Source organism: Bos grunniens, chromosome 7, assembly GCF_055505025.1.
Source record: "Bos grunniens cultivar Pamir isolate PY7600 chromosome 7, Bosgru_T2T1.0, whole genome shotgun sequence".
NCBI lineage: Eukaryota > Metazoa > Chordata > Mammalia > Artiodactyla > Bovidae > Bos > Bos grunniens.
This window is the reverse complement of record NC_141171.1, coordinates 19,708,739-19,983,419: the sequence shown is the minus strand read 5'-3', so window position 1 is coordinate 19,983,419 and position 274,681 is coordinate 19,708,739. Positions and strand designations below refer to the sequence as shown.

The 274,681-nt window shown below is 51.8% G+C and overlaps 13 protein-coding genes, 3 long non-coding RNA genes and 1 other non-coding gene across 68 annotated transcripts; 11 read left to right on the top strand and 6 right to left on the bottom strand.

The window, feature by feature from the left end:
- Positions 1–13,300: 13,300 nt before the first annotated feature.
- On the bottom strand, positions 13,301–17,083 carry LOC147368809 (uncharacterized). The gene is made up of 3 exons (XR_015166843.1): positions 16,956–17,083; positions 15,599–15,693; positions 13,301–13,752 (listed from the first exon to the last, which is right to left on the bottom strand). It is a non-coding gene; the product is annotated as an uncharacterized LOC147368809 (long non-coding RNA).
- A 4,516-nt stretch (positions 17,084–21,599) lies between these two features.
- Positions 21,600–42,891, bottom strand: MAP2K2 (mitogen-activated protein kinase kinase 2). 3 transcript variants are annotated; one of them, XM_086410128.1, is made up of 11 exons: positions 42,537–42,891; positions 38,681–38,891; positions 34,248–34,394; positions 29,258–29,335; positions 28,553–28,604; positions 28,358–28,482; positions 27,577–27,790; positions 25,694–25,758; positions 24,487–24,548; positions 23,561–23,606; positions 21,600–21,892 (listed from the first exon to the last, which is right to left on the bottom strand). In XM_086410128.1, exons 1-11 carry the CDS (start codon positions 42,626–42,628, stop codon positions 21,782–21,784), a joined length of 1,203 nt encoding a protein of 400 aa, XP_086266254.1. In that variant the 5' UTR covers positions 42,629–42,891; the 3' UTR covers positions 21,600–21,781. The 3 variants fall into 3 exon arrangements, 2 of the variants coding, with proteins under 2 accessions (XP_086266254.1, XP_086266253.1); XM_086410127.1 differs by having other exon boundaries at positions 21,860–22,278; XR_015166842.1 differs by lacking the exon at positions 27,577–27,790.
- Positions 42,892–73,286: 30,395 nt separating this feature from the next.
- CREB3L3 (cAMP responsive element binding protein 3 like 3) lies at positions 73,287–84,501 on the top strand. Of its 5 annotated transcripts, none has more exons than XM_086410120.1 (10): positions 73,287–73,428; positions 73,937–74,065; positions 74,517–74,808; positions 75,654–75,766; positions 77,248–77,382; positions 78,434–78,540; positions 81,870–81,938; positions 83,112–83,196; positions 83,396–83,492; positions 83,678–84,501. In XM_086410120.1, exons 1-10 carry the CDS (start codon positions 73,402–73,404, stop codon positions 83,989–83,991), a joined length of 1,368 nt encoding a protein of 455 aa, XP_086266246.1. In that variant the 5' UTR covers positions 73,287–73,401; the 3' UTR covers positions 83,992–84,501. The 5 variants fall into 5 exon arrangements, with proteins under 5 accessions (XP_086266246.1, XP_086266247.1, XP_086266245.1 ...); XM_086410121.1 differs by having other exon boundaries at positions 77,245–77,382; positions 83,440–83,492; XM_086410119.1 differs by having other exon boundaries at positions 77,245–77,382.
- A 749-nt stretch (positions 84,502–85,250) lies between these two features.
- Positions 85,251–93,464, bottom strand: SIRT6 (sirtuin 6). Of its 4 annotated transcripts, none has more exons than XR_015166840.1 (8): positions 93,390–93,464; positions 89,590–89,717; positions 88,126–88,308; positions 87,756–87,815; positions 87,126–87,221; positions 86,968–87,048; positions 86,239–86,496; positions 85,251–86,152 (listed from the first exon to the last, which is right to left on the bottom strand). XR_015166840.1 is itself a non-coding variant. In XM_086410125.1 (8 exons), exons 1-8 carry the CDS (start codon positions 93,453–93,455, stop codon positions 85,811–85,813), a joined length of 1,080 nt encoding a protein of 359 aa, XP_086266251.1. In that variant the 5' UTR covers positions 93,456–93,464; the 3' UTR covers positions 85,251–85,810. The 4 variants fall into 4 exon arrangements, 2 of the variants coding, with proteins under 2 accessions (XP_086266251.1, XP_086266252.1); XM_086410125.1 differs by having other exon boundaries at positions 86,239–86,362; XR_015166841.1 differs by lacking the exon at positions 89,590–89,717.
- A 2,788-nt stretch (positions 93,465–96,252) lies between these two features.
- ANKRD24 (ankyrin repeat domain 24) lies at positions 96,253–129,596 on the top strand. Of its 20 annotated transcripts, none has more exons than XM_086410087.1 (22): positions 96,253–96,455; positions 96,910–96,981; positions 109,146–109,235; positions 109,337–109,467; positions 109,545–109,633; positions 110,837–110,901; positions 111,436–111,493; positions 117,309–117,379; positions 117,802–117,908; positions 118,086–118,273; positions 118,759–118,787; positions 119,653–119,733; positions 119,867–119,974; positions 120,764–120,808; positions 120,897–120,995; positions 121,821–121,893; positions 122,141–122,259; positions 122,459–123,982; positions 126,408–126,575; positions 128,656–128,781; positions 128,994–129,059; positions 129,246–129,596. In XM_086410087.1, the coding sequence occupies exons 2-22, from the start codon at positions 96,946–96,948 to the stop codon at positions 129,321–129,323; spliced, it is 3,351 nt and encodes a 1,116-aa protein (XP_086266213.1). In that variant the 5' UTR covers positions 96,253–96,455; positions 96,910–96,945; the 3' UTR covers positions 129,324–129,596. The 20 variants fall into 20 exon arrangements, with proteins under 20 accessions (XP_086266213.1, XP_086266214.1, XP_086266212.1 ...); XM_086410088.1 differs by lacking the exon at positions 96,253–96,455 and adding an exon at positions 96,649–96,785; XM_086410081.1 differs by lacking the exons at positions 96,253–96,455; positions 96,910–96,981 and adding an exon at positions 107,662–108,144.
- Positions 129,597–130,369: 773 nt separating this feature from the next.
- EBI3 (Epstein-Barr virus induced 3) lies at positions 130,370–136,047 on the top strand. The gene is made up of 5 exons (XM_086410118.1): positions 130,370–130,719; positions 131,336–131,471; positions 132,927–133,105; positions 134,600–134,757; positions 135,521–136,047. Exons 1-5 carry the CDS (start codon positions 130,647–130,649, stop codon positions 135,671–135,673), a joined length of 699 nt encoding a protein of 232 aa, XP_086266244.1. The 5' UTR covers positions 130,370–130,646; the 3' UTR covers positions 135,674–136,047.
- Positions 136,048–138,241: 2,194 nt separating this feature from the next.
- YJU2 (YJU2 splicing factor homolog) lies at positions 138,242–152,217 on the top strand. The gene is made up of 8 exons (XM_086410117.1): positions 138,242–138,340; positions 140,520–140,620; positions 142,003–142,147; positions 144,270–144,404; positions 145,050–145,231; positions 146,377–146,497; positions 150,281–150,422; positions 151,632–152,217. Exons 1-8 carry the CDS (start codon positions 138,317–138,319, stop codon positions 151,742–151,744), a joined length of 963 nt encoding a protein of 320 aa, XP_086266243.1. The 5' UTR covers positions 138,242–138,316; the 3' UTR covers positions 151,745–152,217.
- Positions 152,218–158,363: 6,146 nt separating this feature from the next.
- On the top strand, positions 158,364–167,916 carry SHD (Src homology 2 domain containing transforming protein D). Of its 3 annotated transcripts, XM_086410114.1 has the most exons (6): positions 158,364–159,585; positions 160,821–160,926; positions 161,006–161,194; positions 163,037–163,160; positions 164,616–164,735; positions 166,006–166,395. In XM_086410114.1, the coding sequence occupies exons 1-6, from the start codon at positions 159,286–159,288 to the stop codon at positions 166,190–166,192; spliced, it is 1,026 nt and encodes a 341-aa protein (XP_086266240.1). In that variant the 5' UTR covers positions 158,364–159,285; the 3' UTR covers positions 166,193–166,395. The 3 variants fall into 3 exon arrangements, with proteins under 3 accessions (XP_086266240.1, XP_086266242.1, XP_086266241.1); XM_086410116.1 differs by lacking the exons at positions 164,616–164,735; positions 166,006–166,395 and adding an exon at positions 167,767–167,916 and having other exon boundaries at positions 158,894–159,585; XM_086410115.1 differs by lacking the exon at positions 164,616–164,735 and having other exon boundaries at positions 158,894–159,585.
- Positions 167,121–176,250, bottom strand: TMIGD2 (transmembrane and immunoglobulin domain containing 2). The gene is made up of 6 exons (XM_086410106.1): positions 175,793–176,250; positions 174,403–175,199; positions 171,633–171,992; positions 168,112–168,141; positions 167,917–168,018; positions 167,121–167,569 (listed from the first exon to the last, which is right to left on the bottom strand). Exons 2-6 carry the CDS (start codon positions 174,881–174,883, stop codon positions 167,229–167,231), a joined length of 1,314 nt encoding a protein of 437 aa, XP_086266232.1. The 5' UTR covers positions 174,884–175,199; positions 175,793–176,250; the 3' UTR covers positions 167,121–167,228.
- TRNAR-CCG (transfer RNA arginine (anticodon CCG)) lies at positions 168,416–168,488 on the top strand. Its single transcript has one exon. It is a non-coding gene; the product is annotated as a tRNA-Arg (tRNA).
- A 16-nt stretch (positions 176,251–176,266) lies between the features above and the next one.
- Positions 176,267–188,262, top strand: FSD1 (fibronectin type III and SPRY domain containing 1). 5 transcript variants are annotated; one of them, XR_015166833.1, is made up of 13 exons: positions 176,267–176,461; positions 177,412–177,507; positions 177,651–177,782; positions 178,723–178,824; positions 179,671–179,693; positions 179,896–180,017; positions 180,563–180,772; positions 184,742–184,840; positions 185,514–185,804; positions 186,157–186,236; positions 187,410–187,661; positions 187,770–187,858; positions 187,965–188,262. XR_015166833.1 is itself a non-coding variant. In XM_086410103.1 (13 exons), the coding sequence occupies exons 1-13, from the start codon at positions 176,447–176,449 to the stop codon at positions 188,073–188,075; spliced, it is 1,491 nt and encodes a 496-aa protein (XP_086266229.1). In that variant the 5' UTR covers positions 176,267–176,446; the 3' UTR covers positions 188,076–188,262. The 5 variants fall into 5 exon arrangements, 2 of the variants coding, with proteins under 2 accessions (XP_086266229.1, XP_086266231.1); XR_015166835.1 differs by having other exon boundaries at positions 185,047–185,804; XM_086410103.1 differs by having other exon boundaries at positions 185,645–185,804.
- Positions 188,263–188,816: 554 nt separating this feature from the next.
- STAP2 (signal transducing adaptor family member 2) lies at positions 188,817–200,254 on the bottom strand. Of its 6 annotated transcripts, XM_086410107.1 has the most exons (13): positions 200,077–200,254; positions 197,267–197,338; positions 197,019–197,141; positions 192,893–192,949; positions 192,301–192,401; positions 191,718–191,852; positions 191,330–191,399; positions 191,137–191,239; positions 190,929–191,003; positions 189,543–189,698; positions 189,364–189,456; positions 189,208–189,282; positions 188,817–188,975 (listed from the first exon to the last, which is right to left on the bottom strand). In XM_086410107.1, the coding sequence occupies exons 1-13, from the start codon at positions 200,176–200,178 to the stop codon at positions 188,914–188,916; spliced, it is 1,224 nt and encodes a 407-aa protein (XP_086266233.1). In that variant the 5' UTR covers positions 200,179–200,254; the 3' UTR covers positions 188,817–188,913. The 6 variants fall into 6 exon arrangements, with proteins under 6 accessions (XP_086266233.1, XP_086266235.1, XP_086266234.1 ...); XM_086410109.1 differs by lacking the exon at positions 189,364–189,456; XM_086410108.1 differs by lacking the exon at positions 190,929–191,003.
- LOC147368798 (uncharacterized) lies at positions 191,739–198,596 on the top strand. Of its 3 annotated transcripts, none has more exons than XR_015166838.1 (3): positions 191,739–191,877; positions 192,267–192,383; positions 198,419–198,596. It is a non-coding gene; the product is annotated as an uncharacterized LOC147368798 (long non-coding RNA). The 3 variants fall into 3 exon arrangements; XR_015166836.1 differs by having other exon boundaries at positions 192,267–192,472; XR_015166837.1 differs by having other exon boundaries at positions 191,743–191,877; positions 192,012–192,383.
- Positions 200,255–205,664: 5,410 nt separating the features above from the next.
- MPND (MPN domain containing) lies at positions 205,665–215,490 on the top strand. 7 transcript variants are annotated; one of them, XR_015166830.1, is made up of 14 exons: positions 205,669–205,887; positions 205,968–206,241; positions 206,969–207,205; positions 209,907–210,039; positions 210,663–210,747; positions 210,965–211,061; positions 211,299–211,371; positions 211,452–211,528; positions 212,447–212,545; positions 212,718–212,886; positions 212,972–213,042; positions 213,593–213,682; positions 214,339–214,431; positions 215,250–215,490. XR_015166830.1 is itself a non-coding variant. In XM_086410074.1 (13 exons), the coding sequence occupies exons 1-13, from the start codon at positions 205,784–205,786 to the stop codon at positions 215,334–215,336; spliced, it is 1,590 nt and encodes a 529-aa protein (XP_086266200.1). In that variant the 5' UTR covers positions 205,681–205,783; the 3' UTR covers positions 215,337–215,490. The 7 variants fall into 7 exon arrangements, 4 of the variants coding, with proteins under 4 accessions (XP_086266204.1, XP_086266203.1, XP_086266200.1 ...); XR_015166831.1 differs by lacking the exon at positions 211,299–211,371 and having other exon boundaries at positions 205,667–205,887; XM_086410074.1 differs by lacking the exon at positions 212,447–212,545 and having other exon boundaries at positions 205,681–205,887.
- A 166-nt stretch (positions 215,491–215,656) lies between these two features.
- On the bottom strand, positions 215,657–242,972 carry SH3GL1 (SH3 domain containing GRB2 like 1, endophilin A2). Of its 2 annotated transcripts, none has more exons than XM_086410079.1 (10): positions 242,709–242,972; positions 220,947–221,015; positions 220,583–220,655; positions 219,637–219,780; positions 219,097–219,230; positions 218,829–218,987; positions 218,392–218,495; positions 217,635–217,759; positions 217,419–217,478; positions 215,657–217,088 (listed from the first exon to the last, which is right to left on the bottom strand). In XM_086410079.1, exons 1-10 carry the CDS (start codon positions 242,751–242,753, stop codon positions 216,892–216,894), a joined length of 1,110 nt encoding a protein of 369 aa, XP_086266205.1. In that variant the 5' UTR covers positions 242,754–242,972; the 3' UTR covers positions 215,657–216,891. The 2 variants fall into 2 exon arrangements, with proteins under 2 accessions (XP_086266205.1, XP_086266206.1); XM_086410080.1 differs by having other exon boundaries at positions 217,419–217,475.
- Positions 229,139–230,597, top strand: LOC147368795 (uncharacterized). The gene is made up of 2 exons (XR_015166832.1): positions 229,139–229,497; positions 229,599–230,597. It is a non-coding gene; the product is annotated as an uncharacterized LOC147368795 (long non-coding RNA).
- A 5,166-nt stretch (positions 242,973–248,138) lies between the features above and the next one.
- Positions 248,139–273,179, top strand: CHAF1A (chromatin assembly factor 1 subunit A). 4 transcript variants are annotated; one of them, XM_086410070.1, is made up of 15 exons: positions 248,139–248,299; positions 250,867–250,917; positions 252,812–253,674; positions 259,689–259,745; positions 262,324–262,544; positions 262,677–262,737; positions 263,109–263,177; positions 264,205–264,431; positions 264,968–265,136; positions 265,289–265,369; positions 265,757–265,849; positions 266,545–266,797; positions 267,338–267,608; positions 272,098–272,194; positions 272,701–273,179. In XM_086410070.1, exons 1-14 carry the CDS (start codon positions 248,248–248,250, stop codon positions 272,168–272,170), a joined length of 2,541 nt encoding a protein of 846 aa, XP_086266196.1. In that variant the 5' UTR covers positions 248,139–248,247; the 3' UTR covers positions 272,171–272,194; positions 272,701–273,179. The 4 variants fall into 4 exon arrangements, with proteins under 4 accessions (XP_086266196.1, XP_086266194.1, XP_086266195.1 ...); XM_086410068.1 differs by having other exon boundaries at positions 267,338–267,828; XM_086410069.1 differs by lacking the exon at positions 250,867–250,917 and having other exon boundaries at positions 267,338–267,828.
- Positions 273,180–274,681: the final 1,502 nt, after the last annotated feature.

Genomic DNA, 274,681 nt, shown 5'->3' with positions numbered 1-274,681 from the left:
ACTGGAACCCTCATTTGTAGCTGGTGGGGACGTAAAATATTACAGCTGCTGTGGAAAAGAGTTTGGCAGTTTCTCAAGTGGTGAAAGAGACAGCCACCATACCATTCAACAATTCCACTCCTAGGTGTCTCTACCCAAGAAAAATGAGAATATCTATAACAGCATTATTCCCAATAGCCAAAGGTAGAAACAGTCCAGATGTCCATCAACTGATGAATGGATAAATCAAATGTGGTCCATCCATACAATAGAATATTATTCAGCCTTAAAAAGGAGTGAAGCACTGACATAGGCTACAGTGTGAATGAACCTTGAAAATAGAATGCTCAGTGAAACAAACCAGACACAAAAGGCCACACAGTGTATAATTCCATTTATACAAAATGTCCAGAACAGGCAAATACAGAGACAGAATATGGGTTAGTGGATGCCTGGAGCTGGGAGGTGTTGGGGAGAATTGGGTGGGGAACGAATACCAATAGAAATGAAGTTTCTTTTGGGGGTGATGAAAATGTTCTGGAAGTAGAGTGGCCATGATTTTACAACTCTGTGACTATGCTGGAAACCACTGAATTATGTACTTTAAAAGGGTGAATTGTTTAGCATGTGAATTATATCTCAGTAAATATTATATATATATGTATATATATAATTACTTTTTTATGGAAGTAGAGTTGGTTTACAATGGCTTTATTTTTTGATAGAGGAGTATTTTGAAGCTGACAGAATTCTTTTAAAAAAAGATTTATTTATTTATAATTCTTATCTGGGGGGAGGGCATGGTGGGTTTGCACTGCTGCACCTGGGCTTCCTCTAGTTGTGGCAAGCAGGGGCTACTCTTTGTTGCAGTGTGTGGGCTTCTCATTGTAGTGGCTCCACTTGTTGGGACACATAGGTTCTAGGTGCTCAGGCTTCAGTAGTTGCAGCACATGGGCTCAGTAGTTGCAGTTCATGGGCTCTAGAGAGCTGGCTCAGTAGCTGTGGTGCATGGGTTTCGTGACCCTGAGGCATATGGGATCTTCCCAGACCAAGGATCATACCAGTGTCCTCTGCATTACAAGGCAGATTCTTAACCACTGGACCACCAGGGAAGTCCCAAAGCTGGCATTTCTTAAGACCAATCCTCTTGTTCTGATTCTGCAGCCCAGGTTGAACCCTCCCACTCTGGGGTTCAGTTTAGTAACATATTGTTAATTTCCACATGTTTGTGTTTTTTTGATATTTTTTTTCCTTGTAACTTATTTCTAATTTCATAGTGTTGTGATCAGAAAAGATGCTTGATATATCAATTTTCTTAAATTTACCAAGGCTTGCTTTGTGACCCAGCATGTGGTCAATCCTGGAGAATGTTCCATGTGCACTTGAGAAGAATGTGTTTTCTGCTACTTTTGGATGGAACACTCTATTAATATTAATTAAGTCCACCTGGTCTAGTGTGTTGTTTAAGGCCTGTGTTTCCGTATTAATTTTCTGTCTGGATGACCTGTCCATTGATGAAAGTGGGATGTTAAAGTCCCCCACTACTAACTACTATTATGTTACTGTCATTTCTCCCTTTATGGTTGTTGATATTTGCCATATATATGGCAAATATATACTGAAGCGCTCCTATGTTGAATGCATATATATTTACAATTGTTATATTTTCTTCTTGATTGATTCCTTGATCACTATATACTGTCCTTCTTTGTCTTTTACAACGGCCCTTATTTTAAAGTCTATTTTTGTCTGATATGAGTATTGCTGCTCTAGCTTTCTTTTAATTTCCATTTACATGAATATCTGCTTCCATCCCCTGGGCCTCAATACACCAATGGTGGCAAGCACCATATCTCTTTCACAGGCTTACAAAGCAGCCAGCAAACAAGGAAGGCACTTGGCAACTTGGATCAAATGTCTTTAGTTGTTTTTGTTTGTTTGTTTGTTTTTTAATGTTGGAGCACAGTTGCTTAACAATATTGTGTTAGTTTCAAGTGTACAATAAAGTAACTCAGTTACACACATGTATGCATGCTCAGTTGCTTCAGTTGTGTCCAATTCTTTGTGACCCTGTGGACTTGGTCCACTAGGCTCCCCTGTCTATGGGATTCTCCAGGCAAGAATATTGGAGTGGGTTGTTATGCCCTCCTCCAGGGGATCTTCCTGACCCAGTGATCAAACTTACGTCTCCTGTGTCTCCTTCATTGCAGGTGGATTCTTTACCACTGAGCCACCGGGGAAGCCCATACATATACATGTATATATTCTTTGTCAAATTCTTTTCCGAGTTAGATTATGTTTTTAGGCATTGACTATTCTCTCAACCAAGATCCAAGAGGGAGTGGATGAGGGGCATTCCCTGGCTGTTGGGGATGTCACTGGGGTCTGTCACTGGGCCCAGGAAGCTCACAGATTGAGGTGTTGAAGAAGTTTGCACACAAGCCTTGGGAATCCTAGCTGATATTTCTAGAAGAAGTTCTGGGAAAGAAAGCTAGGGTAAGCATTTCTCTTTTGAAAATGGCGGGGTTGTAGGCAGGTCCTAAAACCCAGGGGTGTCACTGAGCCTAATGTGGACACCCTGACAATTCTAGAATGTTCTGCTCAGTGGTTGGTCTGCCTGGAAACCCACTTAGCTAGCCCTTGGCGCTTCCCATGGGCCAAGTTCCCAATTTCCAGCTCACATTCAAGTGGAGAATACTGATAATAAGCAAATAGACACATACATAAAGAATTTCAGAAAATTATCAGTGATTCACTGAAGATAGTTACCAGAGAAACTGAATAGACAGTGATGGGGGCCTGGGGCCCTTTTTTTTTTTTTTTTTAAATGAACACAGGTCAAAAGATTTTATTTCATTCATTCATTAATGAGGGAACCAGCAAGGTGTTACAATGGGTTCAAAGGAAAATCCAAAGAACGCTCACATAGAGACAGGTGAGCAACGCTTGGATGAATTACAGACAGAGGCAAGACATGATTGAGCACAATTAATTTGTATCTCTCTTGACAAGAATCATTCCCAGGGACTTTCCTGGCAGTGCAGTGATTAAGACTCTGTGCTTCCACTGTAAGGGGTACGGGTTTGATCCCTGGTCTGGGAACTAAGATTCCACATGCTGTGTGGCCAAAGAGTAAATTAATAAAAATAAGAAAATAAATGAATTGGGGAAGAAAAATTTAAAAATATGCCGACAAAGGTCCATATAGTCAAATTATGATTTTTCTAATAGTCATGTATAGATGTGAAAGTTGGACCTTAAAGAAGGCTGAGAACCAAAGAATTTATACTTTCGAACTGTGGTGCTGGAGAAGACTATTGAGAGTCCCCTGGACAGCAAGGAGATCAAACCAGTCAATCCTAAAGGAAATCAACCCTGAATATTCATTGGAAGGACTGATGTTGAAGCTAAAGTTCCAATACTTTGGCCACGTGATACTAAGAGCCAACTCATTGGAAAAGACCCTGATTCTGGGAAACGTTGAGGACAGGACAAGTGGGCAGCAGAGGATGAGATGATTGGATAGCATCACTGGCTCAATGAACATGAGTTTGAGCAAACTCCAGGAGATGGTGAAGGACAGGGAAGCCTGGTGTGCTGTAGTCTATGTGGTTGCAAAGAGTCGGACATGACTTAGTGACTGAATAACAACAAATTTTTTTTTTAATGAATGATTGCCAAGGAATTTCCTGGTAGTGTAGTGGTTAGGACTCTGCACGTTCACTGCCATGGTCCCGGGTTCAATCCCTGGTCAGGGAACTGAGATCCCAAAAGCCGTGTAATGTGACCAAAAATATTAATAAATAAATAACAGAAACAAAAAGAATCATTGCCATAAGCATCCATTTTCTACAACATGCTGCTGCTGCTGCTAAGTCGCTTCAGTCGTGTCTGACTCTGTGCAACCCCATAGACAGCAGCCCGCCAGGCTCTGCCATCCCTGGGATTCTCCAGGCAAGAACACCAGAGTGGGTTGCCATTTCCTTCTCCAATGCATGAAAGTGAAATGCGAAAGTGAAGTCGTTCAGTCATGTCTGACTTTTAGCGACCCCATGGACTGCAGCCTACCAGGCTCCTCCGTACATGGGGTTTTCCAAGCAAGAGTACTGGAGTGGGGTGCCATTGCCTTCTCCATAGTTGTAAAATAGCCCCCAAATGGCAAAAGGCATGAAACCCCAAGAAACCCCATAGAATCAGACCAAGACTAGGTTTGTCTAAGGGGTCAGTTCTTTTATTGAAATGATCATCAGGGAGAATTATTCCAAGGAGGTGGTAGAGAACCGAGATCTGAATAAGGATGGGCAGGTTCCCAGGTGTGAGGGTAAAGGGTAAAGTGTGGGGCTTGGATTCATGATGGAGGATCAGGCAGGAAACCAGTGAGGCTGGAGCAATAGATTCTAGGGCAGTGACCCGGGCACCTGCAGGTCATGGATTCAGGCATAAGAAGGAGTGAAGCCCTGACACTGACTACTACATGGATGGACTCTGGGGACACGATGCTCAGTGAGAGGAGTAGACACAGAAGGAGGACACAGTTGTGATTCCACTGATGGGAAACGTCCAGAACAGGCAGATTTACAGACACAGGGCGTGGATTTGTGGGTGCCAGGACCTGTTGGGGGGGAGTGACTGCTAAGGGGGATGAGGTTGTTCTTTGGGGTGATGGAAGTGTTTGAAAATTATATAGTAGTGATGATTTCATGATTCTGTGAAAACCACTGAATTGTACATATTAAAGAGTGAATATTCTGGTATGTGAATGACATCAGTTTTAAAAAGCAAAGCAACATGCATGTTTAACAACAGCTGTATCCACAATAGCTAAAATGTGGCAACAACCCAAATGTCTATTGATGGATGAATGAATAAGCAAAATGTGGTCCGTCCACGCAGTGGAATATTACTCAGCCTTCAAAAGGAAGGAGATTCTGACACCTGCTACAACCTGGATGGACTTTGAGGACCTGATGCTCAGTGAAATAAACCAGAAGGACACACACTGTCTGATTCCACTCACTGGAGGTCCCTAGAGAAGTCAGATCCACAGAGACAGGAAGGAGATGGTGGGGCCAGGGGCTGGGGGAGGGGATAGGGAGTCAGTGTTTCACTGGGACAGAGTTTCAGTTTGAGAAGATGAGAAAGTTCTGCAGATGATGGTGGGGCTGGTTGCACAACAGTGTGAATATACTTAAGTGTCACTAAATAAACACTTAAAAATGGTTAAATTGGTAAAATTTATGTCTCATGTATGTTGCCCCAAGTTTTTTTCTTTAGGTTGTAAAGAAAAGTAGGCCTGGAACAAGAGATGGGAGTGGCTGGGCTCAATCTCATTCCGAAGTCTGGATACTCCTGTGGTCCCTAGTGATTTCTCACATCCCATTTTTATGAACTGTGGTCATTTATGAGTAAAACTAAATGTTTTTCCTTTCTTTCTCTTTGTTTTAGCCATGACACATGGCTTGTGGGATCTTAGTTCCCCAATCAGGGATTGAACCCAGGCCCTCAGCAGTGACAATGAAGAGTCCTAACCACTGGACACTAGGGAATTCCCAAATGTTTTTCTTTTCAAAAAATTAAAATTAAAAAAGTCGAGGGACTTCCCTTCCCAATGCAGGGAGCACGGTTTTGATCCCAGGTCAGTGAACTAAGATCCCACATTCCTCATGGCACAGCAAAAAAAAAAAAAAAATTAAAATGTTCCTCCTACCCCAAAAATATTGATGGAAAGACATCAGCTTGGGTTTGAGCAGACCTGTGCCCTGCTTTATGTTTTGTTAATCACACTGATGACTGTGTAAGAGCCCTGGGCAGGGCTAGGCCAGTTGGGATGCTGGTATGGGCATCCCGGCCTATACAGATGGAGACCACAGTAGGGGAAGGTAGACAAGGTCTTTTTTTTTTTTTTTTTTCTCAACTATGTGATGAGGTATGTGGGGTCTTAGTTTCCCAACTAGGGATGGAACTCGTGCCCCCTGCAGTGGAAGCTTGGAGTCCTAACCACTGGACCACCAGGGAAGTCCCCACACTTATGTTTTACAACATTTATTTATTTACTCATTTGGCTGCGCCAGATCTTAGTTGCAGCATGAGAGACCTAGTTCCCTGACCAGGGACTGAACTCAGGCCCCCTGCATTGGGAGCTTGGAGTCTTAGCCACTGGACCACCAGGCAAGTCCCCCTATGTTTATTTTTTAAAGGCTCATGATCTCTTTTTTCATCTTCAAAACCAGCAGCTTGACATCCTCTCATTTCTCTCTGACCGACCTTTGTAACTCCCTCTTATAAGGACCCTATGAAATATGTACATAAATTCGTTTTCTACAGCTTCTGTGTTACATCTTTTTGCTGATCAATCCAATCAATCCTAAAGGAAATCAACCCTGAATATTCACCGGAAGGACTGATGCTGAAGCTGAAGCTCCAATACTTTCGCCACCTGATGCGAACAATCAACTCATTGGAAAAGACCCTGATGCTGGGAAAGATTGAAGGCAGGAGGAGAACAGGATGACAGAGGATGAGATGGTTGGATGGCATCATTGACTCAATGGACATGAGTTTTAGCAAACTCTGGGAGATAGTGAAGGACCGGGAAGCCTGGTGTGCTGCAGTCCATGGGGTCTCAGAGAGTCGGACATGACTGGGCAACTGAACAACAACAGACCTTCTGTAACAAAGGACTACAAACTGGGTGGCTGGGAACAGCAGAAATATATTCCCTTTCTGTCCTGGAGGCCAGGAGCCCAGAGGTGAGTTGTGGGCAGGGCCATTCTCCCTCTGAAGGCTCTGCGGGAAGGATCAGTTGCAGACCTTTCTCCTGGTTTCCTTCCAGTAGCCTCAGGCTTCCCCTGGCTTGCAAGTTGCTGGCTTCCCCCAGGTCCCTTAAGGTCATCTCCCCTCTGTGGTCATCTGTATCTGTCCAAATGTCCCCTTCTTGTAAGGTCAGTGGTCACATTGGATTAGGGGTCCACTCTGCTCCAGCATGATCTTGTGTTAACTAATTACATCTTCAACTACTTTATCTGCAAATAAACTCTCCCTCTAAGGTACTGGAAGTTAGGACTTCAACATGTCATATATATGTGTGTGTGTCTATGTTTTTACACTTATCTAAGCAGTATCTATCTAATTTTTAAAGATTTTTTTTTTGATGTGGGCCATTTAGAAAGTCTTTATTGAATTTGTTACAATATTGCCTCTGTTCCATGTTTTGGTCCCCTGGCAAGGAAGCATGTGAGATCCTAGCAGTCAGAGATTGAATCCACATCCCCTGCACTGGAAGGGGAAATCCCAACCATTGGACCATCAGGGAAGTCCTTATCAATCTAATCTTTTTCACCAGTGACTCTGAATAAAGATGCCAAGATGCTGAAGGCTAACTTATCAGTTCTGAGAGAATGGAGATAAATTTGGATTCATAGTGTATCATAACAAACACACAAATACACACTTGCCTTCCTGGGAGGGCTGTAAAGTTCTGTACGCTCTCTCAAAAGCCAACGGAATGAACGCAGACAGAGTTGCAGTTGGGGAAGATGAGAAAGACCTGGAGATGGATGGTGGGTATGGTTGCACGACAATGTGAATGTACTTAGTGCCACTGAACTGCACACTTAGAAAGGGTTAAAGTGGTAAATGTTATGGTACGTATGAAAGTGAAAGTGTTAGTCATTCAGTTGTGTCCAATTCTTTGTGAACCCGTGGACTGTAGCTGCCCAGGTTCCTCTGTCCATGGGATTCTCCAGGGAAGAATACTAGAGTGGGTAGCCATTCCCTTCTGCAGGGGCTTTTTCGACCCAGGATTGAACCTGGATCTTCTGCATTGCAGGCAGATTCTTTACTGTCTTAGCCACCAGGGAAGCCCTGGTATGTATATTTTATTATAATTATTTATCTTTATTTATTTATTTATTTGGCCATAGCATGGGGCTTAGTTCCCCACAGGAACTTAGTTCCCTGACCAAGGTTCGAACCCAGGCACCCTGCATCAGAAGCTCAGAGTCTTAACCAACCACTGGACTGCCAGGAAAGTCCCTACAATTTTTTTTCAGGGGGGAAAGTCAGTTGATTCACTGCAGGATGTGGTCTTGGATGGAAAAAGGGCATTTGTGGAAAAAACTGGAGAAATGTGAAGACAGTTTAGGGTTTACAGGTGTTGGTTCCTTGTGACAGATACACCATGGTGATGTATGATAGCATTAGGGAAAGCTGGGTTAAGGGTAGATAGGAAGTCTTTCTAATTTTGGAATCTTTTTAGTTTTTCTGTAAATCTAAACTATATCCAAAATAAAACATTTATTTAACCACAAAAAAAAGCAAAAATTGAGTTTGCATGGGTGTGTACATTTGTGAAATTCATCCAACTCTATACATAATATCTGTACGGTTTATTGTCTATAGCCTATATATTAATTTTAGAAAAACACACAGAAATGAAAACACCTGAAAAAAAAGTTGCTTGACCAAAAGTGCCTAAAAATATGCATACCCTTTGGCCCAGAGGTTCCATATCTGGAAATTTATCCAAAGAAAATATTTTGAAATGGTCAAGGTATAGTAACTAGAAAAATGGGTTACAAACCAGTACATTTAAAAGGTCCTAGGACTTCTCTGGTGGTCCAGGGGTTGAGACTGTGCTTCCAAGGCAGGGATGCAAGCGGCCCGGGTTCACGTGCTGCATGGTGCGGCAAAAAAACAAAAAAACCCCAAAACTTAAGGTCCCATTATTCTTAAATATATATACATGTATAATCTTTGTATACACACTGAGGTATCAACAGTGCTTATCTCTACATGGTGGGATAAGGGTGATTTCTTTTTTTCTTGCTTCTCTGATTATTTGACTTTTTTTCAATTAGTATATATTTCTTTTCTTTAAAAAAAAAGGGGGGGGGGTAATTGCACCAGACAGAATATCCTATGAGGGTTTTGTATGGGTTTCCCAGGGTGACTATAGCAAAAATTACCATAAATGTAGTGACTGAAAAGAATGCAAATTAATCTTCCATTTCCAGAGGTCAGAAGTCCAAAATGGGTGTCTTAGGCTGGTCCCTCCAGAGGCTCCAGGGGAGCACTGGCTCCTGCCTTTTCCAGCTTCTAGAGGTGCCGCATCCCTGGCTCACAGCCCCTCCCTCCCTTCTCACAGCCAGCAGAGCAGTATCTCCCATGTCTCTGCCTCTGACCCTCCCCCTCCCTCTTACAAGGACCCTGTGATGACACTGGGCCCCCGAGGAATCCAGGATCATCTCTCTTGTTAGAAGCTTTAACTTAATACCACCTGCGGATTTCCTTTACCATGTATGTAAGGGAGCATCTTCATAAGTTCCAGGCGTTAGGATTCAGACGTTCCTGGGAGACCATTATCTTGCCCTCCACAGCTTGTAGGGACAAACCAGGCAATAAACAGTGCAGCTAGGGAGACTTTCCTGGTGGTCCAGGAGTTAAAACGCCAAGCTTCCAATGCAAGGGTCACAGGTTCGATCCCTGGTCAGGGAACTAAAATCCCACATGTTGTATGGCATGGGGTAAAAAAAAAAAAAAAATGCAGCTGAGATTCTGAAAAAGCTGATGTGATTTCAGGCCACATTAATAGAGGTCTAGCATTCAGTTCAAGGGAGATGATGGGTCTTACCAAAACATTCCAGGGATGAGACCAGGATGCTGAAAAAAGATAGAGAGTCATGTCCCACAAGGAAAAGGCAGATAGACGACAACCAGGTCTGGTTCACAGAAGTCCTCTGTATGGCTTATGGGTGGAAGGTGAAGTTGATTCTGGGGTCTTCCCAAGGGAGGGATGGAAGGATGAATGTCAGACATGGTCCCAGTCCTATCTGAGTTCCTCTCACTGCCTGGCATACAGCACTGGACTCAGGCAATGGGTGGCTCACTTTACTCCTGGGGGCTGGATCAGCACAATATCAAGAGAATCTTCTGGGAGCCTTGTGGGGGTCTTTCCACCAGACTCATTGGGTCAAAGTGCTGACAGAGCTGCTGAGGCCTAAATCAGAGAATCCAGAGCAAAGTTCAATTTCTGAAACTGTGCAGGTGTTTGCACCCCTATGTTTATCACAGCAGTCCAGAGCAGTCAAGTAGACATATGATGAATAAACAAATTGTGGTACATCCATGCAGTGGATTATTACTCAGCCATAAAAAGGAAGGAGGTTCTGATACCTGTTGCCATGTGGAAGGACCCCCAAGGTCATGATGCTCAGTGAGAGAAGCCAGACACAGAAGGGTAAATAGTATCTGATTCCACTCACAGAAGGTCCCTAGAGAAATCAAATCCCTAGAGACAGAAGGTAAGATGGGGAGGAGACAGGGTCTGGGGGAGGGGGATGGAGAGTCAGTGTTTAATCGGGACTGAGATTCAGTTTGGGAAGATGAGAAAATTCTGGAGATATTTGCCCAACAATGTGAACGTACTGAATGCCACTGAGTTGTGCACTTAAAAGTGGTTAAGATAGTAACTTTTGTGTATAATTTAATACAGTGAAAAAATCCAGGTCTGTTTAAAAAAAAAAAAAGGACTAAAAAAATAAAACCAAAAGAAACTATTTTGGGGCCCAACTAAAGAGAGTCCAGCCGTTTTATTTTGGCAAGTGATGACTTTGGAAAGAAAAGAACCCGGGAGCCACCAGCCGCAAGTGCAGAGACAAATGGCTCCCAGCTCGGCTTCTGGAGACTTCCAGCCCTGCCAGGACCACTCACAGGCACATCGATGGGTTTGTGCAGGGACTTTGCCTGTCCCCGGTGCCCCATAGACCCGGAACTGGTACCCCAGTTGCAGGGCAGGCCAGGTGAGCAGCCGGAAGCCCCTGGTTCCCTGGTGGGTGGATGGTTGTCTCCTCCCACCCAGGCTCCTCCCAGGTCCCCAGGGCCCCTCCCAGATGAGCTAACATTTAACCAGCACACCCTGGGGTTGTCAAACCAGGTGTGCAAGTATCAAAATGCTTCAGCAGCTGCATGCATGGCCCCCAGCATCACTGAGAAATGTTTCTAAGAAGCAGAGGGTGGGGTGATGGTGGTCCATGCTTTCCTGGGGGGCTAGGGAGCCTCACTTAAGAGATGGAAGTGGTGGTCTGATCTAGCACTGCTGTCCCTCCATCCCTCCCTCCATCCACTCACCCCTCAGGATTCCCGTCTGTGCAGTGGGTCCTTCCAGCCCGAAGCTCCCAGTCTCCACCCAGCATAATAGTGCTGGTCTCCCAGATGCCCCCTCACTCCAGGCTGGGTGACAGCTCCCCGGGGCCTCTCAGGACCTCGAAGGAGTGCTCCAAAGCTGGGGGCCAACCTGCCTGGCTGCCTCTGGGGTCCACCCCAGAGCCCTGTCTCTTTCCCTCTTTCTGTAGCAGGGTCCCACGAGGGTGTTTGCTTAGGGCAAAAGGGTCACATTGGTGGGGGACAGGGTGTGTGTGATTTCCCCCACCCCTTGGGGACAACTGTGCTTGTCATATTAGGGGAGCTTCTGGCATGGAGCTGGTGGAGGCCAGGGGTGCCACTCAGCAGCCCCCCAGTGGCCAGGACAGCCCCAACCCAGAAAACAATTGGTCCCAAGTGCCCACAGTGACCAGGGGGCAGAAACACCAGCCTGGATCTAACATGCCAGCTTACTTCCTATGCTCTGCAGAGAAGGAAAACCACTGCATTGTGGCCTCAGCTTGACCAGTGGCCCGGTCCCAGCACTGGAGCCGTCCCTCTACCCTCCCCCTCCTCCACCCCTACTCCTCCAGCAAAGCCTCTTCCCCACCCCCACACTGTCTCAGGCCGCCTGTCTCCATGCCTGTTTCCAGGCTTGGCTTTTTATCTGTGCAAGGGGCCCGAGACTGGATATTCAGTGGAGATGGTCTCCATGGGTCCGCTTCACCCGAGGGACCCCTAGTGAACCAGGCCAGTCCTGTCTCCCGCCTCGCCCGCCTCCCCAGGACCTTCTACAAGATGGCAACCCCCCTCCCCAGGGGAGCCTGCAGAGCAGCAGGGGACCACAGCCAGGAAAGGCAGCAGGGGAGCCGAAGAGGAGAACGTGGCAGCCTTGCCGGTCGGCCAGACCTCCGCCTCGGATTTTTCTTTTTTTAAAATCACCGCAATTTAAGGAGCGGCTCCTCCCTCCATCCCGCGGCCCGCCACGTGGGCTGGCCGGAGGAGTCGCCCACTGGCCCGCCTGTCTGCTCTCTCCCTCCGCCAGCTTGGCGGCCAGGCAGTAGCTTCAGTTTCAGTTTGGTGTCACTGGTTTCACTTTCGGGGAGAGAAAGAAGAGAGACAGAGACAGAGAGGAGAAGAGGGAGACAGAGAGAGAAGGAGGGCAGCCGTATCAGGTGCGGGGGGCGGGGGGGGGCGCGGCGGGGGTCAGCCTCTGCCCTGTCCTGTCCGGCGGGGCCACCGCCTGCCTTGCAGCTCCCTCCCTGACCTTCCTCTGAAGGGTAGATTCTGAGAGTAAAGGTCAAGGGGTCAAGGGCAAGTTCCCACTGCGACCTTGGGTTTCACAAGCCACCCTCTTATCCTGGACTCCTTCCCCGCACCATCCCACCCTCAGCCTCCTGTCAAAGTGGGGCTGGGGATCATGTCGGCCCCCATGGGGTGCTGGGAAGATCAAAGCCCTGCTGACTGCTGACCCAGGACAGTCTCACAACATCCCCTTAGGGAGAGGGCGGAGCATGGTCCCAGGCAGAACAGGATGTCTGCTGTCTTCACCCAGCAGGGACCCTTGGCCCAGAAAGCACCAGGAAGGAGGCTCCCTCCTTGTGGCCAGAGTCCGGGATGGGCGGGAGTCCCCTGGACTCACCTGCTGTGGCTTGGGGCTCCTGTTCTGGCAGAAGCCTCTGGAGGCCCAGTTGCTCCAGTGGCTTTCCAGTAGGCCTGCCTGTCTCTGGACAATGGTGTGCCCTTGTTCCCCTCACTACTGCTCTTCTTCCTGCAGGGTAGGGGGTCCACAGCTGACCTCTGGGCCACATATCCACTGTCTTCTGGGCTGGGCTGAGTGCCCTGGATGCCAGGACCTGGGCCCAGTTTTCTCTCCCCAGAACCCTGTTCAGGGCCTAAAAAGGACTCCCCAGACTGGGCGAGAAGATGCCAGGGAGAGTCACCTTGGGGATGTCAAGAACACAGCTCAGGGATTTTCCTGGTGATTTGGTGGCTTGAGACTCCACATTCCGAATGCAGGGGGCCTGGGTTCAGATCCCTGATCAGGAAACTAGATCCCATGGGCCGCAACCAAGACCCAATGCAGTCAAATGAATAAATCAAAATAAATATTAAAAAAAAAAAAAGCAAACAAACAACTCAGCAAGATAGAATGTGGGCGGGAGCCAATGAGAGACGGTGGTTCGTTTTTAGTATAGCAGCTTTACTGAGATATAATTCACCTACCATACAGTTTACCCACTTAAAGTGTGCAATTCACTGGTTTTGAGGACATTCACTGTGTTGTGCAACAGTTCTATCTAATCTTAGAACACTCTCATCACCCCAGAAGGAAACCCCATCCTCATTAGCATCAACCCCATCCCCTCCCCCAGCCCCTGACAACCAGGAACCCACTCTCTGTGTCTGTGGACCTGCCTGTTCTGGACGTTTCCCATCAGTGGAGTCACACCCTGTGTGTTCTGTGTCTGCCTCTCTCATTGAGCATCGTGTTCTCAGGATCGGTCCACGTGGTGGCAAGTGTCAGGGCTTCTCTCCTTTTCATGGTTGAGTGATGCTCCCAGCTGTGGAGGGAGCACTTTTCGTGTATCCACTATGCACTGATGAATATTGGATGGTCTGCACTTTGGGCTACTGTGAATGAAGGCAGGTGTTAACCCAAGTAGGTGTTGACTGGTGCATGTCAACCCACCATAACTGATGTCTGGGGACCCCGAGTTTTCTGGGCGATTAGGGTGAGTACACTAAAAGACACAGAAACAAGGAGCACCCCCCAGGGGCAAGCCTGGCGCCCAGACTCCCTGGGTCTGTGCTGGATGCTGGGGAAACCTCTTCCCTACCCATAACCTGGCTGGTTCCACTGGGAAGCCAGAACTTCAAAAGGGAGTGTTTGAGAACCTCCCAGAACCTCAGGGGCCGACCCGGAGCAGCAGCAGGGCCGGCAGTCTGGAACACCGGCCGGAAAGCGGCCACTCCCTTTTAATGAGGAGAAGAGCTGGGCTGGGGGTGGGCAGGACGCGGCCGGGGAGGAGAGGGGCGGGGAGAGGAGAGGAGCGGCAGGAGGAGGGGAGGGAGGGGGAGCGAGGAGGAGCGCGGGGGCGGGGGCGGGGCTTCCTCTAAGGGCAGGTAGGCAGGCGGCTTCCTCGCACCTGTGCCTGGCTTCCCGCCTCTCTTTTGGAGGGTAGCCCCTAGCGCAGGGGAGGAGGAGGAGTGAGGGGAGTCACACAGGACCCCGTTCCTGTCACTCCGGAGCCACTTCCTGCTCTTTAATGTGGGGGTAAAGAGGAGACAGCGCACCTCCGGGTTCACACATCACAGGGAGACCCCAGCCCTGTGTGTGGAGGCGGATCCTCCTCGCCCTGCCCTCTCCTCCAGCCCAACTCCAAGTGTGGGGAGACCCCCCCCCGCCCCCGCAGCTCTTCACGTGCTCACTGGGCACCTGTACATCTTTGGGGAGATAACCGCCTTTTTTAAAAAATGTAAATATTATTTTAGATGTAATCCCATAGAATGACCTGTCGGTATGAATCAGGATTTTTTTTTTTTTTGGCCGCTCCAGCAGCTTCCCCGATGGCTCAGCGGTAAAAGAATTCGCCTGCAATGCAGACGACGGGTTTGATCCCTGGGTGGGGAAGATCCCCTGGAGAAGGAAATGGCAACCCACTCTAGGTTTCTTGCCTGGAAAATTCCATGGACAGAGGAGCTTGGCGGACTACAGTCCACCGGGCCGCAAAGAATCAGACACGACTTAGTGACTGAGCACACACCCACGCACTTGGGAACCCTAGTCCCCTGCACTGGAAGTGCCCAGTCTTAACCACTGGACTTCCAGGGAAGACCAGATACCGGCCTTTTTAATTGTGATTCTTTTGGTTGCTAAGGTATAAGGATTATTTTTTCTTTCTTTTGTTTTGTTAGTTAAGGATTCTTTATCTCTTTTGGCATAGACCCGTCTCCCCTACAGGATTTACAAACACTTTCTCCCACTCCGTGGGCTTTCTCTTCACTCTCCCCATGGTGTTCTTTTTGGTGCACCCAAGTTTTAAATTTTGATTAAGTCCAAGTTCATTTATGTTTTCTTTTGCTGCTTGTGCACTATGTGTCTTGGTGAAGAATCTATTGTCAAGTTCAAGGCCATGAAGATGGGGGATGGGAAGGTCAAAGGGCAGTTTTGCTGAGGGTTTTATGTGACTCAGGGGTCTGTCGGTCCTTGGCAGCAGGGTGCTTGAAGCTTAAGCAGGAGTTGGGAGTGGGGAGAGGGAATGGGAGAGGAACTCCAGAACAGGGAACAGCAGGTGCAAAGACAGGGAGCCAAGAGTGAGTGAAAGACTTGCACTGCCTCTTCCCTTCCCTCCCACCTCCCTCTCCTTCCTCCCCCCCCATCTCTCCCCTCCCCCTCCCTCCCCATCCCCTTTCCTTCTCTCCTCCCTCTTTCCCTCCCTCCCCTCCTCCCTGACTCTGACCCCTGGGCAGCCCTTACCCCTGTACACTGGTCCCCTCACAGGCATCAGGGTGGGGGTGGGGCTGATGTGGCTGCCCTTGAAATCTCATTGGTCCCCACTGCAAAATCCAACGCTGTTAAGGAAGAAAGGAGATGGGTGTCCCGGCAGGGGAGAGGGCAGTGGGCTGACCCTGTGCATGAACTTGTAGATGAGTGTGGTGGTGGGGAGCACCCCAGCCACAGGGGAGGGTTGTGGGGGCTCCGAGAAGGCAGAGAGGCCTCCTCAGGAGACACCCACAGGGACTTCCCTAGTGGTCCAGTGGCTAAGACTCTGAGCTCCCAATGCAGGCCAGCCAGGTTCGATCCCTGGTCAGGGAACTAGACCCCACATGCCCCAGCTAAGACCCAACACAGCCAAATAAATAAAAATAAATATTAAAAAAAAAAAAGGACGTCAGTGCAATGCTGGTGCCTCGAGGTGGGTGTGGTCTTCTGGGAGGAAGAGGGGACAGGGGGACAGGACGTAAGGGGCCTCCACCTGAGGCAGGCTACCAGGAAGGTTTTGGCAGGATGGTCTCTGGTCCAAGGCGTTGCCCCCAACTCTGTGACTTTTTCTTTTAATATTTATTTTTTAAAATTTATTTGGCTGCACAGAGTGTTAGTGGTGGCACTCAGGATTTTTAGTTGTGATATGTGGGATCTAGTTCCCTGACCATGGATGGAACCCAATACCCCTGCACTGGGAGCGTGCAGTCTTAGCACCTGGACCACCAGGGAAGCTCCAGAGTTCCAGTTTCTTAGCCAGATATCCTAGTGATCTGGCTCCCTACTTGGCCACCACCTGGTCCCACACCCAAGGCCAGTGGAGTTTGAAACGAAGACAGGCTTCTGTTCGCCTGGTAGGCAGCCAACATCCCAGTCTCTGTGACCTCCGCCACCCTACCTGCCACTTCAGAGTTAAACAGTCCATAGGAGGCACTGTGGAGGCAGATCTGACCCTCTTTTGAGCTGAGGCCCCCTTCTGGGCCCATTAGGAGTGGTCATTGCTGGAGCTGGTGAAAGATTTTTCACCCTATCCCACGGACAGAGGAGCCGGATGTGCTATGGTTCATAGGGTCACAAAGAGTCGAACATGACTGAAGCGACTTAGCACCCATCACCATGCTCTTGCTCACATTGGTTCTCCTGTGAGGCGTTCCCCGCTCTATGCCCCCCAAGGACTCTCAACATCAACACCCAGTCCATAGCCTTCTGCCTAGCGCTGCCCTAATGCTGTGAGCTCATTCCAGCATGCAGGGCGTGGAGGTGTGGGGAGGGTCAACATCTGTCTGGGAAAGTCGGAGCCTCTGGACAGGTTCCAGGTCACCAGGGCTCAGGGAGGGAAGCCGGGGGTTACCTGTTCTGAGAAACTCATGGAGTGTGGCCAGGGTGAAGGTGAAGGGGATTCGGGATGTTCAAGAGAGGGTCTGCTTCCTTCTTGGGGCGGGAGTCAGCAGTAGCCATCTCATTTAGTCCGCGGTGATGACCCCCCCTTTCAGGGGGCGTGTCCTCCCCAGGGGTGGGTTCAGGGGAGGGATGGGGGCAGGGAGGAGACGCAGCTGCGGTCTCGGTCCCTCCCTCACCTGGGGCCTCGCTCTGATTCTCCAGGTGCTTCTCCACCAGCCTCTCTGAGTCCCCAGGGAAGACTGGGCAGAAACCTGAGCCTCGGTTCAGGCTGCCATGGGGCCTGGCCTCTCCCTCCGCCCTCCTTCCTCCTCCAGAGCCACCTTGCCTTTACCACGGGGACTGCAAACCGGTCCTCCATCCACCTGGCCTGTGGTTCTGAGGTGTGGCCTCCAGCCCCGGGGAGGCCCCAGGGCCTGCACACCTGGTCAGCTGAGAGCTGCAGCCCCAGGGGAGGCGGGGCGAGGCCCACAGGGCCCCTGCTGGTTTCGTTTTGAGGCGGTCCCTTCCCCTTCCTCACTCCCACTCCGCCCACCCAAACACCCGCCTCCCCCCACTTTCTGGGAAACCCAGTGGCAGCTTCTTCTGAACTGAACTCTGTTAACCCGGACTCCACGAAGTTCCGCCTCCTGGGACCAGAGGCTTCCTGCTTGCACAGACCTCTAAGCCCCAGGCCAGCTTAAAGGAGCGCCCTGCTCCTGACTGTCCACCTTCCAGAAGGTTCTGGAACCTTCCTGCCACAGAGTGTCCCCAGCTCTGGACACAGGACACCTGGTAGCTTCAGGCAGGGCTGCCCCGGACATAGAAGAACCAGAGTCTGACCTCCACTGCTACGGGACTGTGCCCTCCTACACCACCGGATTCCGGGAGGGGCGTGGGCCTAAACCAGCTTCCTCCCTCCTCTGCGGATCCCAGGCCGGGTTACTCTGCAAGGCCCCTCGTGGGCACAGTGGGGGTGAAAGAGCATCCCTGGCCCCACCCACTGGATGCCAGGAGCTCCCCACCCCGGTCGTGATGTTCACAGGTGTCCCCAGACACCAGTGTCCTCTGGATTAAGGAGGCAAGACTGTCCCCACTGAGACCCAGCTGGGAGACGATGGAACTGTCTCTGGCCACGTGTGGCTTTAAGAGCTGGAGATACAGGACATCTGAATTCAGATGCATCATAAGGGCAAAACATACAGCACTGCACTCTGTACCTTCTTCCCCCCACAAAAAAAGCAATAGACCAGACTAATATTTCATGTTGATTGTGAAGTGCAATCCTAATATTTGGCTATAATGGGTTAAATAAAACACACCATCAAATTACCTTCACCTGTTTCTTTTTCTCATTTTAAACGTGATCTGAGGAAATTTAGGTTTTGCTTGCAGCTGAATGACACATATGTGTCCTGGTAATACTGGCAGGCACACGGGGCACAGAGCCACCGGGAATCTGCCTGCTGGTTCTGTGCACCTCTTTTCCTTCCATTTTCCCCCTGCCCCACCCCTAGGCTTCCCTGGTGGCTCAGGTGGTAAAAATCCACTTGCAATGGGGGAGACCTGGGTTTGATGCCTGGGTTGGGAAGATTCCCCTGGAGAAGGGAATGGCTACCCACTCCAGTATTCTGGCCTGGAGAATTCCATGGACAGAGAAGCCTGGCAGTCCATGGGGTCGAAGAGTCAGACACGACTGAGCGACTTTCACACCACCTCTGGAATGCCTTTAACACTCAGAGAAGGGAGTGTGCCATCCCCAGGGAAAGGGCCAGTCCCACCTGAGAACCCCACTGGTGGAAGCCAACAGGCATTCAGCCGTGACCCTAAGCTTTTTAGACGGCTCCTGCCCCATGGCTGGGTTGATGGGAGAAGCCTGAACTGAGCCACCTTTTCTGGCTTCTTACTTATTCCAAGGTCATCTGTGAGCTGCTCAGGGCTCAGAACCATGCGGGGACAGAGCCTGCTCTCTCTGGGGACACAGGGGACAGCACACGTGGTCTTGCAGCGCTGTTGTTTTTCAGTTCCTCAGTCATGTCCAACTCTGCGATCCCACTGACTGCAGCATGCCAGGCTTCCTTGTCCTTCACTATCTCCCAGAGTTTGCTTAAACTCATGTTCACTGAGTCGCTGATGCCATCCAACTATCTCATCCTCTGTCACCCCCTTCTCCACTTGCCCTCAATCCTTCCCAGCCTCAACGTCTTTTCCAATGAGTTGGCTCTTTGTATCAGGTGGCCAAAGTATTGGAGCTTCAGCATCAGTCCTTCTCAGTGCTGTTTAATATGAGAACTTCAACCTGAAGAGAAACTTGTATCAACAAGATGTTGGGTATCTTCTTCCAAACGAAGTACACACACATACACACACAAAAAAACAAAAGAGGCCCCCAAACTCCCAAAAGTGAAGAAAACTCAAAACCCAAGTGAGAAAACACCCAACAGGTGAGATTCTGAAGCTCTTGGATTCGTTTCCTGATTGACATGTGGTCAGACAGAGGGGCGCTGGGGTCCCTGGGGCCCTGGACATGGCAGTTGTGTCATCTCACACCCTTGGCCGTCTCAGGGTTTAAGGAACAGCCACAAGGAACCTTGCACAGAACGCAGTCTTTCACAAGAAGCTGGGGATGGGCCTGGGAGTACCCAGCAGACTGACTCTGCCTTCTGCCTGGACCCCCACATGTCAGGAAACAAAGCTACAGAAGTTGCACATTTCAGGAATTAAGAGCCTGCCCCCTCGCAGGAGAGGGCTTCGGCAGGACAGGGAACAGAATCCCTAGGCCTGTCTGTGGCCACCAGGTTGTGGGGAGCAGCTAGGGTTGGACCCCCACAAACTCGGAAGAGATGAGGTGTCAGAGCAGAGGGTGCCAGTCTAGGGACATTTGCAGGAGGCGGGATAGAGAGGAGACCTCGGGCTGTCGAAAGTCACTTTTATTGTGGTCTCCAGGGCTCCAGTATGTTCCTGGATGAGCCTTGGAATGGGAAAAGGGAGAAGCCACATGTTGCCGGTCCTTTCCCTAGGGCCCCTGGGGTCCTGGCAAAGTGACACAGCAGGCAGCGGCTGTGGGGAGCCGATGGGCTGGGAGAGGCGCCTGCTTTCGAATCCTCCTCTCTGGGCTCCCTCACCAACCCTGGAGGCCTCACCCCACCTACCCCAAATTCTCCGGCACCCCTAGGACCCCTATTGACGTGGTCTCTTCCTCCTTCCAAGTGGCTGTCGGCTCTGTTAACAGAAAGCGGTCAGGCCCGAAGCCTGACTGTGTACAGGACTGGCCTGACGATGGGCCTGTCTGTGACTGCCAGTGCTGGGCGCCCACGGGCCAAGATGCTGAGTCACAGTTCACCCGTTAGGTCCCCTTCCCCCTCTGAGGCTCTGGAGGGAGCCAGGGTGCCCACAGAGCCACACCTCTGCTACTTTTAGTTATCTTTTTTATTCTTTTCTAAATTAGGTGAGATTTCAGGGGCAACGATGAAGTGGCAGAAACCTGGTTGGAAGAGCTACCAACTCGTCTTCTCTTTGGTGACCACAGAGGGGGGGAAAAAAACACACGAGACTAGAAGGGTCTCCCAGAGAAGAAAAGAATCCAGCAGCTCCCACAGGGCCACACGCCCCCATCTTCTGCAGCCCCCCTCTCCAGAAACGAAGGGCTGGCTCACCCCAGGCCCACTGCCCTCGGAGAACCTTCCTCTGAAACTTATCACAGATAAATATCAACTTGTTTCAAGCCTTCAGGAAGTATTGGGGTTGGGGGGAGGCTCAGAGCTTCATCTTCGGAGAGCCTGGAGGAGGGGAAGCCTTAGAAGAGGCCCTGCCCTCCACCACTTCCTACTGCCTGACGGCTCAGAGGCGGCCTCCACCATCGGAGGCGGGACAGCCCTGAAGGTGGAAAGGCTGGGTCTCAGCTTCGAGCCTCACACAGACCACGGCAGGGGGCCTGGCTGGGCACCCCAATGGACACTGGGAGCCGGGACAACCTCACAGCCACCGACTCATTTCTCATCAGTTGCGGCTGGAGAGTTCAAGGCCCCAAGAGAGTGACGTGCCCCAGGTGGTCACTTCTGATTTGCTGGGCGAGTGGAGGTGACACAGAGCCACCCGCCCACATCTGTCGGGTGGCAAGCGTGGGGGGAGAGGCCTTATCTGCACGATCTGCTGGGGTTTCAACCACACGACAGCTTGGAAACCCAAGGCTTCCTTTCTGCCGAGCGAGTGTCAGCTCAGGCTGCTGTCAGAAGAGTCTGCTCCCCGAAGCACAGGAGGGGACAGGAGGGTACCTCCTGGGGGGCAGGTCACGTTCTGCCAAGGACAGGCTGTGCAGCCAGAGGCAGGAGCAGCTTGGGGAGGGGACCCCACGACAGCCATCAGGGACCCGACTGTTCCTCTGGGCTGGGGGGACCACCTCCAAGGGGCAGACGCTAGGCGAGGGGCACATATCCACCCCAAGATGGCACCCCCTCTCTCTGGGGGCCGTTCCAAGGCTTCACAGCTTGGAAAGGAGCAAAGTCAGTGCCCAAGGTCACCGTCTCCTGGGGGTTGGGCTGCCCTGGTGGAGGCGTCCACCCCGGCTGGACAGGGACCGAGACCCCAAGGATAAGGAACAAGAAGCACGACTGGCACATTTGCTTTTTCTTTCCCTGTTTTTTTTTCTTTTTTCTTTAAACCTAAGGAAGCAGGATCTGAGAAGACAGCACAGCGGTATCGGCCTCCCCGGGCCTGAGGGCCACGTGTGCGTCCCCTCGGAGGGCATGGCAGGAGGGATGGGGCAGGGGGGAAGGCCTGGTGGCGGCAGCAGGACCACCGTCACACGGCGGTGCGTGTGGGTGTGCTGGGCTGGTTTAGCCGCAGTGTTTTACACAACCAGCCAGCAAAATCCACTTCTTCCACCTCGGACCGCTTGATGAAGGTGTGGTTCTGAAAGGGAAGGAGTGGCCTGAGCAGTCTGGCTCTGGACAGATGGCTGGACCCCCACCCCAGGGCCAGCGACGTGGGACAGGGTCTCAGGCAAGGGGCAGGCCGCTCCGTGCCCCTTGGAGCCCAGGGTGACCCTCTGTGGGGCTCTCTGGGTGCTGCGATGGGTTGTGGAGCAGCCTCCCTGGCCCCCCCTCACCTGATGCTAGAAGCCCCCCAGTGCGACAAACACAGATGTCCTCAGGTGTGGCCCCGTGTCGCAGGGGGCAGGGCTGCCTGCGTGAGGACATCTGATCTGAACCACAGGTCTCTGTGAGGACAGCAAGTTCCCCGAGCGTCCTGTCCAGGTGGCAACCACCAGCTGAGGCTCCTGAGCCTGGAAACAGGGCCTGTGTGGCCGGGGAGCAGGATCGCACCTCCTCCATCAGTTTAAGTGACCCTCACAGTCACACTTCCCATTTGGACTCGCCAGAGGTCCCTGGTTCAGAAGGGTGGGGGTCTACGCCCCCAAGCGACATCTGTCTCTTTCACCAGCTGGGGAGGCAAGAATACTCCCACCTTCCTAAAGGGGGCTCAGGCTTGGGTGAAAAAAACCAAATTAAGGGACCAGGGTCCCTGTGGTCAAGACAGCAGTCAGCCCCACCCAGCGCGTGGTGTCGCCCAGGCAGAGACCTGGATGTGGGCCTGAACTGTGTGAACTGCACAGAGCTGGGTTGGGGGGAGACCGTGGGGGTTTCAAAGTTTGTGCTGCTGTCCCCTTGGTCTGTAATGTCCACCATGAACATGGGCTTCTTTTGTCATGCACACCTGAAGCACACGTCACTGGACTTAATAAGAAACTTCTAGAAAGAAGCAGGTTGATGCTGACCCTACCCTACAAGGTGTGCCAGGCCAGGCTCACAGCAGACTAACTACAGCCGGGACCCACAGCTAACAGGGGTGGGCTCAGACAAGGTACCTTTCTGGGGAAGGTGCTGGAGCAGGGGCCACAGCTGGGGAGAGAGCAACAGGACACAGCCCCAGAGGATCAGGACCATCCTGTGCAAAGGTCCCGAGGTGCAGAGCTGGAGGAAGGCTGGGCGGGGGGCCTTTGCAGGTGTGGGCAGGGCACAGAAGCCCACCAGGGGGCATGGCTAGGTTATTCACACTTCCACATCGCAGCCACCCCAAGAGGCTGCTTCTCTCCCCTGTGGACACCAAGAGTGGCTGGAAGTATTTTCTCTCTGAGACTCAGATAGTCAGACTGGGCAGTGGAGGAAGGCCTAATGTCCTCAGCAGACGTGGGTGGAAGGTGCTGTGATGGCCACCTAAGGCTGGCAGGCAGCTCTGCTGGTAGAAGGTCAGTTCTGGTGACCACCTTGGTTTTCAAGGACATCGAGCAGTGTGGTTTAGAGGAAGGCAGATAACCCCGCGGTGCCCCCAATGCCTCAGAGGCCAGTCATTCTGAGCCCTAGCCCTGGGCATGCAGGCCCTTCTGTCCCTGGGGAGCTGGGAGGAACTCAGCTGGTCTGCGTGGAACCCTCCAGTGAGCCAGGGAGACCCACATGGGTTCTGCAGCTCGCCCGGCCTCCACATGCCAGCCCACATCATCAGAGCCCACTCAGGTGTTCACTTGGGGCACGGAGGGCCTGCTAGGGACCCCTGAATCTTCAAAATCTGGGTGTCACTCACCATGAGCATCTTCAGGTCTGCTCGCTCAGCTGGGTTCTTAATTAGGCTGCGGGTCCCAGGAGGTGGGAGAGAGGAGAAGTGGGCTGTCAGTGCCAAGGGGAGGAGCCTGCGTCCTTCTGCCCTTGGCCGCCTGGACCGTGGGGGCGAGGGGCCCCACCGCACCCTTTGGTGTGAGAGCAGGACGCCTGGCCCAGAAGGGAAGGGCAAGGGCCTGGGGCCAGGACAAGAGGGAAAGGGACAGAGGGTGGGAAAGCCCCAGGCTGCTGCTAGCTTAGAGGCCTAGTAGCAACCGCAGCTAAACGTCTAATAAAAAACCCCGAGCTCAGGAGTCCAAGTGTCAAAATGGATATTTTTCCTTCAGAAAAGCAGAACTATGTAAAGGCAGTTGTTCATGGCAGCTCAGGGCTGAGTGGCAGTTCTTTAAACTGACAGCCTCCCGGGGCACAGAGAGGTTCACAGGGTGGTGGGGGATGGCAGCACCCACAGCTGCAGATCAGCTGTGGGACGTGCAAGCCCGGGCTGCCATGTGTGCGTCTAAACACGCAGGGCGCCTGGCAGACCGGCCCTCCAGGTCCACGGTCCGCTGGCTTGAGGCTGCATCACCCACAGAGGGCGAAGAGGGCTGCCTCCTTGAAACAGGCTTGGAAGGTTGACCTGGGAGCTGGGAGGTGACGGGCTTGAAGGGCCAGCAATCTGGGGTGCCTGCTGGCAGAAGGCAGGGTGGAAATTGTGTGATTTCCAAAGAGCCTGGTTTCACTCGGGGTGGTGGGGATGAGCTGGGGATGAGACTCAGCAGCTTTGGGAGGGGGACCGATTCTCAGGTGAGCTCTGGTCCCACCAGATGCTGCCATTGTTTAGCATCCCTGAGGCCCTGGCAGTCACCCCAGGAAGCAGGCAGCCTGCTCCCCCCACCCGCTCCATCTTACCATTTATTTACAAACTCCTGGAAGTCCTGGGTGAACACGCCGTTGGGCAGCTTGGGAGGAGGCTGAAGGACAGACCAGATGGGTGGGAGTCAGAGGTCAAGGATGGTTTGGGAATCAGGGGGAAAGATGCCTCCTAGCCGTGCGGCCGTGGGGACCCTCAGGACACCTCTCATGGAGGCAGAGGGCACCATCCCACTCCCTCCAGCAGCTTCCCTGGGAGCCCTGCCGCCTGCCCTGCCACCTGGGTCAGGCTCTTCCCAGGTTTTCTTTCAAGAGCTCCCATGTTGGGATCACAACTGGTTCTGGAGAGAAGGAGAGGGCCATCCTGTCCGCCCCCTCTGGAAGTGCCTGGAGTGAGCTGAGGGTCTGGATCTCAGGGAGGCAGCAGCTGCTGGGGTTTGGGCCTGAAAACTGGAGAAGCCCACTCCTCCACCTCCAGGGGAGGACGTGCTAGCCAGGCCCGGGCAGCGCTGCTGGGTGCAGGAAGTGCTGTCACCAGAGCCACCCACCCTGCTCTGTCATCACTGACCCTGCTCTGAGCTGCTCACCTTGAGAGCCAAGCCTGGCCCAAGCCCAGCCGCCCCAATGCCCCGGGGCTACCGGAAACCATGTCTGTCCCAGAGGGCCCAGGACAGCGATGCGGCCATACTGAGAGGGCTGGCTCTGGGGTCAGTTCCTGCTGGGCCCTGTGCCATTCCCCTCCTCAGGCCCTGATGTACCCATCTGTACAGTGGGCATCCACACTGCCCTCTCATGGGCTGGGGGCTCCCTGAGGCTGGGGTGGGGTGGGGTGGGGGGTGGCGGGGAATGCCTGAACCTTCTCTGAGGAAGTGGGAGGACTCATGAGTTCACACAGACACCAAGATGCTCAGAAAAGGAGGTGCGGGTGTCAGGGCACCTGGGCCCCAGCACTTAGCCCCTGGGCTCAGAGTAACAATTCTGGGTTCATCTCTATAAAGATAAGAAAACAGCCCCTTGGGGAGAGTAGGTCTATGTATCACAGGTAGAAGTGAGGCCACATGTCTTCACACCTCGTAACATAACAACATCCTATTGAAGACTAGGGTCTCCATCTCTCCCTGCGGCCCCTCCCCCGCACACCCCACGGTCTACGTGTCCAGTTCTCTTCTTGGGGGGATGCCTTCCAACAGGAATAGCTTACTCCCGTTGGTGTGGAGAACCTGCCAGCGGGGCTCTGGGCACGCACCTCGTTCACAATGTAGTCCAGCAGCTCAAAGATCGCCATGGCAGGCCGGCTGTCCATCCCGTGACCTGCCCGGGGCAGAAATGAATTCGGGTGAGATGGGCAGGTGGCCACTGTGCTTCTGTCTGGCATCAAGGCCTGAGTGTGTGGAACGTGAGGCCGATCACCCTCCTCCCACCTGGCCCGAACCACAGGGCAGGCTCCCTGGCCTGACTGCCCTCCTGGGAAAGGAACTTCTCTCCTGACCCTCCAGTGAATGAGAAAAAGGAAACAAACCCCAAACATGGAAACAAATAGGAACGTTGGTTGACAAGGCATACATCTGGCATGGGGCTGCGTCTGGGCTGTCCCAAATCCAAACCCCTGCTCCCTGTGCAGGCAGGGCATTTGGCGGGGGGTGGGGGTGGGGGTGGGGCTGGCAGTGGGCGGGCAGCTGTGTGTATGACCTTGCCCAGACCTGTGGGCTCACGGTGGTGGCCGGCTGAGGTGGCTGACCCCTGTCTTAGACCCAGCTGGCCAGGCCTGCATTTGGCAGCTGGACTTTTGCCTTCTGTCCCCTGGCCTGAAATGGGCACTCGGGCTGGGGCCGGGCTGGGGGAGGTGCTGGCAGGCGAATGGCCTGGCATAGCCCACTGCTCCTCCCTGCCTGGAAGGTCGGGGCGCCATCTGGGAGTCAGGCAGGGAAAGGAGGGGCCAGGGTCTGAGGACACAGATTTGGGTGGGGGAGGTTCTCCCCTCGGAGGAAGTTACAATAGCCCAGTAGTCTGGGCATGGCAGCAGGGAAGCAACGGTCTGGGCTTGAAAATACTGTGAAAACCAACTAATGATGCAAGTAGTGGAATATTATGTGACCATAAAAAAGGAGCTAGGCACCAACACTTGTGACGTAGACAGACCCCAAGCAGACACAGAAGGACACACAGGGTGTGATTCCACTAATGGGAAATGTCCAGAACATGCCAATCCACAGAGACAGAAAGTGGGTTCCTGGTTGTCAGCGGAGGGGAGAGGGACAGGGGTTCCTTCTGAGGTGACGAGGATGTTTTGGACTCACATAAGGTGATGGTCGGACATCCTTGTGAAGGTACAGAAATCCAGTGTTGTTAACATGAATTGAGTGGATCCTTTGCTATGTGAATTCTATCTCAAAAAAGCTATTAGGAACCAGCCAGCCAACCAACTGCAGTCCACTGCATGGTCCTTTGGTCTCAAACTTAATTCAACTCTCTTCTGGTCACTTGACTTAAGAAAAATAAAGTCACAGATCCCTAAGTGCCATTGCCTAATTATACCATTTGAGCTGGGACCTTGATCCTGACCCTGAGCCAGCCCTCAATATGGTGCAAGCATCAGCCTGAATCTCACAGGTGGCTGGTCCAGGTACCACGAGACCTCTGCAGGACACCCCTCTTCCCGCCCACACTGGGCTGTGCAACAGAGCTGAAGCCAAGCAGCCACTGGAGGAGACCCTGAGTTGAATTCCTTTCAATTTGCACTCCCCAAAAGGCTGGGCCTGACACAGGAGAACAGCCATGGCAGGTGGTGGGTGCGAGCCTGCTGGGCAACCCTTTGGCTTTTCTGTATGCTTGAACGTTCTCGTGATAAAATGTGGGAGAAACCACCCCTCTACCCCACCCCTGCCTTGGCTGAGGACTGAGCCTCTCGACGCAGCCAGCTGGTAGCAACAGGTGCAGCAGCCCCAGACGGGAGGCTCTGGGGCACTTGCAGTGCTGTCCCCAGAAGCCACAGGACTATCTGAGGACTACTGACCTCAGGGAGCATGGCCCAGGGGGACAGTTGGTGCTGAGAGGGGCCCGTGGGGAGGCAGCTGCCATCCCCAGGCTCTGGGGCCCATCCAAGCCGGAAGCCCTGGCCTGGAGCCCTACCGCTGATGGGGCGTCCGGGGGGCCTCGGCCGTGGAGAGATGCTAGGAGGTTCTCCTTCTGCGCCATCAACCATGGGCCGGCCGAATATGGCCTCCAGCTCCTTGGCGTCCGGCGGGGGGATGGGGTACCTGCCGATGGACAGTTCCACCAGGGACAGGCCCATGCTCCAGATGTCTGACTGCACCGAGTAGTGTGTGCCTTGTAGCCGCTCCGGCTGCAGGGAGACAGGGAGACACCCCGAGGGTGATGAGGAGGGACCGGCACCCTGGGGTTCCCCTGCACCCTTGTCCCACTCTGGGATCCCTCCAGAGACCCAGCGACAGAAAGCAGGCCGTTCTGTCTCTTCTTTCCACTCCATCCATCTGAGCTGACGGCAGCCCCCCACAAACCCACAACCCACAGCTGGACAGTGCCCTGCCCAGGGACGTCTTGCTCTTAGGACAATCCCAAGACTGACTTCTAGTAATTTGCTCTAAAAATCGCCTGGATGGCTACTAAAATAATGCAGGGCCAGTTGCCTGGCTCAGAAATTGACTGACGATTCTCCCCGACTGGACTTTTACCAGCAGTGGAGAGAAGCTGGGCAGAGAAACAAAAACCTAAGTGAGAAGATGAAGGAGACTGGAAATTCAAAGGAGAGGAGAAACCCAGCAAAGACAGAAATGGCACAACAGGGAAGAGCAGGCTTCTGGAAAACCTGGAAATCGGGGAAAAACTGATGGGGTTGGTGGCAGGGAGGACCGCAGAAGAACCCGGGGGCACAGCGGATCGAGGGACTCACAGACATGTAGGACCGCGTCCCCACGAAGGAGTTGGCCATGGAGTCGATGAGCTGGCCGCTCACCCCGAAGTCACACAGCTTGATCTCCCCCCGGGAGTTGACCAGGATGTTGGACGGCTTCACGTCTGGGGACAGAGCCGGAAGTGAGGACACCGCCGCCCCGCACGCCCCAAGGCCGGGGTGCCCTCCCCTTACCTCGGTGCATGATCTGGTGTTTCTCCCGGAGGTATGCCAGGCCCCGCAGAACCTGCAGGGGAGCCGCAGGGCACCGTCAGGGGGACTGTCCCCAGGGCCAGGCCACAGTGGCCACAAGACAGTCACCACATCCTTGGGGTGGGAACAGTCACCCACCTCATCGACTCTCACAAAGCCCCCTGCCTGTGACGTGGGCAATGCTGTCTCCTCATCTGAGGAGGGCCTGGGATCCCTGGGAGCTGAGACAAGGCCCGAGGTTATAACTGTCCAGCCAGCCTCCTGCCCTGGAGGTCACCCCAGCCCCAGGGGCATCCTCTGTTAAGCCCTTCGCTGTTGGGACTGTGCTCAGGCTTCCCAGGCTGATAGGGTGAAGGATGGAGAGGCTGTTTCACCGAGTCAGCGAGGCCACAGTCAACGATGACAGCACCGTGGGACACCACGTGTCTGGGGTCACAGCGTCTCCGTCCCCTGCCCAAGGCCTGCATGGGTTGGGGAGCATTACCCCACTTCATGGGCAAAGGACTTGGCCCACTCAGGCACACAGCTGGTGGAGGCTGGCAATGGCACCTCTGCCTCTTTGAAGGGGACCATGCTGACACCCACCACTGGCTTCCAGGGGCTCCTTGAAGCCTGGTCACCTGGAAGCGGGGAGAAGCAGTAATGAACCCCGAGAGTGCAGGGCCAGGAGTGTGCCTACACACTTACCGCAATGCTGACCTTGCCCAGGATCTCTTCAGGGATTCTCTTGGCTTCTTTCAACACCTGGTCCAGGGAGCCGCCATCCTGGGGACAGCACAGGGGAGAGGCAAGCTGCTCTGAGCCATTGCCAGGCCAGGGCCTCGGGACACCAGAGCAGCAGGCTGGAAAACAAACCACTTCCCAGGCTCCTGGCGAGTGGGTGCTCACTCACGTCTGCAGGAAAGAGGCCAGACCACAGCCAGAGGCGACCCACGGGCCCAAGGCAGGGACTCCCACTGCTTCAAGGGCTCAAGAACCAGAAAGGCTGCCACCGTGCTCCCAGGCGGCTGAGCTTCCTGGAACCAAGGCCCTGGCTGGACAACAGGATTCAACCTTCTCGAGGCTGCCAGTTAGCAGCAGGCAGAGCAGAGCCACAGAGGCCAGTGCTCCACGGGGTAGAGGTTGAGCTCACAGCCGGAGCACCAGAGAGTGTACCTGAGTGGACTCGCAGCTCTGGGGCCTGGGTCCCCTTCTAGCCAGCCGGCCAGGCCGCGGAAAGGGGAGCGAGACCACAGGGGTGCCAGCGGCAAGGGTCCAGCGCAGAAGGGAGGCCAAGCCCATGGGTTCCCTCACTGCTCCCTGGCCGAAGCCTCCCTGGCTCCACCAGGAAGGCCTGATGGCTGAGGGGCACAGGGAAGGGGAGCAAGCGACAGCCACTGCTCACTGTCCTGCTCCTGGGATGTCCAGCAAAGGACCTGACACAGGTCACCCTAGTCGGTTCCCCGACCCGGGCGGGGACCCAAATCCACACGCTAATGAGGAAACGACAGAAACCCAGTGTCTTGTGCAAGGTCTTGTGCAAACGTGGAGACCACAAGCCCAGGGGTCGCCGACCGGCCCACAGCACCTTTTGGCCAGGCGGAAACGCCCCCAGGATGTTTAACAGCCAGAGCTGGACCTGGGGGATGCTGGGAGAGGTGGTCGAAATGTGAACTCGAGGCAGGGAGGACAGCCTGTTTTCTCTCTCCCCTGCTCCAGGGCCCCTGTGGCCACCTGCTGCCCCAGGAGGCCTCTCACTTCGCTGGGCAGTGGGGAAGAAGCCTGCAGCCTCGGGGATGTCTAGTCCCCCTTCCCAGGCCTCTGTCCCCACTGTGTCTGGTGAGAAGGGCTGTGCTGAGAGTTCTGGAAAACCCCAGCCCTCTGACACTTTGGGAATCCATGTAGGCTCTATGGACTTGCCCCAGAGGGGGCGAGTGGCCGTGCACGCGCCCATGGTGGGTGGCTGGAGAGGAACCCACGGGACCAGGCGGCCTGGTGCACCCAGCAGACAGGCTGCCGGCCCAGCTCCATTCTACATGCTTGGTGAGATGGGAATTCCTTTTCTTCTCATTAAAAAAAAAAAAAACAAACTATTTCTTTTTGCCTGTGCTGGGTCTTCACTGCTACACTTGGGCTTTCTTCAGTTGCAGCAAGCAGGGGGTTTTTTCCGTTGCAGTGTGCAGGGCTTCTCATTGCGGTGGCTTCTCTTGCGGAGCACGGGCTCTGGAGCACAGCCTCAGGAGTTGTTGGGTAGGGGCGCAGTTGCTCCATGGCATGTGGGATCTTCCTGGACTAGGGATGGAACCCGTGTCCCCCCATACTCTCAGGCAGACTCTTAACCATTGGACTGCCAGGGAAGCCCTTCTCATTTTCTCAACCTTAAAGGAATGTTTAAAAAGGATCGTGGTTTCTGCTCTCCGACTTGGCTCCTCACACTCCTAATTTTCTGAAGGGCTGTGATACGCCTGTAGGTTGGTGTTTAGGGAGAACATTCATGTGGAGATGGGGGCAGGAGAGGCCCCAGGCTGGGGTCTAGATGTGGCTCAGAACACAGTGAGGTTCTTCTTTACCTCGCCCCCAACATCAGAACGGACCTTTCTCTATGAGGGACCATCCTGGGCACCATGGGTAGCGTCCCTGCCCCCCAGAAGCATCTCCCTGGCTGTGACAACCGTGAAGGGCCCCCACGTTGCCCAGTGGAGAGCCCCTGGTCCACAGCTGAGGAGACATGGGACAGGATGTGGCGTGACAGGCCCACGGCAAGGTCCCTCTGAGCCCGGGTCTTACTCCTTAAGCGTGACTGTGAGCTTTCAGTTTGCCTGCGTCCTCTGAGCATCCCAAAGCCCTCCACTCATTGAGAACGGAGCACACGAATACATCTTTCTTTTAGTACCATTTTTTTTTAAGATTTTTAAAAATTTGTTTTTGGCTGCCCTGGGTCTTTGTTGCCACGTGAGAGCTTCTCACTGCGGCGGCCTCTCCTGGGGTGGAGCACAGGCTCAGTAGTTGTCGTGCACAGGCTTAGCTGCTCCAGGGCGTGTGGACTCTTTCTGGACCAGGGATAGAACCCGTGTCCCCTGCACTGGCAGGCGGATTCTTAACCACTGGACCTCCAAAGAAACCTGATACATTCCTCTTCAAAATTCAAACGCAGATGAACTGTACCCTGATCTCCCAGAAATTCCACCAGCCTTCCTGAAGTGTGTTATTTTCTTCCAGATTCTTCCATGCTCCTGTATACACATCCATGTGCACAGAGGAAGACCACGTTTTCAGCCTGTCTGTCTGTCCATTCATCCGTGGGTTCGTACGATGCACTCTTTTCTCCTGGAGGACTGCTCCTCTGGAGCGTAACTGTGGGTTTCGTTTCTCCCCTGGGAAGCTGCCTGCTGTCATTCTTTACCTCCCCTTTGCTGAAGGACGCATCTGATTTTTCATTATTGTAGAAAAGGGACTGCATTCTTTGGTAGATTTGACTGCAGGCCAAGAAATACCAAGAGGTGCCTCTGAGCGGTCTGTCGGCTGCTCCCTGGCCGCTGCAGCCCCGAGACACCACTGTCCACTGGTCTGGGCCCCTTGTTTTCCCCAGGAACAGGTCTGGGTGCCGGGGCAGCTGCCAATTCTGCTGTTTTCCACACTGGCAGGTGAGTTTCTCCTGGGCTGAACTGAGGCTGCTCATCACAGCCGGGGGGCTTTTCCCACAAGCTAGAGCTGGAAGCTCTCTGGTGGGAGAGGAGAACCAAAGAGCAGGACCCTGCGTGCAGGTGAAACCTTGCCCCATCCTCACCCTCTCGGACAGACCCAGTGTGACATTTTTCCAGAGTCCCGCAAAAGGAGGTGGGGGGGCTGCGAGTGCCCCCTCACCACTAAGTGCGGGATCCCAAGGGCATGACTGGTTCGGGCTCTCTCGCCGCTTCCTGTTGTCTTGTCCCTCCTCACACCCTCCCCGTCCAGGGCGCCCCCTCCCTAAGGCACAGCTCTGTGGGCCCTCACCTGTTAGCAGAAAGCAGGGTGCGTGGGCCACACTGGGGCCCGTGTCTTGGAGTCTGCGTGTGATCTACGTGTCCACCGTCCTCTTATGCTCGCTATGAAAGTGAACCAGAAGAGCCCAACCAGGAGCTTAAAGCACGAGCCCAGCAAGCAAAGAGAATCCAGCCTCTCCCCAGCATCATGCGTGCTCCCGGAAGGAGCCTCACAGGAGCCGATGCTTCACACCCACTGAGTGGAGGGGGAAGAGGAGGGGCGGGGCTGGGACGCTGCCTCTCCTCTGCCAGGAAAGAAGAGCCTCCTGACTCAGGATATGCAGGGAGCAGGGGTGGGGGTGGCTGAAGAGGAGATGGGGAGACGTCCCTGGGTTTCACGGGGTCTTAATGACCCCGTGCTTCCAAAGCGGGGAGTGCGGGTTTGATCCCTGGTCGGGGAACTAAGATTGCACGTGCCACACCTGTGTACTGTGGCCAAAAACACACAGAGGAGGTGACGGGGGGGAGGGAAGAAGGAGAGGTCGGGGTGGGAGTGGGGGGTTCATTACAATACAGCAGAGGCCCCCTCAGACCAGAGTGACTTCCCATCCATTTCTCGCCCTGACTCTGCCTGACTCTCATCTGCAAGGAGGTGGCCAGGTGGGCGGGCAGATACGACTGGCTTCTCCCCAGTGAGGAAAGGGCACCCGTTGGGCACTGCCAGGTGGGGGCAAAGCAGCTGGGGGGGAACCCTCCCTGTGGCTCACAAGCATTCCTGGTGGGCTCTTGCTCAAATTCGTTTCCTGTCTTCATTACAAAACCATCAGAGAGGACAGTGGGCTGGAGGCTGGGCGTAACGGAAGCTGCCTGCTGAAAGCCACACTGCATCCTGGTTTTGCAAGGGCCCCCGAGGGCCGGGGCCTGGACGGCTGGGCTCAGGCAGGGCTCTACCTGCCGAGGGCGGGTGGCAGAGGGCCGGCAGTGTTTCCTCCAGGGGCCTTCAGCTCTGACCACTTCTGCTTTCATGACATTCAATCCCACCCATTTCTGAGCCTTGAGACCAGAGTTCCTTAATGACGGGGCGCATAGGAATCAGCCGTGGTTTAAAGGAGATGGGCGCCCACCCTCCACTGCAGAGACCTGGTCCCCACAGGCCTGTGCTGGGGGTCCAGAGCTGTGTCCCAGACCATGCACTCTGGCTAGAGGGCATGTGGGAAGGAGCAGTCAAGCATTTCTTCAAGCAGCCCTCCCCAGGTGGGCCTGCTTAGGTTCACAGACTTTCCTGTTTTTTTTTTTGGCCGCACCACACAGCATGTAGGATCTTAGTGCCCTGGCCGGGGATTGAACTTGCATCCCCTGCAGTGGATGCAGAGTCTTCACCATTGGACCACCAGGGAAGTCCCAGGTGCAAGGACTTTCAACGTAGCATTATTCATAACGCGGCAGGGACTGGGAACAACCTCAGTGTCTGTCAACAGTGCTTCGTAAATTACCCAATGGGTGCACATGGACGCCGGGATGACCAACGGAGGGAACAAGATGGGGCCAGCTCAGCCCACAGAGAGCAGTGTCTCCCGTGGATCCAGGGAGAAAGCAAAATTGAGAGGAGGCTCTGTGGTGCTTAAGAAACAAAGGAAGCTATGTGCAGTGTGTACACAGCTGCACCGCCTCCCCACCTGCGCTAGGCCCCCGGAACAGGCCAGGGCTCTAGGGGGTGGGGGAACGGGTGGGCTCACCATGTGCTCCATGCAGATGCTGATCTCGCCGTCGCTGTAGAAGGCCCCGTAGAAGCCCACAATGTACGGGGAGTTGCACTCATGCAGCACCTGTAGCTCTCGGATGATCTGGTTCCGGATGGCCGGCTTGATCTCCAGGTGGATCAGCTGTGGGGAAGAGGGGGTGGGGTCAGGGCCGCACGGCTGAGGGGGCGGGAAAGGAGGGGTCATCCACCTACCTGGGCGCGAGGACGCACACCCAAGTGCAGACTTGAACAGGAATGTTCACAGAATCTGGAAGATGGGAGCAACCCGTACGCCCTGAATCAACTGAAGGAGGGACAGGCCAAGGATGCTGTCCCTCCATGCATGCGAGCACCACTCAGCCATGATGAGGAGAGAAGCCCCAACAGGCTACCACATGGATGCAGCCTGAGAACATAACGCTAAGTGAGAGGAGCAGACACAGAAGGACACACAGGGTGTGATTCCATTAATGGGAAACGTCCAGAACAGGAAACGTCCAGAACAGGCTGACCCTCAGTCACAGAGAGCGGGTCTCTGGTTGCCAGGGCCTAAGGGTGGGCGGGGGAGTGACTGTTCATGGGGATGGAATGCATCTTGGGGTGATGAAAATGTTCTCAAATTGATGATGGTGATGGATGCACAGCTCCACGAATATACTAAAAATCACTGAGTTAAATACTCTAAAAGGCTCAATTGTATGGTAGGTGAATTACACCTCATTAAAGCTGTTTAAAAAAAGTATCATCAGAGGCAACACTGTCCACTTGGTTACAGGGGGAGCTCTGTGAATCAAATTGTACAGTGTCAGCCCTTCCAGGAGCAGACCCAGCAGTACCCTGTTCAACAGGGCAATTGCTTCACCGCTGCCCCTCATGGGGTGGGTTCCCCTTCCCCTGCCAGCCGAGAGACCACAGTGAGCCTTCTGCTGCCCCGCTGGGAGCGTGGCTCCCCTTCCCCTTGAGTCCAAGTCGACAGAAAGGATTGTCACCAAATTCATCACGATACCTGGAAAGACGAGGAAGGACCGCCTAGAGAGACGCAGAAGACAGCTGACAAAGGGCCCAGAGTAATGCCCAGCTACAAACCCCAGGGAAGCCAAGATTCCCCGCATGGTGGGAGAGAGCCAGGCTGTGGATCCTTGACCTGGCTGCTCAGAGTCCCAGGTGCCCAAGCCATCGCGATACCACAAGGAAAGGGTATAATTCCCACCCACCCCTGTCAGAGAGGCAGAGCCAGAGCCCAGGTATCTGAAAGTGACCAATTCAACAGACATTTCTGTGGAGTTGATTACACGCAGGGCCACTGATGAGCAGACAGCAGAGAAGGTCCTGCTTGGAGGGGACATGCCACCGGGAATGGGTGAGACACAGGAAGAGCAACCCCAGGTGGTAGAGGTGCCGATGGAGGAATCAGACAGGTGCCCCAGGATTCCGGTGACACTGAAGCCAGGCCTCAAAGGATGGGTGGGATTCAGCCAGATGGACAAGGGAAGGTGGGGGTGCCAGGTAGAAGGACAGAGAGCTGCCTGTTAGAGGGGTGTGGGCCGAGTTCAGGGGGCACAGTGTATGTGTGGGACCCACACGAATGCCCCTCAAAACCTGGAGAACTGTGGAAGACTCTGGCAACACGATGCCTGGTACCCATGAGGCCCCCAGGCAAAACCTCCCACCCCTACTTGAAGGTTGCCTGCAGAGCCGAGCTCTGGTCACAGGCCCTCGGACAGCGTGCCTTCCCACAGCCACCTCCAGTAGGATGGCTCTCTCTTGTGAGAGGACACCCAGCACGTGCCCACAGACTAGGTCAACTGCAAAGAACAGATCCAAGAGGATTCAAGCCCAAGCCAGACACCAACCAGCTCAGCCTCAGGTTCTCAGTAGAACAGAGCTGCTGGTCTACAGGCACAGGAGTGCACATTTTGTGCCAGCTTTGACTCAGGGACATCACTCCAAAGAAGGGGGCCAGTGTTGGGACGTGGCCTTTGGTAGGCCTGTAACCTCCGTTCTTAAAGCCAGAGGGGCTGAGGGGAGGAACACACACAGAGGCTGAACACACATTCCTTTGCTGGGAGCACAGGAAGTCAGGAGACCCATGTGGGCGCAACACACTCCTGGGACTCGAGCCTGGGGCTCTCACAAGGACGCAGGAGGAGTAGGGATGCCACGCTGGAGTCCAGAGAACATTTGGAGACGAGCTCCCTTGGGTCCTGTGGGACTGGCCTCACTGCTCGTGTGGGACTGGTCAGGATACTGCCCTGCCCATCAGAGGGCCAGGAGGGACCGCAGCCCACAGCAGGATCCCTGCTGATCCTGCCGGCCAGCCCCACCTTCACCCTTACACCTGGGCCATCTGATAAGCTCACACCCTTGGAATGCATGGAATTCAGACTCAGCTTCCTGGGAGCTCAGAATTCCACCAAGGGTAGGGGAGGAAGGTCACTGAGCCTCAATTTCCCCACCTGTGTCCCTGGCTGGATACTGGCAAACAGGCCTTTGGGGTGAACTGGCCCTCCAGGAGCTCTGGACCCCCACAGACCGGTTGAGGGCTCCAGGGCCACTGGGGAAGGTCTCCCTGAACTGTGTGACCCTGGGTGCATGGCTGCACAGGCCACAGGCAACCAGAGGAGATCACGCCTGATGCGGAACAAAATCTGAGACCCATTCCCCCCAGTTTTTGGACCCTTCTTTTTTTTTCTTTTTTTGGACTCAGTTTCCCAACGAGGGATCAAACCCTGGCCCTGGCAGTGAAAGTGCCAAGTCCTAACCACTGGACTGCTAAGGGGAGTCCCTTCCCCTCCCTCCCCTTCCAAAGATTTTATTTTTAAAGGATTATAGAAGCTCTGGAAAGTTGCAAAAACAGCAAAGAGAGTCTGTGACTGAGGCAGGGGTCAAAGCTGGGCACAGGCATACATGGGGCAGGGCTCCTAGCTAGACTACACCTGCCCAACTCTCCAACTTTAAACTCTGAAGCCCCACTTCACAGGCTTTAAGGAAGCTGTAGACAAACTTTCAGAGATCCATGGTTACATAAGTCAGGTTATCTACCACCCGGAAGAGTCCTGGCCAGCCTGAAGACCCTTCTGACCCTGAGAAGCACTCTGAGTCCAAGTCCCTCCCACCCCCCACTGTTGTCTGAATTTCATGGCTGCCCTTCTGCTCCCTGGAGTTGGGGGTGCTTCAGGCAGAGCAGGGATTTCTGGGGCTGCTCTGGTTTGGAAAAGAAGGCCTGCGGAAAGCACTCAGAAATAGAAAACGAGGGGCTGTACGTTTCAGGAGGGAGGAGCTCGGCAGGCAGAGGGACAGCCAAGTGACAGACCCCAGCGGAAGCCCTAAGTACAGGTCTCCCAGGAAAAGCGGGCCCTGTGCAGATCCCGTCACCAGGGTACGGGGTGGTCAAGTGTCCAAGAATGCGATTCTGAAACCATGGGGTCCAGATGATGGGATCCAAAGAGGGAGCTTTCTACGTCTGAAGGAAGATGACTGTATGAACTGAGTCACACGTCAACACGACGGCCCTGGGGACGTGTGCAGGAGCCACTGTCCCCCGGTGGGGACCTCCTTCTGTTCCCCACCCCCAGTGTCTCTCAGGGACCCTCCCCCTCAGACCAGCAGGGCAGCTGCACAGCAGCCCCAATGAGGGACGTCTCAGCATCGGGGTCTGCACTGAACAGGGAGGTCATGGTCACTTCACATGACCCCTTGGTAAGGCCACGGCACCCAGTTGTTGGGTCAGGTACCCATCTAGACATCACTGTGGAGGTATTTTTAGATGTGATTTAACACAGGAATCATCAGATTCTCAAGGAAGCAGATGACTCTCTAAGTGGTGGGCCTTATCCAATCAGGTGAAGGCCTTCCTAGAAGGGATGGGGATTCACCCCCAGATTCAACTCTTCCCTGGATCTGCAGCCCACAGGCCTGCCCCACGGACTTCAGACCTGCCAGCCGCTATGACTGCCTGAGCCAGTGTCTACTCTTCCCCCCTACACCCCCAGTGGTTCCCTCTCTCTGGAGAATACTGGCTAACACGTGTCATTTGGACCCCATCCCCCAAAGGTGACTGTCGCTCCTAGCAGCTGGTCTTGGTGGGCAGGGTTTTCTTCTGGCTCTGATGTCAGGGGGCAGCTGGCTCTAAGGGAACCTGACTCTCCTCTCTTCCATCTGCTCCTTTCTCAAGCCAGTCCATTCCTGCGAATCTGAACTGCAGCCACAGCTGGGAAGGCACAGGGCAGTTTTAGAGGAGGAGCTGCCTGAGGCAAGCCTGCATTGCCACAATCTAAGTAGAACCCAAGCTGGGGGGTGGGGCCTCTGAGCCCAGGAGCCAATCAGAAAGCAGATGCCTGCACCCTTTAACCTTCCCTTCCATCTCCAGGGAACCTGCCCACAGAGCATAGGGACAGAACAGTCACCCTACTGCCAGCTGCAGCTCACCTTTCTGGCCATGATGAGGCCCGAAGGTCTGTGCTGGACCTTGGTGACCACTCCGCCATTGCCGGCTCCCAGCTCGGAGATCCGTTCAAAGTCATCGTCCTTGAGCTCACCAACCTTGGCCTTCTGGGTAAGGAAGGCTTCCAGCCGCTTCTTCTGCTGCTCGTCGAGCTCTAGCTCCTCTAGCTTCTTCTGGAGGTCCACCAGATGTGCTCTGCAGAGACCCCAAGGGCAAGGGTGAGCGAGAGTGTGGGAGCCACCAGGAGATGACTCAGTCTGAGCCAGGGTCACCGAGCCACCACTGCATCCTGGGCCCTGGGGTTTGGGGCCGGCAGGTGAATCAGACTTGACTCTTGTGCTTCAAGAGCCTACCATCTGGTAGGAAAGACAGACAATCCACAGACACACAGCCGGCCTCCCCGAGAACCAGCCACCCCTCACCACATCATAAAGGTTAGATCTCGGTGATGAGCTGTAGGTTGATGGCTCTGATATCAGATCCAGGAGGCCTCTTTCCTGACACAAAGGCTCAGACCACAAGGGAAGGAGATGAAGGAACCATGGGGAGAAGCCCAGGTGTCAGGGAGTGGAGGTCCCCAGGATTTTTCACGAGGATGGAGGAGCAAATTGAGAGTCAGAGTGGCCTCAGAGCAAGGAACCAGAACCTAGAGGAGGACGACAAGAAGCTGCTACACCTGTGCCTCTAATTTAAATGGATTACACACAGCCACTGGATGGGGAAAGACAGGGGCATAATTTATAAATGGTGCGGACAAATGCAGGGCATTCCGTTCCACCAGCACGCGCTTATTATATCCCAAGCATTACTGTAAACACCAAGCATTTATACGCACACACATTCCTAGACCCGGTGATTAAAAACCAACCACATATATGGCACTTTATTGGGTGATTCAGGGAACTTTCAAAGGAAATGTTGACAGTATGCTATTTTCCCTGGTGACTTGACTTTGAATCAAATCCTGAAGTTGAAGGCAGCTCCCTGTAACAGGCAGGTGGACGCCAGCTCAATGCTCAGTGCCCAGGAGGACTAACTCAGGGCTGCCCGAAAGAGAACAGGGACTTCCCTGGTTGTCCAGAGCTTAAGAATCCGCCTTGCAATGCAGAGGAGGTGGGTCAGTCTCTGGTTGGGGAACTAAGACCCCACATGCCGTGGAGCAACTAAGCCTGCAGGCCACAACTAAAGATCCCACGTGCCACAACTAAGACCGGATGCAACCAAATATTTTTTTTTTTTTTAAAAGAAAAAGAACATAAGCTATGTGTGCAATTAAAAATTTTCTAGCCACATTTGAAAAAAAAAAAAAACAGGTGAAATGAACTAATCTGGAAAGCATATTATGCTTACAGCTCCCCTGAATTTGGACACGCCATGTGTCAAGGGCTGGCATGGCCTGGAGCTCTAGCCAAACCGTGAGTGCAGCTCTAGAGAAGAAGAGGTCCCCCCAGCCACCACTCCCCAGGGCATTTATACAATTTATTAATTTATTTAGCGGCCGCACTGTGCAGCACATGGGATCTTAGTTCCCCAACCAAGGATCAAACCTGTGTCCCCTGCAGTGGAAGCTCAGAGCCCTAACCACTGGGCATCCAGGGAAGTCTGTCTCCAGGGCATTTAGGCCAAAGCTGACTGCCCAGCTCGGGGAGATCTTGTAGGGGGGATTCAAGCAGGAGATAAAGGGGTAGACTGGAGTTCTGGCAGGAACCTTCCAATCCCCAAGATCAATCATGACTTGCCTACAACTTAAAGAGATGTAAGCAAAAGGACACCCTGGAGCAAGATGACCTGCTGCTGGGTGATGTCAACCTGAGCTGGTAGCAAGAAGAGGTCGCTGGGAGGTAGGTGCCACATCGCGAGCAGGTACCAGAGCTTTAACCAGTTTGCTGAGTTCTCATGATCCTCCTGGGAGGCGAGTCTCTTGCAGACCCCAGCCCACAAGGGAGGGAGAAGGCTCAGAGGGTCAGTAACCTGCCTGAGGATCACAGGCAAGGAAGTGGCACAGGCTGGAGTGAATGACACCTGTGTCCAGTCTGCCTGCAAAGCCTGGGCTCATGGGAGCGGCCGCCTGAGCCGGGACCTGGATAAAGGGGGAAGAAGGATGCGATGGACAGAGGAGGGGAGGCAAAGGAGTAAATGTATGTGCCACAACTCCTCCACTGAAGGGCTGAAGAGGCAGCTTTTGTGGCTAGACCCTCAGACCCTGGAAAGTCTTCAGCCTGCCCAACAGACATCTAAAATGCATTCTGGAGTCAGCTGATTAATCCATCTTACATTTAATGGCAACTCCACTGTGGTTATTAAAAAACAAAACAACACTCTGGAATTCTAATGGCTGGCTTCTACTAGGGAAATTTTTGAAGGGATGGAAATCACAGATCACATTTTAAGAAAAAAAGAGAGAGAGAGCAACTATGATGAAGGAGCTCTCTTGTAAGAATAAGTGGATTTTTTTGGAGGGTGGAGGGTGCTGAGCCACGCTGCCTGTGGGATCTTAGTTCCCTGACCAAGGATCGAACCTGTGTCTCCTGCATTGGAAGCTCGGGATCTTAACCATTGGACTGCCAGAGAAGTCCCTAGAATAAGCGAATTTTTTGAGAATCAGGAACGCGTCCCCACATTGAGCTGCCCTCAGGGACAGAGAAAGATGTGAACTCACACTCATGTGCATCAAGGCGCTCCTCCTTCATTTGGTTACAGGGAGGCCAAGTCCCCTGAGAGGCACGAAACATGCCATTCGCCCATCATCTCTGGGTTCTCACAGATCACACCTGCACAAGGCACACGGACCCAGGCCAGGTGTTTCTAGGACCGTCCTGCTCCACTCCAGCATGGAGAATCGAAGTGGGGAGGTCAGGGATGTGCTCTGAAGACAAGTCTGCCATCGGGCAACCCCCAAAGGCCCAGGTTCTTTCTCTGTCCCGTTCTTTCCCCTCAAGTCCTCCCATCCCCCTCCATGGCCTCAAACCACCACCACCACTTCTCCAGCCCCTCAAGGATTTGTTAATTCATTCAATTCAGAATCTCTCTGTTCATTTGCTTTCAGGGGTCCCAGCAGATCCCCTGACTTCTTTCTTGCTCCGAGTTCTCCCCACCTCTGGCCCTCCAAATCCCCCTCACTCCCCACTTCTCCAGCCTCTCTGCCCCTGTCAGGATGCCTCACCATTCTCCCCAGGTTCAGCAGCTTCTCTCCCCACCAGCAAAATCTTCTCAGGCTCCCTTCCCCCCAAATTCCCTAAGACCCTCCCTCATCTCTCAGACACCCTCTTCCCCTTTTCTTGGACGCCCCTACCCCATGCTCACTCCCAGGGACCCTGCCAGCCCCATCCTCTCCTTTCAGGAACCCCGTGCGCCCTGTTCTTAGAATGCAAGGACCCCTTCCTTCCCTCTACATCACTACTCAGGGACTCCTCCCCCTTCCTCCGATTTCACCACTAGGGACCCCTGACCCATCCTCTCCCCTCAGGTGAGGATCACTACCATAGCTTCACTCTGTAGGGTCTCATATCCCCGTCTTATCCCCGCAGGGACCGATTCACTATCAGACCATCATCCCACAGCAAGAACCCTGCCAGAGCCCAATTTCACCATTCAGGGACCCCCCTCCCGCCAATATCATACTCAGAGTCCCTCATCCTCTCCTCTCCTCTTCAGGGATCCCTCCTCCGACCTTACCTGGGCCTTCTCTCCTCCTTTCGGGGACTCCCCCTTCCCAGATCTCGCTACTCGGGGCCTCTCCCCTCTTCTCTCCTCGACCCCGTCCCCAGACCTCGCGACTCTGGGACACCCCCCACACACACACATCCTGTCCTCTCCCCGGCCCCGGCCCGGCCCACTCACTCGGAGGCGCCCTCGCTGGTAGGGGACGGGCCCTCGGCGATGGCGGGGTTGATGGTGAGCGCCGGCAGCACCGGCTTCCTCCGGGCCAGCATCGGGGCTCCGCGGGCCGGCGGCGGCGGCGGCGGCGGCGCCTCTAGCCGGGGCCCATAGGGGGCGGGCCGGGAGCGGGCGGCACCGACGCGAGCCCGGGGCTGCGGCCGCGGCCTAGGCCGGCGCCGAGGCGACGAAGATGGGCGGTGCTGCGGATCTGGGCCGAGGGGCCCCAAAGGTCGCCGGGGCTGAAGCCACGGGATCGGGGCCGCCGCAGCCACCGAAGCCGGACAGGGGCTGACGCTGCAGCAGGAGCCCGGGAGGCGGAGGGAGGGGAGGGGGAGCTACAAGATCGCGGGCCGGCCTCTCGCGAGAGCCACCACCTAAGGGAGCCGTGCTGGTACCCGCCCCTCGCCCCGACGCGTGCGCACCAGCCTGAGGCTGCCTCCTAGAAGGGAAAAGGGGCGGAGATTGACGCGAGACTGTGCCCGGAGCGTGCGCATTCACTCACCTCCCACCGAACAAGTGCGCATGCGCCTGGGGCAGCAGGAACGGGCGCAGGGGGAGGCGGGGCGAGACGGAGAATGGGTAGGCAGGTGTGCGTGGGGGAGAGGTCAGCTCCTCAGAACCTTGTGGTTTCCATACTGGGACTGCGTGAGCCAGCAAAATCCTCAACAGTTGTGGGACACTTAAGTTGTCAGAGTCAACTGAAGACTTTTTGCCAATTATGAACATGTCCTGTAAACTCATAATGTCAATTACCATTCATTCCTTCATGAGAGAGACGTCATTTAAAAACTTTTGTTGTTGTGAGTATACCTAATATAAAACTTACCACTGGTAGATGCATGGCTCAGTGGCATTAAGTCCGTTCACATTGTTTTGCAACCATCCCCGCAAACATCTCCACAACTTTCTCAGTTTCCAAACTGAAACTTTGTCCCCATGAAACACTGACTTCCCCAGACCTCCACTCTATAGTAATTGTCCTTTGTGACTGGCTTATTTCACTCAGTGTAATATCCTCAAGGTCCATCTATATCCTCAAGGTCCAACTACGTGCTCGCGTCTGTCAGAATTTCTTTCCTTTTTAAGGCTGAATAGTGTTCCACTTTACTTTCACTTTTCACTTTCATGCATTGGAGAAGGAAATGGCAACCCACTCTAGTGTTCTTGCCTGGAGAATCCCTGGGATGGGGGAGCCTGGTGGGCTGCCGTCTATGGGGTTGCACAGAGTCGGACATGACTGAAGCGACTTAGCAGCAGCAGCAGCAGCAGCAGTGTTCCACTGCATGGTTGGACCACATTTTGTTTGTCGGTTTATCCACTGATGGACTTTTGGGTGTGTCTCCCTTTTGGCTGTTGTAAATAGGGCTGCTATGGACAAGGGTGTACCAATATCTGTTGAAATTCCTGTCTGCAATTATTTTGGATATCTACTTAGAAGTGGAATTGTTGGATCATGTAGCGTTTCTACGTTTTTATTTTTTAAAAATATTTGGCGGCACCAGGTCCATTGCAGCATGTGGGATCTTTAGCTGCATAATTAAATAAAATTTACATCATTATTATTATCTGTGCTGTTAGTTGCAGCATGTGGGATCTAGTTTCCTCACCAGGGATCAAACCCACGCCCCTTGCATTGGGGAGGGTGGAGTCGTAGCCACTGGGCCACCAGGGAAGTCCCTATGTTTAATTGTTTGAGGGATCATCGTACTGTTTTCCACAATGGCTAAACCATTTTACAAGAAAAGTGATTTTAACATCAGTTAAAAAAAAAAAAAAAAAAAGGCAGTACATAGGAGAGAATAAAGGACAGTCATTTAAATAGGAAAATGTTGACTTCCTGAAAAACTCACCACATTGTTTTGAGGCGGCTCACATTTCTGAGCACCTGTGCATGTTTCATGGTGGGGTGCATCTTCACGTGGGAAGAAATAGAGAGGGAGATTTGATCCACTTCTTCTGGGTCCAGCTCAGGTCCCCTGGTTCCCCTGGCTCAGTCTTGCCCACTTCCTGTCCGGCCACCCTGCAGTCTTTTTTTTTTTTTTTCATATTTATTTATTTGGCTGCACCAGGTCTTGGTTGTGACACTTGGGATCTTCGATCGTCATTGAAGAGGGATCTTTTTTTAAGCTGCATAAGATGTCTTACTCATAGCATGTGGAATCTCCTTCCCTGATCAGGAATCAAACCTGGGACCCCTAGGAGGAGTCTTAGCCACTAGACCACCAGGGAAGTTCCTGCAGTCATTCTTTTAACAGTTAATTTGCAAGCCTTTTAAGTATTAGACCCCATAGACACTGAGAGATACAATGTTTTTTAAAAATAGCTACATAATCTAAATAAACATAATTGCAAAATGTGGCAATGCTTTAAAAAGACAAAGATATAACCATCCCTCCCCTGATGAAAACTGCTACCAGACACACCTGCCCCTCCACTTCTCCAATCTGAGCCTTTTTCATTTTGCCTCTCACCATTCCCAGTCACTCACTCAAAATTCAGAATGCCCATCAAGCTTCAAAAAACACCATGACCTTTCCCAGATGTGGGCGTTTGCAGAGTCCTTCTGTTCTGCAAAGTGATTTCTCTACCATTTTATTTTAGGCTATATATAAAAGAAAGGCTATAGTCTTTCTTTTATTGAGCTGTAACTTACAGTTCTTGAATGTTCAATTCCTTAAGCTTTTACAATTATATATACCCGTGAAGCCATTCCCGGAAACAAGAAGCAGAACATTTCCATTAGTCCAGAAAGTTTTCTCAGTGTCCTGTTCAGTTAATCTCCCTTGCCCCGAGCAGCAGTAGTCTGCTGGTAAATGTTTAACAATGGGCTTGTGAAATAGGAGGGGGTGGGGGAACAGAGAGAGAGAGAGAAAGGCTGGTTTTTAATTTGCAGTATTTGTCATTTTCGGTGGTGTGTATATTCCCACCAAGACTAATTTCCAACTACCATGAAGTTGGAAAGGATGGTACCGGAAGGCACTTATGAGCCAGGACAAGCTGGCTGAAGCCCCCCCACTCCCCCACAGGCATCCTAGATTCTGATTTCTATCCCCAGAGATTAGTTTTGCCTGTTCTAAAGCTTTGTGAAAATGGAATTGTACAGTACATGCTCTTGTATCCAACTTCTTTTGCTCAGCAAAATATTTTTGTTATTCATCTATGTGATTGCATGTAACAGTAATTTGTTTGTTCCCTTGCTGTATGATACTCCATCATGTGTATTTTGGGGACTGCCCTTCAAGTAGAACAATAAATCAGTTCTTTTTTTTAAAAATTGAAGTATAGTTGATTTACAATGATTCAGGTGTACAGCAAAGTGATTTACAATATCTATATATATATGTATATGAATCTATTTTCCATTTCAGGTTATTATAAGATATTAAATATATTTCCCTGTGCTATACATCTTTGTTGCTTATTTTATGTATAGTGGTATATTTCTGTCAACCCCAAATTCCTAATTTATCTTCCCCCTTTTCCCTTTGGCAACCATAAGTTTATTTTCTACGTCTTTGTGTCTCTTTCTGTTTTGTAAAGTTTATTGTATCCTATTTTAGATTCTACAGATAAGTAATATCATATGATATTTGCCTGACTTCACTTAGTACGATCATCTCTAGGTCCATCCATGTGGCTCCAAATGGCATTATTTCATTCTTTTTTATGGCTGAGTTAAATTGTGGATCAAGGGATCCCCAATTTTGAGGAGGATCAAGAGATCAGACCTTTTGTAACGAGCAGAATTTTCTCCTCGATTCCTAGCTGGGGGCTCGGTGCAAAAAAATTTCAGTTCTCCCCATTTCTACCAGTTCCCTATTTCTTGGAATTCCCAATACACTTGCTTGTTTCTGGCATTTGGCTCTTGCTGTATTCTAATTCCCATCCCCTCTGTCTTGCTCTCCTTTCCCTTCTCATTATGAACATTTTGAAAGCAAGGAAGATGTTGCATTTGTCTCTCTCTCTCCCAGCCCAGCTCCTTGGACGGTGGAAGCTCAGAATATAGACTATCTGAATGAAAGAAATGGATGCTTCTGTCCTCAGCAGACACATTTCCTGCCAATCACCTGATGCTCAGCCCTTGTCAGGCAACACAAGCTTTTATTGTTGCGATTACAACAGACTGTCACCTCCACCCCCTTCTCTATCTTGACCTGCTGAGGACATTTTGTTCTGTAACCTCACCCTCTTACCTATCTCTTTACTTCAGTTCCAATCACATCTTTCGTAATACATCTGTTCCTTGGTCACAGAGACTTGGTCTCTGAAATCTCCCCTCCCCCATCCTGGAAATTAATTTCTAATAGCTTTGTTGATTCAATCCACAGTGACATTTATCTTGCTCAGGCACAGTTTAGTATTAATATCACATGGGTACACGCTGCCTATCTCAGAATGCACCCTGAACTTTATCTCTCTCACCTGGGCAAGGGATTAACTGAAGGAACGGCTGACTTGACCCTTTTGAATACTGCAGTTGAACTCCATCTAGATTACCTACAACCCAGCAATTCTACCTCTAGGCACAAGCCCTTGTGTAACCAGGGAACACATACACTAATGTCCTCCACTGAAGCTCCAGTGGCACAATCGGTTAGCGCACAGTTCTTACATGGCAGTGGGAGTGGAACTAATGTTCTCCATGGCAAAAATCTAGAAGCAACAGAAACAGCCACTGATGGAAAAACATGTTCCCGTATAGCCCCTAAAGAAATATTAGGCAATAGTAAATTCACCAATACTGGGCTTCTCCGGTGGCTCAGTGGTAAAGAATCTGCCTGCCAATGCAGGAAACCCGGGTTCCATCTCTGGGTCTATAAGTTCCCCTGGAGAAGGAAATGGCAACCTACTCCAGTATTCTTGCCTGGGAAGTCCCATGGACAGAGGAGCCTGGTGGACTACAGTCCATGGGGTCGCAAAAGAGTCGGGCACGACTTAGCGGCGAAACAACAAAACTCACAAATGACAACAACAATGTAAAAGTCTTGGAAACAGGAAGTTACAGAAGATATTTTATGACACTGCTTTTATAAAATGAAGATGGCTAGAAACCTATCACCACTGGGGAGACGCAAATTAAAAACCACAGTGAGATACTACCACATGCTTGTTGCTGTTCAGTTGTTCAGTCGTGTCCAACTCTTTATGACCCCATGGACTGCAGTGTGCCAGGCTCCCTTGTCCTTCACTGTCTCCTGGAGCTTGTGCTTGTTAGAATGGCTAAAATAAAAAAAGCTGACAATACCAACTTCTGGTGAAGCTGCAGTTCACCTGGGACCCTCCTGTGTTCCTGGTGGGAATACAAAAATAGTCCAACCCCTCTGGAAAATGACTTGGCAGTTTCTTAGAGAGTTAAACACACAAATGACCCAGCAATCCCACTTCTGGGTGTTTACTAGGAGAAAAGAATGCTCAGGTTCGCACAAAATCCTGAACATGAATATTCATAAAAACTGCCCAAAAGTCCTTCAATGGGTAAACCGAGCAAGCAAACTGTGAATAGAATGAATTAAGAAAATGTAGATTAGAACTTCCTTGGTAGTCCAGTGGTTAAGAATCTGCCTGACAATGCAGAGGACACGGGTTCGATTCTTGCTCTGGGAAGTTTCCCACTCCGAGGAGCAACTAAGCCTGTGTACCAAAACTACTGGAGCCCTCTCACCCCAGAGCCTGTGCTTCGCAGCAAGAGGGTAACCCCTGCTTGCCACACCTAGAGAAAGTCCTTGGGCAGCAGTGAAGACCCAGCACAACCAAAAAGAAGTAATAAATAAAGTTTAAAAAGAAAAAAGAAAATGAGGATTAATTCCACACAATGGAATGCTACTCAGTAACAAAAAGGAACACACTATAGGTACATGCATGAACTTGGGTGAGCATCACAGACATTACAGTCACCAAAAGAAGGCAGTCTCAAAAAGTAACATGGTGCACTGTTTCATTCATATGACATTCTTTTAAAACATTTCTTTTATTAAAAAAATTTTTTTAGCCATGCTGGGTCTTGGTTGCTTCTCTGACTTTTCTCTGGTTGTGGCAAGCGGGGACTACTCTCTAATTGTGATGCGCAGGCTTCTCATCGCGGTGACTTCTCTTGCAGAGCACAGGCTCCAAGGTACATGGCCTCAGTAGTTGTGGTACATGGGCGTAGTTGCTCTGTGACATGTGGGATCCTCCTGGACCAAGGATAGAACCCCCATCCCCTGCATTGGCAGGCAGATTCTTAACCACCAGGCCACCAGGAAAGTCCTGTGATTATTACTTGTAAATTGTATCCTATACCTCCTTTATTTTGAAAACATTTATAATAAAGTTGTATATTATATAATACATGTATATTATATACATGTAGTGTATGTTCAACATATAGAGAAACCCACAATGCATGTATGTTACACACATGTATGTGTATTCTACACATATAAATACCCACCATGCATGTATGTTATTATATGTGTAATATATTCGACATGTAGAGATGTCTATAATGCATGTATTTTATATGTGTATTAGATATATGCATGCTTAATCACTTCAGTCGTGTCCGACTCTTTGTGACTCCATGGACTGTAGCCCACCAGGCTTCTCTGTTCATGGGTTCTCCAGGCAAGAATACTGGAGGGAGTTGCCATGCGCTCCTCCGGGGGATCTTCCCGATACAGGGATCCAACCCATGACTCCTGCATCTCCTGCATCACAGATAGATTATTTACTGCTGAGCCACCAGAGAAGCCCCATATTGGATATATAGAGGTATCTAAATTCCCCTCCAAGAGAGCTGATTGTTAAACACTGACCAGCCTACCACTATTGTTACACTTTGGCAAGCTGAGATCTTCCCCCACCAGCGCTGTGTGCATTCATTCATCTAACATGTACTGAGTGTCCACTCCCTGCCAGAAGTAAAGACCTACCCCAGGGAATGTGGATATTCATGAGTTACTCCATTCAGTAGAAATGTTTGTAATCCTGCCCTGCATCAGCATCGCTCCAGATGCTTAACTACCCAGACAGAGGAAGGGGTGTGGGGTGGGGCAGGGACTCAGGAAGTAGCTAATATGTGTAGAAGCATGGAGGTTCATCTCTGACATGCCATCCCTAGAGTTTTCTTCCTTTTCTTTCCTTTCTTTCCCTCCCTCCCTTCCTCCTTCTTTCTTTCTTCTTCCTTTCCATTTTCCCTTTTTCTTTATTTTTACCTCATTTTATTTTTTTTTAAATTGATTTTTGGCTGTGCTGTGTCTTTGTTGCCACGCATGGGCTTTCTCTAGCTTCACCGGAGGACTTATTGCAGTGGCTTCTCTTGTTGCAGAGCACGGGCTCTAGGAACATGGGCTCACAGTTGTGGCTCATGGGCTTAATTGGCCCACAGCATGTGGGATCTTCCCCGGGCCTGGGATCGAAACCAGGTTCCCAGCAATGGCAGGATTCTTAACCACTGAACTACTGGGGAGTCCTTCTTTTATTATATTAGTATTTTTCTTGAGATATAATTGACATACAACATTATATTAGTTTCAGGTGTACAACATAATGATTTGGTTTATGTAAATATATATTGAGAAGCGATCATCGCAACAAGACTAGTTAACATCCATCACCATACACAGTTAACACACATGTTTTTCTTTTTCTTCTTGTGATGGAAACTTTTAAGATCTCCTCTCTTTGCATCCTTCAAATACACAGCACAGTGTTCTTACTTTCAGTCACCATCCTGTATGTGATGTCCTCAGGACTTATTTTATAACTACAAGTTTGTCCCTTTTTTTTTTTTTTGATAGTAAGTTTGTCCCTTTTGACCCGCTTCACCCCTTTCTCCCACCCTCTGCCCTGGAGTTGTTTTTCTTTTTTAATGATATTGTACCATGTTGTGACCAATGGATGGTCAACATGATATCTACTTTATAGCCGTGCAAAAAGAGTCCATGCAGATGGACAAGAATCAGGAGGGAACACAGAAAAGAAGTGTGATTTGGGGCAGGAGTTTTAATTTATTTACTTATTTACTATTATTTACTTATTTATTTATTTACTATTATTTACTTATTTCATAGCACTATTACTTAGTAAGAAAGAGATAGTATTGCCTTTTTAATTATTTTTAAAAGTTATTTTAAAATAACTTATTTTTATTAAGTCATCATAAATGCAATGTAAAATGCACTCTATTTTTTTCTTTCTTTTTTATTTTTTAAATTATGAAAGTTTGATAACACACTTACAGGAGACTTGAAGAATGCAGAACAAAGTTACATATGCCTGTGGGCTCAATTGCTTCAGTCATGTCCAGCTCTTTGTGACCCCATGGAGCATAGCCCACCAGGCTTCTCTGTCCATAGTATTTCCCAGGCATGAAAACTGGAGTAGGTTTCCATGCCCTTCTTCAGGGGATCTTCTCAACCCAGGGATCAAACCTGTGTCTCTCGGGTCTCCTGCATTGGCAAGTGGGTTCTTTACCCCTAGTGCCACCAAGGAAGCCATTTAAGTTATATAGTTTCACTTTATATTAAAATTATGTTTAAGTGGATAAATTAAGATCTTCAGTTGGAGTTTCAATATCAAACTCTCAAAAATTAGAATGAATATATAGAAAAGTAGAAGGATAGAGTAGACCTGAAAAGCACCATGAACCAATTCAACTTAATTACAATGTATACAATTTTCATACAACAGTAAAAATCCACTCTATTTTTTAAATGTGTGGGTCAGGGACTTCCCTGGTGGTACTGGGTTGGGAAGATTCCCCGGAGAGGGGAATGGCAACCAACTCCAGTATTCTTGCCTGGAGAATTCCATGGGGAGAGGAGCCTGGCAGGCTAGAGTCCATGGGGTCACAAAGAGTAGGACACAACTGAGAGAGACTAACATTACCTTACTTTACCAGTGGATAAGAGCTTCCACTGAAGGGGGTGCTGGTTCGAGCCTTGGTTGGGAGCTAAGATCCTGTGGTGCAGCCAAAATAAATAAATAAGATTAAAAATTAAGTATACAGATAAGTGATTTTCTAGCATATTTACGGTGTTGTGAAACCCTCACTGCTATGTTAACTATCTATCTCCAGAACATTCCATCACCCCAAAAGAAACTTTCCCTTCCCCATTAGCAGTCACTCCGCAGCCCCCAGAAACTAATTTTTCTGCCTCCGTGGGGCACGCTGCTTTCACCGCCAGCTTCTGACTGCCCATAAATGCCTGCAGAAGGAGTGAAGCAGAATAGAGTTCTGATCGGATGTTGTCATCACTGTGATCAAAGTCCCAAACTCAGAGTTTCTAGAAAGAGCGAGTACTTTTTTTTCTTCTCTTTTTACAGGGGCAATTAAAAATCTCTGGGGCTAGGCAAGATCAGATGGTTGGTTGCAGATTTGTCTCTCAAGGACAGTACCTCAGGTGACCTTCAGTTTCTGGAGGTATGGCTTCATCAGTCTGAGTTCTGTTTCCTATAAAGCATCAGAGACACAGTTCAGGTAATTCAGCAAATGCAGAGTCCCTCAGAAACGTGGGGCCCTGGGAAACTTTCCCGGTGGTCCAGTGGTTAAGAATCTACCTTGCTTTACGGTATAGCACAGAAAAGTATAGTCAATACCTTGTAATAACCTATAATGGAAAATAATTTGAAAAATAATATATGTGTATATGTATAACTGAATCACCTTGCTGCGTACCTGAAACATTGCAATAATATATATATATAAAAGAAAAAAAAAAGAATCCTCCTTGCAATGCAGGGTACATGGGTTCAATCCCTGGTCAGGTAATTAAGATTCTCAAATTCTGTGGAGCAACTAAGCCTGTGCACCGCAATGAAAGATACTGCATGACCCAAGTGCTGCAAGAAAGACCTGATGCAGCCAAACAAATGAATAAATAAGTATTTTTAAAAAGGAAACATGGGGACCTTTGAAAGCTCATTTCAACCCTGTAGGTCTCAGCATCCCCCTGGGCAACAGGATTTTCTCCTTTGACACATGAACAGGGCTCTGCAAACTTTTTCTGTAAAGGACCAGATAATAAGTATTTTCAGTTTTGAGGGCCAGTCTCTGTTGAAAAAATCTGTAGACAAATGGGTATGACCACGGGACACTGACATTTGCATTTTATATAATTTTCAGTATCAGAAAACATTCTTAAAATTTTTTCAAGCAGTTAAATAGTGTAAAATTCATAAATTTTTTATTTCTATAGTATTTCTTTGATTACAACTAGGTCAGTTCTCAACTCCCAAGTAGGAGAGAGATTTTTGCTATCAGTGTACTCCTGTAGCGTATTTTTTTAAAATACTATTTTTAAACATTTTATTTTATATTGGAGTATAGCCAACTAACAATGTTGTGATAGTTTCAGATGGACAGCAAAGGGACTCAGCCATACATAAACATGTGTCCATCCTCCCCTAAACTCCCCTCCCATCCGGGCTTCCGCATAACATCGAGCAGATTCCCTACGCTGTACAGTAGGCCCTTGTTGGTTATCCATCTTATGTTGTTGTTTAGTTGATAAGTCCGGCTGTTTGTGATCCCATGGACTGTAGCCCACCAGGCTCCTCTATCCATGGGGTTTCCCAGGCAAGATACTGAAGTGAGTGGCCATTTCCTTCTCCATTTTTTAAAATTTTTGATTGGAGGGTCATTTCTTCATGCTTCCCAGGTGGCGTTAGTGGTAAAGAACCTGCTTGCAATGCAGGAGATGCAGAGGATGCAGGTTTCCTCCCTGGGTGGGGAAGATCCCCTGGAGGAGGAGCCTGGTGGGCTACAGTCCATGGGGTCACAAGTCAGACATGAGCAACTGAGCATGCGTGAATGCACGAAGATAATTGCTTCACAGTGTTACGTGGGCTTCTGTGTGCAACAGCGCGAATCAGCAGTAAGTATACACATACCCATCTGCCTTGAGCCTCCCTCAGTAAAATTCATTCTTAACTTGAAGACAGTATGACAGCAGGTGGTGAGCTGGCTTTGGTCCTGGGCTGTGGTTTGCCAATCCCTGGTCTAGGGCATTGGAACATCTGTTCCACAAGGAGGCATTTGCAGCATAAACACGGCATGTTCCTCATGAAGTGAAGGCAAATAATCCACTCATTCAACAACTATACCATTCATTCACTCAAAAAATATTTTTAAAGACATTTTCCTGTTTTACATCTTACGATTAAATTTATAATTTGCAATTAGATTTCTAATTCATCAGTTTTGTATGTCATATGTGCTTTGAATCCAGATTCCTTTCCCCTATTGTAGTAGCTGAATGGTCCATCATTATTTATTTATCTTAACCTTTCTTTTTTAAAGATTTTTCATTTTATTTTATTTTCATTAATTTATTGGCTGCACTGGGTCTTTGTTGCTGTGTGCAGACTTTCTCAAATTGTGCAGTGGGAGCTATAGTCCATGGAGTCACAAAGGGTCCGATGTGACTTAGCATGCATGCACTCGAGCTCAGTAGTTGTGGCTCAAGGGCCCAGCCACCTGGCATCACATGGAATCCTCCCGGACCAGGGATTGAATCCACTGGCAGGCGGATTCCCAACCCCTGGACCACCAGGGAAGTCCCAACAAGTTTTTATTGAACCCCTACTCTGCACTAAGCTCTCACGGAGCTCACAGTCTGATGAGGGAAGAAATAGGCCACAAACAGGCAAAATAAAGACCATGTCCCACATTGGTTAAACGCCCTGGAAGAAAAGAGCAGAGGTAAGGAAGGATGATGCACAGAAGGTGGGAACAGGGCAAAGGTCACAGTTTCAAATAAGACAACAGGGAAGGTCTCATCAAGAAGGTGACATCTGGGCAAAAGCACAGAAAGTTGGGAGTGTGCCCCATTGAGATCTGGAAAAAGAGGGTTTTGGTTTTTTTTAATAAGACTTTCTTTATGTGGACATTTTTTAAAAGTCTTTATTGAATTTATTACAGTTTTGCTTCTGTTTTTTGTTTTTTTTTTGGCCCCAAGGAAATGTGGATCTTAGCTCCCTGACCAGGGAACAAACCCAAATCCCCTGGGTTGGAAGGGGGAGTCTTAACCACTGAAGCACCAGGGAGGTCCCTGCAGGAAGATTTTAGAGGTGGACAGAAAGATGCAAAGGCCCTGGGGCAGAACCAGGCCTGGAGTGTTGGAGGAACAGAAGGGAGGCCCTAGTGGCTGGAACAGAGTGAAGCAGAGTGGACAAGACTGCTGATGGATGGATGTCAGGGTGTCAGGGAAAGAGAAAACGCAAGGACAACCCCACATTTTGACCTGGAGCCCTGGGAGCCTGGAGCTTCCATTTAGGGAGACAGGAAGGGCAGAGAGAGGAGCAGGTTGGGAGGAAGGGAAGGTGATGTCAGCAAGGTTGGATTTTGGAGGCTTGTGAGATCCGCACTTGGAGATGTCAAAAGGCAATCAGATATACAAACCATTTTCCAACCCTCCGCAGCAGACCCCCAAAACAAGCTCAGACTTACTAGAAATGACAGGCATAGCAGAAACACTTGCTGCATTTGCGGTAGGGATTAAGCTAGTCTAATATCTCACATCTGATATCTTGGAAAGGTTAAGTACTGGACTTTATAAATAATCACTGCTTTTTTTTTTATTAGGAGAAATATCAAAGCATTATTTTAATATTTGAGAAGGAATGGGTAAAGTCTTATCACACTGAAAAAAGTGAAAGTGAGTGTTAGTCGCTCAGTTGTGTCTGACTCCTTTTGACCCCATGGACTGCAGCCCGCCAGGCTCCCCTGTCCATGGGATTTTCCAGGCAAGAATACTGGAGTGGTTTGCTATGCCCTCCTTCAGGAGATCTTCTTGGCCCAGGGATCAAACTTAGGTCTCCTGCATTGCAGGCAGATTCTTTACTATCTGAGCTACCAGGGAAGCCCTCTTGTTACTTTAGGTAATATTTGATAAATATTTGGGACTTCCCTGGTGGTTCAGCAACTGAATCCCCTGCTCCCAATGCAGGGGGCCTGGGTTCCATCCCTGGTCAAGGAACTAGATCCCACATGCTGCAGCTAAGACCTGGTGCAGCCAAATAAATAAACATATTAAATTTTTTTGATAAATATTTGATGAGTGAATTGAATGAATGAATGAGTGATGAAGAAAGGAAGGCTCTGAAGAAGAGTGATTTATCTTCCAAACAGTCCCTGGCACAACTGATATGGATACCCTCTCCCAGGAGGACCATCTTCCTACCTGGCTGCCATGCTGGTGATGCTTGGCTCACATCACAAAACGCAATGGCTAGCTCTTCCCTTACATGAAACACACAGAAAATCTGTAATTTGTAGCACCTGACAATTCCTGTGGTGTAAATACCCCAACCATGGCCAGTTTCAAGCTACCCTTGTGATGTCACTGAATCTCACCAGCCAGAGGAAGCCAGCTCCAGCTCACCACTGTACCTGGGTCTCTTCTCGCCTTGGTGCCAACATCCTCTGTCAGTCTGAGCATATATATCACCTCCTCCGACCTTCTATGTTTTCACAGTGAAACACCAGCCAGTCCCTGCAGATATTGGTTGAAATGATGCAGGTCAAAACACTTCCGGGGAGGGACTTCCCTGGTGGTCCAGTGGCTAAGACTCCAAGCTCTCAATGCAGGGGGCTCTGAGTTTGACCCCTGGTCAAAGAACTAGATCCCACATACTACAACTAAGACCCAGTGCAACCAAAAAATAAATAAATATTAAAACGAAAACAACAACAGAAGGAAAAACTGCCATTCTACACAGATGCAAGGCATACATACAGGTAAAAAGCACAAGTTAAGACATGGTGTGTTCATGCACCAGGAAGCTTTGGAAAGTAACAACACAATGCTATTCAAACTAGTCAACATCTCTGACACTGGCAGAGTGTCACAGAGTGGGATTTAATTCATTCAGAGTCCTTCTAGTGTGTAAAGCATGTGGGAGAGTGGAAGCATGGTTCCAGGAGGGGTAGCCCTGGAGACGTTGGCCCGGGACAGGGAGCTGAATCAGGGCCAGAAGGGCGCACAAAATAAACCTCCCACTTGCAGAGAGACCTGGCAGGCCGGCGGCGAGGTGTCGGCTGCCAGGGAGGGAGGTTGAAGAGGCAATTGCTCCTGGCGCCCACTAGAGGGCGCCAGGGATTGATATGCTGACCCATCTGCCCCATCCTCAGGCTTGGCCTGGGTAAGGCGAGGGGGTCCACTGGGGATCCAGAGGGCTGGAAGAAGAGGCGAGAGTCTAAGTCTTGGTACCTGGAGGGCTATTTCTGTGCCTTCAGAGCTGGAAGTTTGGAGGAAAGGAGTTGAAAAATTAGAGCAGGAGTCTGGCAACTTTTTCTTAGAGGGCCGTGCAGCAAATAGTTTAAACACAGTCTGTCACAGTTAGTCAACTCTGCCCTTTTAGCTTCCCAAACAGCCACAAGCCATACAGTCCACAAAAGGGCGTGGCTGTGCGCCAATGAAATGTTATTTTTGGAGGCTGAAATTTGAATTTTATTTTTGGAGGCCGAAAATTTTATTTCATGGTAGTTTTCTTGTGTTGTGAAATAATGTTTCTCCTAAATAATTACTCCATATTTTATTTAATTAATTTGATTGGATTGCTTTACTCTATATTTTAAAATTATTTAAAAATGTGAAAGCTGCTTTTTGCTCTCAGTCTTTTTAAAGACAGACAACGGAAGTATAGTTTGTCAGTAAAGTATGTGTGTGTATGTGTGTATGTGTGTGCACACACGCTCAGTTGCCCAGTCATATCTGCCTCTTTGCAAACCCATGGGCTCCTCTGTCCATGGGATTTTCCAGGCAAGAATTCTGGAGTGGGTTGCCATTTCCTTCTCCAGGGAATCTTCCCGACCAAGTGACCGAACCCAAGTCTCCTGTGTCTCCTGCTCTGCAGGCAGATTCCTTACCTCTGAGCCACTGGGGAAACCCTCAATGAAGTATGGATGTTAATAAATATTTGTCTGACACTGGGAACCACGTATTAAGTGCTTAAATGCTGAGGCTTACATAGCACATTTAAAAGCTGGGAAAAATCTTGTTTTATCATTTACTCCTCTTTAAGCCAAAAGGTTTATCAGTAAAAATTATGAAAAACAACCAATAATTGTAATAGCCAAGAAAGAAATATTGAGTGAATTTTTTTCTTTTATTGGACACCAGCTCTATATAATCACACCATTAATATACATAAAAAAATATCCAGTCCAGTAAAGGAAAAATGGTAATGAATGAATACCTTTTAATTTCATTAATGATTTTTTTTAAAGGAAAAACTTCTTTCTACATGTGTTCACATGATGTACATGTCTTTATCGGTCTATCACAACAATGAATAATAACATTAGAGTTGTGCTCAATCATGTCTGACTCTGTGACCCCATGGACTGTAGCCCACCAGACTCCTCTGTCCTTGGAATTTTCCAGGCAAGAATACTGGAGTGGGTTGCCAGTTCCGTCTCCAGGGGATCTTCCTGACCCAGTGATCGAACTCTCCTGCATTGGCCACCTGGGAAGTCCAACATTACAGTTTAGTAAGAAGTAAATCATTAAATAAGAATAATAATTTAAAGGAAGAAAATATTTCTATTTTAAAGATATGGCTCAAATCCAGTAAAAATGACCTGAGTTTGAATTAAAAATAGAGCTTACCAAACAAGAATATTATCTTTTCCAATTGGTGCACTGTCTATGCTTCCCTGGTGGCCCAGTGGTAAAGAATCCGCCTGCCAATGCAGGAGACTCAAGAGACACATGTTCAATCCCTGGGTCGAGAAGATCCCCTGGAGAGGGAAATGGCAACCCACTCCAGTATTCTTGCCTGAGAAATCCAATGGACAGATGAGCCTGGAGTGCTATACAGTCCATGGGGTCATAAGAGTCAGACACAACTTAGCAACTAAACATCAGCACACAACAACTAAACTTTTAAACAGAAATAGAAAGTCCAGGCTTCCCTAGTGGCTCAGAGGATAAAGAGTCTGCCTGCAACGCAGGAGACCCGGGTTCGATCCTTGGGTTGGGAAGATCCCCTGGAGAAGGAAATGGCAATCCACTCCAGTATTCTTGCCTGGAGAATCCCATGGACAGAGGAGCCTGGCGGGCTATAGTCCACAGGGTCGCAAAGACACAACTGAGCGACTTCACTCACTCACTCAGAAAGTCCAAGTGGACAGATTAAAAAAAAAAAGTGAAGCAGTTCAAACTCTTTTTCTTGGCATTAAAAATCACTGGTCCATCATTGTTTGTTTCAAATCTATTGTTTAAACACAAGCTCGTGTATCACCACAAGGGTTGGAAATATGAACTGTGTCCAAAGGGAATTCCAAAGAATTAGGATCAATAAGAACTAACTCTCCAAATGAATGTGTGTCACTGAGTCTGTGTGAGTCTGGGGCCAAATGCATTGCCTGAAATTCTCCCAGTTCACTTCCGTGTACAAGACAATGTTTATTAAAGGCTACATAATAAAATGTGATAATTCAAAACTTCCAGTGGCCAAACCACAGCAATTGTTCATACCAGGACTGGACAGACCACGACTTGCCAAATCCAGTCTATTTTTATAGGAGCTAAGGAGGTTTTTTTTTTTTTTAACTGCTTGGGAAAAGAATCAAAAGGAGATTGATATTTCACATGTGCAAAGTACAGAGGATTCAAATTTCAGCGCCCATAAAAAACCTTTTTGGCACTGGGCCATGTTCATTGACAGTTTTATCACTGGGATCACAAGCTGAGAAGCTGTCAACTTTGCAGACCCTCTTACTGGTTTAGATCAATAAGAGATGTCTTAAGGGAGGTTATTCTGACATTGCTCAGAATTGTCTATACATGGTAATATGAAAAAAGCAAATAATAAAATCAGGTTTATTATAATTTTTTGAATTCTCTACAATGCCCTCCTTTTTTTCCAGATTTTTTTAAAAATTGAAGGATAGTTGATTTAAGTGTTGTGCTAGTTTCTGGTATATGGCAGAGTGATTCAGGTATATATATATTTATTTTCTTTTTCAGATTCTTTCCCATTATGATTTAAGATATTGAATATAGTTCCCGGTGCTATGCAGTAGGACCTCTGTTTATTGTATATATAGTAGTGTGTATCTGTTAATCCCAGAATCCTAATTTATCCCTCCCACCCCCAATTTTCCCCTTTGGTAACCAAAAGTCTGTTCTCTGTCTGTGAGTCTGTTTCTGTTTTGTAAATAAGTTCATTTGTATCATATTATATTTTAGATGCCACATATGGTTGACATCATATGGCATTTTCCTCTCTGTCTGACTTCACTTATGTGATCATCTCTAGATCCATTCATGATGCTGCAAATGACACTATTTCATTCTTTTTTTATGGCTGAGTAGTATTCTATAGTGTATGTGTGGCACATCTCTTTTTTTTGTCCACAGAATGATCATGAATCCATTGAATGATCATGAATCGGCCTCTTTTTTGATAGCACCTGGGGTGACTGCAGCCATGAAATTAAAGACGCTTACTCTTTGGAAGGAAAGTGATGACCAACCTAGATAGCATATTCAAAAGCAGAGACATTACTTTGCCAACAAAGGTTCGTCTAGTTAAGGCTATGGTTTTTCCTGTGGTCATGTATGGATGTGAGAGTTGGACTGTGAAGAAGGCTGAGCGCTGAAGAATTGATGCTTTTGAACTGTGGTGTTGGAGAAGACTCTTGAGAGTCCCTTGGACTGCAAGGAGATCCAACCAGTCCATTCTGAAGGAGATCAGCCCTGGGATTTCTTTGGAAGGAATGATGCTGAAGCTGAAACTCCAGTACTTTGGCCACCTCATGAGAAGAGTTGACTCATTGGAAAAGACTCTGATGCTGGGAGGGATTGGGGGCAAGAGGAGAAGGGGACGACAGAGGATGAGATGGCTGGATGGCATCACTGACTCGATGGACGTGAGTCTGAGTGAACTCCGGGAGTTGGTGATGGACAGGGAGGCCTGGCGTGCTGTGATTCATGGGGTTGCAAAGAGTCGGACACGACTGAGCGACCGAACTGAACTGAACTGAACTGGGGTGGGCTCCTCCCCTGGCCCCAGCCATGGTATGCTACTGTTTACATATGAGAACTCACTAGATCTTTACTATTTAGAGAGGAGGAAGTAGTGGCACAGAGAAGCCAAGTGACTTGCCCAAGATCACACAGCTTGCAAGAGGAGGGGCTGGAATTGAATCCGGAGAGGGGTAACCTTGACATCCCCTCTGTGCAGAAAGACGACAAAGAAGCCAGCACCCTGCCTGATACTGCCCCAGGCATTGCCACCTGATGTCAGTCCTGGCTCCCCCTGGGGGCAGCTCCAACTTAGCATCACTGCCTGTGATTTCAGCATCCCTGCTTACAAGCTGCACAGCCTTGGGTGAGAACATCCTTCCTCAAGCCTCAGTTTATTCATCTGCAAAATGGATATAACAAAGTCCCTCGCTCATTTGGGGGTTTTGGAAGATCAAGTTTATTTGTGTACTTCATACAGTCTCTGGCAAGATGAGTAACCAATAAACTTTAGCTGTGGTTTTGATGAGACTGGGTGCTTATACCCAGGAGCTGGGTCTAGGAGGAATGGCACTGTTTTTCTTGGAGAAGGGAAGTCTGTGTGTGTTGGGGGCGGGAGCTGGCGGGGAATGGTTTGAGAGAATTCCATGCACAGAGTTCTCCACGCATGTTTGTTGTTTGTTTTAAAACCCCACTGGGGTTCTCCACGCATGTTTGGATGCAAACTGCATATGCGAAATAAACCTAATGAAAGGTAAGAAATGACTTCATTTTCAGTTCTCTGTTAAACGGATTCTACCAAGAAGCACTCAAGTTGGGTGCTGCTGAGTCGTGAACACGTATTTGCTGACTTCTTTAACAGTCACCTAATCCAGAACCTCCCACAGGCAAAAGCAGCTGCCCAGAATTTAATAATACTGTTTACTTTCCTTTTCATCTGTTGTAGGCACCTAATACTTACAAAAAAAATTATCCCAGTGTTATATTTCCTTTCAAGATATATTTGTTGAGACTTCCCTGATGATCCACTGGTTAAGATTTCAACTTTCAGTGCAGGGGGTTTGGGTTTGATCCCTCGTTGGGGAACTGAAAGATCCCACATGCCTAGAGGCCAAAAAATCAAAACATAAAACAGAAGCAATATTGTAACAAATGCAATAAAGACTTCAAAAATGCTTCACATAAAAAAAATTTAAAAATAAAGACTGACCTAAAAAAAAAAAAGGAAAGTTTAGTACAATCTTCAGCATTATTATGTACTTGGCTTTTTTTCTTCAATACTTCATTTTAGAAAGACACGTAGGTCTTCCCAGTGGTCTGGTGGTTAAGAATCCACCTGCTAATGCAAGGGACATGGGTTCAATCCCTGGTCCGGGAAGATTGCACACGCCGCAGGGTAACTAAGCCCTTGTGCCACAACTGCTGAGCCTGTGCTCTAAAGTGCGTGCCCTGGAACGAGAGGGACCACTGCAAGGAGAAGCCTGTGCTTCACAACTAGAGAAGGCCCACACGGAGCACCGAGGACCCAGGGCAGCCAAAAATAAATGATAAATAAATTTTAAAAAAATTTTGTAAAACTTAAAAAGAGAAAGATTCTTGGTAACATGATGGTAAATTAGACCAGTATCAGATGCCCCAAGTAGAAGGTAATTGTAAAAAAAAAAGTTAACAAAAATAAATGTTACTAAATTCTGCGGAGGGTTGTTGATGATCTATTTTTTTAATTTTTATGTATTTCACTTTGGCTGCCCTGGGTCTTCATTGCTGCACGTGGGCTTTCTCTAGTTGCAGGGAGTGGGGGCCACTCTCTAGTTGTGGGGCTTGGACTTCTCCTTGTGGTGGCTTCTCTTATTGAGGAGCACAGTCTCAGTAGTTGGTGGTTCTCGGACTTAGTTGCTCCGAGGCATGCAGAATCTTCCTGGATCAGGGATCAAACCCACGTCTCCTGCATTGGCAAGCAGATTCTTTACCACTGAGCCATGACGGAAGACCTGTCAATGATCTTTTAAGAGTATTTTAACCTGGAGTTGCTACTAGTGATCTGAGAGTTCTATGGTGTTCTGCCTGAGCAGGAAGGAAATTTGGGGGTCAACCACGCTCCCACTAAGAAGGATCAGGGTGCAGTGCTTTCTTCACCCTTCCTCAGCATGACCAACCTCACTCATGCATGGACGGATTGTCCCCTACCTGGTGGGCTTCTCCCATGAGTATGTACACAACGTGCATGGCCCATGACTTGTATTAAGCTTCACTCCCGGTCAGCTTTCCCCAGAGATTAAACATTAACCCCAGTGTTTAATCTGGCAGAGGCTTCATTTTATATAACCTTTAGATCAATCTTCACATTCTGCAGATGAAGAAGCAGAGTCCTGGAGGGGAGAAGTGACTTGAGATGTCACAGCCAAGTCGTTTGCTGAGCTGGGGACCAACTTCGAACTCTTGGTCCAGAAAGCCATTGTGCACAAAATGGGAAAGTTATGAATTGATCACAGATGAGGTGGACACCCCAACTTGGGCTCGAGTAGGTGTCTTTGTCCTGAGGTCCGTGGAGCACGCTGTCGTGGAGTTCAATCCACAGATGTGTTTGGAGCCACTTCAGTGGTGTGAGGGGGACTGTTTTGGAGGCTGGGGGTATATTGGTGGGGCTTCCCAGGTGACTTACTGGTAAAGAATCTGCCTGCAATGCAGGCGACACAGGAGTTACTGGTTCGATCCTTGGGTTGGGGAGATCCACTGGAGGAGAGCATGGCAACCCACTCCAATATTCTTGCCTGGAGAATCTCATGGACAGAGGAGCCTGGTGGGCTTTGGTCCATGGGGTCACAGAGATTCGGACACAATGGAAGTGACTGAGCGCACATGCTCAGTGATCAAAATACACAGGTCTTTGCTCCCTGGTGTAAACAGACAACCTAGATGGATAGAGAATTCTGTCCCATCGATGGTGTTATACTGGGTATGACTTGGGTGGAAGGTGGCTTTGGCAGGGTAATCAAGGCAGCTTCTTAGAGGAGGTGACCACCAGGCTTGGATTTCATCACAACTTGGAGGAGTGTTTTGGGGCTGAATTGTATCCCCAGCCCAAAATTCATATATTGGAGTCTTCACCCCCAGAACTTCAGAATGTGACTGTATTTGGAGATGGGGTGGGGTGGGGCTTCACAGAGGTGATCAAAGTAAAATGATGTCACTAGGGTGGGCTCTAATCCATAAGATTGGGGTCTTTGTAAATGGGGGACATGTGGACACAGAGACACAGGGAGAAGCCAGCATCTAAAAGGCAATGAGAGAAGCCTCAGAAGAAACCAGCCATCCAACATTCCTAGTGTCCCAGTGGTTAGGACTCCTTTCTTCCGCTGCAGGGGCATGGGTTCGATCCCTGGTTGGGGAACTAAGGGTCATGCCAGTTGGCATGACCAAAAGAATAAAAATAAAAATACATAAAATAAACCTTAAAAAAACTGGGGTGTTTGAGTGATGTCTGACTCTTTATGACCCCATGGACTGTAGCCTACCAGGCTCTTCTCTCCATGAGATTCTCCACATAAGAATACTGTAGTGGGTTGCCATTTCCTCCTCTAAGGGATCTTCCCAACTAGGGATCGAACTCAAGTCTCTTATGCGCCACCTCATGGAAGCCCATGAGGTGAGAAAAGTCAATTGAAAAAAAAAGGAACCAGCCTTGCAGACACCTTGGTCTTGGACTTCTGAGACTGGGAAGAAAAGATATTTCTGTTGCTCCAAGCCTCCCAGGTCTTGGGACTTTGTCTTGGCAGCCACAGCAAACAAATTCAGAAGGTGAGGGATGGAGGGCCTGGACCAATTCAGGATCTAGACGCCCCTACATGCCTCTTCCTCCCCCACTCTAAAGCACCATCCCAGAATCCCTCCGGGCTGAGCTGGAGGAGACTGACGCCTGGTCTCCTCCCCCACAAGGGGAAGGAAGCTGAGCTGACCACATCCGCAGCCAAGGGAGGCCTCCTTTTCCTGGTGAGAGGGTCAGCTGTGACCCTTGGACCCACCAGCCATAAAACAATCACGGAGATGGGATGAGATGGTGGTGAGACCTGGAGGGGGCGGGGTTGGGGACCGGCCCTAGGGGTGTGTATCTCGAGATGGGTGAAAGACTGATCCTGTTTGCTGATCCAGATTCAGGACCCTCACTCAGGGAACACTGCCCCAAAGACCACCTGGTCTTGGGAAGCTGGAAGACCCCCTTCCTATGATTGGCTAAGGCCTAAACCCAGGCACCAAGCTTGGAGAACAGGACCCCTGACCCAAGGGACCTCCCAGCCCTATCCACAAACACAGTCCACCCAGCCCCACACAGAAACTTGTAGAACCATCACAGGACAGATCACTGGACTTCTCACCCTGGAACAAAGCGCCACTCTTCCCTCAGGGTCTTCGTGGTGAGGCCCCCTCCCTGACCACCTAATATAAAATTACAAATCGCCTCCCCCTCCACATACTCACCATGTCTCTTTCTGGCTTTATTCCTCTGTATCTGGTCTCTTCAATTTGTTTATTTTTTAATTTTTAAATTCAAGTATAATTTCTTTACAATTTTGTGTTTCTCTTCAATGTATTTATTTACTTGCTTATCCACAACTGATTTTACTTAGTATTTGTCTCCCCCACCTAGGAACATCAGCTCCACGGGGGTGGGGCGTGGGCAATAACGGTTTATGTTCTCTGCTGGGTCCCCAAGGCCTGACACACAGCAGGCAGGCACTCAAGAAGTAGTGGTCTCAAGAATGAATGAATGAGGACTCCCCTGGTTGTCCAGTGGCTAAGACTCCATGCTCCCAGTGCAAGGGGCCCAGGTTCTATTCCTTGTCAGGGAACTAGATTCCATGGGCTACAACTAAAGATCCTGTGTGCCACAACTAAGACCTCAAACAGGACTTCCCTGATGGTCCTGTGGTTAAGAATCTGCCTTGCAATGCAGGAGTTACAGGTTCGATCCCTGATCCAGGAAGATCCTACATGCCGTGAAGCAACTAAACCTGTGAGCCACAACTACTGAGCCCGAGTACCTAGATCCCGTGCTCCACAACAAGAGAAGCCACGGCATTGAGTAGCCTGCTCAAAGCAGCAAAGAGTAAGCCCTCACTGCAATGAAGAGTAGCCTCTGGTGCAACTAGAGAAAGCCTGGGCGCAGCAATGAAGACTCAGTACAGCCAAAAATAAATAAATAAAAATTAAAAAAAAAAAACTCACATAGCCAAATAAATAAATAATAAAACATTTTTAAAAAATGAATGAATGAATGCCTGAAAGTAGGGAGCCTCACCCCCCACTCCCTGAAAAAGTCTCCTCCCTGGTGGCATTGGGAGGCCCTGGTTCAAACTTCCTGTCTTCACCCCTCCCCCTCCAGAGCTGGTAGCCCCCTGGACTAGGCAGCCCAGAGAATTAGGTGCTAATCAGTTGGCATTGCCCAAGAGGCCGATCAGAGTCCCCTGGTCCCCAGCCCCTGCCTGCCCCTGCCACACCCATGTCACAAGGGTTTTACTCACTGCCTGGCCTGGCTGTACCCCAAGGGAGGGTCCCAGCGAAGAAGGAGGAGAAAGAGGAAGGGGAGAGGCTGATGATCTTGGACCCCCTTACCTGTCCCCCCAAAACTGATCTAAAGGGAAGTGTAGAGAGGACTTTTTGGCAAACAGTCCAAGGAATGGGGAGGTGACATGGTGACAAGAAGCAAGTCCCCATATGCAGTGGGGGACCTGGGCGTTGTCTCAATGCCGGCTGACTCATGGAGTGGTCACAGTGAGTCATAACCCCTTATTAGCGCCTCTGTCCTGTGCAGAACGGGGACTGTCGTCACGACCAGACTTGTGAGGCCAAAGGGCTGAAGCAGTCGGAAAGTAACAGGCGGGTGTCTGCCTGAGGAGTGCCTTGGGACTGGAGCCTGGCATGTTTCTCACAGATGCATATAGCAGTAATAATAGCAACAACACTGAAAATGGGCAGAGTTGGAGATCTAACTGTGTGTGGGGGGTCTCTTCTGAGCACTCCATTTTTTTTTTTTTTTTTTAGGGTTTACCAGGTGGCTCAGCGGTAAAGAATCTGCCTGCCAATACAGGAGATGCAGGTTCAATTCCTGGGTCAGGAAGATCCCCTGAAGGAGGAAATGGCAACCCACTCCAGTATTCTTGCCTGGAGAATGTCACGGACAGAGGAGTCTGGTGGACTACACAGTCCGTGGGGTCACAGAGTCAGATACTATTGAGCACACAGCACAAACCCATGTTGCTTTTTAAAAATCTTTATGTATTCTTTCATTCACTTATTTGGCTGTGCCAGGTCTTAGTTAGCACGCAAACTCTCAGCTGTGGCATGTGGGATCTAGTTCCCTGATCAGAGATCGAACTCTCACCCTCTGCGTTGGAAGGTGAAGTCTTAGCCTCTGGACCACCCAGGGAAGTCTCTCCATATGTTTTAATGGATGGAACACCCAAGAATCTGTGTTTTATACATTAAAAAAAGTTTCTATATCTGTGTTTTATACATTAAAAGAGTAAGTTTTTTTTTTCACCCAGATAAACATATGGTACACAAGCGTATATATTGTATACTTGTGGATATACAATTTCATGGTGGAGCAGTTATGAAAACGTCTTCAAATGCTCCTTGTGAGGGGCCAGGATAAAAAAAAATATTGAGAAACATTGATTTCTCAAATATAAATAACCATATGTTTTCAATATTGTACCATACCAGCACATAAAGATAATCCTCATTCACTTTCACAGCTGTGTAATATTCCAGTTGTTAATGTATCAGACTTTACTAATCAATTACCTATGGGTGAATATTTTGGTTGTTTCTAATGTTTTACAAATGTGTAAATTTATGTATAAGTGCGTTATGTATCTGATTCTTCATTATACATTTAGTATGCTTTTTATTGAGGAAGAATTAATTTATAATAATGATGCATAGATCTTAGGTGTGTTCAATTTGATGAGTTCAGACAATTCTGGACAGTCAAGTAACCACAACTAAAAATAAGATATGGAATATCTGCTCCACCTTAGAAAGTTTCTTCATGCCTGTGTCCACTCAATTCCCCATTCTACTCCAGGTAACCACTTTCTTCAAGCTGGCTTTAGAAAAGGCAAAGGAACCAGAGATCAAATTGCCAACATCTGCTGGATCATCGAAAAAGCAAGAGAGTCCCAGAAAAACATCTATTTCTGCTTTATTGACTATGCCAAAGCCTTTGACTGTTTGGATCAGAATAAACTGTGGAAAATTCTCAAAGAGATGGAATACCAGACCACCTGACCTGCCTCTTGAGAAACCAGTATGCAAGTCAGGAAGCAACAGTTAGAACTGGACATGGAACAACAGACTGGTTCCAAATAGGAAAAGGAGTACGTCAAGGCTGTATATTATCACCTTGCTTATTTAGCTTATATGCAGAGTACATCATGAGAAACGCTGGGCTGGAAGAAGCACAAGCTGGAATCAAGATTGCCAGGAGAAATATCAATAACCTCAGATATGCAGACGACACCACCCTTATGGCAGAAAGTGAAGAAGAACTAAAAAGCCTCTTGATGAAAGTGAAAGAGGAGAGTGAAAAAGTTGGCTTAAAGCTCAACATTCAGAAAACTAAGATCATGGCATCCGGTCCCATCACTTCATGGCAAATAGATGGGGAAACAGTGGAAACAGTGGCGGACTTTATTTTGGGGGGCTCCAAAATCACTGCAGATGGTGATTGCAGCCATGAAGTTAAAAGACGCTTACTCCTTGGAAGGAAGGTTATGACCAACCTGGACAACATATTAAAAAGCAGAGACATTACTTTGTCAACAAAGATCCGCCTAGTCAAGACTATGATTTTCCCAGTTAGTCATGTATGGATGTGAGAGTTGGACTATAAAGAAAGCTGAGTGCCGAAGAATTGTTGCTTTTGAACTGTGGTGTTGGAGAAGACTCTTGAGAGTCCCTTGGACTGCCAGGAGATCCAACCAGTCCATCCTAAAGGAAATCAGTCCTGGGTGTTCATTGGAAGGACTGATGTTGAAGTTGAAACTCCAATACTTTGGCTACCTGATGCGAAGAACTGACTCATTTGAAAAGACCTTGATGCTGGGAAAGATTGAGGGCAGGAGGAGAAGGGGACAACAGAGGATGAGATGGCTGGATGGCATCACTGACTCAATGGATATGAGTCTGGGTAAACTCTGGGAGTTGGTGATGGACAGGGAGGCCTGGTGTGCTGCAGTTCATGGGGTTGCAGAGAGTCAGACATGACTGAGCAACTGAACTGAACTGAACTGAACCACTTTCTATCACCAAGAATTACTGTTTTTTTTTTTGTCAAGTCACAAGTCATGTGGGATCTTAGTTCCTTGACCAGGGATTGAACATGTGCCCCCTGCATTGGTAATGCAGCATCCAACTGCTGGACTGCCAGGGAATTCCCACCAAGAATTGCTTTTGCCTCTTCTCTGGGTTTCATTTAAGTGGAATCTTACAGTATATATGCTTTTGCATCTGGCTTCTTTTATCATTATGCATTTGAAATTCATATGTGTTGTTGAATGTATAATTAATAGTAATTTATTCCTTTTAATGACGAGTAGCATTGTGTTGTATGGATATACCAGTTTGTTTATCTACTCCCCTATTATTGGATATTTGAGTTGTTTACTGTTTGGGACAATTATGAATAAGATTGCTATGAACATTCATGTACAAGTCTTTCTGTGAACATATATTTACATTTCTCTTAGGTAGATACCCAGGAATACAATTGCTAAGTCATATGGTAAATGCATTTTTAACTGTAAGAGATTGCCCAGATTTCCAAAGTTTCCCCAAGAGGTTGGACCATTTTGATTCCCACCAACAGGTGAGAATTCTGGTTGCTCCATATTTTCCACCAACATCTGATGTTGTCTTTTTTTATTGTAGTCAGGCTAGTCTAGTGAAGTTGCTCAGTCGTGTCCAACTCATTGCAACCCCATGGACTGTAGCTTACCATCCTCATCCGTCCATGGGATTTTCCAGGCAAGAGTACTGGAGTGGATTGCCATTTCCTTCTCCAGGGGATCTTCCCAACCCAGGGATCAAACCCGAGTCTCCCGCATTGTGGGCAGACACTTTACCGTCGAACCACCAGGGAAGCCCCTAGTCAGGCTGCTGCTGCTGCTGCTAAGTCACTTCAGTCACGTCCAACTCTGTGCAACCCCATAGATGGCAGCCCACGAGGCTCCCCCGTCCCTGGGATTCTCCAGGCAAGAACACTGGAGTGGGTTGCCATTTCCTTCTCCAATGCATGAAAGTGAAAAGTGAAAGTGAAGTCGCTCAGTGGTGTCCGACTCTTCTCGACTCCATGGACTGCAGCCCACCAGGCTCCTCCATCCATGGGATTTTCCAGGCAAGAGTACTGGAGTGGGGTGCCATTGCCTTCTCTGAGTCAGGCTAGTGGTTATCTTTAAATGTTTTCGGGTGTTAGAAATGGTTCCGTATGAATGAAGTAACAATTGGAAGCAAAGCTCACACCTAACAATGTTTGAGAAATGCCACAAATTCATACCTTCTGAGAGTGTTACAGAGTATTGTAAAGGCTCTGACAAGTTCCATAAAGCTGTTTATTAACACAGTGTCCCTCAGTCTTGTTTGGCCACAGCATCCTCTTGTGTCTTGTGTTGTATTTTATACTTAAACTCATTGGTGGAATCTATCGTGGGAATTTTACTTTAGATTCCAACTTAGCATTGCTCTGAAGCATGTGTTTGTGTCTGGTAAATTAGATCATGATGTCAAGGGCATCAGAAAGTCCTCTTGTCCCTCAAGTGCTTATCCTCATCTTATCCTTTCAGGTATCTCTTCATCGTGCTCAGTCCTGTCTGAATCTCCGCGGTCCCAGGGACTCTAACCCTTCAGGTTTCTCTGTCCATGGAACTTTCCAGGCAAGAATACAGGAGCGCGCTGCCATTTCCTATTCCAGGGAATCTTCTGGACCTGGGGATCGAATGCATGTCTCTTGCACGTCCTGCATTGCAGGCGGATTCTTTATCAGTGTGCCACCTGGAAGCCCCATCTTTTCACTAGGGCATATGAAAGCCTTCTAAAGCCCATGACTATAAAATTATAAAAGGGGACATCCCTGGTGGTCTGGTGGTTAAAAAGACTCTGTGCTTCCAATGCAAGGGGCGTGAGTTCAATCCCTGGTTGGGGAACTAAGATCTCACATGCCATGTGGCATGGCCAAGAAAATATAAATGAATGAATGAATGAATTAAAATAAATTACAAAAAAGTAACAAATATCCTGCAGAGAAGACTATGGGGTCTAAACACCCATGTAGGTATTAAGTGAGTAATGCCAGATCATTTATTCAGGCAGATTTGGATAAGATGGGGACAAGTTCTATGTCAAGGGTACCGGGGCTCCTGAGAGCCATAAATGGGAGTGAGGGGGAGGCAGAGACAAGTCCAGAAGTCAACCTTCACCTATTTTCTACACCTGCCAAGACAGCCCTGGAAAGGTGCCTCCACAAGCCAAGGCTGAATAAATATTACGACTGAGAACACTAAGCCAAACCAAACCAAACAAACCCCTTAAAAATCCAACCCAGAGTAGTGAAAAAGGAAATGAAAGATGCAGAGGCCAAGAGTGAGCTAATGTTACCAGTATCCGGTGTGTGTGTGTGGGGGAGCAGTTACGGTAATGCAAGGGTCCTCCTGCCTGGCACTGCCCACATCAAGGTCAGGCATTCCCTGTGAGGGGCTGTCCTGGGCACTGTGAGGTATGGAGCAGTATCCCTAGCCCCCACTCACTCCAGGAACACCCCAGTTGTGACAACCACAGGTGTTATTGTGAGATAAGAGCAACACTCTGGCACAGCTCATAGTAGGTCTTAAATTTTTGTTGCCTGAATAAATAATGGCTGGCCCATGGAGAAACATACACCAAGATGTGTATTTCTTGAGAGCAAGCAGAGTGTTTGAGTTACCATGTAAACCTAGCACCTAGCATCTTGGCCAGCATACAGAAGGCTTGTCATCCATTCACTAAGCTCCCAAGAGCTTCCACTGTATTTAGTATAAACCAGTGGGTTTCCCTGGTGGCTCAGATGGTAAAGAGTCTGCCTGCAATGTGGGAGACTCAAGTTCAATCCCTGGGTTGGGAAGATCCCCTGGAGAAGGGAATGGCAACCCACTCCAGTATTCTTGCCTGGGAAATCCCATGGATAGAGAAGCCTGGTGGGCTAAAGTCCACAGGATCTCAAAAAGATGCGACTAACTTAAACTCCTTGCCACAGCCCACAAGACTCTGCATGACCTGCCCTGTTCCCTCTGTGTCCTCCTTTCCTTCCTCTCGCCCTTCACTCACTGTTCTCCAGACACACGGGCCTCCTTGCTGTTCCTCCCACACACCAGCTAGAGTCCTGCCCCAGGGCCTTTGCATGAGCTGTTCCTTGACCTGAAACAGCCTTTCACCAGATATTCCAGTGGCTGGGCTCTTGCTCATCATTTAGGAACATACTTAAATGTCACCTTCCGAAAGAATCCTGGAACTTTCCCGGTGGTCCAGTGGTTAAGATTCCTTCTTCCAATGCAGGGGATGCAGGTTCGATCCTGGGTCAGGGAACTAAGATCCCACATGAAATGCGGCCCAAAAAAAGAAAAAAAAAAATTCATGGCATGCAGTTCAAAGAAAGCACACTATTTTTTTTAAAGCATTAAAAAAATAAAAATAAAGTCTTTGCCCGTCCTGTGTTGCTCTGTACATGATTACATTCAGCTTCTTGGTAGCATTCACCCATTTGTCAGCTATTGGTGTGTTTATGCTTTTATGATCTAGCTTGTCCACTGCCCTAGGAGTTGCCAGATGAGTAAGAGTTGATGGAGTGCCTCCTGTGTGTGGGCATCTTTAAGACACTTGGGACCCTGCTGAGAGCAAAAGAGCCTCTATTGTCCCCCTGAAGGTGCTCACATGAAAGGGCAGAGGAACAATGAGAGAAGAATATAGGTAAGTAAACAAGAAAATTTCCAGTAGTGAGGTCCATGAAAACAGTGATGTGATCAAGCGGTAAGGGGTGGGGGGCTCCTCCCTGGTTGTGTGTGTTGGGGGTGGATGGAATCCCAGAGGGGCTTCTCAGTTGTCTGTGCTGGGTTCCACAAATAGCAAACATTCAGGAATGTGTGAACACAGTGAGAGAGTTGGGTTGAGCAGATATGCCTTCCAGGCAGAGGGAACAGCCAGTGCAAAGGCCCTGAGGCAGGAATCAGTTTGGCTTGCAATAAATATCTGTTGAGAATAAGTGAACGCTAGAAGGTTCTAGAAGGGATTGATTGCTCTGGTTTGGCCGGAGAGACCTTGCCTGGGGGAAGGGGGCTTTGAGGGCTGCCAGCTGTGATGAAGGAAGGGAACTCCTGGCTGAAGGAAGGGCTCCCCCAAAAGTCTGGGCTATTCTTTTGGGTTCTGTTTTGTTCTGGGAGTGGACGGGACCCGGCCAAGGGCCCTGGGCTCTCTTGGAGCTGACATCCGGGGACTATGGAAGACACAGTCCCCGAAAGTAGGGGAAAGGTCATGGAGCCGCGGAACCCCAGACTTTGGCCTTTGCCCACTGCGACTGGAAAAGCACAAAACATGCGAGATAACGGTCTTCCCGCCCCTCCCCCTAGTCTGCCCCGCTGTCATTGGCCCTTAACTCTGTCCGTCCTGCCTGTTGCCCAATCAGCACCTTGGGGTGGGCTGGGAGAGCCCCGGGACTATTTCAGCATCTTTTGGGGAGTGGTGACAACCACAGAGAAGACGCAGCTGAGCCCGGGAGACTTGATGGCAGACTGAGCCTTCAGCTCGAGGCAGACGCAGGAGGTCTGGAGAAGGAGCTAGAGGGACTCATGGATGGGGACTTAGCTATTGGAAAGGTGAGACCTGCACGGGTCCCCAGGGGAGGGACGATTTATGCCAGGAACTCTCCCCAAGCTCCCAGAATTGGCAGGCACCTCACACCCCCTTGTACAGATGGGAAGACTGAGACCCAGAGGGAGAATACAATGACTAAGATTGTGTCTCTATTCCGGGCCGCTGCTGGACTTTATTCTGGGCTTCCCTGCCTTCCAGAAAAGGGTGTGTGTGTTGGGGGGGGACTCTTACAGGATGGGAATGCAAGAGGGGGCTAGCTTCATCTGCTGTCCATCCCCACGGGGCAGCTGTCTAGTGCTTTTTAAAGAAATTGGCTCCTAGGCCCAGGAGCCTCTGGGTTGGCCCCATAACAGATTTGGAGATTGAGGCTCCGCAGGCAGGAGGGGCAGGCCGACCTGGGGGCTACAGCTGGGACTGAAGCAGAGGGGAAGGTACCTCAGGTGGTGGCAGATGGGCAGTGGGCAGGAGAGGGGCTGCATGACCCTCACAGGTGTCCCCTCCTCGCCCCAGATGGCTTCCTCCACCAGTCCCATGGGCCCTATCGACAGCCTGGAACTCCTGGATCTACTGTTTGACCGGCAGGATGGCGTCCTGAGACACGTAGAGCTGGGAGAGGACTGGGGTCATGGGGAGGACCAGGTGATAACCCAATGCGTCGTCCCCACCCCCAGGTCAGAGCCAGGACTCCGCTCAGCTTTGTGCCTTTACCACACACACATGTGATTTTAGCAAAGCACGTTGTATAAACCCTTTCAGCGACCCTAAGGGCCAGATGACATCGCCTTCTTCTTAAAGGGGTGGAAAGCAAGGCCCAGACAGGAGTGGTAACTTGTCCTGGGTCACACAGTAGTTTGAAGTTGGCTCCAGACTTAAACTTGGGGCTTGTTCCTCGCTCGACAAGGTTTGATGTTGTTCCCGAGCTACACGATTGGGTTCAGGCTCCAGCCATGCCAATGGGCAACAAACATTAGCTCTTTCCATATTACAGAAAGGACACGTGAGGCCCAAAGAGGGTCAGCAGCTTGCCCAGAGACACAGCATTGCAAAGCATAGACCTCCTAATTCCCACCGGTGCCCTCTGTCCCAACAGGTCCTGCCAGGTGCGGACTCTGATGACTTCCTCAACTCCATCCTGGGTTCTGGAGATTCAGATTCCCCAACCTGGTCCCCCGCGGCCAGTGACAGTGGCATCTCAGAAGATCTGCCCTCTGACACCCAGGACACGCCTCCACACGGTGGGGTGCCTGCCACCCCTGCCGGCTGCCATAGTGTGGAGTCTGGCAAGGGGCCCTGCCCCTCCTACCATCCTGGCCCCACCTGCCCTGCCAGGCACCTCGGGCCAGTGGCCCCAAGGCTTGAGACTTCTGTTGCCATAGACCTGGGTGAGTCCTGTGTCAGCTGACTATCCTTGCCTTGTCTCAGGCACTGAACGCACAAATCCACCCTTTGAGATGGGCACTGGTGTGCTGTCATGGACCCATTTTCCAGATGGTTAAGAGATGAGTCAGAGCCGCAGAGCTGGGATGCAGTCTGCCTCAAGCATTGTGCTGGCAACCTCATTTTTTATACCTTCCATGCCTGGTTCATAGGAGACTCAGTGAAAGTTCGTGAGATTGTGGGATCCCAGGCCTTGGGGTGCTCCTACAGACCTGGGGAAAGGCCTGATGCAGAAGACTCCACCAAGAGGGCATCCTTTGTCTTTTGAGCCCCTCAATGGCGTGGGAGTACTTATTAGTCCCATTGGAGACTTGACAAAACTGAGGCTCAGAGAGGTTTACTCCCTTACCCAAGGTCACACAACTCCACCCAGTTGGGATTAGAAGCAAGGGCCCTCTGACTCGGAAGACTGTGCTCTCCAGAGCAGCTCACCTATGGGGTGCCAGGTAGCTGGTGGGAGGGAACTGCGGGTGAATCAGAACTGGTCCCTGCCCCCAGGAGGAGATAAGGCCAGGCCAGCTGCAGATCCAGCCCCTAATCCTGAGTGATAACAGCCACTCCCTCTTGGGCTGGCCGTGGGTTCCTAACAACGTCCTGATGAACTGGGGTCCCCATCTTATGGCAGAGGGGAGACTGAGCCACCTGGTCTTGGAGTCCCAAGCCAGGCAACAAATGCCTAGCACATTAGGGTCGATGCTGTAGCTTTGCTGGAGGAGGCAGGTAGGACCTGGGAGCTCGAGGCCCCTTGCCTGACCCCCACCCCTGTCTCCATCCTCATGTGCCCTGTTAGAAATGTGGAGCCCAGGCGTCTATGCTGAGGAGCAGACCGACCTGGCTGACTCGCCCTCACGCTACAACCTCACAGTCAAGGACCTCCTCCTCTCCAGCAGCAGCGGGGACCTGGTGAGCAGCCCCCACCTGCCCCCTGGAGCATCAGAGCTGGGAGGGGCACTGGGCTCATGGGGCCCCAATACACCCATTTTGAAGACTGGAAGACAGTCACAGACAGGAATTGGTATTGGTCCCAGGTCTTTTAATTCAAAGCAACCGTGAAAATTGAGGCTATTATCTTAATTTCACATATGATTAAGTGGGCACAGAGAGGTTTAGTAATTTGCCTTAAATCACACAGCTGCTGCAGGCCCACTTCCTGAGCTGACCTATTGGGTCTATTGTGCCCTTTGTATGCTTACCTTGGGCTATCTTATCTTGCCCTGAGCTTCCGCTATGGGCAAACCAGGCCTGAGAACCCAGTTAGTACCCTGCTCCCTTTCACAGATGAGAAAACCAGTCCCCAGAGAGGTTAAGCCACAGACACAAAGTCACACAGCAAGCATGTGGCCAAGTCAGGATTTGATCTCCTGATGCCTAAAGTTGTCCTGACAACCTCTAAAAAAGACCAGAACATCCCTCTTGACTTGAGAGACCTGCAGTGAGCATCAGCTATGTGCTCAGTCTATGGGGACCTCATGGTCAAGAGGGGACAATGACTGCTTAGGGAGAGAGGCTAGAAGGGCATTGCAGGTCCAGGAAAGCTTCCTGGAGGAGATAGAACTTCAGCAGGTCTTGAAGGATAGGAAAGACAAATGACTACTTTGGAAATGCTAACTGGATTTTGTAAAAATATCAAGTTTAATATCATTGTTTTGTGGAAGTGGGAGGCAATAGGGGAAGAAGGCCTCCCACTTCCACAAAACAATGATATTAATCTTCCCATATTGCAGATGAACACACTGAGGCTTGAGCCCTGAAGAGAAAATGGTTGGACTGATCAATGGCCTGGAATTCCAGGAACTGGAATTTTATTCGATAGATAGCAGGCTGCCCCAATCTCTACCTTTATTCCTGAGTCATGGTGTGACATTCCTAGAACTTGGCTGTCTGATGACACGCTTCTTTCATTTTCAGTGTTTCTATTTCGTGATTTAAATTTAGTTTGAAAATTTTTTGAATAGTCAAATGCATGCACACAGTCCAAATTCCAAAGGTACAAACAGGTACACGGGGAGAACCACCTCTCACTCTCTTTTCCCAGAGGCTCACTTATCCTACACCCTGTTTGTTGGATTTTCCTTTTCCTGTTGCAGACAAGAGCTGCAAGGAATGCTCAGAGCGCGGAGCAGTGCGTAGCCTGTAGTAGATGCTAAACACATAACTGTCAAATGACTATTTGTGAAACAAACAAAAAACCACACTTGTATCTGTAAGATGAATTCCTGGAAACGGAATGGCTGGGTCAGAGGGCTGTGGGCTGGTTGTTTGGTGCCCTAGTGCCAGTGTGGACCCTACAGCGACTGGATCAATTGTTTCTCCATGCCTTTTATTTCTCAGAGGTAGTCACTGTCTCTGCCCCCAAAACAGTTCTCCTGGTTTCCCCACAGCAGCAACATCACCTGGCAGCCCCCCACCTGTTGCGACCTGGGACTGGGCACTGCCAGGAGCTGGTGCTGACGGAGGATGAGAAGAAGCTACTAGCCAAAGAAGGCATCACTCTGCCCACTCAGCTGCCCCTTACCAAGGTGAGTCCATGGGACCCCTGGCTCTGGGCCTCACCCCACTTCCTGCAGCAACATGCCCACGAGTCTCACCTTTGTGTGCATGTGTGTGTGTGTGTGTGTGTGTGTGCACACTCAGTCATGTCCAACTCTTTGCGACCCTATGGATGGTAGCTCACCAGTTTCCTTTGTCCATGGCGTTCTTCAGGCAAGAATATTGGAGTGGGTTGCCACTGCATACTCCAGGGGATCTTCCCGACCCAGGGGTCGAACTCATGTCTCTTGCATTTCCTGCATTGGCAGGTGGATTCTTTACTTCTGTACCACCTGGGAAGCCTGAATCTCACCTTTATGTCTCCCTAACTGGTGGCTCAGATGGTAAAGAATCCGCCTGCAATGCTGGAGACCTAGGTTCGATCCCTGTGTTGGGAAGATCCCCTGAAGGAAGGCATGGCCATCCACTCCAGTATTCTTGCCTGGAGAATTCCCATGGACAGAGGAATCTGGTGGGCTACAGTTGGTGGGGTCACAAAGAGTCGGACACGACTAGTGACTAAGCACAGCACATGTAACTAGAGTGTTAGGATGTGTCTGTCACCAGAACCAGAAAATTCATCATCAGAGCCAACACAGTGGGGGCTTTCTAGCTGGCCGGGGCCTCCACTCAGCCTGTTCACTCAGTATCAATACCTGAGTTTGCCTTTTCCAGTTGAAAGACTTCTCTTAGTGATAACTGGCCTGGGAAAAGGCGCCAATCCCACACATGGCCAGATGGTGGCGCGACTGCACCAGTGCACAAAATCTAGTTGTTAATCATGGAACTGGGACTGGGAGCAGAAAGACCGTCAGGAAACCAGGACCATTCCCATCCCCCCACCCCTCCCCACCCCCACAACCACTAGAGACTCTGAGGGAATTTGAGGACAGAAAATCTGGCCTTCAAGCCATGAAGGGTCTGCCCTCAAGTCCCTGAGTCTGGCTCCCTTGGGAGGATACTGGGGGTGAAACTGTGGGCTCTGGACAAGAGAGTGAACCCTTCAGACTAACTCAGTCTCCTCCCCATGTCACTCTGCAGTATGAGGAGCGAATGCTGAAAAAGATCCGCCGGAAAATCCGAAACAAACAGTCAGCTCAAGAAAGCCGGAAAAAGAAGAAGGAATACATTGATGGCCTGGAGACTCGGTAAGGCTGGGGACCCAGGACCCCACACTCGAGGTGAAGGGGGTGGGGACTGAGGCCTGAGAGAGGCATGCAGTGGAGCAAAGGTCACAATCTGTGCGCGTGCGCGCGTGTGTGTGTGTGTGTGTGTGTGTGTGTTCAGTTGCTCAGTGATGTTCGACTACATGGACTGCAACCTGCCAAGCTCCTCTGTCCATGGGATTCTCCAGGCAAGAATACTGGACTGGGTAGCCATTTCCTTCTCCAAGGGATCTTCCCAACCCAGGGATCAAGCCCACGTCTTCTGAGTCTCCTGCGTTGGCAAGTGGATTCTTTACCACTGTGCCACATGGGAGCGACTGTTTTGTCTGTGAATTACAAGGATGGAAAAATGCCTAGAGGTGGCACAGGGCTCAATTTTGAGGCCCCTAATCCCCTAGAACAGGGGTCCCCAATTCCTGGGCCATGGACTGGTACCAATCCATGGCCTGTCAGGAACCAGGCCGCACAGCAGGAGGTGAGCAGCAGGCAAGGGAGCAACAGTGTTTACAGCCGCTCCCCCCAACTCATATTACCGCCTTAGCCCCACCTCCTGTGAGATCAGCAGCAGCACTAGATTCTCCTGGAAGCACAGACCCTAACCCTAATTTCCAGAAAATAGAAATAAAGTGAAAATTAAATGTAATGTGCTTGAATCATCCTAAGACTATCCCCTCCACACCCCGGATTCATGGAAGAACTGTCTTCCTTGAAACCAGTCCCAGGTGCCAAAAAGGTTGGGGACCACTGCCCTAGATGATGCTATGCCAAGAAGGGAGGTTATGTCCTGGCTCTTTGCCTGTAGGTGGGACATTTACTTCCCTTGTCTGAGCCTCTCTGGTCCTCAGAGCTGTCATGGCTTCCTTCCAGGGAGTAGAAGGAAGGAGGAACTTCCTCAACTTAAGAACTGTGCACTCTCAGTTCAGTTCAGTCGCTCAGTCATGTCCGATTCTTTGTGACCCCACGGACTGCAGCACACCAGGCTTTCCTGTCCGTCACCAACTCCCGGAGCTTGCTCAAACTCATGTCCATTGAGTCGGTGATGCCATCCAACCATCTCATCCGTCATCCCCTTCTCCTCCTCCCGTCAATCTTTCCCAGCATCAGGGTCTTTTCCAATGAATCAGTTCTTCACATCAGGTGGCCAAAGTATTAGAATTTCAGCTTCAGGATCATTTTTCCAATGAATCTTCAGGACTGATTTCCTTTAGGATTGACTGGTTTGATCTCCTTGCAGTCCAGGGGATTCTCAAGAGTCTTCTCCAACACCACAGTTCAAAAGCATCGGTTCTTTGGCACTCAGCTTTCTTTATAGTTCAACTCTCACATCCATACATGACTACTGGAAAAACCATAGCTTTGACTAGATGGAGCCTTTGTTGGCAAAGTAATGTCTCTGATTTTTAATATGCTGTCTAGTTTGGTCATAGCTTTTCTTACAAGAAGCAAGCTTCTTTTAATTTCATGGCTGCAGTCACCATCTGTAGTGATTTTGGAGCCCCAGAAAATAAAGTCTGTCGCTGTCTCCATTTTTTCTAATCCCTGTGCACTCTAAGCCCATCCAATCACCTCTCTAAAGTCATACAGGATACTGAGAGGCAGGGTCCTCATTGTTCTTTAATGTGGTGGTGTTGTTCAGTCGCTCAGTCATGTCTGACTCTTTGTGACCCCATGGTCTGTAGCACGCCAGGTTTCCCTGCCCTTTGCCTTCTCCTGGAGCTTGCTCAAACTCATGTCCATTTAGTCAGTGATGCCATCCAACCATCTCATCCCCCGTCATCCGCTTCTCCTCCCACCCTCAATCTTTCCCAGCATCAGGGTAGGAAACATAAAAACTTAGTTCACTCACTTTTTAAACCAAAAGTGATTTTAGTAAATGTTACAGGTCTATCTGCGTTTTCTATTTCTTCCCTAGTCAATTTTGGGATGTGTTATTCTAAGACTCTGATGCTGGGAGGGATTGGGGGCAGGAGGAGAAGGGGACAACAGAGGATGAGATGGCTGGATGGCATCACTGACTCGATGGACGTGAGTCTGAGTGAACTCTGGGAGTTGGTGATGGACAGGGAGGCCTGGTGTGCTTCGATTCATGGGGACGCAAAGAGTTGGACACGACTGAGTGACTGAACTGAACTGATTCTTCTGGAAAGTTGTCCATTTCAAATTTATCGACATAAGATAGTTCATAGTTCTCTCCCATTATTTTTTTAAGCTTTGAATCATCTGTAGCTGGGACCTTAGTAATAACTCATGTTGTGTATTTGCACCTTCGCTTGTTTTTTATCTTGAGCAATCTTGCCAGAACTTTGTTTTACTTATTGTTTTCAAAGAATGAATTTCTGACTTTTCCTCCCACTCAATTGTGTTTCTGTGTACTAGTTCCTTTATTTCTACTCTTAGCTTTATTGTGTCTTTCATTTTTTTTTTTTAAGTGAGTTTATTCTGTTGTTCTTTTGCTGATTTTTAAATGTGTATGTTCAGCTGCAGGCTTCCCCGGTGGCTCAGACTGTAAAGAATCTGTCTGCAATGCAGGAGACCTGGGTTTGATCCCTGGGTGGGGAAGATCTCCTGGAGGAGGGCACGGCAACCCACTCCAGTATTCTTGCCTGGAGCACCCCCATGGACAGAGAAGCCTGGCGGGCTACAGTCCATGGGGTCACAAAGAGTTGGACACGATTGAGCGACTAGGCACTGCACATGTTCAGCTGCTTAAACTGTAATAAGGTTATGCGTTTTCTCCTCAGCACTTCTTTAGCTGCATCTCACACATCTTGATTTGGATGTTGTCGTTACCTGATTCCTAGGTCTTCCCTACTTTTCACTGTGGATTCTTCTTTATCCCATGAGTTATTTAGGAGGGCCTTTTAGTGGGGGAATTTATCCTCTTCCCTGGATACTAACATACCCTCATGCCATGATTTGAATGTTTTATTTTTTTATGTCGGCTGTGCGAGTCTTCATTGCTGTGCATGGTCTTTCTCTAGTTGCAGGAAGCGGGGGCTACTCTCTGGTTGTGATGTGCAGGCTTCTCATTGCGATGGCTTCTCTTTCTTCTTTTTTTAAAATGTTTATTTAGCTGTGTGAGTTCCTAGTTGTAGCCTGTGGGATCCAGTTCCTCGACCAGGGATCAAACTTGGGCCCCTTGCATTGGGAGCATGTGAAGTCCTAGCCACTGGACCACCAGGGAACTCCTGAGGTGGCTTCTCTTGTGGCAGAGCTTGGGCTCTAGGTTCTTGGGCTTCATCAGTTGCAGCTCATGGATCTGCAGGGGTGACAGGCATATTCTGAATGTCACTGTGATGTTGCATTTGCAGGATGTCAGCTTGTACCGCCCAGAATCAGGAACTTCAGAGGAAGGTCTTGCATCTCGAAAAGCAGAACCTGTGAGTCTTGGTGTGACTGGGACTGAGGACGGGGGGAAGCTGACCCTGGAGTCTCTTGCAGGAGAGGTGGACAAGGGGGGACAGGCTGTGTGATAGCAGGGCAGAGCAGAAGGTGAGGATTCCACCCAGAGAGGGGGCAGGCTGCATAGAAGAGGGGATTTAGACTTGGGCCCTTGAAGGATGTATAAGAGTTCCATAGAGGGAAGGAAGGAAATGGTATATGAATGGCCAAAGGCTAGGAGTATGGTGTGTTGGAGAACTGCAGGTGATTCCATCTATGGGGTACATGTACTAATTCAGTTTTTATTAGCATCTACTCAGTGCCAGGCATAGTTCTGGGTACAGATACCTCAATAGTGAGCAAAACAGATACAGTCCCTCCACTTAAAAGACTCATACTCTAGTGAGAAACATACTCAAGACAAACAAAACTGTGTAAAAGATCATTCAAACAGTGATAGCCACTTGGAAGAAAAATAAACTAGGGGGAAGGGGCTGGGGGGGGCGCTATTTTAGGCAGGGAAGTCAGATAAGCTGCCATTTGAGATGAGATCCAACAGATAAGAAAGAAGATAAGAAAGAAGATAAGAAAGATAAGAAAGAAGCAGCTACAAAAAGACCTGTGGGGGGGGGGGGGGAACAGTGTCCTTGGTACAGAGGGCACAGCCAATGCAAAGGTCCTAGGGCAGGAATACTTGTATGTAGGAGAAACAATAAGGGGACTGTGTGGCTGGAGCAGTGTGAGTGAGGGGCAGAGTCAGGGGAGAGGAGAGAGGGAGGCAGGTCATGCAGGGCCTTGTGGGCAACAATGAAGACTCAGGCTTTTACCCCAAGGGAGGTGGGAACCTGGAGGGCTGGGGGTTGAATCACATTTGAAAAGTATGGAGCGTGAACCCTAGAGGGGGCACAAGAGGCTTGAGGGGACCAGAGGTGGGGGCTGGTGTCCAGGTGAGTGATGATGGCAACCTGGATGGAGGAGGCTGGGTGTCAGAAAAGCGGGTGAGATGTTCAGTGGAGATTTATTGAGGGAGCTTCTGGGACTTTTAATTAGCAGTAGGGCCTTGAGGGGTGGATAGGATTCAGACCTCAGCCAGGCTGGGAGATAACAGAAATGGACAGGGAGCCAGGTGAAGGCCATACAGGGCTCAGCCAAGGCTTCCCATTTCCACTAAGGTCTCTCTTGGAACAGCTGAAGAAACTCCAGGCCATTGTGGTCCAGTCTACCAGCAAATCGGCACAGACGGGCACTTGCATAGCAGTGAGTCCTGATCCCCAGCTCTGAGTGGGAGGGTGTCCTCAACCTTGGCAGAGGGGCCTGTGGGGGAGGAGAGCATGAGTAGGAGCAGAGCCCTGAGCGCCGGGTCAGCACGATCTAGTCTTCTGGGCCTCTGTTTTCCTGCTTAAGCGTGCTCAGGGATTGTGGAGGGATGGGGTGACCCCGCCCACATCTCCACCAGGTCCTGCTCTTCTCCTTCGCCCTCATCGTCCTCCCCTCCATCAGCCCTTTCGCCTCCAACAGAGCCGAGAGCCCCGGAGACTTCGCACCTGTGCGAGGTAGGTGGACTCGGATTTGCTCTTCCTTCAAAACCCCTCTGGGGCACATTCTGCTTGGCTCCCCAGTCCCCACTGGGGGAGGGGAAGGTGCCCCTTTGCAAGTGCTCCCTGGGGCTGGGGGCTAAGGAAAGAAGGGAACCGGCCCTCAGGCCATCCCTCATGACCCTCCCCCACCCCTTGCTCAGTTTTCTCCAGAACTCTACACAACGACGCGGCATCCCGGGTGGCTCCCGACACTGCACCAGGCTCCGAGGCCCCCGGACCCGGGCCCAACACTGGTGCACTTCAGGAAAGGTCTCCAGGCAGCCCTCCGGGGGAATGGGAATCCCAGGACACACGTGCTCTGGACAACTCGACAGAGGATCTGGACAACTCAACTCTGGTCCAGGGCAACTCTGTGAAGGAACTGGATCGGGCCACCCTACTGGACTGTGCCCCACCTGAGCCAGCAGTCAGCCCGGGCCACGTGGGGCTGGAGGCAGCAGGGGGGGAGCTGTGAACACCATGGGTCCCTGCCCCCTTGTCCACCCTGGCCCCTCTGCTCAGGGGTGCTTCAATAGGTGCTGTAGTGGACAGGGACAGGCATGGGGATCCAAGGTGAGAGAGGGAACCTGGAGAAGGTATTAGGATGGAGATGCACAGATACACAGCTACAGACCCAGGGATCCAGGTACACACTGAAACTGATTCTCAGACACAGACCATAAGGCCACAAAGTCTGAGAAATCTACATGCAGACCCAGGTGCGGAAGGAAACAGGGACACACGCACAGACTGATCCCTGACCTGGACAGATCGATACACACCAGGCCTCAATAACTACCCCCGCCCGCCGACCCTGGGGACTCCTCCCTGCCCCCTCGCACACAAGGAGGAGAAAGCAGCCAAGTCTGCAGGGACCCCGGCCCCAGAGCACGGGGTGAGCCCTAAACTTCGGCGCTGCCATGACCCACAAACTTTTCCTTTTTTTAAACTGCCATGATCCTTAATAAAGTATCTTGGCAGAACACGGCTGGCGTGGAGGTGGAGTATGGTGCGGGCTAATTAGTCTGGGGCTCCCCAACCCACAGAAGGAAGGACTGGGCCAGCCGAAGATAGAGGAGTGACGTGGGGGAGTCCCTGGACCCCGAGGCTGGAGCGGGAACGAGAGGGGCGAGGGTTGTCTTCAGGACCTTGGAGAGCGGCGGCTGATGGAGGGCCGGGTGCGCCAGGAGCGCGAGGTTCTGACGGCTCTGGCCCCGCCCCGGCCCAGACCCTTCAAGGGAGTCCGCGGAAGGCCTGGGGCAGCTGCTTTCCTGGGGGACTAGGCTGCCCACCCGGCTTGTCTTATGGATGAGGAGACTGAACCGTCGGGAATGAAGGGACTAGCCCAAGGTCACAGCTGGGAGCATGGACCCCAGCTGCACCCACGCTCTTCCTTTAAAGAGTCACACCCGGATCCCTGCCGGCTTTGTGCAGGTGTGGGGATGTGGGGTCGGGTGGGGGAATTTGCAATCGCGATTAGAAGATGTGGCCTCTCTCCTGGAGGGGCTCAAAGCCTAGTAGCATAGGGCACGGATTAAAGAATCACAGAAATAATATTTACAAATGGAGGACTCAAGGAATGTCAACAGCTGGTAAGGCCTTCCTTTACCGCCAGAGCTGGACTGTATGAATGTCCCAGCACACACACACACCAGGAGCCGCAGGCACCACACAGTCCTACCCCCAGGGATTGGACCCTGGGCAAGGTTGTGGATGGTAAACACAGACTCAAGATGCAAGAAATTCTGCTTTTATTGCATTGAAGGCTTTTCTGGAAGCCTGGAGGAAGTCAGGTGGACCCACTTGTCTCCCTCCAGCCACAAAGGCAGTGTGAGCCTCTGTTGTCTGTCCTGCCATGAAGTTTGGCTCCTAAATGGTGGCTGTGTGTCCCCTCCCTCCTAGAGGGGCTGTGAAGGCTGTGTGGGGATAGGCAGGGGCTGGGGAGTGTGAGGGTCCAGGGGGCAGACAGGCTTGATTCCTGTTTAGGCTGGAAATCAGGGAGGGCCTGGTCACGCCTCCCAAGAACACCCTGAGTCAGGGGCTGCAGACTGGGGGTGGAGCAGGTGTGGGGTTGTCAGCTCCAAGTTCAGGATCCGGGGCAGGGATGCTCCTTGCCAAGTTAAAGGGAGGTCCAGTGGACGGCAAGTCTGCCCCCGGGCCTGGAGCCCAGCTCTCAACACCCTGAGGTCTCCCCCAAAGGACAGAAATGAGTAACAAAGTGAGACCGGTAAGAAAAAAGAAAAAGAACCCACGGTTTCTATTTTAAAAAACCCCGCCCTCCCTGGGGCCCCTGGTCAGCTAGGCACCACCTCAGTTTTCACTCTTTTGGGAGGCCTGTGAGGGGAAGGGCTGTCCGGCCGCTCCCTTTTGGGGCTGGTGGGTCCAGAACCATTGTGCTGGGCGCAGGGCTCAGCTGTGGGTTCCTGCTTGGGGTTGGCAGGCACTGGGCTGTTGAGCTGGGGGGAGGCCTCCTCCTTGGGCTCCAGCTTGGGGGCAGGTGGGCGTGGCAGGGGCGGCAGTGCCCTCTCCACCATGTGGGGGCCGTCCCAGGCCGGGATCTCCAGGCCCAGGTGTTTCATGAGCCGCGTCATGACCTCATCAACATAACCGTGGATTCGCAGGTCTGCGTGGCGGTCCTGTGGAGGCGGGGACCAGTCAGGTGGAGGGGGAAGGCTTGAGGTGGGGTCCAGGGGTGATATCAGGGGTAGGCTCCCACACGTACGTGCTTGGTGGGCTGAAGGTTGACGATGACCAGGCGACCTCCACGTCGCTTGGTGGCGAGGGGAAGGTTCCCGCTGGGCCGGATTTGCAGGGAGGTGCCCAGTGTGATGGACAGGTCTGCATTCCTGGGGCCAGGAGGCAGGATTAGTCTAAGCCCCTTGGCAAGGGTCTCTGCAGCGCTCTTCCTGCCCCATGAGGCAGGGGCGTGTGGTGGCCAGCACATATACTCCCTGACCCTTGCTCAAACACCATGGCTTCACTGCTCTGCCAACACAACGGGGCCAGTCCTGGGAGACCTGCTCACACAGCACCCACCTCTGCTGGGGGCCCAGCCATGGCCTGCCTCTGATGCTTCCCTTCTTCTGGGCCACCCCCTAACCCTGTCGGCAGAAGTGGAGCTGCTGGTGGGGAGCAGGCCATCTATACTTGGACTCCTGGGTTCTGATCCTGGCTCAGTCACTTCTGGGCTGGGCAGCCTGGATGGAGGAGTCCAGTTGCTCCAGCCTCAGTTTCCTCCTCTGTGAAATGGGCCTGAGCAGCACCCACCCTGGGGTGTGGTAAGGATGGTATGTGAGGGCTCAGTACAAGAGCTATTACGAGCAAAGTGAGGCCCAGACAGGGTGCTGATCACTCCTCTCTGGAATCCTTTCCTGAGGTCCCTCGGGGCTGGAGCTAGCTGTGTTTCTGCCCCTCCCCCACCCACCCCACCCAGGACCCACTGGGGTCAGACCTGCTGGCTTCGTCGGCCAAGGTGAGGTCCCGGTCAGGCAGGGAATCCTCCCAATCCAGGATGGTATCTCTCAGCTCCCCCCTGTAGCGAGAGCAGGGGAGTCAGCAGGAGACTGGCTGCCCTCCCTGGGGTCCAGGGCATGGGGAAGGGTCACTCACCTGCAGGCCCGCAGCCCCCTGGACTTGGCCACGGTGCAGAGCCGGCCCGTGGGTTTCAGGCCCATGCTGCCCACCACGGTGTCCCGGACATACTGCCTGTGCCAAGGAGGAAAGGGTCGGCTCACTGCTGGTTCCCAGGCAGCCACCCTGCAGCCTACCTGGGCAGCTCCTGCTTTTTACACAGAGCTGTTTTCCTAGGAAAGTGCGGGAGCATAAGACCAGAATCTAAACATGAGGTGACAGCTGGCAAACCCAGCAGGGGTTGGGGATGGGGAAGCAGAGGGGGCCTTCCATGAAAAAGCTGGCCTGGGGACTTCCCTGGTAGGTTAGTGTTTAAGACTCTGTGGAGGGAACACGGTTTTGCCAACACCTTGATGTTGGACTTGTAGCTTCCAGACCCATAAGATTATGAATTTCTGTTGTTTTTAAGTTACTCAGGTTTGTGGTTGTTTTGGCAGCTGCAGGAAATGAACACACCTCCCAGGAGGAAGATACACTCCCAGATCCCACCTTGGGAGGGTCACACCCTTGACTCTAGACGCAGCAGGCTTAGCTCACCAGGACCTTTTGGGGAGCCTGACCTGGGTCATCCATGCCTTGTGTCCCGCCCCCTCCCACAGTGGCACTCACATCTTACACTTGACACATTCTTCTATAAACATGTTTCCGTGGAGCTCTGCCAGCTTGTCTCTGTGGGAGGAGAAGGAAGAGGCTCAGTGGAGAAGCAGGATCCCCAGATCCCCAGCCAGCCAAGATCCAGAGGGCTCAGGGCTGGAATCCTCCCAGGACCAGGAAGAGGGGATCCCGCCCAGCTCTCCAGGTGCTACTGAGAGACCTGACAGCTGAGCGCCAACCCTCCCTGGCTGCCTCGCTGAACTGCCCCAGGGGCCTGGAGAGGGACGGGCTGCCATCAATGTCCATTTTCTAGATAAGGAAACTGAGGCTCAGGGAGAGGGGTGGCCTGCTCAAGGCAGGGCAGGGGGCTGGACACTGGGGGCACCTGGGGAAGCCGGAGCGCACGTGCAGTCCGTCCACATTCTGGCTGACCAGGAAGTGCAGGAGGCCCACACGCTCCAGCTGGACCAGCGCCATGTGGGTCTTTGTGGGCTGGGCGTTCTCGAAGGTGGTGTCGAACGTGGGGGCCAGGCCCTGCTCCTCCATCGTCCAGACGCCATGGGGGCCCCTGCGGCAGCAGGTGGAAGAGACAGAGAGAATTTAGAGACCAAGGAGAGAGAGAACAGAAAAAGAGAGAAACAGGCAGAGAAAAAGTCAGAGAGATTGATATAGACAAAGGAGGTGAGGTAGGAAACAGGGAGAACATGGTACATAACAGGAGATATTAATTATTCAACTCGCCCAGCACTTACTGCTGCTGCACTTGGCATGGCCCTGCACTGGGGGATGCTGGGGCCCTAGTGCACCCAGGCCCTGCCCTCAGAGAGTCCATGGCCCTGCACTGGGTGATGCCGGGGCCCTAGTGCACCCAGGCCCTGCCCTCAAGGAGGTCTCCATCTTGTGAGGGAGAGATACAGGTGGATACAGACCCTCTGGCCCTCTGGGGGCCAGGGCAGAGGGAGCAACCCAGGGCTGGGCTGGTCCAGTGGAAGTGGTGAGGGCTCTTTGTGGGACTCGGGGAAGGCTTCCTGGAGGAGGTGGAGCTGTCTCTGAACAGAGAGGAAAGGGCAGGGCTGTTTAGACAGTCTGGGGGCTGCAGGGGCTGAGGTTAGAGAGCTGAACCAAGGCTGGGTTGGGAAAGGCTTTGATTTCCAGCCTGAAGTGCTTGGAACTCTGAAGTGTGGCAATGGGGAGCGATGGCAGGTTATGGAAGGGGGATGAGATTCACACCTTAGAGTTCTAACACTCCTCCAGACGAGGAATCTGCTCTTCTGCTATGAGAGTCTATCCTGGGGGCCCGAGAAGCCTCGGAAAGGGAATACAAGTGCAACAGGCCTGCCCATCTGGGTGGGGTTGCAAACTTCACACCTACAGGGGCCACTTGGAGGCCACAATTTTGAGACCCCTGCTTTTCAGCAATGAGACCCTTGTCTAACACAGGCTGCCCAAAGTAGAGGGAAGTTAGACATTATCTGGTCTCATACCCTCACTTGCAGTTTAGGAAACAGGTTTGGATGGTTTCTATGGTAATAATAGAACCCAATATTTAGCCATGCACAGTGGGCCTAGACAAAAGACTTATGTTTCCCAGCACCACTTACAACTAGGTACAGTCACATGACCCAGTTCTCACCAATGAAAGGCAATGTTGGGTGTGATATAAAAGGACTTGCTTTGAAGGAAGGGTCTTACACATCCCCAACACCCTAGGGGACTGACGGGTCACCCTAGACTCAGTGGGAGGGAGGGCAGCAGGATGGGCTTTGATGCCTGTTCATCTGGCGAGCTCACAGGGAAGGCTGTGGCAGCCTGGCAGGCCCTGCCTCAACTTCCCACCCTGCCCACCGACCTGAAGTCGGGGATGCCTGAGGCAGTGCTGATGCCTGCGCCTGTGTGGAACACCACACTGGAGGACTGCCAGATGAGCTGTGCCAGCTCCCACACCTTCTGCTCCAACTCCTCGGGGGGGTCGAAGACCTGTTGGGTGAGGGAGAGCAGCAGGGAGTGAAACAGAAGGGAGTGGGGCAGGTGCTGCGTCTCTTTAGTCGTGTCCGACTCTGTGCGACCCCATGGACCGCAGCCTGCCAGGCTCCTCTGTTCATAAACTCTCCAGACAAGAACACTGGAGGGGGCTGCCATTTCCTACAAGGATGACAGAGCCACAGTGAGGCAGGAAGTACATGCCCACCCCCCCCACCCCCCTCCGCCGCCACCTTAACGATTAATCGATTGGAGACTCATTCCCAGTGCTCCAAAGAAACTCTGAGGTGAGAACAGCAAGACAATTAAGGTAGGACACTGGGCCCTGCCCAGATCACATATTTCTCATTCTCAAAGTCAAGAGACCTCGCTGATCACATGTGGGCAGAAAGGCTCCTTGGAAGTCAAAGATGAATGATGCCAAAGGATAATCGACCCATGGGCCTTCATAGTAGAATCCATCTTGGCTAAGAGATGCACGTGCACACATGGGAGGAGCCTGAGATATACCAAACATGGACTCTGAACCAGGCAAATCAAAATGACTGGCCAAAGGAAATCCAGAAGAAATGCCCCATAAAAGTGATTTAAACTGCCACAAGAGCACAACTCGGGGACTCTCCCTGAGTCTGCCTGTGTGTCTATCCTTAGGTATTGTACTCTTTTTCTTCCTAATAAATACTCTACTTGCTTCCTCACTACTTTCTGTCTTTGTGGAAACTCTTTTCTGCAAAGCTGAAGGGCCAGGACCCTTGTCACTGACCACTAGTCTAGTGGTTAGGATCCAGTATTTTCACCACCTTGGCCCAGGCTCAATTTCTGGCTGGGAACTCAAGCCTCGCTTCAGTTCCCAGTTTTAGGCCGGTTTTAGGCCCAGGCCACTTGAGATCAATAAAATGTGACAAAAACTGATTAGAAGCAACTAGGTCCAAGATGGCGGAAGACAAGCCTTCCAGTAGACCTTGAGCCTCATTACATGCTCATTGTAATACACCAGCATGATAAATGGCACGACAGTTCAGAAGGCGAAAACATGGGTGGTGGCCCAATTCCTGGAATTCCCCACCCCTTCCCTGAAATAATTGGAATAATCCTCCCACTCACTAGCCTATGAAATTATCCAGCCCCTAAAAACTAACCACACCATATTTTAGAACCTCTCACCTGCTGAGATGGCCCACACCCTGTGTGTGGAGTGTTTCTCCCAAGGCTGTTCTCACCTTTTGAGACAGACTGCATTCTGTCTGTGCAGAGTGTTTCTCTCTAAATAAATCCACTTCTTACCTATCACTTTGGGGCTTCCCAAGTGGCACTAGTGGTAAAGAACCCATCTGCCAATGCAGGAGACCTAAGAGACACGGGTTCAATCCCTGGGTTGGGAAGATCCCCTGAAGAAGAAAATGGCAGTCAACTCTAGTATTCTTGCCTGGAGAATCCCATGGACAGAGGAGCCTGGCAGGCTATGGCCCACAGGGTCACAAAGGGTCAGAAACAACTGAAGCGACTTAACATGCATGCATGCACATATCTCTGTCTCGCACTGAATTCTTTCTGCAGTGAGAAATAAAGAAACTGAGCTTCATTAAGTCCTAAGACAAGGGTGTGATCTCAACTGAACCATGGGTTCAAATCCCACTCCAAGTTCATGGTTTCAGGAGAAGTTACAACATGTCCCACAGTGGGCAAGCCCACAAGCCACAGACTGCCTTGCCCAGGAGGAGGGGAATGGGTGGGAAAAGGCAGCTTGTTATCACATCCTTTCTCTGCCCACAGCCCTCCAGGGCTCCCACCTCTCTCGATGGAAAAACCCAAGTCCCCACCAAGTCCCACAAGGCCCTGCAGTACCTGCCCCATTCCTGCTCTCCCCTCCTCCCTCTCTCCCCTTCATTCACTCCACACAGGCCTCCTTTATGTTCCTCCAACACACTAGGCACAGTTCAGCCTCAGGGCTTTGCAGAGGCAAAGCCCTCCACCTGGAATGTCCTTTGCCCAGACACCTACATGACTTCCCTTGCACTTCCTCTCCATCTTGGCTCAAAAGCTATCTCATTTGCACACTCATGTTCACAGTAGCATTATTCACAGGAGCTAAATATGGGAGCAACCCCAGTGTCAATTAACAGATGAATGGATACTAACAAATGTGGTCTACATGTACAATCAAACCAGTCAATCCTAAAGGAACTCAACCCTTAATATTCATTGGAAGGACTGATTCTGAAGCTGAAGCTCCAATACTTGGCCACCTGATGCGAAGAGCCAACTCATTAGAAAAGACCCTGATGCTGGGAAAGACTGAAGGCAGGAGGAGAAGGGGATGACAAAGGACGAGATGGTTGGATGGCATCACCAACTCAATGGCCATGAGTTTGAGCAAACTCCAAGAGATAGTGAAGGACAGGGAAGGCTGGCGTGCTGCAGTCCATGGGGTCCCAAAGAGTTGGACATGACTGAGTGACTGAAGAACAGCAACACATACAATGGAATATTATTCAGCCTTAAGAAGGAAGAAAATTTGGACACATTATTCAATACACATGAAACCTGAGGACATCACACGCTCAGAGAAATCAGACAGACACAAAAACACAAATACTGTGTGATTTCACTTATGTGAGGTCCCAAGAGGAGTCAGATACAAAGAGAAAGTAGATGGTGGGCCTGGGGCTGGGAGAGGAGATGGAGAGTCACTGTTTAATGGGGACAGAGTTTTAGTTCGGGAAGAGGAGAAAGTTCTGTAAATGGATGGTGATGACGGTTGCATAACATTAAATGTATTTCATACTGCTGAGTTATCTTAGTGGTGGCTATTACCAGCCACCTAGTTTGCAATGCAGCCCCCAGCTCTCATCATCCGCTTTACCTTTCTGCCTAGCGCTGACCACTATCTGACTGACTCCTTACATTTATTTGCTGCTCATCTGTCTCCCAGCTGGAACGAGGGGGCTTGGCCTGTCTGGTTCCCCATGTGGTCCCAGGGTGAACGTAGGTACTTAATAAATGTTTGTGGGATAAAGTGAAAAAACTGGCAAGAGAGAAGAGTGGGGCTTCACACCATCTGAGAGCTCGTGAATGACTGACTCAGAAGGAACGGACCAACCTTTGTGGGAGGGGGCAAGCTTCTCTCCAGTTTACAGGAGGGAAAGAGACCCAGAACGAAGGGATCCCGCCAAGGTCTCAGTGCATGGCGGGGACTTCTCTCAACGAGGTTGGAGGGCTCTGATTTCCATCCTCCAGGTTCCTCTTCAACTAAAAATCCTCACCAGCCTCAGAATAGTGTCAGGTCCTCAACTTGGCACGTGAGGCCCATCCTGCCCCAATTATGGAAACCTCTCTGCCCAAATCTGCCCTCCAAGTTTGTTTATTGCCACCTCCCGCCTTTGCCCCGGTGCCTTCCTCCTGGAACTACAAGCCTTGTTCCCCCATCAGAACTTCAGGACTTCTCGAAGTGGGTCCTATCCTCCGTCCCCTGCCGGACCGACCCGGAGCTGGGCGTGGTCGCATCCCCAGGCGCACTGGGTCGTCACTTCCCGCCCCCTCCTCACTGGGAAGTCCCTCCCATTGTCTAGCCTCAGTGTCTCCTGATATTCCCACAATGCTCCACTGCCAGCCGGTCCCGCCCAGCCCACGGCCTTGACGGCTGCCGTCGGGACCCCCAGCCGTGCTCACCTCGGGTAGACCGCACTTGCCCTTGTCCGCATACGGCGAAAGCCCCGCCGCGTAATTCACCGACATCCTCACTGCACCAACGGGAACAATAAAGTTTAACTTGTTGCGGCCGCTTCCGCCGGAAATAGGGTGGGACGAGGAAGAAGGAGGAGCCGTGTTCTCATATTTCGCACCCGGCCGCTCCTCGCAAGGCGCATGCGCCATGCACTGTCGCCGCAGTCGCCATATTAACTGCTGGCAATGGCCTGGCGGGTTCTTATACACTGGTCATATGGGGTGGGGGCCTGGGAAAGGGTTGTTCAATGACCCGGGCTGGATACTAGGGGACTGCCCACGTGAAAGTTCTCCAGTCACCTGTAAAATGAAGGGCGCAAGCGATCGGTTCCCTCTTTCCCCTTTTGAAAACGAGTAAACTGACGCCCACTTACCTCCCTGCGTCCCCCAATCCCAGGACAGAGCCTGAGAGAGGAAACCCAAACTCTTGCTTCCAATCCAAGGTTCTTCCCCCTGCATATTTCAGAAGTTTATAAATATACAAATTCAGGGTTGCTGTGCATGTGTGCTGGAGTCAGGAGGCAATTTGGACCCTCACTAGGGAGGCTAACGGATGCCGTTCTAAGTTACCTGAACGTTATCCATGTGTGTGATAATCACTCAGCAAGACAAGTCCTGACCGCACCTAGAGGCTGGAGAAACTGCTTATGTCCTTGTTATGGAGGCTTGAGGACTTATTCAGGAAATGTATTGAGCACCTACTGTGTGTTGGCGAGACACTGGAGACCACAGGCAGCCCCCTGTGATGGGGCAATGGTGACTTGGTGTGACTGGCTTGTAATGAGGGCCCTGGACAATGAAGGGGCTCAAAGGAGGCGCCTGACCCAGCCTGGGGGCAACCAGGAAGGCTTCCTGGAGAAGGGATGTTGCAGCAACTATCTGAACAGTGAGTACCAGTGAGAATCAGCCAGTTGGAGGTGACAGGAGGTACAGACAGAAGGCTCCTGGTAGAGGAACTGCAAGTACAAAGGCTGAGAGGAGAGAAAGAAGGTGGCTCATTCCAGAAACCGAAATAAGTGCAGCGATGTTAGGGAAGAACCTCCGTGTCTTCCCGCCAGAGCCCCTTGGCCAACAGACAGCCCGGCTGCCACCCTGTCTCCTCCCTCTGCTCATCCTCGGGCCCCCTGGGGCAGCTGCTTGCTCAGAGCTGATCAGGTGTCAGGGCTGAGTGCTGGGAGCTGGGGCTGCAAGCTGGTGGCCCGGCTGGGAGCAAGTAACCAGAGCCGGCAGTGGACACGGTGGCCTAGTGCTGGCGGCACTGGAACTGCAGGAGGTAGGAGGGAAGGAGGTGAGGGAGGCCCAGGATGGAGGCTCCCCTAAGGGCCTCAGGCTCCTTGCCCCCCAAGCCCTGCAGGTGGGAGAAAGGAAAGGCCAGTGTGTCCCAGCCATGCTAAGGCACCATCTCTTTCACACACACACACATGCGCGCGCGCTGGTTGATGCGTGCACCTCTTACTTCTTTGTCTAGGATTCGTACCCTCTCTTCCTGCTGCTGCAGCTCAGTGTCCTGCCCGGCCAGCAGGCCCTGTGGATATATCATCACCTCTTCCGGGAAGCAGCTCCCTAGATGAGGGTACTTTCCCCTCCCCAAAGCCGGCAGATTCCCTCCTGCTCGGACAACCTGTGGACTCCTCTCTTGGGTGTCAATTACACCCTGCTGTAGGTGTGATTGAGTCTGTTAGACAAGAGTAAAGAAAAATGGTGGTGGATGAATGTGTACATTGATGAATGGGGTAAATTGAAGGGGTGAATGAATGGATGGGAGGGTGGATGGATGGGTGGGTAGCTGGTAGGTGGGTGTTGGCTGGCTGGCTGGCTGGGTGGATAGTTGAGGTGGATAGATGGATAGATGAGTAGTTGGGTGGGTGGATAGGCAGCTGGATGGTGGGTGTGTGGTGGATGAAGCATGGTTGAAGGGTGCATGGAGAACCATAAAAAGATGAGTTTGGTGGATAGGTGGTGGCCAGTGGGTGGTTGGATGGATGAATGCATGGGTGACTGGATGGTGGGTGGATGGATCAATGGATGGTGGGTGGATGAACAAGTGGATGTGTGGATGTTGAATGGGTGGGTGTGTCAATGGTAGATGGATGGATGGATAGGTGAGTGAGTGAGTGGATAGGTAGGTGGGTGGATGGTGGATGGAACATGGTTGAAGGGTGCATGAAGAACCATGAAAAGATGAGTTGGATGGATGAGTGGATGGGTGGTGGCCAGTGAGTGGTTGCATAGATGAATGAATGAGTGAGTGGATGGTGGGTGGATGTTGGATGGATGGGTGGGTAGATGGTGGATGGATGGATGGAGGGATAGGTGAGTAGGTAGGTGGCTGGGTAGGCAGGTGGATGATGGGTGGGTGGTGGATAAAGCACGGTTGAAGGGTGCACAGAAAACCATGAGAATATGAGTTGGATGGGTGGTGGACAGTAGGTGGATGTAGAAATGCTTGGTGGAAGGATGGGTGCATAGGTGAGTGAATGGGTGGAAGGAAGTCTTGGAGAATTCATGGGCAGGAGGGCAGGTGAAAGGTGAGGGATACACCTTTACAGCAATCCCATTCTGACATAGGAAGGAATTCCCAGCCAGACATCCAGCAAAACACCCCCTTGAGATCACTGCCTGACCTCTGTACCTGCAGGTGCACAAAACACAGAACAGGCTAAGCTGGACAGACATGCGTGTACAGACATACCTTGTGTTGAGCTGTGCACACACATGCATGGAGCCATCAATCACTCTAGACCTCCGCCCACCTCGGGCGACTCGCCTCTGTGCTCTTATTCACGCAGGAACCAGGCTGGTGTAAAGGGTTTAGTCTCAAGGATGTTCTCTCTGACTTCCCAAAGAATGTGCTCTGTACTAAGAGGCGTCAACTCTGTGCCTGGCCCCTGAGGACCCACTAAGTATTCAGGAAAACAGAACCAGTCCAGACACTTCTAGCCTCTGGAGCCAAGGATGGAGCAGAAGAAGAGCTGAGGGGACCCAATTTGGGAGTTAGAGTTCTGCCCATTTGTAAGAGGCAAAGCTGATCAGAACACCACAGGGTTTTGGAACTAGGCTGGGAAAGATGAAATTGAGTTCACCAGAGGAGGGGTGGGGACAAGGCAGACATAACTGCACAGATAAAAGCTTGAAGACCAGAAAAAGCTTGTACCTACTTGGGCAACAGGGAAAACTGGTGGGATGAATTTACTGAGCACCTACTGTTTGCCAGGCTGTATGTTAGAGACCTCATGGGAAAGCAGAGGAAATTATCTCCTGCATTTTAAGGAAGAGGGATGTGAAACTCGGAGAGGGGAAGTGACCTGATGAAGGACACAGAGCAGTTAGAAGATGAAATAGGTCTGTGACCTGCTCTAAGGGCTGGGATGGCCTGGGGAGGAGGAAGTGGTACTTTTGAGGAGTGAGAAGCAGATGACCCACCTGCCCCTAGAACTGACGTCCCTCACCTCCTGGCTTTTCTCAGGAGGTCTGGGGAGAGGAGAAACACCAGACGCTAGCTATGAAGACCCTCCGGGCACGATTTAAGAAGACAGAGGTGAGTCTGAGGCCACTGAGATGCCCGCTATCTCTGAACTTCAGACTCCTGTCTCCCAGGACCGGGCTGAAGGTCTACTGGGCCTTTGCACCATTGTCCTGTGTCGCTCGTCACATTCTTTTGGCAACTTCCTTATGACCAAGCCCCTCCCTGGTTCCCTACCAGCCACAGGTTCAAGTTTACCGTTTTATCCTCTGGCCACCTCTCCCGTTTCTCTCTACTGCCCTCTGCTGCCCTCATCTCCACACTGCCTCCTGCTCAAGCTTTCCAGCCTCCATGCTTTTGCCCCGGCTGTTCCCTCCATCTGGCCTTTCCCTGTACTGCTCCCCATCAAATCCTCCCCACTCTTCACAATTTGGCTCCAAGAACATTTCTTCTGGAAGATCTCTACTCCCAGATACAGTGACCATTGGCTCTTCTGGGGTCTCACTTTCGCAGGGATCCAGATATCTTGCTGTTAAATACTTGTATCCAGTGCTGTTCTGGACACAAAGGTGACAGCAATAAACAGGGCAAACAGAAACCCCTGCCCTCGTGGAGCTGACAGCCGCGTGTGGGTGATGGATGCTGTTAATAAACAAGATAAATAAGTGAAAAGGCATGCTTTGTACCAGGCAGATAAAGAAAGTAAAGAAAGGGAATTAGAAGCATTCAGGAGAGTGGAGATGGTCAGTTTTAAAGCAGATTGTCAGGGAACTTCCCTGGTGGTCGAGCGGCTAAGACTCCATGCTCCCAGTGCAGGGGGCCTGGGTTTGAATCCTGGTCAGGAAACTAGATCCCGCATGCTGCAGCTAAGAGTTTGCATGCCACAATGAAAATTGAGGATCCTGAGTCCCACAGCTAAGACCCGGCACAGCCAAAGAAAAAAAATAATAATAATTAATAAATTGCCGAAATAAATAAATAATAAAATAATAATAAATAAATATTTAGAAAATGAAGCAGGTTGTCAGGAAAGGCCCCACCAAGAAGCTAATACAAGAGCAAAGATTAGAGGGGAAAGGAGGAGGAAACTGTGTGTATATTTGAAGGACAAGCATTGCAGGCAGAGGGAACAGCCAGTGCAAAGGCCCTGAGGCAGGATCCAGTTGGCATCCCTTGCAGCTCTATCATGGGCTATGAACTTCCTCAGTCATCCTTACTCCCTCCTAACTCTCCTATCCCTAGTCCCTGCCAGGGTGGAGGGCAGTCCAGGGCAGAGTGACAGAAGCTGAGTGCGAATTCACACAGTCAGACAGCCAGCCTTCCTGATCACTGGTCTTTGTGGCTGCCCTCTGTCAGGCTAAACTCCGCAATTACAGCACAAAGAAACTGAGTTCCAGAGAGGTTAACTTGGCTTTCTTGTCACAGAGCAAAGCAGCAACAGGGAGATTCAAGCCCGCACGTGTCTGACTTCAGAGCCCTTAGTCTTTCTATCATGATGGGGCCTCCCCATCAGCCAGGTGTGGCCCCAGGCAATCTGGGAGGCTACCTGGAGGAGGTGGTGCTGGAGCAGAGCTTCGAAAGACCGGGAAGATTCAGACAAGTGAAGACCCATGGCGGGCGAGGGGGAGGGGAGGTATATGGATATGTATGGATATGGATATGGATATGAGGATATGGACCAGTATGGGCAAAGGTTTGGAGGCTGGGCTGAGCCTCTTTGATACAGAGGCATTATGGGATGATGAAGAAGTTCTTTTGGCTGGAGCAGAGAATGTCGAAAACCAGGCAGAGGAACATGCCGGTTGTTGTTCAGTCGCTCAGTTGTGTCCGACTCTTCGCAACCCCATGGACTGCAGCATGCCAGGCCTCCCTACCCTTCACTTCCTCCCAGAGTTGGCTCAAACTCTTGTCCATTGAGTCGATGATGTCATCCAACCATCTCCTCCTCTGTCGTCCCCTTCTCCTCCTGCCCTCAGCCTTTCCCAGCATCAGGGTCTTTTCCAGTGAGTCAGCTCTTCACATCAGGTACCCAAAGTATTGGAGCTTCAGCTTCAGCATCTGTCCTTTCAGTGAATATTTAGAGTTGATTTCCTTTAGGATTGGCTGGTTCAATCTTGCTGCCCAGGGGACTCTCAAGAGTCTTCTCCAGCACCCCATTTCAAAACCATCAATTCTTCAGTGCACAGTCTCCTTTATGGTCCAACACTCACATCTGTACATGACTACTGGAAAAACCAGAGCTTTGACTATATGGACCTTTGTCAACAAAGCGACATAAAAAATGGGGCAGAGGAAAAAGCCTGGTTTTATTCATTCATTCATTCATTCATTTACTTGGGCCGTGCTTCGAAACTTGCAGGATCTCAGTTCCCTGGCCAGGGACTGAACCTGTACCCCCTGTAGAGGAAACTCAGAGCAGGGAATTCTGCCCTCCCAACCAATTCTTAAATGTATTTTTATTATTTATCAATTTTAACATTCCTTCATTTTATTTATTTAAAATTTAAATTTCATGTTGTTGAATTTATTTTTATTTATTTCATCCTATTTTTGTTTTTATTTTCAAACACTCTAAGGAACTTTCCAGGTGCTTGGCAGACGTCAGTCTATTTAATCCTCCTAACAATCACGTGGGATGAGAGCTTTTATTATCTCCACTATTTAAATGAGTAAAGGATGCTCAGAGAGGTTAAGGAACTTGCCCAAGGTCACACAGCTAGCAAATGAGAGGCCCGCCTTCTCCCTGGACTGTTACTAGGAGCAGGATAGGGTCTTGACTGTGAGAAAAGTGCACTGATTAAGAGAGAGAGGGACTGGGGTGGGAGAAAGTGAGAGAGAAAGAGAACGAGGAATAAATGGCTTGTTAATCCCTACAAAATCTGGCATGGGGTCAGCTTCATTTGGGGCTTCCCTGGTAGCTCAGATGTTAAATAATCTGCCTGCAATGGGGGAGACGCAGGTTCAATTCCTGGGTTGTGAAGATCCCCTGGAGAAGGAAATGGCAACCCACTCCAGTATTCTTACCTGGCAGAACTCCATGGACAGAGGAGCCTGGCAGGCTACAATCCATGGGGCCACAGAGTTGGAAACGACTGAGTGACTAACACTTTCACTTTCTTTTCAGCTTCATTTATTGCAGACTGATCCTACAATTTTCATCCCGTTTGGAATCAATTCCTAGTTAGTGTTCACATTTACCCCTAAGAATTCCTGAGAACTTGAAGTCAGTGTTAGACCAAACCATATCATTGGTTTTTAATTTTGTTGTAAATTGAGAGAATGCTTTTAATCAGGAAGAGCATCTCATATTTTTTAATCTACAATTTCTATTCAGAGAAACCAGGAATCCAGGTATCAATCACATGAGTCTCCTCAACCATAACAGAGATAATACCAGAGGGCCTGTAGCCATCAGTTCAGTTCAGTTGCTCAGTCGTGTCCGACTCTTTGCGACCTCATGAATCGCAGCACGCCAGGCCTCCCTGTCCATCACCAACTCCCAGAGTTCACTCAGACTCTCGTCCATCCAGTCAGTGATGCCATCCAGCCATCTCATCCTCTGCCGTCCGCTTCTCCTCCTGCCCCCAATCCCTCCCAGCATCAGAGTCTTTTCCAATGAGTCAACTCTTTGCATGAGGTGGCCAAAGTACTGGAGTTTCAGCTTTAGCATCATTCCTTCCAAAGAAATCCCAGGGCTGATCTCCTTCAGAATGGACTGGTTGGATCTCCTTGCAGTCCAAGGGACTCTCAAGAGTCTTCTCCAACACCACAGTTCAAAAGCATCAATTCTTCAGCGCTCAGCCTTCTTCACAGTCCAACTCTCACATCCACACATGACCACTGGAAAAACCATAGCCTTGACTAGACGGACCTTTGTTGGCAAAGTAATGTCTCTGCTTTTGAATATGCTATCTAGGTTGGTCATCACTTTCCTTCCAAAGAGTAAGCGTCTTTTAATTTCATGGCTGCAGTTACCATCTGTAGTGATTTTGGAGCCCCCCAAAATAAAGTCTGACACTGTTTCCAATGTTTCCCCATCTATTTCCCATGAAGTGATGGGACTGGAAGCCATGATCTTCGTTTTCTGAATGCTGAGCTTTAAGCCAACTTTTTCACTCTCCTCTTTCACTTTCTTCAAGAGACTTTTTAGTTCGTCTTCACTTTCTGCCACAAGGGTGGTGTCATCTGCATATCTGAGGTTATTGATATTTCTCCCAGCAATCTTGATTCCAGCTTGTGTTTCTTCCAGTCCAGCATTTCTCATGATGTACTCTGCATAGAAGTTAAATAAGCAGGGTGACAATATACAGCCTTGACGTACTCCTTTTCCTATTTGGAACCAGTCTGTTGTTCCATGTCCAGCTCTAACTGTTGCTTCCTGACCTGCATATAGGTTTCTCAAGAGGCGGGTCAGGTGGTCTGGTATTCCCATCTCTTTCAGAATTTTCCACAGTTGATTGTGATCCACACAGTCAAAGGCTTTGGCATAGTCAATAAAGCAGAAGTAGATGTTTTTCTGAAACTCTTGCTTTTTCCATGATCCAGCGGATGTTCTCAATTTGATCTCTGGTTCCTCTGCCTTTTCTAAAACCAGCTTGAACATCAGGAAGTTCACGGTTCATGTATTGCTGAAGCCTGGCTTGGAGAATTTTGAGCATTACTTTACCAGCGTGTGAGATGAGTGCAATTGTGCGGTAAAGTTTGAGCATTCTTTGACATTGCCTTTCTTTGGGATTGGAATGAAAACTGACCTTTTCCAGTCCTGTGGCCACTGCTGAGTTTTCCAAATTTGCTGGCATATTGAGTGCAGCACTTTCACAGCATCATCTTTCAGGATTTGAAATAGCTCAACTGGAATTCCATCACCTCCACTAGCTTTGTTCGTAGTGATGCTTTCTAAGGCCCACTTGACTTCACATTCCAGGATGTTTGGTTCTAGATGAGTGATCATACCATTGTGATTATCTGGGTCGTGAAGATCTTTTTGGTACAGTTCTTCTGTATATTCTTGCCACCTCTTCTTAATATCTTCTGCTTCTGTTAGGTCCATACCATTTCTGTCGTTTATCGAGCCCATCTTTGCATGAAGTGTTCCCTTGGTATCTCTAATTTTCTTGAAGAGATCTCTAGTCTTTCCCATTCTGTTGTTTTCCTCTATTTCTTTGCATTGATCGCTGAAGAAGGCTTTCTTATCTCTTCTTGCTATTCTTTGGAACTCTGCATTCAGATGCTTATAGCATTGTTAATTTCAGAAGCAGAGTTCTGTTGAAATAAAATTCTTCAAAAAGTTTGGGCCCCCCCAAAAAAAAATTTACCTAATTTGGGACATGACTGTGTTTTGATAGGTGCCTAGCACAGAGTCAGAAGGCAGGGGCGGAGGCAGAGGGGTGTTAAAAACCCCATCTGGGTGTGAGAGTCTCTGGGGTTGGGTGTGGGGGTGTGCAGCGAGCAGAGACACCAAAGGCTGGGGCGGGAGCGGCTGATGCTAGGCCTGGAGCAGGAAGCAGAGGAGAAGCTGCGCTCCATCCTCCCATTCCCCCCGCAGCACACCCCCACCCCCACAGCCCCGCCCCGCCCGCCCCAGGGCTCCAGTTTCTCTGCCGGCAGCAGGAGTCAGGTTCAGCTTTTGTTCGGCTGCCCCTAGGGAAGAAAGCAAACACCCCTGACGGCAGTGGTCCTCCTCCGCCTTCCTCCGCCTCCGCCTCCCCGGACAGTCTGTTTCCCTTTCTCAGCACACAGCCCAGCCACCACACCTGGGCTCCAGACCTTCCCTGCTTCCACTGCTCTCAGGATCCAGCCTGCTCTGCCAGGTTTGCTCTGAGTCCTCTCCAGGCCTCAGTATTTCCATCCGTAAGATGGGAGTTAGGCAATGGCAACCCACTCCAGTACTCTTGCCTGGAAAATCCCATGGACGGAGGGGCCTGGTGGGCTGCAGTCCATGGGGTCGCTAGGAGTCGGACACAACTGAGCGACTTCACTTTTCACTTTCCTGCATTGGAGAAGGCAGTGGCAACCCACTCCGGTGTTCTTGCCTGGAGAATCCCATGGACGGGGGAGCCTGGTGGACTGCGGTCTATGGGGTCACAGAGTCGAACACGACTGAAGTGACTTAGCAGCAGGAGCCTCGATTTTTTGGATTCCCATGATCTCTTGCCCTTATTTCAGGTTTTAGAAAAATCCCACAAGAAAGAAGCTTGTGGATCTGTAAAAAAAACTTTTTAGAACATTCATAGACTCCCGGTGCCTCAATGCTTTTTGGAAAGTCTGTCTGTCCCTGTCCCTCACTTTTACTCCCAGAGTCTCTATTTCTTTTTTTTTTTTTTTCAACGTGAACAAACTAGTCTTTTGATATTGGATCCAAAAAGGCACTGGGGAATTGACTGAATTTTGTAGCTTGTAGTTTATTATTAGAATGCCCTGCAAAATACTCTTTTTGTTTGATTTTTTTTTATTGAATTTGTTACAAATACTGCTTCTGTTTTGATTTTTTGGCTCCGAGTCAGGTGGGGTCTTAGCTCCCTGACCAGGGATGGAACCTACATCCTCTGCATTGGAAGGCAAAGTCTTAACTACCAGACCACCAGGGAAGTCCTGAAAAATACTCTTGAAATGAAGAAATGTACATGTAGATATTTACTAGATATATGACCTTATTTTAAATCCGAGTCACTATTTAATTCATTCAACAAACATTTAATGAATACCTACTGTAGGCTGGAGACCAAGGCTGGCTTCACAGATGCTCCCACTCGGAAGAGCCCCGTATTTGGTTTCGTTTCTGCCTGTCTTGACATTCTTAGTCACTTTTCAGCTAGGGGCCCTGTGTTTTCACTTTGGATCGGGCACTCCTAAATCTGTACCTGGGACCTGCTGGGGAGATGCGGCAATGACTAAGGGACACAAAAATTCCTGCCTGTGCAGAGATGACATTCTGTGGAGAGATCAAGAGGAAGTGATATTTTCAGAAAGGTACATGGGATGACGTCAGGTGATAATAAAAACCATAAAGGAAAATTGGCCCCCACTGAGGGAATCAGAGTGACAAGGGGGTGACCGGAGAAGGGCTGTCTGAAGAGGTGTCTTCCAGTGCAAAAGACAGTGTAGGGATCAGCCTTGTAGGCGGTGGAGGAGAGAGGGCATCCCGGGTGGAGGGCACAGGAAGGGCAAAAGCGCGGAGGTGGGCAGAGCTGTCAGAGGACCGGAAAGGAGGCCACTGCAGCAGGAATCCATGGACCAGAGGGCAGGCCGGGGGAAGAGCTCAGAGAGTTGATGAGGAGGAGTGATTAGAGCCAAAGTGGGCACATTTTTCACGTAAAAGGCCGGATGGTAAATCTCTTTTTCGGCCACACCTTGCAGCTTGTGGGATCTTCGTTCCCAGTGTGTGCATGCTAAGTCACTTCAGTCGTGTCTGATGCTTTGCAGGTCCATGAACTGTAGCCTACTAGACTCCTCTGTCCATGGGATAACTTGGGAGTCCTAACCATTGGGCCATCAGGGAATTCCCAGAGGCTGTTTGAAAATTAACGAGCATAGCTTCATCCCAGTGTTGTTGTTCAGTTGCTCAGTGGTGTCCGACTCTTTGGACTGCAGCATGCCAGGCTTCCCTGTCCTTCACTATCTCCCAGAGTTTCTTAAACTTATGTCCATTGAGTCAGTGATGCCACCCAACCATCTCATCCTCTGCCATCCCCTTCTTCTGCCTTCAGTATTTCCCAGCATCAGGGGCTTTTCCAATGAGCCAGCTCTTTGCCTCAGGTGGCCAAAATACTGGAGCTCCAGCTTCAGCATCACTCCTTCCAGTGAATATTCAGGGTTGCTTTCCTTTAGGATTGACTTGTTTGTTCTCCTTGCCATCCAAACTTGTTCTATGGACTCTGAAATGTGATTTTCATATAATCTGGGGGGGGGGGCCGGGGCGGCGGCCATACCTTGAGGCGTGTGGGATCTTAGTTTCCTGACCAGGGATCAAACCACCCCCTGCATTGGGAGAACAGAGTCTTAACCACTGGACTGCCAGGAAGTCCCCTCATATAATTTTCATGTGTTACAAAATATAACTCTTCTTTTGATTTATTTCCCCCCTAACCACTTATAAGTGTAAAAACCGTTCTCAGCTCTTGGCCTGGACAAAACCAGGTGGGAGTGGGGTAGGGTGGGAGACCTTAGTTGGTGGACCCCTTGCCATGGATCCTCCTGGGCTCCGTGAGCAGTTAGCATCTGATGACAAGTGAGGTCGCTGGAGGCTTATGTGCAGGAGAGAGAGATGCTTTGTTGCAGGTTTAGGCAGCCGGTAGGCCAGGGAGGGGAATAGAAGCAAGCAGGCCCGGGTGGAGGTGACCCCACGGTGGAGCTGTGATGGGACTCACCGTGAGTGAGAAGGGGTCCTTGGATGCAGTTTGGCTGCTGGGTTGGGTGTGGGGAGAGAGAGAGGAGTCAGGTGGGATGGTGGTACCCTTGGCACACTGTGAGGGGAGGGGCTTCTGATTGTGTCTGGCATCCAGAAGGACAGACCAAGGGCAGTTGGAAATCCGAGGCCTGAGCTGGGAGATCCATTTCAGTCTCCTCTCTGGACAAGCCTAAGAGTCACCCCCCTACCCAAGTGTAAGAGGAGAGAGGAGGCCTCAACACCCTCCCTCCAACTCCTCAACTGCTTATCAGCAAACTCTCCATTTACCTGTCCCCACCTCTCCCTCCACCTGCCCAAAGGTGTCTGAGAATAATCACGGACAACGGCAGTGATCCTGCCCCCAGGGACACGGGTGATGCCTCTGACATGGTTGTCACACAGTGGGCGGTGGGGAGGGGGGCTGCTCCTGGACCAAGGATGCTGTTCAACACCCTCACAGAGTCCAGGATGGCCCCACCCCAGGGAATGACCAGACGCCAAATGTCAGCAGTGCCTCCAGGTGGAGGAACCCGGCTTTATGCTATCCATTCCGTTATCTATTCCATTTAACAGTGGAAGAATTGAGGCCCAGAGAGGGAGAGTGGCTAGTCTCAGGTCACACAGCAGGTATACAATGGCCAAGCTGTCTTCAAAGCCCCAGTGCCTGTCAGCAGCCATTGCTCTTAAATTCAGGTTCCTGGGACTTCCCTGATGGTCCAGAGGTTAAGACTCTGCACTCCCAAGGCAGAGAGCATAGGTTCAATCCTTGGTGGAGGAATTAAGACCCCATATGCCTCGTGGTGCAGTCAAAAGTTAAAATTAAGGTTAAAAATTCAGGCTCCTGAAAGCCTGTCTCTCCACACATCCCTTTCTCTCCCCTGTAATCCCAACCTCCCACCTTCTCCTGGCCATTTCTCAAATTTTCATTCACAACACAGTGGACCGTCCTACCTTTTGGAACTGTCTGTGGCTCTCCTTACATCCCACACGCCTTGTTTCCCCCTAAGCCCAGCTCCTATACAACATCTATCCCCCTCTGCCCCACCCTTCAGTATGCCCCCCACCAACGCTCCAGGTCCTGGACCAGGGCAGAGTTACCACACTGGTCCAGGAGTGCAATTTATTTCATGATTTCTCCCTAACATGATCTTGTTCCTGCTGTTCTCCAATGCTGTCCATTCTTCAAGTTTCAACTCAGATGTCCTCTCTTGCAGGATTTCCCTGACTTCCCAGATAGTTTCAAGAGTCCTCTCTGAGCTTCCAGCTCATCTGAGCTTCCCCTTTAACAGCCCTGATCACTTTGGTTCATAAATCCGTGGGTGTGTCTGTCTCCCCAGGGACCTCAGTGACAGCAAGGACAACTGTCTTTGCCACCGAGTCCCAACGTGCAGGGTTGTGCCAGGCACCCTCTAGGACGCCCGGACTGAATGAATGCAATCGGCCTATGAGTCATGCCCTCACTGAGCAAACATTCACCAACTGCCTCACTCCACCCTGGGATCCAAGGCCCTTTGCCAGGGAGGCCTCAGTGGGACTCTGCTTTCAAGGGGCTCCCAATATGAGAACAGAATGAGGGGAACACAGACCTTCCCATCTCCTTGGAGTTAGAGCTAAAGCAGGTGTCCTCGCTGTCTTTCAGTGGTTTAACTGAGCACCTACTATGTCCTGAGTCCCAGGATGCAGGGTTAGATATGCAGACAGTCCAACCACATCTCTCTGCGATGAATGAATCTGTGTTTGTAGCACACTTGCTTTGTGCCAGGCATTATGTGTTGCAGAGGTCCCCAACCTTTTTGGCACCAGGAGCCAGTTCTGGGGAAGACAGTATTTCCATGAGCCCAGGGTATGGGGGTGGGGATAGTCTCAGGATGATTTAAGTGCATTACATTTATTTTGCGGTTTATTTCTATTTTGTGGCAATCTCAGGATATTCCACCTTAACTTTTAGGGTTAGGGTTCAAGTTCCTCAGAATCTGATGCCCCTGCAGATCTGACAAGAGGCGGGGTTCGGGCAGTAAACATCAGTGAAGCGTCTCTTGTTTGGCCACTGCGCACCTCCTGCTATGCGGCCTAGTTCCTAACAGGCCACCAACGGATACTGGTCCATGGCTGGGGGGCTGGGGACCCCTGCTATATAGCATCTCATTTAGTCCTCCCAGTAACCCTCGGCAGTAGGTACTGTTTAATAGGAAACCCATTTCCTGGATGAGGAAAATGAAGTCCAAAGCAGGTAAGTATCTTGGCCCATCTTGTAGATGGTAAATGCGAGTGTGTGGAGGGTGGCGCTGGGGTGTGGGGGGATGGTGTCCTGGATTCAAATTCAGGTTTGTCAAGACTGCAGAACAGCCCCACTGGCGGATGAATGAATGAATGAGTGAGTGAATGAGTGACAGCCCGGATGGCCCAGCAGCAGTGAGACCAGGCCGAGAGTCACCTGAGACCCCCGCATCCCCCATTCCCCGGCCAGCTCAAAGGAGGCGGAGACGGATGCAGTCGGGTCCCTGGAGATGCTGGGACACTGGCCCCCTTTGCCTCAGCCTCCCGGTGGCGAGAAGGTCAGGTCTGGCCTCGGCGGTCCCCCTCCCCCAGAGCCCATCCCCGCTCCCTGGCGCTCCCCCCCACCCGTAGGGGAGGGGCCGGGAGGGGGGCGGCAGGCGGGGCGCGGGGGAGGGGCGGTGTCTGGTTTGGCTGGACCGCGCGGGCCGGGCGGCCGAGCTCCGGCTTCGCGGGCCCTTATCTCCGGCCCTTCTGGCCCCTCCGACCGGGTCACCTCCCGGAGCCCGGCCGCCCGGCCGCCCGGCGCCCTGGACGCCATGAAGCAGCTGTGTCTATGCGCCGCCGCCTCCTTCGCGGTAGGGCCGGGGGAGGGGGCGCGGGAGGGGGCTGGCGCGGGCCCTTCCTCCCCTCCCCGCCCCGCCCCGCCCCGGCCCCTGACCGCGCAGAGCCTAGACCCTCCACCCGCAGACCCGAGAGAGCGAAGCAGGGAGGGCAGCGGGAGGGGGGGAAACAGAGATGGGAGGATGGATGGCACATATGGGGAGACAATTTTGAGGGCAGATGGGGACACTTAGAGGAATTTAGAGGGCACTGACTCATTGGAAAAGACTCTGATGCTGGGAGGGATTGGGGGCAAAAGAAGAAGGGGACGACAGAGGATGAGATGGCTGGATGGCATCACTGACTCGATGGACGTGAGTCTGAGTGAACTCCGGGAGTTGGTGATGGACAGGGAGGCCTGGCGTGCTGCGATTCATGGGGTCGCAAAGAGTCGAACACGACTGAGCGACTGATCTGATCTGATCTGATCTAGGTGGACAGTTTTGGATGGGATCATCCAGGGGGACAATTTGGGTGATACTTTGACCTTTTTTTGGGGAAAAGATACTGACATTTGGAGAACAATTTTGGAGGACGTCTGAAAGATTTTGCGGGGAGGACATTTTGGGGACATTTGACGGGGTCATTGGAGGGATGAATTTGGGGAAGATATTTATAGATGCATTTAGGACATTTGCGGGACAATCTTGGCATCTCAGGGGCAGAAGAAGGGTAGCTGGCAGAGGACAGTGTGAGGGACATTTAAGGGACCTTTAGTGGTTCCTTTGGGAATACTTTGGAGGGCAGTTCAGGAAGACGTGGTGAGGTAATATTAGAAAGGCGGGTTTCACTAAGAGATGGCTAGGGACCTAGGTTTGGGGGACAGCTTCTTGGAAAGATGCTGGGAGCTGAGCTGGGGGTGGTTTATGGTACGGTTGCTGGCAGTGGTGGAGGACAGCTGGGGGGGAAGGTGCTGAGGACCCAGGCTGGAGGTATGCTGTCTCAGGCCCCCACCCAGGACCACTTCCCCCGGCAGCTGCGGCTCAGCCCCACTGACCTCGGCTCCTGCCCGCCCTGCGGCCCCTGCCCCATCCCGAAGCCGGCGGCAGCCAGAGGCAGGCGCCAGGCAAGTGCCCAGGACCAGCAGCGAGAGCCCAGAGCCCCTGCCAGGGGAGCGGGGAGGGACAGTGGCCACCAGTCCCACGTTCCTCTGGGTGTGCCCCACAGAGCCAGGACTGGGGCAAAAGTGATGAGCGGCTGCTGCAGGCGGTGGAGAACAACGATCCCACGCGGGTGGCCTCCCTCATCGCCCGCAAGGGGCTGGTGCCCACCAAGCTGGACCCCGAGGGCAAGTCCGCGTGAGTCTCCATGTCCTGGGGGTGTGAGGGCTGAGGGGTGGCCACCCTGCAGTTGACCCCTGACCTCTGGCCTCCAGATTCCACCTGGCAGCCATGAGGGGTGCAGCCAGCTGTCTTGAGGTGATGCTGGCACACGGCGCCAACGCCATGAGCACGGATGGGGCAGGTACTACCCGCCGGCCCTGGGGGAGGGAGGAGGAACTCTGACCAGGTGCCCAGCTTGAGGGTCCAGTCACACCCTGCTTCATGGCCTCAGTGTCCTGCTGAAAAGGGAGGTTCCCTTCAGTGCCCCTGGGGACAGGAGCATGTTAGGCTGCAGTACCCAAGGATGGAGACTGGTTGGCAATAGACCGACTGAGGCAACTTGTGGATCGGGGGAGCTGGGACTCAGGTAGTGGCTGAGTCAGAGGAAGCAGCAGAAACAGAGGAGTGTCTGAGCTTGAGGAGCGTCTGAGGGCATGAGAATAACTAGTATAGTTTTTTGGGGGGAGTATCTGAGGTTCATGGAGTAGCTGGGGTTTAGAGGTAGCAGGAGCTCGGGCAGTAATGAGGCATGGGGCATAGCCAGGTGCAGGAGCCAGAATGTATGGAGTACTGGGGATTTACAGAGTATCAAACATAGGGGCATAGCTGGCACTTTGATATAGTTGAGCTTATAGAATAGTTAGGGCTTCCCTGGTGGCTCAGCTGGTAATGAATCCACCTGCAATGCAAAAGACCCAGGTCAATTCCTGGGTCAGGAAGATCCCCTGGAGAAGGGATAGGCTACCCACTCCAGTATTCTTGGGTTTTCCTGGTGGCTCAGACGGTGAATAATCTGCCTGCAATGTGGGAGACCCAGGTTTGATCCCTGGGTTGGGAAGATCTCCTGGAGGAGGGCATGGCAACTCATTCCAGTATTCTTGCCTAGAGAATCCCCATGGACAGAGGAGCCTGGCGGGCTACAGTCCCTGGGGTCAAAAAGAGTTGGGCCCGACTGAGCAACTAAGCACAGCACGTAAAGTAGCTGGGGACCTGGGGAGCAGCTGGAGACCCGAGGAGTAGATGGAGACATTGGGGAGTAGCTGGGGACCTGAGGAGTAGCTGGGAACAGAGGGAGCAGCTGAGGACATGGAGAGTAGCTGAGGACCGTAGTGCTTGAGGAATGGAAAGATGTGAAGTGTAGCTAGGATGAGATTGTCTGAGACTCAGACCAGCTGGGGCTTGGAGAGTCTCTGCCCCCAGGAGTAGCAGGGTTTTGAGAATACCTGGGTTTGGAGACTAGCTAGACAGAGTCATCACAATTATTGACACAGGTTTGGGGGGCAGCAGAAGCTCCCTGAGTATCTGAAGCTCTAGTACATTCTAGAATATTCATTTTCCCTTTTAGGTTACAACGCCCTCCACCTGGCCGCTAAGTACGGGCACCCACAGTGCTTGAAGCAACTACTGCAGGTCATTTCCTTTCCTGTCTCCAACACTTCCCAACTCCCCGATATTCCCCTGCCCTGACTATTCCTGATGAGTTCCAGCAATTCACAGAAGCCCCAGATACACCCCGAATCCTAGGTATTCCTTGGCCCCTTTTATTCCTGAGTCCTAGCTACTCCCTGGACAATGAGACTCTCCAAGTGTCCAGCTATGTCCCACATCCAAGAAATACTCTGAATATCAGATGACTCCCGAGCCCCACCTTCTCCCTAAACTCTGGATACTCTCTTAGCCATAGCCACTTTCAGGGCTCCCACCTACTCCCCAAACCCCCAGCCGCCCTTGGGCTCCCAGCTAATCCCTCTTTCTCACCAATTTTCATTAAGAGTCAAGATGGGGGCCCATGAGGAGTGGGTTCCACAGAGCACGGGGGTGGGTGGGAGGGGGGAAGGGCCAAGGAGCCTGAAATACAGCAAAGCCCAAGGAAGAGCAGTTCCTAGAGAAATTAGACAACAAACAAGGATGGCTCCAACTCCAATGACCCATCCCTCCCCCCAGGCATCCTGCGCAGTGGATACAGTGGACAGCAGCGGGTGGACCGCCCTGCATCATGCAGGTGGGTACAGCCCAGCCTCACCCTGGCCACCATGGCCCCCAGAGGCTGAGCTTGGGGATTATTCTACCTGGGGTTCTGGGGATGTGCCTGGGACATATTCCACCTTCTTCCTCACAGAGCCCCTTGCTCTGCATTATCATTTCTTTTTTTTTTTGGCTGTACTGTATCTTCATTGCATCATTCTTCATTGTGGCGCACAGGCTTCTCTAGTTGTGGTTCACAGGCTCAGTAGTTGCAGTGCTCAGGCTTCGTTGCTCCACAGCATGTAGGGTCTTAGTTCCCCTACCAGGGATCGAACACAAGCTGCTTGCATTGGAAGGCAAATTCTTAGCCACTGGAGCACCATTGGACGGACAAAGGAATTGAGTCCTGTAAACAAGGAAGTGGGGAGGATCCAGGCCGCCTGACCCCAAAGCACAGCCTACTGTATGCCCGGCCTGGGTGAGGACGATTGGAGGGTTATTGCTTCAAGGAACTCCTAGGGAACCTCAGGAAGGCTGAAGGTCTTCATAATCATCAACTCCAAAGTTTTCCAAGGGAGGGGAAGAGACCCAAACCCCTTGAGCCAGAGCCCAGCCCAGTGTCTAAACACCAGGCCCATGACATTTGGAAATGTCTTTCACTTGATGACTCTCAAGTGAAAACATGATATACATTTGCTTTGGAGTTTTATTTAGTTGAAACATTCCCTGCAGTTAAAGTACGCTGCCACCTAGTGGTAGCAAAGCCTTTGCTTACTTTATGGAAGCTTCTTGGTTTTTTTCATTCAATAAATATTTGTCAAGTGTCTGCTGTGTGCCAGGTTCTGTTCTAAACAATGATTACGGCAGCAAAACAAAATCCCATAAGCCCTTGGGCACACAGCAGATAATAACGTCAGTTCAGTTCAGTCGCTCAGTCGTGTCCGACTCTTTGTGACCCCATGAATCGCAGCACGCCAGGCCTCCCTGTCCATCACCAACTCCCGGAGTTCACCCAGACCCATGTCCATCGAGTCGATGATGCCATCCAGCCATCTCATCCTCTGTCGTCCCCTTCTCTTCCTGCCCCCAATCCTTCCCAGCATCAGAGTCTTTTCCAATGAGTCAACTCTTCGCATGAGGTGGCCAAAGTACTGGAGTTTCAGCTTTAGCATCAGTCCTTCCAAAGAAATCCCAGGGCTGATCTCCTTCAGAATGGACTGGTTGGATCTCCTTGCAGTCCAAGGGACTCTCAAGAGTCTTCTCCAACACCACAGTTCAAAAGCATCAATTCTTCAGCGCTCAGCCTTCTTCACAGTCCAACTCTCACATCCATACATGACCACTGGAAAAACCATAGCCTTGACTAGATGGACCTTTGTTGGCAAAGTAATGTCTCTGCTTTTGAATATGCTATCTAGGTTGGTCATAACTTTCCTTCCGAAGAGTAAGCATCTTTTAATCTCATGGCTGCAGTCACTATCCGCAGTGATTTTGGAGCCCCCAAAAATAAAGTCTTACACTGTTTCTCCATCTATTTCCCATGAAGTGATGGGACCGGATGCCATGATCTTCATTTTCTGAATGTTGAGCTTTAAGTCAGCTTTTTCACTCTCCACTTTCACTTTCATCAAGAGGCTTTTTAGTTCCTCTTCACTTTCTGCCATAAGGGTGGTGTCATCTGCATATCTGAGGTTATTGTTATTTCTCCTGGCAATCTTGATTCCAGCTTGTGTTTCTTCCAGTCCAGCGTTTCTCATGATGTACTCTGCATAGAAGTTAAATAAGCAGGGTGACAATATACAGCCTTGACACACTGCTTTTCTATTTGGAACCAGTCTGTTGTTCCATGTCCAGTTCTAACTGTTGCTTCCTGACCTGCATACAAATTTCTCAAGAGGCAGATCAGGTGTTCTGGTATTCCCATCTCTTTCAGAATTTTCCACAGTTGATTGTGATCCACACAGTCAAAGGCTTTGGCATAGTCAATAAAGCAGAAATAGATGTTTTTCTGGAACTCTTTTGCTTTTTCCATGATCCAGTGGATGTTCGCAATTTAATCTCTGGTTCCTCTGCCTTTTCTAAAACCAGCTTGAACATCAGGAAGTTCACAGTTCACATATTGCTGAAGCCTGGCTTGGAGAATTTTGAGCATTACTTTACCAGCGTGTGAGATGAGTGCAATTGTAGTTTGAGCATTCTTTGGCATTGCCTTTCTTTGGGATTGGAATGAAAACGGACCTTTTCCAGTCCTGTGGCCACTGCTGAGTTTTCCAAATTTGCTGGCATATTGAGTGCAGCACTTTCACAGCATCATCTTTCAGGATTTGAAAGAGCTCAACTGGAATTCCATCACCTCCACTAGCTTTGTTCGTAGTGATGCTTTCTAAGGCCCACTTGACTTCACATTCCAGGATGTCTAGCTCTAGGTCAGTGATCACACCATCGTGATTATCTGGGTTGTGAAGATCTTTTTTGTACAGTTCTTCTGTGTATTCTTGCCATCTCTTCTTAATATCTTCTGCTTCTGTTAGATCCATACCATTTCTGTCCTTTATCGAGCCCATCTTTGCATGAAATGTTCCTTTGGTATCTCTAATTTTCTTGAAGAGATCTCTAGTCTTTCCCATTCTGTTGTTTTCCTCTACTTCTTTGCATTGATTGCTGAAGGCTTTCTTATCTCTTCTTGCTATTCTTTGGAATTCTGCATTCAGATGCTTATATCTTTCCTTTTCTCCTTTGCTTTTCGCTTCTCTTCTTTTCATAGCTATTTGTAAGGCCTCCCCAGGCAGCCATTTTGCTTTTTTGCATTTCTTTTCCGTGGGGATGGTCTTGATCCCTGTCTCCTGTACAGTGTCACAAACCTCATTCCATAGTTCATCAGGCACTCTATCTATCAAATCTAGTCCCTTAAATCTATTTCTCACTTCCACTATATAATCATAAGGGATTTGATTTAGGTCATACCTGAATGGTCTAGTGGTTTTCCCTACTTTCTTCAATTTAAGTCTGAATTTGGCAATAAGGAGTTCATGATCTGGGCCACAGTCAGCTCCTGGTCTTGTTTTTGCTGACTGTATAGAGCTTGTCCATCTTTGGCTGCAAAGAATATAATCAATCTGATTTCGATGTTGACCATCTGGTCATGTCCATGTGTAGAGTCTTCTCTTGTGTTGTTGGAAGAGGGTGTTTGTTATGACCAGTGCATTTTCTTGGCAAAACTCTATTAGTCTTTGCCCTGCTTCATTCCGTATTCCGAGGCCAAATTTGCCTGTTAACTCCAGGTGTTTCTTGACTTCCTACTTTTGCATTCCAGTCCCCTATAATGAAAAGGACATCTTTTTTGGGTGTTAGTTCTAAAAGGTCTTGTAGGTCTTCATAGAACTGTTCAAATTCAGGTTCTTCAGCGTTACTGGTTGGGGCATAGACTTGGATTACTGTGATATTGAATGGTTTGCCTCGGAAACTGTCACGCGAGTGTATGTTCCTCGGTTCTTTGTCTCGTCACAACAAAGATTTGGAGCAACGGACATTAAAGCCCTCGGCGCATCACAGCTCTCAGGTCTTGGACAAACCGTGTTACAGCTCTTAGGCAAATCAGTGTTACAGCTCCATTTTATTTATAAGATAGCAGGAGAATCCAAGACTCGAAGAGAAGAAAGTGGAGGAGTGCGTGGGGAGGGAGAAAGAGAGAGAGAGAAAGAGAGAGAGAGAGAGAGCACGTACATGGGAGAGAGAGTCCAAGAGAAAGCGCTTTGGCTCCTCCTTTTATATGTTTTTTCCTCCACCTGGGCCTGCCCTATGCAAATTGGGCTTAGCCAGGAGTGCTGTTTGTTCTGTTTGTTCTGCCTTAAGTCTTCACTCTGGTCCTCGGACCTTCCTTGTCTTTTAGCCACCGTCATTTTGGACTCCTTTTCCTTATTCTACCTACCTAATAGAAACGAACAGAGATCATTCTGTTGTTTTTGAGATTGCATCCAAGTACTGCATTTCGGACTCTTTTGTTGACCATGATGGCTACTCCATTTCTTCTGAGGGATTCCTGCCCGCAGTAGTAGATATAATGGTCATCTGAGTTAAATTCACCCATTCCAGTCCATTTTAGCTCGCTGATTCCTAGAATGTCGACATTCACTCTTGCCATCTCTTGTTTGACCACTTCCAATTTGCCTTGATTCATGGACCTGACATTCCAGGTTCCTATGCAATATTGCTCTTTACAGCATTGGACCTTGCTTCTATCTCCAGTCACATCCACAGCTGGGTATTCTTTTTGCGTTGGCTCCATCCCTTCATTCTTTCTGGAGTTATTTCTCTACTGATCTCCAGTAGCATATTGGGCACCTACCGACCTGGGAGTTCCTCTTTCAGTATCCTATCATTTTGCCTTTTCATACTGTTCATGGGGTTCTCAAGGCAAGAATACTGAAGTGGTTTGCTATTCCCTTCTCCAGTGGACCACATTCTGTCAGCTGTCTCCACCATGACCCGCCCATCTTGGGTTGCCCCACGGGCATGGCTTAAAGTTTATATATTTTTTTGTAGCTTTTTTTTTTTTCTTATTTTATCTTTATGGCCATGGTGAGGCATATGGGAGCTTAGTTCCCTGACCAGGGATTGAACTTGGGCACCCTGCAGTGCAAACATGGGGTTTTCACCACTGAACCACCAGGGAAGTCCTAAAGTTTGATGATTTCCAGCAGCACTTCCTTGCACAAAGCCTTCCCTTCCCTCTCTGGGGCTCTGGACATACACAGCCTGTCCTACTTCTTTGACGACCAAGTCCTCCCAAGCTCCTCCCTGCCTCAGGGTCCGCATCCATGCAGTGACCTCTGCCCTTCCCCTTTCACCATCAGAACTCAGATCAAACCCCAATAAGCCTGCTAAACCTCAGCAGAGGTCTGATCTCTCTAGTAAACAGTAACACTCTTTGGGGAATTCCCTGGCAGTCCAGTGGTTAGGGTTCCAAGCTTCCACTACAGGGGTTGTGAGTTTGATCCCTGGTCAGGGAATTAAGGTCCCACATGCCACGTGGAGTGGCCAAAAAAAAAAAAAAATTAACACTCTTTGTATGATGGTTTGGTATATAGTCAGTATACAGTTAATGCTGCTTGGACAAAAAAGGGATAAATACTTGAAAATCAGTGAAAAATTCCACCCTAAGAGGAAGCCACAGGCTTCCCTGGTGGCTCAGCGGTAAAGAATCCACTTGCACTGCAGGAGACCGAAAAGGCACAGGTTCAGTCCCTGGGTCAGGAAGATCCCCTGGAGGAGGGCATGGCAACCCACTCCAGTATTCTTGCCTGGAGAACCTTATGGACAGAGGAGCCTGGTGGGGTACAGTCCATAGGGTTGCAAAGAGTCGGATACGACTAAAGCAACTGAGCACGCACGCATGCAAGAGAGACCCACAGTGGAAAGATGAGGAAAGAGCTTTGGATTGGGAGTTAGAAGACCCAGGTCATTCTGGCTGTCTCTAACCCCCTGAGTGACCCTGGAGCTGGTTGGGGCTCAGTTTCCTCATCTGTTAAATTTAAGTCTTATCTTTGTTACTGATCTTCTGGGGGAGGTGAGAGTTTCTTATGAAATAAAGGGTAAGAATGACACCCAGGGACATACCTGGTGGTCCAGTGGTTAAGAATCTGCCTCCCAATGCAGGGGACACAGGTTAAATCCCTGGTCCAGAAAGATTCCACATGCCGAGTGGCAGCTAAGTCCATGCACCATAGCTGCTGCCTGTGCTCAGCCATGAAGACCCAGCACAGCCAAAAAAAAAAAAAATCACCCTCAAGCAGAAGGCCCCCAGAAAATATCAAAGCCTCGCCCTACCTACCCACCCTTCTCTCTTTTTCCAGCCGCTGGCGGCTGCATCTCCTGCTCAGAAATGCTCTGCTCCTTCAAGGCCCATCTGAATCCCCGAGATCGGGTGAGTCCATGGATTCTTTTGTTGTTTTTCTTCAGTTGCTCAGTCGTGTCTGACTCTTTGCAACCCCGTGGACTGCAGCCCACCAGGGTTCCCTGTCCTTCACCATCTCCCGGAACTTGCTCAAACTCATGTTCATTAAGTGGGTGATGCCATCCAACCATCTCATCCTCTGCCACCCCCTATTCCTCCTGCCCTCAATCTTTCCCAGCATCAGGGTGTTTTCCAATGAATCGGCTCTTCGCATCAGGTGGCCAAAGTACTGGAATCTTTGGGGAAAGTGCATTTGAGGCATCCCAGGCACCCTTTGAAAAGTGTGAAGATTTGGAGTGAACTTAGGGGGCCCATCACAGGCTTCCCAACCTCCCAGAGTCAGTCTCTCATGTCTTGTCCTTGTCTCATCCTCTCCCCACCCCCTCCCTCAGCTGGGTACAACACCCCTCATCATCGCAGCTCAGATGTGTCACACGGATCTGTGCCGCCTCCTCCTGCAGCAAGGGGCTGCTGCAAATGACCAGGACCTTCAAGGCAGGTGAGCTTCTCCCCTCCCAGCCAGTTCACTGTGTGCTGTGTGACCTTGGGCAAGTCTCTTAACCTCTCTGGGTGTGAGATCTAGTGTGTCTTCCTCTCTCAACCCAGCCTGGGTGTTGAGGAGGGTGTGGAGGTTTGAACGTATCCTCGCCCCCTCAGCAGCCTCCTCTTCTGGTAGGACGGCCCTGATGCTGGCCTGTGAGGGAGCCAGCCCCGAAACAGTGGAGGTGCTGCTGCAGGGCGGGGCCCAGCCGGGCATCACAGATGCGCTGGGCCAGGATGCTGCTCACTACGGCACCCTGGCAGGGGACAAGCTCATCTTGCACCTCCTACAGGAGGCAGCCCAGCGCCCCTCACCACCCAGCGGTATGCAAACCCCACCTCGTAACAGTTTCAAACACCCCCTTCCCTCCACTAGGTAGTCTCTCGCCACCCCTTTCTCTCCCTTCCTCCTGTGGATAGTTTCAAGGTATCCCTGTTCATATTATAGGAGGTTTCGTTGCACCCCTCACACTGCTCGGGGTAGTTTCAAGGCGCCCCAGAGCTTTTAGAGTAGTCTAGGGGTCAACTCTGTGTTCCTGGGGCATCTTGGAGCTTTGCTTTCCCTAAGAATTGGCCCTCCCAGTCGCCCTATTCTGGAGATGCTACTGTTCTCTCTTTTTGAGAGTTGCAAGGCCCCTCCTATGAGCATTCTGTCAAAATGGTTAGTTCCTACCTTAAAAGTCCTGATTCTGGGGGGGACTGGGAGATCCCTCAAGTTCCCTGGGCTAACAAATACCCTTCCTAGGGCTAGGAAGGGAGCCCCTAACGCAGTGCCTGACCCTGCTTCCCTCTCTCCCCTGCTCTCGCAGAGGATGATTCGGGCGAGGCATCATCTCAGGTACGGATCCCTGAGCAGTGAGTGAGTCCCACCCCCCACCCCCACACCCCCATGCACACACTGCCTTTCCCCTTGACCCAAGCTCCCTGAGAAGAGAAGGAAGAGATGGACCCTTGACTTGGGGTTAATACTTCGAAGGACCTCTTTGGAAGAGTGCTACCTTTAGGGTGGACTTTCCGGGTGGCGCTAGTGGTAAAGAACCTGTCTGCCAATGCAGGAGATGTAAGAGGAGTGGGTTCAATCCCTGGGTTGGGAAGATTCCCCTGGAGGACGGCTTGGCAACCCACTCCAGTATTCTTGCCTGGAGAAATCCCATGGACAGAGGAGCCTGGCAGGCTGCAGTCCATAGGGTTGCAAAGAATCGGACACGACTGAAGTGACTTAGAACACACCTTTAGGGTGCGCTGCCACCAAGTGGCAGCAACATCCATAACATAAGCACCAGGACTCTGAGAATACTGGGGGCATGGGGCCAAATCATAGGGCTGGGGTGGGATGGTAGAGGGAACGAGATTGATAAGGGCTGGTGTGGTCAGGGAAGGAGGCAAGTCTGGCCTCTTTCTCAATCCTACAGGTTTTCAGCTCCACAGGGAAAGGATTGTAAACAGTAGGGTCTCACTGGGGAAAGTACCAGGGCACAAAAAGGGACAGAGGGTAAAGCATAAGATCTGGAACTCTCAGGGGACGTAGTCTTATCCCTTTTTATACTGGGATAAGTGAGGGCCAGAGAGAGGCAGGGATTCACTCAAGATCACCCAGGAAGTGAGGGCAGAGTTGGGGCTGGTGACAGACAATGGGCTGTGTTGGTTTATTTGGGTGGGAGGCTGGCATGTCGCCCATATCCCCCATCTACCCCTACCCCCAGAATTCCATGTCCAGCCATGACAAGCAAGGGGCCCCCAAGAAGCGGAAGGCACCTCAACCCCCCATCAATATCCCAATGCCGGTGAGAGATGCCCTGGCCGTGGGGAAGAGTTGGGAGGCTTGCCTCTAGGTAGCACGGGGAGAAAGTTCTGGCTCAGGTATGGGAGGACGCAGTCCTTGGGCCTCCTGTAAAGGTGGTGGGGTGGGGGGCACAGGATGACCAAGATGCCTACGAGGAGATCGTGCGGCTGCGACAGGAGAGGGGCCGTCTGCTACAGAAGATCCGGGGCCTAGAGCAGCACCAGGAACGAAGAAAGCAGGAGGTGGGGGGTAGCAGAGACATGGGCTGGGGCTAAGCCTGGGGTGGGTGCCATTCTATGGGGATACTCCCCTCCCTGCCTTCCCCCTCCTCCCTCTCTCCCCACCCACTCACTCTGCTCCAGCCACACAGGCCTCCTGGCTCTTCCTCCAACACACCAGGCCTGGTCCTGCCCCAGGGCCTTTGTACAAACTGTGCCCTCTGCCGGGAACACCTTCTGCCAGCTGTCCGTATGACTCCTTCTCGCCCCTCCTATAGGTCTTTGCTCAAATGCACCTCCCCTACCCAACTTATTTAAAATTGTAACATCCCCATTCACTTTTCAGTCCCCTTTGTTTTTATTCAAAGCACTGCTATTAGATATACTATATATTTCATTCATATTCACTCATTTGCCTGTGAACCCACAAGGGCAGGCTTGGTTGATGGTGCCTCACTCACCATAACTGCCTAATAAGTATTTATTGGATGAATGAATATTTGAGTGAGTGAGTGAATGAATAAATAAATGAGACAGGAGTTCCGAGGTGGTCCAGTGGTTAAGGCTCTGTGCCACTGCAGGGAGCATGGATTTGATCCCTGGTTGGGGAACTAAGATCCCAAATGCCACACTACACAACCAAAAATAATGATAATAAATGAATGCATGCATGAATGAATGAGTTAGTGGCTCCAAAGGGGTTCTGGCACAAAATAGGCCATCTGTGGTGGGGATGGACGGCCACTGAGCAGGAGTTGGGCTGGGGAGGCCCCCCAGCCCAGATCTAAGCCCAGTCCCCACTTCTTCTGTCAGCTGCCAGAGGCAGAGGCCAGCTCCCTCCACAGCCTGGAGAGACAGGTAGGGTGGAAGGTGGGAGGAAGTGGACCCCCAGCTGCCTGGTGTTTTCTCCTGGAGGGCCACTGAGAGCACCACTCCCTCCCTGCAGGTCCAAGAGCTACAGCAGCTGCTGGCCGAGAAGCAGGAGGAGAAGGAGAGCTTGGGCCGGGAGGTGGAGAGTTTGCAGAGCAGGCTGTCCCTTCTGGAGGTGGGCCCAATGGGGAGGAAGGCAGGGGTGGGGCCACCAGGAGGTGGGGTATTTCTTCTGCTGCAGCTGCATGATAACCACACTAATACAGATAGTCTCACACACGTACAAACACAGAACAGACAAATGTACAAACATAATCACGTATAGATAACAAACACACGTACACATAATGAACACTTTCGGAAACCTGCAAATCACCCATACTCATGTACACGCAGAGACGGACAACAACATTTATGTATATGTGGTCTTACACATGCAACAGGCAAACACACAACAAACACATCTGTGGATATGTCATCTCACCCACACAACAAATACTTGGGCACACACAACAGATACTTCGCATTCAATCACATACCTAGGCAACACATTCACAAATTCATGTATTCACACAAGTATTTCTCAAAATAAAGCAAACAGATACAGGTACACAATCATACACACATATACACAAATACAAAACAGACACACACCACAGACTACAAGTGCAAAATCACACACACTCACAGGAACTCACACAGAAGAGGCTGGGGCCGCTGTGCACGCCCCACAGGGGCACACACGTGTGCACATGCATGCTCACTGCAGACCTACAAACCCTGAGCCACTGTTGCAGGGACTTGCACCCAGGCAGACACATGTGGCCCCACACAGAATCCCAGACACACCCTTTCAAGGATGCACTGCCATCCCTCCCTTGGCCCCACATACCAGGCAGCATATACAACCCTCGCTATTGGGTTATGATCACACACTCACAGGGGAGACATGGGGGCTGGAGGGAGGGCAGGACCTCAAGCTGAATCCTGCGCCCCCCAGAACGAGCGGGAGAACACCAGCTATGATGTGGCCACCCTGCAGGATGAGGAGGGTGAGCTACCTGAATTCCCAGGTGAGACCCCACCTGCCTTCCCCCTGCCCACCCCCACCCCCCACCATGTCTGGAGCCCCAGGAGTCACAGCTGTAACCCACAGGCATGGAGAGAGGTTGAAGTTGGGAGGGAGCCTAGCCAACACTCACAGTTTATGCCATTCCTAGAAGCATGCCTGCCCTGGGGGCCCTGACCCACAGCTCCAGACCCCCAACTCCCATTCCTTGTGGCTGGAACTCTGGGGCCTGAATCTGTGTCCCCTGCCAGGGGCTGAGGTGCTGCTCTCCAAGCAGCTAAGCCCGTCGGCCCAGGAGCTCTTGGCTTCGCTGCAGGAGCAGGTGGCCATGCTTACCAGACAGAACCAGGAGCTGATGGAGAAAGTCCAGGTGGGGAAACCAGGAGCTGATGGAGGTTTCCGGGGGGGAGGGGTGGGGGCAAGTCTGAGGAGCCAAGGGGCTGTTTCCCAGGGGTTTGGGTGGGCACGTGGCTAGGTCTGTGGACAGGGAAAGTGGTGTGGCTGCCCTGTGCCCCCCCACGCCCACCACGGCTACTTCCACTCTTGCTCGGTTCCCCTGTCCCCACCAGATCCTGGAGCACTTCGAGAAGGACGAGATGGAGGCAGACGGTCCGGCCGAGGTCATTCCTCTGGAGCTCTATGACGCTCTCCAGGCTGAGTTTGACCAGCTCCGCAGGCAGCACGCCAAAGCCCTGCAGGCGCTGGAGCAGCAGGAAGCCCGGGAGGCCCTCGCAGAAGAGGAGGCAGCCTCTAGGGAGGGCAAAGGTCTGGGAACCAAGACCTCCAGAAATGGGCCAGTGGAAATAGAGCTTAACGGCACTGCAGCTCCGGAAACCAGAGTGAATGGAGTCGAGACCACAGACGAGGAGGCTGCAGGAGTAGAAACCACGGAAGCCTTGTCACAGAGCTTGGAAGTGGTGTCCACGATGGCCGAGGCCACAGTAACAAAGCCCACAGACACGGAGGCCTCAGAAACAGAGGGCGTGGGAGCCCAGCCCTTGGAAACAAAGGCCACGGGAGCTGAGGTTACAGAAATGAAAACTCTAGAAAGAGGAGGAAACCCAGAACCAAAGGCCACAAGAGCAGAGACCACCAGTATGAAAACAGAAGAGCCAGAGATGAAGCCCAATGGCGTAAGTGCAGTGGAAGAAGAGCTCACAGGCACAGAAGCCATGGGAGTGGAGCTCATGATTCCGAGGGCCCTCACAGGCCCCATCTTGCACCCGGGTGCTGCGGAGGCCTCAGAAAAGCTGCAGACAGAGCTAGAGACCAGGATCCGCAGCTTGGAGGAGGCGCTCAGGCAGCGGGAGCGGGAGGCGGCGGCTGAGCTGGAGGCGGCCCATGGCAAGTGCGAGGCCGCCGAGGCCGAGGCTGGCCGCCTGCGGGAGCGGGTGCGGGAGGCTGAGGGCGGCCGGGCTAGCGGGGTCAGAGATGGGGACACAGGCCAGCTGCGGGCCGCCCTGGAACAAGCCCGCGAGGACCTCCGGGACCGGGACTGCCGTCTCCGGGAGCTGGAGGCGGCCTCGGCCCGGCTGCATGAGGCCCGGGCCGGCCGGCTGCTGGCCGAGGAGGAAGCCCGGGGCCTGCGAGCAGAGCTGGCCCGGCGGGAGGAGGCGCGGCTAGAGCTGAGCCGGGAGCTGGAGGCGCTGCGGGAGCAGCTGGTCGCGGCCACAGCCACAGGGGAGCAGCAGCGGGCCGCGGCCGCTGAGCTGGGCCAGGCGAGGGACGCGGCCGAGGCCCGGGCCGCGGAGCTGTCCGCGGCCTGCGAGGAGGCCCGACGGGGCCTGGCAGAGATGCGGGAGGCCTCCGAGGCGCTCCGTCAGTCGGCCGTGCCGGCCTCCGAGCACCACCGGCTGCAGGAAGAGGCCCTGGAGCTGCGGGGCCGGGCGGCCTGCCTGGAGCAGGAGGTGGTGGCCACCGGCAAGGAGGCCGCCCGGCTGCGCGCAGAGCTGGAGCGCGAGCGGGTGGGCAGCATGGCCCGCCTGGAGCATGAGCGCATCGTGGGCGCCCTGCAGGCCGACGTGGCCCTGTTGCAAGGGCAGCTGGAGGAGCTGGGGCGACGCCACGAGAAGACCAGCGCCGAGGTCTTCCAGGTGAGCGTGGGGGAATCCCCACTGGGCACACTGGGCAGCTGCTTGGTGGTCTGTTTGGATCCCACAGCCAGGCGAGGTTTCGACCCCACTGGTTTCAGTCTAGCAGAAACTTGACCGTGCTGGTAGGCCTTTAACCCTGCAGCCATTCTGACCTCCCCGGTGTTTGAACAGGTGTTTTCTGTTTTTAAAACATTTTGTCTATTTGACCCCCCATTTGTTTTCCGATGGTTAGCAGGTTTTGAGATCTGTTTGTTAAACCTCTGCATATCCCAAGATCGGGAAGATATTTTTAAACATTCATCTTTTGAAGTATCCTTGATTTACAATGCTGTGTTGGTTTCCGCTGTGCAGCCAAGTGGCTCAGTTGTGCGTGTGTGTATTCTTTTTCGTATTCTTTTCCATTATGGTTTCTCACAGGCTATTGAATATAGTTCCCTGTGCTATAGGATAGGACCTTGTTGTTTATGGTGAAGTTTCATTTTGTTTGTTTTGGGTTTTATTTGTTTGTTTTTCTGCACCCTGGGGCATGTGGGATCTTGGTTCTCTGGCCAGGGATTGAACCCAGGTCCCCCTGTGTGGAAGCTTGGACTCTTAAACCACTAGACTGCCAGGGAAGTCCCAGTGAAAATGTTTTTATGTGCCTTCTTCAGCATCTCTTTATTTTAATTTCCCAACCACGTTTATACTGTGTTTCTAACTGTGGGTGTGGTGTGAGGTAGGAATTAATATTCACCCATCTTTTGGTAAGCAGTGAACTGGGCTTTTTACTCTGATATTTTTTCCTGTATTCATTTTCTCTGTTGGTCAAACTGACCCTGTTTTGTTTTGTTTAGCCAGCTGTTTTGAGATTGTCATTTTATCTTAGATCATTTTTGATGCTTCAACCCCCAAATAGGAGGATGTTTTGTATAAGGAGTGTTGATCCAATTATTTTGAACCCAGTAGATTTTTATGCTGATTTTCTTTCAAACCAAGGGACTATCTTTCGGGCCCTGAAGGTGTATCTTTTGACTCCGTCTCTTTCCTTAAACATACACAGATGCAAACCAAACCAAATTAAAGAAAACAGCAATTTTTTTTTAAACAAATGTGGGAATAAAAAGCCATACTTATTGTCATCAGGAAGGCATTTTTCTCTCCATATGTCTGCTTACTCATCTGTGTAAGTGAAGTGAAGTGAAGTCGCTCAGTCGTGCCCGACTCTTTGCGACCCCATGGACAGTAGCCTGCACCAAGCTCCTCTGTCCATGGGATTTTCAAGGCAAGAGTACTGGAGTGGGTTGCCATTGCCTTCTCCAATCTGTGTAATGGAGCTGCTGAGAATTCTTAGTCCTCACATGAAAATTAAATGGTTTAATTTCTGTAAAATACTTAGGACAGTGATGGTACAAATGATAAATAATTGCAGCCAGGATTATTTTTTTCCAATAATATACTCTTTTGGTTTTTTTTTTTTTTTGGCTGTGCCACTTGCCGGGATCTTAGTTCCCCAATGAGGGCTCAAACCCAGGCCCCCTGCTTTGGAAGCACAGAGTCCTAACCACTGGACTGCCAGGGAATTTCCAAGTACATGCTGTTTTAAACCAGTAAAGTTTGATCTATTTCTTAGAATTCATGATCCAACTTTAAGTATGCCCATCTTCATACTTATTTTCCAGATTTTACCTTCTCTCTTGACTACTTATTTTGGGGGTAAAATGATTTGAACTTAGTTTTTCTGTTTTGTTTTTTAATTGTTAATGTGTAGCCAGTCTGTACTAAGTGAAACATCTAATTATTATCTATTTTTCCTGGAGTTTTATTTCTATAAAGCCCAGTGATCCACCCAGGCTCAATTTTTGCAAATCTAACACTGTTCCAACCTTGATATTTTTGTAAAAAATGCAGTCACAATTTTTGGACATTTGTTGACTTTTCATCCAGATTCTTCTGTTTTTCCTTCATTTTTGTAAGAAATCTACGCACTTTCACACCTTCCCACTGGCAGAGAACAGAATGTTAGTTATGATGTAATAAAAATAATAACAATAACATTCATTATATAATTTTAATAATAATAGTGACAACAACGTCACAAACTCAAGCACAACACTTACTCTGTACCACCCGCTGTTCTAAGTGTCTTCCATGTATTTGCTCGTTTTATCCTCACAACCACCCTGTGACATGGGGATTTTTATTATCCTCCTTTTATATATGAGCAGGTTGAGGCACAGAGAGCTCGTGTCACTTGTCTAAGGACTCACAGCTTGGCAGAGTCAGAATGTTTCTAGTGCCTACAGGAATCCAGGGCCCCTGAACCAAATTCCTTGACATCAAATGGCCTTGAATGTCCCAAGATTGCAATGGAAGGGTAGGATCATTTTGGTCCAGGCTTCTTTGGGGTCCAAATGTCCTCACAGTCACATGGGGGCTTGGGCTGCAGGTGCAGCGGGAGGCACTGTTCATGAAGAGTGAGCGACATGCGGCTGAAGCCCAGTTGGCCACGGCTGAGCAGCAGCTGCGGGGGCTGCGAACTGAGGCCGAGCGGGCACGCCAGGCCCAGAGCCGTGCCCAGGAGGCCCTGGAGAAGGCCAAGGAGAAGGACAAGAAGGTGGGTTCCCTTTCCTTGTGCTCCACCGGGAGGTCCCCCACTCAACAGACATTGGAAGGAATCTAAGAATGTCCCAGCTGAATGGGTCTTGGGAATTTTCCAGATGAGCAAACAGGCTCCCAGAGGTGAACTGAGTGGCTCAGAGTCACACAGCACGTTCTGAGACAGTGGACGAGACCCCCAGGTGCTTTTGCACACAGAGTCACCCGGCTACAACTTGCTGTGTGTCCCTGGGCAAGTCACTTGACCTCTCTGAGCCCCAGTTTCTACCTTTGTAAACTGAAGATAAAGTTGTGATAAGGATTATGGTTTATTTATAGCAGGGTCCTTCCCTCTCAGCACTAGTGACATTTAGGGATAGGCCATTCTTCTTTTTGAAAAATATTTATTTGGCTGCACCAGGTCTTAGTTGCTGCACACAAGATCTTCGATTTTCATTACTGCATGTGGGATTTGGTTGCAGAATGTGGGCTCTAATTCCCTGACCTGGGATCGAAACCAGGCCCCCAGCATTGGGAACTCGGAGACTTACCTGCTGGACCACCAAGGAAGTCCCAGGGGCTAGGTCATTCTCTGTGGGGGACCATTCTGGGCATTGTAGGGTATGGAGCAGCATCCCGGGTCCCTGCCCACCTGATACAAGGAGAGCCCCCAGTCCTGACAAACAGATGCCTCCAGATATCGCCTGGCATCCCCTGGAAATAGGATCATCCCTGATTGAGAACCTCTGATCCACGGAAATAACAACAAAGCCCAGCATGCATTGAGTGCCTGCTGTTTGCCATCACAGCTTAAAATTATTCTCTGTTCAGAGTCACAGCAACCTACAAAGTTGAGAACGATGGTTCTCCTTACCTTACAGATGAGGAAACTGAGATTTCGAGTGGTTAGGTCATATTCCCAAGATCTCCCACTAGGCAAGGGGAGAGAAAGACCCAAACCCTGGCCCAAGTAACCCAGCCCCACCAGGATGGGCTGCTTTTGTCCCCCTTGTTCTGTCTGTCTCCACTTTCACCTTCTGGAGACTCCCAAGATCTGTACACTTTTTCTGCAGAGGGCCAGATGGTCACTGATTTTGGCCCGGCCTTGCCACAATACTCAGCTCTGCCACTGAAGAAGGGCCGTAGACTTGACAGCGAATGGGTGTGGGCACATATAAATAAAAATTTACATATGACCATGGAGTTGTGAATTTGGTATAATTTTCATGTATCAGAAAATATCATTCTTCTTTTGATTTCCTCCCCCTGCCCTGATGATTTTTTTAAAATATTTATTTATTGGGCTTCCCTGGTGGCTCAGACAGTAAAGAATCTGCCTACAATGTAGGAGACCTGGGCTTGATCCCTGGGTCAGGAAGATCATCTGGAGGAGGCAATGGCAACCCACTCCAGTTTTCTTGCCTGGAGAATTCCATGGACAGAAGAGCCTGTTAGGCTACAGTCCATGGGGTCACATGACTGAGCGACTGAGCACGTTTATTTATTTGGCTGTGCCTGGTCTTAGGTGTGTCACCAGGGATCATTGATCTTGCAGTGTGCAGCTTCGGTTGTGGCATGTCGCAGCATGTCAGATCTAGTTCCCCAACCAGAGATGGAACCCCGGCCCCCTGCACTGGGAGCACAGATTCTTAGCCTCTAGACCACCTTCTCGGAGAAGGCAATGGCACCCCACTCCAGTACTCTTGCCTGGAAAATCCCATGGATGGAGGAGCCTGGTAGGCTGTGGTCCATGGAGTCGCTAAGAGAGCGACTTCACTTGCAGTTTTCACTTTCACGCATTGGAGAAGGAAATGGCAACCCACTCCAGTGTTCTTGCCTGGAGAATCTCAGGGGCAGGGGAGTCTAGTGGGCTGATGTCTATGGGATCGCACAGAGTCGGACACGACTGAAGGGACTTAGCAGCAGCAGCAGACCACCTTCTGACGATTTAACATGTGGAAACCATTCTTAGCTAATGGGCTGGACTAAGCCTGCAGGGAGGCTTCTGTGAAGTCCGAGGCTCTTCCTGCTGCCAGGAGAGGTCCCCAAGTCCCCACCCCAGGCTCAGGTGCCAGCTGACTCTCCCGCCCTCACTCCAGATCACGGAGCTCTCCAAGGAGGTCTTCAGTCTTAAGGAGGCACTGAAGGACCAGCCGGGGGCCCCAGACTCCTTGGAGGTGGAAGCCCTCCGTGGCCAGGTGAAGGCTCTGCGGGAGCAGCTAGAGGTGAGCCTCGCCTGCCCGTTGGGCACAAGGTCCCTGGAGGGTGACGGGCAGGCAGGCAGTGCACATGGAGGAAAATAGTTCAGTATTTTAGCAAGCAGCACTTCCATGCTGTTGCGTGCCATCAAAACAGGAACTCAGGGTGCAAAGGGGGCTTTTTGGCATAGCCTGGAGGGGGTCCTGCTTCTCTGAGCTCCCCTCCCCTACACTCACAGGAGGCTGCCAGGGAGCACAGTGCAGTGGTGGCCTTGTACAGGAGCCACCTCCTCTACGCCATTCAGGTGAGTCTCCCTGGCTTTGGGGGCACCACTGCTGCCCTCTGGGCCTTAGTTTCCCTATCTGTACAAGGGGAGGCTGGTGGAGGGAAGAGGAGCAAGGGGCAGGGAGGGAGGGGGATGAAGAAACTGGGTGGGGGGGTGGGAGAGAGTGCCCAGGCTCCCTCCGCTTCCACCCTCCCCACTCCTCAGGGTCAGATGGATGAAGACGTGCAGCGAATTCTGAGTCAGATTCTGCAGATGCAAAGGCTCCAGGCCCAGGGCCGCTGAGAGCAGAGTACTGCCCTCTGCCCCCCAGGCCTCTCACGGGGGCTTCGGGACTCATGCGTTGACCTTCCGCACTTGGAGACCAGCCTGGGCCCCTTCCACACTTCCCTCACTGCCTCCACCAGCCCCACTGGTCCCTGCGTGCACTGGGCAGTCTAGACCCCCGCCTTGACCACAACCCCTCCTGGGACCGGGGAATTTGAGTCCTCTCCCCCACATCCGGTCCCAAACGCTACACCAGGAATAAAAGCTCATGGAGCAGAGCAGAGAATGAAAGTGTCGTGTGGCCTGATTGCTGGGCCCCACTGCAAGTAGGGGAGGGAGTGGCCCAGAGCAGGATTAGGGATTAGGGTGAGGAGAGTGAGGCAGGACTCAGTCCCCAAGATGGACACTGTGCTGTGCTGTGCTAAGTAGCTGCAGTTGTGGCCAGCATTGGAAGCTCAGAACCCTAAACACTGGCCCACCAGGGAAGTCCCCTAGTTACTGCAGTATTTTGAAAAGTCAGAATGGGTGCCCCAGAGTTCATGGTGAACAAAATATCCAAGTGTTAAGTGAAGACAGAATCAGATCGTACACCTTACTTCACTGTTCTCACATGAAACCCGTTCCTGGTGGGACGGTCCCCAGAGGGTCCCACCCTCGCCTCCCTGCTCCTGGGCTAACCTTCTGAAATCCCCTGGGGGTTCTTGGCTCTTTCCAGCTCAAGCAGGGAGGTGGCCCTGTGTCCAGCCTGTCCCCGGGGTTCCACGGCACCCAGCAGTCATTTTGCCTCTCCCCGGGCATCCCAGGTCCTCGGAGAATGTCCTCAGTGGGGGATGTCCGCCCAAAAACCTGGGTGTCTGCCTCTCTGTGGCCTGGAGCATGGAGTGCAGCTGGCGGGGGGAGGGGTCCCCATCTCAGTGGTTGATGAGTGATCCAACATCACCCGGGTCTGTCAGTCTGTCTTGCTTAGTGCCCCCCCGCATCCCGCCTCTCTGTTGTCTCTCTCGCTGTCATTACCACCCTCCCCGGGGGCTCCCCCTCCTTGCTGAAGCCGGAAGGAAGGCTCTGCTGGGAAAGGCCATGGGGTCACCACTTCTCCCTTTTGTGGCCTCCTCTCTCTGCCCCCACTTTCGGGGCCTTCCGCACCAGAAACTGGGGGTGGCCGGAGAAGGGACTGGGGGCTCCTCCTCCAGGGCCCCAGGAACTGGGCGGTGAGTCAGACAGGGAAGGGGAAGTAGGGGGCCTCCAAAGGGGGCTGGGCTTTCCCCTGGGTGGGACCCGAGTCCCCTGCCTCCCTGAGGGTGCTCCTGGTCCCAGCCCCTGAGAGCAGAGCCTGCCGGAGCCATGGCCCTGAGACTCGTCCTGGCTTTTGCCGTCAGCCTCTGGCTGGGCTGCTCATTCTGTCGCGAGAGAGAAGGTATGTGTGGACCCCAGGGGTTGGAGGGAGTCCTGGCAGAGAGACACTGTCTGAGGACTGGATTGGTATGCCGCCATGGAATATTCTGGGTGGGCTGAGAGCCCACATGCCTTCTGTATGCCCACTTGCGGGAGAGAGTTACCATCCCATTGCATAGATGGGGGAAACTGAGGCACAAAGAGGCAAGTCCTACCCCAAGGGGACCAGGAAGCGGCAGCCACAGCCTGGAGGGAGGGAGGCTGGGAGAGAGAGACATTTTAACTGTATTCATTCACTTCATGTGATTCAAAACAAAACTATCACAAAGAGGGAGTTTAGGAAAGCATCTCTCTCCCACCAGAAGTCCCTACCACCCCCAGGTCCCCTCTGTGACTCCTTCAACCTCAGTTTTCCCATCTGGAAAATGGGCTAATAGTTCCTGCCTTGGCAGGTTGTATCAAGGGATGGGAGATGATGTGAATGCCTTTCATTCATGTACTCATTCATTCTACAAACCTTTATTAGGCACCTGCTGTGTGCCCAGCACTGGCTGGTAGCAAGATGGGGGCTGGTGAGCCACAGCAAGGCTTTGACAGTTCCAGTGGATGAGAAGCTCACACTCTCCCTCTCTCTCCAGGCCACCCAGTAGCTTCCTCCCAGCCCAGGGTGCGGTGCCAGGCCTCCAGGTACCCGGTCGCCGTGGACTGCTCCTGGACCCTGCCGTCCACTCCTCCGAATTCCACCAGGCCCACATCATTCATTGCCACCTACAGGTCAGACAGCCTGGAGGGCTTCATGGGGACTAAAACTGGGCTGACCCCTAGGATCAGAGTAGCTGAACACTTATCGAGAACCTGAAACACTCAAAATTCTAGAGCAGCACCAACCCTTAGAAATATACTCCCTAGAATACATATTGTCAGCCATGTGTGGAGGGTAAAATTTCCTAGAAGCCCTATTTGAAAAATTTAAAAACAAAATGGTGATACTGGTTTTAGTATTTTATTTAAATAATATTCAAATATTCCAAAGATGTACCATTTAATATGATTGAATATAATGTGCTTTAACATGCTTATATAGAGTTCATATATTTAAATTTATACTAATATGCACATTCAGTCACTCAGTCATATCTGAGTTTTTGCAACCCCATGGACTGTAGCCTGCCAGGCTCCTGTGTCCATGGGATTTTTCCAGCCAAGAATAATGGAGTGGGTTGCCATTTCCTTCTCCATTTATACTAAAAATTTATACTAGAAATTGATTTATTATCATGAATAGGATTGCTCAAAGTATTGTTTCAACATGTCATCAAAACTTTAAAAATTAATGAGATATTGTACATTCAGTCCTGTTATACTAAGTCATGGAAATTCCATTGATGCTTTATGTATATATATCACATTTCAATTCAGATGCTAAATGTTCACTGGAAAATATTGATCTCTAATTAGATTTTATAACATTTGTGTTTGGGAAAGTAGATTCATACACCTGAGTTGTTCTGAGAAACTTTCTCAAGCTTTCTGATAACTAGAAACTTCATGTAGATTAGAAAGAAAGCAGAAAGTGTTAGTCACTCAGTTGTAGCCGACTCTTTGTGACCCCAGGAACTGCAGCCCTCCAAGCTCCTCTATCCATGGCATTTCCCAGGCAAGAAAACTGGAGTGGGTTATCATTTCCTTCTCCAGGAGGTCCTCCCTACCCAGCAGTAAAACACAGGTCTCCTGCATAGTAGGCAGATTCTTTATCATCCGAGCCACCAGGAAACACTCAGGTAGATTAGATAAAATAGAAGCCCCACTCGGTTGCACTGGCTGCACTTCGCATCCACACTGCAGAGGCAGAACGTTTTGGACGCTGTGGAAGGTTCTGTGGGTGGTGTTGAACTCCAGTCTCTAGAGTCTGAAATCTAAGGGTGCCAGAACTCGAGAGAATTGGAATCATTATTCCAGACTCCAGAATCTGTGAACCATAGACCTGGGAATGTTGGCATTCTAAGGCTGGAATGTTGACAATCTAGAAAGCTTTACAGCCTAGACCCTAGCACCTTCCAGTGGGGTATTCCCTCCGACCCTGGGTCACCCAAGTTCTGTGATGTTGGGTTGAGGGACCGCCTAGGATCACACAGCCAAGACTGGGACCTACTGTCCTCACGTGGGATCAGGGCACAGGTGGGCCAGCAGGAAGTGGTAGGATCCTCACAGCACCCCTTCTATGTACAGGCTCGGCGTGGCAGCTCATGGGGAAAGCTGGCCCTGCCTCCAGCAGACAGCGGAAGCCACCAGCTGTGTCATCCCCGACGTCCAGATGTTCTCCATGGTGCCCTATGTGCTCAACATCACAGCTGTCCACCCCGGCGGTGTCAGCAGCAGCTTCGTGCCCTTTGTCCCAGAGCACATCAGTGAGTAGGGGTCGAGGTGGGGGTGTGGAGGGCCCCCCACCTTCCTCCTACTCCTCCCCCACAACAGGCTCACCTCCCTCCTGTCAGGATGAGATCCTGTCTATCCATACGGATTCGGTGGGATCCACTTTCACAGTTGACCAAGAATCAGCCCACTTCTCCCCCCTCCGGAGCCCCTGCTTGGTCCAGCCTTCATCATCGCCCACCTGGACCACGCGGCCGATCTCGGTCCTTCCCTCGCTCCCGCCCTCACATCCATCTGTGCTTCCTGAGGCAGCCACGAGAGGGCACCTGTGAGCACTACAGTCAGGTCCCATCGTTGCACTGCTCACAGCCCTCCAGGGCTCCCACCTTCCTGCGGGTGAAAGCCCAAGTCCTTCTCATGGCCCACGGTGCCCTGCACGGCCTTCCCCATCCCCTCCCTGTCCTTCCCTCCTCCCCCTCTCCCCTTTGCTCACTCTGCTCCAGCCACACGGGCCTCCTCACTGTTCCTCCAGCATGTCAGGCACAGTCCTGCCCCAGGGCTCTTGCACATGCTGTGCCCTCTGTGTAGACGGCTCTTCCTCCCTAGATCTGCATTTACTCCCTCACCTCCTATAGGTCTCAACTCAGATGTCATCTCCTCAGTGAATCCTCCCCTGAGCACTTTTTTTTTTTAATTGCAAACCATCACACATTGTTAGTGGTTGCTAGAAAACAGTCTGGCAGACCCTCAAAGATTTAAAGATAAATTACTGAGTAATCCAGAAATTTCAGTCCTTAGGTATATATCTAAAAGATATGAAAGCACAAAAACTTGTACATGAATGTTCATAGCAGCATTATCCGTAAAGCAGAAGCAACACAAATGCTCATTAACTGATGAATGGATTCTCAAAATGTGTCCATCTACACCCTGGAATATTATTCAGCCATAAAAAGCAAAGAAGCCCAGACACTCACTACCATGTGGACGAACCCTGAGAACACGATGCTCAGTGAGAGAAGCAGACACGGAAGGACACACAGGTGTGATTCCACTGATGGGAAACGTGCAGAGCAGGCCGATCCAGAGACACAGGGAGTGGGTTCCTGGTTGTCAGGGTCTAGGGAGTGAGGAATGGAGGGTGACTGCTAATATGGACAGAGTTTCTTTGAGGGGTGATGGAATGTTCTGGGTTAAACAGTGGTGATGGTCACACAACACTCTGAATATATGAAAACGACAACCGTACACTTTAAAAGAGTGAGTTCTCTGGTGTGTAAATTGTGTCTCAAAGAATATTGCAGCCCACTCCCCTCCCTGCACTCCTGAACTCTCTTCCTTCCCCTTTATGACCTTCAGATTTGCCTCTTGTCTGTTGTCTTCTGCCTGAAAGGACTGGGCTCCAAGAGGACAGGGCTACTGTGTCCCAATGTCCAGAACATCGCCGTGCACTCAATAATATTTATCATTTGGTTGAATGAATGAATGAATGTCCCCTCTGCTGACCCTGCCTCCTGCTTGTCCATCAGTCAAACCGGATCCTCCAGAAGGCGTGCGCCTGAGCCCCCTCCCTGGGCAGCGGCTGTGGGTGCAATGGGAGCCCCCCCGGACCTGGCCCTTCCCAGAGATCTTCTCCCTCAAGTACCGGATCCGCTACAAGCGTCATGGGGCTGCTCGCTTCCGTCAGGTGAGGACGAGGGTGGTGGTTCTTGGATAGAGGGAAGAGGATGTGTAAATGTGCACTGGGGTCTTGGTCACAGCTTAGGGTGCTGGTGTGTGACATAAAGGCAGCCCAGGGACTTCCCTGGTGATCCAGTCGCTAAGACTCTGAGCTCTCAATGCAGGGGGCCCAGGGTTCAATCCCTGGTCAGGGAACTAGATCCCACATGCTGCAATTAAGAGTTTGCATGCTCTAACTAAGATTCAGCACAGCCAAAATAAATAAATATTTCTTTGAAAAGGCAGCCCAACAGTTCCACTCCTGAGCATCCACCTGAAAAAATTAAAAACAGGATCTTGAACAAATACTTGTACATGAATGTTCACAGCAGCATTACTCACAATGGCCATAAGGAGGAGATAATGTCAGGGCCCTCAACAGATGATGGGTCCACAATGTGTGGTCCGTCCCCTCATGGGAACATTACTCAGCTGTGAACAGGAGTGAGTGATGGAGAAAGGGATTAGTGGGGGTGTGCACACAGGGTGGGTTGGTTTGTATATGAAAAGCATGCTCCTGGTTGACCAAGAACTGCCTGACCCTGGAGGGGTAGTCTTTCTCTGCTCAGCAAGATGTTGAAGGTGGCCAAAGGCGTGCAGGGGGCCGCAGAGGGCATGCTGCTTCGAATGGACATCGGTGCCTGAGTCCCAGGGCAACAGCCTGGGGGGGGACAGAAGGCTTGATCAGAGTATCCTCATTCCCACTGACCCAGCCTTGCTTCTGCTCTCAGGTGGGGCCAATTGAAGCCACATCCTTCACCCTCAAGGCTGTGAGGCCTCAAGCCAAGTACTGCATCCAGGTGGCCGCTCAGGACCTCACCGACTACGGGGAATGGAGTGCCTGGAGTCTCCCTGCTGCTGCCTCCATGACCCTGGGCAAGTAGCAGGGGCTCCCCACACCCCTGAAGAGGGGCCATGCCCTTGACATCCACCTAAGGGTGAATGGGACCTATCCAGCCTGGGTTCTCCACTGTCCGCTGGGCAATCTTGGACAAGTGACTTTGCCTCTCTGAGCCTCAGTTTGTCAATCTGTGAAATGGGAATGTGTTCCCTCCTGCCTTTGACAGAGTGCAATGCTTTGAGAACTGTGAATATGAGATTTTTTAATTAATTAGAAAGGATCATGGGAGGGAGGTTCAGGATTGGGAACACGTGTACACTCGTGGCGGATTCATGTTGATCTATGGCAAAACCAATACAATATTGTAAAGTACTTAGCCTCTAATTAAATAAATTTAAATTAAAAAAAAAAAAGAAAGGATCAGTGTCACTGGAATTGGGACTCTTCCTTCCTTCAACAGATCCACATGAGCCCCAGGGAGGAGAAACAGATCAGGACACACACACACTGAGTCCCCACTCCCACACGTGGGATCAGGGCGGGACCAGAGGAAGAAACGGGGCTGGGGGAGGCAGAGTAGGGGTGATCTGGGTGCTGCCTGGGATGGAATGATGGGACCTGTTCAGTTCAGCAGTTTGCTTCATACACCTACTCAAAAGCTGCCCAGAGAGACTTCCCTGGTGGTCCAGTGGTTAAGAATCTGCCTTGCAATGCAGCGGGGACATGGGTTCCATCCCTGGTGAGAACTAAGATCCCACATGCCTCAGAGCAACTAAACCCAAGTGCTGCAACTACTGAGCCCATGCACCACAATTAGAGAATTCCTGCACCACAAGGAAAGATCCCACATGATGCAGCAAATATCCCTCATGGCACAATTAAGACCTGATGCAGCCAAATAGATACATTTTTTTAAAAAGCTGCCCAGATGTGAGCCGTACTGGAGGTGGACATAAGTTTATCTGGGATGATTTATCTGAGGAGGGGGCCGCACAGCCAGGCTCTGAAGGCTTTTTCTCAGTCCAGGAACTTCTCTGTACATTTCACTCAAGGCTCTTAATTCAAAGGTTACCTCCTCCAAGAAGCCTTCCTAACCACCTCAGCTATGGCAAAGACTAAAGACCCCTCCCCCAAAGATATCCATGTCCTTCCTCCCAGAACCTTTGAATATGGTACCTTACATGGCAAAAAGGGCTTTGCAGCTGTGATTAATTTAACAGAATTGAGGATCCTTAACGTTTGAGGATCTTTCACTGAGTTAATGAAAATGAAGTAGAGTTATACTGGATTATCCAGGGGGCTGCAAGGATGATCGCAAGTGTCCTTATTGATGGGAAGCAGGAAGGTCAGAGGGAGACAGAGAAGGTGATGTAACAGTGGTGGCAGAGATCAGAGTGATGCAGGACCACCAGCCATGGAATTCTGGCAGCATCTGGAAGCTGGCAAAGACAAGGAAATGGATTCTCTTCTGGAGCCTGCAGAAGGAACCAGCCCTGCCACCCATTCCAGACTTCTCATCTCCAAAACTCTAATAAATGTTTTAAAATAATGAGCTTAAGGACTTCCCTGGTGGTAAAATGGATAGAAATCGCCTGCCGATACAGGAGACACAGTTTTGACACCCTGGTCTTGGAAGATCCCACATGCTGCGGGGCAACTAAACCCGAGCACCACAGCTACTGAGCCTGTGCTCTAGAGCCTTGGAGCCGCAACTACTGAAGCCCATGGACCAGAGAGCCCATGCTCCGCAACAAGAGAAGCCATGCAATGAGAAGCCCTCGCACCACAACTAGAGAAAGCCAGCACAGCTATGAAGACCCAGCACAAACAAAAAATAATTTAAAAAATTGAGCCTGTGGTACTTTGTTACAGCAGTTATAGGACACTCATACATCTCAAGCAGCCCCTTCTCATAACTTACCATATGTCACCCTGTTTTATTGTCTTTGGGTCACTGACCAGGACCCGAATGGGTTTTTTTGTGTGTTTATTGCCAGTCAGTCCCACCAGACAGTGATCTCCATGAGGACAGAAATCTTGTTCTGCGATGTGCCCCAAAGACTGAGTACATCTTTGACACAGAACAAACATGTGTAAAAGGAAAGGAGGAAGTGCGAGAAGGAACGTCCTCTTTAGAAGGACAACGCAGAGGCAAACCATGGAGTGGACATCTGGGAGCCAGTGCAGGTAGCGGGAGGTAGATCTGAAGCCTGGTCTTTGAGTCTCTACCGGTGATTCAAGATAAACTTGGGTGGGGCCCGTGAGAACTGTCCCAGTCCCCAAGTGAGCGCTAGGGACACAGGAACGACGTGTAGGGTCTACAGGGTAAGCGCTCAACACTGAGTTCTTTATTTGTTGAATAAAAGAACTATAGGGGATGTCGCTGCCAGCAGCCACGTCCCCTGACCACCTCTAGGGGGCGAAGCTCCTCAGAACTTCAAATCCAGAACGACCCCGGAACCTTTGTGGCACATTGATGAGGTTGCCACTGGGGAGGGAAGACAGATGGACTCGAATGCTGAGATGCGGGGATCAGAACCAATGAAAAAGGCAAGGCATGTACACTGCAGTCAATGATAGCGGCTGAAGGAGGTGACGGAAGCGGAAATACAAAGAGTCGGGGAAGTTCGACAAGCACCAAGCATAGTCAGTACTCTTGTGCGCGTGAAAACAGTAGGAGGCGAAGATGTCGGAGCGAAAAGTTTTAAACGTAAGTGTTCGGCGACTAGGGTTTTCGACCTGGGGTGAGACGTCTCGGAGCTCGGGTCGAGGGGGGCTACGTATACCCTATTAGAACCTTTGTCTTCTTCTCCAACGGCCTTCCGTTGGGCGGGGCTCTCTAGACTCCTCCCAATCACTTTCAGTGGAGGGTGGGCCTTCGCTAAGCCTCGAGACTGGAGTGTACCCAGTCACCTGTGTGGGCGGAGCTTAGGCTATTTACCCAGTCACTTCTGATTGGATTTTTAAGGGGATTATCCTATAGGTCTCTTGAGGGCGGAGGTTCCTTAGCTCTGTGTTCTTCGCGTTTACACCCTCGTCTTCAGGAGGCATTCCTCTGTTAAGTCCCGCCCCGCTTGGGGTTCTAGCCCAGCGTGTTCCTTGGAGGGATTAGGCTTTGCTAACCTCTCTTGCTCTGCTGGAAGGGGATCCTTCCAATTGCATCAACTAATCCCAGTTCTGTTGGGGAAGACTGGGAGTCTTGGGGTGTGGAGCTGGTTTCGGGAAGGCAGGGTTCAGCTTCTGGAGAAGAGCGCTCCGGAATTCTGAGTCCCTGTTTCCCACTCTCCAGGAAGGAGTGTGCTCCCGGGAAGGGGGTTGAGCTCCCCAGCCTGGGAGTGTGTAAGCCCAGGATGTCAGGACGAAGTAGAGAACAGACCTCCAGACTGATGGCTCGGAGCCCAGGTTTTCGAGGTCAGGTTGATGCCCCTTACTGTGATTCAGTGCTCTAATGTTTTAAACACCTATATTTGGACTCCAGCCCCAGCCAGCCCCAGTGCAATGTGTTGGACTTCGTGTCCAAGAAGGTCCTTCCATCCTGAGGATCCAACTGAGAGGCCAGTTGTTTCCATAACTTACTGGTAGATACTTCTGTCCCAGACACTGCTTGAAGTGTCATATTCATCAAATCTTCTCAGGTGGACAGGTTATGCCATCTTTAGATGAGGAAACTGAGACCCAGAGAGGTTATGTGATAGCCAGAGAGTAGAGTAGTCAAACTCAAGATACTCCCTCCCGCAGCTCTGCAACTCTGATCACTATACCACAGTTTCCTGAGTCATGTCCCTGGTTCTGAATCCTGGCTCTGCTCTTCACCTTGTGTGATCCTGAGTAGCTGAAACCACCAGAACTCAGCTTCCTCCTCTGTGAAATGGGCACATTTCTTTCTCTATTTAATAGAGTCTTTGCAAAAATTCCGTGAGTCCGCGGACATCAAACTCTCTGTGTAGTACCTGGGGCTCCACCGCTCGCTCAGCAGTAAAGAATTCCCCTGCCGTGCAGGAGATGCTGATTTGATCCCTGAGTGGGCAAGATCCCCTGGAGAAGGAAATGGCAACCCACTCCAGTATTCTTGCCTGGGAAATCCTACAGACAGAGTAACCTTTTGGGCTACGGTCCATGGGGTCACAAAGAACCAGACCAGACTGAGCAACTAAACAACAATGTAGTGCCTGGCACGTAGGAAGTGTTCAGAACGCAACGTGCTTTATTTTTGGATTATCATATGTAGTTCTTTTTTCCATAATCCAAGCTCTCCTTCCCTACATCTCCCATCTCAGGCTCCTATGCAGAAAGAGTTAATACTGCAGGCCTGAGGCTGCTGCCCTAGATAGAAAGGCCGGCTTGCAATGCTGGACTTTGGCTGGCTTCTGGGAACTTGAATTTCAGGATGCTTCTCACAGTTCACAGAAAAGAATGGCTCCCTGTGCTTAAACTGTTTGTATAAACAGTGTGATTTGTGCTGAGCATCTGCTCCTCTCCCGGAGCCTGGAATTGTATGGGCAGATGTGCCTGTACGACCAGCCGCTAGTGAAAACCCTGGGTGCTGTGTCCCCCTGAGCTCCCCTGGGAGACATTTCACATGTGTTGTCACAATATATCACTGGGGGAACTGACTTCATCAGGAGAAAACCCTGGGAGCTTGTACCTGGTCTCCTGGGCCCTGCCTCATGCACCTTGTTGCCTTTGCTGGTTTTCCTCTGTGTCCTTTTGCTATTGATGAATAGCAGCCATGAGTACAAGTGTGTGAGCCTCCTAGTTCTCTCATCAACACCCTGAACCTGGGGGTGGTATTAGGGACCCAGACACAGCTCCCCAGAGGCCCTTCCCTCTGCCTCTGGCCTCCCTTGCACCTGAAAGCAACTCCCCTGACACTACCTTCCTCCCCACAGAAATACTACCCCCCTGACTTTGACCCATCGAAGATTCCCAAGCTCAAGCTGCCCAAAGATCGGCAGTATGTGGTGCGGCTGATGGCCCCCTTCAACATGAGGTGAGTGACCCCTCAGGGCCCCTGCACTGGTCATGGTGGACAGACCCCATGCCCGGCATCCACAGAGAGCAGCCTGTCCCCAGACCTCAGACCAGGTCACCAGTCCTGACTCAGACATGAGCCCAGTGAGCGGGTGACCTGTCTTTCCTGCCGTTGAGGATCAATCTTCCTGACCACTCAGAGCTCCCACCCGGTGCCTGAGAGCTCAGTCTTGGTAGTAGAAGCTTGAGTGTGAGACAGAGTCCTGTACACACATTCACTTCCTCCAGCAGCCCTGTCTGTTCCTGCCTCAGGACCTTTGCACAGGCTGTTCCCTCTGCCTGGCATACACTTCCCTCTGCTCTCACATGGCCAGCTCTTTTCCACCTTCCAAGGCTTGGCTTAAATTTCATCCCCTCAGAACAACCCTCCTGATCCCCCACCCAACCCCGTCTATGCTTACCTCCTCTGCCACTAGTCCCCAGACCTCATCCTTTGTACTGTCTTGTAAATTATCATACCTCACCAATTCCCAGCCCCACAGTTCTTCTCATCTTTGCACATCTGAAATGAAGTGGTAACCAAAGCCACCTTTGTTAGTGAAGTTCAGCACATGTTTACACATTACTGATCTGCTTGTCTTCTCTTTCTCCTTCATGCATTTGTTTTTATTCAGCAGTCATTTATTGGGTACTGCTGAATGCCAGGGACACTGGGGGGATCAAGACTTGACCCCAAGAGTCCTAGTCTGGTGAGGAGTAGAGATAATAAACAAGTGCTCTGGCACATTCATGCAAAGCATTTGTGGGACACACAGATTGTCACAAGAGAGTGACTGGATGGTGGTGGGGAAAGGGGGAGGGGGCTTTGCTGGGTGATTAGGGAAATATCAGAACAAATACCAGTGGAACTAGAATCTAAGGGTTGGAGGATGTCACAGGCTATGGGAATTGCAATGGTGAAGGCCCACAGGTGGGACTGAGCTGGGGTGTTTGTAGGAACAGCCAGGAGGCCAGCACACTGGGCCTGGGGAGCACAGGGGCTGAGCAGGAGGGGCTGAGGGAGGGCAGAGTGCCAGAGCTCTGCCTCGCTTCGTGTGGCATCCCCCCAAGTGGAATCCTCCCTCTGGAGGTCAGGGTGCCCCATGAACACCAGGCTGGCTTCTGGGAGTGGGCGACAGGCAAGTCTCACCTAGCTTTGGTCGTCTGGGTGCTTTCCAAGAAGACAGGCAGATACTAGTGAGAAGAATATGCTGGCTAAGGGGAAGCCTTACCTACTTCTTGGTAGGGAGGGAGCTCCCCATCCCTGGAGGTATGCAAGTGGTTATCTGCCAGAATGCTCAAGGGTCCCACCGGCAAGAACCAGGGCACCGAGGTGACTTCAGTCCCTGTCCCTCCCCACAGATGTAAGACGTGTGGAGAATACATCTACAAGGGCAAGAAGTTCAATGCTCGCAAAGAAACAGTGCAGAATGAGTCCTACCTGGGCCTGCCCATCTTCCGCTTCTACATCAAGTGCACGCGCTGCCTGGCAGAGATCACCTTCAAGGTAAGCAGCCACCCAGCCCTGTCCCTCCTCCACTGGGGGGTCACCACTCCTGTCCCCTCCCTCCAGGGAAATCCCATTTCACCTTCTCCCCAGGAAACAGCAGAAGTTCAAGGAGCAGTTAACAGGAGTGTTATTTATAAAGGCAGAAAACCAAGAAGCAACCTAGATGTATAGTGACGAGGTTTGATGGACAGGCTAGTGCACATTGGAAATTTTCATGGCTAATAGTAGTCATATTTTTATTTTCATTGTCATCCTAAGGGTGGTATTAAGAACTTGAGGGACTTCCCTGGTGGTCCAGTGGCTAAAACTCCGAGCTTCCAATGCAGAGGGCCTGGATTCCATCCCTGGTCAGGGAACTAGATCCCATATGCTGCAACTAAGAGTTTGCATGCTACAACTAAAGGGTTAAAAAAAAGAATTTGGAAAAGAGATGAAGAAAACTTAGTTTTTTCTCCTCGTACTTCTGTGCTGTTTGAGTATTTTTTTGCCAAAAGAATTTTTTCTTCCGTTAAAACATTTGATTTTATTAAAATAACCAAAAATACATTATGTTTTAATTGTTTATTTTTTAAACACAGTTTTATGAGATATGACTTATATGCCATACAAACCATTGTTTTAAAATGTATAATTCAGTGCATTTTAGTATGTTCCTAATGTGCTAAATTGCGTTCTCTAATTCCAGGACATTCTCATCACCCCCACATTAACCTCCGTCCCCTCCCCCAGCTCCTGGCAATCACGAATACACTCTGTGTCTCTGGTTTGTCTGTCTGGACATTTCACATCAAGGAATCACACACTGTGTGGCCCTTTGTTCAAGAATATTGTAGCAAGTATCAGTGCCTCTCTCCTCTTTAAAGCTGAGCAGTATTCCACTGTGTGGCTGGATCACATTTTGTTTGTCTGCTCATTAGCTAATAGAGAGTTAGGTTGTCTCCAGAAAAAACGTTTTCTTTACCTACGTGGTGAAGTATGTATATATTTAGATATTAATGAATACACATTAGTTTTTTAAAGTTTAGAAAAGCTGTGGCAGAATGTTATAAGTTGGCTTTTCTAATGAAGAATTTCAACTGATGAAATAACTAGGATTACATATGTATGTTTGTGTGTCTGTGAGCATGTGGTGAAAACAGAACTCCAGCAGGTAGACACTGGAAAATTGGTTGACGACTCTTCTTTGCCCAGCCAGTCACCAGGCATAGAAACGCTTATAACAGTTTCCTGTATGGTTTTCAAAAAAGTGTGCTCTGGATACACGTGCACACAAGGATCACTCTCCTCCTTGGTCTCTTTTAAACAGTAAATATCTTATTTTGGAGTAGTTTCAGATTCATAGAGAGGTTGCAGAGATAGCAGAGAGTTCCCATCTGCCCCTCACGGTCTTCCCCTCCTGTTAACATCTTCCATTTCCACTTTGTATCTGCCACAATAAGAAACCAACACTGAATTGTTAGATTGTTACTTTTAACCAAATTCCAGACATGACACAGATTCAATTTTTCCACTAATGTTACCTTTCTGTTCCAGAGTCTCATCCAGGATACCATGTTATATATTGCTTCTCTGTTTTATAAACACAAATAGGACCATGCTTTATACACAGTCGATGTGTAATTTATAATCAGAGGAAGGTCAAGTGCACATGTGTGCACATACATACAGAAGGGATTTGTGCAGGGACTTCCTTGGTGGATCAGTGGTTAAGAGTCTGCACTTCTCACTGCACAGAGCATGGGTTTGTTCCTTGATCAGGGAATAAAGATCCTGCATGTGATGCTGTGTGGGGAAAACATTAAAAAAAAAAAGATTTGTGCAGAGACCTAGAAACTTATTTGCAAACATGTGGAGGGTGAAGGTCAGCAGAGGGACAGTGGGCAGGTGGAGAAGTATCTGAAAATCCATGCTAGGGAGTTCAGCGATTCTGTGAAAGGGGCAGGAGCACTGGAAAGAAAGAACTGTGCTCGCCAAAGCAATAAGACAGGAAAAAGAAAGAATCAGTGTTAAGTGGCCTGAAACAGGGAAAGAAGGTGTTTCAGGCTGCTAGCCACTGTTCAGCAGAAGCTTTTAATGCTCAGAGACGTAGGAGCTGACGTCTGCCCGTCCTTCCTCCCAGACAGACCCTGAAAACACAGACTACACCATGGAGCATGGAGCCACGAGGAACTTCCAGGCTGAGAAGCTCCTGGAGGAGGAGGAGAAGAGGGTGCAGAAGGAGCGGGAGGACGAGGAGCTGAACAACCCCATGAAGGTGAGTCAGGCACCGCCTTTGTGCGTGTGTGTGTATGTGCCTGCCTGTGTGTGGGTGCCGATGGAGTCGATTCCCCTTCCTGCTTAACCCTCCAGGCAGGGTGTTGGGGTGGGGAGAATGGTCAGTAGAATTCTAAGATGTCCCCAAGACCCCCGCCTCCTAGTCACACGTGCTGTGTAGTCCCAGGGCTGCGTATACAAGGATCTTACTCCCATGATCAAGTTAAGATTAAACTATGGCCCAGACGACCTCACGAAAGGGGGATTGCCCAGAATGGGCCTGACCTATCACCTGAGTCCCTTAACCTGGGTCTAGAGTCCGAGACTGAGGGAGTCTTTTTTTTTTTTTTAACTTATATTATTTTTACTTAGTGACGGAGCCAGGCTGGAAGTCCAGGCCACCTGGTTCCAGTACTGACTAGCCACATGGTCTCAGGCGATCTCTTCCCCTTCCCCAAGCCTCAGTGTTCTGAGCCATGAAGTGGGTGCAGCCAAGGGACCAGGCGCTGTGCATCCAGGGCCCGGGGTTGGGGGTTCCTTCCCTTGCCCATGGTGATGCCCTAAGGTCAGGCAGGCCATGCGGGGTGGCAGAGGGGGTTGAGTCGCAGCGCCCTTAGCCCCACGTCCGTGCCCTGGTCCCCACCAGGTGCTGGAGAACAGAACTAAGGACTCCAAGCTGGAGATGGAGGTCCTGGAGAACCTGCAGGAGCTCAAAGACCTGAACCAGCGGCAGGCCCACGTGGACTTCGAGGCCATGCTGCGGCAGCACCGCCTGTCAGAGGAGGAGCGGCAGAGGCAGGAGCAGGAGGAGGACGAGCGGGAGACGGCGTGAGTGGGACACGGGCCAGAGGAGGCCGGGGTTGCCCACCCGCCTCGCAGCCTGTGCAGTGCCCTTCCCTCTGCGTGGAATCCCCCTTCCCGATCTTTGCATGGCTCTCATCTCGGGGAGGCCTTCCCCATATCCCACTCCCCATCTTGTTTTCTCTCTTGTGGCATCTGTGTCAAGGTCCCCAGGACCACCCCCAGGTTCAGTGGTTAATTAGAATGAAAAGTTACAGGGAAAAATCAACAGCAGGAAAAGGCAAGGGGCAGGGTTGGGGGATTGGGCACAAAATTTCAGAGTCTTCTGCCTGTCATGAGATGGGCTTAATTCCCCCAAAATGAGACGTGATGGCGTGAATGAGGCGTGGTCCCTGGGGAGGCCTAGCCTGGGGTTCTCATTGGGGGCCAGTCACGCAGGCACCTGCCCAGCTTGGCCGAGCCCCCAGACTCCAGGAGGAGAGTGCACCCCTTGTTTGCCCAGATAGTGTTGGGGCAGGGAGCCTCTCATCAGTAGCGGGAGCCCCAGGGTCCAAGTCCAGTTGCCCCTGAGGGCTGGCCTGGCAAGCCAGCCTTTCTCAGCCTTTCTGTCCATGCTTCTGCTGGGCACCTCCCACTTTCTGGAACCTTCTTGCTGATTCACCCCTTTCCTGATGTCTTCTGTCCTTCATCACCTAAAATCTGAACAGGGACTCAGTTTGGCTTCTGCATTCAGGGCCTGGAAGGGGATTGGGCACAGAGTAGGTGGACAGCCAGTGCTGTTGGGTTGGCAGGTCAGTGAGACCGGGATTAACAGTGAGAGGAGTCTGCGCTCACTGAGCCCGTTTTGGATGTGGGCATTGTTCTGAGTTTGAGTTTGGTCCCACCATTGTGGTCGAGGGAACTGGGGTATGAGGAGCTGTACACACAGCCCTGACTGAGGTCCCCCAGTTGGGGTTCAAATTGAGACAGGCTGGTTCCAGCCTCTGAGTGCTTAACCACCCCACTGGGTTCAGTGGACAAAGAACTTTTTTTTTTTAAAGATATTTGTGCACCCCATCCCCCACTCAGTGAGGCTAGGAAAGGAAAACCAGGTGCCTCATTGTGGGGCGGAGGGTCCTGGTCACTGTTCCCCCAAAAAAGCATGTCCCCAAGTTCCACGTTCCTTCCTGCAGGGCGCTAGTGGAGGAATCAAGGAAAAGAAGACTCCTTGAAGACTCTGACTCAGAGGAGGACACCAACCCCACCCAGCCCCAGCCAGCCCTCCGGCCCAACCCCACTGCCATCCTGGATGAGGTGAGTGGGGCCACCCGCATTCCCACGTGCTCTCAGGTGAAGCAGGGACAGGGCAAGCCAGGGCTTGGCTTACCTTTGTCTTGAAGGGCCACAGACAGCCCAAGCCATAGTGCTCCACACCATTGTTGTAGCACTAAACAGCCGTGGATCGTGTACGAATAAGTAGGCATGGCCATGTGCCAGTAAAACTTTGTTTACAAAAACAGGTTGCAGCCCTCCAGGACTGTAAGGTTTTCTTTTTATTTCTATTATTTTTTAATTGGAGTATGATTCCTGTACAGTGTTGTGTTAACTTCTGCTGCACAACAGCGTGAATCAGCTGTATATGTACATGTATCCCCTCCCTCCCATCCCACCCCTCACACAGCACCAGGATGAGCTCCCTGTGTTACATAGCAGCTTCCCACTAGCTATCCATTTTACATGTGGTGGTGTATATACATCAGTGCCTCTCTCCCAACTCGACCCACTCTCTCCTTTGCCTTGTGCCCACAAGTCCGTTCTCTATGTCTGCCAGTCTGTTCCTGCCCTGTAAATCCAGGGCTGTAGTTTTCCACCCCTTCTCCAGCTGCAGAAACAAGGAGACTCGCTGGATTTAGAGACCTCAGGCAGATGTTGATTTCTCAGGCACTTAACAGTCCTGAGCTGGACTCCCGGGCAGCCCTGTTCCATGCAGTCATTTCAGGGATCCAAGGCTCCTCGTTTCTCCTAGTTCTGCCCTGTCCTGGAGCATGGCTGCCAGCTCTGTGGTCACAGCTGGCTCAGAGCACCCTGGGGTTCTGGCTGTGGGAAGGCGAAGGGGGTGTGGAGGAGCACCCGCCAGTGCCTGGAGGCCCAGGTTCAGATGCCCCCCACACCCACTCCCCTGGAATGTGGAGTCCCAGTGGCTGGACATAGTCATGTGGCCACCTTGAACTGCAAGGGAGGCTGGGAGCTGCCCGTGCTATTATTAGCAGGAAGAAGGGAAAAAGAGGGTTGCGGGGTTTGGGGATAGGGGGTTGTCTAGCATTTTTCACCACAGCTGTCTTATCCAAGGTGATTGAGGCCACTCTGGTTAATCGAAGGAGGGGCTTAAAATGGGAAATGGTAAATAATGCAGAGACCCCAGAAACTTTATTATAACTCAAAGCATGTTCCCGGTCTGTATTAGTTAAATACTAGTCCAGCCACTGGACAGGACCCAAAGTAACAGCAGTCACAACTGCATGGAGGTTACTTTTCTATCAAATAACAGTTGTACATGGCCATGCTGAACAGGGAAGTTGGACCCTGTTGTCCGGGGCATCCTCCACCTCAATGTCTTGCCATCCCCTTTGAGGATGATGCCCTCAATGCAGGGCAGCTCACGCTGGCCAGTGGGAAGGGCTGGGGACAGGGAGGACATTAAGGATAACAGTACCTTTGGTTGAGCAGATCCTTCTGCTCACACTTCATTGGTCAGAACTGAACCGCCGGCCCACATCCTGTTGCAAAGGGGTCTGGGAAATGTAGTCTTTCACAAGGGCAGCCATGTTCAAGCCATGAATCCTGAAGAGGATGGGTTTGGGGGTCATGCACTCTCACTTGTCAACCTTTTGATGTAGAACCAAGATATTTTCTTTGAGGCTGCATCTCCTGATCAGAGTTCTCTCTCTGTCTTTCTTGCATAATCCACCCTCAGAATTCACCTAAAATTTCTTGTTTGTTTATTTCTTTCAAGTGGAATAAGAGATTGAAAGTTCTTTCAAAGCAATATGGCCTGGTATGATTTTTCCGCCCAGTCTTTTCTTTTAAGTCTATTTTATTACTTTATTTTGGCAGCACTACACAGCATGTGGGATCTTAGTTCCCCCACCAGGGATTGAACCTGTGCCCCCTGCAGTGGAAACATGAAGTCCTAACCACTGGTCTACCAGGGCATTCCCTCCCCCTAGTCTTTTGTTGTTGCTGCTGTTTCTTTCTTTATTTTTGGCCCCTGTGGGTCTTCAGTGCTGCAAGCGGGCTTTGTCTAGTTGTGGCCAGTGGGGTGTACTCTAGTTTCAGTGCAAGGTCTTCTCATTACTGTGGCTTCTCTTCTTTTGGAGCACAGGCCCGAGGATGCATGAGCTAAGTAGTTGTGGTGTGCAGGCTTAGTTGTCCCTTGAGATGTGAGATATTCCCAGACCTGGGATCGAATCTGTGTTCTCTGCATTGGCAGGCAGATTCTTGACCCCTGGACCATCAGGGAAGTCCTCCCCCTGATGACCCAGTGGTTAAGTTAGGTTACTATAGTCTTGGATAACTATTAAGTCTTTTCTGGTTATGTTGCTTGTAGGTAATTTGATAGTGGACTTTCTTGTTTTGTTATGCATTACACAGATTTCACCGTAACTTTACAGAAGAATCTGTCCACCCCTCTTTCCCCTGGGTTTCGTTTAATGGGAACCCGTGATGGTGTTTGACAAAAGGTGAAGGAAAGAAATTAATTCCAGCAGTCAGTTCAGTGGTGCCAGATGAGCAAGCTTCGGCTGGGACTGCTGGTCTCTCTGTTACCCCAGTGGACAGCACCTGTCCTGATCACCACACAGGAGGAATGCAGTGTGACCACTGTGTCCTCCTCCTCCCCCTGCCCCCACCCCAGCTGTGCCAGCCTCCTCAGATGGGCCAGGCTCAGTCCACATCACGATCTCGCTTGCTGACTTCTCCGTGTCTGACTTCAGCACCAGGTTCCTCCCCTGACCACCTGATTGACAGCAGCTGTCCCCTTCGCCCACCCCCACACTGTCACATCACCCTGACTTCTTTCTTTCCCATCACTGATTAGGACGATGGTGTCTGGGGACTTCCTTGGAGGTCCAGTGGTTAAGACTCCATGCTCCCAGGGCAGGGGGCATGTTTTCAGTCCCTGGTCAGGAAGCTAAATCCCACATGCTGCACAGCCAAAAAAACAAAGATGATGGTGGTTGTCCTGACCATCTACTTGCTCGTCCACCCTCTCTCCTCCCCAGATGGTGAGCTCTGTGAAGGCATCCCCCTGCCGTCGTGCTTCCCCTGCACCCAAACCCCAATAGGGCCTCTTGCTTCTAGTGGTTTCCAGTTCCTGTATTTAAACATCAAACATAAAAGGGGTCCTTTCTGATAAGACTGAAGAGCTGGATGTGGACTGAGCCCCCTTCTGCCTCCCCTAACTAGTTCCTCCCCCTCACTAGGCACCAGGGCGGTGCCTGCATCCCCCTTCATTCCCTCAAACATGTTGATTGAGCACCTGCTACAGACAAGATCGGGTATGTTCAGGGTGGTATGGCTGTAGACTGAGCTCCTGTTACAGACTCAGCAGTGAACAGGCAGGACCCCGCAGCGGCTGGGGAGGCTGCTAATAAAGCAGTGGAGGCACTGTGGACACAGACGTGCAGCTTTCACTCGAGCTGGAACTGAGAGGAGAGGCGTCTCGGGGTTGCCGATACTTGAGATGGGTACTGAAGAATGAGAAGTTCACCAAGTGATCTCAAAACAAAGCAGGTGTTCCAGGTGGAGGGAACATTGTGGGTACAGATGTGGAGATGAGCAACCTCGGTGTATGTGATTTAGGAAGTGTAAAGGTAGGGTGTAAGGGATAGAAAATTGGCAGAGGCCTTGAGTACCAAGCTTAGGGCAATGGGGAGCCACAGAGGAGTTTAGAGCAGGGGGGAAAGGGCTAGTCACACCACAGGGAGTGGAGCTGGTAAAGATCCTGGCTCAGCTGGGGACTGAGAGCAGGGAGGCCAGAGGAGGGACAGATTGGAGACAAATCACCCAGTCACATCCCGCATCCGTCACCCCCGGCAGACCCCGAAAGCCAAGAGGAAGGCAGAGAGCTGGGAGCGCAGCGTGGGTACCCTTGGCAGCAGGCCCCAGCTGTCGGGCCTGGTTGTGAAGAAAACAGGCCTGGACACCAGCATCCGGCGAGGAAGAGCCCCACCCCTCCCAGGTAGGTTCAGTCCCTTAGCTGCATGCAGTGCCTCAGGCAGCCACTGGGTGGTGCTGTTCTGTTGAGAGGGGCGGCAGGGTGAGGTGTGTCCCCAACTAGGGTTGAGGCTAGAAGGGCTGTTTTAATTTTTTGTTTTAATTAAGAGGAGCAAGCTGTTGTTTAGTCGCTAAGTCGTGTCTGACTCTTTCACGACCCCATGGACGTAGCCCGACAGGCCCCTCTGTCCATGGATTTCCGAGGCAAGAATACTGAAGTGGGTTGCCATTTCCTTCTCCAGGGGATCTTCCTTACCCAGGTATCGAACCCACATCTCCAGCTTGGCAGGCAGATTTTTTTGCCACGGAGGCACCAGGGAAGCCCAAAAGGAGCAAGTGCTCGCTTTTAAAACCCCATTCAGAGGCCTGTAGAATAAATTGTCTGATCTCATGGCTGCCCATACCCCGGCTGCCCATACCCCATACATGGACAGTGGCCCCAGCCTCTCAGGTTGGGTCCTGCACATCCACATCTTGGCTGTTGTGTCACCAATGCTGTGTGTGGCCCCCGGGCCCCAGGGAGGAGGAGAATTAAGGTGAGGTGGACCCTGTGAGGTGGAAAGAGCAGGACCCCCCATGCCTTCGTGTGCTTGTCCCGTGGCCTTGGTCCAGGGCCCTCACCCCTGCCCTGGGCCTGAGCTTCCTGTCCTGGAAGATGCTGGTGATAACAGGATCGGCCTCATGGGTCCTCAGAAAGTTTGGGGCCGGTTCTCTGAGATGCTCCCAAGTCAGGCACCTGCAGTAGATCCTGGCACCCAGCGAGCCTTACAGATGCGTGACCATGTTTATCAAAACAGTTACTACTCCATTTGTCAGATGAGGAGACTGAGGCCCAGAGAGGTGGAGCCACTTGCCCAGAACCATACAGCTGGGGTGAGTGGTGGAACCAAGGTCCACCCCTCTTCATCACCATGGTACTTGGCTTCACTTGGGACCTGGAGCATTTCTATTTTCTGCACCCCCAGCAGGGCGCCTGTGTCCACCCGGGTCCAATTTCAGAAGTGGAGCTGCTGGGTCAAGGGGTGTGTGGGTTTAAACTGTGATGGGTCTGCCAGATACTTTCCAGAAAGGCTGCACACAAGCAGTTATGGCTGGTCCTGTTCTCTGGCCTCCCCCAGGCTCAGCCTGCCTGCACCTGTCCCAAGGTGACTACTAGCTCTTGCCTCTCCCCCAGGTGTAATGAAGAATGGTCAGGTAGCTGGCCCAGCGCCCCAGATGCCCGGCACGTCCTCCCTGAGCCAGCTGGGTGTGTATTCTGACAGTGAGGACAGCAGCGGCAGCAACTGAGGCCCCCCTGCCCTTCCCTGGTCAAGGTCACACAGCCAGCTGCAGCCACGGTCCAGGCCAGAGGCCTTGGAACCAAGCAGAATCACAGCTGGACAAGCGTGAACGCCCTCAGGCCGGCAGGGCGAGTGAGGACTTCAGCTGAGGGACTCAGTTTTCTTCCTGTCCCCCTGCCCTCTGGAGCTCAGGTCTCCAGGTCACACTGCAACATCCTGGAGCAGCTTCAAGGTCATCTCTGTGACAGTCCTGAGAGGCCAGCCATGCTTTAGGCACATGCTGGGCCCACCCATCACCCTGGCTGGGCTCCATCCCTTTCCACCACAGAACCATCTGGAACCAATGGAAAGAACCTGCTGATGGCCTGGGCACCTCCTCTCTGTCAGTGTCTGAGAAGGGGGTGTCAGAAGCACGCAGCCTAGCCAGTCCTGGACCCCTGCCTCTCAGAAACCACCAGCTAATAAATGCTCATTATTTCATAGGCTTAGTTTGGGGCTGATTTGTAGAAAGCTGATAAAGTCAGGAGACCAGCGAGTCTGACTGCAAACCTCCTGTTCTTTCAAGGTTGCTGGATTCCACCTCATAACCCCCTCTGACTGCAGCGTTTTCTAGTTGAAGGTCCTGTGCCCCCACCAGACACTTCCGCAGGCTGTGCATACAGTGTGCTCTGTCACTTCAGTCGTGTCCAACTCTTTGTGACTATGGACTGTAGGCCGCCAGGCTCCTCTGTCCATGGGATTCTCCAGGCAAGAATACTGGAGTGGGTTGCCATGCCCTCCTCCAGGGGATCTTCCTGAACCAGGGATCGAACCTGAGTCTCCTGTGGCTCCTGAGTTGCAGGCGGCTTCTTTACCACTAGAGCCACCTGGGAAGCCCCCTCACAATCTAATGAACCTCCATCTCCTCTCTCCTGCCCTTCCTGGGGTCGGTGACATCAGCCCTTCTCTCACACACGCACATACATGCAGGCTTTCATTCAGCATTTGAATAAAGAGGCTTTGTGGTTTGCAGTGTCAGAGTTTGTGGGGTGAGACCCCCCCCACCCCCCCGCCACATCGGGGATCTGCTTTCCTACAACAATTTCCCTGCTTGGGGATTGTAGAGAGAGGTGAACCAGGGTCCCGCTAGGGCTTCCAATGGGGGCTCAGGGGCTTCATATCAAGGCTCTGAGGCTGCAAAGATGGCCAGGGAGGCATGGTTCCCAAGCCCTGACAGTGGGGGTTGGGGCAGGCCCACCAGGCTGGCAGCTAGTAAGAACTGGTACCTCGTGCACCTCTGTTCCCAGTTCTGCGCTCAACAGCGTCGTGTTTATGGCCTAACGTTGGCCGCCTCAGGAGTGTTTACACCGTGGAAATCGGCAGAGGCTGCAGGAGCCGGTTGTGAAGCCCGGCCGGCACACCACTGCCCGTCTCCCCCAGCTCAGCATCCTGCTGTCAGTGCCTGAGATGTAGGCCTTTGAGAGGCTCTGGGTAAAACAAATCATCCAGGGACTTCTGCGGTGGTCCAGTGTTAGCACTCGGTACTTTCACTGCTGAGGGCCCGGATTCAATCCCTGGTTGGGGAACGAAGATCCCATAAACTGTGCAGTGTGACCAAAATTTAAAAATAAAATAGAAAACAATGAATAAGTCATCTAGCTTAAGTAGTTGTGAAAAGACAGTGGGTTGGGAGCTCTCTGGCTCATTTTTTAAAATTTATTTATTTGGGTGCATCAGGTCTTAGTTGTGGTGTGTGAGCTTAGTTGCCCGGTGGCATGTGGGATCTTAGCTCCCCAGCCAGGGATCAGACCCTCATACCCTACATTGGAAGGCAGATTCTTAACCACTGGACTGCCAGGGAAGTTCCTCATTTTGATTCTTTCAGACTTGGTGGAACTCCCATTGCTCTCAATTCACTGCAGTTTTTGCCATGTATGTGCACTGTCCGTTACTATTGTTTACTTAGTATTATTGTTAACCTAACTTTATCCTAAAACACAGGTCGCCAAACTACAATCCATAGGCTAAATCTGGCCTGTGGCCTGTCTTTGTAAATAAACTTTTATTGGCACACCAACACACCTATTTGTGTGCATGTCACCTATGACTGCCTTTGCTCCCTGGTGGCAGAGGTGAGTGGTTAAGGCTGATTCTGTGACCTACAAAGTCAAAATAGGTACTCTCACATACCATAACAGGATAAACAAATGATACTAGAGGTGGTGCTAACCATGATGCAATCAAAGCAGGATAGGAAAGTTCTGATGGGGCTACCTTAGGAGTTATGTGTACTGCCGGTGGCTCCCTGTATTGGTTACCTAATGCTGTGTAACAAGTGATCCCCAAATTTAGCAGCTTAAACAACAGGAATCTGGGTGTGGTTTCACTGGGTTCTTGGCTTCAGAGTCCATCACAGATGCAGCTGAGATATTGGCCAGGGTTGGGGTTTCATCTGAAGGCATGCCTGGGGAAGGATCCACTTCCAAGCTCACCCATGTGGTTGTTGGCAGAATTCACTTTTCACAGACTCTTAGCCAGAGGCCACCCTCAGTTCCCTGCCTGCATAGACCTCTCCAACGGCTGGCCTCCTAAGGAGAAGAGTCTGCTAGAAGTGACAGCCCATCACCATTGCCATGTTCTGCTGGTTGGAAGCAGCCACACAGCGCCACTCCCACATGTTCCAGGGGAGCTGCTCACACGTGGGTGCAACCACCAGGAGGCTGGGGTCATGGGGGCCACCCATGGTGGCTGAGGCCGAAACACCTGAGGGTCTACCTGCAGACCCCTCAGGCTTTGCAAGGGACTGTGTGTTGACAAGTGTGTCCCTGGCACCTGAGATCATTCTTGTATTTTGTAGGTGTTCATTGAATGTGTGTGGCCTGAGTGGGTGTCTCATTCACTGAGGAGGAAATTGAGGCCCAGGAAACCACATGCTTCTGCCTGCTCTCTGCCCCACTCCCCTTTCCACCGTGCTGGAATTGTTTCTTTCATTCTTATTTTTCCTGCAGGGCTTTACACTTTGTTCTCCTGCCCCTGTCCTGGGAACAGTTTGGCTCTCAGCCCCCAATTGCCTTGCTGGGTTTTCCAGGGTAGAGTGGGCAGAGGGATTGCATAGCAACACACTGGGGTCTGTCCTGTGTGCTGACCTTCCAGGGCCTCACCCTGCACCCACTGCCTGCCTTGAGCCTGCCTCCCCCAGACCATCTTCCCCTTTTTAGTCTCTGGAGCCTGCCCTTCCCCCCTCACTGCTGACAGTCCCATTCCCCACAAGCTCCATGTCTGTCATCTGGTCCTTGGGAGCTGTCAGGCCTCATCCGGAATCTCCTCCATCAACTCCCCTGGGGGCTGCCTGGCTGCCGGAGCACATCAGAGGGACCGGGGTTTGGGGGTGGCCTCTGCTCTGCTGGAGCCCCCGCCTGCCTGAGCCTGGGCTCCACAAAGAGACAAGGGGCTGCTCCTGCTTCCTCATGCTTCTCGAGCTCCCTACACGCCCATGCCCTCAGGCACGTGCTCCCCATTTCACAGAGTGGGTGAGGGGCAGGACCTGGCTTTGAAACCGCAAGGCTCGGAGGCTACACCTTTGATCACCAGGACCTATAGACTGCGAGCTTCCAGGGGCTGGTCGGTGCCTCCCCCATCAGGTTGGAGATGGGCCTTGCAGGGCCATGTCTCCATTAGACTGAGAGCCCTTGAAAGCAAGTACATATTTCCCCCATCAGACTGGGAGCATCAAAGGGGAGGATCACGCCTCCTCCATCAGACTGAAAGCTCCTTAAGTCAGAGCTATGCCTCTCCCTTCAGACTGGTAGCTTATTAACACATGTATTTATCTCCTCCATCAGACTGGGGGCTTCCCAGTGCAGGACCATGTTTCTCCCATCAGACTGTGAGCTAAGAAAGGCAGGGCTGTGTCCAGTAGATTCTGAGGGCAAAGGTCAACTCTCCTATCAGACTAGGAGCCCCTAAGTTGAGGCGACGTCCCCTCCATCAGATCGGAAGGTTTCAAGCCCCATCATAGGTCACCCCCAACCTGGTTCCCACCTGCCCTAGTGCCTTGGCTCCCATCCCCACTGCAGATACGGGGACCCGCAGCCAGGGATTCCTCTTGCTTCTTCCTGATGTCCCAGCCACCGTAAGCATATATTGAGTACCTACTGTGTGCCATACAAGGAAATATCATTTGGTCATAAAAAGAAATGAAACATGCACGCCATAATTTGGATGAACTTTGAAAACGTGATGCTCAGTGAGAGAAGCCAAGACATAAAACGTCACACAGTGATTCCATTTGTATGAAATGTGCAGAACAGGCAAATCCCAGAGACGGAGAATGGGTTGATGGTTGCCAGGGGTTGGTGGGGGCGGGGAGGGGGAGTCTGGGAAGAACCGGAAGTGACTGCTAATTGCAGGTGAAGATTTCTTTGGGGGGTGATGAAAATACTCTGAAATTACTGATGATCACACAGCCTCATGAACATACTAAAAACCCATGGAAATATAGTTTGAGTGGGTAAATTGTGGGGTATGTGAATTATACCTCAAAATCTTTAAAGCACCCAAAACAGTGTGAGGCAGTAAGCGCTCAACAGTGGCTGGCTGTTGTCCCATTTCACAGACAGGAAAACAAAGCCAGGTCACTTAACGCGAGGTCACATGGGCTGGGATTCCAAAAACAGAGCGCCACCTCGGAGGAGACCCTGAGAAACCATCTCTCAGACCCTCAGTGCTGGGGGAAGGGAAGCTCCCTCAGCCCAGGACCCCAGACCACCCACCTCCTTGCCTTTGTCCAGACAGTGCCCGCCTCCTGGCTTGGCTCCCTTGCTCCCCGTTCCCCTAATTGAAAGGCAAAGCCCAAGAGGTTATGTGGCTATTCAAGGTCACACTACCACAGGGTTGTGGGACCCCTAGCCCGGCTCTCCCCTTCATCCACTGCCTCTCGCTCCTCCCCGAGCCCCATCCCTGCTCCTGCGGTGGGAGTTGGGGCAGCCCCAGGAGAAGCCGGCTCAAAAGCACAGGGAAGTCAAACGCCGTTTGATTCTGCCTCCAGGGCCCCTAATTGCTATTCCTGACACACACTGTAATTAGAAGGCCCCTTTCAAATATTTATACCTTAGACGTCGTGTATTTATCTGACAGGGAGAGGACTCGGATTTGATGAGATCTGTCAACAGCTCATCCTGGAGCCGGGGAATTGCCTTGCGGCTGACAGAAAACAGGACAATTACCCGATGTGCTCCCTGGCAGTCCCCAGGGATGCTGCCTCATTGCTGAATGCTGAGGGCGGGTGGGGCGGGGGGTGTGAATGCTCTTGGGGAGATTGGGGAGGACCGAATTCAACAGGTTTGTGTCCAACAACTCAGCCGAAGCAGGAAAGGGAAGGCGAGGGCATCCGGACACCCCTGCTGCTGTGAGGGACCTTGCCTTGCTGGCTCTGGACCTCAGTTTTCCCATCTGGAAAATGGGGCTAACAGTGCAGGGGAGATGGAGAATCTCTGACTTCGTGAAGAGACCTGATGGGTGTTGAATGCCACTCCACGCCAGGCCATATCATGGCACCTGGGCAGAACTAAGCTGTGAGGTGTCTCTCCCTTCTCTGTTCCTCCTCGGTTTCCCCACGGGGGATGAAAAATAAGTCATTCCCTCCTGGCAATCCTTTCCCCGATCTCTGAGGGTTTCCTGTTAGAAGCCCCCTTTTTCAAATCAGGAGACATTGCCCGGGCCCCACTATTCTGAAGGGAGGGGGTGCAACTCTATAGCGGTGTTAGTCTATTTCCCCTCCCTTCCAAATTGCAGGCACCCGCCCACTCTAAGGGGCTTGGAGAAGGGAGCCTGAGGTCCTATCCTTCCTGACCACCCCTCTTATTCTTCTATTAGGGGTCCCTGAATAAGCCCCTCTATGGGAAAAGAAAAAAATGTGTTTCTTTTGGGACTGGTCAGTAGCTCCCTGGGCTCTCTTACTCCCCCCAAATCCCTCAGTATCCTCGGCCCCAGACAGCTGCAGCTGCCAAGAGGCAGCCAAACCAGGCGAGACCCCCCTTCCCCATTTCTGCTCCCTCCCTCCCTCCACCCCCAGAAGCCACAAAGGGACAGATGCTGAAGACACAGGCCAGGCACTGATACCATCTCCCTTCCCCTGGCCAGCTGTCCCAACCCCTTCCCCCATCCCACAATGGGTCCCCTGGGGAGAGGGGGACAGAGGAAAGCCCTCTTGGGGGAGGGGAAGCCAGAACCCCTTCCCTTCTGTCCCCCCCACACTTCCTCCGGCGTCATCGTCAATATCTGTTTTAGCCAATGACCTCTGAAACAATTTCCACACCCCCATTCTCCTGGTCAGTTTCACTGCCAGACCCTGGTTCAATTTCAACCCTCAACAGTGGTCACTCTCACCCCCTCTGCTGGTCAATTTCACCCCTTCTCGCGGTCAAGTCCAGCCCACCCTCTTTCCTGGTCAATTTCCACCTCGCCTTCCTCTCGTCTTCCCCACCTCAGCACCTCTTGCTCTGCAGAGCAAGGTCAGCGCCTGTGGGTTCCTGCCTCCCGCGCTCCTCGCTCGCTCCTGCCAGCCTCGGTCCTCCGGGTCACTGTCCAGCCGCCGCGGCCTTGGCCCCAGCGACTCCCGCTCCGCATACCCCCCTCCCTCCGCGGGCAGCGGCTCTCCTGCCTCCCCAGAACAGCTGAAGGTCTCACTCACCTCGGAGGGGAGCGCAGGGCGAGGGGAGGGGCGGGGGAACCCGCGGAGGGGGAGGCGGGGAAGCCTTGACGTCCCTGCTCTGGACCCGGCCCGGGGCTGGTAGGGACTGGGGCGCCCGCCCGCCCGAGCGCCCCCTCCCCAAAGTCCCACCTCCCGGTCGCGCGCCGGCGGCGGCGGTGAAAGTCTCTCCGAAAGCGTGAAGGGGGATTGGAGGAGATTTTATTTCCCTTTGTGCCCGTGACTCGGGCCGGATCGAGGCGGCGGGGCCGGGGACCCCGGGCTTGGGGCTCCCCCCGGAGCGGCGAGGAGCGCAACAAAGGATGCGCCCCACCGGGGTCACCGTCCCCGCGGCCCAACTTTGCGCGCGGCGCCCGTGCCCCCGGGGAGCCCGCCCCCTGCGTTGAGAACCCAGGCGTCCGGGCTGAGCCAAGGCTGGGGACGTCCGCTGGCGGCGCTGTCCTCGCCCTCGGCTCCCAGGAGGGGGATTCCAGAGCTTTCCGGAGGCGGCGGGTGGCCGCGCCGCGCACGAGACCGCTCTGCCCGCGGAAACTCCGCGCGCTTCCGCGGATGCCCCTGGCTCCGGCCGGACTACCCCGCGCTCGGCGTTCAGGGCCCCGCGCGACGCCCGCTTCCCACGCCGTCCTTCCAGAGCTGGGCTAAGGTGCAATTTTGCTCCTCCTTTCCCTTCCCTCTTCTCGTCTCCTCCTTTTTCTCCCCTTTTACCCTCCTCTGAGCCCAGCCAAAGGGCACACCTGATCTTTCTCCTCCTCCTTCCCCTCCTACCTTTTCCCTGGGGACCCTGCCGAGGGAGAGGGCCCAGAAGAGGGCATGCGGGTCCCCCGCTGACAGTGGCCAGGTTTGGGGTGACACGCGCTCAGATGGCCAAGTGGCTCCGAGACTACCTGAGCTTTGGCGGTCGGCGGCCCCCTCCGCAGCCGCCCACCCCCGACTACACCGAGAGCGACATCCTGCGGGCCTACCGCGAGCAGAAGGATCTGGACTTTGAAGACCCCTACGAGGACGCCGATAGCCGCCTAGAGCCCGATTCCTCCGGGGGGCCCGGGGACTCCAAGGGCCCTGGAGACTCGAAGTACGACTCTCCAAAGCACCGGCTCATCAAGGTGGAGGCAGTCGACATTGCCAGAGCCAAGGTCTTGCTGGGAAGCCCCGGGGAAGAGGTGCGTGGCTAAGTACCCTAAGCTGGGTGGGCCCCGGAGACTGGGTGGGGAGGGCCAGGCTGGCTCCCCCACCCTGGATTTTGGGGATCTTCTTTAGGTGTTATCCCAGGGGCAGACCAGGCCACCAGCCCACTTCCCCCAATCCCCCACCTGCTTGGCAGTTTGATGTCTGTCTCCTTTCAATTCACAGTACTGGCTGCCCGCCTCCCTCTCTCATTGGCTTTGTACCCCTTTCCTCCAGCTTCCTAAGTTCCCCCTTCTGGATCCCTTCCCCCAGCTTCCCTTCCTCTTAGAAGCTGAAGGGATCTTTCTCAAACAGATCTGAGTGAGTCGGTTTCCTATGGGGCACTTCAACATCTTCACCACCCCTCTCCACCCTTCCTCTGTTACACCCATTTTACAGAAGTGGAAACTGAGGCTCACAGAAGAAAAGTGACTGGTCCCAGGTCACATGGCTCTAACTTGTTTAGAACTTGAACCAGACTTGCTTCCAATGCCCATACTTTTTTTTCCCAGTATTTTTCCTAAATGATCAGAAGGTCCACCATACACCATCAGCAGAGACAGAAAAGACTTCAAGGGGAATTATGGGAGGCTGTGTCTGGTAGTGGGGCTTCTCTGGTGGCTCAGATGGTAAAGAATCTGCTTGCAATGCAGGAGATCCGGGTTCCATCCCTGGGTCAGGAAGATCCCCTGGAGAAGGAAATGGCAACCCACTCCAGTATTCTCACCTGGAAAATCCCATGGGCAGAGGAGCCTGCCTGGTAGTGGTTAATGGCACAGAGAAAGGTAGGAGGAGGCAGGGACTCGGGGAAGCAGACAACCTAGGATCAAACGCTGCCTCTGACTTATCAGCTGTGTGACCCTGAGCAAGTCACTTCCCTGTATGTGCCTTGGTTTCCTTATCTGTAAAATGGGGATAAAGTACTTACTGAGTGTTGGTACTACCAGTAAATATATTTGAAGTCTTTTGGAACAGTACTGGCGCCTGATAAATATTAAAATGATTGAAGGAGGGAGGTAGGGGTCAGAGGAAGAGAGCAAGGGATGATCTACTTGCAAACACTTGTGAGTGGAAAAAAAAAAAAACCACTTGCTTGGACAGCGTGTGTCAGATAGATCAGAGACAGCAGGCAAGAGGTGTACTGTACCCATGCTGGGCACAGCATGGGTACCCAGAGCTAGGCTTGGTCCCCCTGAGTCCTTGACCCCCTCTCTTGCCTTTCTCTGTCCAGTCGAAAGTCGACACCGAGTATTCGGACCCCTTTGATGCCCAGCCCCATCCACCACCCCCGGATGATGGCTACATGGAGCCCTACGATGCCCAACGGGTCATGAGTGGTGAGTAAGCAGGGCTTGGAGGGAAGGTGACAGGCTCCCAGGTGGGAGTGGGAGCTGAGCAGTATCTTTGGTCTCCCAGAACTGCCATGCAGAAGGGTGCAGCTGTATGACACCCCTTATGAGGAGCAAGACCAAGAACTGGGAGATGGGCCCCCTTCAGGGCAGAAACCTCGACAGAGTCGGCTGCCCCAGGAAGATGAGCGGCCAGCAGATGAGTATGACCAGCCCTGGGAGTGGAAGAAAGACCATATCTCCAAGGCGTTTGCAGGTGATTCTCTTACCCTGATTTCTGAAGATCTGTGTCCCTCTATTTTCTGCTCTGGTCATGTCCCCTGTTGCAACTAACAAAGTAAACCTCCATCACTTGTCACTTTGGTAGTTTGTTAATTCTCACTAAAGTGTGAATGACTGATAGTCATAAGTTTCTCTTTCCAGGAGAACCTGTATCCTCCTTGGAAACTGAAACCCCTTTAATTAATTTATTTATTTTTATTTTATTTTATTGACTATGCCATAAGGCTTGCAGGACCTTAGTTCACTGACCAGGGATTGAACCCAGGCCTTTGGTAGTGAAAGCAAGAAGTCTTAACCACTGGACCGCCAGGAAGTTCCCTGAAATCTCTTTTCGAATGCAGTGGAATCTACTCATTCTGCTCACTACAGTGCAGGAATAGGCTTTGGTGTCAAGACTAGATCTGGGTTTGTGTCTCTTACGTGGGCTAATGACTTTATCTCCCTGAGTCTCAATTCTCTAACTTGTACCTATTGAGTAGAGCACTTGTAAACTGAGTGCTAAAGTACTCAATTACACAGGAGCTTTGGGGAGGAGAGTAGCATTTCTTAGAGTCAGTTTCTGAGTTGGGTAAGCTTGGACAAGTCTCTGAACCTCAGTTTCCTCTTCTGTAGAAAGAGGAATAATAAGGTCACCTAAGGCTTCCCTTGGAGAAGGCAATGGTACCCCACTCCAGTACTCTTGCCTGGAAAATCCCACGGACAGAGGAGCCTGGTAGGCTGCAGTCCATGGGGTCGCTAAGAGTCGGACACGACTGAGCGACTTCACTTTCACTTTTCACTTTCCTGCATTGGAGAAGGAAATGGCAACCCACTCCAGTGTTCTTGCCTGGAGAATCCCAGAGACGGGGGAGCCTGGTGGGCTGCCGTCTATGGGGTCACACAGAGTCGGACACGACTGAAGTGACTTAGCAGCAGTAGCAGTAGCAGCAAGGCTTCCCTTGTGGATCATCTGGTAATGAATCCACCTGCAATGTGGGAGACCTGGGTTCGATTCCTGGGTTGGGAAGATACCCTGGAGAAGGGAAAGGCTACCACTCCAGTATTCTGTCCTGGAGAATTCCATGGACTGTGTAAGTCCAGGGGGTCAGAAAGAGTCGGACACGACTGAGCAACTTCCACTTTTCACTTTCAAGGTCACCTTTAAGAAATAAACTTCAGGAAGAGTTGTGCGAACGCAAATCTGCCCAAGAAGTTGTATAATTGTGAGGGAAATTGGAGCTAGTGCCTCAGTCTACCAGTCTGTATATCAGGGGCGGTTGTCTAGCTCTGGGCTTTCCTGGTGGCTTAGACGGGAGAGAATCTGCCTGTAATGCGGGAGACCCAGGTTTGATCCCTGATCGGGAAGATCCTCTGGTGAAGGAAATGGCAACCCACTCCAGTATTCTTGCCTGAAGAATACCAAGGACAGAGGAGCCTGGTGGTCTACAGTCCATGGGATCGCAAAGAGTTGGACACGACTGAGCGACTAACACATTCTACATTCTCTGTGACTTGGCCAAAATCTCGCGGAACTTCCCACTTGCCCCTCTAGCCACGTCCCCTGCTCTCTGATTTATCATTCAGGGAACTGGCCACCCTTCGATGCCACCAGATTCGGGAATGACCACACCCCTTTCTTCTGAAGGCTAATTGGTTGCTGGTGTACCAATCCCCCCCCCCGCCCCAACCTTAAACCCAACCCCCTCTTCTTCTGGATTCTGATAGGTTGCCCTAAGCTGGCACCGCCTTCCTACTGAAATTCCATTGGCTTGTTCCTATCCCACCCTCTTGAGATAGGCGGGACTTAACCATTTTCTCTTTAAACCTTCTCCTCCAGTTCAGTTTGACAGTCCAGACTGGGAAAGAACCTCGGGCTCAGCCAAGGAGCTCCGGAGACCGCCGCCCAGAAGCCCCCAGCCTGCAGAGCGCGTGGACCCGACCCTGCCCCTGGAAAAACAGCCGTGAGTGAGGAAGCTGAAGGTGGAAGAGCCGGGTTGAATCCCTCCCTGCCCCATACTAGTCACAGATTTCTCGGACCAGGGGGGCTGGAGGAACTTGGATTCATTCATTCACTTCATTCATTTCTTCAACTAATCTTCACTGGGTGACAGCGCCTCGTGTGCGCTAGACACCCAGCTCGGTGCAAAGCAAGAGCAGGTGTCTCCACTCCCTCTGGCCTCAGATTCTGGGTTCAAATCCCTTCTCTGTAATTTTTGGCTCCGTGACCTTGGGCAAGTCACTCAACCTCTCTGAAGCTCGGGCTCAACACTTCCAAGAGAGTTCCTGCCTCACACAGAATAGGGATTTCCTCCCTTTCCTTGGGTGGGATTTATAAGCCTGAGAGTGAAGAGACAAAAATCATTCTCACCCCCAAGAGATCTTTTGGTGAAAGTGGGAAGATCAAGACTTTGAAGGGGTTCCAACTTTAGGCTGGAATGAAGCTCACAAGCTGGGAAAGTCTGGGTGTTCTGTGTTCCTCTAGCCTAGATGTTCCTCAAAGAACTCCCTGAGCCTTGAGAGCCCAGCCCTGTGAGTACTAGGGCGTGTTTAGCACAGCCATTCCCAAACCTCTTAGGTGGGTGGTACAGGATTACCTAATTAACACAAGCATGGGGTATTTTCTTTCAATACAAACAACTTTTTGGTGCTCATTGGTCTTTGACACTTTGCTCCCTCTGTCTGAGCATGTTAAAGAAAAATATTATGTAAAGAATGTACAGGTAGGTGGGGATATGTTGCTGTTGTTCAGATGCAAAGTCGTGTCTGACTCTTTGTGACCCCATGGACTGCAGCTCTCCAGGCTTCCCTCTCCTGCACCATCTCCCAGAGTTTGCCCAAGTTCATATCTGTTGAATCGGTGATGCCATTCAACCATCTCATCCTGTGTCCTCTTCTTCTTCTGCCTTCAGTCTTTCCCAGCATTAGGGTCTTTTCCAATGAGTCAGCTGTTAGCATCAGGTGGCCAAAGTATTGGAACTTCAGCTCAGCATCAGTCCTTCCAAAGAGTATTCAGGGTTGATTTCCTTTAGCATTGACTGGTTTGATCTCCTTGCTGTCCAAGGGACTCTCAAGAGATACAGGATGCAGCAAATCTCCTGAAAGTGATGTGCAAGTGATGCAAGTTGGAGGGAGGGGTTGAGGACACCTGGGCACTCAGCTGAGGGAGGCTGCAAAGATCAAAGTCAAGGGTACATGTTGAATTGGAGGGAGAAGGTCCAGGTGGACCTGGGTTTACCTGACTCACAGAGAGACCCTTGTCTGCCTGAAAACCAAGTTCCTCTTGAGAAATCCAAGGGAATTTGTCTCCCTTGTTTGCCTGGGTGTCACAAGTCCTTGAATGAGCTGTGCCTACATCCAGCCCCAGGATGTGTTGGAAGGGGGATCGCCTTCAGGAGACATCTGTCCCCACCCCCTAGGTGGTTCCACGGCCTGCTGAGCCGGGCGGATGCCGAGAACCTCCTGTCGCTCTGCAAGGAAGGCAGCTACCTTGTGCGGCTCAGTGAGAGCAGCCCCCAAGACTGCTCCCTGTCCCTCAGGTGAGACCCCAATCTTCTGGAGGGACAGAGGGTCACAGGACTGCATGCCTTCGACTGTCAAGCTTTTGACTGAACTCAGCTGGAGAAGAGGAGTGTGGCTCCAGGAGCCGATGGGTGGGATTTCCAGGGCGGATGGACAGAGCTTTCAGGCCAGTGGGTGGGGCTTATGGGAGCCGTGGGCAGAGCTTCTAGGTCAGAAGGTGGGGCTTTCAGAGAGGCTACCGGCATGGTTCCTACTGAGAACGAGCTCCCTGTAACTGGAGGTACGCAAGACAATGGAGAGGAAGCCATACAGTAAATCTAGAACTTCAGTGAGATGAGGAACTAGGTGTCCAAGTTTCCTCTGGACTCCTTCCAGGTTTAAAAGTATATCCATTTGTGTCGATTCAGGGCCAAAATCTCAGTGGCCCTGTAGACGTTTGAGTTTGATACCCTGGTTCTACGTGCTTCTCTGCCTAAGATTCTAAGTGTGTCTGATTACAAAACGCTCCTAAGATTCTACCAGGTTTCTGAGTGTGAGATTCCTAAAAGGTCAAGATTGAAGAGGGTTTGGAAGTAGGTTCATATCCTGCCTCTGCCACTTCCTAGCTGTGTGACCTCAGCTAAATCATTCAACCTCTCTGGGCCTCGGTTTCCTCATCTGTGAAACAAAGACAATAATAGCATCCAGTTTGTTTTAATACTACGATTAAAAGAGGGGGAAAGGTGAAAAAGTGTTGAGAAGAATCCCCAGGAAACAGGAAGCGCTTAATTCATACTAATGATGGTGATAGAATCATTTCCAGGTTCTATGTCATTCACCTACCAGAGACATAGAGGAAAGGGACCCTAGGGAATTCCCTGGCAGTCCAGTGGTTAGGACTCCATGGGTGAGGGTACAATCAGGGAACTAAGATCCATCAAGCCTCATGGAAAAGCCAAAAGAAAAAAAAAAAAAAAAGGGAGGGGGAGGTGGAGGTCCCTTGATTGAGGGTAACCAGGATGGGTAGCACAAGGGATCAGGAGGTTTGGAGAGAAAGTGCCTTATGTGTTCTTGGGGAGGGACCTCCAACTGGGAGAACTCCAGCCTGTCTTCACAAGGGACAAGCGCAGAAGGCAACCCACAGTGTGGAACGAGTCAACAGCTTGATGCCAAGTGGCTGTTAACCAGAAATATTTGAGGATGCCAGGCTCGGGTTCCTAGGGTCCTCCAGGGAGTGGCTTTAGGCTTGGAGGGTGTGGGCGGGCCTGAAGTGCTGGGTGCCCCTTCTGACCTGACCCCTGTCCCCAGGAGCAGCCAGGGCTTCCTGCACCTGAAGTTCGCGCGCACCCGAGAGAACCAGTTCGTGCTGGGTCAGCACAGCGGCCCTTTCCCCAGTGTGCCAGAGCTGGTGCTCCATTATAGCTCCCGCCCACTGCCCGTGCAGGGTGCTGAGCATCTGGCCCTCCTGTACCCGGTGGTCTCACAGACCCCCTGACCTGGAGCCTCAGCCCTGTACCCTGGGCTGTGAGACCCCAGATCACTGGCTGCAAATGTTGGAGGTCTTTCCAGTCCCGGGGGAGGCTGGATGGAGAGACCTCTGCTCCTCCAGTCCCTGCTCGGCCCCCTTCTGGGTTCTAGGGCCCAGAACTGTGTCTGGAACCCCTCCTCTGGCCTGGAAAATAAATAAGTTATTGTGTGTTTCAAGTGTTCTTTCTGGGAGGGGGAGCTCAGCCCCTGAAGGAAGAGGGGAGGCAGCCCTGTGGAGGGGAAGAGTATCCCCAGCTCCATGTTTTGGGGGTGGAGCCGGGGTTGGAGCCTGAATGGCTCACAGGGAGGGACCAACATTCAGAGAGCTGTTGACAGGCAGGGAGAGAGCTGTACGGAAGCAGATAAAACCTGGAGACAGCAAAGACCGGCTGATTAAAAAGATGGCGAAACCGAGGGGGTGAGGCTCTCAGGCCAACCCTGCCCCCACCCCGCCCCTCCTTCCTATCCTGGGCCGGTGGCCACGGGCTGCTGCTGCTGCTGCTGCCACCGAAAAAGGACATCTGTCCCCATGGAAACAGCAGACGTGGGGGAAGGGAGCCAGGCTCAGCTGGTGTCACTTCAAGGTGACAGTCGGGCAGGAGACCCCGGGGGGCTGACAAATGCCAGGAAGCCCCAATTTCCCCCCTCACCCCCTAAGTCCAAGCCTGCCTAGGGAGGGGGTAGACACCAGTTGGGGAGGGGGAGTGTTTCCAGCTCCAGGCACTGTTTAGAAGTGAGGGACATCACTTCTCTGCTAATTGGACATGACCCTCCAAGGATAAGAGGGGGAAAGCTTTCAAGCCCCCTCACCAGAGTCGTCCTCCAGGACCGCACCCCCCAGATGACTCCCTGATGGCTCAAATTTCTAGCACTGCCAAATTGCCACAGATACTGGCTTTGCTTTCTTCATGAACCTTTATTGGATGTTCTTGGGACAAGGGAGAGGTCTATCCTCAAAAACAAGGATGGGGTCTCTAGGATAAACTGCTGGACTCTGTGATCCCCTAGGAATAAGTCACATCTTTATATAGTCGCTGGGGGTAGGTTTTCTCTGGCTCTCCTGCGGTTCTGATTTCTCTTCCCACTTCAAGGAACCCTCTTGACCTTGGCTGCCCAGAGGAGCCTGGGCCAGGAGAGATTCTGACTGCAGAGATGGGGTGAATGGGTCTGGGACTGGGGCAAGATTTGGGAGCCATATGCGACTTGGGGCGCTGGGGGAAAGAGATCGAGTAGAAGCTTTGGCCCTTCTGATCCTCACTGTCCAGCACCTTCCTTTCCACAGGCCATGCCTTCTTCCTTGGGGCTCTCCGGGGCCGGTATAGGACGTTGCTGTAGATTGGACTGCCTGCATTGGGGGGCGGGGGGTGGGGGGGTGGGGAGATGACACCAAGAGGGGACAGTCATTTAAGAGAGCCTGGTCCTCTCCAGCCCACTTTCTGGGGGCTTTGTCTATGCCCCTGAAAAAACACGGGTGTAGGGGCCAACCTTCCCGATCCATTCCTCTTCTCTGCCCCCCAGCCTCACCCTCCCTCCTTCCTAAAGAAGCAGGTATCAAAGTCAGAAGGAGATGCGTTCCGCCTAGTCAAGCAGCTGCAGTTCCAGCTTTCGCAACGAGGGGGCGCGATCGCCAGGGGGTGGCGGTGCTCTTGGGAACCTCCCGCCCTCTGCGCAGCTACCTGCGCGGTTCCTTACCTGCATCCCCGTTCCGGCAGCGGCGGCGGCCCCAGATCCCAGCGCCCAGAGCGAAAACGGCCACGGCCACGGCCCCCGTCACCAGCGGCGCGAAGTAGAGGCCTGGAATGGGAGAGGGGATGGTGGGCAGGCTGACGGAGGGCGGGGCAGAGGGGCGGGGCGGAGCTGACGGAGGGTCAGGTAGACGGAGCTCACCTGAGAAGCTGTGGTCCTGCAGCCAGACACCTGCAGAGAAGAAACCTGCGTCTCAGGCGAGCTCACCTTTGAGTTCAGCATCCTGCACCCCTTTAGGGTAAGAGCCCATCTACCCCGAGTGGAACCTCAGGGTTCTTGCACTTGCCATGCTGTGAGTTCAGGCAAGTATTTGCTCTAAACCTCTTTCCTCTTCTGAAAAATGAGACTAAGCATGCCTGTCTTGCTGGGTTATTGTGAATACATTCCAGACCCGGTAATAAACTCTTTAGATATAATCACTTTAAAGTCATATAATCTGGTGACTTCCCTGGTGGTCCAGTGGTTGAGACTCTGAACTCCGAATGCAGGGGGCCCAGGTTCAATCCCTGGTCAGGGAACTAGATCCTACATGCCAGAACTAAGAGTTGACATGCTGAAACAAAGATTCCGCATGCTGCAACTAAGACCTGGCACAGGAAAATAAATACATATTTTAAATAAAGAAATAAATTCACCTAGTCTGATGAGAAAGCACTATTAGCTGAATTTTGATAACTAAGGAAACAGGCACAAACGAGTCAAGTCACTAGCATAAGGTCACAGAGCAAGTGAGGATGTGCTTTCAGGCCTGTGTAACTGACGGGAACCCCAGCCAAGGCGCTTTCTCCTGTGACCAAGACAAGGCCTAGAGTCCCCAGCCCCTTCATCTTCCAGGTTCTGAAGTTGGCAGTGATCCCGGGGTGGGGGGGGTGGCCTTCCGATGGGGAAGCCAGCTGTGCAGAGCTGAATCCGTGCGACCCAGCCTCGCTCCCTCACAGCTGCCAACAACTCTCAGCCCGGTGCCTCCGCTACCCCCGCCTCTGCTAATTGGTAATTGGCCCCCTTGTCTCAAGGAGCCAAGGGTTGGCGGGGGAGGGCGGGGGGCTGGGGGTGCGGCCATAACACACCGCCCTGGAGGCAGGCAGTGGGTGGATCCTGCCAGCTGGAGAGAAATGGGCATCTCTTGGAGCTAGGAGTCTGGGTGGTGCTTCATTTTGCCTGATAGGAGCCAGGCAGGTGCCCAAGGCCCTGAGGAACAGCAAAGAGAGCAAGACAGCAACAGGTCAACTTGCAAACTATGCAGGGTTTGGCCCTTACGTGGGTGTCAGGCAGAGGTGGGGAAATGTGTGAGTCGGGCTCTGGAGAAAGCTGCCTGCATCCCGGCTTGTGTGGGTGGCTGGACGTGTCTTGGCCCTGGCTGGGCCTTAGCTTTATTCTCTGTGAAAGGAGGCTGCTGGCTAAGCTAATCTGGAAAGTTCCTTCCAGGCTTGAGAGTCAATGGTTTTCTTTTTTGTCTGTTTGTTTTGTGTATGTGTTTTATTTTTGGCCCTGTGGAATTGAAGCTGTGCCCCCTGCAGTGGAAGCATGGAGTCCTGACCACTGGACCACCACAGGGAAGTCCCGACAGTCAATGGCTTTCAAGTCTAGATCCTGGAATTCTACAGTTTTCTGCTCTTACATACTCTGATTGCAAAAGGCTAAGAGTTTATCTATTTAAAGTATTTCAGACCCTACAATTCTAAGATTCTACAATCTTCCATGCCTTTGTTTCGGTGTTTCTCAACCTTTTTTCATTATCAGTCCCCTAAGAAGGCTTTCTAAGAACCTTCATTTGTTCCCTCATGAAATGTTAATACCACAGATATGCTATAAATCTGTGGGCTATCTGCATATCTCTGCTTTAAACATAAAAGGGTAAGATTTTCTTTGCTCCCAAGAACCAATGTTTTTTCTGAGGAGTGATAGTCCCTATGGATAACACATGCTGCAATTCTCAGAGCTTAGAATTTACGCCCCTAGAATTCTCGAACTGCAAGATTCTGCTTTATGGTTTGAGATTCTAGAATTGTTTTCGGTACAATACAACTGTGTCCATATGTTGACCAAAAGACAAGTTCTAGGGACTTCCCTGATGGTCCAGTGGTTAACACTCCATGTTTCCAACGCAGGAGGTGTGGGTTTGATCCCTGATCGGGGAACTAAGATCCCATATGCCCCCACAGTGCAGCCAAAAAAATATTTTAAAAAAGACAAGTTCTAGATTGTTCATAGAGGTCTTATTTATAATAGCCAAAACCTAGAAGTTGCCAAAATAGCCATCGATAGGAAACTGGACTGATCAGTGGTGATGGAGGGCACTCCACAGAAAAGGAAAAGGATGAGCCATTGCTCCACACACCAACACAGAGGAGTCTCACAGACAGTGTCGAGTGAAAGATGTTGGACACAGAATGCACTCTATGATTTCATTAAGTAAAACAGGAAGCCAGTTAAAATAGATTACTGCTGCTATAAATCAGAATAGTGTGTGTGTCGGGGGGAAGGATAGCATTTATAAGGAGGCAGATATGTGTGTCGAGCAGGGTGGTGAGTACCCAGATGTGTGCAGGTTGTGAGAACCCATTGCTATGATTTGTGTTGTTGTTGTTTAGTCAATAAGTCATGTCTGATTCTTTTGCAACCCCATGGACTATAGCCCATCAGTCTCCCCTCTCCATGGATTTCCCAGGCAAGAATACTGGAGTGGGTTGCCATTTCCTTCTCCAGGGGGATCTCCCCAAGCCAGAGATCTCCTGCATCACAGGCAGATTCTTTACCACTGAGCCACCAGTGAAGCCCATTATTTGTATACATCCCTCCAAAATTCATATGTTGAATCCTAACCTCTAATATGAAGGTAATGAGAGGTCAGGGCCTTTGGGGGGTAGTTAGGTAAAGAGGGTAGAGCCTTCATGAATGGGATCAGTGCTCTTATAGTGGTCCGTACCGTGGTTAAGACTCTGCCCTTCCAAGGCAGGTGGTGCAGTTCAGTCCCTGGTTGCTGAACCTAAAGAGCTCCCCAGCCCCCTGCTGCTACATGAGGACACAGCTAGAAGGTGCAGGCTATGAACCAGGAAGAGGGTTCTCACCAGAGCAAGACCTTGCTGGCACTTTGATCTTGGATTTCCAATCTCTAGAATTCTGAGAAATAAATATGTGGTTTATAAGCCACCCAGTCTGTAGTGTCTTATCAGTGATCTAACAGACTAAGATATCCATGAGCTGGCCACTTTCAGTATGGGCATTTCTCTGTATGGAGGATATACTTGAATAACACAGTTTATGAAACTGTTTTGAATTAGAATCCAGAATTATATATATTCAAGAGTGTTTATGATTCTGATATACTGGAGCAGGGCTGAGTAACTACAGCCTGTAAGTCAAATTCAGCCCTCTGTTTTTTGATTTTTGTTTTTTTTTTTCAAATAAAATTTTATTGGCACCAAGGCCCTCGCATTCCCTTAAGCATGTCTATGGAGACTTTCACACTATAACAGCAGAGTGGAGTCGTCACAACAGAAACTCTCTGGTCTGCAAAATTCTTGCATCTGCAGACTGTTTCTAGGAATCCGATTTAGAGAATTTAGTTGCTAGGAGCTTGAGATTCTAGAAGCTTAAGATTTCTAGAAGTTCCAAGTCCTCCCTGGCTTACACCCCTGCCCCCTACCCCCATGCTCTCATACCTCTCTTCACCAGGAGCTGCGTCCCGTTGCCCTGGGCCTCCTCCCAATCAGGGATCTCCACGGTTGCCCCACACACATAGAGTCCACTGTCATTGAGGCTCACGTGGTTCAGCTGCAGGGTGAGGTTGCCAGGCGGCTGCCAGGAGAGCCATCCCTGAGGCCCACAGACATCCTTGCTCAGACTGCCATTGATGATGTGTGTCTGGCAAAAGATGTCAGCATCCTTGATCCACTCGACACGGAGCCACTCCCAGGCCTGGGCGTGCATCACCTGGCAGGCCAAAGTCACCTGGCTGTCCTGTCTCACCTGCAGCAACTTCGGTGCCTGCTGCACAGTCAGGCCTGTGGCTCCTTGTAGGACTGGAGGAAAGAAGAAGTGAGTGAGACCTTCTTAAGTGTGTGTGTGTGTGTGTGAGTGTGTATGTGTGTGTGCGTGACTTAGTTCCCTAGCCAGCCCACAGGAATCAGGCAGTGAGGGCCTGAAAGCTTACTATCTGTGTGATCTTTGCAAGGTCATTTCTTGCTGAACCTCCATGGCCCCATCTGTGAAATGGGTATAAGTTTCTCAGCACTTGTGAGATTTCAAGGTGAACTCTATGACATGTCTGGCTCTCAGCCACAGAAAGATTGCCTGGAGTGTGCCAGACCCTGATCTGGACCCTGTGGACACAGACACACAGGTGACTGAGACAGACAAAAGCCCCTACCCTTGTGAAGCCAACGGTCTCGAGATAGAGACACAGGAAGTCATGAAATGAGAATCGATGGAGAAAGGAATGGGGAGTGGCAAGAGATGATAAGGATGAAATGAGAGGGTGTACTTATAGAGGGTGATCAGGGAGGGCCTCTCAGAGGAGGTGACATTTGAGCAGGGATGTGAATAATAAGATGTATTTGGGGCTTTCCTGGTGGTACAGTTAAGAATCCACCTGCCAATGCAGGAGACACAGGTTCGATCCCTGGTTGGGGAAGATCCCACATACTGTGAGACAACTAAGCCCGTGCTCTGCAACAAGAGAAACCACTGCAATGAGAAGCCCAAGCACCGCAACTAGAGAGTAGCCCCTGCTTGCCACAACTAAAGAAAGTCTGAGTGCAGCAATGAAGACCCAGCACAGGCATAAACAAATAAAATAAATCTTAAAAAAATGAAAGAAGTAGTCAGTCGTCCGTAAGGAATGGGTCATGCAAAGGTCCTGAGGCTAGACCAGGCCTGGTGAGTTGGAGGAACAGGGAGGAGGCCCCCAGGGTTGGAGCAGAGCATGTGAGGGGGAGAGAGGGAGGAAGTGGGATCAGAGAAGTCAGCAGGGCATGGCTTTTAGAGACCTGCGGCCTGTGTGGGTGGGGTATGACAGAGGTAGGGAGGTGGGTGGGGGTGGGGAAAGGGGGGCAGTGTACTTTTCAATCTAAGCGTGATGAGAAACCACGGGAGCAGGGAGGAAGTGTGGTCCAGTTAAAGTTTAAAAAAAATCACAGTCATTGCCGTGGTGAGAACGGACTGTGATCTTCATGGGGCAGAAGCGGGAGAGGGGTCAGGATGGCGGAGAAACCAGGGTCCAGGAGACCAGTGATGGGACTCAGACCCTGGAAAAGAAGAGGTCAGAGTTTGAACAGATTTTGAAAGTTGCCCGCAGAAGAACTACAAGACCTGAGTTGGTCACTGTTCCCCTGAAACTGTCGCAACACTGTTCATCGGCTATACTCTAACACAAGATAACAAGTTTTAAAAAAAAAAAGAACTGAATTGGGAGGGAGGGAAAGAGACAGAGTGGCAGATTTCCAAGGTTCTTAGGCTGAGGGACTTTGTGAATGGTGGCGACTTTAGGACAAGATGGGGGATGCTGAGGGCCTTCCTTGGTGGCCCTTCCACGGTTTAAGACTCGAGCTTCCACTACAGGGGGTGTGCGTTTGATCCCTGATTGGGGAACTAAGTTAATCTCACATGCCACACAGCCAAAAAAAAAGATGGGGGACACCGAGTAGAAGAAGCAGGGCTAGAGGGGAAAGAAAGAGTTTGCTTTTGGCCATGGGAAGTCTGGGGTACCTGTTAGATGCCCACCCCCTCCAGAAGGGGTGAGTTGCTGTCAAGTTCCTGGCATTTGGGGTGGAGTTACAGCTGACCCTAAAGAGAGGAGATGCAGGGAAGAGTATTCCAGGCAGAGGGAACAGAAGGTGCAAAGGTCCAGAGGTAGGATCAAGCTCTATGTGTTGGGATTAAAAAAAGAAAAAAAAAGAGGAGTCAGCAGACTGGCCATGGGGGAGAGAGAGGGAATGCAGAGGAGCACAGAGAATAGAGCAGCCAGCAGGGCCAGGTCATACAAGGCTCATAGGCAGGTCCCAGTGTGAATTTTATCCTAAGGCTCCCTCTGTGGATTTTCGCTAGAACGGTTCAACCCTTGCGGGCTTCCCTGGGAGCCCAGATGGCAAAGAATCTGCCTGCAATGCAGGAGACCTGGGTTCAATCCCTGGGTGGGGAAGATCCCCTGGAGAAGGAAATGGCAACCCATTCCAGTATTCTTGCCTTGAGAATTCCATGGGCAGAGGAGCCTGGCGGGCTACAGCTCATGGGTTGCAAAGAGTTGGACTCTACTGAGCAACTACACACACACAGAGTTCTTGTAAAGTTCTGAGTATCAGGGAGAGAGACAGGGTGTATTTGGCAGAGCGGAGAGACGAAGGTTTCGAGGGGGCTCTGAACCGGAGGGGCAGGCAGCTGGAGTGACGAGTCACAACAGGATGGGGGCCAAGGCTGGGAGATTCAGATACTCACCCCAGAACTGCACCAGGAGGACCAGCACTGTGCCCGGGGACCCCATTCCTGGCCCCTCAGGCTCCTCTCTCCCAGCTGGCGCCCCGCCACCCCCTTTCCCCTCCCGTGTGACAGACTTCCTGCCACAGAAGCATAGGTGACACTCCGCCCCCACCACAGAGGCATAAGTGACACCCAGGCCAGCCAGCACACGTCCGGTGGCCACTACTGCTGGGGCTCCACTTCCTGTCACTGGTGCCTCAGTTTCCCTCTTTTTTTTTTCAAGGCGAAAGGCAATATGTATATGTGATGGAGATAAAGTGAGTGAAAATCTTCCTAAAAGACTACAGAGGGGCTTCCCTGGCCGTCCAGAGGTTAAGACTTGGCCTTCCAATGCAGGCAGTGCGGGTTCAGTCCCTGCTTGGGGACCTAAGATCCCACATGCCGGGAAGCCAAGAAACCAAAACATAAAACAGAAACAATATTTTTTTTTAATGTACATTTGAAAATTGTATTTGTTGATTCATCGTTGGTGGTACTGGGTCTTCATTGCTGCATGTGGGCTTCTCCTGTTGGGGAGCACGGGCTCTAGGTGCACGGGCTTCAGTAGTTGTAGCCCGTGGGCTCAGTAGTTGTAGACCGTGGGCTCAGTAGTTGTAGACCGTGGGCTCAGTAGTTGTAGCCCGTGGGCTCAGTAGTTGTAGACCGTGGGCTCAGTAGTTGTAGCCCATGGGCTTAGCTGCCCTGCAGCACGTGGAATCTTCCCTGACCAGGGATCGAATCCATGTCCCTTGCATTGGCAGGCATATTCTCAACCACTGGACCACCAGAGAAGTCCAAAACAGAAACAATATTGTTAACACATTCAATAGTTTTTAAAAATGGTCGACATCAAAAAAAATATTAAAAAAAAAGACTCCATAAACATGCCTAGACTGGGGACACGTGGCAGGGCAGGTGAGAGAAGGAATGGGGAGGGGAGCAGATGGCACAGACCTGAGCAGGGGACCTAGTGGCAGCTTCTCAGCATCAATTATTTTGCCCCTAAGATGTTTTCTTTTGGGGTTCAGGGGAATGGATTTCTGCTAATGGTTTTGAGTCCTGAGGCAGGTAAGGCGGGTTACCTGCCCCTACAGCTGGAAGAAGTTTGCAGGAGGCGGGGCGCTTCATAGTCTCCAGACTTTCTCTCAGCCTTGCACCTATTACCCCTTGGCTAGCTGTACCCACCCCTGGAGGAGGAGACAGACTCCTAGACCTCAATGTCTCACTCCCAACCACAGCGTGACCTCTTTTTTTTTTTTTTTTTTTAACCAGAAAGAAGAAGGTCAGTGTTCTTGGCAGAATTGTTTCCATCACTCACAGACAGGCCCCTGTGGCGGTGTTCTGCCCACATGTCATACACAGAGCTTACCAGCCTCCTCCTAGCCGTATGGATTCTGGGCAGGCAGAGAAGCTTCTGGAGGAGATGTGAGAGCCTGGGGCTCTGTGGGATGCACAGGTGTTCAGCTGTGATGTTGGGAGAGAAAGGCAGCATTGGAAGCTGATCATCCGCTTAGGCAAAAGACTTTGGCTTTTCAGTAAATGCGAGGTTTGAGTAGTCGTGGAGCCAGGTCTACGGGCCAGGCTGGAGGGCCGGAGCTGTGGCAATGAAATTCCATTTTGAGTGGTAGCTGAGAAGTTGCAGGGGTGAAAGAGTTGGGAGACTGAGGCACAGAAGAACCAGGGACAGGCTCAAGGTCACAGGGCAGTTGAACCCAGGCATCCTGCCTCCCAGTTCTGAGCTCTCTCCAGCTCAGGCATCATTAGCAATATCACCTACGACGACCCAGACTCTGAGGGTCTCGGCTTTCCGCGACCCCAGCGCAAGACAGACTACATTTCCCAGCTTGCAGCGAGGGGCGCGCCTGCGCGCTGCGGCCAGTGATGGAGCGCTGACTGGGGGCACGGCGGCGGCGGCGGCGAGGGCTCGGCGGGCCATTGGCTACCGGCAGCAGCAAAGGCAGCTTGGGGACTAGAAGAGCGAGTGGGGCCCGCGGGTCGGGCCGGGCTGACCTGGGCTGCAGCCATGGAGGACCAGAAAGTAAGACCCGGGCGGGGCAGGGCGCGGTCCGAAGCGGGGGTGGACGAGAGGAGGGGGACCAGGTAATGCCGCAGCGTCCTCCCAGCTTCCCCGACCCCAGCTGCTCTGCGGCCGAAGCCCCACCCTCGCCGCAACCACGCCCGGATCTAGCCCCCATTCTGGACGCCGCAGCCCCCCACCCTAGCCACGACCCACATCATTTTGGCCTGAGTTCAGCCGCATCCCCTTCATGGCCCCCACGCCTCCCCAGTATCGGGGACCCAGCCTTGACTCTATCACCCACGCCTTCCATCGGGACTGCGGACCAGGTGTCCCGACCCTGGCCACGCCCCGCCGCGGTGGGCGCCCCGCCAGCTCAGCACAGGTGACCCCCACCAATCTCGTGCCCCCAGGAAAAGGACCCGTGGGAGGCCTGGGTTTGGGCTGCAGGCCCTAGAAGCACCCACCCACGCCGGCCTCCTCTCCCGGCATCCCCTCCCCCAGACCTCCTTACCTTTCTCCACTTACCTGATTCCCTAGCGTCTCCCGTTTTCCAGATGAACCCATTTTCTGCGGGTATCCTTTTCCTCTGAGGTCTCTTTCCCGGAGCTAGCTCCTTACCCCGATGATGCCCCCACCCCCCTCAGGATATAGTTACCTGGTTGAAGGCTTTGCACTCAGGCAGACCTGGCTGGGGCTCAGGGTCTGTGCTTCCTGAAAAGTTCTCTCAGAGCCTCAGTTTCCTCCCCTTTGAAATGGGTGGGCTCAATGTGCCCGATGCCTGCCGCTCCTGAGGGCTGTAGGGCCAGAGCTCCACCCAGGGCCTGCTCTTGTCTGGTGCCCAAGCTTTTTGGCACAGTGGCTCCCACATCCCTTCCCTGGATCCCTGGAGGACAGAAAGGGGGAGCTTCAAGTCAAGGAGCCCTGGCCAGGCTGAGGGACTTAGTTTGTGCATGCTTCTCTGGGGGCAGGAGGCTCTGAGGAAGATCATCACAACGCTGGCTGTGAAAAATGAAGAGATCCAGAGTTTCATTTACTCCCTCAAGCAGATGCTGCTGAACGTGGAGGTGAGGAAGTCACCCCTATCCCCAAGGTGGGGGGAAGGGCAGCTATAAAGGTAACCTGCCCTTGGGGACCCTGGGCCTTGCTGCCCATCTGAGCAGCAGCTTGGCCAGTCCTGGCAGCTCTGACCCCACCTTGTCTCTCCAAGGCAAACTCGGCCAAGGTGCAGGAGGACCTGGAAGCCGAGTTCCAGTCCCTCTTCTCCCTCCTGGAGGAGCTGAAGGAGGGCATGCTCATGAAAATAAAGCAGGACCGTGCCAGCCGCACCTATGAGCTGCAGGTGTGTGTGATTTGGGGCCGGGGCGGGGGGTGTTCTCCCAGACCCCCTCCCAGATGCCATCCCCTGCACACTCCCCAGAGCCCGACCGGCCTCAACATCTTCCTCCGAATCTGCTCCTCCTCTCTTGCCCCTTCCCAGAGGGGCCGCCAGTGTCCCTGGTGTCCTGAGCCAGACCATCCAGTGGTGTCAGCCACACCTCCTCTTTTCCCTGGGCTCTTCCCAGCCCCCTCCCTGCCCATGACCTATCCATCCCTCACGCACCTGCTCTCCCTCTTAATCCCTTCTCCCCTGCATTGCTGCAGCCCCATCCCTACATCTGCTGTTCCTCCCCACCTGTCTTCATCTCGCACTTCCAATTTTTCAGCCCTTCCCACTGGTCCCTCAGATCTGAGGGCATCACTTCTTGCCAAACACTGGCTATGGCTCCTCTGGGGTCTCAGATTCCAAGCTGGGGTCACTAGGGCAACACCAGCACTTCCTGGGCCACCCCCTAACACCCTGGATGCCCATCCACAAGGAATGTGGAGCTCTAGGCTCAGATGTGACCTAGGCATGTCTGTTTCTTTTTAAAAATTATTCACTTATTTTATTTATATGGTTATTCTGGGTCTTTGTTGCAGCATGTGGAATCTTTAGTTACAGCACGTGGAATCTAGGTCCCTGACCAGGGATCAAACCAGTCCCCTTGCATTGGGAGCATGGAGTCTTAGCCACTGTACCACCAGGGAAGTCCCTAGACATGTCCTTTTCTAAGGAAGGGATCCCCAAATGGTTCTGATGTCCTGCCCGCAGAGAGGCCCAAACTCCCTCTAGCCTCCCTTTCCTACCTGGAGTTGGAGAAGGACATGGTACCCCAGATCCCCAAGGCGATGAGGAGCCCTGGGAGGCTCTGATGCCGTGGAGTAAGATGTCTCTTCTCTTGGTGGCATGGCTCCTGCAGAACCAGCTGGCTGCCTGCACGCGAGCCTTGGAGAGCTCCGAAGAGCTTCTGGAGACAGCCAACCAGACCCTGCTGGCCACTGACAGCAAGGACTTTCCCCAGGTGGGCGCCTCGGGAGCCAGAGTGGCCACCCAGATACGTTTGCATTTCAGATCAACCACGAGTAATGTTTTACTCTGATTATGGCCCATGCAGGATTTAGTCTGAGTACATCCTAAACACCATTGATAGGACATATGCTAAAATAATAATTCTTTGTGGTAGATCTAAAACTCACAGGAAGCCCAGCTTGGTGCTCTGTGATGACCTAGATGGGTGGGATGGGAAGGAGGTAGGAGAGGAGTCCAAGAGGAAGCATGTATATATGTATCCATACAGCTGATTCACTTTGTTGTACAGCAGAAACTAATGTAACATTGTAAAGAAATTATACTCCAATTAAAAAAAAAAGAATGAATAAAATTTTTAGTATATCTCATGCAAATGTTTAGTGTAAGTATTTCCCAAATGTTGCCTGGGACATATTTACACTAAAATACTTATTCATTATTTGAAATTCAAATTTAACAAGGAATTAATTTCTTAGTAATATATGTCACGTCCAATATTTAGTGTAAGTATATCTGAAATATTGGATGGGGTCTACTTATATAAAAAGTATATATTTATTTATTGTTCATCTGCAATGCAAATTTAACTTTGTAGCCTATATTTTCATTTGCTAAATCAGTCAACTGTATGTACTGGGCACTAGGCGGGAGGTGGGGATAGGGGTGGGAGCCTGTCTTTGCCTCCCATCCCATCAGGGTCCAGCTAAGGCTTTCTGCCCCCATGCTGGGGCACTTTGACACATGGACACCCGACTGGGCCTCAGTCTTCTTGTCTGTGTAGTGGGTTTCTGATTCAGCCAACACAATTCTTTGGCTTTTGCTCTGTCCCTCTTTCTAGGCTGCCAAGCAAATCAAAGATGGGTAAGACGCTGGGACCTGGCTCCCACCCCATTGCCTCACCCCCATTGTGAAGGTGGGAACACCCAGGTGAGGGTCCCTTGGCCCAGAGCACCCGACCGCAACAAGGGGGAGGGGGCCCCCTACACACACCTCGGGGGACTAGGCCTGGGCGTCCACCTCCTTCCCTGCAGTGTGCAGGCTGCCTCCACCTCCTTCCCTGCAGTGTGACAATGGCCCCCGCCTTCCGGCTGTCACTGAAAGCCAAGGTCAGCGACAACATGAGTCATCTCATGGTGGACTTTGCACAGGAGCGGAGGATGTTGCAGGCACTCACATTCCTGCCTGGTGAGAGGGCAACTCACTGTATGATAGGGGGAAAAAATCCCAAAGTCTAGGAGAGAGCCCGAAGACAAGGCATGACAATCAGAATAAGGCTGACAACCATTTGTGAAAACTGCAGAAGGTCCCGCCCTGACTTGGAGCCCTGAGGATTCCCACCCCCCAGTGGGTGGAGCCACAGGGAAGCCCCACCCTGTGGTAGAGTCCTAAAGAATCCCCACCCACTAGGGGTGGAGTCCCATGGAGACCACACCCCAATTGGTAGCATTCTGGAAACTTACTACCTCTAAATGGTGGGATTCAGAGAAGCCCAAGTATTCGTTGGTTGAACCCTTAGAAAGCTCTTCTCTGCCTCACACCCTTTGGTGAAACCCTGAGGAGGCTCCACCCCCAGGCTACGGAACCCAGAGAAGCCCCGCCCCTAACCTGTTATCGGGAGGACGCCCAGACCCCAAGAAGGTCTAGTGGGTGGGCAGGGTTACATCCAGGCACGCCCCTTCAGGCTTCCCTGCCCCGCACCCTGACACCCCTCTCTTCTCTGTCCTGGGCAGTGCCTAGCGCCCCTGTGATTGACCTGACCGAGTCCCTAGTGGCCGATAATTGTGTAACCTTGGTATGGCGCATGCCAGACGAGGACAACAAGATTGACCACTTCGTGCTGGAATATCGGCGGACCAACTTTGAGGGCCCACCCCGCCTCAAGGAGGACCAGCCCTGGATGGTCATCGAGGGGATCCGGCAAACGGAATACACCCTGACCGGTAAGGGCAGCTCAGCTTTCCCCATCAGTCCACCTGGGGCTCGTGGACCATACTCAAGGCTCTGCTGGGCTGATGGAGAGTAACATATAATAAGGAAAACGATGCCGGGGACAGCCCTGCACCATGTACTGAGGGCTTACTATGTGCTAAGCATTTTACCCAGAAGCGACTTAGCAGCAGCAGCAGCAGCAGCAGAAGCAATGAGTGTGTTATTGTCAGCTTTTTACAGATGAGGGAACTGAGTGAAGCACCTGGAAAGGGTGTGCTCCATCCCTGTCTTATCTCTATGACCCATCATTCATTCATTCATTCATTTTGACTTATTTCCCGCAGGATACCAAGCACTGGCCTTACCGTAGTAAATAAAGTGCCTGAGAATCCCTCCTCTCATAGAACTGGTGTTCAGGGAACCGTCCTCCCAGGCTCTGAGGATTTCCTTGGAAGTTATACGAAAGCAGAAAGACTGGGGGAATCCATCCAGCTGGTAGGAGAGGGTCTGAAGGAGGGTAAAATCAGGGGTCCCTAATGAGTTAAGAAACCATCCTGAGCCTGGGGAAGCCCTGAAGGGAGAATCTCCCTGACAAGATAACTATCACCAGGGCTCTTGGGCTATAATCAGCCTGCTCCCTATCTGTAATTAGCATACAAGCTTAATAATAAGCCTGCTAATTGCAGGAAAGAAAAGCCAGCAGCCGAGAAGAGGGCCTGAAAAGCTCTCAGCTTATCCTTTGCATGGAAATCAAAATAAACACACCCCATTTCCCCCCCGGTCTTTTTAAAAAAATTATTGTGGCAAAATACACATAAGGTAAAATCCACCATGGTCACTATTAAGTATGCAGATCAGCTATTCAGTAATTCAGTGCTACGATCACCCCACTATCCATCTCCAGAACTTCTCAGCTTGCAAAACTGAAACTGTCCCCATTCGTTTTTGTTACTGTTGTTGTTTGTTTTGTTTTTAAATTTTGGCCTTACCACATGGCTTGCAGGATCCTAGTTCCCTGACCAGGGATTGAAGCCGTGCCCTTGGCAGTGAAAGCACAGAGTCCTAAGCGCTGGACCACCAGGAAATTCCCCTGTCCCCATTAGACACTAACTTCCATTCCTCTCTGCCTGGTCCCTGGCACCCACCATTCTAATTCCCGTCCCTGGGAATGTTGCTACTCTAAGTTCCTCATATAGATGGAATCATACAGGACGCCTGGCTTATGTCACTGAGCATCGTGTCCTCAAGGCTCGCCATGTTGTAGCAGGTGTTAGTTTCCTTTCTTTTTAAGGCTGAATAATATTTCATTGTGTACACACACACACACACACACACACACGCACACAGGGCTTCCTAGGTGACGCCAGTAGTAAAGAATCCACCTGCCAATGCAGAAGACTTAAGAGACGTGGGTTCAATCCCTGGGTCGGGAAGATCACCTGGAGAAGGAAATGGCAACTCACTCCAGTATTCTTGCTTGAGAAATCCTATGGACAGAGGAGCCTGGCGGGCTTCAGTCCATGGGGTCACAAAGAGTTGGACAGACTGAGCACATATTATATATCATATGTATACACAATGAAATATATATATATATATATATATATATACATTGTATATATTCAGCTTTCTCCAGTAGTGGCAGCTTCCATAACTAGAGTTCGATACCAGAACCAGGAAGCTGACACCAGTATAGTCTGCAGGGTTGATTTACTTTCCGTCAGTTTTACCAGTTTAGCACGCACTGATTTGCATGTACATGTGTAATCCTGTATGCAATTTTATCCCCTATGTAAATTTGTGTAACTACACCACAATCAAAGTGTAGAGCTTCTCCATCACAGGCTTCCGGATGCATCCACTTTACCCCTCTGGCCTTTTCCAAAATCCATAGTGAGCGAATTCCTCAGGGCAGGAAGTTGAATCCCTCACAAAACCTGTGATACTGAAGATGATCACTCACCTATGTAAACAACCCATGTGGTTATTTGCAATCCACCTACTATCTTGTTGACTGTTTGGAAGACAGGAGGGTTTTGGTTAAGTTCTTATAACTTATATTCCTTGGGCCATCTCATCTTTATGTGAACCCTGCTCAGTGTGGGGAAAATGATTGTTAGGTTGCAGACTAGGAAATAGACACCCACTGTGAAAAGTCGGATATGTTCATGATTCAGAATCCAAGCCTTCTGGGTGGTAGTCTTAGCTTCCCTGGGGGCTCAGAGAGTAAAGAATCTGCCTGCGATTTAGGAGACCTGGGTTCGATCCCTGGGTCAGGAAGATCCCCTGGATAAGGAAATAGCAACCCACTCCAGTATTTTCACCTGGGAAATCCAATGGACAGAGGAGCCTGGCAGGCTACACAGTTCATGGGGTCACAGAGTCAGACACGATGGAGCGACTAACACTTTCTACTTAGTGCTGGGGCAGTAGGTGGCGCTGCTGAGCAAACTACAGAACTCAGGAGGGGATTCAAGAAAGGGTGAGGTAGTCTGGGTGGGCACCTGGAGAAAGTAACAGCCAAGCCAAGGCCCAAAAGAGAAGCTGGGGAGACCGAGTTCCAGGCCAAGGAACCGCCTGATCAAGGGCTCATAGAACAGAACACTGAGCCTTTGTGTCTGGAACTAGTTAACTTTGCAGAGCGAACATCTGTAGGGAAAGGGGAGAAGAGGAATAGGGACTTTATCCTGAGGGCAAGGGGACCTATGAGAGGTTTCAGAACATGGATTTCTGAGTGCTGTTTGGAATGCCCAGAGAAGGCATCCGCAGGGAACACCCGGGGCAACTGGACACGTGGTCTGAGCTAGAGGTTGAGCTGTTTGTGCCCTGTGGGTAGGCAGATAGTGTCTTAAGGGTAAGCAGGGTCTTAGACTGAGTCACCCAAACATTTGGCAGTACAGAGGAGCCTGCAAAGAAGACCAAGAGGGAGCAGTCAGAGGGGGCAGTCAGTAGAGGGCAATGCCATGACTGCCAAGGAAAAATTCCATGAAGGAAGGAGTGGTCAGCCAGGAGAACCTACTAGATGAGGACTGACAAGCCCAGAAGAGAGAGAGGGAATGAAGCCACTGAAAGAGGTCTGGACATATCTCCAAAGAGGTTTTGCACGAGGGGAAGACAGTTCAATAGTTGCTTTCATTTTTTTAAGATTAGAAGAAATTAATAATAACTTTTTAAAAGGATACTATTAGGGAAAATCTTTAAGGCACTGGTCATGGATAGATGCAGGAGTTCCAGCATATGACTCACTCAGCTCAGTTCTAGACACTGTTGGCTCTGAGAAAGCAGACATTCTCAAGTAGGGTTGCCAACATGGTGGCAAATTTTCCCAGGAGTGGCTTCCTCCTAGTTGGCTGCTGCTGCTTCTAAGTAAGTCACTTCAGTCGTGTCCGACTCTGTGCGAGCCCGTAGATGGCCGCCCACCAGGCTCCCGTCTGGGATTCTCCAGGCAAGAACACTGGAGTGGGGTGCCATTTCCCTCTCCAATGCATGAAAGTGAAAAGTGAAAGTGAAGTCGCTCAGTCATGGCCGACTCTTCGCGACCCCATGGACTGTAGCCTACCAGGCTCCTCCGTCCATGGGATTTTCCAGGCAAGAGTACTGGAGTGGAGTGCCATCGCCTTCTCTGCCTAGTTGGCTAGTTCAGAGGAAAGAGGGACTCCACTCACTCTAATATCAGCCAGAGTCCCAGGGTAGATTCTGATTGACCTGTTTGGGTCATGTGCCTATTCCTGGACCAATTGCTGTGACTGAGCCTTAAAGCATCCTTAAAGCTGACTGATTGGCCAGTCTGGAATAGAGGTGGAGCCAAGTGATCCATAGCCCCACAGGTGAATGAAGACACGGATGATTTCTCAGGGTTACCATGTGGTCTACAAGATGCTCCTTAGAATGAGAGGTGGTGGGATGACTGTGGGACACAAAGGCCTCTAATCTATCACTCAAAGAGTACACAATGGTAAGCCCTCTCTGTTGCCTTGCAGGTCTCAAGTTTGACATGAAATACATGAATTTCCGTGTGAAGGCCTGTAATAAGGCAGTTTCAGGCGAGTTCTCCGAGCCAGTGACCCTGGAGACACCAGGTGACTGACTCCCATACCTCCCCTCGCTGTGACTCCATAACCACTCACTCCCAGGGCTCCAGGGACTGGTGTCTAATACGAATCTTCTAATCAGGGTTCTGTGGCCCTTTTTGCCCTGGTTGCCAGGAAGCTCAGTGCTCAATCCATAGTAGATTCCTTAGCCTGAGTGTCTGCTATAAACTTGGTATTGTTCTTTGCATTTGCAGTTGATCGCATCATACCTGGATGGTTTTTACACACACACACTCCCCCTCTCTCTTTCTCTCTCTAACTCACTCTTCAAAAAAAAAAAAAAGCTAAGTGCTCTATAGAATTGGAAATAGGGTATCAGTACTGAAGATAGATTTCTTAGCCCCCCACAGTGTGATACCTTTGCATGTTCGGGTAGGAAGTCCTTTCTGCACTCTAGCTTAGCTCTGTCATGCTATAGCACAGCCCCTTTTTCTGGGATTAATCCCCAGTGAAAGCACAGGCCAGCACAGTGGTTTGAAATGGCTTCAGACCTGGGAGACCTTTAGGCAACTAGCCCTTGGCCTTCACTCCTCTGGCTACATGTTCTGCCCTCTCCACCCTTCCCTGTCCCGTCTTTTGGTGGCTTTCTGCCTGTTGTCTCTGTATCTTTCCATCTCTAAACCTTTGTCCATTTGTCTCTTTTTCTCTCTCTTGGTCTTAGTCTGTTTCTTTGTTTCTTTCTGTTCTCTGTCCCTGTCATGGTCTGCCTTAGTCACTGTCTGTCTCTCTCTGTCTCTCCCTGTGTCTCTGGGTTTTCCCATCTCTGTGACTCCTGTGTCTGCCTGGCCCCAGCGTTCATGTTCCGCCTGGATGCGTCCACATCCCACCAGAACCTGCGGGTGGATGATCTCTCCGTGGAGTGGGACGCCATGGGCGGGAAGGTGCAGGATATCAAAGCTCGCGAGAAAGATGGCAAGGGGCGGACGGCGTCTCCCGTCAACTCCCCAGCCAGGTAGCCCGCCCTCTCCCCTCCCTGAGTCTCTGGTGGAGGAGATCAAGCTGGACATGGACATACAGAATCCAGTATGGTCAAGGCTGGGGTAGGGGGAGGGACATGGAGTGGGGGGAGCCCAAAGAGTGAATAAGGGAGAGGAATCTTTGAAGTGGGTTTTGATGGTCAAATAGGATTTTTCCAGATGAGGAAGGGCACAGGTATGTTCCAACATGAGAGACCCTGTGTATGAAAAGAACCACACACAGTCCAGGAAAGATGAAATGTTCATGGTGACTGGGGTGGACCAGGGAAGCTCTCCTATGGGAGAGGTGAGGTCTGATTGAGACTTCCCCCTCCCTGTCACCCACAGAGGTACTCCATCTCCCAAGAGGATGCCCTCAGGTCGTGGGGGACGGGATCGCTTCACAGCTGAGTCCTACACGGTGCTGGGTAAGGAGGAGGGAAGACAGGACTAGAAAGAAGTCTGGGCAGGGGCCTGATAGGGGTTGGTGGGAGGGAATTCCTTTGGCTGGGGAAACAGGCAAGTGTCAAAAAAGCTTCTATGGGAACAGTACCAGTGATGTGTTATTGTGACGTTGGGGGAATGGGAAGATTTGGGGCTGAGGAATCATTGGGGGAAAGTCAGAACTTATGGATGCTCTAGACTGGGGAGGGCTGAGCAGTAGCTTGAGGGGGAATTTCCTGAGGTCTGTGGAGTAGATGAGACCCAGGGAGTAGCTGAGACTCGGGGAGTAGCTAGAAAGAATAGTTGCCTGTGGCTAGCCAGGTTTGTGGAGGAGCTGAAGCAAGACATGGGCTCAGGGAAGTGGCTTAAGGTGAGTGGAGGAGCCAGAGAGTAGCTGAGTCTGAAAAGTGGAGAGAATGACTAGGGTGAGAGATGTGGTTGGCACCACAGGACTGATTGGATCCTGTGGAGGAGAAGCTGGAGTCTGAGGAGGAACAGGAGTTCCTGGAAATCACCACTGTCCTGAAAAAAACCTTGAGAAAGTGGTCAGGATCTATGCAGAAGCCAGTGCGGTCTGTAATACCTGGGAGGCGATGAGGGTCGGAGATGAAGTTAGGGAGTTGCTGGTTTCTTTTTTAATTTTTTTTGGCTGTGCTGGGTCTCAGTTGCGGCACTCAGGATCTTTAGTTGTGGCATGCAAACTCTTAGTTGTAGCATGTGGAATCTAGTTCCCTGACCAGATTCCAGGGTGGAACCCAGGTCCCTGCATTGGGAGAGCGGAGTCTTAACCACTGGACCACCAGGGAAGTCCTGGGAGTAGCTGGTTTCCTGGGCTGAATGAGGAGCTGAGATATGGTCTGGTGGGGCAGAAGTGGGTGGAGAAGCTGCAGCGCAGGAATAGCTAGATGGGAAAATCACTGAAGTCACAAGAATCTGGATCCAGGATCCTGGGAGGGTGTAGATTAACTGATATCTCGCTGAGACTTGGTGACTTATCTGGGCTTGGTCAGATATCTAGTATCTTAGTATCTAGGGAGGCATGGGATAGCTGGGGACCGGGCAGTGTCTGGAGGAAAGAGCTGGGGTCTGGCTGCCCGTTTTGAAAGGGCACCCAGGAGCCAATTCTACCCAGTCTCCCTGCCTGCCCCATCCCCCAGGGGACACGCTGATTGACGGCGGGGAACATTACTGGGAGGTGCGCTACGAGCCAGACAGCAAGGCGTTTGGCGTGGGGGTGGCCTACCGTAGCCTGGGCCGCTTCGAGCAGCTGGGCAAGACGGCTGCGTCCTGGTGCCTGCACGTCAACAACTGGCTGCAGGTCAGCTTCACTGCCAAACACGCCAACAAGGCCAAGATGCTGGACGCCCCCGTGCCTGACTGCCTGGGCGTGCACTGCGACTTCCATCAAGGTGATCCCCTCCGAGCCCTGGCTGGCCTCTGGCCACCCTTCTCCACTGTTCTATCTCTGCCCAAACCTCTCTCACCGGTCCCTTTGTCGCTCTGGCCCTCCACTCTAGGCCTCCTGTCCTTCTACAATGGCCGTACCAAACAGCTGCTGCACACCTTCAAGGCCAAGTTCACACAGCCGCTGCTCCCAGCTTTCACGGTGAGGCCTTGTCAGGGGCCCAGGGAAGGAAGATCGGGGTGGCGCGAGGGTTGGCTTTCCTGCTGAGCCTGTCTGTCCCCTTCTCCCTGCCCTGACTGTCCCTCAGGTGTGGTGTGGCAGCTTCCACGTGACGACTGGCCTGCAGGTCCCCAGCTCCGTGCGTTGCCTGCAGAAGCGGGGCAGTGCCACTAGCAGCTCCAACACCAGCCTCACCTAGGCCCCTGGACTGCCCATCAGCGGGCAGATTTCGGGGGCTGCCTCCAGGCCTCGACTGTTTGAGCTGGGCACCCTCCTCTCACTTGCTGCTTGGAGCCTTAACTCCTGATGGGGGGTCACTGATGGAGAGTGGGCACCCAGGTCAGGCCCTCCTCCTCACCTCACCTCCTAATAAAGGTCAAACACTGGCCAGGCGGTGCTGCTGGTTTTTTGGGGCTGGGTGGCACTGGCTGTGCCTGGTCCTCTCCAGACCTCAGCTTTCTCAGCCATAAAATGGGAAATTTCTTGGGAATTCCCTGGCAGTCCAATGGTTAGGACTCTGTGCTTTCATTGCAGAGGCCTGGATTCAATCCCTGGTCGGGGAACTAAGATCTCACAAACTTGTTGTTTAGTCCCTGTCAGGTCGGACTCTTTGAGACCTGATGGACTGTAGCCCGCCAGGCTCCTCTGTCCGTAGGATTTCCCAGGCAAGAATACTGGAGTGGGTTGCCATTTCCTCCTTCAGGGGAGCATCCTGACACAGGGATTGAACCCGTGTCTCCTGCGTTGCAGGCGTATTCTTTACCACTGAGCCACTAGGGAAGCCCCCTACAAGCCATGAGGCATAGTCATAAAAAAGGTGGGAGCTTTTCTTACAGGGTGAGGAGGCAGGTTTTGCTGAACTGAGGACCACTGGAACCAGCTGTGGGCAGTCATCTAACAGACCCCGCACCACCCACCCAGCCAAGCCAAACACAGCTCCTGGGGTTGCTTGAGCTTTAATTCTGGGAGGAGGGATCCGCCTGACTGGTGTGTGGTGCTTGGAGATGGACCCGCTGGTCTGCCACGCGCTCAGCTGCCTACTCCAGTGCCCGCCTCTTCTGCAGTTTCTCTTCCAGTTCTGCTGTCACATCTGCCAGCCCTGAGAATGAGGGTAAGGGTACCTGAGGCTCCAGTGGCACCAGAGACCCCCAATCTAGGCTTTCCCTGCTTGTATCCACCCAGGATCACTGCAGCGTAAGATGAAAATGTGTTCAGTGGCCATGAGGAACTTCAAGATGGACACAGCAGAGCATTAAACCAAGCACAGAGTGCTCCAGAGTGTGACCACCTGGGTTCCCCACTTGAAAAGCCCTCTTACATTGACCCCTTACCTGTGGTGGGCGAGAAAGCCTGTGCTGAGCTGGCTGCTAGCTTCTTGGCTGGGCCACTGTTGAGGCCTTTGGGCTCTGCAGGAACAGACAGATGAAGGCTGAGGCCCACCCTCAGCTGGACAGGGGAGGGGCTGGGAGGAGGGACCCCTCCCATACCTGACTTGGGCACAGTAGGTGGCTTTGGAAGCTTTGCCTGTAGCTTGACCAACCGCCTGGGCTTTGGAACAACTAGTTGACTGGGGGAAGGCACTGCGTGGACAAAGATGTAGTATGTCACATCCAGTCACCAGCTTGCTACCTGTTGCCAGCTCTAGCCACCCCGGTCCCCTACCCACCATCCTCATTCATGTAGCTGGCAGCTGGGGTGTCTCCAATGGGGATGACATAGTTGTTATCCTGGTCCGGTAGTGGAGGCAGCTTGTCCAGACTGGGCACAGGCGTGATGGATGTGGGAGGCAGCTGCTTAGGGCCACCCTTGGGGGGTGCAGGACCTGGTGGGAAACTGTGGTCACTGTCGGGGCCCATGTGGAACAGAGACACCAGTGGGGATGTGTGTGTGCACACCTGGATACAGGCCTATGTGTCCATGCATGTGTGTCTGGGCATGAGCCTGTTTATGTCTGTGGATGTGTGTCCCTAGGTAGCAATACATGGACACTGGGTGAATTTCATAAGTTGAATGTAAGTAAAGGGTTTCCCTGGTAGCTCAGGCTGTAAAGAATCCACCTGCAATGTGGGAGACCTGGGTTCAATCCCTGGGTTGGGAAGATCCCTGGAAGAAGGCATGGCAACCCACTCCAGTATTCTTGCCTGGAGAATCCCCATGGACGGAGGAGCCTGGTGGGCTACAGTCCATGGGGTCAGAGTCAAACATGACTGAGCGACTAAGCAAAGGGTTTATACTCTTGTGCATGCATGACACCTCATGGATGCTAAGGTACGTGCTACAGCATTTGTCTGTATTAGTGTATACACACATGTATCTGTAAAGGTCTGAATTTGTGCTCACGAGTGGATATGTCTGCAATTTGTGTGTACACACATGATTGTGACTTGAAGTATATATATGTGTGCTATATGGGACTGGAACTGTATGACACCCATGTTTATGCATGGGTGGAGCCACTGTCTACGTAGGAACTTCTCATTATGCAGGTGGACACACACAGGTTTATGTTCATGAGTGGCATGTGTGTGTGTATGTACATTTGTGTACATTGTACATACATTTGTGTATGTGTCATGCATGCAGGGTCCTCAGCATCTGCCCAGTCCAGGGAAGACCATACTGCTCATCCCACAGACCTTTCCACTTTTCCAATCTCTTCCTTTTGCTCCATAATCTGGACCACCTCCCAGCCTGATTTCCCATCTCTTCCTAATGAAATCCTTTGAGAACTTTAGGAAACACCCACTCTTCCAAGAAGACTTCCCCCCGACTCTGCCCATCCTCCTCTTCTCCCCAACTCTAGGTTGCGCCCCCACCCCCGCACTCCCCCACCCCTCGCCTTCCAGCTCCAGGTTCAACCCCTCAGGATTGCGAGTGTGTGCGCCCAGCCCTGTCCATTCCCTCCATAACCTGGAAGCACGTAGAGGACAGGGTCTGGGTACTTTCTGGGTCCCTGCAACTCTAGGTACAAGACTGGGCACAGGTGGAGCCATGAGAGTCCTAGGTCCTTTCCCACTCTGCCCCAGCGGCGTCCGCGGGGAGGGGGCATCACCTGGGCCGGAGGTGGAGGGGGCCGAGGGCGCCACCCACACACTCTCGCCATTCTCTTTATCCGCCTCCACGAAGCCTGGAACAGAGAGGGCGGCCTGGAGGAGGCACGGCAGCTGGGGGCTGACCCAAGGGTGTCCGGGTTGGGGAGGGGGCGGGAGAGGCGTGGACTGAGCCCTCCCTCCAACCTAGTTCCCTGAGGTTCTACCAACCTATCACTTTATCATAGTCTTCATCCAGCAGGAAGGGCACCAGCGCCTTATTAGAGTACGACACGAAATAGTTGACCACTGCTTCGAGCGAGGTGCAAGAGAACTAGGATCAGAGAGGGGATGCTATCAGGCCCGGCGTGGAAGGGGTGCAGCCCACGCCGTTGCGCTTCCCCGGACCCGGCCCAATGCTCACCGGCTCCTCCACGTCGATTACGTATTTGGCGCCCTCGCGCTTCACCTTGTAGTGCCTGACCATCGGCGTCCTGACAGGATAGGGGGCGAGTGCATGACCTGGCTGAGAACAAGGAAGGGCCCGTCCCTCGCCCGGGCCCCGCCCCCAAGAAGGGCCTAACCCTAACCACCCCACATCCTGGCGTGGCTCTCGGCGTGGGACTAGGCCCTCAAAAGACTCCACCTTCAAGAAAGACCCTGCTCCTGGCAGTGTCCTCCGGGAGAAATAAGCCCTGAGGGATTCCACTAGGAGGGCCCTCCCAGGCCCCATCCACAACGTGACACCGCCTCGCTACCCGACCACGCCCCTGTATCCGACGCCCCGCCCACCCGGAGCCGCGCATGCGCACCCACTGAGCGTCTGAAGCGTTGTGACTGACACGCCGTCCGTGCCGTCCCCGCTCGGCCGCAGCAGTAGGTTCCCGCACTCAGGGTAGCGCTCCAGGAGCAGTTGCGCCTCCAGTCGGCTCACTTTCAGGAAGCACCTGGGGCGAGCAGCGTCACTCACAGGTGCAGGCCCCGCCCCCAGAGACACAGCCACGCCCTCCAAACGTAACCCCGCCCCTGGGCACCCAGCCAAGCTCACCTAGCCGTCACCTGGTCCCTGGAGACCCTGCCTAACCACCCCCCCCTCCCCCCCACAGACCCAGACTCTGCCTCTGCAAGCCCATGCCTGCCCTCCGGGAACGGAGGCCAACACTCAGAGCCCCACACCCGCCACCCCGGCATCTAAACCCGCCCCTGAAGACCCAGACCCGCGGTCAGGAACCCAGAACCGCCCCAAACACCCAGTCGGGCTCCCAACTGTGGGGACCCAATCCCCACCCCTGCCCGGATGTACCCAAGACCCAACGCCAGGAGACCCCATTCACTGCCCTCTGCGGCCCCATGTTCTCCAGCCCGCCACCATCCTGCAGACCCACGGGCGCTTACGACGGCATCTCGAGCACACGGCGGGCCTCCTCTTTGGCCAGGGCCTCGGACATCATGTACAGGTGTCCTGGCAGCAGCGTCAGGTTGGACGGGACGCGGAGCTGAACGGGGATTGGGGCGATCAGGAAATGGGCGCCTGTGACCGTGTCACAGGGGGCACACTGAGGCAAAGGTGCGGATGTAGCCAGGATGGAACCCAGGTCTGGACGGGGCTCCCGAGCCGCCTGACACCTCAGGGGCAGAGAGGGCTTAAAGAGGACTTCCGTGAGGGGGACGGACAGAGCAAATGCTAGCATGGAGGATCTCAAACTCAACAGCCTGTAGGGCCAGACGGGGAGCAATTGAGTAACATAGAAATCGGGGCTGTTTTCTAACACTCCTGGTTTTTAAACGACAGCAGCTGACTTTTACATTTATAGCACTTTGTTGGCAAAACAAAACGCAGATGATTTACACCTGGTTCAGAGGCCGCCAGTTTGAGACTAAGGAGGAGGCTGAGAGGTTTGTTTGGGGAACGGACATTTTAAAAAGGATTTCTGAACAGGCCAAGTGGGGAAGGAGAGAGAGAAGGGCCGGGGTTAACCAATCTTACCTCCACTACTGTCAAGATGAAGCCTTTCCACATCTCCCGAGACTCCAGGCTCTCTACCTGGGGAGCAAAAGAAAAAGTATGCCTGGCTGATGAGCCTTGGTCTACCCATCTGTGAAATGGGAGTAAGGAATAAGCATCCCTGTGTCTGAGGGTTGTTTAATGAAAATTAAATGTTAGAACAGGTTAATTTAGAATGATGTCTGAATATAAGTCCTTAGTAATATGGGGGTACTATTCTTTAATGTTATTACATCAACTATTTTTAATATAATTAATTTATTTTTGGCTGTGCTGGGTTTTCATTGCTGCATGCAGGCTTTCTCTAGTTGCAGTTTGCAGGCTTCTTGTTGCAGTGGCATCTCTTGTCACAGATCATGGGCTCTAGGACAAATGGGCTTCAGTAATTGTGGCACTTGGGCTCAGTAGTTGTGGCGCATACCGTTGCTCCACAGCAGGTGGAATCTTCCTGGACCATGTCACCTGCATTGGCAGGTGGATTCTGAGCCACTGGACCACCAGGGCAGTTCACATCCACATTTCATAAAAAAGAAACACACATAGATCATACCTCTCCTATGTGTGAAACCCTCCCTTGATTTCTACCTCCCTCAGGGTTAAAACCCAGGCCCTCCTTGTGGCCCACAGGTCTTACACAACCTGTCCCATCCCCTCCCTGCCCTCATGCCCTCCGGCTTTCCTCCTTTCTTACTCTGCTCCAGCCACAGTGGCTGTCTCACTGTTCCTCCAACATGCCAGGCATAGTTCAGCCTCAGGGCCTTTGCACATGCTGTTTGTACTGCTGAAGTTGTTTCTCAGATCTCTACACTGCTGGCTTCCTCACCTCCTTCAGGTCTTCAATAAGAAGACCTATAGATTTAAGGGCCTAGATCTGATAGATAGAGTGCCTGATGAATTATGGAATGAGGTTCGTGACATTGTACAGGAGACAGGGATCAAGACCATTCCCATAGAAAAGAAATGCAAAAAAGCAAAATGGCTGTCTGGGGAGGCCTTACAAATAGCTGTGAAAAGAAGAGAAGTGAAAAGCAAAGGAGAAAAGGAAAGATATAAACATCTGAATGCAGAGTTCCAAAGAATAGCAAGAAGAGATAAGAAAGCCTTCTTCAGCAATCAATGCAAAGAAATAAAGGAAAACAACAGAATGGGAAAGACTAGGGATCTCTTCAAGAAAATCAGAGATACCAAGGGAACATTTCATGCAAAGATGAGCTTGATAAAGGACAGAAATGGTATGGACCTAACAGAAGCAGAAGATATTAAGAAGAGGTGGCAAGAATACACAGAAGAACTGTACAAAAAAGATCTTCACGACCCAGATAATCACGATGGTGTGATCACTGACCTAGAGCCAGACATCCTGGAATGTGAAGTCAAGTGGGCCTTAGAAACATCACTACGAACAAAGCTAGTGGAGGTGATGGAATTCCAGTTGAGCTATTCCAAATCCTGATGATGCTGTGAAAGTGCTGCACTCAATATGCCAGCAAATTTGGAAAACTCAGCAGTGGCCACAGGACTGGAAAAGGTCAGTTTTCATTCCAATCCCAAAGAAAGGCAATGCCAAAGAATGCTCAAACTGCCGCACAATTGCACTCATCTCACATGCTAGTAAAGTAATGCTCAAAATTCTCCAAGCCAGACTTCAGCAATATGTGAACCGTGAACTTCCTGATGTTCAAGCTGGTTTTAGAAAAGGCAGAGGAACCAGAGATCAAATTGCCAACATCCGCTGGATCATAGAAAAAGCAAGAGAGTTCCAGAAAAACATCTATTTCTGCTTTATTGACTATGCCAAAGCCTTTGACTGTGTGGATCACAATCAACTGTGGAAAATTCTGAAAGAGATGGGAATACCAGACCACCTGATCTGCCTCTTGAGAAATCTGTATGCAGGTCAGGAAGCAACAGTTAGAACTGGACATGGAACAACAGACTGGTTCCAAATAGGAAAAGGAGTTCGTCAAGGCTGTATATTGTCACCCTGCTTATTTAACTTATATGCAGAGTACATCATGAGAAACGCTGGACTGGAAGAAACACAAGCTGGAATCAAGATTGCTGGGAGAAATATCAATAACCTCAGATATGCAGATGATACCACCCTTATGGCAGAAAGTGAAGAGGAACTAAAAAGCCTCTTGATGAAAGTGAAAGTGGAGAGTGAAAAAGTTGGCTTAAAGCTCAACATTCAGAAAACGAAGATCATGGCATCCGGTCCCACCACTTCATGGCAAATAGATGGGGAAACAGTGGAAACAGTGTCAGACTTTATTTTTCTGGGCTCCAAAATCACTACAGATGGTGATTGCAGCCATGAAATTAAAAGACGCTTACTCCTTGGAAGGAAAGTTATGACCAACCTAGATAGCATATTCAAAAGCAGAGACATTACTTTGCCAACAAAGGTCCATCTAGTCAAGGCTATGGTTTTTCCAGTGGTCATGTATGGATGTGAGAGTTGGACTGTAAAGAAAGCTGAGTGCGAAACAATTGATGCTTTTGAACTGTGGTGTTGGAGAAGACTCTTGAGAGTCCCTTGGACTGCAAGAAGATCCAACCAGGCCATCCTAAAGGAAGTCAGCCCTGGATGTTCATTGGAAGGACTGATGCTAAAGCTGAAACTCCAGTACTTTGGCCAGCTCATGCGAAGAGTTGACTCATTGGAAAAGACCCTGATGCTGGGAGGGATTGGGGGCAGGAGGAGAATGGGACGACAGAGGATGAGATGGCTGGATGGCATCACTGACTCGATGGACATGAGTTTGGGTAAACTCTGGGAGGTGGTGATGGACAGGGAGGCCTGATGTGCTGCGATTCATGGGGTTGCAAAGAGTCAGACACGACTGACAGACTGAACTGAACTGAATAGTTAGCGATGTTGAACATCTTTTCACTTGTCTCTTGGCCATTTGTATGTCTTTGGAGAGATGTCTATTTAGATATTCCATTTTTTGTTTGAGTTGATTGTTTTTTTGATATTGAGCTGTATGTATATTTGGGAGATCAATCCTATGTTGGTCATATTGTTTGCAAATATTTTCTCCCATTCTATAGGTGTCTTTTGGTTTTTTAATGGTTTCTTTTGCTGTGAAAAACCTTTTAAGTTTAATTAGGTCCCATTTGTTTATTTTTGTTTTTATTTCCTTCACTCTAGGAGCTGGATCCAAAAAGATACTGCTGCAATTTATGTCAAAGAGTGTTCTATGTTTTCCTCTAGGAGTTTTATAGTACATAGTCTTAGATTTAGGTGTTTAATCCATTTTTAGTTTATTTTTGTGTATGGTGTTAGCATATTAAAAAGCAGAGACATCACTATGCTGACAAAAGTCCATATAATCAAAGCTATGATTTTTCCAGTAATCATGTACAGATGTGAGAGTTGGACCATAAAGAAGGCTGAGAGCCGAAAAATTGATGCTTTTGAATTATGGTGCTGGAGAAGACTTTTGAGAGTCCCTTGGACTGCAAGGAGATCAAACCAGTCAATCCTGAAGGAAACCAGCCCTGAATATTCACTGAAAGGGCTGATGCTGAAGCTGAAGCTCCAAAACTTTGGCCACCTGATGTGAAGAACTGACTCACTGGAAAAGACCCTGATGCTGGGAAAGACTGACGGCAGGAGAAGGGGATGACAGAGGACGAGATGGTTGGATGTCATCACTGATCCTATGGACATGAGTTTGAGCAAGCTCTGGTAGTTGGACAGGGAGGCCTGGCGTGCTGCAGTCCATGCGGTTCACAACGAGTCGGACACAAATTAGTGACTGAACATGGTATTAGAGAGTGTTCTTAGCACAGGAATTTTAAATTGTGTTAGTCACTGCTGTGACTAAGAAGAGTGTCTGGAACACAATAGGTGCTCAATAATGTTAGCTGAAGATTGAATGATGGCAGTTGCGGTCCTTGTGGATCAGATTGTGTTCTGGGGATTTTACACATAATTATCTCATTTTTCACTTGTAGAAACTGAGGCCCAGAGAGGTTAATGATTTGCCTAGTGATACAAACCCAGTGATAAATTCTGTGTGACTTTGTGTTGGTATGTGTTAATGGTGGGTGTGACATGGAGGAAGGGTCTCCCACCAGCCACCCTTAAGAGACTTACCTTGAACTTGATCTCCTGGTTCCGAAGGACCAAGCAGAAGTGGGTGCTAGGGTCATGGGAGTTTCCCCAGGGAGCCTCATCTGTGAGCTTCACAAAGCCTCCTAGATCTAGCTTTTCCACATGCTGGGAGCACAGAAGACAGAGTTTGAGTGCCTCATCCCCCCCAGCTAGGACATCCTGTCCACACCCTCTGTTAGGTCCTAGGGTCAAGGGCAGGCCAATTCTTGAGGCTTCATTTCCATCCTTACCTTAGTGTCCCGATTGCTATTGTAGAAATACAGAGTCAGGCCCTGAAGGCCTGCCCAGAACTTCTTGTAATCCTGTGGACCAGAGGTGGAGAAAGAGAGGGAGGTGAGGTGGCAGAGCTGGGCACTTCCATCCTTCTCTATCTCAGGACCTTTGCACCTTCTGGCCTCTTTGCCACAACATGCTTCTCCCAGATCTTTACATGGTTTCCTTCATCACCTACAGCCACCAGGGCAGCCCACAGAGAAAGCAGAGACACTAAAATCTTTCAGAGAAGAGAAATTAGCACCCTCAGGTAGAGACAGACCCTGGGCCAAGAGATTGCAGAGGAGAGAGGACTTCAAATTGCTAAATTGGGGAAGACTTCCTGAAAGAGGAAGTAAATTAATGAGTCCGTAAGGGCTTCCCTCGGAGAAGGCAACGGCACCCCACTCCAGTACTCTTGCCTGGAAAATCCCATGGACGGAGGAGCCTGGTAGGCTGTAGTCCATGGGGTTGCTAGGAGTCAGACATGACTGAGCGACTTCACTTTCACTTTTTACTTTCATGCATTGGAGAAGGAAATGGCAACCCACTCCAGTGTTCTTGCCTGGAGAATCCCAGGGACAGGGAAGCCTGGTGGGCTGCCGTCTATGGGGTCACACAGAGTCGGACACGACTGAAGCGACTTAGCAGCAGCAGCAGAAAGGGCTTCCCCGGTGGCTCAGATGGTTAAGAATCTGCCTACAATGCAGGAGACCAATGGGGGCTCAATCCCTGGGTTGGGAAGATCCCCTGGAGAAGGGAATGGCTACCCATTCTACTATTTGGACAGAGAAGCCTGGTGGGCTACAGTCCATGGAGTTGCAAATAGTTGGACATGACTGAGTGACTAACACTTTCACAATGAGGATAGCTCTTATATTGACAGTGATCATCTATCCATCGAGCCACCTATTGATTCAGCCATCCATCCATTCTTTTATCCACTTATGTCCTCACCCATCCACCTGTGTACAGGCATGCTTCATTTTATTGCACTTCACAGATATTGTGGGGTTTTGTTTTTAAACAAATTAAACATCTGTGGCTATTCTGAGTCAAAGAAGTATCTACCGGTGTCATTTTTCCAAAAGCATTATTTTTAAATTAAGTTATGTACATTGTCTTTTTAGGATACAGTGCTATTTCACATGCCCTGGAGCCCATGGTCTGCCAAAAGAGAAGCCACTACAATGAGAAGTCCGTGCACCGCAACTACAGAGTAGCCTCCACTGACTTTAACTAAAGAAAGCCCTCGAACAGCGACAAAGACCCAGCACAGCCAAAAATAAATAATTAATTAAAAAGAAAGCAGATGATTATGAGCTGATTTTTAAAAAGATATAGTGCTATTACATACAACAGGATACAGACTAGTGTGAACATAACTTTTATAAAGCACTGGGAAATGAAAAAAAATTCATATGGCTCACTTTATCGCAATATTTGCTTTATTGTGGTGATCCAGCACCAAACCTGCAGTGTCTCCCAAGTATATTTGTGCTTATGCATCCTTTCACCTGTCGGTTCTGGAGATGGACATGGCACCCCACTCCAGTACTCTTGCCTGGAAAATCCCAGGGACGGAGGAGCCTGGTGGGCTGCCGTCTATGGGGTCGCACAGAGTTAGACACGACTTAACGACTTCACTTTCACTTTTAACTTTCATGCGTTGGAGAAGGAAATGGCAACCCACTCCAGTATTCTTGCCTGGAGAATCCCAGGGACAGAGGAGCCTTGTGGGCTGCCATCTATGGGGTCGCACAGAGTCAGACACGACTGAAGTGACTTAGCAGCAGCAGCAGCACCTGTCTGTCCACCCATTCACCCATCTGTCCATCTATAGATACATCCTAGATACACACATACATTTAACTATCATTTACTGAAGAACTACTGTGTGCCAGGCACTGGGAAGAAAGCAGTAAGTGGACAAACTCATCTGCTTTGTCATACACCAGCTATGTGTCACCCCCTGAGTGCTGTTTAAGCTCTTTGTGCCTCTACTATAAAATAGTAGATAATTATGGTACCTGCCTAGGACTTCCCTGAAAGTCCAGTGGTTAAGACTCTTGGCTTCCACTGCAGGGGGGCGTGGATTTGATCCCTGGTTGGGGAACCAAGATCCCCCACATGCTTTGAGGTGTGTTCACAGATAAATAAACCTCTTTCTTAACCCCTGAGATCTCCTGCCTCTGGTGCTTTCTAGGCTGGGGAGGATTTGAATGCATGAAGGCAGAAGGAAAGGAGGAAACTTCCAGGGCAAAGGCAGGGAAAAGGGTGCTTGGTTTGGGTCCTAGTGGCGGATGAGGGTGGGCCTTAGCGGAATGGAGGAGTTGAGCTTTATTCTGAGAAGGACACACACACACTCATTGGGCCCCTGACTGGCAACAGCCCCCAGTACCTCTCACTGTCCCCACCTGCAATCTGTATGGACCTTGACCCCTGTGGCTAAGGTTCACAGAGTTAGTTCAGGGCTGGGGGAGGAGGGATGGGGGGTAGGGAGTGGTGTCAGAAGACACCCCCCTCCCCGCCCCCACCGCCATTTCCTTGAGAAAGTCCTTGAGATTCAGAAAGAGACCAATCCAAGCGGGGAGAGACAGAAAGAGAAAGAGCTTAGATCAGAGAGAGACAGACAGACAGACAGAACCTTTCCCAGCCCCCAGTCTATGCCTTGCCCCAACCAGCACCCACCTCATCCTCCTCAGCAGGCTGGGGAGGTCTAGGTTCAGAGAGGTGCCGCACCTGCCCAGGGGCCACCCAGCAGTGCCAGCTCCCCAGCCTGTCTTACCCGATCTCGGGGTCCCTTCTTCTCCAGGAAGCTCTCATAGTAGTGCAGGGGCAGGGCGCTCTTGGGCTTGGGGACCCGGGGCGGGCTCAGGGCCAAGGCCATGATGGGCCAGGGTCCTTGGCCCGGCCTGGCCTCTCCCTCCAGCAGGTGCTCCAGCTGAGCCAGGAAGCTGAGAAACAGGTTCCAGGGGAATTTCCTCTCTCTGTCAGCTCCAGAGCTCCCTCCCCTGCCAGCCCTGGGCGGGGGCTGGGCCGGGCAGGTCCAGAGACTCTAGGGAAATCCCGGTCTCTCTGACCCTGCAAGGAGTCAGGGAGTCAGGGAGGCCTGGTTGGAGTCAGGGAACAGAGGAGGGGGCTGCTGGTGTGGTGTAGGGGGCATCAACAGGGGCACTTGCCTAAGCAAAGACCTGGAAGGGAGAGAAAGGAATCTGGTGCCAGAGCTGTGAGGGAATGAGACTAGACAGTGACACAATGTCCAGGAGGCCTGTTAGGCTGCCTGGACATTAGAAAAATCTGGATGTATTTACCCAAAAATCTTGCAGAGATTTTGACAGGAATAGCACTAAATCTGTATATCAGTTGGGGGAGATTAGGCTTTTTTTTTTTTTTTAATTTTAGGCAGTGCCACAAGTGGGATCTTAGGTCTCTGACCAGGTATGGAACCCACACCCCTCTGCATTAGAATGTGTAGTCTTAACCAACTGACAGCCAGGGAAGTTCCAAAACTTGATAACTTTTGCATACTGTGTTGAGTCTTCCAACCCATAGAAATGGTCCTTCCCTTTTTCCCTTCCTTCCTTCCTCCCTCCTTCCCTTGTTTCTTATTGAAGTATAATAATATTATGTTAGTTTCAGATTCTTTTCATTTATTTAAATCTTCGATTTCTTTCATCAGTGTTGTATAGTATTCAGTATCCAAGTCCTGTATCTGTTTGGTTAGATTTACATCTAAGCATTTCTTTTTTTCTTTCTATTTCAAAACATTATAAGTAATATTGTATTTTCAATTCCAGTTTTCATACACTCATTATTAGCATACAAACATGCCATTGATTTTTGTGTGTTGATGTCTTATCCTATAACCTTTCTGAATTAACTCACTCCTTAGTTCTAGGGGCATGTTTGGGAGATTTCTTGAAATTTTGTACACAGGTCATGTCATTTGCAAATAGGGTTAATTTTCAATTTATATGTTTTTTATTTCTTTTTCTTGTCTTATTGTAATGGCTAGCACTTTCAGGACTCTGTTGAAGAATGGTGAGGGTGGACGCCTTTCCTTGTCCCCAGTCTCAATAGGAAAAGTGTTAAGTCTTTTATCGTGAAGTACAAAGTTACCTGAAGTTTTGTCCATGTTCTTCATCAAGTTGATGTAGTTTCTCTCTGTTCCTGGTTTGCTGAGAGTTTTTATTATGAGTGGGTGTTGAATTCTATCAAATGCTTTTTTTTTTTCATGAATAGATACATTCTTGTGACATGTCTTCTTTAGCTTGTGTATTAGTTTTCTGTGGTCGCTGTAATAACTTATCATAAATATAGAGACTTAATACAACACAAATGTGTTATCTTACAGCTTTGTAGGTCAGGAGTCCTATGTGGTTCTCATGAAAATAAAATCAGGGTGTTGGCAGGACTATGTTCCTTATTCTTTTTTTCTTTTAAATATTTATTTATTTGGCTGTGTTGGGAAATGCATGAACTCTCTAGTTGTGGCGCTCAGGCTTAGTTGCTCTGCAGCATGTGGGATCTTAGTTCCCTGACCAAGGATCGAACCCACATTGCCTGCATTGCAAGGTGGATTCTTAACCACTGGCCCACCAGGGAAGTCCCTGAGAGCTGTGTTCCTTTCTGAAGCCTCAAAGAATGAATCTATTTCCTTGCTTTCTCCAGCTTCTAGCTTTCCCCATTCCTTCCTCCATCTACAAAGCCAGCAATAGTGGGTAGAAACCTCATGTTATATCAATCTGAATTTCTTCCACAGTCACCTTTCCCTGACTCTCTTTCACATTTAAGGATGCCTGTTATTATGTTGGACTCAGTAGATAATCTGGGATCATCTCCTTGTTTTAATGATTATTACTTTAACGTCTCCTTATTTTAATTCGATTAGAAACTGTAATTCCATCTGAAAACTTAAATCCCCTTTGCCATGTAACCTAAATATTCCTAGGCCTTGGGAATTTGGACATTGAGATCTTTAGGGAACCACTGTTTCACCTACCACAGTCTCTTTAATACAGTGGAAAACACTGATTGAATTTGGAATATGGAAACAGCCCTGCAACCCTGGGATAAACTCCACTTTCTCATGATGAATACTTCTTTTTATATATTGCTGAATTCTATTTATTAACATTTTTTTAAAAGCTTTTTTTTGGTCTGGATTCATGAGGGATGTTCTGTACTTTTGTTTATTTGTACTCCCCTTATCTGGTTTTGGTATCAGGGTGACGGTAGCTTCATAAAATGAATTGGGAAGTGTTCCTTCTTCAATTTTCTGGAAGAGATTATGTAATGCATGCATGCACGTACGCTAAGTCGCTTCAGTGTCCGACTCTTTGCGACCCCGTAGACTGTAGCCTGCCAGGTTCCAGGTCCATGGGACTCTCCAGGCAAGAATTCTGGAATGGGTTGCCGTTTCCACACAGGGAGATTATGTAAAAGTGGTGTTAATTCTTCTTTGAACCTTCATAGAATTTTTCACCCGGGCCTGGAGATTTCTTCTTTGGGAGTTTAATTTTTTTCAATTATTTTTTTCCCAAACAAATTAATATTTTTATTAGCATGGTAAAAAAAAATATGTTTTTTAAACACAGGAGATTTTGTCCTCAAATACTTGTTAGGTCCTGCTACTGAAATGAACTTGTAGCTAAACAACTTATGAACCGTGATGATACCTAGTCCCTTTTGGGGGACTTTTAAAATTACAAATTCAATTTCCTTAATAGTTCTAGGACTGCCTGGACTTTATACACATAGCAAAGATTAGCCTTGGGAATTCACTGAAGAACTGTGTAACTCTTCCTCTCCTGAACTGTCTGGTAATGTTGATGACACTACTTGCCATTTAGGGGTGCTGTAAATTGTTAATGATTGATAAGGTCACAGTGGCTAATTTATCAAAGGCAATGGGGATTCATAGAAGGATTTAGAGCAATGGCAGGAGGTGGTCATAGTTGCATTTTAGTAAGATTCCTCTGGGGCCAGGATGGGAGATGTAAGGAGTGTGTGTGAATATGGAGGCCTGAATCTCCAGGAAATGATCCAGATGAGAGATGCTGGAGATTCAGCCCTGGGTTTTAGAAGAGAGGCAAAGAGAAAGTAGACAAGGCCATGGGCAAATAAACTGAGGCCATTTGAGCTCTGTTGAGTCTAAGCAGCTGTGTGTTGTGCTCAGTCGCTCAGTCCTGTCCAACTCTTTGAATCTCATGGACTGTAACCTACCAGGCTCCTCTGTCCATGGAATTTTTCCAGGCAAGAATACTGGAATGGATTGCCATTTCCTTCTCCAGGGGATATTTGTGATCCAGGGATTGAACCCATATCTCTTGAGTCTCCTGCATTGGCAGGCAGATTCTTTACCACTAGTGCCACTTGGGAAGCCCCCTAAGGGCCTGGAGATGCCTATCTGATGGCTGGACCCTGGGTGGGTGGTGAGATGACTCCAAAAGGAGGTTTGGACTGGACACAAAGTGAGTGTCAGGGAACATTAACTATCAAGTTAAGAAGAGAAAAACGGAATTTTCTTTGAGCCAAACTGAAGATTATAACAGGAAGCAGATTTTCTGAAAGCTCTAAGAACGGTTCCGCCTGTTAGTAGGCACAGTCATATATATTTCATTTATGCATGCATGCCTGCTGCGTCACTGATTCCCTGACCAGAGATTGAACCCACGCCCTGTACGGTGGAAGCATGGCTTCTTAACCTCTGGACCTCCTTGAGACAAACGATCATACATCAAAATGACATACTGATATTTACATAAACTTCACTAAGGATACATAGTTCAGGTAAGCAAATACAGAGTGAGCAGCAGATCATCATGACCCCTACAGAGCTGGGAAAGAACACTGTTCTTATAAGAAGATATATTGTCAACATTAGAAAAAAGAAAAAAAAAAACATGGAGAAGGAAATGGTAACCCATTCTTGCCTGGGAAATCCCAGGGACAGAGGAGCCTGGCGGGCTACAGGCCAGGGTGTCGCAGAGTCGGTCACAACTGAGCGCGCATGCATGGCTGATTCACTTCGTTGTACAGCAGAAACTAACACAACATTGTAAAGCATTATCTTTCAAATTTTAAAAATGGGGAAAAAAGAAATAAAATGTTAGAAAAAGAAAAGAGACCTTTAATGTGGAGCAGGAGTTCCTATCTTTCCATCTTTGAGGATCTCTGGTTAATGTGTTACACAGATTAGCAAGAGAGGGAGGGAAGGGGTCCAAACAAAGAATTGTTGTTTACTTTTTCTTGTCCTACCTTAAAATACAAATCTTATTGCATCATGAGTAATAATAATCACTCACATTCCCCAGCTCTTACTATACGTCAAGTCCTGTTCTTTAACAACTCTCAAGTAGGAATTGTTATCCGCAGGAGCAGAGAGGTGGAGACACATGGCCAAAGTCACAGACCTGGGAAATGGTAGAGCAAGATTTGGAGCTAGGCTCACTCATTCCAGACCACTGTGGCTGGACAGCCCTGTCCCTAACAGCCTGTCCCCTCTTTCAGACCGGCATAGGTAGCTGAGTCCAGCCGAAAAATTGCCGTGCAGCTGGAGGGAGCCCCTGCCCAGGGCTTTCAGCCCTCCCTGGGGTTGGGGAGTCCCAGCACTGGGAGGTGGCCCTGCGCCTCGGGGCAAAGGTCCTGGGACAGTGACCAGAGACAAAAGAGCAGCAGCTGTCGCCCGCACTCCTAGCCAGTCTCCGCCCACGTGCACCGCGAGCTGAGGGTTGGGTGGGAGAGGTTGGGGGGTGGGTCTCAAGGGAGGTTTGAGCCGCGAACTGATTGGTTGGTTGAAGACCAGACCCTAAAATGGATTGGACACGTAAGGCCCGGGGACTCCTGCTGACTGGTAGAGGAGGAGCAATTTAACGCTTGACTGGCAGGAGGGATTCCACCCTCTATCGTCTATTGGCTGAAGATGAAATAACCTAGTTATAATTGGCTGGCGGGCTCAGCTGCAATCCAATCAAGGCAGTCGAAGGCCGCCGGGGAAGGTGGAAATTAACCCTTTAGAGAATGCCGCCCGTCTTGGGCACTTCAGAGTCGAGGCGCCGGGTTGTTTCCTCGATTCTGGCCCGCAGCCCCAGGGCAGTGGGGCTCATCCTCCCAGGCCTCAGTGTCTTCCTGGTACCAACAGCTGAGGCCTGTGGGTCCCTCATTAGGAGTGATCATGTATCTTAATTTCCCCGCTAGTCGTAGCGGGTTGAGCGCCGCTAAGTCCCCCAGCCCCAGGCCTCAGTCGGTGACCTCGGGTGGAGTCATTGGTTCTCCGAAAGCGGAAGCCCCCGGCCTCAGTGTTCCCAGTGGTGTCCCGAGCTCTCGGTTACCACCTCCCTCCCGCGGAAGGTGGCCTCAGGCCTCAGTTTCCCGAATGGTCCCCTAGGGTTGAACCCCCACCTCCCTCTCCCGCTTGAACAGGCCAGAGTCTGGCTTTCCCCGGCTCGCCTCTGCTGGCCAAGCCCCCAGTAGCCCACCGGCGGCGGCCAATGGCAGAGGTGCTCCCCCCTAGGGGCGGAGCCGCGTCACGTGCCGGGAAGAAAGAGCCCGAGGCGCACCGGGCGCGGGGCGTGGGGCGGAACGACCATGGCAGGTACGGCGGGCCTGGCGGGGGGCCGGTGGGGGACCAGGCTGGGTGGCTGCACCGGCTCAGGGCGCACGGCTCCGCTGCAGCCTGTCGCTGCCCGTAGCTCCGGAACCGCTGTCCCCTGCGGGCGCCGCGGGCGAGGAGGCGCCGGATGAAGACGAGGACGAGGCGGAGGCCGAGGACCCGGAGCGGCCAGGGGCATCGGGAGGCGCGCGCGGCGGCGGAGGCGGCGGCGGGGCGGGACCGGGGAGCTGCGGCGGGCCAGGGGGCGCGCTAACTAGGCGCGCGGTCACGCTGCGGGTGCTCCTCAAGGACGCGCTGCTGGAGCCCGGCGCCGGAGTGCTGTCCATCTACTACCTGGTGAGCGCCTCCCAGCCTCATCCCATTCCAGCTCGTGCAAAAAGGGGAAACCCGGGTCCAGTGTGCTTTCTTGCCGCAACCCGAGCCCCTGGTGTGAGGAGGGGAAACTGAGGCACAGAGCATCCTGACCCAGCAGGAGCCTTTCTGGGTGGGAGAACACTGTTCACCAAACTCTCCATTCCACAAAGGAGATCTTAGGCTCGGAGAAGACACTAGTGCCTTCCTGGCTATGTGACTTCACTCAACTTATGCGTATCCTAGTTTCCCCATCCGTAAAATGGGATTTTCTTTCCTCACATGGGGTTGCATGAGGATGCAATGAATAAGCTGCTCAGTAGTGTGCCTGCTACACAGTAAGTCCCTTATAAGTGTTTGTTATTATTACCATATTGTTATTGTTCTCTTTGTGAATGGGAGCAGCTTGTGAATTGAGCATCTGCTGTGTGACAGGCTGTGTTGGGTGTTAGGGACCCAGTGGAGATCAAGTCACATGCAGTTCTTGTCCTTTGGGGCTCACAGTCCAGTGAAGGGAGTGGGGATGGGCACATAACTTGACGGTTTCAATCCAGGCTGATCAGGATGATACCTAAGCTGTAAGCCTCCTGAAAGGAGGTGGGAGATGGGTGGCAAGCCCTGGGAAGTAGCATGGGGTCAGGGAGGACTTCCTGGAGGAGGGAATCTTGATGAGTACCAGCTCCTGGGTTCAGCCAACCCACTGTCATTGCAGGGGAAGAAGTTCGTGGGAGACCTGCAGCCCGATGGAAGGATTGTGTGGCAGGAAACAGGCCAGGTGTTCAACTCACCCAGCGCCTGGGCCACTCATTGCAAGAAGCTGGTGAACCCGGCCAAGAAGTCTGGCTGTGGCTGGGCCTCTGTCAAATACAAGGGCCAGAAACTGGACAAGTACAAAGCTGCTTGGCTCCGCCGAAACCAGCTCCATATGACTGCAACTGCCGCTGATGAGGTACATCCTTCAGCCTCTCTGACTCACTGCTGGATAAAGAGTGCCCAGAGAGAGAATGTTGGAGCTGGGGCCTTGAGGGATGAATAGGAGTTGATCAGAGTGAGATGAAGGGTAAAGAGCTTTCCAGAGGAAGGAATGGCATATGCACAGCTTTGTAGGCATGAAGAAACACATGATGCTTAAGGAACCATTTTTAGCTGATGCAACTGGAGATTCAATGCCTTAGTAGCTGAGGGGGCTGGCAGCATTGGCAGGGACCAGATTTTGGAGGGTCTTGAATGCTGTGATAGTAATACACACACACACATACACACAGAGGCTGGAGTTGATGCTGCAGTCTTTTTTTTTTTTTTAATGTTTTTCTTTATTTGGCTGCATCAGGTCTTAGTTTCGGTTCCTGGGCTCTTTGTTGTAGTGATGTGCCTCTCTCTGGTTGTGGCTTGGACTCCCGAGTGCCCAGGCTTAGTTGCCCCACAGCACGTGGGATCTTAGTTCCCTGACAAGAGATTGAACCCAGATTCCCTGCATTGGAAGGCAGATTCTTAACCTCCTGACCACCAGGGAAGTCCCTGGATGCTGCAGTCTCGAGGCAGAATTTCTTGTTTTCCAGGAAGCCTTAGGTTTTGCTCTTAAGGCCTTTCACCTGATTGGGTGAGGCCCACCAACAGTATCAAGGGTAATCTTCTTTATTGAAAGTTAACTTATTGTAGATGTCGACCACATCAACCAGATGCCTTCACAGCAACACCTAGACTAGTGTTTGATTCAGTAACTGGGTACTATAGCTGAGCCTGGTTGACTTATAAAACTAACCTTCACACCACACCATAGGGCTATTCATTCAGGAAGCATTTAATAAATGCCAGCTGTGTGCCAGGCCCTCTTCTACGAGCTGGAGATAAAGCAGAGAGCCAAATGAGAAACATCCTTGCCTTCATGGAGAGAGAAACAAACAAAAGAAATAAGTCCATCTTATCATACTTTGGAAGAAGTGAGCAGGGGCAGGGGATGCAAGTGCTGAAAGGGATAGGATGGCCAGGGAAGGCCTCATTGAGAAAGTGACATCTGATCAGTGAACTGAAGGGGTGGAGGCAGGGAGCAAAAAGTTTTCTGGAAAACAGCATGTGCAAAGGCTTGGTGTTTTGGGGGAACAGCAAGGCTCTGATGCGGCTGGAGCAGAGAGTGATAGGGAGAGAGGGAGGAGGGAAGGGCAGGGAGGCAAAAGGGGCAAGTCTTGGAGGGCATGGTGGGCTGTGGGGAAGACTTGGGCTTGTACCCTGAGGGAAGTCGGATCCCTGGAGTACTGTGAGCGGAGTAGGTGTGGGGCCTGAGTCAGGTCATTAGCGGCGCCCCCTGGTGGCCGCTGTTGGGAGGACAATAGGAGCCAGGGATTCAGGGTTCAGGTGGGTGATGATGGGGTGTATCTGGCCGGCCTTTGAGGAGGAGGAAGTGGGTAAGTTCTGGTTAATTTTGAAAGTGGATGTGATGTGATTTGCTGGTGGATCTGATGTTGGTGTTAGGAGATGTCTTGTTCCCCCAAATGTTTTTGCAAGCGCGTGGACAGGATTACCCTCATTGGAGATGTGTGGAGGAGCAAGTTTAGGGTGATGGTCTGGGTGGCCTTGTTGAATGTAAACACCCCCTTTTGAGATGTCAGGGACTAGTCGGACCTGGGGTCCAGAGGTCAGGGGAGACCTAGCCTGGAGTCAGGACTGTGGGCAGTTGTCCAGGGGGCACACGGGGTTTGAGGCCCCTCAGAAGGGGTGTAGGTGGGGGAATAAAGAGGCGGGAGGACCCAGCCCTGGCCCAACGAGTGAGATGGAGGAGAATAAGGGGGTCCAGGAGTGGTGGGAGGTAAGCCGGTCAGTGCGGGGGTGGGGATCCCTGAGGATTTACCAGGAGACGCTGCTGAGAGGAGGAGAGGGACAGAGACTGAGATGTGGCTGTTGGGTTTGGACAGAGAGGTCACCTCATCAAGGAAGGGCTCTTTAGGAGAAAGGAGAAGGAGAGGTTATTGAGAGAATCTGATCAACTAATCCATGCAAAGTGTTTGCCAGCTGGATGAATGGAGCAGCAGGGCATATGCTTGGCATATGCCTAATGCTTTGCACGCATTATCTAATTTCACCCTTTTGCCACCCCTGTGGGGCTAGAAGTCATTGTGCCGTTTTACAGGAGAATAGAGCCTGAAGTCTGGAGAAGGCAATGGCACCCTACTCCTGTACTCTTGCCTGGAAAATCCCATGGACGGAGGAGCCTGGTGGGCTGCAGTCCTTGGGGTCGCTGAGTCGGACACGACTGAGCGACTTCACTTTCACTCTTCACTTTCATGCACTGGAGAAGGAAATGGCAACCCACTCCAGTATTCTTGCATGGAGGATCCCAGGGACAGAGGAGCCTGATGGGCTGCCGTCTATGGGGTCGCACAGAATTGGACACGACTGAAGTGACTTAGCAGCAGCAGCAGCAGCAGAGCCTGAAGTCAGTTTGTAATAGGCAGAGGCGGTATTCCAGCCTGAGCAACTAACTGGTCCACATCCTAGATTGTCTCTGCTCACTCTCTCCCTCTAGTGGGCACCCGGGGCAACGACAGGAATGGCAGGTTCTGGCCTGCCAGAGTTCTTGGTCGAACTTGGGGGGAGGGTATGGAGAATACCGCTAAAAGTCCCGTCGCGTTTCCCCCAACCCCGACCCCACTCAGAGCCCGGCCAGCGAAGGAGAGGAGGAGGAGCCGCTGATAGAGGAAGAGGAGGAGGAGGTTCTGACAGCAGCCTCAGCGGACGACAAGAGTAGGAGACCGCAAGGGAAGGGCCCCTCGGAGCCTGTCCACTCGGGTAAGAGGTGTGGGGGAGGGGAGGAGGTGGGAACAGTTGGGGGAGGTGGACAGAGCTCAGGCCGGGGAGGAGGCTGGGTGTAGAGCCCGCTAGAAGCCTGGCTGACTTCCCAGCCCTCGCTGCCTAATTTCACTCTCACCGCCTGACTTTTTAAGCTCTAATTCTACATTTCTTGGTCCCACTGCCTAATTTCTTTATCCTTACTCCTCCATAGGATTTCTTTGCCCTGTTGCCTGATTTCTTTGCCTGACTGGTCCTCACCTGATTTCCTGATCCCTTCTTCTGATTTTTTAGTTTCTTATGTCCAGTTTGTTGACTTGCTGCCTCATTTCTTTATTTTTAAAAATATTGATTGATTGATTGATTGATTGATTTGGCTGTACTGGGTCTTAGTTGCCGCTTGCTCGATCTGGTTCCCTTACCAGGGGTGGAACCCACGTCCCCTGCACTGGGAGCATGGCGTCTTAGCCACTGGACCACCAGGGAAGTCCTTTCTTGATTTTTTAAGACTGCCCCTGGAGTCTTCTTTCTTTCTTGGACTGCCTGGTCTTGGTTTTCCAGTTCCTGGCTGGGGAGAAACTGATACTGACATCTTTCTTTAACACCCCCTGCCAACTCCCCAGAGGCCACGCCCCCAGGGAAAAGGGTGGACAACAAGATCCGGGTGCCGGTGCGCTACTGCATGCTGGGAAGTCGTGACTCGGCCAGGTCAGATGCACCCCATGCCCGCTGGGAGAACCCCCACCCTCATCCCCATCTACAGAAGCTCTTGCAGCATGGGGTTGGGGGACAAGGGCAGGCAGGGGAAGGATGGAGACAAGGCCTCAGATCTTCAGAGCTAGCTGTGGGACCGAGGGAACCAGTGTGTGGGTGAGGGAAGGGCCTTGGGGTTCCTGAGGCTGTGGAACCTTCCTGGCTCCCACAGGAACCCCCACACCCTGGTGGAAGTAACGTCTTTCGCAGCTATCAACAAGTTCCAGCCGTTCAACGTGGCCGTCTCCAGCAACGTGCTGTTCCTGCTGGTGTGTGCCCACCTCCTACCTTGTCCCTTAGGGCTCAGGGGCTCCCAGGCTTGGGGAGGGGCTGGTCCCTGCCCAGAGGGTCCTTGGAATAGAGACCTTGTCTGCTCTGTTTACTATTGGTAAACAGTAGGCATTCAATCAATATCTGAGGAAGGAGGGGGGTGGGCTGACCCCCAGGACGGCCTTGGGACCAGGCACAGTCTGAGCGGGTCTTCCCATGTCCCTCCCCCTCCCCAGGACTTCCACAGCCACCTGACCCGCAGCCAGGTCGTGGGGTACCTGGGGGGCCGCTGGGACATCAACAGTCAGAGTGGGTATTGGGGGCCCATGGGCAGAGAGGGTGTTTGGGGGCCAGGGTCAATGTCCACCCCTTCTCCCGCCTCCGTGCAGTGCTCACGGTGCTCAGAGCCTTCCCCTGTCGGAGCCGGCTGGGGGACGCGGAGACCGCAGCCACCGTGGAAGAGGAGGTGAGGGGGCGCATGGCAACGGGGCATTTGTGGGTGAGGGGGCGCAGGCTGGTGTGCACACAGCTGTCCTGGCTACTGCGTCAGGGCGCCTAGCGCCGTGTCGCCACTCAGCAAGGGTGCAGATAGGTACGTGTGAGCTCCAGTCCCTGCACCTGTGACCCCCACCGTCATTCTTCCTCTGCGCAGATGCCGCCAGCCCCTTCCCCGCTCAGACTGCCTGTCACCTGGTAAAGGCCGGATAGATATTAAATGCCCTCCTTCGATGTTTTCATAACAGTGCTTAGTATGCGCCTAGCACTGCACTAAGCACTCCACACCCGCCTTTTCCAGCATGGTCAGTTCCGGAGGACAGAATAGGTGTGCATTTGGTGCACAGCTTTCTCCACCCGCCTCTTCCTTTCTCTTTACGCTTGCGCTTGCCTCTACTTGCGTTCGCACATCTGCCTCTTTAACTATTTATTGAGTACCTACTGTGTGCCAGGAATTGTTCCTTGAGCTGGGGATACAGCAGTGAGCAAAATAATATTTTGCCTTAGATTTACAATAGGAGCATTTGTTATTTTATTATTATTATATTATTATTCTATTTTGGCTGCGCCACTGCGGCTTGCAGGATCTTGGTTCCTACACCAGGGATTGAGACCCACCCCTTGTGGGGCTGTGAGAGGTCCAAGTCCTTAACCACTAGACCACCGGGGAATATAGGAGGCTTTAAAACAAAATTACTTATGTTTGGCTCTGCTGGGTCTTTTCTCTAGTTGTGGGGGCTTCTCTTATTGCAGAGCTCGGGCTCTGGAGCATAGGGACTTAAGTAGTTGCGGCTCCCAGGCTCAATTGTTGTGGATGGGCTTATTTACTCTCCAGCATGTGGAGTCCTCCCGCATCTGGGGTTGAACCCTTTATCTCTTGCATTGGCAGGCAGGTTCTTTACAGCTGAGCCACCGGAGAAGCCTGGAGCATCTTCTTTATGTCTTTGTTGACTGTCCCCCTCACTGGATTTGCTGAGCGCGGGGCAGGGTATGTCTCGGTTGCTCACTGATGTATCCTCAGAGGCCTGGTACACAGCAGGCGCTCATTAAATGTTGGCTGTGTGTGCCTGGCGTGCTGGCCGCCGGGAGTGGCGTGCACGCACCAGGGCTGGTGGAACCCCACCGTCCCGCGCCGGCCCCAGCCGCGTCTCTGCCCTTAGATCTACCAGAGCCTGCTCCTGCGCGGCCTGTCCCTGGTGGGCTGGTACCACAGCCACCCGCATAGCCCGGCGCTACCGTCGCTGCAGGACATCGATAAGCAGATGGACTACCAGCTGCGGCTGCAGGGCTCCAGCAACGGTTTCCAGCCCTGCCTCGCCCTGCTCTGCTGTGAGTCCAGGGAAAGGGGTGGGCCTGGGCCCTGCTGGTCACCGAGATCCCAGATCCAGCTCCTTCTCTGTGTCTCCGTCTGCAGCCCCTTACTACTCTGGCAACCCCGGCCCAGAGTCCAAGATCTCGCCCTTCTGGGTGATGCCGCCCCCTGAGGTAGGCGGGGCTTCAGGGGAGGTGTGGGTGGGGCCCTGCGTGGTTGTGGGCGGGGTCAGGAGGGCTTGTTAGCGGCGGAAAGCCAGTACTCTGGTTCCCGGCTCATCTGGGGAGCTGGGGCCTCAGATTGTCTCATCTGTGAGATAGGAACATAATAATTGCGCTGAGGCAGTAGGTGTGAGTGATGTTGAAAAGGTTGGGGCTCCAACTGTAGCAAGCTGCCTTGGCTACCAGTATGGCCTCCGACCTGAGACCTGTCTGGTTTCATTCTCCAAGTCCAGTCTTGGAGTCAGAAATCAGCTTTAGAAAGGAATTTGGGAGCCATGGCCACTCCTGTGTGTGTCTGTGATGGAGGCCACTCTGCCTCCCAGGTCACATTGCTGGGTTCTTCTGAGACCCCACATGGCTCTGAATCTGATCCCAGCCCAGAGCCAGGCCTGCAGTGTGGATTCCCTGGCCCCCAGCCCAGGGAACTTCCTGCTGTGCCCTGAAGTATTGGGCTGGGGGGCGGGGCGGGGGTAGCTAGTGGTGACCAGCTTGTCTCCGCCAGCAAAGGCCCAGTGACTATGGCATCCCCATGGACGTGGAAATGGCCTACGTCCAGGACAACTTCCTGACTAATGACATCCTCCATGAGATGGTAAGCTGACTCTGGGGTGGTGGGGGTGGGGGACCCTGGGAGGAGCAGGCGGGGGCTGAGGGCGCCCCACTAGTTGGCTATAACTCTAGGAGTCAGGAAGCTGTGGTTGAAAGTGCCACATCAAGACCCAGATCAGGTCTCTTCTGCTGCTGAAAATCACGGGCTCTAAGGATCAAGTCCCCAGTCTCTGCCCCGGCCCCTCCCCCCACCCCCACCCGGCCTCCTTGCTGTTCTGGAAGGTGCTAGGGACGCTCCTACCTTGGGCTTCTGCACCTGCCACTGATTCTCCCAGTGGAGACATGTGAGGACCTCAGGTGTTACTTCTGCCATTCAATAGGCATTTAAACAAATGGAGCTAGTTCATCACACCTGTGACTTCACAGATGTTCCTGCTCAGACTAAGGCTAGGCCAGGGAGTCTTTCAGGGCTGCAGAGGTAGAAAGAATTGCATTCAGTGATTCTTCTGCTTCTGGGGGAGGCATCTTCTCCTCTAGGCAGCCCTCTCTCCTGCCAAATGCCTTCATTTCCCCAGGGTGGCACTGCTTGGGGGCCCCTCTCTTGGGGAACTGGGTAACCCCTACGTGCTGTGCTGCGTTAGTCCAGAGGCCCCTTGAAGGGCGGCAGCGGCTGGGGCTCATGTGTTCCTTTCCCACTAGATGCTGCTGGTAGAGTTCTACAGGGGCGCCCCTGACTTCATCAGGTTCCAGGAGCCTTGGAACCAGGAGCACACCTACCTGGACAAGCTGAAGGTGAGTGAGGCTCACACCTCGAGTCCTGTGCAAACCCTTCCTTTTGTAAAGATCTCAGGGAGCCCCACAAGAATATATCCAGAGGCAGCTCGAGGAAAAGTGAGTTAAGTGAGCTTGTACAAAAGTATTTTAGTCAGATGTAAGCGCTGCCAAAGAAAAGTCACGTTTGTCACACAAGGGTGGTGACAGTGGTGGAGATGGCTATCAAGTACGGATGAAGATGTAAAAGCCTGCAGCCCTTGTGGCCCTGGGGCTATCCTGACTGAGACGCTGCCCCTGAACAGGAGGGGCTCTGAGTCTGAAGCACAGCAGAGCTGAGCCAGGCAGAGGGGCTGGTGCTGGGAGTAGGCCGATCCAGTCCGCCCTGCACCACCCCCCCAACCCCCGCGGCTCTCCCCGCTCCCCCCCCCCTCCCCGCCCTCGTTAAGTCAGCGGTCTGTGTCAGCAAGGGCTTGGCAGCCTTTTGTGTCCTGCCTGGGAGTCATTCTCAGAAGACACATCTCACCCGGCTTTACAGAGAACCAGCTTCATATATTTGCTTGTTCTGTTCAGACTGAACAGTGACCCGGGCTTAAAGCTGCCACACTGGTCACCTCCTGCCGCGGTGCTGGGTGGGAAGGGTGGGCGTGGCCTGGGCGCACGGGGGGCGGGGCGTGTGAGAGCAGACTGTCGAAGGTGTGGAGGAATCTTACCCCCGCCCCCGACGACATTCCTAGGCCCAGGATGCACCTGGAGGTGTGGTTTTAGGGACACCACCGGGGTTAGCGGAGCCCTTAGCGGGGCAGCAGCCCTGAGGCGCCGGACCTGCCTGTTTTCAGATCTCCCTGGCCAGCAGGATGCCCAAGGACCAGGGCCTAGGCCACATGCTGGAGCAGGTTTACAGCCTCCTCAAGCAAGGGAACTGAGGGAACCAGTCTTCAAAGACAGGAGAGGGCTCTGATTAGACGTGCCCCCTGCGCCTCTGGGTGATGGGATGGGTCCAGGGCTTCTTTGCTGTTTGTCCCGTGTGACTGACTGTGACAGCAGGGGCTCAGATTATATAATAAAGGAGAAACGGGCCAGGTGTCTCTCAAGTGCTGTGACTGTGGGGAGGGCCTGAGCTGGTGACCAGGCAAGTGACAGCCACCCCCGCCCCTCCCCCTTGCTGCAGGCTGGTGCCCATGCAGGCCCTGCCCTGGCTGGAGACCCCTTAGGAGGGCTTGCCCTGCACCACCACCAGGCCAGAGACTGTAGAAAGAGACATTTAATACTTTTTTAAAAAAACATCAGGATTACATTTGGATCTGCCCCAGGCTATGACATCCGTGCCTCCTCCAGATGCTGGTTAACCAGGGGGCCTCAGGGACGAGAAAGGGGGCCTGGTGTCCTTGGGGGCTTTATCAGTCACCAGAGGAGAGGAATGTGAGCCAGGCCCAGGGTCCCCTGCTGGCCTGGTCAGCTGCCTACCTTGGTGTGGAGAAGATGCCTGAGCCACTGTCCAGAGAGGGTGTGGTGGCTGGCTTGGGACAGGGACTCCCCAGGGGTCCCAGCACCAGGGCTCAGGAACATTCACTTGTCAAAGCCTTTGTGCTTGACCTTCCACATAGTGGAGGCTGGGCTCCCATGGTCCCGTGTATGTCTGTATATGTGTGTGTATGTGTACACACACTGTATGTGTTTGCTGGTCATGGCAGCTTGTGCCAGAGTGAGATGCTGCCTGTGCTTGGCTGGAGATGGGGCGGTGGGCATGAGTGGGTGGGATTCAGTGCCCTGCAGGAGGGAGATGGCCTGTCCTTGGGGGCCCTGGCCTCTGAGACCCCCAGCCTCATCTCTTCGTGAATCCCCAGCGAGAGGGAAGGGGCAAGGTCCTTCCAGGGAGGTGGCATCTGTAGGCATTCATGGGCCCAGGGGACCCTGGAGGGGGGATTTAAAAGCAGGGTGGTGAGTCTCAGCCAGGGGGTCTGGCCTAGACCACCCCATCACACCAACGTTCAGTCCCATCCTTTTAAGGGCAAGTCTCTGGGCTGTGAGGGATGGAGGTGGGAGAGGACACATGTACATGTGTGTCAATGCTGGATGAAGACATGAGAGGACGTGAGTGTGCATGTCTGTGTGTGGATGGAGGTGGGAAAGAATGTGTGTTTGAATCTGTGTGTGTGAGAAAGAGGTGGGGGGAGAGAAGGAGGTCCACCTGGAGTCACCCATCCCTGGAGAGGGGTAGGAGTTAGTGTTTCTAAGAGCACCTTAGTGTGAGCCTCCTGGGGCGAGCGGTGGGCTGGGGGCAGAGTCTAGAGCAGCAGGATGGGGAACACTGCCCAGCCCCAAGATGGCCACACGGAGTGGGGAAGGGAGCCCCTTGGCGCTGAGTGCTAGTGTAAACGGGGACCCTGCTGCCCCTGGACCGGCAGGAAGCGGGCCACCCCGCCGGCCACGAGCACTGCCCTGGCCATGTGGAATGCAGAGATCTGGACGGAGGGGTGGTCACTGGGGCAGCGGCACCAGCACCTCCACGTAGCTGAGGGGGAAGAAGCCTGACTGGCCGTCCAGCATGCCCTCGTACCAGTTCTCATCGATCTGGTTGGTCAGCGTGATGATGTCGCCCTCATGGAAGCCCAGCTCCCCATCGTTCTCAGGCTCGAAGTCGTATAGGGCCTTGCAGCTCGGCTGGTCCAGGGGTGCTGGGGTTGGGGGTGGTCCAGGCTGTCACGTGCCCCAGGCAGTACGCAGGGTGAGGCCGCCTCCCCTCCTGCCCAGCTGCCTGGTCCTGCCCACCACTTCCCACGGCTGCCCAGAGTAGGTGACGAGGGGAGAAAGACTCCGGGAGGAGCTGGCGATGCCTCGTGGCATCAGGGTGTCACTGAACAGAGGCAATAGCACTTGGGGCACCACTTGGAGCAGTGAGGGCCAGCTCCAGTTCTACTGGAGGCGGGGAGAGGAGGCGGGGGAGAAGAACCCTAAACCCCAGGTGGGAGCCCAGGGCAGGGCCTGTGCCCATGTGGGACACTCACGCATGCTCCTGCTGGGGGTCCGAATAGGCTTGTCAGAAGATCGGAAAGATGATGAAGCTGCTTGCAAACAAAGCACAAGGTGGGCCGAAGATGTTAGGGTGGGGCCTGGTGCCCATCCCAGGGTTGGGTAGGAGGGGCTCTCTCACAGGGGACTGGCCCAGTGGCTGGGGACTACTCCAAAAGGGGCCTGGGGCAGAGCAGAAGCCTCTTCCTTACCTGTGATCTTGGGGGCCGCGGCACAGGGGAAGCCCCCGTTGGACTGCTCAGGCTCTCCGAGGTCCAGGAGCTCCCGCGGCTTGGGCTTATACTCCCGTTTGGGGCGTGAGGAGGCTTCCCGCATCCTGGAGGGGAGGGAGTGCATGTCGAGGTCAGCTGCCACCCTGGGACTCAGGGTGCACATGGGGGGCTGTGTGAGGGGTTACCATGCACGGAAACACTGGTGGGGGTCCCCTGGTGTTCCTCCAAGGCTGCCTACAGGCTGCGCCCCACTGAACCCAGAAGCCTCCTTGGTGATGGCTGCCTGGGTGCTGCTGCCCCACAGACACCCTCCCCGTATCAGGGAACCACCCCCACCAGGATTTCCCTTCTCAAGGTCCTGGGCGCCTCCTGACTGTGAGATGGCCCTCAGGGCCAAGTGCCCAGGGAGACAGGGAAGGAGGAGAATGGCCTTCCAGGGACAGTCGAGCAAACCCTCTCCCCAAAGGACATCCCAAGCCTCTCCTCTGGGACCAGTGCGAGTGTGATGAGGTCTTGCTGTCTCCTGGAACCCCCACCCCCTGCAGCCTGGGGGTTCTTTCTAAAAAGGAGGTAACCGCCCCCTGCTGCTGCTCACAGCAGGGTGGGGTTCCCCAGGGGCAGGTCATCCCTCAGGCCCTAAAGGGCTGGCCCAGGTGGCCCCAGCCTCAGGCCATTGGGCCTCCTAGTCGGCAGAGTGGGCCGCTGTTCACAGGGAGAAGCCAGGGGCCAGACTCACCTTCGCTTGAGCTTGTCGGCCAACTCATCCAGGATCTGCACTGCCTGCCGGTGGTAGTCCAGCTGGGCGTCCACCAGGGCAGAGAGCTGGCTCACCTGCTCGATCTGCAAGGGACCAGCCGGGGCTGCAGTACAGCCCTCCTGACCCCCATCTCCAGCTGCTTCCTGCAGGGAGCCTTCACAGCTTGTTCTGGACATGGACCCATCCCTGCCTGTCTGCCTGACCCTTGAGCTGCAGCTGGAGGAGGGTGAGGGGCCTGAGGAGACCCCAAAGCCTCAGGTGGCCAGTCACCTCCTTGGGTCCTCTTGTATCCACTTTCCTTCACATCCTGAACAGGCAACCCCACCCACTGGCCCTGGGAAGCTGGCACCACCGCTGGGCTCATTTTCGGGGCTCCCCCAGGGTCCATGAGGAGGGTGCACAGCCTGCATACGCACATCAGTCTCCAGGAGGTGATGCATACTGGTCTCTGCCACCTCCTTGGACTCTTCAAACTTCTCCATGGCCTGGCGCAGCTCCTCGTCGGGGATCTTGCCCTGCCGCTTCTTCTTGTAGTCGAAATCAAGGCGGCGGCCCTCCAGCTTCTTCAGGTGGTGCTGCAGGCCAGGATGGGGGTCAGGTCTCGTGCCTGGGGCCTCAGGGAGGGCCACCCCGCAGCACCTCCTGCTGGGAATCTGGCCCAGGTGGGGCTTGGTGGGGGCATACCTGGATTTCCTTCAGGTCCTTGTCACACAGGTTCTGCAGAGGGTCAATGAAGTTCTGCTTGACCTCAATGTCCAGGGAGTCCTTCACCTCAGCTAGGCGCTTCATGGACTCCCCGGCATCCAGCAGGGCGTCACCTGGGGAGAGCGTGGGGTGGGGGAGGAAGCTGTCACAGGCAGCCTTGGCCTGCATGATGAAGACACGTCACCCCCACAGCCAAGAACCTGGATGCCAGAACTGAGAACAAGGGACCCTGGAATTTGACCCGGAGCCACAGGGGCCGGTATTCATAAGCCACCCTCCCAGCTCTCTGAAGGCACCCAGGTCTGGCCTAGGTCAACTGTGGGGGGATGCAGCTTTCCCGTGGCCATGACGCCGTAGACAGTGCTCATGGGAGACAGAGGGAGCTTCCAAAGAAGCCTCGACTGCTCTTTTCCACGGAGCCAGCCAGCCCTGGAGAAGCTCCAGAGACTGCCCCATGTTCTCAGGCCCCCTCCACCCAGCACCCCCCACCCCATCCAGGCCCCCCCACCTCGGCCTCACCAAAGTTGGACTCGCCACCCAGCTCCTTCCCATGGCGGATCATGCACTCGCCCAGCAGGCCCTCTGACTGTGGGTAGCCAGGGTTCTTCACCTGCCCTCGGATCTTGGATACTGTGTTGAGCATCGTCAGCTTGGCCCGAGAGGCTAGGAGAGGACGGGCCAGGTGGGCATGGGTATGATCTTGAGCCGCCAGGCCTGTGCTTGGCCAGCACCACCAGCTGCCCCTCTCTGCCCATTCATTTCATAAGTGCTCCCCCACCCCAGGGAACCAGAACCTCCCAGACTTCTCTCCTGGGAGCACTGACAGTGGGCAGGAGCTGAGGGGTGGGGGAAGGGGGGTGTGCTCCTCAAGACCCCCATAGAAGCAGGGTAGACAGGTCTAGGTGTGGACGGGTACAGGCACCCCAACACAGACCTTTTCCAGGGGCTGGGGTGGGGGGACAGGCATGCTTGCATCCCCAGCAGCTCCAGTCCATCCTGGCACAGGCCTCAGGTGGAGGCGGCTGCTGGTGCTGCCTGTCCGGCCCCCATTCACCTTTCACCACAGAACCCAGCAGTCCCTGCCTCCCTCTTGGTCCCGAGACCCCACTGCATGCTCCAGAGGCAGGTGCACAGCTGGGGCCTGCCAGCCAATTCACACTAGTTTGGCGAGTTGACTGGAAGAAAAACATGCTCTTTTCTGCTGGGACCACTAGCTGTAAGGGTAATTTAAGGCTAGGATCACGAGAAACGGGAGCTGACAGATAAAGCAGTAGGAAACTCGAGACCCTGAGGACATCCTTTGAATGCCTGGATCCAGCCCTGCCTGAAACCACCCACCCCTGGATGTTTCAGTTCTTTGGGCCCATGCCTTTCTTCTTCATGCTCCAGTAACCAGAGGACTCCTGACTGCCAGAGACCTAAGGAGTTGGGGTGCAGACCACTCACAGCTGATAGGTGCCCCTACCTGGGTTGGGCTGCAGGTACTCAATGGTTCTGGCCAACACTTCTGTCACAGCCTTGCTGGTGACATCCACCTTCTGTAAAGAGAGTCCGTGTGTGGAGTTTCAAAACCATGAGGGTGCCTGAGGCCAAACCAGGAGCCCCTGGACAGCCCTCAAGCTGTCGAGTTCCCTGCCTGCCTCAGCATCCACACGGGAACCCCCTGCTGCTTCAGGGTCTCTCTACCTCCTTGCTGGTGGTTGTGCTGTGTCCCCACCGCTACCTGCCCAGAGCTGGGGGAGGCCTGCAACCCACCCAGACGTTCCCCATGAGCCTTGCGGACCCGAGTGCTCAGGGCCAGCCATCAGACAGGTGCGTTCTCCCATTACCTTCTCCATCTCTTTGAAGTCATCGTCAAGCTTGGTCCCTTCTGCCCCTCCGACCTTCTCACTGACCAGCTGGGGGACAAAAGGAGTGAAGAGTGTGAGCCAAGGAGGAGGAAAGTGAGGGCTCAGAATGGCTATGATGGCTTCCCAGGGATGCTGGACGTGGTGGCCAATGACAGGGGAGGGATCTAAAAGAGGTCCTTGCTCCAAACCCCCACACTCCTGCAAACCCAGGGTCTGGAGCTTGTCCTGGGGGGACCCTCTCTGGTCACACCCACGTGGTCAGGCTGTGCTGGCGGCTCCACAGTCTGAGAGTGTCCCCTACCCCCGCAGGGTTGTGCAGACTGTCTGGGTCCCCCTTATAGGCTGTGGTGCCCATGCCTGGACAGTGGTGCTGTAGTTCAGTTCCAGGTGAGGGGCCAAGGCTCACGGAAATGTGACCTCCCTCTCCCACTGAAGGGCCACTCAGGGAAGGAATATTGCAGACTACTGCTCTGCATCACCCCTGCCCCCACCTACCCGCCAGGGACAATAATAAGCAGGTCCGGAGGCCGAATGACGAGCACCAAGCGGAAGGGAAGACCTGTCTTGCATGAGCCAACTGTCACGGGGCCAGAAGTCACTTCTGGTATGGGCACACACACATGCACGCAATTTCCTAATGGCTGGCAGCAGTCTGCCCACCCCTTGGGACAGCTCCAGGGGCTCCTGAGGGCAGGAGCCAGCACTGTTCAATGACTGGCCCACTGCCTTTGGCCTGTGTGGTCTCGGGCTATTGAGGTTCTTGCCTCTGTAAAATGGGGTCACAGCTGTGCACTCACGGGGCTACTGTGTGCAAGCATGTGCTGGGGAGGGACTCCCATGATGCCCACACTGCCCACCCCGATGCCCCATTATTTCCCGATCATCTTGTCTCTCCATGAGGAGGCAGAGCTGCAGGACAGGCCCAGCCTGTAGGCCTTTATCCCTGCCCTACCTACCCAGGATCTGGGAGCGTTGCTCGGGTAGCTACACACCCCGGCCAGTCAGGGTTCTCATGGCAGCTGCACACTGGAGTCCAGGAGGGCATGGGGCACAGGCAGGAGGCAGGCTTGGCTCAGGGACCTCCTCAGACAGGCAGGAGCTGTGCACCTGACTCTGACTTTAAAAGGGAAGCCCTGTCTCTCTCCTATAGGTGTTTCTGGGGCGTCCCACTTTGTTTCATGGGACAGTTTCACTTCTTTTGATAATGGCAAAACAGGACGTTCTCAAATTCAGTGGTTGCCAGAGGGAAATGAGTGAGATGTCTGACGTGGGACGAGACACTTCTGGTGAACCGGGAGGCCATTGAAGCGCCAGGGCTTGAAACCACACCTTCTGGGCCGAGGGCCTGCTCGGTACAGGGGGCCTGGGCACCTGCGGGGACCACGTTCTTCCTCTGAGGGGGGAGGGCACGGGCAGACCCCATGGCCTCTTCCAGGCCCCCTGGGAGTGTCCCTCTGGGAGCCCCCTACAGTTACCACGTGGGCCCTCCCTGTTCCGGCCCCTGGAGGCCCCACTGGGAACACCTGGATCCCCACCAGTCTCTTTGTCCCCCCAGCCCCCACGAGGGAGCGCTAAGCTCCAGCCCCTTGGGCTGACTGGCCTCAAGCCCCTTCTCTCCAAGGCTCACAGTCTGGAACTGATGCAAATGGGTGAGAGGATGACGAGGCCAGAGGGAAGAGAGGGAATGGGCACGCCACAGGCCAACCGCAGCGAGAGCATCAGGGAAGGGAGGGGCGCTGAGGGCAGGGTCCCTGAGGAGGCGAGGACAGCTCTCCAGAGGAAGGGCAGGGGTGCTGCCCGGTGAGGCTGCGGCCAGGGCGTGCCCATGTGGGTGGGAGGCAGGACTCTGACGCTCAGTCCTGCTCAGGGACCCTGCACACACCCTCTGAGAGGCAATGAGGGCAGCAGCGCCACCATGGAGGTTAACACTTTCACCCGCAGCTTCGGCATCCCACTCCCCACAACCTGCCAACGTCCCCAGCCTGTGGGAGATGGGCCAGGCAGACAACAGGCTGTGCCCAATCTCCTGTGTGCATCCACTGAGTCCCCACCCCATCCATCATCTCACAGTGCAGAGGGACTCACCCCACTAGCTGAGGCCTGCACAGCTGTGGCACCACCCAGGGCGGGGGTCAGCTGAGCAGGTGGGTGACTGCTACCCACTCTCCTGCAGGGCCGTGATGGCAGTGGTGTGGAAACCATGGCCTCCTGGGCCTGTGCAGCCAGGTGGGAGCCTGAGCGACTGGCAGTGGGCCCACACTGGCTGCCACCATGACACCCACACCTGTGCCTCCCAGGGGAGTCATGGAACCAGGCCTGGCAGCAGCCTTTGGAGATGAACTTGCTGCTGCCTGTCAGACAAGCCTCTCGGATTGCAGCCTGGATTCACTTCTGCCCTGGGAGGCGCTCAGGGACCATGTGTTCCATGAAGGTCCAGAACAGGGTCTTTTCTGTTAGAACAGGGAGGAGGCTGGGCAGCGGCCTGGTAAAAAGGTTCATGAGTGGTTCTGAGGCCAACCAACAGGCGTGACTGCCGAGTGAGGGCTGCCCTGTGGCTCTGTGAGCACAGGTCTTGAGTCTGTCCTGCCCCTGTGACAACGGCTCTATGGGGGAACTGCTGGCCTCTGCACACCCATCCAGGCACGCACGCCTCTGACCCCATGGGGGCTCCCTCTGTAGCCAGTTCCTCCAGTGCTACCTCTCTGGGGACACTGAGCAAGCCAACCCCCAACACGTGTTTGGTCTGACCTTATTTGTTGATGTTGCTCAGTCGTGTCCAACTCTGACTCCATGGCCTATAGCCCTCCAGGCTCCTATACCCATGGGATTCTCCAAGGAAGAATACTGGAGTGGGTTGCCATTTCTTTCTGGGGATCTTCCCAACCCAGGGATGGAACCCACGTCTCCTGCATTGGCAGGATTCTTTACTGTCTGAGCCACCAGGGAAGCCTAGCCTGTATTATGGCTCCAATATCCTCTGGGAAGAGAGTGCCCTGCCTTCAATTCAGGCTGCAGGTACCTCCACGGCGGCTTGGGGGCCACAGCTGTGGTGTGAACTGAGGGGCACCTGGAGCTGTGGAAAGGTTACTACCACTGAGCGGGTGGAAGGACCCCAAACCTGTTTGTCTGATGTTTTCTCTGTTTCTCACTTGGGCTGCTCTGCCAGGACGGCCCGGGTTCAGCTGGCATGTGGACCTGAATGGTGGGATTTAGATGACATGCTCATGAGTTAGCCCAGTTCAGGCTCCCACGGTGAGGAGCAGCAGAGCGTGTGCTGAGGACAGTAGTCCTGGGCACCTGGGGAGTGAGCCTGCAAGAGAAATGGGTCCTTGCTGCTGAACACCTGCACGACCTCCACCCACGAGAGTGGTCCCGTGGGCACTAATACTAAAGACCAATCGGAGGAGGGAGCTTTTCTCTCAAAAGACAGGTGTTCTTCAGCATTCTAGGCCTTTGGCCACATTTGGAGAGGAGCTAGGAATCTGACACGCGGGAGAGAAACAGAGAATGCACATTGGAAAAACCCAAAATCACAGGATGCCATGTGCCAAGAGCGGATGGAGCAATTGCTCCAGGAGCTGAGTGGAGAACAAGAAGGCAGGAGAACCTTCTGTCCCGGAAGCGGGGCTTGGAGACGGATGGCAGAAGCTCGGATCCTGCCGAGTGGGACACGCCAAAGGGAGGCCTTGTAGTTGAATCATCTTGGCAGGGAATCCTGATCAATACAACATGGAAAATAAACGGCTGATCTATCTGCAGGCTCAGTGACCCAGGTAGCCGATCTGCTTTGATGAATTAGAGTTTAAAAAAAGCAGTGGGAGGAGGCTGGCCCAGAGGAGTGGGAGGTGGGGAGAAAAGCAGGGCTGCTCAGGGCCTGCGGTCCAGGATGGATGCTCCGCACGTTCTGCTCGGCATTTTCATGCTTCATGAGCCAATGCGCTGGCCCGGGGGGCTACCTCCTCTCGAGTTAACAGCAGAGGTAACCGTCCTATCCTGGCCCCCCTCCTGCCCTCCGCCCAGCTAGCTTCTCCCTGGCTGCCAGTGACTGCTGGAGAAGCCCCCACTTCTCTGTCCCTCCTCACAGGGAGAGCCAAGCCCAGTGCCAGGCTAGGGGCCGGGGGCAGCCACTTTCGGGCCCTGGCCGGAGAGCTGGAACAAAAGGCATGGGACAGGAGATGAGGGTGAAAGGGCCTTGGGATCCAGGCCCCTGCCCCACCCTGGCCATCCCCTGGGTCTGTGCCAGGGAACGCCCTGTAGCTGGGGCACCAGGACCCAAGACTCTCAGGCATGAGCACTCCTGGCTCCAGTCTGCGACCACCACAGGGAGGAGCCCACCACCCTGGCAGAGACTGTGCTGGCTCTGAGGAACGCCCCTCTGGTGAGGGAGAGAAGGCAGGGGAGGCCGGGTGAGTCGCAGCTCCCAGTGCGGTCTGGGCTGGAGCTCACAGCACAGGGTACCCCACACTCAGAGATAACCAGCCCAATGATCCTCGGCAGGGCCGAGAGATGCCTGAATGGGGAGGCCAGCACGGGGACGGGATGGGAGGAACATGGGGATGGACATGATCGCCTCCATATCCCTTCTGACTGCAGTCCCCTCCCTGCCGTCCTCCTAACATCTGGGAGCCGCTCGCCAAACACCTCAGAACAGCCCCTTCTAGTCTCCTTTACAGCCTCTATCTCGTGACTTGGAGAGCCCATGAGGCGGACAAAGCCAGGCTGGCCTGCTGCCCAGTCGACACACAAAGCCACTGGCCTTCTTGAGTCTTCTTTCTGCTTGGGCCCTGGGCCCCTGACTAGGGGGTGCTGGCAGGGACTCAGACGGTGAGCTCAGGTAACTGATGCCTTTCTTACGGAGGTGAGCTGAGGGTACTTCTAAGGAGGTGACATACCATGCAACACTGCCCCAAAGCCTCCTGTCGGTCCCTGCCTGCAAACCTCCAGTGGCTCTGGGTCAGGATGATCTCCAGAGTCTGGGCCCCCATGAGTATGAAATGCCTGCCAGCAGGGGCGGAGCTTGGATTCCAGGCAGCCTGGCTCCCACGTGGCTCTGAGAGTAGAAGCCACGAGGTGTGGGGCTGCGGCCCCGCCCCAAAGTGCAAAGCAGGGGTGCACTGAAGTGAGGACCACAGAAACACCATTCACACCCACATGAGGCTTCACGTGGGAGGGTAGTGATCAACACCTCAGCCCAAGAGACAGGCAGCAGAAGCCTGATCGCTCTGGCAGCAGGAGAGCCTCCTCTGTCCCGGGCCTCAAGTGCATATTTGTGAGCTGACACAGCAGAAGTCACACCCCTCTGTGAAGCCCCACAGAGGGAGGTGTCCTGTCAAGTCACAAATTCCTTCAGCAGACCGGGAATTAAGGTCAAGCCTCTGAGCATGCACTTCCTCTCCCCCTAGGGATCAAAGCTAAACAGTTTGTGACGGCAGCTCTGTGAACAGGAACAGAGAAAACCCTCCATTGAGTACCATGACCACTGTATCTGGCCCCAAGGGGCAGATACGGATTCCCCAGACACGGTTCCACATAGTATGTCGGGGTGTATGTGGAGCTTGAGCTGTTCTCTCAGCAGAGGGGGTGGCACCTCGGGCCTGGGGCTGGCACTGAGATGCAGGCTCAGGAGCAGCACCCCTGGGGTCCCCAAGACTGCAGGGACAAGCTTGCAGCAGGGCCCCCAGGCGGCGGTGGACTGTTGCTGTGGAGATGAGCCTGGCCTGGTGGCCTTGGTCAGACCTAGCTTCCCGCAGTCTGAAGCCCCCTGGCTTCTCTGCCCTGTGGTGCTCCCTCCTGCCTCCCTGCACAGACTCTCCTCTCAGGACTGGCTTGGTGGGTAGGGAGCTGAATGCCATGTGAGTCCCAGTGGCCGCTCCCCTGCCTGGCACATGCTGCTGAGATGAGGGGGGAGACCGTTACATGAGAAAAACCCCCTCAAAGTCACGTCTGGCTTAATTCAGAGTCTGATCTTGACGTGGCAGGGCACCAGGAGCAAAGCAGGAACCAGTGGTTGGAAAGAATGAACCAGAGGTGGCAGCAGTGATGGGAGGGGACAGTTGCTCAGGGACTGTCCAGGCTGTGATGAGCTGGTGGACGAGGTCCCAAGACAGAACAGAGTGCAGTCTGACCTCTGCTGTTGCAGACTTTGGGTGGCCCAGCACCCACAGCCCTCCCACCCCTGTCATGGCAGACACCCAGAGCTGCTCCTCCACCCCCAGGCTGACGACCAAGTCCCTAGACCCCCCATAGTGATCACAATGCTGTCTCCACGGGGCCTCAGACTGGCTTTACCCGTCACGAGGCCCCTGTGGACCCTGGAACCCTCTCCCCCCGCCTGACTCAGGCCTGTTCTGCCCTGGCTCAGCCTCTCCTCATTCCTCCCAGGGACTCAGCCTCACAGGGCCCCCCACCTCGGCCTGGCCGGGCTTCCTGCCCATGGCAGCTCCCAAGGCTGGGAGGATGCAGGTGGTTGTGACCCCAACTGCCTGGCAGGCTTTCCCCTCACAGCCTACTGGCCCGAAGCCACAGGCCCAAGTGTCCTCTGAGTGCTCTGTGGAGGGGCGGAGGCCTGGGGTCAGGGCTCCATAGCGCCTAGTCCCGCCTCCTCTGGGGACCACTCCCCACACCCACCCCCCTGAGCACTGACTCCAGTGATGGTTGGTCCTGGGATTGCTGTTAAGGTGTCAAGTCCCTCCACAAGAAAGCAGAAGCACTGGACAAGAACCGTTCCTGCTCCCACTTGTGATTAACCAGCTCCCAGTGCATTCGGCGGAATCAGGGAGGAAGCAGCCCCTTGGGTGCTGGGACGGCTGTGGGGCAGCTTCCAGGTGAAGCACTTCTGCTTGTTTTGGGGTGGGGGGGGAGGCAGGAGTGCTGCAGGCGAGGTGGGCCACATTAGGTGTGCATCTTCTAATGTGTCCACAAAACATAGCAGAGACGCCTAGTTCCTGGGACCTGCAGTGTAGCTGGCCCTTCGGTCAATCTTGAGGACCCCAGAGGAAGGGGTGGAGCCACGGAGACCTCCAGCAATCACTGGCCCGGGTGCAGCCGCCGGGGAGTCATCTCCACCTCAAATTAATAAATGGAAAGACTGACAATCCAGGAGGTGACATACCTTGCCCAGGGCCAGGCAGTGCAGTATATGCACACGTGTGTGTGTGTGTGTGTATGTGTGTGTGTGTGTGAGAGAGACGAAGCCAGACAGCAGGGGTGACTGGGTCACGTTGCTCTGGAGGCTGTCCTGCATCTCCCTGATATTGCTTCCTCACTTCAGAGACTGGCTGGGATGTCAGGGTGCCGGGGACGCAAGATCCGACTACAATCCCCACCGCTCCCACCTGGCTGGGGAAGCATCCTGGTGAATACGAGGCCATATCCCCGCCCCGGGAGAGGTGGTCAAGAGGACCACAGCTGTTCCTGGACACTGATGGGAAACACACTGGGGATGGCCAACCAGGATGATACCCGGCCCGCGGTGAGTGCACTGTCCGGAGGCAGGAGGCCTGTGTTGGGGGACCTGGTGGCTCTGCTCCACACCTCCTGGAACTCCAGTCTCTCACACTGCACCCACCACTCCAGGGTGGCCTCAGCCCACAGCCCCAGGGACGTTACAGAGCTCTCTAGGAATACCAAAGGCACATTGGACCGTGAGCTGTTCATGGAGAGGGGACACCAGTCACACGCAGACCCCTGACCAGGGTATGATGCCACCTACATGGGGAGGATCAGATGGGCCTGCCCCCACCCTCACTGAGCGACCCTGCCCCAAATGCTATTGGGGGAGGTGATGGGCCAAAGCCACAGGGCCGGGCTGAGATATCTGGGGAGCACAGCGGGGTAAGGGCTCAGGATTCTGCCCGCTTGGGAGAAGGGGAGAGGTGGGCCTGACCCAAGTTGGCACCCCAGGCTGTGCCGAGGGTTTTTACCCCACAACTGCCCGCGATCAAGGCTCATCTCTCAGGAATGAATGCCACCTGGAACTCTTGCCAGTGCTGAAAAGCCCAGGTGTAAATTGGCCTTGTGCATTTTCATTTCTCATCTCAGGGATGAGGAAGGAGGGCTGTGTGTCACACGAGCGGGAAAATCAATTTCAGATGAAAACTTATAAAAAGAAACACCCAACCCACAAACAAATGAGGTCATAAATCCCCCGAGTCCTGCTGGCGAGGCCACACCCGCCCTGCACTGCTGCCCGAGCTGGGGTGCGCCGTGGGAGAGCTGCTGCCTGCAGACCCACCAGGGGGTGTCCAGGCACACAGCAAACTTCTGTCCAGCGTGTCTGAGTAAACAAGGTGTTTCACAAACTCATTTTTTTGTCAATGGCAGAGCTGATGCAGGAGTAACCCTTCAGGAAAGAGAGGAAACAGGGCTTGGAAATCCTGTGAGGCGCACACACAGCTGTTCGACCTCTGAAGGCACTGGAGAAAACCCTGCATCCGATGCCATCGCCATAGCCGACCACAAAAGAGGCTGTGGACACCAGAGCACACGTCTCGAGGAGGGGCCACGTGCACCCCAGTGACGACAAGCTAAGGTGATGAAAGCCCAGAACCCCTGCCTCCTGGAATGCTGTCTCCCTGTCTCTAACCACCTCCATTCTGAAAGGCCTAAGTAATGTAAAGCTACCTCTTCCAGGAAGCCCCGCTGATTCTCCATCACCCACCTCCGAAGGACCCAGGTAGGAGGAACCTGACCACTGGCTACCCTCTCCCAGTACCAGTCCTGGCACCCCCTCGCTGAAGGCCAACCCCATACTGGACCAGGCTCTGTTCCACAAAGGTGCACACGCACCCTGCATCAGAGTCTCTGCTGTGCTGTTCCTTCTGCTCCAAACCTTCCCACCGCTGGGTCCTGTCCATCTGGTCCCCCTTAGAGTTCCCTCCTCAGAGGGGCTGTCCCTGACCCACCCATCACTCTCATTCTCTCAAGCCCCTTGGGCTCCGAGTGAGCGACCCGGGCACTTCTGTACCGTCTGTGCTCGGAACCATGTCCAAGACTAGAAGTGCCTCCTTGATACTTAGTGCCCGTGGGAGGAAGGAAGGACCTCACACAGGTCTGACCTCATGGCACCACTCCACACAGCTAAGCACCGAGGGCTGAGGACCTGGGAGATGACCAGATGACAGCATCCCTAACCCCCATACCCCCCACTTTCCTTTGTGTTGCTTATGGGAAGTTCAAGTTAGGCCGAACTCTGCCTGTGGAGGCTGCCTGTCTACACCCCCACTCTCCAGTTGAGGTCTGCCCACAGCTGGCCCCCTCACCAGAGAGCAAAGGGAAAGTGTGCAAAGGAAAAAAGTCTGAGCAAGATGGGCCCAGGCTGGGGACTCCTTGGTGGCTCAGTGGTAAAGAATCCACCTGCCAATGCAGGAGAAATGGGTTCGATCCCTGGTCCAGGAAGATCCCACACGCCACAGAGCAACTAAACCCGTGCGCCACAACTACTGAGCCTGTGCTCTAGAGCCTGGGAGCTGCAGCTACTGAAGCCTGAGTATCGTAGAGCCTGCGCTCCGCAAGAGAAGCCACCACACCACAAGCAGCAGCCCGTGCAACACGACAGCGCAGCCCCCCTCACCCCAACTAGAGAAAGCCTGTGCAGCAGCAAAGACCCAGCACAGCCAAAAATAAAACAAAACGCTGGGCCCAGGCTGACTTGTATCCAGGGTACTCTGGTCCCGAAGTGGGGTGGTCTCCTATAGACAGAAGCCCCCGTGAAAGGGGTGCGCCTGCAGTTTGGGAGGACAGGACATGAGAAAGGCAGGCTGACAGGCAAACAGGCCTGAAGGCCAAAGGCAAACAGCCTCCAGACTGGTCAGGCTGCAGCCGGAGAGGCCACACACCCAGGTTCGCGGATCATCGAGGGTAGGCTCAAGGGGAGGACAGAAGCTCTAAGTGGGTGCTGAGGCACGCACCCTTATCTGGCACACTAGATGGGCAGTGACAGCAGGTGACTCAGGGCCACTGAGACCAGTTTCTTCAGGTGTGGCTACCAGAAGAAACTGGCTGGGTGGGTCACAATCCCAGGACAGCACATGGCAAGCCAGGGGGGTGACCAGTCCCTCCTGGGCCATGAGTCAGATGTCAGCGACCTGTCACCCTGCATGGCTGCTCCTCCCTCTGTCCCCCACCCTATTTGCCCAGAGGTACCTTCCCTTCTGACCTGCAAAGTCAGTCCTGAAAACCTGGAGCAGGAAGGAAGGAATCTTGGCACAAGATGAGGAGACCAAGAGGGGCTGCCAGGGCCAGGTGGGCCCCAGATTCTGCTGCTCCTGTCCCCTGGCCGCCATCCCTTGTGGTGGCAGCACCGGGGGAGGGAGCTCCCGCTTCTCAGAAGGCACAGCAGGACTGGCCCACACACTCCCTGACGTTACTACCTGCCCAGTGGTTCTCAGGGCCCATCTCCTCTGTCACCTTTATTCCAGCCAATAGCACCTGGGATAGCCTCCCCTCCCCACCTACACACGCCCTGTCCAGCTAACTTCCCACCAGCTGCCCGCTGTTGACAGGGCAAGTAGCGCCCAGCAAGCGATGGGAGATCAGTATTTGCTGAGATAACAGACCCCCGCCCTCAGGACCTCTGGGGAGAACACCCCCAATCAGGTGTGTCAGCAACAAGTCAAAACAAGGGTGTGCCCGTGAGCTCCCAGGGCAGGGCTGAGACACAGGGAGCAGCAGGGGTGTGAATGGCAGACAGCCTTGTGTCTTAAGAACATCAACTCCTCTGAGCCTCAGTTTCCTCGACGGCAAAATGGGGAGCTGATGACGATGCGCTATGGGGTCTGGCTAGGAGCACGCTTCAAGAACCACAAGCTGCTCTGCAAAGACGAGTCTGCTGTTCCCCACGGGATGCAAAGCCCAGGGAAAGAATAAGGCCAGGAGGGCAGGAGGCTGGAGGCGGGTCCCCGCACAGGCACGGTTCAGAGGCAGGACATGCAGAGCTACTGGGGGATGTGAAGATGCCCGTGTCTCTGGAGTGAAGAGGCCCTCTGCACACACCAGGACACGTGTGAACACTGCGTGAACTGTGTCGCCAGCAGGCTGAGGTCCCAGCTGTCCCTGTTTACCCAAAGCCCCCAGAGACCACAGGCCAGACTCCAGAGGGCTCACAGTACCCCGTGTGCTGCGGACGGGTGGCCGTGACACACATTCTAGAGCTCTACTTGGAAGCAAAGAACAGGGTTTGAGGGAGGAGGATGGGCAGCAAGCCCAGCATGATGTGGGGCGTCCCACCTCCTCCTGCTTCTGCTGGCCGACCCTCAACACCCTGGGGGCTTTCTGCCCTGACTCCCAGGATGTCCCACCCACCCCATCATGGCACATCAAGAGTCGGCCTGTCTTTCAAGATGATGCCAGTACACACCCCAAGAAGCCATGCTTACACTCTGCCTGTAGGAGACCGTGCCCCGCTAAGCCGGGGTGTCTTGCCACATTTGCCAAGATGGCTGGGCAATGCCTTTATTGTTTTTCGCAAGAGAAAAGCTTCCCTGCCCTGGACTCCAGATCTTCCTTCTCTGTTGTCACCTTGAGACACGTGTCTGGTGTCGCCACTTCCTGAGCTAGGAGCAGGAAGAATATTCCAATCCCTCTTCACCTGATGACGATGGTCTAGGGGCCAGGGCCTCCTACCCTCCCCCTCATACCCAGACAGCCTCTGCTCCCCTGGCAGGGCTGAGCCCACAGATAGGCAGCGTCTGAGCTCCTGGACCACCGCAGGGCAGCCGTGACCCAGAGGCCCCAGTGCCCAGGGCCTCCCAGGGAAACCTGCATGCTGCTCTCCCTTTTCCTCCCCGTGTCCATGTTCAAGGCCAAGGCCTGGGTCGTCTCCTCATGAGTCACTCCTGGCTTCTCCGTACTGGGCATGTGTGTCACAGGACCCTGCATCACATTTGCCCTAGTTCAGTTGCTAAGCCGCCGTGCGTGTCTGGGACACCCTCCCGCCCTGACTCTGTGTCATGCCAACTGAAGAGGTGGTGGTTTTTTTCCAGGTTGGGCCTGCTTAAAATCTACATGGTCATGTTAAAAGGGCAGAAGTCTAGGACTTGCCTGGTGGTCCAGTGGCTAAGACTCCGTGCTCCTAATGCAGGGAACCCAGGTTTGATCCCTGGTCAGGGAACTAGAGTCCACCTGCAGCAACTAAAGATTCTGCATGCCACAATTAAGACCAATTGCAGTCAAATAAATAGATAAAAACAAACAAACGAACAAAAACGCAGCAGGAGTCTAGAGGAACTCTCGGACCTCACCTGGGGCACACCCACATGATGGCTCACTGCCACGCTGAGAGAAGGAACACAGCAGTGGCCTCAGTGCCCGCTGCCAGGGGAGGGACATGTTGTGATCAACACATAAAGGACCACAGGGAGCTGTGGAAGTGAACCTGAGTCACAGGCTTCGGGTGGACAAAGGGCGCCAGCAGTGTGAACGGAAAAAGCAGAACGAAAAAGCTGCCCTGGGACACTGTGTTCAGGCGGTGTGAACTTGCAAAACAAAGCTGTAGACTTTTCAGTGGTGAGTTCATGTATGATGACGTACCAGGGAGGGGCCTTCGACACTTAACTATGCTGTGTGTGTTTACTCAGCTCTCCTGGGTGCCTGGCTATCAGCAGGTCACTCTTTACCTCTCGCTCGACATCCAAGACAGTTTAGCACCAACTCAAGTGCCTGGAAAGGGACGTGCCCTTCATGGTGCACTAGCACTACCTAGCGTGGGGGAGAGTAGCTGAGCACACACTGCCTGGACAGCAGTCAGCTCCCCTCCAGGCGCAGCTGGGAGCCGAGCGGCCTCCTGGACTCAGAACAGGCAGAAGGCCCTCCACCCTAGTTCCCTGGAACAGCATCCTTGCGTCCTGGGTCCCCGACATACCCCGTCTCCACAACTTCCCATGGAGGCCTCCCAAACCCACAGTGCCTCCTACCTACCACCGGCCAAGGCCAAGGGCACAAGGTGTCCTGGGGTGAAGCGGACAGAGCACTTGGCCACCCTTGAGGCCACTGGTGGGAAAGGCATGGTGATGGGGAACCCAGAGAGGTGTGAAGTAAATGCATCAAGGCTGGCGGAGAAGGAGGAACCTCAGAGAAGTCTCTGGGGCATCACCCACACCAAGCTGTAGCAAGGGCAATGGGTGGGGAGCTGCAGCTGCTCCAAGGCTCCTCGAGGCCGAGATGCTGACCTTGCAGGACAGGAAGACTTCCCTAGCTTGGAGGAAATGCCCCAGGAGAGGAGATTTAGGCCAGCAGTTAGGGGTAGGGGACACGGAAATCCTTGACCCCATTCCCTCGGCTGGCCTCTTCTGGACAAAGGGTGGCCTTGACAGGCCAGGGCTGCCCTCTGGACTTCAGACAATTAAGGCTCTGATGACCTGAGGCCATTAAGGTGATGGACACCTGCTGGGGTGGCAGGTGGCAGGGGACGGGAAGGGAGTGGTGCCTGAAAGTGAGAGAGTTCCCGGTTTCCTTCCCTAAGTCTCCACTAACTCCTGGGGCCGAGACCCAAAATGACCAGAGAGAAACCATCAGTCAACTGCTCCTGCTTCAGAGAAGGTGGGACTGGCTTGAGCTGTGCTGGCCAGCGTGGTGTTGGGGGTCTAAGCATACAGTCTGAACAGGGACACAGACTGTCAGGCCTCCTCCTCCCCAGATGCTTGGGAAATCCACCCTCACCCCAGAACTCTCTCTTCTGAGACTTAACTCAAGCCTGCAGGAGTTCCTGGTTCCACGTGAAGACTGTAAGGGGCAGGGGAGGGGTGCCAAGAGGAGAGAGAACGCAAGGGACAAGTGAGAAAGCTCGTCCTGCCATGACCCGCTTCCAGTACCCTTTGTTCTGGCTAGGAGAAACTTCCTGGTGGACACTTGTTTTTAAAAATAAATTATTTTTAGGCTTTTTTTTTTTTGGCTGTGCCACATGCCATGTGGGATCTCAGTTCCCCAACTAGGGATCGAACCCCTGCCCCTGCAGTGGAAGCACAGGCTTAACCACTGGACGCCAGGCAAAGTCCCAGTGGGGAACTTGTGGTTTCACAATTCTTTTCACAAGAGAGAGCAGACCCTAGCTTCAGAGGTCAGGAATCCAGGAAGAATTGATTACATTGCTTTGTTTCTGCTGTATATGGTGATCCTGTTACTATGATTTATTACAAGAAATAACATCAAGATCCCTTTTAAAAACAAACTTAAAAAATGAGAATATTTGAAGGTCAAATTAACGAATTAATTCAGGCCCCAGGCTAAGAGGCTGGTGCACAGTATTTACTGCAGGCTCAGATCCAGGAGATAGATACAGCAGGCTCCCAGGTCCTCGGGGCAAGGGCAGGGAAGGACAGGGAAGGTCAGGGCTGGCCCGCAGGTGCACTGGGCCTAGGAGCCTGTTGCATTGCCTGTACCAGCCAGCCGGTCTGGGACCACCATCTAGAGGGCGGCTGGGTATGTTGTGACAGGGAATGAAGATCTGGAGGGGTGAGGGGCGCCAGGGAGGGAACTCAGGTCCAGAAAGGAGAAGGCCCAGAGGCAGGGTAGCAAGTCCAGAGGGTACCAACAGGTCCAAGCAGAGGACAGGGAGAAAGCTGGCTGCCTGTTGGAGGAAACAGGAGAAGAGGCAGAAGGCGGCCAAGGGTGGAAGCCACAGGGGCTGCACATAGGGCCCAGTCAAGTCCAAGAGCTCAGAGGTCCAGGAGCCTAGAGAGCAGGCTTCTGAGGCCAGAGTGGTTGGGCCCGGGGATCTCCTTTCCCCAGGAAGCTGGGCACCTCCCGTTAAGTTTGGATCTGGCTGTGGGGTCGGAACAACAGAGACTCCCTGTGACAAAGTCAAATGCAGGTTCCTCTGGGCCTGGAGCCCTCAAAGCAAATTCCAAGCAAAGGGGACAACCTCTGAGCTCTGATGACTTATTTTTTAAACCAGTCGGACCTGTTCCTGACTGAGGCCTTGCTGGCCACCCTGCCTCACACAGGTACCATCATGGCACCGGACTGCCCCACGCCTGCTCTGGGGAGGTGTCCACCATTCCTGACAACTTGGTCAGTGAGCCATGACCTGTGGGGACCTGGGCCTGTCACCAGCCACCAGGCAGCCCCCACCCCGCCCTCAGAAGCTCACGCCCAATGAGAGGAATGCGTACTAGGTGTGAGGATGTGCTCGGTGTGCAGAACGGGGGCAAGAGACCACTGGGCCAGAGGCTGGGAGGGAGGAGAAGTACTTCCGGAGAGTGGACCTAAGAGGCGGCAAGGATGAAGGAAGACACGCAAACAGGAAGTGGACAGGAGAGCCGGACAAGGGTGGGGAAGGAGGGAAGCTATAAGGCCAAGCTGACCTGCTGGACTGGAGTGTGCTGTCCACGCTCGCGGGAGGGTGGGGAAGGAGCTGACATGGCACCCCAGGTCACCAGGGATGCTCCCTTCAGCAGGCCCCAGCTCTGCCTTCTCTCTCATGCCCAGATGGATATTCCACTTTTGCACTCTCACAACCCACAACTTGAGGCAAATGTCCCTTGGCCCACCTGATATTCATTGAGTTCCTCAGTGGCCCCCGGGTAGGCTGTCTCACACCCGGGACAGGGCACGGCGCCTCTGAATGACCGTAATACCCAGGTGTGGAAGTCTGAGCTGCCGGCAGCAGCTCTTCCCAGGGAGGCAGCGATTGATGCTGAGTCAGGTCCTTTGGAGGAAATCGCACGTCTATTTTCCTGCTGTGGTTGGGAGTCTCCGCGTGATCCCCCTCTCGGGCCTAGTCAGCAGGTTTTTCTAGGAGCTGAGTGGAAAAGGAAGACGAGGCCATCCTCTGGGAGCCTGGGCTCATGGAACCTGGGGGACTGCTCAACAGGAAATGAGCAGAATGTATCCAAAGTGCAGCGCTCGGGAGAAGTGGCTGTAAATTCAGCCCTGGGAAGGGGGGCAGGGAGAGAAGAGGGGCTGTGGGGGGAGAGAAGAGGGGGAGGGGAAGGAGGAAGAGGGAGATGAGAAGGGAGGGGGACAAAGAGCAGAGAGCAAGCAGCTGCTGCTAGTCTGACACATTCCTCCATCCGGCTTTCCAGGGACGGCTTGGGAAAAAGTCCAGAAAAATCACCCCTAACGTTTCCCCGAGGAAGGGTTTGGGCAGGGCTGGCGGGTAAAGATGCCTCCACAGGCCTGCGAGCTCCCAAACCCTCCCTTGGCTGGGAGGCTCCAGCATCAAACCCTCCTTAAACCTCAGAAACCTCCCCCTGCCCCTCCCCCGACCTCGGAAACCAGAAACAAGACAGTTGGGCTTTCCTCCCCTACTCCCCCAGCCAATGGCCTGACGCCTCTGAAACCCTATGGAGGAAGCTGGCTGCGCGCCCCAAATGAAGAACTAACTTTCCCTAGATTGGGTCAGTCTCAAGATACTGGCAACAAAGAGGAGAGGGCGGAGATAGGGGCCAGAGCAGCACTAACTGTGGCCCCCGACCCAGGGTCAAAGGCCACGGGACATGCAGGCCAGAAGCACATGGCGGGCCCAAAGGGCCCAGTCGCAGCCTGTCAGTTTGTCCTCTGAGGAGAGACACAGAGGGCTGCACAGAGGGGCACTGGAAGGGCAGGCGGAGCACTCAGGGCCCCGAAGGAGGCTGGCTCTGGAGGGACGCTGGAGGGACAGGTGGGTGGACGGCACTGTTTCCTGGGTTCAGTTGCTAAGTCTGCGACAGTTCTGGGGTCTCAAAACTGTGATAGCCTCCAATTCCTGAAGCTGAGCAGGGTGATACTAAGAAACCTCTCACCTCACAGGCTGTTATTAAGCTACAGCCTGGCCTCAAAACACACCCAGATAGGCAGGGCGATCAGCTCCCACTGAGTTCTGTGATAAACTGCCTTTAGTACACCCAGGATTCTGAGTTACAGCGAGTTTCAGGCTCCATATAAAGCAGTTACGAGCAATGGACTCAAAACATGATGAGCCCCTGGTCCTGGCATGTTAATAACGAAGAGCTGCAGGATGCTGCCTGACTCTGGGGCACCTCCCTGATGGTGAACAGTGGGTCCTACCCAGGAGGTCAGGTTAACCTGGTTTTACGGCCAGGCCTGGGAAGTGGTGGAGATGAGAGGCCCCTGCTTCCTTCGGGGAAGGGCAGTTCTGGATTGCTTCTGAAGCTCCACAGCCCAGCCTATGACATAGGACTGGTCACTGCACCCAGCTAACTTGTGAGGCAGGATGGGATCATCTCCGCCTGCGGTCCTACAGGGACACTGCGAGATCAAGGGTCTTCCTACGGATGAGTCAGCAGAATGGTTTCCTGTAAGAGTGGACTTAACCCAGTTCCTGCCGCACATGGACAAGGCCATGGCCAAAAGCCCTTCCCACGTCTGCTGCCCCGAGGCAGAAGGTTTTCCGGGGGTGAGTGCCTGCAGCTGCTCGGCTCAAGGTCCTGAGCCAGAGACCACTCCCACCCCCACCCCCAGGCCTTGCCTGACACTTGTCGCTCCCAGGCTCCATATTGTGATTCGTGCTGACACTTAAGGGGTTATAAGTTCCAGATTTTTGTGTCCTAAGATCACCCACGTCTGTTACTCAGCAGGCCAAGTACTTTGCTGGGAATTCAAGAGTGTGATTCCACAAAATGAAGTTTAAAAAATAGGTTGGAGCAGGCAGTATCTGGGAGACCCCTAACGTTTCCCCAACTACTGCCTACTCCTACAAGTTGGGGTCTGGGTCCCCTAGTCCTCCCCCCACCCCCACGCCTCTCCCAGGAAGCTCAATCTTTCCTCCGAGACACCAACGCAGGGCCTAGAAAGAATCGAACAAACTTCAAAGTTATAGGATACGACGGTCATGAGTTCCCCTCCTAGCTTGGATGGAACCAATCTTTTAGTTAAAACTCTCTCTCTCCTTTCAGGCAAAGAAAAAAAAAAGAAATCAGGCCAGCATTCCAGACAGCTGCCAGATCTACCCCTAGTTACACTCTCAGATCTCCACACAGCGCAGCCACAAGAATGACCAGGAAACCATTAGCAGCTTCAGTGGAAATTAATGTCACCCACACACACCACAATGACAAGTGAGTTTCTGAGACTGGAGCTCGCTAGTGGGTTCCTCGACCCACCTCTATTCCCCAGAAAGACTCATAAAGCCATCTCCCCCCAGTTCAGACGTGCATAAAGACCAGATGGTACTGACTGGCATTATTACATGGGGAGGCGGGAAGGACCACAATCATGGGCCCGGGACAGACGCCTACTTCTTTTTCTGCTTTACGCTATGGATTCCTCAACGTTCTCCAGTTCAACCTGTCAGTGTGACCAGAAGTAAAAACTCACTAACTTCCCACTCAAGCTCAAATCAATTTTGTTTAAGACCTGAAAGCTTTCACCAGAGAGGAACTGGCGCGGAACTGGCCAGTCTCATGCCAGCTACTGGAAGCTGGTTTGTCACCGACATCATCGATGAGGGAGACCTGCCGGAAACCAAGCTTCTCTACTCCTGGCTCTCTGTCACGCGTCCACCTTTCTCAATTTAGAGACGATGCTGTTACAAGCCTTTGAAATCAAGAACCTGTTTTAGAGCAGGGCTTCTCAACGTCGGTGCTTCTGTCATTCGGACAATAACTCTTGGTGGTATAGAAGGCTGTTCTGTGTGTTACAGGGTGTTTAGCAACCATTCCTGGCTGCTACCTATTCAGTGCCACTAGTGTCTGCTCCCCAAGGCCTGACAAAGCCTCTGATGCTGCCAAATGTCCCTGGGGTGCTGCAAGGATAGGAGAGGGGAGAGGGAAGGGCTGCTGCTGCTGCTAAGTCGCTTCAGTCGTGTCCGAGTCTGTACGACCCCATAGACGGCAGCCCACCAGGCTTCCCCGTCCCTGGGATTCCCTAAGTGAAGAGGTGCCGATGCAAGCTTGACAGATGCCAATAGATACTCTGGGGTTCTCCTGAGGACTTGGGCAGGGGAGATGTGGTGTCCGGGTGCCGAGTTTTACATGTGTCCATCTGCGTATATCTGGTTATCTCTTGTTTAGAGAATTCGAAATAGCAAGCAGCTGCCACAACAATGCCCAGGAGGGATTTCTGTTGTTGTTGTTTGGCTTGGATAAAATTATCCTCACTTTTCTCAAACTGTAAAACAGGGTTTCCCAACATCAGCACTGCCGACATCTGGGGCCCAGTACACTGTAATACAATTAATTACCTCCAAGTTTTGACAGCCAAACATGCCTCCAGACATTGCCAATGTCCTCCAGAGGGTGGAATTGGCCCTGGCTGAGAACCACTGTCCTACTGGAAGACAAATGCCCCCCAATCCTTTGGTGTAGAAAGGGGAGTATGCTGATCCTTGGGCCAGATAAATTGAGACTGAGACTGACTGAGATCAACAGAGACTGGTTTAAAACCTGTTCACCTGGTGACCCCTCAGTATATATTAAGACTTAACAGGAATGTTACCTGGCCCAGACGATCCCAATCCTGAGGACACAGAAAGAGGATGAAGGAGGTGTTTCTAAAATCAAGACAAGAAATACACAGAGGTGGACACGTCCAGATCCACAGTGGAGGTCTATGGAAACTATTGCAGAGGAAATGGAACACAGCCAGGGTGACTCTTGAGAGCACAACTCAACACGGACTTGGTCACAAGGCCAAGACTGCGGCTCTCAGGCTCTCAAAGGAGAATGTGGCCATAGCAGCGATTCTTTGGAACTGGGTCCCAGAACATTGAGATAATAAACTGATCCGAAGCACCAGCTTATGCTGCACTGAGCTTTCCAGGTTTCTAAGCGCTCCCCCAAGTGCTACATTCAGGTCTGAATGTAGGCCATTCTTCCTTCCCTGAGAGGAAAGGCTCAGGTGGACACCCTGAGAGGCCCAGCTAGTTCCTCCAGCACAGTGGGTCTTCTGGGGGCAGGATGGGCTACCAGCAAGGGCCCTTGTGCCTGAGGGTGGGGAGGGGAGGGCTTCCAGAGACCCGTCCACAGGAAGGAACAAGGTGGCCCAGGAGTTCTTCCAAGACCTATGGTTCTTACAGGAGGGGCTACGTCAGGGTCCAAGATAGTGAGCAGCACTGCAAGATGCTCTGGTCAAGTGTGCAGCAAGGTGGGGTGGAGGGGGAGGTAGAGGCTTGCTGGGCCAGGTCACTCATTCCATCCTGCTGGGGCACAGAGCTGTACTCTCAGCAACAACCCTAGAATCCATCTAGATTAAGTTTCTCTTCCTCCAGTGTTTAGCCTGGAGTAGAGAGACAGATCCCAAATATCTTTAGCCCTGTCTAGGATCATTACTTTCCCCCTCAAGGGGCCAAAGGTCCCGGCTGTGTATCACTGGGGACACACTTCTTTTCCCTCCCACTGGACCTCTCCAAGTCATGGGTTAAAGTCTCGTTTGCCAGCACTGCCTAAAGGATTCCTATGACCATTGCGCGTTCCTTCCTGGAGTCTATCCACACAAACTCCAAACCTAAGATTCTTAAGGGATGGAGAAATCTGGGAACTTTTTGGATCTGAGCCTATAAACTGAATTTTGCATTTGCCTAGTTTTCTGAAGAGTGAATCCACTCAGCTTTCACCAGATTTGTGAACAACGGGGCCTGGAATTTCCAAAACACCTATTCTGTCCATCACAAGTAGAACACTTAAACATTCTTGGATTCCACGTTCCACTTCTGGGAACTTATCCTGTAAAGCCAATCCTACCTGTGAGCAGAGATACTCACTGGCTATTCATGACAGTACTGTAACATGGCAGAAAACTACTTGAAACAATCTAAACATCCATCAATAGACAACTAGTTTAAAAAAAACAAGACAGACTTCAGGGAACGGAATATCACGTACCCATTAAAAAGATCCAGGAGGAGGTAGAGGAAAAGCAAAGGAGAAAGATGAAATAGGTGACATCTTATCTCTTCAAAAGAACAAAACAAAACAACAGAATTGAGCAGTAGGCTCTAGTGCTGTGGCTCTGGGTGGGGGGGGGCCGGGGGGAAGAGGGGGTTCCCCTAAAGTCATCTGGCAGCATGGGGAGACATCGGTGGTTGTCACAACTAGGGGAGCTCCTAAATAGGCTGGGAGAGGGCCAGGGGTGCTGCTCAATGCCCCACAGTGCCCAGGATGGCTTGCCAGGACAGAGAAAGACCCGAGGTGGAGAATTCTGACTCTAGTATGATCTCCAAGACACAGTTAATGAAAACCAGCAAGTACATAGTTCTATGTAGACCATGCTATCACTACGTGGGTTTTTTAAAGAAGAGGCGTACACTTCTCTTTGGTAACTGGTGACAGTCTTGTTTCTGGGGAGAGGGACTGGATGTCTGAGGAACTGAAGTAGGAAATTGACTTTTGACTCAACCCTTTCAATTCTGCAGCCGGCCCACTGAGAAGGCTGTTTGTCATCTTTGGGAAAAAAAGAATTGCTCTAGACACAAAATTCCCTGCCCCTGGGCTCTCTGTGTCGACAGCCTTCTTCCTCTTCTCTCTCTCCGCTCCCTCCCTGATCTTTTAGAGGGAAGGACAGGAGGCGAGAGATCCACGTCCGGGAACAACCTCTGGGTGCATTTCTGCTCCTCTCCACCGTCTGCCCACCCTCCTCGAGGAGACTGGAGCCCACATGGCGGACAGAGCCTGGGCGCCCTAGCACGCAGACCCTGTCCCTCCTAGGCTGTACCCACCCTGCGAGGGACGCGTGCCAAGATCGCCCCTCACTACCTCCGGTTCCCTCCCGAGTCAGGGCCAGGCCTGGCATCTCCTGGCCCCGCTCCGAGCAGTCTGAGCCCGGGGCCGCACACCACCCCCACCGCGCCCCGCCTCGGCCTCCGCTCACCTGGCTCGCCTTGTAGAACTGCTTCTTCAGCCCCGCCACCGACATGCTGCCTCCCGCCGTCGGGCCTGCCGCCCGGACCCAGCGAACCGGAGGGACCGCGCAAGCGACAGGTTTCCGGGCGCCACCAACCCCCAGCGCGCCTCAGGGGGCCCCTACGGCACCGCCTTCGCCGCCCTCAAGCCAGCTCCGCCCGCCCCGGCGCCGCCTCAGACCCTCGCAAGCCCGCGCGGCCAGGATATTACATGGCAACCGCACACTTCCGGTGCCGGCCCCCGCGCGCGCACGCGCGCCCTGGGCCCCGTCTGTGCACAGGCGCCCCCTGCCGGCGGGGGAGTGCACGCACATTCCCGCCTGCTAACCGAGAGGCCGCCTCGGCCTAAGAGTGGACCGGAGCGAGCCTAGAGGGGCTGTGGTGGCTGCAGCGACCTCTGGAGTCCCGGAGGTGGCCCTGACGTCTCAGGAAAAGCGCTTAGACCTTTCAGCAGAGGAGAAGGCAATGGCACCACCGCACTCCAGTATTGCCTGGAAAATCCCATGGACGGAAGAGCCTGGTAGGCTGCAGTCCATGGGGCCGCTAAGAGTCGGACACGACTGAGTGACTTCACTTTCACTTTTCACTTTCATGCATTGGAGAGGGAAATGGCAACCCACTCCAGTGTTCTTGCCTGGAGAATCCCAGGGACGGGGGAGCCTGGTGGGCTGCCGTCTATGAGGTCGCACAGAGTCGGACACGACTGAAGCGACTTAGCAGCAGCAGTAGCAGCAGCAGAGGCTGGGGAGGCCAAGGGGCAGGTAGAACTCCAAAGGCTGAGTCTACAAATCATCAGATACCTGTTCTCTAATTTCAGCTATATACAGTTCTTCTGAGGTGTTCCATCACCTTCCTTTCCAGTCCCCTGTTCATCCATTCAGTTGCCCAAATCAGACATCAGGTTATGACTTGTACCTCCTTTCTGCTACCCAACTGTCTCTCTGCCCTGATCAGACCATTCCACCAGTCTCCTCTCTGGTGTGCCCAGCTTCAGGTTCTCCCCTCCAGTTCATCCCTTACAAGGCTGCCAGAAAGATGCTTCTATAACATAATTCACATGACATCATTCCCTTGGCCTATTCTAAGGCCAGTAGTATTGGCCTTAGACTACTTCTAAAGCCTTCTTGACATGGACTACAAAGCTTGTAAAATTTGGCCCCATCACCTTTTCTGACTTCTATAACCCATGATCCTTTTTGCCTATGAGCTTTGCTAACATTATTCCTCTCTTGCTCATTTCCCCCCAATCTTTCCTCCCGTCACTTGTGCATAAAAGAACTCTATTTGTAATGTCACCTCCTCCAGGAAGGCTTCTCAGATTCATATATGCTTACTGCTATTGATTTTTTTTCGTCAGTTATTTTTTGTTGAAAGAATCGAAAGTTAAGAATGAATCAAAATGAGTAAATGAATCCAAAAAGAAGAACAGGGTTGGGGCCAGTTGCCCAATGGATAACAAGTCTGACTACAAGTTGTAAGAAGAACAATAAAGTAACTAGAGCTAAAGTGCTTGCAACTTCAGTGTTGAAATCTCTGACAGAGTTGAGCAATTTTGTGAAGCAGAGGATTGGTGAAAGTTTACAAGTGCCTCTACAGAAGGTACTGGACTAGATCACACTCAGTTCAGTTCAGTCGCTCAGTCGTGTCTGACTCTTTGCGACCCCATGAATTGCAGCACGCCAGGCCTCCCTGTCCATCACCAACTCCGGGAGTTCACTCAGGCTCAAGTCCATCGAGTCAGTGATGCCATCCAGCCATCTCATCCTCTGTCGTCCCCTTTTCCTCCTGCCCCCAATCCCTCCCAGCATCAGAGTCTTTTCCAATGAGTCAACTCTTCACATGAGGTGGCCAAAGTACTGGAGTTTCAGCTTCAGCATCATTCCTTCCAAAGAAATCCCAGGGCTGATCTCCTTCAGAATGGACTGGTTAGATCTTCTTGCAGTCCAAGGGACTCTCAAGAGTCTTCTCCAACACCACAGTTCAAAAGCATCAATTCTTCGGTGCTCAGCCTTCCTCACAGTCCAACTCTCACATCCATACATGACCACAGGAAAAACCATAGCCTTGACTAGACGAACAAAGTAATGTCTCTGCTTTTGAATATGCTATCTAGGTTGGTCATAACTTTCCTTCCAAGGAGTAAGTGTCTTTTAATCTCATGGCCGCAGTCACCATCTGCCGTGATTTTGGAGCCCCCAAAAATAAAGTTTGACACTGTTTCCACTGTTTCCCCATCTATTTCCCATGAAGTGATGGGACCGGATGCCATGATCTTTGTTTTCTGAATGTTGAGCTTTAAGCCAACTTTTTCACTCTCCACTTTCACTTTCATCAAGAGGCTTTTTAGTTCCTCTTCACTGTCTGCCATAAGGGTGGTATCATCTGCATATCTGAGGTTATTGATATTTCTCCCAGCAATCTTGATTCCAGCTTGTGCTTCTTCCAATCTAGCGTTTCTCATGATGTACTCTGCATAGAAGTTAAATAAGCAGGGTGACAATATACAGCCTTGATGTACTCCTTTTCCTACTTGGAACCAGTCTGTTGTTCCATGTCCAGTTCTAACTGTTGCTTCCTGACCTGCATACAGATTTCTCGAGAGGCAGGTCAGGTGGTCTGGTATTCCCATCTCTTTCAGAATTTTCCACAGTTGATTGTGATCCACACAGTCAAAGGCTTTGGCATAGTCACTAAAGCAGAAATAAATGTTTTTCTGGAACTCTCTTGCTTTTTCCATGATCCAGCAGATGTTGGCAATTTGATCTCTGGTTCCTCTGCCTTTTCTAAAACCAGCTTGAACATCAGGAAGTTCATGGTTCACGTATTGCTGAAGCCTGGCTTGGAGAATTTTGAGCATTACTTTACTAGCGTGTGAGATGAGTGCAATTGTGTGGCAGTTTCAGCATTCTTTGGCATTGCCTTTCTTTGGGATTGGAATGAAAACTGACCTTTTCCAGTCCTGTGGCCACTGCTGAGTTTTCCAAATTTGCTGGCATATTGAGTGCAGCACTTTCACAGCATCATCTTTCAGGATTTGGAATAGCTCAACTGGAATTCCATCACCTCCACTAGCTTTGTTCCTAGTGATGCTGTCTAAGGCCCACTTGACTTCACATTCCAGGATGTCTGGCTCTAGGTCAGTGATCACACCATCGTGATTATCTGGGTCGTGAAGATCTTTTTTGTACAGTTCTTCTGTGTATTCTTGCCACCTCTTCTTAATATCTTCTGCTTCTGTTAGGTCCATACCATTTCTGTCCTTTATCGAGCCCATCTTTGCATGAAACGTTCCCTTGGTATCTCTGATTTTCTTGAAGAGATCTCTAGTCTTTCCCATTCTGTTGTTTTCCTCTATTTCTTTGCATTGATCGCTGAGGAAGGCTTTCTTATCTCTTCTTGCTATTCTTTGGAACTCTGCATTCAGATGTTTATATCTTTCCTTTTCTCCTTTGCTTTTCACTTCTCTTCTTTTCACAGCTATTTGTAAGGCCTCCCCAGACAGCCATTTTGCCTTTTTGCATTTCTTTTCCATGGGGATGGTCTTGATCCCTGTCTCCTGTACAATGTCACGAACCTCATTCCATAGTTCATCAGGCACTCTATCAGATCTATTGCTTTAAAATATACATGCCCCAACCTCTTTCCCTAAGGTCCTGATGGGGCTGTTACGAATAGTTTGAAAAACCTCCCATGTGATTTTGATGGGTTCCCTGAATGGTGATCCACCAGCCTAAATCATTTCAGGTGCCAAAATGTCAGAGAAAGAAAGGAAAATATCCTAAAGGTTCAGACAAGGAAACTGAGACCTTGAGTAAGACATGACTTGCCTAAAGTGATGTCTTATTTTTCCACATTCTTTTTTTTTTTTTTTAATTAAAATTCTAGGCTGGCAGGCAGGTCCTATGTTTCTTCCTCTGGTAGGATCTCCTGAACCAAAAAGAGGTTTTCTAAATTGTCCTCTTTGCATCAAACAAACAGAAACAGCAGGTGGGACAAGGCAGCGTGCCCATCCTGCGCTCCAGAGCTGGGAACAAGATCGTATTTAAAAGGAGAGGCCCATTCCAGGACCTGCTCCCTTACCTTATCCACTAGGATGAAAAGCCTTTCCACATTATTTTCAACCAACCCTACTGATGTAATTATCTAATCTACAAGATAAATAGAATTCTGAAATTGGACTAAATTAATTATTTGCTTCTCACTTAGCTTTGCTTAAGAGAATAAATTGGTGCTGAAGAAAACCTGTTTTAAAGTTCAAAGACTGAAGGTCTATGTTCCATGTGAAGTTTTTAACTGACTTGATCACACAGTTCAATCAAATGATACTTACGTATTCACGTAAATATTTATTGGGTACCTACTAATGAATAAATCACCAGTAGGTCCTGCAGATACTGTGATAAATGATTCCTGTCCTCATGGAGCTGACGATAAAAACAGAAATGAATTCACTACCCAATAACATGTTAATAAATAAACACAAGCTGTAATTGTTCCAAGAAAAAGAACAGTGTTGTAGCAACTTCATCTTGGAGGCTGGGGAAGAAAGGCTCCCCTGGGATTTCAATCTAAGCTCTGGAACAGGTAGAAACCAACCAGGGAAGCAGCTATGGAAAGTGTTTCCGGCGAAGAAACAGTATGTGCAAAACCCTGAGGATTAAACAAGAAATATCCATTTCATTCATTTCCTCTGAATATATATATCGCATCTCAAATACTTTTGAAGCGATGCCCAGAGTTTATTTTGCTTTTATTGTTTATATAAATTATAATTTTAATTACTGTGGCTACATTCAGTGAAGTGAAGTCGCTCAGTCGTGTCCGACTCTTTGCGACCCCATGGACTGTAGTCTACCAAGTTCCTCCGTCCATGGGATTCTCCAGGCAAGAATACTGGAGTGAGTTGCCATTTCCTTCTTCAGATCTTCCCGACCCAGGGATTGAACCCAGGTCTCCCGCATTGTAGGCAGATGCTTTACCGTCTGAGCCACAACCTATGTGCAATTAGAATAAAAAAATTAGTCTTCAGCAAAATCGCAGTTTCAGGCTGTCATCGGCGCGCCGCGTAAAGCGTTTCGTCGTGACGTAGGAGCCTGACCGTCCCGCCTCCCACAGACGTATCACACGGTCTCAGCCATTCACAGTGTCGAGCACTCAAATTGACATCACCCATCACCAATTGCAGGACACCCGCTACCCGTCAATGACAGGCCACCGTGAGGAAACCCTGCCCTCCGTTCGCATATCAATAGGGGAGCCATGGAAGGAATGGAAGCTTAGGTTCTCGCGATGACGCTCCCGGCGCTCCTCTCTTCCCGAGTAGGTCCGTCACGTGACGCGGCATCACCCAATCACCGTGTGGGCCGCGGGGGTCGCCGCGGTTCCCGCCAAATACGAGCGCGGCGGCCGCGGCAGCAGCGGCGCGGGCGGGAGGGCGAGCAGCAGTGGCCGCCTGAGCTGAGCCCGCTCCTCCGCCGCCTGAGGGGAACTCGAGACGTCGCCCTCGCAATGCTGGAGGAGCCGGAGTGCGGGGCGCCGGGCGCCCGGGGAGAGGCCGCAGGTCGGTTCCAGTCCGCGCTGAGGGAAAGGGGGGTCGCGGCGCGCGGCCTGTGTGGGCCGAAGCGGCGGCTGGGGGCGGACTGGCCTCCTGGCCTGGGCCCACGGCTCTGCATCTGGCGTTCGGTCCGTGGAGCCGTTACGACCCCGGGGAAGGGCCTTGCAACCCGAAGGGCACCTCTTTGACGTTATTGTTGCAGCCGCGACCATTTTTTTTTTTCCGGCGCTTTTACGTCAGTTCGTCCTTTCAGAGCGCTTTGCGGTGACGGGTGTGTGTGTAGCCCGGAGGGGAAACTGAGACCCAAACAGGCGAAAGGGCCGGATTTGTTGGTTACCGAGTGCGTTTGTGTCCCCCGGACAAGTTGGACCCTGCAGCGGCGCTATGGGCCGGATGTGGAAACTGAGGCCCGGGGTTCCACGGGGTCGGGGGACCGGAACAGCCCCGTCTAAGGGTCAGGGCCAGCCCAGGTGAGAGGCCCGGGTGGTAGGGGTCCCGGGTTCTTGATGCCGCCGGATATGCAGGAAGACCGATCTTTCTCCTTCCTGTGTCTTGGGAGGGGGCTTTCTGGCGCCTGGCGGGCCCCTTACATGGGGTGGCGAACTGAGGAGGACCAGACGGCTTGTATCCCCTACTCCACTCCCATTTTGCCCCCAGGACTTGGCGCAGTGCTTGACACATAGTAGGTGCCTAGTAATTAAGTGTCGGTAGGGACATCCGCTAATCTAGTTCAGAATTTCTCAGCCTCAGCACTATTGACACTGGGGGGCATTCTGTGCACTGTAGCAGCATCTCTGTCCTCCACCCATAAGATCTCAGTAGCAAGCCCTTCTCATCTGGGACAACCAAAAATGTATCCACTGTCAAGGTGCCCCCTAGTTAATAAGCACTGTGCTGTTTCCAGACTTTGGGATTTCAAAGAGACAGAATTCATATGAAGTTGGGGCTGATTGTCATGGACAGTCATTAGACCCAGTATGGATGTTTAAGAAGTTTACAAAGCACCTTCTGTTATTATGATCAGGCTATCCTAAAAGGGAAGGATGTTTTAATGCCAGATAAAATTAGAAGGGATATAGTCTCAGAATAAAAAGCAGTGGTAAGGTTGTACAGAAATGTTTGTTAATTGCACCTATACCTTTGAATAGACTGAGTCCCTGGATGGGATCCCTTTTATGTTGACCCGAAGTCACCTCTGTTCTGCTTGCATCAAAGCTCGTGACTCAGGGTCATGCCAATAAATCCTTGTGATTGTCTGAAAATTAAGTGGCTAAAGATTGTGTATCCTTCAATGGGGGCGGGGAGGAGTTCATGTTTTTGAGAGCTGAAAACTTGGGAATAATACTATCTTGCAATGGGAAGAAAGGAAATGTCTTCTGGGTACTTTTCTTGTATTCCTAGCTTGGAAGCGGGTAGAGTAGGTTCATCTATGGGCAGTTGAGTTTTTTTAGAAAGCCAGGATCTGATTTTTAAAAATACTTACTCGTATGTATCTTAAAAAAAAAAGAATGTAGGTTAGCCAAAATAACTAGACTTTTCCAAGCCAGATCTAGCACATGTCAGCTTCTCAACTTATTCTAGCCATTTGAAGATATTTATTCAAGGACTTAGTTCTGTTTATGGTCATTTCTGTACCAGTTTTGATACTGTTATGCCTTTGTGTATGTGTGTGTGTGTATTTCTTTCCCTCCTGTGCAGGAAAATATCCTCCCTATCATTTCTTGACTGTGCTTCAGCTCCAACTTGGCAGATTCAAGATGATTTAAGTTGTATCACCTTTTATAAACCCTATTTTAAGAGAAAATAAGCCCTATACCAATTGTACAGATTTGTTGGTGGGGAGAGGTTGAATTGGAGGAGCATGTTCGGGCTCCTTTTATGGTAAAATCAGCTGATACAATGTTTTCTCTCATCTGTAGTTTCCTTACTTGATTTCCTACTACCTGCCAGGCCCTGAGCCCATGTGTGGAACAAGTCTGTGTACTGTCACAAAGCTGGTGTTCTGATGGGCGGGAGAGACAGAAACACAAAAGTCTCAGGTGTGCTAAGCGCTCAAGGGAAATAAGACAAGAAGATGTGACAGCATTCAGGGTAGAATTTCTTAATCTACTGACATTTGAGATCAGATAATTCTCTGTGGTGGGGAGCAGTCCTATGCATTGTGAGATATTTAGCAGTGTTCCTATCCCTTCCCCACTTGATGCTGGCAATGCACTCTCTCCAGTCAGGACAACCAAAAACGTCCTTTGTTGTTGCTCAGTTGTGTCTGACTCTTTGCGACCCCATGGACTGTAGCCTGCCAGGCTCCTCTGTCCATGGAATTTCCCAGGCAAAAATACTGGGGTGGGTTGTCATTTCCTTCTCCCGGGGATCTTCCTGACCCAGGGATCGAACCTGTGTCCCCTGCATTGGCAGGCAAATTCTTTACTACTGAGCCACCAGGGAAGCCCAAGGATGGGGGTGGGAGTACCCAGATCAGCCCCATTGGACGACCACTTTGTATAGTAGGTATTGTATTTTCTGCTCCGTTGTTTCCAGCACTTAATAACATATCCTTTGACATTCATTCACAGCCATGGATTGCAAAGACAGGCCAGCTTTTCCAGTCAAGAAGTTAATACAAGGTAACTCTGGGAATGGGTTAAATATTTGCTCCTAGCTTATGTCCTTCATTGTTTTCTCAATTATTATATTTTTCATTTCCCTTGAGCAGAGGCAGGCCATCTCCTGGGGTTCTCATCAGAAGCATCAAAGGGGTGGAGGGGAGAAGACAGTTGCATCTTACATTTGGAAGCTGGGAAACCCATTTCACTGCGTGCCGTTCCCAGGACCAAATGCAGAGGTTGCTGCTTTTACAGCTGGATTCCAGCATATTGACTTTGTAATGTTTTCTCATGGAGGAAAAATATACTGTATATTCTATATACCACAGAGCAGGGGTACCCAACCTCTGGGATCTAGTGCCTGATGATCTGAGATGGAACTGATGTAATAATAATAAAGTGCACTATAAATGTAACTGTCCCCCCATCCTCTGCTGCTGCTGCTAAGTTGCTTCAGTCGTGTCCAACTCTGTGCGACCCCATAGACGGCAGCCCACCAGGCTCCCTGTCCCTGGGACTCTCCAGGCAAGAACATTGGAGTGGGTTGCCATTTCCTTCTCCAGTGCACCAAAGTGAAAAGTGAAAGTGAAGTTGCACAGTTGTGTCGGACTCTTTGCGACCCCAAGGACTGCAGCCTACCAGGCTCCTCCGTCCATGGGATTTTCCAGGCAAGAGTACTGGAGTGGGGTGCCATTGCCTTCTCCGCCACCCACCCTCAGTCCATGGCAAAATTGTCTTCCACGAAACCTGGTCCTGGTGCTAAAAAGGCTAGGGACCACAGCTGGAGAGAGTTTCACAGGCATCCTAGCCTCTGCTCCCAAGCTGTCAAAGCCAATAACATCTCTTGATGTTGCCAGATGTCCCCTGGCAGCACAGCTGTCCCTGGTTAAACACCTTTTTACAGGAAGTGTCTCAAAATCCTTTCATGAAAAAGGGAGGAATGAATTTACCCTTAGGTGAGATTAGTGGCTGGACTATATAAAAAAGGATGGTTTTTGGTTTTCAAAGCTTGGTTATCTGGTTCCTCTGTAGCAGCTGGCCTTCTGTCATGACTGACAGCAAGGTTGGTGTTGGTAGGAGTTGTATGAAGGGCAGCCGCCTTCCAAGGTTAAAGGATTAGGGGCAAACCGCAGAATCCGAGGGCATGATCATCTTATAAATGAAGCCAGAACAGGTTTATGTGTTTGGTCTACATTAGAAAGTAGTTAATAAGATGTTTGGGTGTTTGAGTACAGGCAGACTCTGTAAGAAAGTCACCCATCTGCATTTCCTGTCTTCCATGTGCCTCTCTCTTAGAACCATCCAGAAGGTTGACATGCAGTGGGAGGATACTTGTTTCACTGGCAAGAAAAGCTCTAACAGTCGGAGTGCTAGGGGCAGAACAAAATCTTAACTGTAAATGGATCTGTCTCTTTAGCTTTTGGAACCAGATACACTTATCTTCAAATGGAATTTCCACCCATAATAAATAACTTTAGAATTTGAACTGGATCTCAAAGAGATCAGAAAATGTCTTCTTCGAAAGTCTTGCAAAACCCCTGCTCTAAAAGTTTGTTGGTGTTTGGGGATTTTGTTTGTTTTCCATTTCTTTTTTTGTTCATTTGTTTTTGCTTTTAATTAGGTTGTTGGAAAAGTCCATAATGAAAAGACTTGTTGTTTAGTCATTAAATTGTGTCCAGCTCTTTGCAACCCTATGGACTGCAGCATGCCTGGCTTCCCTGTCCTTCATTATCTCTTGGAGTTTGCTCAAACTCATATCCAATGAAAAGATAATCCCTTTTTAAACTTTAGATATCCTCCCTATCCTCAAGTACATCAAGGTTGTTCATTTTTTGAGAACATAGAATGTTAAAGTATTGATTGTCACTCTTCACACTATCACTTAAAAGAGGTCCTCCTTGTCTTCTGGTTTCAGCCCGACTGCCATTCAAGCGCCTGAATCTTGTCCCCAAGGAGAAAATTGACGATGGCTTGGACGACACAAGGGGGTCTCGGGCTGGCCCTGTGCAGACTCAACTCCACAACTTAGAAACCTCTTTGGACCACTTGGAGAACTGTCACATGGGTTCCGACATAGATTTTAGACCAAAACTTGTCAATGGGAAGGGACCCTTAGATAACTTTTTAAGAAGTCAAGTTGAAACCAGTATTGGCCAGGCTGTGGTCATAATTGATTTGACAGAGGACTCGAGCAACCCCCCGGACAACATGGTGGGCCACAATAAACTGAATTCTGCCGCCTCCTCCGCTCAGAAGAACATAAATGGAGTCCCAGACAAAGCTGGAGATGACAGGGGGCTGCCAAAGGCCAGGCAGAAGGATGAGCTGGCAAGTCCCGAAGAGGCCCTTTCAGAAGTTCCGTGCAAGACAGAGGCAGGGGGTGCTGACTCAGGGGGTGCAGACAGGAGGGGACTCACACAGAGGGGCTCACCCCAAAACTGTCCCAAGCTGACTGGTGACCTGAGCATGTGGTCTGAGAAGGACCGGGGTGGCTGGAGTGAAGCCGGGGGCATCCTGTTCAAGGGGAAGATGCCCGTGGTCGTCTTGCAGGATATCCTGGCCCTCAGACCGCCGGCCAGGTCTCCTCCCGCCACTCCTCCCAGCCAGGCTGTGCCTTCTGAGAGCGAGACACCGGAGTCCAGCCCAGAAGAGGACTTGGCGCTGAGCCACTCGTCCTTGAGCTCTTCCTCTCCCACCAGCTCCCCCGAGGGGCAGTCTGTGCCCACAAAGCTGCATACAGGCCCCAGCCCCTTCCCTGCCTCCACACCCGTCTGCAGAGTGAGTACCTTCCCCGAGTCAGTGCTGCCTGAACCTAGAGGCTTCCATCCAGCCCCTCACTCTTCACTCAGGGATCCTATGTTGCCCAGCTGGCTAGTGGCTGAGTGAGTGTGGCCACAGATGAGCTCTTGTGATCTGGGCAGGTCCAGTGCAGAATTCTTTCTGATACCGAGAGCCATTGAATTGTTAATTTTTGTGCATACTGCGATGTGCACCAGTGTGTGTGTCCGTGCCTTCCTGGTAGCCTTGTTCACACTTAAATAATGGTGCTGGTCACCTTAGCCACACTAGTGACTAATGGCTGTGATCCTCAAGTTAGCCTATATATACACACACACACACACACACACACACACACACACACATTTTTCTAGATGTTTATTTGGTTGCACTGGGTTTTAGTTGCAGCATATAGGGTCTTGGATCTTTGTTGTGGCATGCAGGATCTGTAGTTGCAGCATGTGGACTCTTAGTTGCGGGATGTGGGATCTAGTTTCCTGACTAGAGATCAGACCTGGGTCCTTATGCATTGGGAGTGCAGAGTCTCGGCTCCTGGACCACCAGGGAAGTCCTTCAGGTCAGCCTTTAACTTCAGCTCCAGGCACTCCTATTCCAACACAGGAGTCATACAGTCACTGCTGGTAAGCACTCAGCGTTGGTGACGAGACCCAAAGACGGCAGGAAGAAAAAAATGGGGCATCCTGAAGGGTCAGCTCTCGTGACCGCCTGTCTTAAAACCTCACCTGGAGAAGTGAGAACAGAAAAGACCTGGCTCCGTGTTTAAGGCCCCAGGCAGGTGGCTTTGGAAATTTCTGTTTCCATTATTGGCTTCCAAAGGACATAATGGCAAATGTCTCTATTCTCACCTGTCCTTGAGGTCCTATGGGTAAAACTGAATCAACTAGTCAAGAATCACAAAGCATATTTCACAGTATCTGTGATTTGAGGGTTTTGTAGCACTTGTATGTGTTCATATCGGGTTTTCACATAAGATGGGTTCCTGGGGCGAGTCGTTTTATTTTCTACTGTACCTGCTTCATTTGACCATAAACCGCCTACTTTGATCTCCCAGGGAGATTGGAGGATGGGGAAAGTGGCTTCCTCTTTAGGTTCACAATATATCTATCAAGTCCAGGGTCTTCTTTTTTCCTTCTGAGTTTCTAGATGTGTCAGACTGAGATACTCAGCTTTTAAATTCCCATCTGAGCCATCACCCAGACTCTTAAGAACCTGAGTTTGGGTCCCGTGCCATCAGCCATCTTGTTCTGTTTTGACCCTCCAGTCACACAGAATCCTTGCTGCTTCTGCTTTGTACAACTACTTTGTCACATGACTGGTAACAGCCAGTGAGCCCAGAGAACAGGACATGTACACATTTTCATTTTCCTTCATAGCTTTGTTTTTTAAGTTTTTTTAATGTGCATAGCATGGTCCCAGGACTGGGAGGCCACGCTTTTGGGGCTTGTCACAAAGCAGTGCTACTTCCTGTGCACTTGCCTAAATGCTGAGCGCATGAACCAGGTGTGCTGAGTTTACCAAAGCCTGCGTCTGAGACCCTGATCTGACTCCATACACAGGCTTGGGGTTTTAGATGTTGTAGAAGACAGTGTTATCACTCAGCTTTGCAAACAGTTCATGCTGCAGGTGGTGAGGCCTTCAGCCCTCCCCACCAGCCTGTGGCACAGAATTGCCCCAGTCACCCGCAGCATGGGATAGAGCCCCCTGATGCTGGGTGACACCATACGTGTGAGAGTGAAATGGAGTGACCACCGGGAGATGCCCGAGGGCCTTGCACACTCAGTTTCTGGTTTATCTCCTCACTTTCAGGAGTGCTGGATTTCCTGAGTGGTTGATTTTTGTGGTTGGTACCTAACATTAACAAGTTTCCCTGCTGTGGGCCCAGGTTCTTCCTGACCCCTGTTACTGTGGGGAATTCTTTTCTTTTTCCATTTTCTCTCTGCCTTCTCTTCTCCACATTGTAGGCAGAAGCTTGCTGAAGGCTTGCAGATTGTTTCTTATTCCCATGTCATGTGTGTGGTTTTTATTGGGCTCAGTTTATCCTGGACTTAATATCATAAATCTGCATTGGGAACCCCCAAACATTAGCTGGTCCATGTGTGCGTGCATGTGTGGCCAAGGGGGAGATCCAGCTCGTTAACATGCAGATCATGCCGTCCCTTCATCTAGAGAGCCTGACTTTGAAAAAACACTTAGGAACACCTTTTCTAGATAACCCCAGGTCTCTTGACTAGCCAAAGCATGGCTGTTTGGCCTCAGAGCTTTTACCACCTGAGACAGAGCTGTTTCTCCAATTTGTTTGCAGCGACATATGTGATTAGTCCACGTTATTGTTGACTCAGATGTTTGTTCCCTAAAGGGTTGTGTGGATACAGTGGTGTTACCGGAATCTACGCCTTGCCTCTGTACAGTTGCTGGAACTCTTTAAATTATATTAAATTATGGTAATTTAAATTATACAAGTATTAAATGCTCTGTTTTTTTTTTTTTTAAAAAAGTATCACTGAACCGTCAGAGCCCCTTCTGGCTTTTTCCTGTCCCCCAGGTTGCCACTATAGTTGTCTTACATTGCTCTGTGTGGTGTGTATGTGAAGGATCCCTGGGAATATACAGTATCATTTTGTTACCTTACATGAGCCATATACTGTCAGTATGTTTCTTTTTTATTCCAGGGTATGTTTAACTGTATTTTACACTGGGATGGGAAGATGTATGTCTTTTTAACTGCTATACTGTATGCAGATGGTGCCATGGTATGGATAAACTGCAGTTTGCACAGTCATTCTCATTGACGGATATTTCTTTTTTTTTTTTTTAAGTATTTATCCGACCGCACTGGGTCTTAGTTGCAGCCCGATGGATTTTCCAGTTATCTTCATTGTGGCATGTGGGATCTTTAGTTGTGGCACGAGAATGATTAGTTGCAGCATGCGGGATCTGACCAGGGATCAGATCCCAGGCTCCCTATATTTGGAGCCCTGAGTCTTAGCCACTGGACCACCAGGGGAGTCCCAACAGATATTTCTATCGTCTCTTGACTCTCAGCCTTGATGGAATGTAATTGTCCTGAGCTTCCCTGGGTGGTTGTTCAGAAGTGCAGGCTCACAGGACTGGTCATGTCAGTGTCTGCATGCTGACAGTCCCCCACGCCTGGGGTACTTAGAGTTGTGTCTCCCCTCCGCTTGCTCTCTTTCCCCTGCTGTCAAGGTACTAGCTGCTGTGGGGCCTCCCTCCTTACCTCGCTGCTCCTCCCACCTGCTCTGGACTTAGAAGTTAGATCTCCTTCTGTATCACACCAGACAGAGGGGGCTCTGGAGTTCTCCCGAATACAGTGCAGGAATTTTACTGCACGGATGTGGTTATATATGTTTTGACTCTTGGGTAGTTGATGTATCTGTTTTAACCTCATACTAGAATCTTGGGTCTTTCTTTTGGTAGCTGAGTTCCAGATAGGGCTTCCCTGGTGTATCAGGAGGTAAAAGAACCCACCTGCCAATGCAGGAGATACAGGTTCAATACCTGGGTGGGAAAGATCCCCTGGAGAAGGGAATGGCTACCCACTCCAGTATTCTTGCCTGGAGAATTCCATGGATGGATGAGCCTGGCGGCCTACAGTCCATGGGGTTGCATAGATTTGGACACGACTGAGTTGCTAAACACTAACACTTTCCAAGTAAGTAAAATGTGTGGCCTGTATTTTGAAAGAGTTCTATAAATATTTAGGCCAAATGTCAAGAAGAAAAAGTTATAGCTGTTCAGTAAGGTTTATCCAAATGTATGGTAAAGCAGAAGAAATATTAGTTTTAAGTTAAATTGCATTTGCTGTGATTATTGGATATCATGATGCCAGCTCCTGGTAGTCATGTGAACTCTTTTATTCCTGGACTCACAACACAGGGTAAGATTTGGAAGGGTCCTGATTCTGCAGCTGAATCTCAGCAAGTATGGGCGAGACCCAGCACGTCTTCCTCCGAAAAAGCCCTGGTACAGCAGGGTGTGGCAGTCACGTTTGGTGCTGTATTCTTTGAATACAAAGGACAGTGGCATAGATACAGCACCTTCCAAACCCTGCTACCTTCTCCTTTGTTGTGGCGGTGAAGTCCGCACGTTTGACAGGCACAGTGGATGCTGGAGAAGTGGATGCTTTTTCTTAAGTGCTTGGTTAGACAGCTTTGGTGTTTCTGAGGGCACCTGGCTTAGGTGGGGTTGAGCACTCTGCCAGTCACGTGGCTTTCACATGGCCAGGCTCAGCCCTCTGCTGAGGGAAGTCTTGGTCCAGAAAGGACTCATTGTGTCCCGAGTAAGAAAGATATCTTATCTGTATGTGTTAATCTGTAGGAAGTCTTAAGGCCAGGCTTTCCTGCCCTAAGAGAGAAAGCACTGTTTTTGTGTAGTTTTGTTGGTATGTCAGTTTCGAGAGAGATGGGCTTTTGATCTTTCATCTTGTCTCATTAATTGGCTGCGTAAGATGAGCCCGGGGAGGGTGGGTATTTCTTTCCAGTCCAAATTCTCCCCATTGCTTGTCCAGTAAATGGTGCGATTGCCAGGATACCCTGCTCTGGAGGGAGCTTAGACCACTAGCCTGGACTTCTTGTGTGTATTCCTGCTGCTGCTGCTGCTGAGTTGCTTCAGTCATGTCTGACTCCGTGCGACCCCATAGAGCCATTTTGCCAGCATGGTGAGGGAGCCCAGCCACGTGTCTTGGTCTCTCCTTGCAGCCCAGGCATAGAATGCAGCAGGGCGATTGAGAACACTCTGCTCTAGAACATAGGGGTTCTGGACTGGATGACCACTTCTGGCCAGCTGACTCTTTATCCTGAACATTCACGCCATGTTCTAAGAGGCAAAGCCTCACTGGGCAAAGAGAACAAGTTTGTGGCCCACGGGAATACAAGCCCACACACGTCTTGCTTGAGTCCCATGGTATTGATTTGTAGACACGACAGGCAAACCCTCTGAGCTAGTGTGGATCTGGTTTCAACTTCCCCTGCAATAAAGTGCATGTCACAGTAAAGCAAGTCACGTGGCTCTGTTGGTTGCCCAGTGCATGTAAAAGTTATGTTCACACTATGCTGTGTGCAGTAGCATTATATCTTAAAGAAGTACATACTTTAATTAAAAAAATACTTAACTGTGAAACTTCCCTGGTGATGCAGTGGTGAAGACTTTGCTCTCCCACTGCAGGGGAAGTGGGTTCAATCCCTGGTCAGGGAACCAGGATCCCACATGCTGCACAGTGTGGCCAGAAAAAAAAACTTCACTGGAAAAACTGCCATGGTCTGAGCCCTCAGTGAGGCGTGGTCTTTGCAATAGTAACATCGAGGATCACTGAGCACTGATCAGCATACCACGTATAACAATGAAATGTGTGAAACTTGAGGATTACCAGCATGTGACACAGAGACGCAAAGGGAGCGAATGCTGTTGGGAAAATGGTGTTGATAAGACTTGCCCAATGCAGAGTTGCCACAAACCTTCAATTTTTTTTTTTTTAAACATGTTATTTTGGAATCAAAAGAAAGCAAGGTGTGCCTGGAGTCACAGAAAACCTCCACTGCCAGCCTTCCTGGGAAAAAGTAGAAGGGGCAGCCGTGCAGGGCCGGGTGTCTGCAGGACTCAGGACTCGGCCTCCGCAGTTGCTTATAGGCCTGCTGCTCTGTGTCTCCCCAATGCCAAGGCCCTGCCTGTGGCTCTTGATACCAAACCTGGCCTCCGTTTTGGTCATCTGCCTTCCGGCCTCCCTTAATATCTCCACAAGTACACTTACGTGCTTTCATTGGAGCTTATGACCCAACCAAGACCTTCTGGTTTTGTTTGCTGGAACCGTCACCCAGAAAGGTTTCCATTGTTGTTTTGCAGAGTGTTGACTACCCCCCCCCACCCCCCGCCCCGATCTCCCCTCAAGGACAGTTCAGTGTGTTAAACGTGTTAAAGTGATTGAAACGTTAAAGTGATTGAAACAACCCGTGTTCTCATTTCAGTGTCTTTCCTTTCAGATAACTAAGAAACTGGTCAGAGGCTCTGCAGAGAAGAACAAGATGAAACTGCAAAGGGTAAGGTTTGTTCCCTGAAGTAGCAAGTTTCCCAGCTGCACGCTTCGCAGTAAATGGGCAGCAAAGCCCTTTGCATGGCTCTTTTCCCTGCTCGTCCTGGGCAGCATTTCAATTCTTGCTTCATTTTACATACCTGGGCCTCATGTTTGTAGCTTGCATCACTCTGAGCTTTGCTGAATCCTAAGGTTTCACCTGTAGTCTTGTTTAAGCTTTTACTAGAATCAGTACTGTCATAATAGTTAGGCATCCCCATTGTAGGGTTTTGTCTTTTTTTCTGTTTTTCGGCTGAGCCACTTGGCATGTGGGATCTTAGTTCCTCGACCAAGGATTGAATCCATGCCCCCTGGGAGTCTTAGCCATTGGACCACGAGGGAAGTCTCCCCTATTGTAATGTAAAATCGCCTTAAAAAGAACCCAGTTCCTCTCCCTGTGCCCCATGCTCCTACAGGTAAATGGAAGTTACACCCTTTCTGAGGCGCTGTAATGAGGGCCCTTACACCAGATGGGTGATTACTATAAAGGGGTTCCCTATTGAGTCTTCTTTTATCTGAGGGGTCACATTGTTACACACAGCAGTGCAGGGGGACCTTCTTTCTTACTGAGTGAATTGCAAAGAAGGTCTTGGACTCCTCACCCGTCAGCACCAGCTCAGGGAAGGGGCACTCATGACAGTCGGCTGTGTGCTCATCAGGTGCTTCTTGTGCTGTCTACCTTATGGCCGCGTTCAATTTTTGTGTTTCGGGTTTGATGCCTTTAATGTTTTTTAAGTCTTTATTGAATTTGTTACAGTATTGGGGGTTTTGTTTTTTTTTGGCCGCAGAGGCATGTGTGATCTTAGCTCCCCAACCAGGGATTGAACCTTCACCCCCTTGGATTGGAAGCAGTCTTAACCACTGGACCACCAGGGAAGTGCTCCTGATGTCTTTTTGAAAGTTTATCTCATTTGTTGGAATTTCAGAACTAGGCACCTGCTTGGCAGGTGTGGCTGAAGAGGTCTGATTTATGCCTGATTCCAGAAGCCTCCTGTCCTTGCAGTTAGCAGCAAGGAGACACCCCCACCCCCCCCACTCTGCAATTGCTGCTGGTTTCCTCACCCTGTTACTTGATCAGTTACTCAAGCCCCTGCTCCAAGTGTCCCACGAGGACATTTGGCAAGGACATTCTCAGGCCTCTATCAGCGTGCCTCCATGGCTTTTGTGATAGGGAACAAAGGTTGATCAGGGCAGGGTGTTCTCTAGGGACAAAGGCACAATCATAGGCCCAGATGGAGAGCTGAGCTGTCAGGCTCCTGCCAAAGGTGGGAAGCCTATGATGATTCTTGCCCTGGAGAATTACCCAGTGCTGTGAGAAGGTAGGGCTTCCTCAGTGGCTCAGTGGACAAAGAATCTGCCTGCAGTGCAGGAGGAGACACAGGAGTTGGCGTGGTTGATCCCTGGGTTGGGAAGATCCCCTGGAGAAGGGAATGGCAACCCACTCCAGTATTCTTGCCTGGAGAATCCCATGGTCAGACGAGCCTGGTGGCATACCGTCCAGAGGGTCGAAAAGCCTCTGACATTACTGACCATGTTAGAAGGTACCACCCCTTCTGTCCTAGAGCTGAAATTTGTTCAGTGTGAATGTCACCTTATATAATAACTCAGTGCCCCAGGCCACATATAAATTCTTGGGAATGAGGAACCAATAAAATGAGATGTTCATGCTTCAGAGAAACCAGTGGTTTCCTCCTGCTGGTGTTGAGGAGGCCCAGGCATTGTCATGGATATCATGATGTCTTTTCTTATCTTCTGACCTTCTTCTCAGATCCTGAAAAATGTTTGTTTGGTTTTTTGAGAAATTGTTTTAAAAATAAAAAGTTTTCTTTTGAGAAATGGCTTTACAGATTAAAAAGGTTTTTTCGCTTATGTTTTTTAATGTGTTCTCGTCTGTTTCCCGCTGTTTTAAAACTTAACTCGTCAGGTTTCCCGGCCTTGCCTCATCCTGCTCTCCCATTTCAAGAGAAATAAAATAAACCCTGTTGTCTAGAATAGTTTTGGAGGGAATGGAAAGAAAATGTCTTTTGGCTCTGGCATGCCAGGATCTTAGTTCCCCGACCAGGGATGGAACCTGTGCCCCCTACAGTGAAAGCGCAGAGTACTAACCACTGAACCGCCAGGGAAGCCCCAGGAAAATGTTCTTGTTTTGAGGGCAGGGAGGCAAAACCTACAGGTGTTTTAAATGTGTCTTTATTTTACCACACTTTTTTGAGCCAATAAATGTTACTCCAGCCCAACAGCAGGTATCCCATGTAGGCAGCTGAGAAGGGCTTACTTCATTTTTTTTAATTAAGTAAAAGTTGACCCTCATTCCATACTTGAAAATGGTCTTAAACACATCTTATTGTTACTCGCCCACGAGTCCCTGTGGCAGCCGGCCAATCCTCGTGGCCTTTCTCAGGGCGGAAGGAGATGTAATGGACCAGATATTGCCTTCTCTGTGCATGTGTGGGCCAGCGGGCCTCGCACCTCCCCCTCTGCCTGCACACAGCCTGCCTTCCCCGGCGTCTGCCCACGGGGCTGAGCTGTGTGCCGTCTCTGTGCAGGATAAGGAGCGTCTGCGGAGGCAGCTGAAGCTCCGGGCCGAGAAGGAGGAGAAGGAGAAGCTGAGGGAGGAGGCCAAGAGGGCCAAGGAGGAGGCCAGGAAGAAGAGGGAGGAGGAGAAGGAGCTGAAGGAGAAGGAGCGGCGGGAGAAGCGAGAGAAGGAGAAGGCGGAGAAGCAGCGGCTCAAGGAGGAGAGACGCAAGGAGCGCCAGGAGGCTTTGGAGTGCGTGCCCCACCCCCTCCATCTGGGGTCCCACACCCTCTGCCCTGTCCCGCTGTCACGTAACCCCACCCCCTCCACGGGCATCAGCATGGGCCTGGGCCAGCAGGTGTCACTGAGTGTGATGTCTCGTAGGGCAAAGCTGGAGGAGAAGCGGAAAAAGGAAGAGGAGAAACGGTTGAGAGAAGAAGAAAAGGTAGAATGTGTTTCTAGATCGCGCACCTTCCTGTGTGTTTGAGAAGCAGGGCTTCTGCCTGATTGCTGCTGGATATTGCGTGTCCTCCCTGAGGTGGTGGTGGAGGCGGGTAGACAGGACTGACACTCCTGTAAGTAGGCTGGTTTGGGTGCCGGCCCAGCCCTTCCCGGCTGGCTGTCTCCTCCTCTGGTCCCTCTGCCCACAGGAGCAGCTCTAACCTTTGGAGTTGCCTGGTACCCATTTGTGGGTTTGGCGAACTTGCATTAAATTAATGCTTTCAACGTAAAAATGCTTGGAATTCAATTACAGGGGCTTTTGCATGCTTCAAGTTCTCTATTTTTTTCTCACCCTCATCTTCTCTTGCATTGCAGCGCATTAAAGCCGAGAAGGCCGAAATCACGAGGTTCTTCCAGAAACCAAAGACCCCACAGGCCCCCAAGGTGAGCAGCCTGCTTCCTCTGGCTTTAATATTGGTCTCTGTCAGGCTATACTGTTTGAAAAATAAAGAGGCATCTTCTGACCCGCTGGCTGTGCTTTCATCGAGAGGGACGTCTGCTGGCCTTGGGAGCTTTGATCTCCAGCAGAATCTGGAGGTTCAATTCTTACCATCCACTGTGCTCTCAGAAAGGCAAAAAGTGGCACGTTTGCTCAAACTACCAAGTGTTTATAGAGGTTGTGCTGGGATCCGTGAGGGAGAAAGACCAGTCTTCACCCTTAGGGGATGTCTGCTCAAGATAAGAGGCAGGATTGAGCATAAAACAACCTGTGGGGTTCATTCAGCACAGGATTCTGCTTCCTGTCACCTTCTAGACCAGGCTCTGCTGGTGAAAACCCCAGACCTCTGTCCCCTCCCTCCTCCATGCTCCAGAGGTGCAAGGGTGTCCTTCCAGGTCTTTCACTGAGCATTTCCCTCCCTCCTGTGTTTGTGTATTCATGTACCTAACAAATTATGAATTTATTGTTTACCGCTTTGCTGAGTTGCATCTTGGATTCTTGCCACATTTGCCCTTGTTCATTCTTTTTCATTGCTGCAGTACCATGTCATGATGTGGATGCATCATACTTTGTACCCCCTTGCCATTGATTTCTACCCCCACCTCCCAACAGTGCGTGGGTGTCTCACACTTCTCTGGATCTGACTGATGGGTGAAGAAAAACATATTTATTTCTCTTTATGTTTCTCCATGATTCTCGGTACAGTTGAACATCTCTTTGTGTTTGTTTATCATTTTATTTCTTTTTATTAATTTTATTTCTTTTTTTGCCAATTCCTCTTTTTTGTCAGGTTATTGCAGAATTGGCTTTCTTCTGATCTCTGGTTCTTTATATTATCTTGGTTTTTGTTCTTGGTGATGTGTCTCCTTTGACACTGGGTCCCATGTCTAGTGGCTCCTCCTCAACACTTGCTGTGCAGGTCCGTCACACAGTAGGCAACAGTGGTGCCATCACATCCCTTCTCCGTTTCAGACCCTGGCCGGTTCCTGTGGGAAGTTTGCCCCTTTCGAAATCAAAGAGCACATGGTCCTCGCCCCTCGATGCCGGACTGCCTTTGATCAAGACCTCTGTGACCAGCTTGACCAGCTCCTCCAGCAGCAGAGCAGCGAGTTCTCCTTCCTGCAAGATCTGAAAAGCCGGCGGCCGCTTAGGTCTGGGCCCACTGTGGTGTCTAACCGGAACACAGACCTCTCTAACAGGTTAGTTCTGAGGGAAGCTGCCGATTGCCCTTGGTGAAGTTGGAGAATCCTGAGTGGCCAAGCAGAGCCCTTGTCACTGCTGAGTCCCTTGGCCTTGACCGGTCAGCTCCCTCCCTGGCCTCAGACCCCGGATTCTACTGCTCCATCAGCTCTCTCCTGGCTTCACCTCCAAAGGCTCCCAGGTGCGGTGGCCTTGCAGAAAGTCTCAGCTCTGGAGTGCAGGCTGCCTCTCCTGGGTCCCCAGACTATGCGCCCCGCCCCCCGGATGGAGCTGACGTCTAGACCACTTGCCTGGAGGGTTGCTCCCCAGCTCTTGCCAATGTACTTGTTTTCACATGCCCACTTCTGTATATGCAGTGGGGCAGCAGCTTCCGTCTGGTTCCTCTCTCCTTCTCGCGCCATGTCCCTGGAGTAAACATTGGCCTGCTTTAGGGCTGCCCGTCTCTAGTGCCCACGACCTGCCACCCCAGGAGGAAGGATGTTGTGGTGGGCGAGTGCACCATGGAGGAGCCTTCTAAGCCAGGTTTTGTCTCCAGCGATGTGGTGATCGTGGAGAGCAGTAAAGTGGACGGTGTTCCTGAGCGGAGAAAGTTTGGCAGGATGAAGCTCCTGCAGTTCTCTGAGAACCACCGGCCAGCATACTGGGGCACGTGGAACAAGAAGACGACAGTCATCCGCCCAAGGGACCCCTGGGCCCAGGACAGGGTGAGTGTGTGGGCACTGCTCTGACCCCTGCGTATCCTTCTCAGCGTGGCCTTCTCCTGCGGCCCTGGGGCTCCCCAGAGTTCTAGCTTTTTAGCTCTGCCATTCCCTCCCGACCCTGGAGATGACAGTGACTGCTGTGTGTGTGCCCTCAGGACCTCCTTGACTACGAGGTGGACAGCGATGAGGAGTGGGAAGAGGAGGAGCCGGGAGAGTCCCTTTCCCACAGCGAAGGGGTGAGCATGGCAGGGGCCGGCAAGTTCCGGTGAGAGGGCTCCCTCGGACAGCATCTCAGCACCAGATTTATAGCTATTTCTTGGAAAACCTTGTTTAGTGACACCTGCCTGGTGTGGACGGGGAAGCTCCCAGATACCCCTGGGTGGGCCCGCCCGTCTCCTGCCACACCCGCTGCCTTACTCCGGGCCCCTTATCTGTGTTCTGCCTGGCCCTCCACCCCCACCAGAGTATAGTGGGCTGGTTAGAGGATCCTGGCTGATCCTCAGGGTGTCCGTAGAAATGACGCTTAGAGCACTGGAAAGCTGTTTGCTTTTAACGTGTTCACGGGTGAATTATAAGTAAAGCACATGTTTCCACACGTTATCATTGTGCTTTTTTCTCTCGAGGACGATGACGATGACGTGGGAGAGGATGAGGATGAGGATGATGGTTTCTTCGTGCCCCACGGGTACTTGTCTGAGGATGAAGGCGTGACCGAGGTGAGGGCTGGACAGGAGGTGATCAGCCCAGAGCTTGGTGGCTGCTGACCAGGGGGTGGTTGCGTAGGTCCTGGCCCACCCTGCAGCCGATTCCTTGTGGACCTTGCTCCTCAGAGGCTCAGCCTCACCCCCCAGCTTTCTCAGTTCTACTGGATGGTGGGACTTTTGAGGGAGTCGTTTCCAGAGCTCTGAAGGCCTGCCGGGTTGTGGGGAGACTGGTAGGTGTGACCCATCTCAGAGGCACACTTGGGGACCTTTGTCCTTCATACGTTTCCAACCAGAGAGGCAGATGGGTCTCGTCAGGCCCTGAGCATATCTGGCTTAGACACTGGCATCATTCTGAGGTGGGAGAGGTCCAGCATGGTGATTTCAGCTCCAGGATCACATGGTAAGCAGAGAACCCAGAGTGGTGCTAAGAAGTCTACTGAAGAGGTAATAAAAATAAATACCTGTGACTCTCCTGTGAGGGCTAGAAAGGCAGGTGCACCTAAGATACTTGAGGGTGAAGGTGCCAGTGATTCAGTCTGAAGACATTCTCTGCCTGTATTATCGCCAGTCAGGTGCCATCCACACTGGCCCTGAGTCTGTGAAGAGCTCTGCCTGCCTCCCATATGCTCTCTCTCTGTCCCAGAGGGGTGCACCAGGGTACTGGGGAGCAGGGATCCTGAGCAAGTGTCTGCGCTCTAACCTGCCAGGAATGTGCCGACCCGGAAAATCACAAGGTGCGCCAGAAACTGAAGGCCAAGGAGTGGGACGAGTTTCTGGCCAAGGGAAAGAGGTTCCGCATTCTCCAGCCTGTGAAGATCGGCTGCATCTGGGCGGCCGACAAGGACGGCGGTGCTGACCTGAAGGTGCTGCAACAGTTCACGGCCTGCCTGCTGGAGACTGTGCCCCCTGAGGAGGAGCAGACGCCCAAGGCCTCAAAGAGAGAGAAGAGGGACCAGCAGAGTGAGCACCAGCTCTGGGCAGGGGCAGGGCGGGAGACTCCCTCTGAGGGTGGCCAGGTAACTCACAAGTTCTTCAAAGAAACAGCCAGAGCCAGTGCTTGCTGAGGAGGTGTCCTTTCTGTGACTCATGAGAGCTGTACAAGGTGGCTGCTTCAGTCAGCCTGTTTCACTGATGGTCACACACATTCTTAGCTCTTCAGAGCTGGGAGGGCCACTCAGAATGGGTGTGTGAGGGCTTACTAAGAAAACAGACACAGGAGGTGAGGCCTGACAGTTTATTCCAACCAGTCCCGCCTCGTGAAGTGTGGACCTCCCAGAGTCTCTCCTGGAGCAGTTCCTGTGTTTAAATCCACCCCTAAGCAGCCACCTGCGCTAAACCTGTGATGGTGGTGGTAATTTTGTGATGTCAGTCAAATCACTGCTCTGTGTCAGTTACATCTCAGTAAGCCAGGAGGAAAACAAGGCCACCCAGAGCAGACTGTGTCTCAGCCTCCCGGGGGCTGTGTTCATTCCGTCTCCCCCTGCTCCCTCTCCCCACCAGTCCTGGCCCAGCTGCTCCCGCTGCTGCACGGGAACGTGAATGGGAGCAAGGTGATCATTCGGGAGTTCCAGGAGTGCTGCCGCCGAGGACTGCTCAGCAGGGACGCCGGCAGCCCGGAGGACAGTGCCGCCAGCCCCCCGAGCCCTGGCCCTGCCCGCCCGCAGACCCCTACCGCCAGCGAGGACGTGGCTGTGCCCTCCAAGGCCAGGCTCAAGCGGATTATTTCTGAGAACTCGGTGTATGAGAAGAGGCCCGACTTCAGGATGTGCTGGTACGTCCACCCACAGGTGCTGAAGAGCTTCGCCCAGGAGCACCTGCCTGTGCCCTGCCAGTGGAGTTATGTCACCGCAGTGCCCTCGGCCACCAGGGAGGACAGTGGCAGTGTCCCCGCCCCGGGGCCCGGCCAGGGTATGCCCGTCTCACTCAAGAGGAAGTCGGCGGGTAGCATGTGCATCACCCAGTTCATGAAAAAGCGCCGGCACGACGGGCAGGTGAGACCCCGCTGCGGCTTGTAGTTTGTAGCAAACCTTCCTTTTAGGGCATGTTTAGATTTATAACAAAACTGAGGTGACAGAACTGACCAAAATAGAGGCGTGGGTGTAGAGGTTTTTCCACCCACCAAGCACCCGCAGCAAAGCCTGCGTGGCTCTCACAGCTGATGAACCTACGTGGACGTACCCGTCACCCAGACTCCAAGGTTTACTGGGTGCACTCTGGCTTCTGTGCATCCCGTGGGTTTGAACAGATGTATGGTGATGTGTGTGGCTTCACAGTGTCACACAGCTGTGCCACTGCCTTCACGCCCACATTCTGCCTGTTGGTCCTTCCCTCCCTCTACCCTGGGCCGCCACTGGGCCTACTGCTCTCACTGGATTTTTCACTTAGTTGTGTGCCTTTATGCTTTCTTCCTGTCTTTTCATGGTTTGACAGCTCATTTCTTTTCAGTGCTGAATAATGTTCCGTGCAGCAGCTTCTGTTTAGTTAGTTTTTGTGTTCATTTAACACAGTTACTAAGCGCTTACTCCATACCAGGTACCCTGCTAGGCCTTGTAGACAGTGGTGAGCAAAACGCCATCAAAGCGGAGACAGACTGGAGTCCATGGTGGGAGCACCCATGTAACTATCCTGACAGCACATGGAGGAGGAAGCGTGTGGTCCCACATAGATAGGCCATGTATAGGGAGGGCCTCGCCTCACATGGAGGCAGGTGGGCTTCCTGAGAGTCGCTGGTCCCCAGAGCGAAGGCTCCCGCGCTGCCTGGACACACGGAGGCTGGGCCCCCACCTCAGCCTTGGTCCGTGTTTGATGTTTGTTTCTGTTACTGGCATGGCAAGGTGATGGGTTTAGTCTCCTGGCTACTATCACCAGAAGCCTGGTCTTAGTTGTGGGCACCAGTCCTCACTGAGGCCAGTATCTCACGTGGCTGAAGATCTTGGAGACTCGAGTTTACGTGGATGAGAGGATGTGGTGAGAGCTGGTGTCTCGCTCGCATCTGGGGCTCTCCTAGGGTGCTGTCGCTCCAGGAGGTACTGCTAGAGGCTGGGGGTGAGGGAGAAAAAAGGGAGGCCGTGTGTGCGCCCCATCCCCTACCCCTGCTCCTGCCACATGTGTGGGGGGGGGAGGATGGGCAGAGGGTTGGCTCCTGGAGTGATGCCCGCACACAGATGACGTCTTGGGTGCAATGGAAGCCTTCTTCCTGAATCATCACAGCAAGAGGGAGCCTGGGACAATTCTGTGCACTCATGGCGGCTGTTCCTGCCACTCCCCCACCCCGTCCCTGTCAGCTGTGGACATGGCTCAATACAGTAGCTCCCATCTGGTTAGGAGTCAGGGACCCAGCCCCACAGACAGTTCCCTCCTTGGGCCTGGACCCAGAACAGGCCCTCATGTGTTCAAGCTGTGATGAGCTGCGGAACTCCTTATGGTCAGCATCATCGTTAGCCAGACGGTCTCAGAAGGCTGCACATGTGATGCTCAGGTTGAAACCAGCTGGGGAGCCAGTGTGAATGTGGCCAGGGCTGGAAGGACCCTTTGGTGTCCTAATCCAGGCAGGGTTTGCGGGCTGCTGCCCTCATCAGGCCCCCACAGCCACCTTGCTGAGTCCCCTGTGCTCTTCTTCCCCTCTGACGGCGTCCACGCACGTGCTCGCAGTCTTTGTCTCTACGTACAGAAAGACGGGTTAGCCCTTATCACCTGTTTCCTCTTGCACTTGACGTGATTCTCTGCCCTTGGTGCTTTGTTGTTTACTGAGAAAAAGTGCTCCCCAATAAACTGGGGGCCCCTCTCCCCAGGTAAGAGGGGTTGGTCTATGAGAGGCAGTGACATGGGGCGTTTCATTTGATGACACCCATGAATAGCAGTCAGTGCTATTCAGCTTCTCCCCGTTCACTGGCCTCAAAGGGGCTCCGAGATGTGGCAGGATCTCACAGAGGGCCACATGTCCAGTGGTTCTGGGCGTGCTGGCCCCAGTGGTCCTGATTAAGTGGGTCTGAGAGTAGCTGCTAATGTCTGCACTTTGAACGCCCCTTTTTGGAGCTTCCCTGGCAGTCCAGTAGCTAATACTCCAAGCTTCCAATGCAGGAGGTGAGGGTTCAGTCCCTAGTCAGGAACTAGATCCCACATCCTCGCTTGTAACAGCGCTTGGTCCCCTGGGACCATGCAGGCCTCCGGACCGTAAACACATGGAAGTTTGTCTGCAGCAACAGGAAGTCCTGAGCTGGTGAGCACTGTGGTCCGGGGCCAGGCTGCTCCTGTCTCCTGCTGCTCCTGCCTGTTTGTGGCCTTGTCTTTGTGGTCACAGAACAGCTGCTGCACTGCCAGCCAGCGAGATGAGGATGGCCAAGCCTACCTGGGGAGGAGTCCCGTTTACCTGGAAGGAGGAGCAGACTCCACCTGTGTCTTTCTGACTGGAATGCTCTGACCCAGCCACCCAGCTGAAAGAGAGGCTGGGGCCATGAGACCTTGACCACCTCCAGCAGACTCCTTATGATTTGGGACAGGCAGGCGGGAAGAGAGCTCTGGGCGTGCACTGAGCAGGGCCTGCAAGGCAGAACACAGGAGCTGGGGAGCCTTCCTGAAGGCCGGGTTGGTGGCCTGGGAAAATGTGGATGGTGTGTATGAATATTTTAGATCGGGTTGGGATTTTTAATTTATGGGAATTTTAGAAGCTTTTCATTTAGAGTTCCAACTAGTGTTATACTTATGGGTTTACACAGTACCATGATCAAGTGAGATGAGCCGGCTGTTAGGGGCCACTTCTGCCCCAGAGAATGAATGAGTGAGTGTGTGTGTCCGTCCCCCGGGCAACTCAGCTCTTCAGCCTTGTTCTGTTTTCGCACAGGCAGGGGCTCCATCTGTCCTTTCCAGCCTCAGTGCTTGGTGGTGGTGACATGTCTTCCTAACTCCCAAGGCTGCATGGCCAGCTGTGTGCCCTCTGCCTGCGATAGCGACAGCAGCATGTCGGGCTGTCCCCCGGCTGCATATGCTGACAGCCCTCAGCCCAGCACGTGGGACCCCTCCTGGAGCCTCACCTTAGAAAGGCTTGAGACCCGTCATGTGCCTGTGGGGCTGTGGGCTACTGTTCCTCCCACAGAGGGCTTGTGGGCCCAGAGCAGTCATCCGTTTGCACTTGGCTCCCAGTGTGGAGGCCTGGGACCGGGAAGGCTAGAAGGAGACCCGCCCGTCCCCTTGCTCACCAGACCCAAGCCTGCATGGCTGGGGGGTGGAGAATGCACTGTCTGTGCTTCTGAAACAGGTGCCTGGAAGCTGCCCTGCACCTCCCAGCAGCGCCCATGGAGCTCTCCTGGAGCTTCTACACTAGAACTGAGGGGTCTGTGAGCATAAGCTGTCTGCCAGCCAGGCTGGGAACCGCAGGCACAGTGGACGGCCTCGCTGTACTGTTGTCCCTTTTCCAGGCAGACTTACAGAGTAGAAGGGCTCTAGGAGGGTGTTGAGCCCCTTGGAAGGGAGCCCAGCTCCACTGCCTCTGCCAACTCTTGTGCATGGGCAGTGTTTAGGATTGGTCCTGTTACTGCCTCGTTCTGTGTCTCTGTCCCCTCTGGTGGAAGCCAATGATAACAGCTCCTGACGCCCATTCTTGGGGTGCTGGTGGCATCCACATGGGCAGAACTGGGCAGAGTGAGCATCAGAGGAAAGAGTTCACAAGTGTTGGGCAGAGGGACCAGGCTATTGGACAGAGAAGAAAACACTGACCAACTAACTTCTTAGCCACCTACTTATTCCAGAAGATAATAATTCAGAGAAACCATGTGCTTTGTCCATCTCCTTTTCAAACCAAAGTAGAGGATCCCCCCCTCCCAATTCTAATTTGCAAACAATAATGCATTATTTTTCTAACAAGGTAAATAATTAGTTCATTTCAGAGTACTCCCAAGGTTTCCTTTGATCATAACTCTTGAGACACTAAGACTTCCCTGACTCAGACCTTAAAAGAATCTGCCTGCAATGCAGGACACCTGGGTTCAATCCCTTTGTGGGAAAGACCCTGGAGGAGGTCATGACTGCCCACTCCAGTATTCTTCCCTAGAGAATCTTATAGACAAAGGAGCCTTGTGGGCTCCAGTCCATAGGGTCTCAAAGAGTCGGACACGACTGAGCAACTAACACTTTGACTTTCATCAGACTCCTCAGATAGTGTCTCCTGGATGGGCAGAGAGGGGTCGGGTGTGCAGCAGTGGGTGGCAGGGGGGTCACACCGACCCTGTCTGCTGCTGCTGACACAGTGTGCCTTGTCTGTTCAGGTTGGCACTGGAGACCTGGACGACTTCCAGGCGGACACAGAGGAGGAGGACGACGACGAAGGCGACTGTGTGATCATGGACATCTCTGATGTTGGGGGTGAGCAGAGTACCACACCCTCCTCTTTTCCTTCAAGCCGGCCAGGAAGGGAAGGAGCAGTTAGTCACCCCCCAGCTCGCATCCTGTGAGTGATGGGGACTGAGGAAGAGGTCCTGAAAGGCGCCAGGCAGGCTGGTGTGATGGTGTGGGTGTCAGGCCTCCTGTCCTGGTCTGAAAGCTACATTCAGGAAACCAGAGACCCAAGGGTTGGTGAGGAGCTGTCAGGGAGGGAGGGTGTAGGGCCTCTGAACCATACTTCCCCAGGGCAGGGAGCCAGAGGCCAGCCAGCCTGAGGCCAGCCACTGAGCCTTGCTGCCTACTTTCCTCATCTTTACCACGGGCTTCCCCTGTCCTGGAGGGTCAAGTGCAAAGCCTGCTGGACAGGGCTGCAGAAACACACTGGCTCAGGGTGAACACAGCCGAAGCCCCAGTGAGAAGGCGATGGCTTGCCTGCCCTCCCCCAGAGTGGACCCAAGGCTGAAGCCCCTCCCTCTCTTGCCTTGCAGACATCCAGGCCCCATGCGGAACCACTTCTGGAGCTGGGGGCTCAGTGGGGATGGACACCAGTGAGAGCTTCGTGGCCCCCAGCTCGCTTCGCCTGTCCTGAGCGCCCAAGTGGCCCGTGTATGTATGTAGAATGGTTAGGGTATTCTCGATGCCTCTCAGATACTTGAAAGTCCTGACTCCTGTGTAAAGAGCACTTTGTCCTGCTTGGCAGACCTCCCTGGAGGTCTGGAAAGTTTTATATAGGATACTTGGTTAGTTCTTTTTGATATTTGTAAAAAATTTCCCCCCAAAGCTGCATATTAATCTGCCCTTTAATAAAGCATTATTGTGATGTGACCTGCATGGGGAGGGCCTAGTCGTGCCCTTTGGACTCTGGGCAGGCGCAGTGACGAGATGCTTGTGAATGAATTGAAGCCCCTCGGATGCGGTGTGGCACCCGGACCTGACGTGGACCTGTATAAACTATTGTCTACCCCGACCTGGCGTGTCTGTCGTCTCTTCCAACACGTGGTGTCTGTACCTGGTGTGTCCAGAGGCCAGTGCTCTGCTGTCCAGTGTCCACCCCCCAGTTCCCCACGCGTGGACCTGTGGCCTTTGTTTAAAGTTCAACGCTTCATACAAGTTCTGTCCCATCTCTTTGTTGTGTGCTGGGGCTCCTCGGCAAGTGCTTGTGCTGGTTAACCCCTCCTGCCCCTTGGCGGGTGGGCAGAGGGTGTTCCCAGCCTCGGGAGTGCTGAAGCTAGGAATTGTGGAGCCAGGCGCTGCACCTACTGGACCCTGGAGTGGCCCTAGGACAGGGCTGTGATGGGCCCAGCAGAGGCATCTGAGCATGTACCGAGGGCCAGGGGCAGCGAGGTTCTGGCAGAATTCTAACTATTGGAACCAGGCTCCAGTCCTGCTGGCCCTTCACAGCACATTGTTTTGTTGGAAGAAGAGTCAGCTGGCATCTCAGCGTGAGTACCTGTTCAGACTGTGGATGCCTCACTCCTGAGGTGGGGCAACATGACCCTGCCCTTGGGGGCCACGCCATCTGCTAGCTAAGACGCTCCTGGCCCGCCTCTCCTGGCAGTACCCTGATCCTCCTGGAGAGGGTCTTCCTCCATCCAGCTCCGTGGGGGTGGGGTGCGGACCCTGGCCCCACCTGGGAATAAGTGCTGCAGGTTGCTGGCACAGGGGTGAGGCGTGGGTGCAGCTCCCACCTGTGGGTGTGGCCACCAGCCTCAATCATGGTTAAGTGCCTTTAACCTTGCTAGCTGCCACCTGACAATTTACCGTCTACCCACTAGCAGGTTCTGGGTGGAGATCAGGCAGCCAAGGAGGGTGGGCCCAGGTCCTGCCCCCATGTGAGGACAGCTCTGGGCTGCCCAAGTGTGAGGCACAGCTTGTGTGGGGGCTACTCAGTGGCTGTGGGTTACAGGAAATTTTTGTGTCTAATCACATCAGGGGCCTGGAAGCTCTCACCTCATAGTGGCCAGAGAGCCAATCACCACTGGCCTCCATGAAGGCGGAGTCCAGACAGGGCAGTTCCTCCACCCTCTAGACCTTTGTTTCCCTGTCTCTGTTAGATCCCCATGGCTGCTGTGACAAAGCGCCCCACATTGTTCTTAACAGTTCTAGGGGCAGAAGCCTCATGAGGCCCTCGCTAGGTTAAATTGAGGGGAGAGATGGTTTCTTCTGGAACAAGAGAACCCCATTTTATTCTTCCAGAAGAACCCAATTCTTTTGGAAGGGGGAACCCCATTTCTTAGGGAACCCATTTCCGCTTTTTGTAGCTGTTAGAAGCCCCTCCTCCATCTTCAGGACCTGCAGCGTCACATCTCCCATCTTTATTTCCTTCCACACGTTAGAGCTTCCTTGGGGACGCCTGGGCTCACTGCATAACCCAGGACAGTCGCCTAGTTCGTCCTTACCCACACCCCAAGCCCCTCTGGCACATAATGTCATGTTCACGGGTTCTGGCCCCAGGAGCCCTCAGCAGGG

Coding starts and splice junctions, on each gene's coding strand:
- CHAF1A (XM_086410068.1), top strand. CDS start 248,248: ATGCTGGAGGAGCCGGAGTGCGGGGCGCCGGGCGCCCGGGGAGAGGCC. Junction 267,829..272,097: donor AGCGCCGGCACGACGGGCAG/GTGAGACCCCGC, acceptor TTGTCTGTTCAG/GTTGGCACTGGAGACCTGGA. Junction 272,195..272,700: donor GGACATCTCTGATGTTGGGG/GTGAGCAGAGTA, acceptor CTTGCCTTGCAG/ACATCCAGGCCCCATGCGGA.
- TMIGD2 (XM_086410106.1), bottom strand. CDS start 174,883: ATGTACATTAAAAAAAAATATTGTTTCTGTTTTATGTTTTGGTTTCTT. Junction 171,993..174,402: donor CCTCCTGGTGCAGTTCTGGG/GTGAGTATCTGA, acceptor TCTTTCCTCCAG/TCCTACAAGGAGCCACAGGC. Junction 168,019..168,111: donor GCAGGACCACAGCTTCTCAG/GTGAGCTCCGTC, acceptor CTCCCATTCCAG/GCCTCTACTTCGCGCCGCTG.
- SHD (XM_086410114.1), top strand. CDS start 159,286: ATGGCCAAGTGGCTCCGAGACTACCTGAGCTTTGGCGGTCGGCGGCCC. Junction 160,927..161,005: donor TGCCCAACGGGTCATGAGTG/GTGAGTAAGCAG, acceptor TTGGTCTCCCAG/AACTGCCATGCAGAAGGGTG. Junction 161,195..163,036: donor TATCTCCAAGGCGTTTGCAG/GTGATTCTCTTA, acceptor CTTCTCCTCCAG/TTCAGTTTGACAGTCCAGAC.
- FSD1 (XM_086410103.1), top strand. Junction 177,783..178,722: donor GCCGCACCTATGAGCTGCAG/GTGTGTGTGATT, acceptor TGGCTCCTGCAG/AACCAGCTGGCTGCCTGCAC. Junction 179,694..179,895: donor GCCAAGCAAATCAAAGATGG/GTAAGACGCTGG, acceptor CCTTCCCTGCAG/TGTGACAATGGCCCCCGCCT.
- MAP2K2 (XM_086410127.1), bottom strand. CDS start 42,628: ATGCTGGCCCGGAGGAAGCCGGTGCTGCCGGCGCTCACCATCAACCCC. Junction 25,759..27,576: donor CCCCGGACGCCCCATCAGCG/GTAGGGCTCCAG, acceptor TGCCCCGGGCAG/GTCACGGGATGGACAGCCGG. Junction 24,549..25,693: donor TGGACTACATTGTGAACGAG/GTGCGTGCCCAG, acceptor TCTGTCCTTCAG/CCTCCTCCCAAGCTGCCCAA.
- YJU2 (XM_086410117.1), top strand. CDS start 138,317: ATGTCGGAGCGAAAAGTTTTAAAC. Junction 138,341..140,519: donor CGGAGCGAAAAGTTTTAAAC/GTAAGTGTTCGG, acceptor TCCTCCCCACAG/AAATACTACCCCCCTGACTT. Junction 145,232..146,376: donor GAGGACGAGCGGGAGACGGC/GTGAGTGGGACA, acceptor TCCTTCCTGCAG/GGCGCTAGTGGAGGAATCAA.
- EBI3 (XM_086410118.1), top strand. CDS start 130,647: ATGGCCCTGAGACTCGTCCTGGCTTTTGCCGTCAGCCTCTGGCTGGGC. Junction 130,720..131,335: donor ATTCTGTCGCGAGAGAGAAG/GTATGTGTGGAC, acceptor CTCTCTCTCCAG/GCCACCCAGTAGCTTCCTCC. Junction 131,472..132,926: donor TCATTCATTGCCACCTACAG/GTCAGACAGCCT, acceptor TTCTATGTACAG/GCTCGGCGTGGCAGCTCATG.
- SIRT6 (XM_086410125.1), bottom strand. CDS start 93,455: ATGTCGGTGAATTACGCGGCGGGGCTTTCGCCGTATGCGGACAAGGGC. Junction 89,718..93,389: donor GCAAGTGCGGTCTACCCGAG/GTGAGCACGGCT, acceptor CTCACCCAACAG/GTCTTCGACCCCCCCGAGGA. Junction 86,153..86,238: donor ACCTTCAGCCCACCAAGCAC/GTACGTGTGGGA, acceptor CCGCCTCCACAG/GACCGCCACGCAGACCTGCG.
- STAP2 (XM_086410107.1), bottom strand. CDS start 200,178: ATGGCCTTGGCCCTGAGCCCGCCCCGGGTCCCCAAGCCCAAGAGCGCC. Junction 191,240..191,329: donor TAATCGACGTGGAGGAGCCG/GTGAGCATTGGG, acceptor CTCTGATCCTAG/TTCTCTTGCACCTCGCTCGA. Junction 189,457..189,542: donor CAGCTACATGAATGAGGATG/GTGGGTAGGGGA, acceptor TTGTCCACGCAG/TGCCTTCCCCCAGTCAACTA.
- CREB3L3 (XM_086410119.1), top strand. CDS start 73,402: ATGGATGGGGACTTAGCTATTGGAAAG. Junction 74,066..74,516: donor GGGGTCATGGGGAGGACCAG/GTGATAACCCAA, acceptor CTGTCCCAACAG/GTCCTGCCAGGTGCGGACTC. Junction 75,767..77,244: donor CCAGCAGCAGCGGGGACCTG/GTGAGCAGCCCC, acceptor GTTTCCCCACAG/CAGCAACATCACCTGGCAGC.
- SH3GL1 (XM_086410079.1), bottom strand. CDS start 242,753: ATGTCGGTGGCGGGGCTGAAGAAGCAGTTCTACAAGGCGAGCCAG. Junction 219,781..220,582: donor GTACCTGCAGCCCAACCCAG/GTAGGGGCACCT, acceptor GTCCTCTCCTAG/CCTCTCGGGCCAAGCTGACG. Junction 217,479..217,634: donor CGCGGCCCCCAAGATCACAG/GTAAGGAAGAGG, acceptor TTTGTTTGCAAG/CAGCTTCATCATCTTTCCGA.
- MPND (XM_086410074.1), top strand. CDS start 205,784: ATGGCAGAGGTGCTCCCCCCTAGGGGCGGAGCCGCGTCACGTGCCGGG. Junction 206,242..206,968: donor TGCTGTCCATCTACTACCTG/GTGAGCGCCTCC, acceptor CTGTCATTGCAG/GGGAAGAAGTTCGTGGGAGA. Junction 210,040..210,662: donor CTCGGAGCCTGTCCACTCGG/GTAAGAGGTGTG, acceptor CCAACTCCCCAG/AGGCCACGCCCCCAGGGAAA.
- ANKRD24 (XM_086410081.1), top strand. CDS start 107,800: ATGCTGGGACACTGGCCCCCTTTGCCTCAGCCTCCCGGTGGCGAGAAG. Junction 111,494..117,308: donor GACCGCCCTGCATCATGCAG/GTGGGTACAGCC, acceptor CTCTTTTTCCAG/CCGCTGGCGGCTGCATCTCC. Junction 129,060..129,245: donor ACCTCCTCTACGCCATTCAG/GTGAGTCTCCCT, acceptor CCCACTCCTCAG/GGTCAGATGGATGAAGACGT.